The 288,358-nt window shown below is 29.5% G+C and overlaps 27 protein-coding genes, 1 long non-coding RNA gene and 12 pseudogenes across 30 annotated transcripts; 25 read left to right on the forward strand and 15 right to left on the reverse strand.

Moving 5' to 3' along the window:
* Positions 1-1,866: 1,866 nt before the first annotated feature.
* Positions 1,867-4,506, reverse strand: LOC149063117 (uncharacterized; annotated as a pseudogene).
* A 4,867-nt stretch (positions 4,507-9,373) lies between these two features.
* On the forward strand, positions 9,374-13,619 carry LOC149063118 (uncharacterized). The gene is made up of 3 exons (XM_089215723.1): positions 9,374-9,746; positions 12,815-13,067; positions 13,149-13,619. The coding sequence occupies exons 2-3, from the start codon at positions 12,842-12,844 to the stop codon at positions 13,409-13,411; spliced, it is 489 nt and encodes a 162-aa protein (XP_089071849.1). The 5' UTR covers positions 9,374-9,746; positions 12,815-12,841; the 3' UTR covers positions 13,412-13,619.
* Positions 13,620-13,653: 34 nt separating this feature from the next.
* Positions 13,654-14,900, reverse strand: LOC149063119 (uncharacterized). Its single transcript, XM_089215720.1, has one exon. It carries the CDS (start codon positions 14,896-14,898, stop codon positions 13,690-13,692), a length of 1,209 nt encoding a protein of 402 aa, XP_089071846.1. The 5' UTR covers positions 14,899-14,900; the 3' UTR covers positions 13,654-13,689.
* A 3,495-nt stretch (positions 14,901-18,395) lies between these two features.
* LOC149063120 (uncharacterized) lies at positions 18,396-19,475 on the forward strand. Its single transcript, XM_089215921.1, has one exon. The coding sequence runs from the start codon at positions 18,396-18,398 to the stop codon at positions 19,404-19,406; it is 1,011 nt and encodes a 336-aa protein (XP_089072047.1). The 3' UTR covers positions 19,407-19,475.
* Positions 19,476-22,548: 3,073 nt separating this feature from the next.
* On the reverse strand, positions 22,549-27,303 carry LOC149063121 (uncharacterized; annotated as a pseudogene).
* Positions 27,304-27,637: 334 nt separating this feature from the next.
* On the forward strand, positions 27,638-29,015 carry LOC149063122 (uncharacterized). Its single transcript, XM_089215721.1, has 4 exons — positions 27,638-28,101; positions 28,284-28,418; positions 28,492-28,688; positions 28,795-29,015. Exons 1-4 carry the CDS (start codon positions 28,063-28,065, stop codon positions 28,949-28,951), a joined length of 528 nt encoding a protein of 175 aa, XP_089071847.1. The 5' UTR covers positions 27,638-28,062; the 3' UTR covers positions 28,952-29,015.
* A 1,858-nt stretch (positions 29,016-30,873) lies between these two features.
* Positions 30,874-33,624, forward strand: LOC149063123 (uncharacterized). The gene is made up of 12 exons (XM_089222338.1): positions 30,874-30,904; positions 30,969-31,025; positions 31,273-31,335; positions 31,429-31,488; positions 31,555-31,617; positions 31,707-31,763; positions 31,830-31,895; positions 31,967-32,065; positions 32,321-32,538; positions 32,622-32,781; positions 32,901-32,997; positions 33,534-33,624. Exons 1-10 carry the CDS (start codon positions 30,874-30,876, stop codon positions 32,679-32,681), a joined length of 774 nt encoding a protein of 257 aa, XP_089078464.1. The 3' UTR covers positions 32,682-32,781; positions 32,901-32,997; positions 33,534-33,624.
* Positions 33,625-58,662: 25,038 nt separating this feature from the next.
* LOC107170820 (uncharacterized) lies at positions 58,663-107,561 on the forward strand. Of its 2 annotated transcripts, XM_015521011.2 has the most exons (3): positions 58,670-58,919; positions 91,124-91,183; positions 106,994-107,557. In XM_015521011.2, the coding sequence occupies exons 1-3, from the start codon at positions 58,893-58,895 to the stop codon at positions 107,387-107,389; spliced, it is 483 nt and encodes a 160-aa protein (XP_015376497.1). In that variant the 5' UTR covers positions 58,670-58,892; the 3' UTR covers positions 107,390-107,557. The 2 variants fall into 2 exon arrangements, with proteins under 2 accessions (XP_015376498.1, XP_015376497.1); XM_015521012.2 differs by lacking the exon at positions 91,124-91,183 and having other exon boundaries at positions 58,663-58,919; positions 106,994-107,561.
* LOC149063124 (uncharacterized) lies at positions 77,264-78,564 on the reverse strand. The gene is made up of 3 exons (XM_089219326.1): positions 78,355-78,564; positions 77,429-77,634; positions 77,264-77,348 (listed from the first exon to the last, which is right to left on the reverse strand). Exons 1-3 carry the CDS (start codon positions 78,562-78,564, stop codon positions 77,264-77,266), a joined length of 501 nt encoding a protein of 166 aa, XP_089075452.1.
* On the reverse strand, positions 95,189-98,786 carry LOC149063125 (uncharacterized; annotated as a pseudogene).
* Positions 107,562-125,826: 18,265 nt separating the features above from the next.
* LOC149063126 (uncharacterized) lies at positions 125,827-127,482 on the forward strand. The gene has a single exon (XM_089216245.1). The coding sequence runs from the start codon at positions 125,827-125,829 to the stop codon at positions 127,411-127,413; it is 1,587 nt and encodes a 528-aa protein (XP_089072371.1). The 3' UTR covers positions 127,414-127,482.
* A 497-nt stretch (positions 127,483-127,979) lies between these two features.
* On the forward strand, positions 127,980-128,863 carry LOC149063127 (uncharacterized). Its single transcript, XM_089216246.1, has 4 exons — positions 127,980-128,290; positions 128,360-128,458; positions 128,521-128,610; positions 128,665-128,863. Exons 1-4 carry the CDS (start codon positions 127,994-127,996, stop codon positions 128,734-128,736), a joined length of 558 nt encoding a protein of 185 aa, XP_089072372.1. The 5' UTR covers positions 127,980-127,993; the 3' UTR covers positions 128,737-128,863.
* A 234-nt stretch (positions 128,864-129,097) lies between these two features.
* LOC149063128 (uncharacterized) lies at positions 129,098-129,803 on the forward strand (annotated as a pseudogene). Its single transcript, XR_016189627.1, has 2 exons — positions 129,098-129,610; positions 129,670-129,803. The product of XR_016189627.1 is annotated as an uncharacterized LOC149063128 (transcript).
* Positions 129,804-129,904: 101 nt separating this feature from the next.
* Positions 129,905-131,176, reverse strand: LOC149063129 (uncharacterized). The gene has a single exon (XM_089215523.1). It carries the CDS (start codon positions 131,174-131,176, stop codon positions 129,905-129,907), a length of 1,272 nt encoding a protein of 423 aa, XP_089071649.1.
* Positions 131,177-133,170: 1,994 nt separating this feature from the next.
* Positions 133,171-134,124, forward strand: LOC149063130 (uncharacterized; annotated as a pseudogene).
* Positions 134,125-134,532: 408 nt separating this feature from the next.
* On the reverse strand, positions 134,533-135,261 carry LOC149063131 (uncharacterized). Its single transcript, XM_089215524.1, has 2 exons — positions 135,171-135,261; positions 134,533-135,113 (listed from the first exon to the last, which is right to left on the reverse strand). Exons 1-2 carry the CDS (start codon positions 135,259-135,261, stop codon positions 134,533-134,535), a joined length of 672 nt encoding a protein of 223 aa, XP_089071650.1.
* A 3,229-nt stretch (positions 135,262-138,490) lies between these two features.
* LOC149063132 (uncharacterized) lies at positions 138,491-139,700 on the reverse strand. Its single transcript, XM_089216538.1, has 5 exons — positions 139,624-139,700; positions 139,431-139,563; positions 139,191-139,367; positions 139,025-139,129; positions 138,491-138,969 (listed from the first exon to the last, which is right to left on the reverse strand). The coding sequence occupies exons 2-5, from the start codon at positions 139,495-139,497 to the stop codon at positions 138,491-138,493; spliced, it is 828 nt and encodes a 275-aa protein (XP_089072664.1). The 5' UTR covers positions 139,498-139,563; positions 139,624-139,700.
* Positions 139,701-140,302: 602 nt separating this feature from the next.
* On the reverse strand, positions 140,303-143,059 carry LOC149063133 (uncharacterized; annotated as a pseudogene).
* LOC107171975 (uncharacterized) lies at positions 142,774-149,151 on the forward strand. Its single transcript, XM_089216311.1, has 8 exons — positions 142,774-142,898; positions 146,837-146,886; positions 146,958-147,180; positions 147,257-147,620; positions 147,715-147,867; positions 148,068-148,229; positions 148,297-148,712; positions 149,086-149,151. Exons 3-8 carry the CDS (start codon positions 147,178-147,180, stop codon positions 149,092-149,094), a joined length of 1,107 nt encoding a protein of 368 aa, XP_089072437.1. The 5' UTR covers positions 142,774-142,898; positions 146,837-146,886; positions 146,958-147,177; the 3' UTR covers positions 149,095-149,151.
* Positions 145,739-146,587, reverse strand: LOC149063134 (uncharacterized). Its single transcript, XR_016189423.1, has 3 exons — positions 146,252-146,587; positions 146,102-146,186; positions 145,739-146,028 (listed from the first exon to the last, which is right to left on the reverse strand). It is a non-coding gene; the product is annotated as an uncharacterized LOC149063134 (long non-coding RNA).
* Positions 149,152-150,308: 1,157 nt separating the features above from the next.
* LOC149063135 (uncharacterized) lies at positions 150,309-153,506 on the forward strand. Its single transcript, XM_089215525.1, has one exon. It carries the CDS (start codon positions 150,309-150,311, stop codon positions 153,504-153,506), a length of 3,198 nt encoding a protein of 1,065 aa, XP_089071651.1.
* Positions 153,507-153,512: 6 nt separating this feature from the next.
* On the forward strand, positions 153,513-154,367 carry LOC107171976 (uncharacterized). Its single transcript, XM_015522238.2, has one exon. The coding sequence runs from the start codon at positions 153,513-153,515 to the stop codon at positions 154,365-154,367; it is 855 nt and encodes a 284-aa protein (XP_015377724.2).
* An 8,373-nt stretch (positions 154,368-162,740) lies between these two features.
* Positions 162,741-169,405, reverse strand: LOC149063136 (uncharacterized). The gene is made up of 3 exons (XM_089215527.1): positions 169,003-169,405; positions 168,750-168,891; positions 162,741-162,759 (listed from the first exon to the last, which is right to left on the reverse strand). The coding sequence occupies exons 1-3, from the start codon at positions 169,403-169,405 to the stop codon at positions 162,741-162,743; spliced, it is 564 nt and encodes a 187-aa protein (XP_089071653.1).
* Positions 169,406-169,539: 134 nt separating this feature from the next.
* LOC149063137 (uncharacterized) lies at positions 169,540-172,335 on the reverse strand. The gene is made up of 4 exons (XM_089215528.1): positions 171,697-172,335; positions 170,993-171,285; positions 170,133-170,692; positions 169,540-169,814 (listed from the first exon to the last, which is right to left on the reverse strand). Exons 1-4 carry the CDS (start codon positions 172,333-172,335, stop codon positions 169,540-169,542), a joined length of 1,767 nt encoding a protein of 588 aa, XP_089071654.1.
* A 13,712-nt stretch (positions 172,336-186,047) lies between these two features.
* On the forward strand, positions 186,048-186,929 carry LOC149063138 (uncharacterized; annotated as a pseudogene).
* Positions 186,930-196,345: 9,416 nt separating this feature from the next.
* Positions 196,346-200,619, forward strand: LOC149063139 (uncharacterized). Its single transcript, XM_089216457.1, has 7 exons — positions 196,346-196,492; positions 196,829-196,957; positions 197,426-197,635; positions 198,539-198,622; positions 199,698-199,945; positions 200,070-200,232; positions 200,295-200,619. Exons 3-7 carry the CDS (start codon positions 197,473-197,475, stop codon positions 200,417-200,419), a joined length of 783 nt encoding a protein of 260 aa, XP_089072583.1. The 5' UTR covers positions 196,346-196,492; positions 196,829-196,957; positions 197,426-197,472; the 3' UTR covers positions 200,420-200,619.
* Positions 200,620-203,372: 2,753 nt separating this feature from the next.
* LOC149063140 (uncharacterized) lies at positions 203,373-213,161 on the forward strand (annotated as a pseudogene).
* A 328-nt stretch (positions 213,162-213,489) lies between these two features.
* On the forward strand, positions 213,490-216,517 carry LOC149063141 (uncharacterized; annotated as a pseudogene).
* A 3,262-nt stretch (positions 216,518-219,779) lies between these two features.
* LOC149063142 (uncharacterized) lies at positions 219,780-220,724 on the forward strand. Its single transcript, XM_089215529.1, has one exon. It carries the CDS (start codon positions 219,780-219,782, stop codon positions 220,722-220,724), a length of 945 nt encoding a protein of 314 aa, XP_089071655.1.
* A 1,221-nt stretch (positions 220,725-221,945) lies between these two features.
* Positions 221,946-222,828, reverse strand: LOC149063143 (uncharacterized; annotated as a pseudogene).
* A 2,557-nt stretch (positions 222,829-225,385) lies between these two features.
* LOC149063144 (uncharacterized) lies at positions 225,386-226,740 on the forward strand. Its single transcript, XM_089215531.1, has 5 exons — positions 225,386-225,682; positions 225,786-225,886; positions 226,388-226,441; positions 226,526-226,674; positions 226,724-226,740. The coding sequence occupies exons 1-5, from the start codon at positions 225,551-225,553 to the stop codon at positions 226,738-226,740; spliced, it is 453 nt and encodes a 150-aa protein (XP_089071657.1). The 5' UTR covers positions 225,386-225,550.
* A 166-nt stretch (positions 226,741-226,906) lies between these two features.
* LOC149063145 (uncharacterized) lies at positions 226,907-231,575 on the forward strand (annotated as a pseudogene).
* A 3,151-nt stretch (positions 231,576-234,726) lies between these two features.
* Positions 234,727-235,919, forward strand: LOC149063146 (uncharacterized). The gene is made up of 4 exons (XM_089215900.1): positions 234,727-234,954; positions 235,053-235,343; positions 235,538-235,654; positions 235,719-235,919. Exons 2-4 carry the CDS (start codon positions 235,287-235,289, stop codon positions 235,917-235,919), a joined length of 375 nt encoding a protein of 124 aa, XP_089072026.1. The 5' UTR covers positions 234,727-234,954; positions 235,053-235,286.
* A 1,773-nt stretch (positions 235,920-237,692) lies between these two features.
* LOC149063147 (baculoviral IAP repeat-containing protein 7-like) lies at positions 237,693-238,178 on the reverse strand. The gene is made up of 2 exons (XM_089215901.1): positions 237,980-238,178; positions 237,693-237,910 (listed from the first exon to the last, which is right to left on the reverse strand). The coding sequence occupies exons 1-2, from the start codon at positions 238,102-238,104 to the stop codon at positions 237,697-237,699; spliced, it is 339 nt and encodes a 112-aa protein (XP_089072027.1). The 5' UTR covers positions 238,105-238,178; the 3' UTR covers positions 237,693-237,696.
* A 9,218-nt stretch (positions 238,179-247,396) lies between these two features.
* On the forward strand, positions 247,397-248,194 carry LOC107172455 (zinc finger MYM-type protein 1-like). Its single transcript, XM_015522744.2, has one exon. It carries the CDS (start codon positions 247,397-247,399, stop codon positions 248,192-248,194), a length of 798 nt encoding a protein of 265 aa, XP_015378230.2.
* Positions 248,195-252,416: 4,222 nt separating this feature from the next.
* LOC149063148 (uncharacterized) lies at positions 252,417-253,466 on the forward strand. Its single transcript, XM_089217473.1, has 3 exons — positions 252,417-252,691; positions 252,780-252,941; positions 253,010-253,466. Exons 1-2 carry the CDS (start codon positions 252,494-252,496, stop codon positions 252,933-252,935), a joined length of 354 nt encoding a protein of 117 aa, XP_089073599.1. The 5' UTR covers positions 252,417-252,493; the 3' UTR covers positions 252,936-252,941; positions 253,010-253,466.
* A 7,531-nt stretch (positions 253,467-260,997) lies between these two features.
* On the forward strand, positions 260,998-264,204 carry LOC149063149 (uncharacterized). The gene is made up of 7 exons (XM_089215532.1): positions 260,998-261,263; positions 261,367-261,648; positions 261,818-262,006; positions 262,208-262,354; positions 263,176-263,429; positions 263,518-263,679; positions 263,748-264,204. Exons 1-6 carry the CDS (start codon positions 261,071-261,073, stop codon positions 263,671-263,673), a joined length of 1,221 nt encoding a protein of 406 aa, XP_089071658.1. The 5' UTR covers positions 260,998-261,070; the 3' UTR covers positions 263,674-263,679; positions 263,748-264,204.
* Positions 264,205-276,310: 12,106 nt separating this feature from the next.
* LOC149063150 (uncharacterized) lies at positions 276,311-277,357 on the reverse strand. The gene is made up of 4 exons (XM_089217666.1): positions 277,229-277,357; positions 276,912-277,046; positions 276,638-276,834; positions 276,311-276,531 (listed from the first exon to the last, which is right to left on the reverse strand). Exons 1-4 carry the CDS (start codon positions 277,265-277,267, stop codon positions 276,375-276,377), a joined length of 528 nt encoding a protein of 175 aa, XP_089073792.1. The 5' UTR covers positions 277,268-277,357; the 3' UTR covers positions 276,311-276,374.
* Positions 277,358-279,465: 2,108 nt separating this feature from the next.
* On the forward strand, positions 279,466-280,202 carry LOC149063151 (uncharacterized; annotated as a pseudogene).
* Positions 280,203-283,611: 3,409 nt separating this feature from the next.
* Positions 283,612-286,707, forward strand: LOC149063152 (uncharacterized). Its single transcript, XM_089218083.1, has 2 exons — positions 283,612-283,786; positions 285,977-286,707. Exons 1-2 carry the CDS (start codon positions 283,612-283,614, stop codon positions 286,705-286,707), a joined length of 906 nt encoding a protein of 301 aa, XP_089074209.1.
* The last annotated feature ends 1,651 nt before the right edge of the window (positions 286,708-288,358 follow it).

Consider the following 288,358-nt stretch of genomic DNA (forward strand, 5'->3'; position numbering starts at 1 on the left):
CTTTTGCGTTTCAATCATTATATAATTGTTCATCGTTGTTATTAAGAATTGCTATTTGTATTTTTTTCTTCTTTCTTATTTTTTGCTTGAACCTTACTAATTTATATTAATTTAAAACAAAAACGAGGTCAACCTCCCTGCCTTTGCTTAGGGTTTGGTCCGTTACAGATAGTGAGCAAAAAATTGTTCCTTGTGGTTCGTTACTAGTTACGACTACCCCTGGTTAGGTTATTCACCTGATCAGTGGCGCAACTAGCACAAAATCTTAGGGGGGGGGGGGGGGGGGGGGGCTATAGCCCCACCTCAATATTATACCAAAAGTAACCCGTGGGGGGCTATGCCCCCCCAACGCCATCTTAAAATTTAAACACCATTAATACCAACATTTACTTTTAATTATATATTTTATATGCATCGTGAAATAATTATTGACATTTGATTCATTTTTCTTTTGTTGATGGCTGTGAATTGTTCCAAAATGACTTTGGGATCAATTTTTATATCTTTTTCAATATTTAATATCGATCAATTACAAAATCTATCTTGCTCCATTGTAGATCTTAAGTACGTATTTATTCGCCATTTACAGTGTACCCGTAAGTCGTAACAGATTTTCAGTGATAATCGCCAATTAACCAGTGCGTACATAATACGAACGATAAAAACTTGTATCATAGAAAAGATGAAATATGTCGAGTATAGGACTTTGGTATATTAGCCACTATTTATACTTTATAGAAAGGTAGGCAATATAAAATAATTTTAAACTTTAAAAACTTTCCAAAAAAAAAAATAAATAAATAAATACAGCTGAATTTTTAAAAGTGTATTAATATTTTAAGAATCAATTGATTAATTTATTAGGGGGGGGCTAAGCCCCCCCCAGCCACCCCTAGTTGCGCTTATGCACCTGATGGTATAATTGTAAGTAATTTTAATGAACCAACTAAACTAGTTGAAATAAAATGCCTTACCTTGGTAGTACAGTCGGGTTACAAGATGTTATTGAAAAAGTGAAGTTTATTTCAAAAAATGTTGATGGGTCATTAACATTAAATAAAAAAAATCCATATTATGCTCAAGTCCAACTAGGTTTAGTTCTATTAAACGTAAGTAGTTGTGACTTTGTAGTTTATAACATAATTATGTAGTTATAAAGGTCGATTCACACTATACGGAACGTCAACGTCACGTCACAGACCGGTAACGTCACGTCAAATGTGTTATACATTCACATCAAGACGTCAAACGTAAGCGTCAAATTGTAGGAATGATTGCAGTTTACTGAGGTTGCGTCTACGGAAGTGTACCACCCTAAAGTGTTTTGAAACAATTGTCATCTACTATTTTAGTTGTCTTGTGGTTTTAAATTAAAATATAGATTATCAATTTATTATATAAGTATTTCATCATGCCAAAGTTTAATAAAAAAACGTTAGCAATGATTGCAATTATTTTGGACGAGGAAGAAGAGAATTGTCACCAAAAACGTAGAACAACATGGGTTCGAGAAATGTTAATTAAAAGAAAGCAATTTGGGGAATATCATACATTGTTCAATGATTTACAAGATGAAGAAACTTCATTTTACAAATATTTTAGAATGTCACAACATCAATTTTATGTTCTATTATCTAAAATCGATTTTCAAATCACAAAACAAAATACAACATTTCGAGAAGCTATAAGTGCTAAGGAAAAGTTAATGGTGTGCTTAAGGTAAATATAATAATAATATTCGTTTATAAAATAAAAAAATGTTATAAATTTTACTTGTTTATTTATATATTGACTTCACATATTATAATATTTTACTGTTATTATAAAACTTTGAGTGATTCAGTATTTTAAGAAAACAATAAAATGTCAATACATATTTTGAACATTTGTAGGATCAAAGTTTTCATAAAAATTTTGAGTAGTAGTTGATGTTGATGATGATGGTCTAGAAATAGGAGATGGTGTTGGTGTTTGAATGTATTGCATCGTGTTTTGTGATGGTGCCACTTGAGTGTTAGAGCAAAAATATGATGTTGAAGGATTTACTGATAGTGGGATTTGAGGATTAGCTGATTTATTTTGCAATTGTGCCCACTCTAAATCAGACACTATCCCAAACAGTTTGTTTTTTGCCATGTGTTGGTATTCTGGAGAAAATGTTTTGACAGTAGCAGCCAGCCCTTAGAAAAATGTGTCGATTGGATGCGCATAAGATGTTGCGTTTGGTTCATCATTTGTCTCGTTATCCAATATATATTTCATCAAAACAGATGATGCTGTTTGTGGTTTATTATTTTTTTTTTGTCTTAGAATAATATGAAGCTGGAATTTTCATTTTTTTTGGAGATTTTGTTTTTTGTGATAGCGACCCCATAACCTTACGTTTTGACGGAGTTTCTTTTTCACTTTCTTCATCCTCATTTAGAACATCATTATTTGTAGTTTTGTCATTCTTATTGGAAATATCTTCGTCATTTGACTCTTCACTAGCACTTTCAGGAGATATTATGTTAGAATACGTTTCTCGTTCTTTAAAAATGGTATTACAAAAGACATGCAGTCCTCATACTTCCATTTTTTTTGTATGTCCGCTGCTTGTCCACTTTTTGTTTTTTTCTTTTTTATTGCCTTCCTAAGTTGATCTCTGAGTGAGATCCATCGATTTTTACATGCTTGCCCTATAATATAATATAAATAAAATAAATAAATATAAAAAAAAGGTGGCAATTGGATGTCGCTTTTTGACTGAATGTATAAACATTAGCATTTTCTATAAATCATAATGTTTCTAAAATATTTTTATTTATCTTGAGCATATTTACGGACATTCTAAGTTTATAATTAATTAGGTTTTTTTCTATAGATGTCCATAAAATTTGTTTTTTTTGGGTAAAAAAGCTTGACAATTTAATACATGGCTCCTAATATATTGTTACAATGATATTTGAAAAATATTAAAAATCCGTAGTCACAATTTCAAATATTGACAAAATACGTAAAAATCACGAAAATGAGCAAATTATTTTTAGTTAGAAATTTTTAAAAAATGTTCTTTTCAAATCTAAGATTTAACACAAGATTTCTCAAAAGATTGTTTACCCTTTATTAAAAAAAAATATCTAATACTAAGTCAAATAAATGTTTAACCCTTAGTTAAAATGCTTGGATTTTCTTGGAAAGTGAATTTAGTTGTTACTTTGGGGGGGGGGGGGGGTCGAAACACCAGCTTGTCTAGAATATAAAATAATTATAACTTATAAGTGTAATTATTTAACTTTTAGATTCTTAGCAACTGGTGACTCATTTCAAACCATTGCATTCAGTTTTCGCTTGGGGCATTCTACAGTTCATAATATAATTAAAGATGTCTGTGTAGCCATAATAGATAAGTTATTAGTTGAAGTAATGCCACTACCAAAAGAAGAAGACTGGGAAAAAATTGGGAATGATTTCTGGAATATATGGAACTTTCCAAATTGTTTGGGAGCGCTTGACGGCAAACGTGTGGAAATTTTCGCTCCTCCTAATAGTGGCTCACAGTTTTACAATTATAAACGGACATTTTCAATTGTGTTGATGGCGCTAGTGGATGCGAATTATAAATTCATTGCCGTCGATGTAGGTGCTTATGGAAAGAATAGTGACGGTGGAATTTTCGCGAACTCTAGTTTTGGAAAAGCCCTTGAGAAGAATAAATTAAACGTACCAAAAGATAGAAACCTTCCTGGAACTCAATCTCCTGCGCCTTTTGTAATTGTTGGAGATTTGGCATTTCCCTTAAAACCTTATTTGCTTAGACCATATCCAGGCCCAACGATAAATGGGGACATCGAAAAACAAATATTCAATTATAGATTGTCTCAAGCTCGTCGTGTATCGGAAAATGCTTTTGGAAATTTGGTACAAAAATTTAGAATTTATTTTAGAAGCATAAATTTATTCCCTGAGAACGTAGATAAAGTAATATTAACGACATGCATTTTACATAACTATATCAAAGACAATATACTGATGGCACAGCATTTCGACCCTATCGAAGGAGAACTTAACTGGTCAAATCTACCAAGGCAAGGAGGAAATGCAAACAATTCTGCATTTTATGTACGTGAAACATACAAAACTTTTTTTAATAGTGATATTGGATCATTGGCATGGCAAAAAGACAAATTCGTATAATAATTATATTAAAATAATATAATATTATAAATTAGTAATAATATTATTACTTATTATCATTATTTATTATAATATTATATAAACATATATATATATCATCATTATAATTAGTCTAAATATAATATAATGCAGTAAATAAAATAAGTATTCATTTAAATTAAGTATATAATAAAGTATAATAATAAAGTTACACGTACCTGTTGTGTTCAATTCTTTTCCTATTTTCGTCCATATTATATCTTTATGATGATTATCACTATACTTTTTGTGTGCCATATTGTAAAGTTCATCATATAGACGAACTTTTTCAATTAAATTTTCATCATCCATGATAAAATAATGAAAAAATAACTAAAATATAATTATTTAAATTCACTTAAATTTGACGGAAAAGTTCAGTTGTCACATTCATACTATCCGAACGGACAAGAACGGACCGGTTGCGTCACGTCAAAAAATAGTTTTCGATAAACGTTGCCGTTCCGTGACGGTGACGTTACGTATTGATGACGGTGTATGTGAACATTGCGATATAAATACATAGCAACATATTTTGACGTGACGTTGACGTTCCGTATAGTGTGAATCGACCTTAAATGTTGAATTTGATTTTAATTATTACAAAACATTAATACAAGTTTTAAAAATTGTTTATTTTGAAAAATTATTACATAAAATTTGTGAATTACAAATTTAAAATAAATATACTTATACTTTGAACTTTTTTAGTTAAAATCTTATACACTAAATTTATCATTTACTAAATAAAAAATCAGTTTGACTGAGTTATTAGTACTTATTAATTATTATGTATTAAATACTTAAGACATCGACTGAGCAGTGAGCGGCTGACCGTTTATTTTTAATTTTTATTATGTCCCACATCGGATAGTTATATTTTTGTCCACTAGGGAGCGATTATTAGTTTGTTATATCAATGGGTATCCAGCATCACCTATGCAAAATAATTACATGGGAAAGCAATGATCACTTGGAAATTTAAAATTGGTATATAATTTAAATACTAATAACATGACTTACCAATTAACCATATACGACGTTCTCCATTGTTATAATGAAATTCCATTCCACGTCATTGCCATGGTGATTAACGTATGCCTCTTCATGGACAATTGGAGCGAGAATATTAATATGGGTACAATCTATTGCTCCTAAAGTACCTTCAAAAGGCTGGGGTGCAGATTCAAATTTTTCTCTACCTTTTTGTCATTGAACAGCTGTCATTGGGAATTTTACCCACTGTCTCAAAAGACGCTGGTTAATAGCATTTGTTACACTACTAATAGATCGACTTACAGATGGCTGGCTTATGTTAAGGATAGAATTACCACCCAAACCTCTTTGGTAACTACCTTGAGCGTAAAAATGAACAGTAATGCTATGTACTGACGTCCCGCTGAGACATCTAAACACGCATATACACGTAGATATGTATAAGTTACCCTGGGGCGTATGATTTCGCCAACCAATTATATTGTGTAGGACCTCAATAGTTATATCGAAGGCCAAACTTCTAGCCTTTCCAAAATATTACCATAATTGGAATTAAATATACGAAATATTAAATATGAAATCGTAGTCTTGGCAGGCGTATCTAGAGATATGATTAATGTCGTCGGGTTATGGAGATTACGTATCGCGAATAACCAGGATGTGGACCGACCGGTCGCATGGGCGTGGGAAGCTGCGATATTTAAATAATAAACGCGTACGCTTTTGCACGACTCGGCCATGGACACATACGTATCTTATCGATAGGAGAGGAAACGCAGAGAGTAGGACTAACTGGACTATATAGGAGAGCCCCGATTAGACCCAATTCAGACGTGAGCCACCAGAGTCAGAACAAGCACCTTCACGCCAGACACCAGTCCAATTTAATTATTCGGACTTAGAATATTTTACAATTAAATCAGTTGTGCAGTAAAAGTGTTTTATTTACATAGTAACCAAATAAATATCTAATAAATTAACCACATATTAAGTTGTTATACTTATTACACCCAATCCATCTACCTCAACACCAGTCGTTTGTCCTCCTGTATGCTGGGACGCTACAAATTTGGCGCAGTCGGTAGGATTTTCCATCAACGGGAAGCTGAAAAATTTTTGTTTTCAACTTCACGGAGGCAACTCACCCAAGAGTCACGTTTGGAGGACTGATCACCTTCCAGCAACTCCGGGAAAAAGAGAATCTACGTAGCAAGCAGCTAGAGCAGTCAGGACAACAACAAGAGCAACAATGGAAGCAACTCAAGCAGTGACAGTATTGTGAGTTGTAATTTAAGTTTTGGGGTACTTATTTATGTAGGAATTTTAATTATAAGGCTCTGTCACGTCTCCTTTGGATCTGTTAGGACCATCGTATAAAATTTATTGTGAAGGTGTATATATATATATTATCTACTTAAAGAAATAATATGGTAGGTAATGTATAAAAGAGTAGGAAAATTTTGAGAAATATGTATATGTTATCTACTTAAAGAAATAATATGGTGGGTAATGTATAAAAGTGTAGGATAATTTTGAGTATATAAAGGGTATATGTACCGATAAAAGTGTTATAAAGAGAATAAATGAGTATAAAGTGAATTTAAATAATTGTTATATGAGGATAATTTTGTGGTATAAATTAATATAAAATGAATATAAGTGAAAATAAATGAGAATAATTTTGAGATATAAAAGTGAATATAATATAATTGAGAAAATAATAAAGAGTATATATATAATTGGAATTACGCGCGTAATGTAATGTAATGTCATATAATGTAATGACATATAATAAATTGAATTGAAATAAAGAGATATTGAGTTAAAAAATAATTGAGTTTATTAAATGGTAGTTAAACCATAGTTTTTGTGATTTTGAGAAATATTGATATAAATGGATAATTGAGTTTTAAAAAGAAGAAATAAATAAGTGAATAAATATTTGAAATAAATGTGCGCACATACAAATTGAATTAAAAGAGAAATACTAAAGAGTAAAATTGAATAAAGTGTAATTGAGAAAAGATATATAATAGAGTAGCTTAGGGGCCCTAGAATAAGCATTATATTAAATAAATCGTAGTGAATATTGGAGTATTGGGTAATAAATATTATAGTTACTATTAGTAGGTAATTAAATTAAGAATTTCAAAATAAATATTTTGAACAGTCATAGAATTAATAATAAATAGTGGTTATTAAATAAATAGTGATAGAATAGTTAGCGAAATTAGAATACAATTTAGGTATTAAATTTTAGGCACATAAAATAAATAAATAATTTTATTTAAATAATTTTACTAAATGAATAAAATATACATTGATGAATAAAAATTTGGGAGATACGTCAGAGAATCCGACAGGGAATTTAACGGAAATAAATAACGATAGTACTGCGGACATAGGCGTACAGGTAGGAGAGGCAAGCGGTGCTAGCGTCCCACACAGCACATGTAGTCCAGTGGTTATTTAATGGATGACTGACATATCCATATCACGTCTAGTCCACAAGTTACTTCGGATAGATATCATATAGATATCCATACAAGATTACTTCTGGACTAAATTTAATATGGATATGTTGGTCATCTATTAAATATCCACAATATCATAATGATACGCCGGTATAGTCGGTATATAGATGCGGTTGTTATATCAATGTAGTGATAGTGTATAATAACATTTAAATATATAATAGGTATCTACCTATATTTTATTATAAATTATAATAATACCAATTGAATGTAAATATATTTATAATAATATTGTATAATAATTTTACTATATAATTATATATATATTACTATATAATTTTACTATAATTTTAATTGTTTACCGCCACAGCTTCAGTGCTGCAGTGGCCAGTGATATTAGGAAAAAAGGTCTGAATAATAAACCGAAAAAAGTCCAGGGAAATTAAAAATAATTTAAATATACATTATTTATTAAATTTAAATAAAATTTTAGTTCCATCAAATTTTTCCCTGGACTTTTTTACCATTTACCGCTGCAGTGTAGCTAGTGTAACATTACTAACATACTACATAGATTATAGAATATAGAATTTAAACTATAGTGTAGTGGGGCGGATGCACAATTGCACAGTGCAGAAAATAATAATATATAGGTATATTGACTTTATCTCCTTCCAAAAATAGAAGACGCTAATTTGCTTTTGCTAAGTGCGTGCGTGACTGCGGGTGCCTCTGTCCACTAGTATAATATTCTCCCACTAAAGGCACCAACACATTCGGCGTCATCTGCTGTATCTACTCCGTATAGTGTTTAAAGTCTTTCTTATCGCAATTCGCAATATCGCTTTTGGAATGACAATCAGACAATTATGTTTTTGGGTTTTCAGTTATATTTAATATTTATCAATTTATCATTAATATTGCGATGTGGCTAATCGTTTCCCGCGCAAGCATACACACAAGAGCACAGCATACAACTTATTATTGATACATGGGCACAGTGTGTTATCGTGTACTTGCGTATTGCAGTGTATAATTACTGTATATCACTTTAGTCGTAGCTAGTATACTTCGTAATCATAATTAATAATTATTACCAAACTTATAAGTTGTATTGTTATTTGTTTGAACGTGGACCGCCATTTCTGGAGTTTGGCATCTTGGCCGCTAAACGCGCAGTCTGAATTCTGAATAGAATCGTCTAAAAACTATATAGACGCAACTTCCGCTCTAGCGCGCTGGTCGTCACTCGTCACTCGTCAGCCTGCGATTTATCCCCGCCGGTTTCTTGTTTCTTGTTCCCGGTTCGACTCCGACTTTGACAGTTTGAATGTTTGATGCGCCGTCATTATATTATATTATATTATTTGTTATTACGTAATCAATACTCATTATTGTCTCTTGTCATAATAGTGTCGTTTTCGTCGTTCTAGCCGTTCTAGGCTCTAGTTTTAATCCGCTTTAATCCTTGTTTTCATATAGCGCATAGTATTATATGTTGGTGGTTGGTCTATGCTTATGTGCTACGGTCCTATATACTATATACAGTAAACGGATAAGTGTCTTTTGTTGTGCCGTTGTGCGTCTTCATCCACGTTATTATTCCTGTTTGCCACCCGAAACCACGTGATGCGCTAGTTTGAGCTTTTTATTTATATTAATTATATTATATTATAAATGCTTATAATAGCACAAGCAGTAGTGACAGTACGTTTCCGCCTTAACGCATGACTTCTGCGCGAGCCCGTACTTTTCGTGTGCTGTTCTATCCGAGCCACACCGCGTAACCGTTAGGTCTGCGCGAGTCCGTATAATAGTTGTCGTGTACCGTTCTTTCCTAGCCACCGCGTGACCGTAAGGTCTGCGAGAGTCCGTATACTTGTGTGCCGTTCTGTCCGAGCCACCACGTGACCGTAAGTCCGTAAAGTCTGTGCTACTCCGTATATAGTTGTGTACCGTTCTGTCCGAGCCACCACGTGACTGTCACAGCGTTCAACATTTCAGATCAATCTACGCATTATTGGACCCACGGTCGACAGAGTGATCCGTGTAACGTCACAATAGGTGTATTCACTATAATAGGTATGTTATTTAATTTAATATAATAACTTACTATAATATTATAGAGCTTAAATATAAATATATATATAATAAATTAATTACAGCGTTCACCTCCGCTACCGATCACGGCCCGGGTTGCTAGTATAATAATAATATTAATATTATATAGAAGGCTCATCGTCAGCTCGACGCCGATGATCTGAGCAGATCGTATAATAAATAGTATACTTATATATATATATATACTTCATATTATTATTTTAGAAAAATAACTCGGCACTGCCTTATTATTGTTCATCACATATTTGTATTTAAAAATACCTAGGTACCTATATTTTTTAATTCCTATTTATTTACCCACCTATACATGCAGATACTAATATAAATTAATATTAGTATTATTTTGAGCATATGCGTACCAATAAGGTGCGTACCTATTGAATTTTTATAAATTGCATTAAAAATATATTAGGTATAGGTAAATATGTATATATATATATATATATTAATTTAATATTATTCATAAGTTCTACTACCAATATAAGAAATATATCTGAATTTATCCCCTTGGATAATGAGACTGGCATAACTCAAAATTTGGTACGATATTAGATATGATTAATTAAACTATACCATCAGAACCATAAACTTTTTTTACTACAAAGTGATAGAACACTATATAATATACAAACATCATACTTAATTAAATTCAGTCACAGATTTTTGTCCTTATAGATAAGTTGCACATAATGTCAAAACGAAAAACAAAAGATATTAGTTGTATAAGTCAAAGGACATTTAGGCGTAGGGTAGCTACTGACTTTAATGCAGCTCTGCAAGATAGTGATAATAGTTTAGATGAAGATCGGGCCACACATTTGCCAATTACTAGTCATCATGAATCTGCAGTAGTTCCTGATAGTGATCAAAACCTTTTTCTCAATGGATCTGTCACCAAAGGCAGTAATAATATTATGATTAATGATAATACCACTATCAGTACCAGCTTTACTGAACATGCCGACTATAATAGTACTTCAAATGATATTCATAATTTAATATCTGATAATTTGCAAAATTTCACATCTTCAGATTCATCTTTCTCAGAATATGATAACAATTGCATACAATATATAGATTACTCCAACTGTGAATCTGAATCTTTTGAGGAGAAACTGAAAACTTGGGCACTAAAATATAAAATTAAATTAAATGCTTTAGATGGATTACTAGTGATACTTAGGGATGAAGTATGTGGTCAATTTCTTCCTAAAGACTCAAGAACATTATTAAAAACTCCCAGAACTTCTGTAATTAAAAGTGTAGAACCCGGGCATTATTGTCATTTTGGTTTAAAAGTTGGCTTAAGAGAAGCAATGCAAAAAGAAACTATAAAATTTTCTTCTCACCATAATTCAAATATCGGGCTCAAAATATCAACTGATGGCTTGCCATTATCTGATAGTAGTAACAGTCAGTTATGGCCAATTTTGGGCTGTTTAGTTGGGAGCTCTTATATATTTGTAATAGGTGTTTATCATGGTCTTTCTAAACCAAACGATTCAAATGTTTTTTTTCAAGATTTTGTGAATGAGATGATAGATATTGTTAACAATGGATTTTTATTTGATGACACAGTGTATAGAGTGTATATACATAGCATTATTTGTGATGCTCCAGCAAAATCATTTCTTGTCAAAATAAAGGGTCACTCAGGTTATTTTTGTTGCACCAAATGTACTCAAGAAGGTGAGTTTTTAAATGGCCGCATATGTTTCCCAGAAACTAAAAATAATATTTTAAGGACTGATGAGGCATTCATGCGACATGAGTATGAGGACTTTCATCAGGGACAATCAATTTTACTGCATATTCCAAATTTTAAGCAACCTATTACTAGAATATGTTTGGATTATATGCATTTAATATGCATCGGTGTTGTTAAGAAAATCATTAAATTGTGGCTAGAGGGCAAACCACATTGTAGATTCGTACGTTTACCTCATGCTAAAATATTGCTGTTGACTTCAAAATTATTATCTATAAAACATTTTATTACAAATGACTTTGCTCGAAAACCACAAAATATTGAATTTATTGGTAAATGGAAAGCCACAGAATTAAGACAGTTCTTGTTATATACCTGTCCAGTTATTCTAAAAGATATTTTACATCCACAAGTTATAGATCATTTTATGACACTCCATGTGGCTGTGCGAATTTTGTGTAGTAAGAGTCTTCTGCAAAAATATTCTGATTATGCCCAAGAACTGTTACAACATTTTATTAATACATTTATAATTTTATATGGAAAAGAATTTGTTTCTCATAATGTTCACGGAGTGTTGCATATTGTAAATGATGCCAAATTATTAGGGACTTTGGATGAATTTAGCGCTTTTCCATTTGAAAATAAACTTAGATTACTTAAACGACAGTTGCGGAAATCTGATAGACCTCTCCAACAACTCCATAGGAGGTACTTCGAGGAATCTATTAATATGACCAAACCAGTTAACCCCTCATTAGTAAATAAGTACACAAAAAAACATTTAGAAGGTCCAGTTATTGAAACTTCTGATGTCGATAAGCAATATAAAAAAGCTAAAATTAAGAATCTCTGTATACATATTATTAGTCCTGATAACTATTATATGTTACACGATAAAAGTATAATAGTTATCAGCAATATTGTATTTGATAAAGTTCTTAAATGTATGACAGTTTTAGGGAAAAAATATTTTAAGTATTCAGATATTTATAAAACACCATGCAATTCTTCAATAATTGATTGTTGGGTTGTTGAAGATTTAGAATCTAACTTCCAAAGTTGGCCAATATTGGAAATAAAATACAAGTGTCTGGCTTTACCTATTTATGCTGGTAGTGATAAGTTAGCCATGTTTCCAATTTTACATGGTGATTGTTCGCAGATGTAATTTTCTGATATTTGCATCTTACTATGCTATATTTTATATTAAATTATTGTAAATACTGTTCTAAATTTAAATATTTGTAAATAAACATATATCATGTAATATAATATACACACAAAAAAAAAATACTAATTTTGTAAATACTTTTATTAGACTTAATTTGTCCTACATAAAACTGCAATGTCTGAAGAAAACAAAATATGGAGTGTTGTTGAATTTGACGATGGCAGCATCCATATAGTCCCTCGAAATTGGTTTTTTTTTGACAAATCCGCAAAATTAAAATGTTATTGGCCAACTCAAGGAACATTTAAAACGATCACCGCATACATAAAAGCAGTTAAAAAAATGGCTAGCCCTGATGAAAACTGGCCGGTATTTGAAGCTCAAATACTATCAGGTTCTGGTAATAGTTGACATTTTTTTAATTTCTACTAATAATGATTACATTGATTAGATGTCAAATAATCTCTCGAATAATTTACAGATGATTTTGATGTTGCATACAAGAAACTCAAAAAAGCGGAAACTTATACTGATTTAACAACAGATGCCGAACAAGACAAGCTTAGCAGAAATTTAAGGCACAAAAAAAGAATAAGAAGTTCATCATCGTCAACTGATGAAGATAATTCATCTAAAGTTACTTTAGTTAAACTACCTGCTGTACCAAAACCTCCTTCAAGTGGAAATAACAATACATCAGATAAAGACCAAAAAAAGTTAGCTTCTGTAACTGAACGGTTATAAGTAGTATATATTTGTATGTTCACAGCCAGCTTTTCCACGGTAATTTTTTTTTTTCAAGGGGAAAATTCTCCCTTGGAGCACTCTGATTTACCGCGTAACACAATACGGTGATTACACAAGATTGTCCACCTATTTGCGCCTTACACAAAAATATTTACCGTATCAACTATTTTTCCCCGTTTTTTAAAATTTTTTCAATCAAATATTTTTATAAAAATTATATTTCAAGTAAAGAACACAAATTATTTAATAAACTTTTTTTATTTTGTTCAATAAAATTACACAAGTTTTCTTACTTCTCTAGTAAAAGGTACATATTCTACAATACGATCATGAATTAACAAACAATAAGCAGTTACACCTGTAAGAGATTCCGATGCTTCAATTTCCAATTGAACATCCACTGCTGAGGCTGTTGCCGAATCATTCTGTTTTGAAGTATCAATAACTATAATGGGTGCGTTCGATAGAAAAGTAGATGGACTCAATATAGGGTTCCGTATACTTTTTTCGTAATACGATTCTTGAAACGATGTATACATATCATATAATAATGTAAAATTATTTTTTGAAAAATCTAAATTCAAATTATCATACGGATATGCAATCGAGTTTAGAAATACTTTAACGTTCGTTAGATTACAATGGTCGAATATACTACAATCTTTTGTTAGTGTATTTTTACGACCTTTTTGTAATCCAATTATAATAAATCGTGGTTTTTCTAATTTTGAAGCGGTTTTCAAGTTCCATACTACTTTTTTAGTAGTCCCGAGTTCAGGATATTCAAAAGTTTCAAAAGATCTAAAAGGAATAAACAAACTTTTTTCTTTTTCTACAAGTTTCAATAACTTTAACCTTTCTTCATCATCAACAGTAATATGCGGAACCTTCCAGACTATTTTATTTAATACAACTTTACCTGAAGCAGCAACTATATCACTTTTAAGACTTAACGCATTTAAATCAGTATGACTTCGAGTTAATATTAATTCCAATCTTGAATTTACTAATATTTTTTTATAATCTTCAAACAGTCCTAACCAATATTTCAATGGAATGCAAGCACTGAATTCACCTTTATCGTTTGTTAATTGTGTTCCATTTTTCAAATTCCAGCCAGAATTTTCGTAACAATTATAGTTATCTGGTGTACCAGATAAGTATCCTTTCAGCGAGCTTGTGATTCCAAGAACACGTGTGCTATCTACTTCTATTCCATTTATTTCTAATCGTATTTGTTCGAAGAGGTATGAATAACCATTATTACACAGTTTCACTTTATCAGGTTCAGATATTGTTCCTTCTAAAAAAATAAAGCTCTCGTGTAGATACGGATAAACATCTGTTTGCTGTACTGATATTCGTATTTCATCATTATTATTAAACGATGTTGTGTACGGTGTATATGAATGATATTCAATTTTCGTTATTTTAGAATCCGTCTCGTACCGTGAACTTATATCTAAAATATCACTTTCAGGCATTTTGTTTTAATTGATAACCTAGAGCTTGCAAAATTTTTTTATTTTTCAACGTCAATTTTTTTACTTTATTTGATGTTACCGGTACCACTTTAGTCTTATGACTAGTTGAACTGATCTGAAGTAGCGGATTTATATTGAATTTTAATCCCATATCAAGATCCGTAACGTTTAATATGTAACACGATTGTCAATGCCTCACCAAAATTGTTAATCAATTTATGATCTTGATCAACTAACTGAACGGTTATCGTATCAATATTTGTTTTATTCAATTTGTAATATATTAAATTTGACGGTGACTGTACTACTTTCGATCCTAGCGTTTCACTAGGGAAAAACTCATAAATCGAATGACTTTGAAGATGGTTGTTGAATGATCCTTGAGCTATATTACACATTACTTTTATAGAATTAATTGTGTTTAAATTCATAGGTTTTTCCGATCTATGAGTAGATAAGAGTCTTTCATACTCTGGCTTATATTCTCGTTTTTCAAAACCCAATACAGGTGCCATGCTATGTGCAATCTCAAAGTGTAGTATTCCATTACATTTTATATTTGATCTGAAATCGTTAGGATCAACCGAAATGTCACATGTTAACTGAGTTTTGAATTTTTCATTATAAATATTTATTTGTTCCTTAACGCGATGCTTAATATCTTTAATTTCATAACATCCCTCTTCCAGTTTAATATAACACCACATACGATCATTATTATTATTATGATCACCTACTTCTATAGCAAATTTATTATTATGTTTATTGATATTCGGGAATGAATTAAATGTCTGCAAACATAACAAAGCAATTTCTGAATCTTCGTAAAGGTTTATAGACGGAAAATAATTTGCAGAAAATGTGGTTTTGTCCCCGGTTAAACTTAAAGTGACTGACTCGTACATTCTAATATCTGAGATATAAATTTAATAATGAAACTAGTGACGCTTAATATGCAGAGCAACTGTCAATGTCTCATTAAAGTTATTGATCGGATTATTGTTTTGATCAACTAACTGTACAGTTATTGAATTAATGACTGTTTTGTTTAATCTGTAATATATCAAATTTGGTGGCGACTGAACTACTTTCGATCCAGTTCTTCCACTAGGGAAAAACTCATATATTGAATGACTTTGAAGTTGATTGTTGAATGACCCATGTGCTATATTACACATAACTTTTATAGAGTTAATTGTGTTTAAATTAGCAGCTTTTCCCGAACGAAGATCTTCATGTAATGGTCCATAGGTTCTCTTTTCAAATCCAAAAACAGATGCTATACTGTTTGGAACATTTAACTTTAGTCTTCCATTGCATTTAATGTATGTTCTAAAATCGACGTGATCAATAGATACGTTGAATGTTAGCTGTGTTCCCCATTCATTATTGAAGTGATATAACTCTTTCTTAATTTTGTTGTTAATATCTTCAATTTCATAACATCCTTCTTCCAAAATACATATAAACGTTTTTTGTTTATGCGCATGATTTAATGACGGAATTACATCTATCTCCAGTCGGTTATTAGTTAAATTTATGTTTGGAAATAAATTTCGTGTTTTCAAATATAACAAAGCTATTTCCGAATCCTCGTAAACGTTAAGAGGTGGGAAATAATTCGTGGATAATAAAGTTGTGTTTCCAGTCAAACTTAATGTAACAGATTCATGCATAATAAAAATTCAAGACATAAATGTCCACAGTTGAATGAATTGAAATCTTGATAGTTAGAATAATTATATATTATTTTATACTCTTTAAAATAGTGTTGTAATTCAATTGGTGGAGGTAAATCACCAAAGCTATCAAAATATACTACTTTATCTTTATTTTTATGAAACGCTACCCAATGACTTCCATTACCTGAAGATATATCTAAGTTTAAAATACCACATTCATTTACATACGGTTTTTTAGGTAAGTTATCACGTGAAAACACTCCACGGAAATGATTGATTTTCAACTTTGTTATACATTTTATAATATCTTCTGACGAAAGCGGTCTGTTAGGTAGCGTATTTAACAGTTTTTTTTCCATACCTTGTTTTTGTTTAAATTTAAACCACTACCTTTTTTTCTTTTTGAATTTTGAATTGCATTATACACACTAGCACCTCCAGACATTAAGCTACCAAGTGCTGACAATCCCGCAAATATAGGTATTAAGGGAATTACACCTCCTGTTTGTCTCGGTGGTAAAATCAGTCTTTTGCTACCATTTTTTTTCTTAGACATTCTTTTTTTCTTTACTGCTATCATAAGATTTTTTATTTTTGTAGCACGTTTCTTTTTATAACCCATTCCTATTTTTCTTTTAGCTTTCATCGCGTTTGTTACTGCATATGCAACAATTTTCTCCTTTTTAGGAGTATCTATAGCTTTAAATCTTTCCCAAGCACGATTTTCTAACACTTCATCAGCTTTATGTCTATCGTTTAAATTTTTACTAGATGCATACGCAATATCGTGATCACGACAAGCAGTATCCAATGGATTTATTCCTATGTCACCACGATTTAATCTTTTTTTTAATTTTGTACCTGGCCCACAAAACTGATAACCTGGAACATGAGATTCAAACGGAAGACTATTTATAAGAGAGTTTACAATACCTTTACCAGTCTTTTTCGATTTACACTTTCGAGTTGAACGCATCATCAATAACTGAATATAAAATAAAAATCTTTGAGTATTTATAAGAAAATGGATTTAATTGAACAGAAAGATAAATTAGAAATAATAAACGTAGATGTACAAATATCGAAAAAACCATCAAGACATGGTTCGTTATTACCTGATACTATACGTGCTATATTAGTTGGTCCTAGTGGATCGGGTAAAACAAATATAATGTACAATCTAATCACACATGAAAACGGGTTAAGATTTGAAAATATTTATTTATACTCTAAAACCTCTAATCAAGAAAAATATGTTTTGTTAAAAAAAATAATGGATGATATACAAGGTGCTAATTTGTTCATATTTACAAACGCAGATAAAGTTATAAAACCTAACTTAACTAAGAAAAATTCTATTATAATTTTTGATGATGTAATATGTGACTCACAGTCTGTTATTAGAGAATACTTTAGCATCTGTAGACATTCAGGTGCTAGCTCCGTATTTCATTTAGCACAAACATATTCTAAAATACCAAAACAGTTGGTAAGAGATAACTCAAACTTTTTAATAATTCTGAAACAAGATGACATGAATTTACGTCATATATTCAATGATCATTCGTCGACAGATATGGATTTCTCAGAATTTCGGAAAATTTCTCATTTATGTTGGAATCAAAGTGATTATGGGTTTATGGTTATTGATAAAACTCGAGAAATGAATGAAGGAAGATATAGATGTGGTTTTCATACGTTTATTAAAATAAAATAATTATATATATATAATATATATATAATGTAACATTGTTATTATCTACATAGTCTTGCCAGTGGTCATACGATACAGTAATATTGAGTTTATTATTTACTATGAACAAAGAAAAAGTTTTGCTGAAAAATTTAATAATATCAAAAAAAAATATTAAACGAAAAATAATGGAAATGAAACGTGGTATTATAGATTCAGATAACTATTTCCGTGAAGCATTTAAACCAATAACTGAACCACTCAGTACAAAAATAGAAAAAAATACATCGTGTAACTTACAACTAGCTGATTATAAAAATGCAGAAACCTCATACACTAGTGGAGAAAATGAAGATGATGAATTAAATTCGACATTTGTAAATTTTTTTGAACGTCCTAAATCACAACGTTATGATAAATCTTATGGTTTACATTATGATAGAACTAGTGATTCTTACAAAATAGGAGATTACTCTGTAACTTTTAGCCATGGTAACTTACAGCTGCTTAATAAATACTATCCATGGACATTAGGACTACAGTCTTTATTATGTGAGAAAGAACCAAAAAATACAACTATACAAGATATGGAATCTTATTACGATATTTTGAAAACTTCTCGAGTTCATTTAAAAGCGGATGGGAAACCAAAAACCTCAAAGTTTCATAAATGGGCGACCGTTGTAAAACCTCTCTACGAAAGAATGAAAAATGAAGAAAAACAGTTAAACGAAGAAATAGTTAAAATTAATAACTCTAGAGCTCCTCGGATAAGCTTTAAACAATTAAACGAACATTTATCTAGTTCGAGTGCTAAACGTAGTAACGTTCATAATAATACAACCATAACAAATGAACCATTTGATTTTAACCCTACAGCAAACAGTTCTATGTCTGTAGATCCTCCAGTTGAAAAGATGTTTAATTTTACTGCATCACCACATGCTAAGAAAGGTTCTGGTTTATATAAAGATGTAATACCTCAAACACAGTTAGTTTATTATGATGATCCAAATGAATTAGTAACTAGATTAAATCTTTTAACATCATCACAAAGAGTTGGTAATACTGGCGTTAGTAATGAAATCATATCTATTTTAGAAGAATTACGTGAGAGGAATATTATAGTATAATGACAACCTTAGAGAATATAGCTAATGAGCTACATCGACCAGCGAGAAAAATATTTCCTAGACGTAGCGTAGTTACACGGTTTAAAGATGATCTCTGGCAAGCTGATTTAATAGACATGCAGTCACATTCTAGACAAAATAAAGGTTTTAAATTCATTTTAATCATAATTGATACATTTACCAAGTATGTATGGGTAGAAGCATTGAAAAATAAAACAGCGGAGGAATGTACAAAAGCTATGTTTAATATATTGAAAAAAGCTAATCCAAAATTGTTACAGACAGATAATGGTACAGAATTTTATAATAATCAATTTCAAGATTTAATGAAAAAATATAAAATTAAACATTATAGTTCATTCAGTGTCATTAAGTGTTCAATTTGTGAACGTGTAATACAAACTCTTAAAAATAAAATATATAAACATTTTACTGCAACAGGTACATGGAATTGGTATAATACAATATCAAAAATTATACAAAACTATAATAATACAAAACATAGAACAATTAAATGTACACCAAGTGAAGCTCGAATGGATGCAAACAAAATTAAACTTAACACACATACAAATATCAAAACATTATACAAACCAAAATTTAAAATTAATGACAAAGTAAGAATATCTAAATATAAACATATATTTGATAAGGGATACACACCAAATTGGACGACAGAAATATTTACAATTTCAAAAATTTTACATACAAATCCAGTAACGTATCAATTAAAAGATGAATCGAACAATATAATCTTAGGTGGTTTTTATGAACAAGAAATTAAATTAACTGATTTTCCAAACACCTTTCTTGTTGAACGTGTTATAAAAAAAGTTGGGAATAAAATGTTTGTCAAGTGGTTAGGTTTTGATACAAGTTATAATTCATGGATAACGTTGTCAGATATATTAAAATAAAATTTTATATTATATTATTTTTATCATATTATTATATTTTACCTTTTTACTGTTTTTCTTTGATAACAATAAAAATTTGTTTATTTACATGAAACATTTAACAATTAAAACATTATATAATACTGATAGATAGCGCTTTTTGTTTATTTCGATTGCGGATATATAAAGTTTTTTAATTTATAGTGGCCATAAGCCAATGTATTAATCCCATCATCCATTATATAACGTTTATCATCGTTAGCACTAAGAACAAGCTTAGTCATAGTTTTCGAATGGACAATATGTTTATTGGATTGAATAAAATTCATTTTTCTATGAGTTTGTTTATCCTCAACAGTTATATGGTTTATAAATGCATTTAATATATCCATGTAATTTTCAAATTTCATGTGATTTTTAATTATATACTTTTTTATACCTTTTGCTTTTTTTTCCTCAACACTATGTACAGTTTTATACGCATATAATTTCGGTCTTAATGAGACAAATTCTTTTAGAATTATTCCTTTCATTTCATTCTTAAAATATCCTGGTTGATTTTTATGTGTCTCACTGAAACAATAATGGTCTTTAGGATAATTAGATGTATCAAAATATGGTAGTAAACTATTTTTTAAATCATCGAAAAAATTTGTTGTTTGGATAGCGTATACCAACGAATCAGTATCTGAATACAAAGAACTAATTTTAGCACCATATTTTTTTTTCATTACATTATAATGAAAGTCATACATAAATGTTTTTGAAACATCTAAAATTGCGAATCCTACATAAATTGCCTTGTCAAATTTAATGATTTCCTTACGCTGATGAATAGCCATAAGATTCTCAGTGTATATAGTTCTGTCTTTAAAATTAGTTTTAACCATTAATTTCCTAGCTTTTTTTGCTGATGAAACAAGTTTTATAGAAGTTCTTGCGCGAACATTTTCCATACATTTACCGAAAACGCTATTGATTAACAACTTCCAAAAATTTTTTTCAAACTCGTTTTTAGCTTCAACTCTCATAGTTGTACACAATTCAATGTATGATGCCATCCATTTGCTTTGTGAAAAGCTAATAGCTCGATGAATTTTCGTCACTTTAATACCGTTTAAAATCGCCTGTTTTAAGTTTTTATAATGTACTATATAGTTTTTTTTTGATGATAATGTAGTAAGCAATTTCTTAGCTTTAGAATTAGGAGGACACTCATTAATGGGTAAAAATGGGAAATCATTATGACTTTTATGTAAATACTTAGGGTACTCGATATCAACTTCTAATATATACCCAACTTCTGAATCATCGGCAATTTTAGTGACATCGATATTGAGATCATTAACCCACTCAAAATCTTTGAAAGGCAATTCTGTTAACATAGATTTACCATACAAATTTACACAGTCAAGATATGTAATCCATGTGATTGGTTCATTCGAATTATAGTCCAGTCCTTCAATATTTGGTATATTTGCTTTAACATATCTTTTAGTTGATTGACAAATGCCCCCCCGGATTGAGTTTTCAAAAAAGAGGAGCATGTTGTAATCCTTTAACCTTTCCAATTTTACCTTAGTGTACTTAAGCATACAATCAAAAGCAAATCCAGGAGCAGTCATGTAATGAGCAGGATCTAATCTGAGAGTAGATAAACATAAGTCTCTAAAATTTTCAAACACGTCAGCCAGTATGGTAACGTCAGTCTTTAAATAAAGATCGCTATACTCACCTAAAGTCTTTATATCGAATGTTCGCCATATATTTTTAGCATGCATATAATCTTTATCGCTTATTTTTTCGTCTGTCAAAGAGTTATAAAATTCAGACTTTGATGGTAAGAAAGTATCATCTAATTTACTCCAACTATCGACATATTCATAAGGGAAGATTCCTTTTTGAGTGACTAGATCTAATGCTTTCATGGAAAAATTTTTAAGAGTTTCTCTAAACCTCAACTTATCTTCAGATAAATTTAATGCAAGTTTACTTAATGATTCGCTCATGAAACGGAATGTATCGACAAATTTAATACTAAATCTATGTGCGATTTCTTTACTAAAGGATATATATTTTTCTGACGAATTAGGAATAACGTGAATATCTTTATCATTACAACCAAGTTCCCGAATTATGAAATGACTATCGTACGATAAATTATGGAAGAAAATTGGTACGAATGAGGGGTTAATTATTTCAAAATTACATTGAAGACAAAGACATTGTCTATATTTACCAGTAAAATGACAGTGATCTCGAACTTTAATTAAATTATTATTTTTAAAATGTCTCGAACATTTTCCACAAAACTTAGTATTTTTAAAATTACTTTCTTCTTCTTTAGTTAATTTATTCATCGGTTTATTTGTTTGATAAATTTTATTAATATTATTTCCAATAACAATCATATTTTCCATAAATTTTTTTGCAGCATTTTCACCTCTATAAATTACCACCTTTCTCGGAATTTTGAACTGTTTTACTAGTTCTTTTGATATAACATCATAGTTAACTTTGACATAAAACCCATAGCTCATAATTTCATGTAAATGTGTAGCATAAGTTTTAGATTTTTCGTAACTATTAAATTCACTAGACTTATTTTTAGGAGTTAAAATACATTCAAAATCTGCATAAATAACAATTGGTATTCTCTGTGTATTTTTATAGTTTTTAAAATAAATAAAATCATCATCCCCCTTTTCAAACATTATTGGTCTCCCTAATTGGTTCTTTCTACAATTATGCTGGTGTTCACTCAACCCTTTCTTACCCCAAAGTTTGCTTTTACATGGCTTTTCACTAAAAGTAGTAAAACATCTTTTACAGATAATTAATCTGGAACAGTTTTTAGTTTTCTGACTTCTAATAAATCTTGAAAAATTTTTTATATAACAATAGTGTGATGTGTTATTATTATTAAACAAAAGTAGATCAAAATGTTTTTTTCTTTCAGTATTACAAATATATAGAGGGAAAATATGTTTTTTATCATTTAAACTATAAATATTAATTGATACATTATTTATACGTTCAAATTTTTTTATCTGACTGATTGGTGTAGGAAAATCTATACATTTAAAATCTAAGCCACTTTTTTTTTCTAACATTTCAAAATATTTCTTATTAAAATAAGTTTTATTTGAACGATTGTCAAACTTTGATAGTATTGAATATTTAAAACATTTAACATCATTATTTTTTACATTTATGACTGCTCTTTTATCTTTGATATATTCAGGAAGATCTAGATACGTTCCTCCTCTGAGAGGATTTACTATATTAATTCTCAATTGTAATGCATCTATTGTTTTAAGTGACCAGCCAGAAGCTTTTGCTAAAAAATCATCTTCTTCACTTAATAATTTATTGAACATCCCATTCAGTAATTTATTAAAATCAGAGGAATTACATGCAAGTGTATTAGAGGTTTTAAATGCTATATCCTGTACTTCTTGTGTGATAATTCGTTCATATACACTATCTACATATAAATTAAATTTTATAGATGTTTGTAGACATGATTCCTTTAACTTTGGAATTATTTTGTCTAAAGTATAGTTAAAAAAAAGTGTGTAGTCTAAAAATTTTAAATTATTCTTAACTATAAAAGTTTTTGAACATTTTTTAAATCTTTCAATTTCAAATATTCCTTCATCAGCATATGTCATTCGCTGACGTTTTGTCACCATTTTTCTTTTCATAATTAAGCTGAAAATAAATTAAATGAAAAAAAAAATATAATAAACAATAATAATATTGTAATCACTTTATTATTTTTTATAGTATAAATCATACAATATTCAGCAAACCTAAGCAACTAGTTTAAAAAAAAAGAAATTAAAAACTTAATTATTATTTAATAAATCATATAGGTATGATAAATGCAATATACAACTTTGTTGGCATCGATAACCTATATGATTAGATTCATCGTAATCACCTTTAATTTCTTTTTTTTTTTTTAATAAATTTTCCCTAGTCGACTTCAGGTTTGTTTTTTTGATTTTAATATTAATATCGTTAATCATTTTTTTAAATTTTTTTTCTTCTCTTTCACCATATTTCTCATTTTCCACCTGTTGTTTCAACACTTCATTAATTTCTGTTTTGATGTATGATGTCATGTTTCTGCAAATTATATAGATATTTGCAAACTATCTGCTAGTAATAAAATATTAAAATAGTAACACACATCATCATTAAATAATAATTGTTTTTATTTTTACAAGCAAAAAAACATAGCTATAAACATTAAATTAAAATCATAATTTCTTAGAAAAGTAAATGTCATGAAATGTTTGACAACGTATCATCATATCCATACTATATCTTTCTCCATAACAGATTTCCATTTTTCTAACATAATCAATATATTTATTATCATATTTATTAAATATTTCTCTTTTTTCTTTTAAAGAAAACAATTTATCTCTTAATTTATTGATTTCAAATTCATTTGATGATGAACATATCCTGATTAAATAAATGTTATGTTTTATTTCTTTAATTTTTTTTATTAATTTCTTTCGTTTCTAATAGTTTTTATTTTTACAAGCAAAAAAACATAGCTATAAACATTAAATTAAAATCATAATTTCTTAGAAAAGTAAATGTCATGAAATGTTTGACAACGTATCATCATATCCATACTATATCTTTCTCCATAACAGATTTCCATTTTTCTAACATAATCAATATATTTATTACCATATTTATTAAATATTTCTCTTTTTTTTTCTTTTAAAGAAAACAATTTATCTCTTAATTTATTGATTTCAAATTCATTTGATGATGAACATATCCTGATTAAATAAATGTTATGTTTTATTTCTTTAATTTTTTTATTAATTTCTTTCGTTTCTAATATATTATTTTTATTATCTTCAATATTCCCTAATCTTAATGATTCCATGGTTTGTAAATTATATTGATATTTATTCATAAGTTCATCTTTGTTTTTTGAATCCATTGTCTGTAATATTATTTCAAATTCATTAATGTTAATACACAGTATGTTAAATCATAGAAACATAGACGGAAAAATCTAATTATAAAATATGTTAAACAACTGTATTGTATATAATATAATTTTTATCTGAATTAAATTAACTTTATAAAAATAAAAAATTAAGTTTAAAAATGTAGGTACACATATTATATATAACTGCGTATTTGTTGTGTACTAAATTTATTTTTCTCCTGTCTAATGTTAAATGAATACATACAATTTGTCATAGATAGATATATTTTTTTATATCTAATAGCAGCCAGTCTTATTGAATACTTATTAGAATTAGAATATTATACTACCTATTTAAATTATTAAAAGTTAACTCAAATTGAGATATTTTTATGTAAATATTGAATATTATACTATGAAGTTTAAAAAATATAGGTACACACATCATATATTACTTAAACCTGTGTATTTGCTGTATAATAAATTTATTTATTTTTCCCTTGAATAATGTTAAATGAATACATAAAATTTAATAAAGATAGATGGAAAAAATGTAATAAAATATATTAACCAACTGTATTGTACACAATTTAATTTTTATCTAAATTAAATGGACTTTATAAAAATATTATCATGAAGTTTAAAAATGTAGGTACACAAATATATATTACTTATAACTGTATACTTGTTATATACTAAATTTATTTTTTCCCTTGAATAATTTAAATGAATACCTACAATTTAATATAGAAAAACTGTAATAATCTAATATATTATTAATCAACTGTATTGTATGTAATTTAATTTTTATCTAAATTAAATGAACTTTATAAAAAGATATAATCATGAAGATTAAAATGTAGGTACACATATTAATATATATTACTTATAACTGTGTATTTGTTGTATACTAAATTTATTTTTTCTCCTGTCTAATGTTAAATGAATACATACAATTTGTTATAGATAACTATATTTTTTATATCTAATAGCAGACAGTCTTATTGAATACTTATTAGAATTAGAATATTATACTACCTATTTCAATTATAAAAACTTAGCTCAAATTGAGATATTTTTATGTAAATATTGAATATTATACTATGATATTCATGAAGTTTAAAAATATAGGTACACACATCATCTATTACTTATACCTGTGTATTTGTTGTATATTAAATTTATTTTTTTCCTTTGAATAATTTTAAATGAATACCTACAATTTAATATAGAAAAAAAATGTAATAAAATATATTAACCAACTGTATTGTAAATAATTTAATTTTTATCTAAATTAAATGAACTTTATAAAAACATAATCATGAAGATTAAAATATAGGAACACATATCATATATTACTATAACTGTGTTCAATGTTAAATGAATACATACAATTCATTATAGATAGACATATTTTTTATATCTAATAGCAGACAGTCTTATTGAATTCTTATTAGAATAAGAATATTATACTACTTATTTCAATTATAAAAACTTAGCTCAAATTGTAATATTTTTATGTAAATATTGAATATTATACTATGATAATATAACATTTTTTTATATTATTGATATCAAATATTATAAAATAATAAATATTGCGTTCGGTGATAATATTAAGCGGTGATAGTGCTAACTGTTCTATGGTGATAGAGACGGTATATATTTTTAAGGTTATGTTCGTTAATAGTAGATTGCTGATGTGTAATAAAATGTAATTACTATCTTATAAATATGATGTTAACATTTTATCATATAATATATAAACATAGATAATATTATCATAAAACTATATTATTATAATGATGATGTGTTTAAATCATTGTTATTCTGTTTCTAGTTTTTTTTTAAAATAGGAGTAAAGATTAAAAGTTTTAATAAAATAATAAAATAGGTACTTACATAGTTAGTGTTGAAGTATTCTAAGTCTGACTGTTGACTGTTTTCTGAGTCTGGCTGACGGTTGCTATTGTTGTTGAAGATGTTTTTACGTTTTTGATGGTCTGTTCTGATGTAACTGTTTTGCTGGAGAGTCGAGGATGGTTGCTGTTCTGTAGCTTCTTGGTCTGTTAGAGCTGCTGGTGAACTGATGACTTTATGTTTAAAAATTCGGTGTTTTATACTAGAGTTTAACCCTCTCTTTGAACATTGAGTATTAGGTACCTCTCATAATCCTGAGATGATTGTACATTATATTACTTAATACCATTCTCTTTTGTCCATGTAAGAACATGTTTGTAGTCTTTCATGCAAATTCTTATTACATTATTATATGAGAAGTCTATTTGAATATATACATTCTAATTTATTTTAAATTATATTTGATATTTTAACCAGTTCATATAATGTCTTGTTCATATATAATCATTTTTTTTTTGGAAATGTTTTTTCAGGTCATTGCTATTAACCTTTAACGTTTTTATATCTGAAATCCGGTTCATACTAATTATTTTTTTGATTCTAATAAATGTTAATATTATATACATATATTATACTATTATTGCTTATATTACATATTTGTTGAAAAGTCTTTTGAGGTCATTAACGTTGTTATATCAAATCTGATTTTCAAGGCGGGTGATTATTTTAGATCCTGTTTCTTTAATAATTCATATAATGCCACTTGTGTTCATGTAAAACAAGTTTGTAGAAAGGTTTTTCAAGTCATTGCTATTAACATTAGCATTTTACATATATAAATTATTGTGGTAGTGACTAATATCTGTGTATAAAAGCCAATGTAAAACCATTAACGTTCATCAGTCCTCAACACAGTCTACAACGCAGCTCAAAAATGTCTTATAGAACATCAATTATTTCTTCAGAATCAGAGGTAAGTAAAGTTTTTTTAAAAACCAAATAACAAATTGGAGGTCAGTCGTAACACTACTCAACGTTATGGTTATAATTATTAAGAAACATAAAAAAATAAAATATGTTTCTTTTAGATATCAGTTATAAAACCACTTGTACATTTTTAAATAAAAAAAAAAATATTATTTTTATGATCCATAGAATGAACATTTCAGTGAATCCGTTGACTCTAAAGTTAAACCGTTAGCATCAACATCTAAAACAAAAACCACTTTAAAACGTGGTGTTGAGAAGACGAATGAAAAAAAATCTACAAATAAGAAGCAGATGAAAATGGTTAGTTAAATTATTTTTTATTATAAATAAAATATATATATATATATATATAAATTATATTTTTCATTTATAGAATGCATCATACAGAGACAATGTTGGTGATCGTTTAAGATCAGAAGAATATGATGAGGAAGTTTTCAATTCGCTAACTTTTCGACAAGGTGACGGTTTAATTACGATAAAAACTACATTTGAGGAGAAGCCAACAGATTACTGGGTGATAACACATTATAAATGTTCAAATATTGAAAATGTTCCGGTTAAGGATAGGTAAATAATTTATAATTAATTTACTTTTTTTAAACTATTGTTAATCTTTTTCAATAGGTATTTTTATTATCACTTCATTTCATGATTTAAAAAATAATAATTATAGGTGGAAGTTTAGTGAAGCTGGTGTTAAGTTGTATACAAGCGAAAAGTCAAAAGACCAGACATTGAATGTAAGCTTGAATCAGACCATGCAGTCAATATTTGACACGATGCTACAAGACCCAGGACGTCGTACAATCAAAAGTAAAATAATAGGCTAATTATTATATGTTTTTTTAAAAAATGAGTTTTTTATTGAATAAACAATACAATATATTATATAAATATTTGTTTATTTTATACTATTAAATCCTGAAGTATTAAGTCTGACATTGTATTAAAATGGTATTGTAATATTTCATATAGGAATGATGTGTCATCGTTTTGCAGATGAGTGTAATAACTAAAATCATAGTTTTGTATATACTGGTTTGTGAATTCATTTCTCTGACAACTGATAGGTAGACCACGGACGTCGTTTTTTATTAGATCGTAAGCTGTGTTAAATGTAGCTTGGTAACTTGGTAGACGTTTCTGTTTTTCTGCAATGTAGAGATCTACACAATGTTGAAGCTGTTTAAGTCTACATAAATCTATATGTGATAAAGTGATATAATCATCATTGATATGTAAAGTAATTGAACTCTGCTTAACATTAGTTGAATATGTAAAGTTATCAGATATTTTTGTTCGTCTACATCTGGTGTGTAAATTATTAGTAATTGAAATGTAATTAGATTCAGACATGAGTGTAAACCATTGTTCTAAGTTTAAAGTAATTATCTTCTTTGATAATTTACATTCTAATAACACAATAATCGAAATTTGTTTATTAATTAATAAACCGACTGTAACGCTCTTCTTACTATACGGACGAATGTCGAAGGTTGATTTTGATACGATTATAGGTAGAACCATGATGAATAATATTTATAGTAATGTTTCAGACTATCAATATGAAAAAATCTAGTATAATGTAACTGATGGAACATATACTTTGAACTGAGGTTTTTTTTCATCAGTAAACATATTATATACTAAATCTGTTGTAAAAAAAAAATGGTAAAAAAAATGTGAACGTACAGTTCAGTAGATTAGTGTGTAGTGAAGGGAGTAGAGGGAATTATTTATACTTACTTACCTGAAACATGAAATTAACTTATTAAATTAACCTAACGCACTAATCCACTGAACTATACGTCCACGAGATATTAGATTAAAAACTAACACATATAAGTTGTTTATAATATTTTTTTTTTATTTATTACAACATATAATGAAAAGACATGATTTAGCAAACGGTGTCGTATGACCTAGTTTCACAATTACAAATATATTCATTGTTACAATATTTACTTAACACTTTTTGAACAAACTGATTTCCCTTCATTAATAATACATATATACACTTTGGATTATATCTGCAATGTTCAATCCAAACGTCATCTTCTCGTTTCCAATTATGAAGAATAAGTCCACAGCAAAAGCATTCGACGATATCTTCTACTCCTGTATATTTTAACCCACATTCAGCTAGAGCATATTTATTTTGAAAACAATTTAAAGGAAAATGTTCAAAAGATCTTAATCTTGAATAAATTGAAGTATATCCTGGATGGGTTGGAACTGAATTATTTCGTATACGATGAACTAATGATTGAAAATCGCTTGTAAGTTTTGGTAAATTCATTTCTTTAATTAATTGAAATAATAACTTGAAAAACACAACTCGAATACACGACGGATCAGCAGTAACTAAATGTAAAATTATTAACTTGCAACTAAATAGTAGAAATTAAAATATATAAATTTTTAAAAACTAGAACAGTGTAACCAACATGATTAAAAACATAAAAACAATCTCCCTGTAATTTTTATAAAAATTAGCGATATTTGATTGAAAAAATTTTAAAAAACGGGGAAAAATAGTTGATACGGTAAATATTTTTGTGTAAGGCGCAAATAGGTGGACAATCTTGTGTAATCACCGTATTGTGTTACGCGGTAAATCAGAGTGCTCCAAGGGAGAATTTTCCCCTTGAAAAAAAAAAATTACCGTGGAAAAGCTGGCTGTGAACATACAAATATATACTACTGTTATACAAAAAAAATAGATCATCAAATAAACCAGTATCATATGACTATGAAGGTAAATATTTCTTTGAAACTTTCCAGTAAAAAATAAATTTTATACTAATTATAAATTTTTAATAATTTAATTTAAATTCAATATCTTAGAACGTGTTCAAAGTCCAATCTATGGCAAACCTTCCAGTGGTCATCTAACTAACTCAAGTAAAGATATTATAACATTTATAATTTAATAATATAAGAATTAAATCTAGGTAACATAATATTAACATTTTAGAAAATGTCCGCCGAAGCTTAATCTACAATATTGAACCTTCAAGTGACTATCAAACTGATTCAATTAAAGATCTCTTATAATATAATATATGCTTCAAAAATAACATATTTATAGTTCAATAATATGAGAAAAAGATCTAAATAATATTTAATTTATTTTAATTTAATATTTTAGAACTTTTCCATCCTAGTCCAAGTTATGATGAACCTTCCAGTGGCCATTCTGCAATTAACTCAAGTAAAGATACAATAATTATAAAATAATTTAATTGATGTATTAAATTAAATATTTAATATTAAATATATAATATTATATATATATACATTTTAGAACATTCACGCTCAAGTCCAAATTATGATGAACCTTTATGTGGCCGTGAAGCTAACTCAAGTAAAGACATAATATATAAGAATAAAATCTAGATAGTATATAATTTATTTTAATTTAATATTTTAGAACTTTTCCATCCTAGTCCAAGTTGTGATGAACATTCCAGTGGCCATTCTGCAATTAACTCAAGTAAAGATACAATAATAATAAAATAATTTAATTGATATATTAAATTAAATATTTATAACATTATATATATATATATATATACATTTTAGAACATTCACGCTCAAGTCCAAATTATGATGAACCTTGTGGCCGTAAAGCTAACTCAAGTAAAGATATAATATATGAGAATAAAATATAGATAGTATATAATTTATTTTAATTTAATATTTTAGAACTTTTCCATCCTAGTCCAAGTTATGATGAACTATCCTACAGCAGTGACCATCCAACTAACTCACGTAAACATAAAATTAATTACACTTAATTTAATAAATATAACAATTAAATCTTGATGTATGAAATATTTTAGAAAATGCATGTCCAAGTTCAAGCTACATTGACGACATAACAGATAATATATCTCTATTCCAAAAAGGAAAAAACCGTGAACGACGCCTTACTAATAATGGTAAAGTTTAATGTGCATTCTTATACAATATACATCATATCATATATTTGTAGTCATCTATCTAGCGTGTATATATATTATGTATATGAATTGTTGACATTTTCACATAATATAATTTATTGCAGACATTGCATGCAATATAACAATATGCGTATTGTTCATAAGGCTAAATTAACTATATTATTAATTAGACTATACAATGCATGAATTATTTTTATATTCAAGTATACATTTTGCACATATTACTTGTTTTAGATTTTCAAGACCGAGTATTAAGACAACTATCACATATAAAACTTCATTTATTAAAATTAGATGAAAAAGTTTCCTCGTTGAATTATCCTGCACCACAAAACACGAACATTGATACTTATGATACGAATATATTAGACAATTTTCCTCTTAAATTTGAAATTGATTTACAAAATGTTGAAATAAAACTAAAAAATGATGAAATTTATAAGTCAAACATGGTATGATTTGAGTTTTTGAAATTTATAATTTAGGTTCAAATGAAAATTGTTATTTTATTAATGATATTATTTTTTACTTATAGTTGACAGCTCTGTCCAAAATGGGTGGTTCAAAAACAGATGAGTCTAACAAGTATATTTAAATAAAAATATACTCTGATCAATTAGCTATGTGTTACAGTTGGATGGGTGGAAAAGGAAAAAAAATCTTATCTACCATGCTACTTCCTAAAATAATAATAGGTATATAATTTATTTCTTGTATGTACATTGATTAATAACAAGTTTATAAAAATAGTAAACTGGAAATTTCAGTTCTTCATTTTCGGGCATTTTAATTAATAAAATTATTTTATTTTTAGAAGTGGTGCAGAAAAGAATCCAAAACTCAACTGAAATAGACATCGTAAATTCAATCAAAAATTGGTTGCGACATGCTTATCAAAGAAACTTAAACAGGTATTAATGAAACATTATACTATTTAAACTAAAAAAATATTTAGTTACATTAATAAATTAAGAATTTATAATCTATATTCATTTGTTTTATGGAAATACTTATCCAAAATGTGTTTTTATATAATTTATTCATAAATTTAAAACTAGTATTTTAGAAAACTCTTGTGAAATCAGTGTAATAAATCAAAACAATATATTTGTTAGGAATTTATCATTGTCTTTAGTTTAAATGTTTAATAATAAAACCTAAGCTTACAATTTATTAGTATATTAAAAAAAGATAAAATATATATGCACGTTGGTCAACTCATAAGTATATAAACCATGTATATTATTAAAAGTTAAAATAAGTAGTTATAATAGTTTTATATAATCTAGTGTCTATTAAATAGCAGCTCTTTTTAATATACCTATCTTATTATTAATATTTTTTTTTAAATTTCTTTTTTGTTACCAATAAAATGATCTCTCCATGACTAACTTACTTCCCGCTTGTTATTTCTATTTCATAAATCATATATATATTTTTTTTTTAGCTTAAAGGCAGCAGAAAAACGAAGCCTTGTCCAAAATAAAGAAGATGATGAATTGATGAATAAGAGATAGATATAGTACTATAGATTACACACATGACATTGTGTATACTTAAAAAAATATATAATAAATGTTTAAATGCATAAAATAAATTTGTTTTACTTTTTATTACTATCTTTAAGTATTTTTACATTTTAATTTTAAGGTATAAATTTATTTTCGTGAGTCCAACCGAAGCAAAACCAACATAACTATTATTGTTATACATATAGTATATATCAGGGGCGTGCTCACGGGGGGGATCAGGATGTCATCCCCCCATTGGACTTTTTTTTAATGATTATTATCTACACGAAAAAAAACTTGTATGTGTATAATGTATTTACAAATAGAAAATAATTTGAATAAAATGAATATCCCCCCCCCCTTTCAAAAAAGCTGAGCACGCCACTGGTATATATAGTGAAACCTCCCAATAGCAGATGTTTTTTTTAGTGATTTCGATATATTTCCTTTATATGATTAGCCCTCTGATGGTCGTTATGAATAGCAAACACCTCCAAATAGCAGAAAAAATGTTGGTGTCCAGGAGTGTCCGGTATTTAGAGGTTTTACTATTTATTATTGAGAGTATAAAAATATGGATAACAGATGAAAAAGTGGAGTTGCCAGAATTTTAAGATAAAGGGGAGTTAAGTAAAAATTAAAGTTATAAGTTTTTACAGTTTTCGTATATAATAAAATATAAGATTTATTAGGGGGGGGGGGTGGAATGTTAAATAGGTGGGGAGAGTGAAACACCTGACCCCCTGACTACACCACTAATTGGTGGATATTGTCATAGGTACAATGTAATATCTAGTAGATATCTAATGTAGATATTTTGTTCTATGTAGATATCTAATAGTGTACTATGATGGATATTGTATAATATTTTTAATGGATATCCATAGCATTGGAAAAAAGTGGCCATTTGGATATCTAGAATATGTCAAATAGATATCCATGTATATCCAGTAGATATTATGGATATCCAGATATTATATTCATTGAATATCCATTAAATAGCCATGTGCTATGTGGGGTAGTAGCTGCCGAAACAAATATAGTAAAAATCGAAGAGTTAATCGATTAGAATAAAACAATTGAATATCCAAGTCCACAATATTCTGATCAAGATAGGTATTTAAGAACAGCTAAGGGAATAGCTTGGGTAGATTTAATTGAAACACCAAGTAGTTTACCTAGAAGAGGAGGAACACGATCTGATCCGGGGGTAGTACACACGGAATTAGTCGCAGAAAAACGAACCAGAAAAGTTAGTAATGCTACACTAGAAATGGAATTCGATAAAGCTACGTCCCTTATACCGATATGTACGGGCGCGAATAATGTCGCGGAATTTATTAATACGTGTGATATTGTTGTAAAAGCAGTAGATAAGGATAAATTAGACTTGTTAGTTAAAGTAATAAATTAGAAGTTAGCCGGAAATGCTTTAGAAGCATGTAAATACCGCGAGACTAGTACATGGAATAGTATAAAGTCAATTTTAAAGGGAGCTTTTGAACATAAGTCATCTGAGAGGACACTGACTTTAGGGTTACACTTTGCGCGTATGAAAGAAAACGAGTGCGTCGCGGAGTACGCGAGTCGAATCGAAGAAATCTATTATAAATTATGTACAATTGCAACAGAGAAATTAAATGAAGCCGAAGCCAAAATCTATAAAAGTCAACTTAAAAATCAGGCATTAATAATTTTTGTTAACGGGTTACCGAAACATTTAAATCTTGCACTAAAAGCTACACTGAAAGAAAAATCCTGATCATAATAAAAAAAAACTAGGTTGGTTTGACAATTATCTTGTTGCTATTTAGCCGACAAGATTTTTATCAAACCAACATATTTGAAATTGTAATTATGATGAGATGATAATTAAAAATAATTCTGGTTATAATCACAATAATTCTTGTTTGTTTGACAATCATCTTTTTGCTATTTAACAGAAAAAATTCTTGTCAAATTAACAGTATATTTTACTGTAGTTATGATAATATGATATTTATAGCTATTGATAAACTTATCATCAATACAACAATGAAGTTCGTCAATATGCAGCATAGAGTAATACTCTTTTCTATTACTCTAAGTCAGCGGTTCCCAAACTTTTTTCGCTCACGGCGCCCTTTTTGAACTAAACTTTTCTCAAGGCGCCCTTCCCAAGACATAGCATGACTAATCATAAAAAATGAATAAAAAACAAATAAAAACCAGACAATTTTTTATTTATAATACAAGAATATTTATTTAATTTTAGTTATATACTTTTTACACATTTTAATTATTTTTGAAGATTTACATTTACATTTATATTTAGAGGTCGAAATAGATAGGTATAAAATTAATGTGATGGATGTGCTTGCATATCACTGCACATTTTTTCAAATCTTGGAATTAAACAAGACACAGCTACTCTCATTTCTTTTTCAACATTGATTTTGGTTCGATACTTGCTTTTTATTACAGCAACCGCCGAAAACCCAGCTTCACACAAATATGATGTCGAAAACGGAATTAAAATACGTTGAGCCTTATCACTTAAAAGAGGATATTCATCTTTTATAGAAATCCAAAATTTGGTTAAATCCATATTGCTAAATTTAGTCTTCAAACTATTGTCGCAAGACAACTCGATAAGACTCTCTTCTTCGGTAGAAGTAAACTCAGATGGAGCAGTGGAGTTGAATGGATCTTGAATCCAAGAAAATTTATCTATATTTTCATTTTGAAAGTATTTTTCAAACCAAATGACGAGTTGTGATAGGTGATCTACAAAAATAGACTTCATATCTTGAGTGATTTCAACTCCGTTAGAGGTCAAAAACTGCTGCAAAGTTAAAAAAGAATCCTTACTCGTGCCTTCATTCATTTTTCTTCTCCATAATTTGAGTTTTTTAATAAAAGCTGAAATTTTTTCCATTGACTTCAAAAGGTGCATATTTTTTCCTTGCAAAGAGGTATTCAGTGAATTCAGTTTATCAAAAATGTCACACAAATATGCCAATTTTATTAAAAATTCTTTATTGGAAAATTCACTGGCATGTTTATGTCCTTCTTCTTTAATAAATACATAAATTTCCTCTCGTAGTTCAAACGTACGTAATATCATATTACCGCGCGACAACCATCGTGCGCTGCTATAGTACAGCAAACTTGTGTGTTCAGCTCCCATATCTTCACATAGTTTTTTGAAAAATCTCGATTTCAGTGGACGAGTTTTTATATAATTGACCACATTCACTACACATTCTAAGACTTGGTTCAGTTCAGGACTCAGATATTTTGATGCAAGTGCTTCTCTATGAATAATACAATGAGTCCACAGTGCATCAGGAGCTTTGTTTTGAATAAGCGCCTGTAATCCTCCATAGCAGCCAGACATAGAACGAGCGCCATCAGTACAGACACCAACACACTTAGTCCAATCTACACTATTTTCAGACATAAAATTATCAAAAATCTCGAATAAGTCCTGAGCCTTGGCACCAGCTGTAATATTTTTACAAAAGAGTAAGTCTTCTACCATGTCATCATTATCTATGAACCTTATGTAGCATATCAAATGAGCATCCTTATTAATATCCGTAGCCTCATCCAGCTGCAACCCAAATGCCTTTTCTTTAAGTTTTTCTATCAACTGATCATTGAGATCATCTGCCATATGGTGAATTCGGCGACTTATTGTATTATTAGACAACGGCACTTTTGAAAGTAATTTCCCAGCCGATTCGCCAATCATAATGTTTACCATATCTAAAGCAGCTGGTAGGATAAGCTCTTCTGCAATTGTATGAGGTTTCTTACATTTTGCGATTCTAAAAGCAACTTTATAAGAGGCTATCAATGCATTGTTTGGTATTGATGCATTCTTAAAAAATATACTTTTTTCCTGTTTTAGTTCTTTCCTCTTTCTATCAAAGTAATCGCGAGATTTTCCAACCGCATACTTATGATTCGTTTCCAAATGGCGCTTCAATTTACTTGGCAACATGCATTCTGGTGCTAAAACTTTCATACACAATACACATAATGGTCTTTCTTCACCATTCACTTCTGTCGAAGTAAAACCAAATTCCAAGTAACTATCATCATACTTCCGATATTTTCGTTTTTTTACAGTCGAGCTGTTACTGGTTGAGGGTATGCTTTCCTCCTCTTCACAACGTTTATGACTGTTCAATAAAAATCGATCCATGATTTAAAAAAAGTCACAAAATTAACAAATTTTCTATATAAAAACGACGAACACGATAGAGCAACACACTACGCGAGACTGGCGGTCATACTAATCCGAAAACAAATTTTATCAAACGTCTCTTAAAGTCATGACTATGGTCTAAAAATAAATTTAAACTCATTAATGGTGGTGTGGATAATGCGACAGAACCGATAACGATAAACAGTTTATCAATTTTGTGAAGTAGGAGACATAAAAATTATTTTTGTCTACCGATATTATAGTAATCGGTTTTGTCGCATTACCCTCGCCGCCGTTATCGAGTTAAAATTTATTTTTAGACCAGGTAAATTTCTACGGCGACGCGGCGCCCCTAAAAAGACATCGCGGCGCACCAGGGCGCCGCGGCGCACAGTTTGGGAACCGCTGCTCTAAGTTACAATACCGACCAACATGCCTCCTCCCCCCCCCCCCGCACATTTGGCATGCATATCTATACATATCTATACCATTATATTATATTAAATTACTATAAAAATATATTATTATGTTATATTACTACTGATTCAAATTTAATTTTCAGTAGGAAGGTATAGGTATCAGTAAAAATACATTTTTTAAATGGTCTATAAACTAATAAACTAAAAACAAATAATGTAAATAATATTTTTGGCTCACTTTATTAATTATATTATAATTTTTTATTAATACAATATAGATACAAAATATTAAATATAAAATGATAAAATAAAAATATTCCATTTATATATTATAATTATTATTTATGTTTTTTATACAACTTTATCATTTAAATACAAATCATATACGTCATATTTAATCTTATTAAATTATTATTATAATAAAAACAATACAAAATCAAAAATATAAAATTATAAAAACCAATGTATAGGTATACTTATTAATAGTTTTTGTATTTTAATATAATTATTATGAATACTGCAAACCAAAATAATACAAATATTTAAAAATAATAATAATAAAACCTATAAGGAATTTTACATTTTTTAGAATGTTAATTTTTTTAAAACTATTTTGTACACCAATTCAAATAATACATTATACATTTTTACTTTGTGTACAAGAAATAATCAAAAACATAAATATAAATATTAACTTACATTAAAGTTGAAATTAGATTAATTAGAAAAAATGTTATTGGAGAGGACACAACTTGTCTGACACTATTGGTTATTATACATTATTAAGTACTTATTCAATAAATATTAGTTTAACTCAGTTAATATTTGTGTTAGTTTAGGGTGAGGTATATCATAAATTGATGAGTAATTAAAAAAATATTTTTGAATAAACAACCATACTATTAATGATTCTGGTGTATATTGTAAATTAAATAATTGAAATATTTTGTAACAAACTTCAATGGCTCTTACAATTGAATGAACCTTATACTTAATACAATCAAAATAAACTAATATTTCTTTAATATTAAAAATTGTCCCAACAACAAGTATAAAGGGTTGTATAGGATTGCCCTGTTTTTTAAGTTTCTCAATGTGACATTCCATCATTTCCACAGATTCCCCAAACATAATAAAACTTTCTTGAGAATCTTTTATAGAAAACTTAATAAGGTTTTTTCTACCATTATCGTCTTTTGTAACTTTTTTAGATGTTGGTGCAAACACTCCATGTAACAAATACATCAAAGCCGCATTCTTTACATCTATAAATAAAAACATTTGTTTTTAAACATAAATATAGAATTTATTTATTTATTGTTTAAATAGTAAATGAGTATTAAATGTAGTTTTTTTTTATTGGTTTACCTATGAAATTCCTTAGTAAGACTTACCAACTCTCTCTCTCACACACTCTCACTTTAAGATAATACAATTTATTAAAATAAACTTTTTGTACTTACTTTCATTCAAATTGTTGGCTTTATTTATTTGATCTAATATTTTACGACAGCTGGAATCCTTAACTTTTTCATTTAGAATGTTGTATATTTTTTTTTGATTTATTTTCAAATTCGAAATAAATATTATGTTCTGGGAATAGGGAATTATAGTCAATGTCAATCTGAAACAGGGTTTGAATAAAAACTTTTATTTATAGATCAGGGATAGTCTATACTCAGTTCAGTAGGTATAGTTATTTACTACTAATACTTTTGTCAATGTTAATGCAACAAATTTAATTCTGACAGCATTATAAAAAGATTTTGAAAATTTAGTATAAAATTAAATTTTTTTATTCAGTATGTTGAAATTAAATGATAACTGCAGTTCCAAATGTTTAGATATATATATTTTATGTATAATTTTATTCTTCATCTATCAATATTCATATTTATAATTTATAATATATTTTTTTCTAATATACTTACTAATTTGTGTCCATAAGGAATCAAATATTGTTTCCAATTTTTGAAAATTTCTTTTGTTGAAGTTGATTTTTTTATGTCATTTAAACGATAATAAGTAGTTGATTTCCAGTTCTCCTCTAAATCAGGATATGAAGTTGTGTCGTACTTTAAAACATCTAATATAGAATCTATATTATCTTCTGATGCTGAAAACAAAAATTATTAAAATATAAATTAAACAAAAATATAAAGGTAACTTAATTACTAAAATTTCTCTCCGTCCAAATGTTCCCATTTCTTGATTTCTCAAATCCTTGGTTAATTCTAATAGTTTTAGCTGCAGAAGTTGTAACGAGTCCATTATTCTTTAGTGTCCTCATGGAATTGTAGAATTTGGCGTACAGTTTACCTTTAGGATTTTTGTTAGATCCAACATTCAAAAAATACACATCCTAAAAATGATGGGATTCATTACAATTATTTGATTTCAGTACATCAAAGGAAATAATATATTTGTTAACAGATGTCTAACACATGATCTAACTCATTATCCATTGTTTTAAAATATATAAAGTTTTTGGTTTGCATGTATTCAATTTTGAAATAAGTGCCAATTAATTTTTAGTTAGTTAAGTTAATTATTAAAATATTAATGTAAATCAATTTAAACTTTATAAAATTATTGAACAGTTTTCGTTACTTTTTTAAATTTAATTTATCATATTATAATCTCTATAGTTCTATAGATAATAAATACATTTAACGGATATAGTATATAAATCATATATTTTTAAACAAAACTATTTTTTACCTTTATTTCTGAGGAGAACATGGCAACAATTTGATTTGACAATGATTCTGCTACATTAACTGACATTGCAATATTATTGCTAATAATATATCCAATTGCTATATCTACTAATGTAGTCCTTATTCCATCATTCAATTTGTTATTTGTCCTATAATACTCTAGTATTAAATTTCCCTGTGGAGAGGAGTTCAATATTTCATCTATCTTTATTGCACAAAGTAATTTTGACTGCATTGATAGTGGTTTTTCTGAAGTTAGTTGTACATTTTGTATCCCTTGGTTTGAATCATTATTTAGAGAAATATTATTTCTATCTTTTTGCCATTCTTCAAGCTCATGGCGAAATAAAATATAGATTCCTAAGGGAAATTTTTCTAGCAACTTATTAGCATCCTCTGGCTTCATGTAAGTAAGAACTTTTAAATCAATTAAATTATCTAAATAAAGGTATAGGTACTAGAGAATAAATGTATTAAATAGTTAGATATAATTATGTTTATCCTTACCAATGCATGTTTGATAAACACATCCCATATTCCATTTATCCAATAAATTTTTTAATATTATCAAATCCTCAGTGGGGTATTTATATACTTCAACTACTGGAATATCAACACTTATCAAATTTTCATTATTTTGAAAATAATCAATTGTCTGTTGAATATTAGTTACATCCTATAATAAACGAGTAGGTACTTAAATGTTTAAATTAAGTGATTTAATGATTTTTTTCAAATGCCACAAACGTTACAAGGTCTAACTTACAAAAGTAATTGATTCTGAGGTAAAATTATCTCTAGATGGATCAAAATTATTACTACTGTTTGCCATTATTTCTGAAAATGAACATACTATTATATTTATATAATTACAATAAATTCTTAAATAAAACATACATATAAATTACAAAATTATAAATGTCAAGTGTTTGATAAAAATATACTTGGTTCTTACTTAAAATAATTTTAATACAATTTTAATAAAATTCTTTTAATCTGAGCATCTTTTTACCATTAGCCACATTTGTAATATTAATGGGTGGACCACTAAAATCATAAGCACTATAAATAGAAAAATTATTAAGTTCATGTTTATTTTCATTTATTACAAAGGATTCATAATGAGGATCAAATTTTTCAAACAATATCTGTTCCCCTAAAATAAAAACTGTATCATCATTATTTTCAATAACAATTATTTCAGTTATTTTAAACAGCTTTATTTCATTAAAAAATTTGGTTAAATAATAACCTTCCTTAAAAACAATCCCATTAAATTCTAAGTAGTTGTAAGAAGAATACTTGGATGGAGATAAATTCAATGTTTCACTTATCAACTGTATATGTTTAGTTTGTATTTTATGTTTTTCTTTTGATACAATTTTTAACTTGGTGGGTTGTAATAACAGATGGGCAAATTTTAATTGAAATTTATTAGCTAGTGTTAAGGTAATATTTTTTCGGGATGTTATTGATCTGGCATACATTTTTATTTCTTTATGTTTTCCCTCAAATCGAAAACACCAATACAATCGAGGAGGACCTGAATATTCTATAACAGTTGGGTAATGTACTAAGAAATGATGTTTTGGTTTTAGGGTGTCGTTAAAAAGTATATTATACTGATTGTTATGCTTTGATATTAATTGTTTAAGATAACTAATTGAATCTGCATTAAAAGTATATGATAACAAAATATCAACCATTTTGAGTAATATTAAAAAAAATGACCAAACTTCATCATTTTCTGGCACTAAATCTCATACCATAAGTGGGAAAAAATGTATAAATGTCATTACTTCCCTAGCAGACATTTTCAAATGACAATTATTCAAATGATTAATTGAAATCGCAGGAGAAATATTACCATACTCTATTGGGCCATAGTTAAAATTTGATTTTCGATTATTCAATGTATCTAAAGTAAATAGTTTAGCTGTGTTGATAAAATATTTAATTATTTGACACATATCATAATGACAAACACCCTCATACAAATCATGCATAGTATCCACACAAAAATTTTGAGTCACATGAAAACTTTGGATTTGATTTAATATTGATTCTTTATAAATTCCTGTTTCAGAAAAGTTTTGGATAGCAATGTCTATATTATAATTATCAATATTTCGCATACAACTTATGTCTTCTTCACACATTTGTTTTGACCTTAATTTATTGACTTTACAAAAACGACAAAAGTAATTCGCAGAAAAAGATTTACTAAATTCTAAAATGCTATTCAAACCTAAATTATCACCAAGTACTATACCTAGAATAAAGTGAACATGGAAATTGCCACATTCAGTAACTATATCTAAGCCATCATTTTCTAAGAAGTTAATTTCACAAATTAAAGTTTGCAAACAGAGATCATTTCCAAATTCTTTTAAATCTAAAGATTTAATAAGAGCGGCTAAAAATATATTTGATAGTTTTGAACTGTTTTCTGCAAGGGAAAAACTGTAATAAATTGCTGAAATTTGTTGGTACATAGCATGTGAACCTAATGGATTATTGATTTCGGTATCATCAATATAAAGAAAATAGGGAATTAATATTTTGTCACTACTATGGTTAGATGTTTTCAGTTTCCAAAGCTTACCTTGTACAAAATTAGTTATGTTATTGTCATTATTTAGTTGTAATTTTTTAAGTTTATTTAATTGATTTTTAAAATTGTTACCATGCTCAAAATATTTTTTAAACTGAAGTTTCAATGGTAATAGAGCACCCTTTGTTTGTTTTTCATCATATACAGTCTCACCGATAAGTTGAACAGGACAAATTTCATTATGAATAGTAAATTGTTTTATTTCGGATATAAGATCATTTGCATCTAACCATTTTAATAAAATGTATTCCGAAGTACAAAATTGAAAAGGGTTGGACATGGCTGTTAGAATATTATTAAATTTTGACAAAGATAATGGTTCTTTAACTTCAGTTTTAACAACATTTTTTAGTATAGAGATCATTGGAGTAAGTAAACTTTGTATTATACCAGATTGAATATTGCTCACATCTTTTTTGGTAAAATTATTATTATCATGTAATCCAACAATAAATTCTACAGCCGATTTATATAAAGAATTAATAGCTACATCAATATTAAATTGCTCTCCGACCTCTATGGTCTCTATGATAGTACTTACATCTTGATACTGCAAGAATGTGGGTTCAATGATACTTGTATCTAGAGGTAAAGATGGAGATTCAAAGTGTGAAGGGTTGTTAGGTTCAGTTTCATTAGAAGTATGTTTAATAATCATATGTCTTTTAAAAGACCCTAAACATTGAAAGGTTTGTGTACAGTTTTCTTCGCCACATTTGTAAGTACTATCAGATTTAAGAAAATGAAAAATTTTAAAATGAGTAACTAATGCTTTCCAATTATGAATATCCGATTGACACATATAACAAATCATTTTATTTCATACAATTTAAATACTTACGTACTTACCTTATGTCTTTATGATTCGAATTTTTAGTTTTAAGTTTACATAAGTTCACTAGCACAACACTATCAACTTGAAAAATAATAAAAACAATAAGTAATAGGAATAACTGAAACACGTTAAGGGGGTCGCAGCAGACGAATTTTTCAAGCGTTTTAGACCAATAAGCGGTAGTAAATTACACATACTTTGGAATGTCCGATTTTAATTTTTTATACATGTATCAACTCTTTGACAAAATATCTAGGTTATTTAGGAAGTCGATTTTCAATTTTCAATTTTAAAAGACCTTAAAATAACGATTTTTTTTTCAAAAATTCCATGAAATAATTACGTTACATTTGTATTTATTTTTGGCACATCTAATTTTAAATCGAAAAAGTGATTCCTAAAGAGCATAGTCTAGAAGTTTATAAATTCAACCATTTTTTCAAAATTACAATCGGCCTTCAGGAAGTATGTTTAATTTACTACCGCTTTTAGTAGTTTTTATAGCATTGCAAACATGAATATTATATTTCACTTTTCGTAAAGTATTGACATGTTCCTGCGCGTGCGAGAGTTTATTTCTGCGGCGGCTCGCGGCTGCCGACCGGCCGTCATAGATTCTCGGAAGTCGGAAACAATTAGCCGATAAAGATTATTGGATAGGTATAGAACATTACTAATGGGCGACAATAATAATTATATTTTTCCAAATTTAATACAACCCACATATATTTAAATTTCAAGGAAATACAAAGTATAATAACACTATCAATATTTTCGTTATGTAAATTACGATCTAGATTATGTTAGAAACCTTGTAATTTCAAATAATAATAAAGTTTAAAAAAAATATTTTAAAAGAACATTTTTAAATAAGTGCATGTTAAATTTTATTAATTTTTTATTGTATTTATTTTAATAATTTTTGATGTATAAACTATAAATTATATTATAATTTACCTAACGAAAATATTTATATTTAAAAATTTTTTAAAAAATCAGCCTTTTGACTTAAATAAGTGTTTTAACCATATACATTTTTCTGAAAATCAAATTTACATATTGGCTATATTGAATATTTCGAAAAAAAAATTTATCAATTTTTAAGTTTTTTATTTTTTATTTTTTTTTATATGGTTTTAGAATTAATTGATTTAGTAAATGAACGTGAGTTTCCTTTTCCTATCGGGGATGGTTTTTAACACTACTTTTTTAAATAATTGTATTTGTATATAAAAATGTTAAGCAATGTAATAGTTAATAACTATGAAATAACAAAGTGATTCTCTTGTGTAGTATAATGTAATTGTACATTTTTGCGAATTGCAGCGAAAGCCGAGTAGTTAGTACTTTAGTAGGTAATATAATAGTAAAAGATAACGTGCGCAATTGAACATGATATATTGCCATTTTAATTAGGTATACGTAGTTCTGGGAATTCGTAATACTGTCGACGACCGAATGTCCATGGCACGCGATAATGGATTACACACACTAATGTTCATTTACTACTCACACATAGACATAGCCCAAATGTTCATGTTATGTGAATTGCCTAAATATTACTCCTTAAAACATGGTACGCTGGAGCCCCCTTAAGACAAGTATACACAAGTCGCAACGGCCAACGACCAAATAATAAATTATAATTGTGTCCACGTCTCCGCGAGCTGCAAAATATTGTCATGTTAACAATTAATTATCACGATGAAAAGATTGTTGTTGCTTATAAAAAAACCAGACCATACATAGATTATTAATAGAATCAAAATCAGTAATTATCCATAAACCAAACATTAGATTCTTATCAGATTTAAATTGTAGTTTTAATAATACATTGTTAATTTAATAAATATTAAAATAATAATTTTGATAATATCGTTCTTAATTGAACAATTATTTTTGTTACGGTGACATAATGTTATTGAGGTGACAATTTTTAGGATTGTTAACAGCTAACAATAGAATCTTGTTAATAATACTAATGGTTTTTTTTTCAGTGTAGGGATCAAAAACTTTAGAGGATGTTATGCAGGTAGCGAAAGACGAAGAAACCGTATATAACGCTAATTTAGATGTAGAAAAATTACGGAAAAACTTGGAAAGACAAGATTTAAACGGGGGAAATGTACTTGAAAATAAGTTTAGGAAACAAGGAAATGATAATAATAGTAACAAAAAAATTTTAATCGTGGAAATAATAGATACAATAATTATAACAACGGGTTTAACGACTCTAATAGGCGAACTAGTAATAACGTATATAATAATGCATTCGATAAAAATTTTAATCGGAACGGATATAATAACGGAAGACAAAACCAGAGCAATTTTAATCAGCGTAATAATAATCAAAACAGGATATCGCCAAATAACGCAGGATGTTATATCTGTGGCGGCACAAATCATTTCGCACGAGACTGTAGGCAGGCAGGTCAAAATTTGAGACAAAACATTAATATGAACAGACAACAAATTCCAAATTTCAATCCGCGTAGAAACAACAATAGTAATAATAACGTAGTGGAACCACTGAGTTGCACATATTGCAATAAAAGAGGACACGAAATTTCGAGTTGTTACACAAAACAGCGAAACGATAGGAATAACGCAAATTCGTCGGGAAACGCTCAGATGCCAACCTCGAGTGGGGTGAGATTGGTACATCAAATAATCGATTCAGAACCCTCACAGAGCGATGCTTACGCATTTCAACAGCTATAATTCAAAATCATATAATGTTACAATCACCTAGTTTTAATACAGAAAACGCTCAATTACTATTAGACACGGGTAGCGATTTAAATTTAATAAAAATAAATAAATTAGCTAATAACACGATAATAAATGAAAATGAGAAAATTTATCTAAAAGGCATAAACGAAAAAATAGTTCCCACAATTGGACGTACAATAATTACATTCATAATAGATAAAAACGAATTTAAAACTGACTTTTTTGTAGTAGATAAACAGTTTCCGGTCGATAAGGACGGAATACTAGGACAGAAATTTCTGATAGAAAATAACGCTATAATCGATATCGCAAATAGTACATTAACAATAAAAGATAAAAATGACTTTAACGAAAATAAAATATGTTTCACATTAAAACTGCGAACGGAAACGGTGGTTTGCATACCGATTGCAGATCCCGATATGGAAAATATTAATATATTTTAATAAATAAACAACAATTATCAGAGGATGTGTATTGCGCAAATATATATAATACGGTTAAAAATGGCAAGATTACAGTTAGTGTATTAAACATATCAGAAGTAGCACAGGAAGTGAAATTAGCACAGATTAATAAAATATCATATGAATATGACGTGGATACAGATAATCACGAAATAAAAAATATAGTTCATGGTAAGGCACGCGTAGATAAAATAAAAAGTCTTATTAGGAGTGACCATTTAAATACAAAAGAACGCGAAACGATAATAAAAATTTGTGAGCAATATGCCGACATATTTTATTTAGAGAACGATTATTTAACTATGACAACAGCGGCAGAGCACGTAATTAAATTACCTGTTGACCAAGCCCCAGTTCATCGAAAACCATATAGGCTACCGCATGCGCAGTTACCTATAATTGAGGCAGAACTTGCGAAAATGGAAGAAAACGATATCATAGAACGGAGTATGAGTCCGTTTAACGCACCACTCTTATTAGTGAAAAAGAAGGCAGACGCGTCAGGGAAGGAAAAGTTTCGAGTAGTTATAGATTTCAGGGCATTAAATAATGTTACCTTAAACGAATTCCACCCTTTACCGAATATCACAGAGATTCTAGACCAACTAGGTCAATGTCAGCTTTTCACTCTACTCGACCTTCGAGCGGGATACCATCAGGTACCTTTAGCAAAAGATTCTAGAGAGCTTACGGCCTTTTCAACAGGTCAAGGTCATTACCATTTTAAGCGATTAGTGATGGGATTGGCGTCAGCACCCAGTACGTTCGCACGTATGATGGCAAACGTTTTATCGGGACTAATTGGAGTAAAGTGTTTAGTTTATTTAGATGACATAATAATATACGCGAAAAACTTAAGTGACCATAACAATAAATTAATTAGCGTGTTCGAAAGATTACGTATACATAATCTAAAAATAGAACCAGACAAATGTGAGTTTCTAAAACGAGAATGCCTGTTCCTAGGACATATAATCTCGGAACATGGAATTAAACCAGACCCAAAGAAAGTTACTGCAGTTCTAAATTTTCCGATACCAAAGAATGTAAAACAAATAAAAAGTTTTCTAGGACTTAGTGGATATTACCGGAAGTTTATAGAAAATTATAGTTCGATAGCTAGACCGATGACTAGGTTGTTAAAGAAAGATGTAAAGTTCGATTGGGACGATGATTGTCAACAAGCGTTTGATAAATTAAAGACATTACTTTGTTCAGAACCAATTTTGCAATACCCAGATTTTACGAAAGAATTTATACTTACGACCGACGCGAGTGGGAAAGTGCTAGGAGCAATATTATCACAAGGAAAGATAGGGAGCGATCTACCTATATCATACGCGTCTAGGACGTTGAGTCAGTCGGAAGCGAATTATTCAACAACGGAATTAGAATGTTTGGCAATTATATTTGGGGTTAAACATTTCAGACCATATCTCTACGGTAGAAAGTTCACGATTCTTACAGATCATCGACCGTTATCTTGGTTGTTTAACTTAAAAGATCCTTTATCTAAATTAGCAAGGTGGAGAATCGAATTGGAACAATATACATATGAAATAAGGTATAAACCAGGTGTACAAAACGCGAATGTAGACGCGTTAAGTCGGATGTATAATATTAAAGAAATAAAAGATGAAAGTTACGCAAACTTTCTTGAAAAATCGGAAACTATGATAATAACCAATAGAAACGTGAAAGAGGTACACGGTGAACTAATAGAGTCACCAAATGAATACAATATAGTGTCAGAAATAGAAAAGTATTATAATTTTAGTTCAGGAATAAATTACGAACTAAAACAAAGATTCGGAAAGGATAAAACGCTAAAATCGAATAAGGATATCGGGGGCGTTGTAAAATTTAAAACGGACGATAGATATATAATATTTTTGATAACAAAAAGTAAACAAAAGCAATTAGCGACGTATGAAAATATGCATCTCGCATTATTGAATTTAAAACATTTCTGCGAAAAACATTCATTAACTAAGTTAGCTATGAACCAGTTAGGGCGGAAAGACGGTTTAGATTGGGCAAAAGTTCGATCTATGATACGATATGTATTTCGTAACACAAACATCGAGATAATAATCTGTACTAAATTAGAATACAGTAAGGAAGAAAAATTAGTTATTTTTAAACAATTTCACGATTCTTTACTAGGAGGTCACGCAGGAATACATAGGACATATAAAAAAATTAAACGGCAATTTAACTGGCCAAATTTAAAGCAGGAAGTAAAAGATTACATAAAAGGTTGTGCTTCATGTCAGGCGAATAAAACTACTAACAAACATCATAGAAGTCCCATGGTAATCACTACGACAAGTTCTAAACCATTCGAAAAATTATTTATGGACATTGTAGGACCATTAATAGAAACTGAGTCAGGTTTCAAGTACATACTTACTTGTCAAGACGATTTGACAAAATATTCGTTGGGGTCCCGTTACATGACCACACGGCGAATACGGTAGCGAAAGAATTTGTTACTAAGTTCGTATGCGTGCATGGAATACCTCAAACGATTTTAACAGATCAGGGCACTGATTTTCTTAGCAAAATCTTTTCCGAAGTATGTAAATTACTAAAGATTAACAAAATAAATACAAGTCCTTATCATCCACAAACCAACTGTAGTTTAGAAAGGTCACATAGAACTTTAGCCGAATATCTAAGACATTACGTAGATAAAGATTTAAATAATTGGGATCAGTTACTGCCTTACGCACTATTCGTATATAACTCGACAGAACACACCGCAACTAATTACCAACCGTATGCGTTGTTATATGGAAGAGATTTAGATATACCAGTAAAATTAAAATGTAATCCAGAACCTAGGTATAATTATGACGATTATGTATTCGATCTAAAACAGAAAATGCAAGAGTCGCATAAAATCGCGAGAGAAAGGTTAATACAAAAGAAAATAAAATCTAAAAATCATTATGATAAAAAGGTTTACAGTGAGGACTTAAGGATAAAAGATCTAATATTAGTTAAAGATAAAACCCAAAAGAATAAATTAAGTGCGTTATGGAAAGGACCATATGAAATTCTAGAAGTACTAGATAGTGAAAACGTGGTAATAGCGCGAGGTAGACAGCAGGTCACTGTGCATAAGAACGATGTAAAGAAATACTATGAGACCATGGTATAAAGTAAATATGAAGGAAAAAATAGATAGTTAAATATTGTATAAAGAAAAAGTGGTAGACATAAGTAATAATATAGTAGTACGCAATTAGGGTCAAGTGGGGTAATTGTAAACTAAATTCACAAGTTTTTAACATGACTTTAAACTATGGCTTTTTGGATAATTTTTCTTTTTTTCTTTTAGCATTATCATTGAGTTGCACATCTGAGAACTATAATTTGATTACTATACACAAAAATTTTCCATTATTTTATAAATTATAGCATATTTACAATTGCCTCACACATTTACATTTACCCCAATATTTTTGGGGCAAATGTAAATGAATACTTCAGTTTGTATGCATTGGATATGAATAAACTCTGGGGCAATAGTTATTTAGTTGTCATAAGTTTATTATTTTACATTGTCATTTAATTATCATTCATTTTTACATTTACCCCAATATTAATACCTGGCGTGGGGCAAATGAGAACCATCATCATTTTTATATTTATTGTATAATATATTAGGGGCAATTGGAAATGAAAAAATAAAACTGATTTTATTTATTAATGTGAGAAAAATTAACGATTCTTTATTCTTTAAGAAACATCCTTATATATATAACAGTTAATATAAAGTTAAACAATTTATATGACTAAAATTTAAAATTATTATCACCTTTAAAATTCATTTCAGTCAATATGTAAAGTAGGTAGGTAGGTACTTAAAATTAATTTAACAATTTCTTATTTCAATAGTTTTAACATTTTATAAATATAAAAGTGGACAACATAGTAACTAACATTTGACTAGTATCAGTTTAATTTTTAGGAACTACTTTTCTTTTACAGTCACAAAGCCTTGAAACACATACATGGTTTTTCTCCCTTGTTGTTTCTGATTTGGATGTGGAAGCATTGCAATTATCATTTCTGGTGTTATGGTTGAAATTTCGTTGTCTATGAAAGAGAATACTGCCCCATAATCATCTTCCTTTTTTAATCCTTGAACTGTTATTTCTCCATCATCTTCATCAACAGTTTTAACCAAACAAACATATTTAAAATGTGTTTTTTTTCTTAGTCCACCAATAAAGTCAACTAGTAAAAAACATCCTGGTTTTATATCGGACCATATTGGAGTTTGATATTCAATTTCTTCAAGTCCATTGTCATTAGCCACATCATCATAATTCTCTTCCAAACTTTGGTTGTGAAAATCTATTTCCATGGTTTTCTCAATTTGATCATCATCAATTTGAATTGGTAATTTTTTTTTTGGTCTGCCTCTCAAACCTTTTTTTTGTTGTTTGTCCGATTTTTTGGTTTCAGCTTCTTTTAACCTAGTCATTACTTCATCTGTAGTTAAAACTTCACCATACATAGCAGTTTTTAAACGAGGTATTTGTTGTTTGGGAACAACAGGTGTTATATTTTGAGATTTTAAATTTATTAATTGATTTGAAAAAATCCCAATGATATCAACTGGCGTTATATCAGATAGAGCTGTTGTTCCTAAATTATCAATTGTATTATAACTTGTAGATAAATTATTATGTTCTATAGAGGTTGAAGCTAAATCACTTGTATTCTTACTATTACAATATGTAGATAAATCATGTTGTTCTATGTAGATTGGATAATCAAGAAATTCAGAATTAATTTCATTAAAAGGTAAACAATTATTTTCTGTTAAGCAGCTTGTGAAAGATTCAGAGTTAAAACTGATTTCAGGAATAATATTGGTAGGCTCAGTTAATTCAATAGAAGTAGTAGGTTGGTTAAATTCCTTAAGTATTTCAATTGTCTGCAACTGTTCTTGGTATTTTTTATTTTTGTACTCTTTGAGGTCAATTGGATCAAACAAATCTTCTGGAAACATAGCCGAGTCAACTGGAAATGTACCTGTATTTTTAAAACCTGATATAATGTTTACAGATTTCATTGACTCCAACCACACACTACCCAATAGCTCTGAAAATTTGCCTTTTGTCAATCTTCCAACTCCTTTACCTACCATTTGTTTACCAAATTGAATAAGTTTTTTATCCCATGCAAATTTTAACGGACCAAAAACACACTTGTCAAGTGGTTGAATTTTATCTGTTAGATGACTAGGAAATTTTACCAACACTATGTTATTGTCAATAGCAGATTTCAATATCCTAATACTTATGTGTGAACAATGCCCATCAAATAAAAGGAGAGCAGTTTGGCTTTCATTGTTATTATATTGACGAAGTTGTTGTACATGATGAACAAAACACTTACTAAACCAGTTAAAAAATACAGACTCTTCCATCCAACCGTTCTTACTAACAGCATAAAATGTTCCTGAAACAAATAAAAAAAAATATGTAAATTGGAAAAATAATGTATAGGTAACATCTGTTAATAAATAATATACCTGGATAGGCTTTAGGTGAGGTCCATCGAGCTTGAACGGCACATCCTTTGAAAACTATTAATGGTGGTAAATATTTACCATCAGCTGATACACATGCTAATACAGAAATTGATTCTCTACCTGAACCTCCAACTATACGATTAAGAGGTTGTCCTTTTTCACCAATTGCTTTTAGTTTTGAAGGGTCTGTGTGGAACCCACTCTCATCTGCATTAAAAAAGAACTCTGGGCGATTCTGCATATTATTTGCCACAACAACATCCATCAGTTTTTCATAAAAATCGTATACTACTTCTGGCTTTCTAGCATCTTTTCTTACTTTTTGTAGTTGTTCAGGTTTTTTAAATGATAATTTAGGATGCCTTTTCATAAATCCGTAATACCAGTCATCTCCAGGAATACCATTTTTAAATGGTGTGATAAAATTACTTTGCTTAATAAAATGTCCAACTAATTCTTTAAATTCATTTTTATCGCATGGATAACCCATTTTTGATCTAGCTATTAAACATTTTTCAAGTACTAATTCTATCTCATCAGAGAAAACACGAGACCGACCAGCTTTTGTACATGACATTGGAGTTTTTCTTCCTTTTATACGGTTAAAAACTACTGCCTTAGGAACATTAAATTCTTCAAAAGCTTGATTATATGTAAGACTTCCGCTTTTAACAGCATTCACAGCTTTTTCTAAATCATTTGGAGTATAACTAGGGCCACTTCGTTTTTTCACATAATTTCTCACCCTAAAATAAAAATAAATATTACTAATACAATTCAAAAATTAACTTGTGAACTTGTTTATATCAAATAGTAAAAGCTTGGAATCAGAACATGAATATTTAGGTATTGTTTAACTACCATACATAATTTTTTTTAATATATTTTACTGTTCTCATTTACCCCAAATTAATGTTTACAATAACCCCGTAACCAAAATATTTGGGGCAAATGTAAATTGTAAGTTATCTTAAGTAATAGTTATTTTAAATTAATTAATTATAACTATTATGTTCACGGATGTATCAAGTTCAAGTTTAATGTATAATAAGTATAAATGTACTTACATTTTGAAGCAGCAACGCAAAAAATAAAAACCGGTACAAGTTAGTATCACAGTTTGAAATTAAGGTGATTTTCACAACAACAATTTATTAACATAACCTAAAAATATTATCAATTATCTTAGTGCACAACTCCGAAACACATGTCTACACTATAAAACACAACAAATACGTCATTATTACTAAAACTAAAACTTCCAACAATGCTATTTTCAATTACCCCTATTTACAATTACCCCCCTTGACCCTAGTGAAATTAGGTATAGATATAAGTATTAAATAAGCGAAGAAATGGAATAATAAAAAGTTCGATAAAATAGGGAGATTACTGAACCTCCAAGAAACACATGATGTAGTTTGTAAAAAGACACATAATATAACACATGCCCATGATCCTCGGACTGATGTACAATTTACAAAATGTATATTTGACCACGTGATAAGAAAAATGGGGTATGATAATTTAATTAAACATTTTAGATAACTATAGGTAGAGAATAGAAAACTATGGATGGACCGCTACGACTTGAGACCTATGCAAAAGAGTCGTAACGGATATGTCCATAGGTTGGAATAGATAAAGAACACCGGAAAAACCGGATAGTACCTATAAACTAGAATATATATATATACACTTAAAACAAATAGAATGTATGGTTAAGGGAATTAAATTAAAGGGATAAGTTAGTTAGAGGAACTTTATTAATATTGTTATAAAGAAAAAAAAAATGAAATGAAAAAAATAAAATAATGTAAACTATGGTTATGGGAAAATATTATTATTAGTATTATAGGACAATTATTTTAATCAAATAAATAAACAACTAATGGAATACACATGTAACACAATCTTTATTATTATATAAGTACAAAAAAAAAAAAAAATATATTATTAATATAACTATTAACCAAAAATATATCATATTATATAAAACATTATTATTATTGTAATCTAATTATTGTAAATGCGATAAGCAATAGATATATTTATACATTATAATCATTGCATGTAAAATTACGAAATTGTAAGAACTTGTAAAACATATAACATTTGAATTTGTACACAAGCTAAAGCTTGTAAATGTAAAAATGTAAAGTAACTGTTACAGATACTATTTAAAGATTTCTGTCTTGAGGACAGAAACCTTTTTTTTAGGGGGGAGGTGCTATGTACTGACGTCCCGCTGAGACATCTAAACACGCATATACACGTAGATATGTATAAGTGACCCTGGGGCGTATGATTTCGCCAACCAATTATATTGTGTAGGACCTCAATAGTTATATCGAAGGCCAAACTTCTAGCCTTTCCAAAATATTACCATAATTGGAATTAAATATACGAAATATTAAATATGAAATCGTAGTCTTGGCAGGCGTATCTAGAGATATGATTAATGTCGTCGGGTTATGGAGATTACGTATCGCGAATAACCAGGATGTGGACCGACCGGTCGCATGGGCGTGGGAAGCTGCGATATTAAAATAATACACGCGTACGCTTTTGCACGACTCGGCCATGGACACATACGTATCTTATCGATAGGAGAGGAAACGCAGAGAGTAGGACTATCTGGACTATATAGGAGAGCCCCGATTAGACCCAATTCAGACGTGAGCCACCAGAGTCAGAACAAGCACCTTCACGCCAGACACCAGTCCAATTTAATTATTCGGACTTAGAATATTTTGCAACCAAATCATTTTGTGCAGTAAAAGTGTTTTATTTACATAGTAATCAAATAAATATCTAATAAATTAATCACAAATTAAGTTGTTATACTTATTACACCCAATCCATCTACCTCAACACCAGTCGTTTGTCATCCTGTATGCTGGGACGCTACAGTAACTAGGAACTGAAAAAAAAATACAGATAAACATTTAATTAATAGACACTTTATTTACATAAAAGAGAAACAAATTGTAACTACATTGCAGTCTTGTAAAGTATGTGAGTAATAGTATACAGTATAGTTGTAGTATTTAGAATACTTTTTAAATACTCTTTAGATATATCTGTATTTGAAAATCAAATACTTATCAAAATTGAAACAAAATTAACTTACTTGCACTTCTGGAGATAATCCTTAAGAACGTTGACCTTGTAATAAAGGCCTAATAGCATTTATCACGTCAAATGCTAGTTCGGGACTTATTCGAAACATAAATAGAAATTCTTCACGAGGGAGATCAAAAAGATCTTGTGTATCTCTCAAAACCCTTCTTTTGATTCGCCGTTCTTGTAATCTAACTCTTTCCTCCAACAGCATCAGTTCCCACCTTAAAAATTCTAGAGCCATGACGTGTATCTGAGAGAACGATCGTACTAAGAAGTTAGACAAAGTTGGGCAAGTTAGTCACTTTTTTCAACTAGGTATTTAAAGTTAAGTTACTTTAATATCAAAAATAACTGAACCTAACTAAGTTAATTTCTGAAAATAGTAACTTAGTTAGTACTTAGTAATAATTATTAATACTTCCAAAATCGTAAGATTAAAATTTGAAAATTATATATAGGTACGAATGCACGAAAACAGATCAATGATAACACGAAATATGACTTTTTACTCTTATCCATCCCCGGTAAGTATTAACGAGGAGTCTTGATGGGTGTATTAGGTTAACGATATTTTATTTTCACTATCGACAGTTTTAACGAAAATAGTTGTTAGGTTAACGAATATCTGTAGTATAAAATCGCATTTATCGATAATATTCGATAAGAAAATTTTCGTTAGCGTAACGAATCGAAAGATGTAGTTAAGCCACAGAATAACCACTCGCTGAGCTCTCAAAAATTGGGAACATACTATTCAATTTGGTGGAATATCAGTGTATCCATGTATATTGCAATTTACGACTTTATTACTTATTAGGCTAAAGGTAATTGCCCCTGTTCGGGAAATAACAGCCGCGCTAGAAACAAAGAATAATGAGAATTATCTTTCTACCGGCAGCACTGATATTCCACCAGGTGTTGCAAATCTGTACCCCATAAGAACCCATGTTAAACTGAAAAAGTGTCTCTTCTGGTTATTCTGTGGTTAAGCTAGCTTATCGAGTTACAGAATACCGCTGCAGTGCCGGAAACGTATTATCGAAGAGTCTTGATGGGTATATTAGGTTAACGATATTTACAAACAATTTTATATAGGAATTTTTTACGACTTTATTATAATACAAAAATAAAATTATGATAAACGACTACTAGTGTCTGATATTCGAGAACCAACAAGAATCATTGAGGTAATAAAGTAAAACTTTAAATTTAATATTATATCAACTTTTATTTATTTAAATAATTGTTGTATTTTAAATTTGTATGAAACTTTTTTCTTACACGATCTACTTTATTAATGAATTTATTATTTTTTAATTGTTTCAGGTTTTAATTATTAATGCATTAATGCATATATGATATATTTTTGATTTTGTTTGCCTATATTGTAGTTTTCCGTACGCAAAGCTGTTAATTTGTTACTTATAATTTATGTACCTACGGTAATTGATTAATTATTAAATTTTACCATCTAGTGTAACTAGTGTAAGTAACTTGAAATCGCTGCTTCTTTAAATCGTTATAATCAATTTGGTTCAAGTTAAAATATATAATTGGAAATGTAATGTAAATTTAATTAAAATTTATTTTATTTTACGGTAAACAATGTAATTAATGCCATTGAGGAATATTTTGATACTAGATTAATATTAGAAAAATTATTTTTAATATATTATGCACTCTCCAAGTTGGTAAAATAACTGTAAATCGTAGATTTAACCTAACCCAACTCTCCGGAAGTAGCATTTCACTTGTCTGTTATACAATTGATATTAAATATTGAATACATTTTTATACTTTTATTTAAGATCTTTACTTAAGTGCCTATTTTTAAAACACAATTTTATATTTTTTATAAGTATTTAATATCTTATGCTAATGCTTATTATTGCTTGGTGTATTGTTTATTAGATTAAAAAATTAGTTAAAAAGCAGAAGGGTGATCAGTCTCACTGAATTAACTTTTTTAAATCTACACTGAAATGAAACTATTAACACATACAAAATTACCAATCGTTTTGTTGCATCTAATAAAAGTGTTAGACTTATAACTTATAGGTACCAAATATTGTTATTTTTACTATTTACAAATATTTTATTGTTATTATAATTTTAATTTTAAATTGTGTGTACTATTTAACTGCATCTGCACAACATATCTGCATAACATATTGTGCTTTTTATGAGTGTTGAATATTTTTAGTTTAATAAAATATATTTAATCGCCTGTAATCAGTATAATATATAGGTATTAGGTAGTGTATTTCGTATTAATTTTTAAATACATTTTATAATATTACTTATCAACTAACATGATAACAGAAATGTGTTTAAAATGCAAAAAACAAATAAAATGGTGTACAAGGCGGTTTTAAATAATTCTAGTGTATTAATTATGTTAAACGACCACCGGGAGCGCTATTACATCTACAAACTTTCTGCAAGGAGTGATCTCTCCAATCTATTTTTTTTTATACCTTGACTGATGATTGCTAAGACAACTCTTTAAACCATCTCAGCGTGAATAGTGTTCAGATATTGCGCTCTCTTTCTCCACATTCAATAAAAACGTCTAAACTACTGTCAACGTTTTACGTGTTATCTCGCTATAATCATTTTAAAACCAATTAAGATGGAGGATTTAGAAACCCGAGCAAAGGTAAGAAAATACTTTTAAACAATTTAATTCGACAGAAAATGTTAATACTTTCTATTCATACCTACTTACTGATATAAAAGCTTTAAGAAAAATTTGCGTGCCAGTAAAATTATACACACACACACACATACACATTTATGCATTCTATTGTATGTTATCATAAATTCTAAAATTATATTCCAGCAATTAATTATTAATTACCATTTTATTATTGCGACAATAACTCCTCGGTACAAAATATTATATTTTATCATGATATTATGAAATAAGCTTAGACATGTTTTGGCGTTAATAACAATATATTATAATCATGGTTTAACAATACATCTAACCAGGCGTTGTCACTTTGGGTAGAACATTAATGTAAAATGAAGTGTACTTACCTATTCATTGTCAAATTATTTATGTTAACTTTATTATTATTATTATGTTATTTATTCGTGTTTTAGGGTCAATATTTTTGATATGACTAATGCAGCTTTTTTTTATATTTCACTGTATCGGGGTTAGTAGTATCAGTATTGTTTTGAATTATTAATATAATATTTTTGTTTGATTTAATCATTTTGATCTGCAGTAATAGATTTTTTGTTGTTGTCCTTTGATACTTGATTAGTTGAAAATATAGCATAGGTATAATATTTTATTATAATTAAATACAATTTGCTTTTACTAGATTATAATTTTAAATATAGATACCTACATACCTATAGTAAGCAACTCCTGTGTTGGTTTCACAGTTCTACTGGTATGCTAGTACCATCTTATACATCATTCAAAGCAGTTAAAAATAAAAATAATTTGCTAACTTCAGCACAAGAATATTGACACAACTCAAAAAGTAGATTTAACAGTAGAGCGAATTAAAAATTTCGATTATGTGATTATGCGATAAGGGAATAACGACACTTCACCTATCTTGTGGCGATTTTCGGAGACATACAAAATGTCGTTCTTGTACATAAAAATATGTGTATTTTGCAATGCATTTCCATGATAATCTCGAAAATGCCAATTTTTGAGTTGTGTCACTTTTCTTGTGCACCGATGATGTAATATTTATAATTTAGATAATATATGTATACATGTTATGGATTGAAACATTTCAGCATCTGCTGAGGAATAATTTGTTAATAATGTATCTGCGGTATATATGCTGTAGTATTGCCTTCAACTCCAACATATATAAGATTTATATATTTTAATCGGTGTTACTTGAGTAGGTACCTGCTGCCTGTTAAAAGAAAATAGTCAACTTTATCAATAATTATTATATAACCATCATTAAACATTCAAATTAATAATATCATCTACAAAATAGATAGGCACTTAAAATAATAATTTATTTAGAAGTGAACTCTTACTGCTATCATTGCTTTCATTTAAATAATATAAGTTCTTTTTCTTGCTGATTTTGATATCTCTATTCTCTGAGATATTGTTTGAGAAGCAGTCTGGCTCAGAGGTTGAAGCAGAAATGAATAACTCTTTTTTTGCAGCTTCCTTGTAATGGTTTTATAAAATGATGCAAAATAAATTATTTTTATAACTTTATTAAGTAATGATATAATCCTCAATTTATTTGTAAGTGTTGATAGGTTATTTATTAATACAATTTATAGATGATCATAATATTGGTACAAATAGCTATCATAGAAAATAAAAACATTGTTTATTCTCAAATAAGAAAGTAGATTTTTCTAAGTCAAAGCATCTTGATTAATATAGATTATATAGTTTATAGTACTAAGAAATGTCAAATCAAAATAATAAAAAAACACATTGAGCATATTTAGGTTACCTATAAATAATTCACTAATTTATTATATTTTAATGTAATGAAAATTTTGATTGGGAATTGAGAAAATTTAATTAGCTCTTCTACAAAATTTAAAATATATGTAAAAAATGCATTAATCAATTTTTAAATAAATTTACTTTACTTACAGTTTGTTTTAAAATAAATTATGTAAACATTTTAAAACCAAAATAATCCACTAAGCAATGTTAATTATACTGTATACCATGTTAATAAAAAGATATGATACCTACAAACTTATGTTGTTAAATTATTGTATTTGTTGTTCAAAAATACCTAAATAATCATATAATACAAAAAAATTAAAATATTTGCAACGGATGGAAATTTATTTTTGTGTACCCCGTTGTGTACATAAGTAATAAGTAGATAGGTAGTTAATATTAAAAAATTTATAATTATTATAATTAATTATACTTTTATTAATACAGTAATACGCTCAATTAGTATAAACACATAAATATATATATATATATATATATATATATATATTATATATGTATTATCATAGATATTTAGTGCTTACATAATGGTTACTTTAATTCAGAAATATCTAAGTTAATATTTAAATAAACAAATACAACTTATAAGCTTATACACATAATACTAACATAAACTTTAATATAATTAGAAGGCCAGACACTCTATATTAAATGTAGATACCTAGTAACCTAACCTTCTATTTTAATTTTATTAACCTGGCCATTCTACTTAAAATAAGTTTTATGAACTTACATACGAGGTTATAGCAGGAACAATTTTTTGTGAAGGGGTTTAAATTAAATAATATTTTCACTGTTTGTAATGAAAAAACCCAACTATCACTTTTTTTTTTAAATTGACAATTTACTATATATACTAACCCTTTCACTACCACATTAAGTTTTTACAAAAAAAAAAAAACAATTTTTTACGATTATTACATTTAATAGATACTGAATACCAAGTTTTGTGAGGATAGGATAATTTGGAATTTGGTAAAAACTTATAAGGTTGTGCCTTGCAAGATACACTGGTAGTAAGTATAATAAAAATTCATATTTATTATTTGTTTATTGAAGTCTAACAAAACTATAATTACTGTTTTTTGTGGAATGTAGGTAGCAAAACAATTTTTAGTGTTGACAACGAAACATAAATGAATATTACATTTTTTGTACATAACATGCGTTTTGCTATTACAATTTTTCATTTTGCACCTTTGTTTTTCGCCAGAAATTGGCAAGTGTCTTACATTATCATACCGGGATTTTTGATACTGCTTTGATTCTTTTGTCGTTTTCTTTTTTGATGGAGATGAAGGCGATGTAGTTGAAGCGCTTGTTGGTCGTCGTCCACGAGGTCGTTTCATATTATCTGATCTCCCCAAATTATCGATTGTCTGCATGTTTCATTTTTAAATGTAATATTCATTTCTTTTTTCTTTTCGATCCCTATCAATTTACAATCTTTTAAATACTCCAACCACGAATTGCAGATTGCCATGTCTCAATGGCGTGGAAAACCATACGTAATGTACATTTTTTCAGTTGTAGACTATTATTTGATCAATTTTATTCACACCATCCATACTTTTATATTACGTATAAAGTTTTATTATTTCTGGTCGATCAACTGTATCATATTTTTTTATTTTTTTGAACTTATTTTGGTTTTTAATTTTAATTTATTTTAAAACAACGCCCAAAATAGTTTTGTTATTTAAAGTAAATTCTTGGAATTATAATATGATATTTACACTAATAAACTTTTATTTTTACCCAGAATAAACATGATTATCAGTATATTTTTAATTTTATATCAAAAATACGAGAGACTTAACGAAGAGGCAACTAAACTTGAGTGTGGGTAGAATAGCCTTCCTGGCGGGAGCCAACTAGACCAATACCTACTAAAAAACACTCAAGGTTTCGTTAAAAAGTTTAACACACTTTTGGCTTATCAGATGGACTATTTTCGTTATCCTCTTGCATGAAGAACCTCTGCAACAAATCAATGCACTTTTAGCCTCTCTAGCTGTAATTGGTGGTTCAGTATCTTCTTCTTCATCTTCCAACTTTTTTTAAGAACATTTACACACATCAAAATCTCATTAAGGCTTGAATGGTTATGATTTTTAATACTTTCGATAAACATAATCTCATAAATACGAGATTATTTACACAAATATTTAAATTTGTAGTTTTTTTTTAATAATTATGTGTATATTCTAATGCTATGATATAATAAAATTGCCCAAATAATCCGAATGGAGTGTCCATATTACGTGGTTTTATTTAACATTATTAATATACATTTGTAATGGGACCAGGGAGGCTATTCAGAAACTCATACGAAAAAGATCCGTATACGAAAATCGTGGTTTTCACATGAGTTTTCACATGATCCCAAAAAACCGTATTCTAAACACTTTTTCGTATACGGATACAATTATGTCATGTGAAAAATATTCACACGATTGATTCGGATGGGTTTCCGTATGTGAAAATTGGTTTCGTATGCGGATTCATGTTATGTTAACCGGTTCTAAGGTTTAGATTATGGTTTAAACATTGAATGATGAGACTTATAGTTATAATTTATGATTTATGTTTATTATAATATCATGATATTATCTAAATAATTTAATATATTTAAGTATAATATTCATTGCATCAAGAATTTTGAATTAAAAGTTAATTAGTAACATATGACGCGCGTAGAAACAAATTCTATAGATAATATTTTATAAACTCATACTATTAATTAAAGTGTGGATTTGTAAACATTTGCATATTTATTTTGGTTGATCGTATGATATGCTAAGTGAGCATTGCAATATTATTTCATGACATAATTATTTAAAAAAGAAACTTTTTAGTGCATATTTTTGTATATTTTGCAATTTTCTATTTTAAAATTTGAATTGCATATTTCATCTTTTAGTGCATATTTCGATGTTTTTTTTAATTTTTTTTTTTAGAAATTTTTAAATTATAAACTACCTATTTTGTCTATTATAAAATAAGAAATATATAAGTTTTTTTGCTGCTGGAAGTTACCAGATGGATATTGGTGAAAATCGACATGCATCTGTGTCTCAACCTTCAGTCTGTAGAATTATTGAAGAAGTGACAAATGCGTTTTCCAATCCGGCCATATTTAATAAATTTGTTAATTTTCCTAGAAATTTCAGTGAGCTGGACGATGTGCGTACTAGGTACAACTCAAAATTCTTAGCTTAAACATTTAAATCATTGATTTTTCATTACATTTGATATTGATTATCGATTTCTCAGATTTTTTTCAAAGTATGGCTTACAAGGAGTTGTTGGTGTTATTGATTGTACACATATTGCTATAACTCCACCAAAGAAAAATGATGAGTTATATCCCGAACATATCTACGTCAATCGTAAAGGATATCATTCAATTAATACTCAACTCGTTAGTATTATTAAAATCATAATAAGATAAATGCCATACGTATTAATAATTTATTTATGTACGATTACCTACATTCAACTGTGAATTTATATACGTTATAAATACGTACTAAAGATTAATTTGTTTGAACTATTGATTTTTGAAGATATGTGATGTCAATTTACGTATTTTAAATGTGTCAGCCAGATGGCCAGGGTCTACCCATGATTCCCACATATGGAATGACAGTCATGTTAAAACATTTATGACAAGCTTACATGATCGAGGTTTTATTTCATACTTTTTGTTAGGTAAAAATTGCACAACCTAACAAGTTGTTTTAATGTCGATAGATATTGTTTGTAACTATTTTTACTTTGCTAATTTTCTTATGTTAACTGAAGGAGACTCTGGGTATGCTTTGCGTCCATGGTTGTTAACACCGTTTTTAAATGTCGAAGCTAATACACCGGAATACCGGTTCAATGAAGTATTTTGTCGCGCGAGGTCTACTATTGAACGCTGTAATGGAGTTTTAAAAATGCGTTTTCGGTAAGCTATATAGGTACCATTGATTTTATAATATTATATAATATTATTATAAAACCAATACCTTATCAGGCACTACTAATGTTATTGTAACCAAATATTTTTGTTTAATCATTTACCTATTGAAGCTGTCTTCTCAAAGATCGGACTTTGCATTATTCACCAAACAAGGCTTCAAAAATAGTGTTGGCATGTATTGTGTTACACAATTTGTGTATTGAAGAAAATGTACCTTTAATTGATGAAGATGTTGAGGATGATGATTTTGGAATTTACCAAGCTGTTGACAATGAGGAAATGTCAGTAATGTCACAAAGTAGGCAAAATCCGGAACTTGTGGCCGGCCTTCGTTTCCGTCAAAATATTGTTAACAGACTGTTTACAAATTAAAATAACTTGTGCTTGAATAATCTCGATTCTATTTCTATTTTCTATGGGAGTACTGTCAATGTGTTAATGTTTTGATATATTTTATTTTTATTTTATTTAAATTTAAATCTATGAGATTACTGGGCCTCACTGAGACATACTCGTGTGGAGGCCCAGGGTTATCTACTATACATTACATATTTGCATAAAAATTATAATTGACAGACATCTACAATATTTGTGTTTGAAATTAATAACCTAATTGTACAATAGAAGTAAAAACAAAAACAAAAACAGATAAAGTATGTTATAGGTAGATTGGTACAAAATAATTCACGACGAAAATAATACTAATATTATAAATACTATACATATTTTTAATCATATTTAGTGACGTCACATTCATACATTAACCAGTGTGTGATATGTTTCTTAAACAATGGCAATGGCAAGTTCGCTAAATAATTTGGCATTGAATTGAGAATCTTGGTCCCTATGAAATCAAATACCATTCGACAGCCGGTTTTTTTTGGCCAAATTTGGGAGTATTTATGTAGTGCGTACCTAGTATTGACACCATGGTTCAAAGGGGACAGTATATTGTGTTTTTTTATATACAAAATGCTTATTTTAAAGTACAGGTTTTTAATATTTAATACATTAAACTCTTTAAATATTTTTTCGGTTGGATATCTACGGTCTTTTTTAATTGCAACTTTGATAATTGTGTTTTGACAGGTTTGAAGTAGGGAGAGAATATTGTCATAGGCACCACCCCAACCTATTAAACCATATGTGATTTGTGATTCAACAAGAGCTAAGTAAAATATTCTAATGTCTTTAGGTGGTAGAATATCACGAATTTGTTTTATTATATAAACTAATTTTTTCAACTTATTACAAACAGATGTAATTTGATTTACCCACCTCATATCCGAGCACATTTCAATGCCTAGATATTTAAAATTTTTTACTATATTGATTGATTTGCAGTGGCATTGGTCATGAATCTGACATGTATTATCGTGGATTTTAATTGAATTGATGCTCGGTAAAGTGGGCTTGGTGAAAGAATGTAGTATAATAGCCGATTTATCAAAGTTTAAAAATAGATTATTAACACCTAACCAGTTATCAATGGTTTTGAGGTCTGTCTCAATATTATTAAAAACTTCGTTCCATGTATTAGCTATGCAAATTAGTGCAGTATCATCAGCGTAGCATATTACTTGACTTTTTAAATTAAGTGTTTTTATATCATTTAGTTGGATATTAAATAAAATAGGAGATAACGTTGTACCTTGTGGGACTCCACATTTTATTGACAACTCATTACTGATGGAATCATTAATTTTTACCATTTGTTTTCTATTATTAAGATAGGATGTAAAAAGAGAAAGAGCGGAACTGGATATTCCGATATTATTCATTTTATTTAAAAGTATTTTATGATCTACTGTGTCGAATGCTTTGGTTAAGTCGAGATAAATAGTAGCACATTTTATCCCTTCTTCTAAGGCAGTATATATAGTTTTAGTTACATTGGCTATAGCTTGGTCAGTTCCCTTACCTGGTCTGAACCCAAATTGGTGCTTAAAGAATAGATTATTTGATTCTAAAAAGTCTAGTAACCTCTTTTTTATTATTTTTTCGAATATTTTTGCTATATTTGAAATTACTGAGATTGGCCGGAAGTTACTATATGATGTTGTTGGACCTTTTTTGTGTATTGGTGTGATTATGGCTACTTTAAAGTTATCTGGTATTAGGTTCTGAGAAATACTTAGGTTAAAAATGTGACATAAAGGTATACAGAATATTGTACTATGTTTTTTTAATAAATCAGTTGTAATTTTATCAATTCCAGGAGATGACCCATTTTTTAATTTCGAGATTGCTTTTAATATTTCTTCTGTTGTTATAGTTTCAAATTTATTTAAGGAAGGCTTATTTTTAATTTCTGTATTATTTAATTCAGATGGAGTATTAAGGGGGGTGTTTTCAATTTTACGCTTTTGTATTTGTGCAACTAAATCTGATGCCACGTTAGCAAAATAATTGTTAAATTGATTTGCTAATATACTATTTTGTTTTTTTATATCTGTTGTATCATTAATTAATTTTATTAGGTCTACAAAATGATTTTGTTTTTTATTTTTTGCAATTATATCTTTGATTATTTTCCATTTAAGTTTTATATTATTTCCGGAATTCAGTATTTCAGTTTTATAGTACGTTATCTTAGCGTCTTTTATTACATTGGTTAATTTGTTCCTAAATCGTATGTAGTAGCTTTTTAATTTCAGATTTTGAGGAAATTTTTTAACTTGTATATGTAAGCGATCTCTTTGTCTGATGGAATTAATAATCGCAGTTGTGGCCCATGGCTTTAATTTTTTGGTTTTAGATGAAATAGTTATTTCTGTTGTGGAGTTTTTTTTTTAGTTTATTTATAGTTTCAACCAAGTACTGTAAGGCTAAATTGACATCATTAAAGTCGAATATTTCTGACCAATTATGATTTTGAACCAGATTGTAGTGATCACGTCGCCTACAGGTATCAGTAGTCAAAGGATGATGTTTGGAAGGTGACTCTTGAGTTAATTACACAACGTAGAATTCTTCTTAATTAGATTAATTGTTTATTTATTGTGATAAAACATATATTTATTTATAACATGAAAGCTGAATGTAAGTTAAGTATTCTGAATGATAGAATAAATTCGGTTTGATTCGAATATTTTCTAAGTTCAAAATATTGTTTATAAGAAATTTTCTAAGTCCAATGAATTAAATTAAACAACAGACTGGCGTGAAGGTGCTCTGGCTAGTCTCAGGGCTGCAACTCAAAAATTGAAATAAAAAAGTGAGAAAAGTGATCAATTTTTTTATTTAGGTGACTAAAAGTGACTATATCTTTTTATAAGAGATAAAAAGTGACAATATTTTGCTTAATAAAAAACATTTTTAATAGGTAACTAACTAAAGTATATTGCTCACTTGCATTTTATTTTATAAATTAATAATAAAAAGAAACAATAAAATCAAATCTTTTGATATATTTTACAAATTAATAAACCAACATAAATATAATAAATATAATATAGGCATCTGCCATGTAAATATGTAATAACTGCAATACCTATAGATAGGTACTAAATTTAAATTATAATTTAAGTATAGTATAATAATAATATAACATTTTAATAGGTAACTATATACTAAAGTATATAAATATTGCTTACTTGCATTTTATTTTATAAATTAATAATAAAAAGGAACAATAAAATCAAATCTTTTGATATATTTTACAAATTAATAAACCAACATAAATATAATATATAATATAGGCATCTGCCATGTAAATATGTAATAACTGCAATACCTATAGATAGGTACTAAATTTAAATTATAATTTAAGTATAGTATAATAATAATATAACATTTTAATAGGTAACTATATACTAAAGTATATAAATATTGCTTACTTGCATTTTATTTTATAAATTAATAATAAAAAGGAACAATAAAATCAAATCTTTTGATATATTTTACAAATTAATAAACCAACATAAATATAATATATAATATAGGCATCTGCCGTGTAAACATGTAATAACTGCAATATAGATACTACATTTAAATTATAATTTAAGTATATTATAAATATAATTATTGTAAGGAAAACATTTTTCTTTTTTTTTCAGTCTTACGTTACATTTGTACTGAGATCATCTGAAACTTTCTTAATCTTTTTTAAGTTTCTTGGTAAACTGTGTGATGAGATTGGACTTCCTTTTCTCAATATTTTTTTTAATTGATTCAGTCTTGGAACATCTTTCCCTCTCATCCTCTCTAAGTTTTTTTGCTGTTTCCAACATACCCACAGCAATCTGAGCATTAACTAAGTCATTTTTTGTTATTGCCGTTTGAAGACGTTCAGTTGCTTCTTCTAAAAATTTATCAGCCGCTTCTATTTGTTTTAATTCAATTTTTCTAGATTTTGTAAGTTCTTCTTCTAGTTTGTCAATATTTTTTTTACTCTCTAGTATTTTTAATTCTGATTCTTTTCTTTGATTTTCCTGTTCATGTTCTAGATTTTTTTTCTGTACTTCTTCCATGTTCTTACTTTTTAATTCCTCAAGATAACTTAAATACTTAGAATGGGCCAATCTAGCAGATACTAAAAGTTCATTAGTTAATGGAACCAACTCAGGTCTTTCATTGAAACGAGATAAACCTCCTTTAATATTAAGTCTGCTATTTAGCATACGGCAGGACATTGCAGCTTTATCGTCAGTGATTATGTTTCCCGAAAGGGAAAAACCACGCTCAACTTCAGCACTCCCGTGCGATAACGTTAAACAAGATTTAACAAGTTGTGTGACTGTTGGATACTTAAATTCTCCAAATCCAGTTTTAAGTTCAAATATATTATACCAAAAATGATCAATTCTTACTGTGGTATTTGTAAAAGTTTCATGTTTTAATAACTTCCACTCATCGACTAGTTTATATAAATCTACTTTGAAAGGCATTATTTTTGAAATTTTTTCTATATCATTCACACTTCTAGATTTTTTTATTTCATCAGTTTTCAGACACCTAAAATATTTCAGCTTTGAAGAATCTTGAATAGATGACTTCTGTAAAATATGATTGCCAGCAGCAACGAAATGTTTTCTTATGTTTGTCAAAAACAATCTTTTATCAAGTTCAACTATTTTGTCTATATGTAACTTCAATTTATCAGGTAAATATAATTTATCTACACTCTTGAGATTATTTATGTCAAATATATCAATAGAATTATTTTTTAACCAAACTTTAACAATATCTTCTTTACACACATAATCTGCAATTACACAGACAAGTTGACTAAGTTCTTCGTGCATGATATGTATCAGGGGTTCTTGGCGTTGAAACATCCCAGTAAATCTTTGGAATATAGATGTAGACCATAATATGAATTCGAGCTCTGCTTTAAAAGTTGTGCAATTTAAGCAATCAATAATATTTTTATACTTATTAGTTTTTATAAGACTTTTTTGGTTATTAGGAACAAAAGTTAAAAAGTAATCTAATAGACCATCCCACTGTTCAATGATACGGGCTGTGGAGTCACTTAGAATTAACCACCTGGATGCACAATGTTTCAAAAACTTATGATAAGGTATACTATTTTCCTTTTGTATTTTGGAATAATCTTCATATCGTTTAGGCCATCCGTGAAAAAAATAGTAAACATCAATAACAAAATTTGATACTCTTATTCCTATAAACTCTAATCCTTTTAAAAAAGCGTTATGGACAATGTGAATATTACATGTGCCGATATCTATCAAACCAATACCACGAATGTTTTTTACATTTTCATTAACCAATTTAAAAACCGTTTTATTGACATTTGGGCCATCACTTCCAAGCATTAACAACTTATCAATTGAAAGATTTGCATTGTTTATTGCTTTAATAATATAATCTGATAAAATCAAACCAGTCGCTGAACCGATAAAAAAAGTTTCAAGGTGACGAACAACTACCCCTTTTGTATCATCACACCAATACCTTATTGCACACTGTAACTCTTTTACGCCTTCAGAATTAGTGGTCTCATCATAAATAATTGTGTAGTAACAAGCCTGACATTCATCTAATAACATTTTTCTAAAATGGGGACCTAAACAATCTGTTATTATATACGATAACTTAGTACGGCTTAATGAAAAGTTAGTATCAACAAATGTACCAGGAAACATTGCCTTGAAAATGTCTGCCAAACCATCACAAGAAGTTGTTGACATATTATTGACCACACTCTTCATCGTCCATAATATTTCAGCTCTTGTGGCCATATCCCTTGATGTAAAACTAGTGGAAATTGCTAATTTGTGAACTCCTTTCTGTGCTAGTGCATTATTTTCTGGAAGCATGTTAGGAGGAACAGAACATAAATGCAACTGTTGTTCACCGAGCTTCACTTTGATATTTTGTTCATGTTTAATCGATTTTGAATGTTGGAATAAGGCTTGAAATCCTTTTGACTCGCAGTTTATTGTATTAGCACAAGCGATGCAAAATACTTCGGTCTTAGAATATTTTTTCCCCTACGTAGAAATTGTATTATTACACGAATCCTTTTTGAGGAGCCACACATCTTGCACAGTACACTTTCCCATAGTTGTGGGATAGAAACGATTTAATATTTTTATACACACTAGTAAAAAAACGACAACTAATGTACTTGATAAATCAAAATAGAAAATTTTAACAACGTGTAAAAACTGAAAACTTTAATAACAAATTAAAAACTATAAACATTTTTATTAAATAAATTATTTTAATTATTGAAGATTAGTGATTTAGTGATTACAATTTACAATATAGTCATGATAATAATACAATATTATCAATCTTATCTACCTTGAAACACTATTATGATAATGGTTACGTAGTGGTAATATACGGTTGTAGATCACGAGATTACACAAGACATAATCAAATTTCCTTTAGGTATCGTGTTTTAAATTTTAATCATATATAATTTTATTGTTATCAGTTAAATTACCAATAATTAGTAAATATTGCTATTGGTAATGATTATTTGAAATATGGGAGTCCATTATGTCGCACCCTGTATTATCTATGATTTTAATCACGACTATAATAATAGTACAATACAATATTATATTAATTAAATATATATACGAATATTGTAAGGTAAAATTTAAATCAACAGAATTTTAAAAATTACATGATTAAAAGTATTTTCAGTTTCTGTTATGAAACATTATAATAAATGGATATAAGTGAAAAAAGTGAGAAAAGTGATAGTTTTCGAAATAAAGTGACAAAAAGTAACCTAACCCAAAAAAAGTGACAAAAAGTGAGAAAAGTGACAGAGTTGCAGCCCTGTAGTCTGGTCAAGTCGCGTCTGAATACAGGCCGTTTCGGGGTCCCTTATATAGTGCTACCCTCTACTCCCCATAGTCTACTTGCTCTTGTCGCTGTTCTCACGGATGTGGTAAAGTTATCTAGATTGACGGAAATGCCACTCGCCCACGTACGAGCTAAATGCGTATCCCATGCGGCTACAGACTTCGATAATTTATATTATTATTAACATTATTATTATGAAAAAATATACATTATAATATTACTTTATGACATTGTTTCTTGTAACTTTTGTAATGATGCATAAACCCACATCCTGTGCACACCTATCAACGATCTTTCATAGTCGTCTAACCACATGATTACGTGTTGCCCTAACGTTAATGATTTCCACGAAATGCTTTCTCTCTTATAATTACAAAGTTGGTCGCATCCTACCCTATCTTGGTTCGGCTGGTACCTAGTTGACCGTGAACTAGACAATGCGGGACGCTAGTCCATAGCAGTTAGCTTACAGTCATCAATTTTTAAGACTTTCAAGGGGTTCGGACTGTTATTACGGTTATCTGATACGTTACCTATACTAAGAGTCGTTGGGTAGTGATCTGTTATGTTTGTATGCACAACTATTGGTAGCAGATTGTTATAGGATTTTGTTTTTAAAAATATGTGGTCTATACATGTTTTCGAGGTAGGTCTGGTGATGTTTTTGATTAACGGTAAAAAACCAAACTGTGCCATCATAAGCGAATAGTCTTCTTTAATTTTTGAGGGTTTAAGCAAATCAATATTAATATCACCCAATATAATTTTATATTTAGCGGCTATTAGGGTAGATCTGTATAATATGGTATCATTTAGTTCATTTAGAGCAGAATCAACGTTACTATTGGGTGATCTGTAAAGTGGGTAAATCAGAAAATCAGTTTTTGATTTTTTGAAGACAATTTCTAGGGCTGTTATATTTTGAATGTTGAGTTCTGATACTGTGATAATATGTAATGTGTTTTTTAAATAAATTACGACTCCATCATTTTGATTTTTATTACGCTCGGTTGCATGAACCGTATAACCATTCATTTGGAAATTATTAATTGATATATTTTCTAGACCTAGCCAAGCTTCAGTTATGATAATTACCTCAAATTTTGTTTCAATATTATCCAAAATAATACATAATTCATCAAAGTGTTTTTTTATACTGCAGATATTCATTGTAAATATATTTATAGCATTTTGATTGTACATTACGCCGTCGAGATTATTATACACACATTCAATTTCACACAAATCGTTGATGTGATCAAGAACTAATGCACTATCGGTGTTATAATTAGTATTCATAAAATATAGTGAAATAATCGTGGCGTGAGGGACATATATAGTAGTGTATTGGTTTAAAGTTCAATGAATATTTGTAAAGATAATTAATGTGATATTTAGTGGTTAATAACCTGGCTAATGAATTGAAATGGACGTTCACTAATAAGACCTTCTTTCTGTTTATGTAATTAGGGAATAACAATTTAAGTTTTAGACAATACAATAATAATTTTGAATAGTGTGTGTGTTTACATAAGAATATTAAATAGATGTAGTTATTAATAAATTGTAGATGATTTTCTTTAATGTTAATGTGAGAGTATGATTTTGCAAATAAGAAACAAATTATTTTAAATGAGTAGAGTTAGATTTCAGATTATGAATTACCTCTTCATTGGCCACGTTGATTATTTTCTCTGACTCATTTTTGCGGAGGAAAATCAGCCCGTTTTTAGTCCAGACGAATTTATAGTTGTATTGATTGCGGAAGTCTCGAGCTTGTTTGAATAGGAAACTGCTTTTTGATGTTAAATTTTCTCTTATGTATATCGACACTTCAGGTTCCATATCAATATTCTTTGTGGACAGATTCCTTATTATTTTACGAGAATCTAATATTTTTACTTTATCTTGGTGACTTGTGAATCCAACCACTATTCTTCTTGTAAGATTATTTTGTGTACGACCAACTCTGTGACAGTCATTAATCATAGGGTCTGTAATTTTAATATTAAGTTGAGTACCGATGTTTTTGACTATTTCGTAACAATTTTCTAATTTATTTTCTGGAACACCGTCAATGACAATTTCATTATTAATCAAACGACGTTCAAGGAATTCAATTTTGCTTTCTAGAGTATTGATTTGGGTTTTCATATTTTGATTATCTGTTATGATTTTATCAATCATATTAATTTTTTTGTTTATAAGATCGAAGTTGTTCCCGGTTTCTTTTTTAAACATTTCAAAACTATCTTTGAGTTGTAATATAATGTCCTTAATATCGGAGAGATTTGTATTATCATCATTAATTTGGTTATCAATGAAACACGAGCACAACGGTAACGATATAGCACTATGCGGTTAGATAACAATTGTAAAGCGGTAACTGCGATAAGCGACCAACGTAAAACGCAAAACGACCGTACAGGTCAACGTACAGCAGATAACTGAATATATATATATATATCTTTTACAAATTTAGTATTTACCTCCACTCATCTTAATTTAATAACTAATTAATAACACACATTATGTACCTATCCAATATTATTTAGATTTATTCTGTTCCAACTGTTCCAAGTTTCTTGCCACAATTGTACCAAAGTTGGCCACCCTGACATGTAAACAGTAACCGGCATCATAGCATAGAGCAATATAGACTCATAGACCTTATAATAAGGTCTATGACCGGTATAGATAATAAAGATATGGATAGGGCATACATAGATAATATTATCTATGAGGTCGTATCGATCTTATCAGCGGTATTTAAGGGGTATTTATGGTATTTACCTAGAGCAGTAGAGCCCCGACTGGGCCGACTGTTTGTGCACATGCGCGTAATTCTGATTGGTTAATCAATTATTATCAGTTATCACATTATTCAAATACTCATTGGTGACTGTGAGCATTCCAGTTATCATATAGTTCAATGGCACCTCGTGACCACGTCGCCACAAGGCACGAATTAATGATCCTAACCGCGTCCGCAATGTCTGCCCTGTAACACAGTAGCACATCATGACAGCTATTATATGAAAATTGTGGAATTCTTGAATTGGAGAGCCGCCTCGTGACATACCTATGTTTGAGTAGTTAGATCCTCGCGATTTGTCCACGGATTACTGTGCTTCTTTAATCTTCATCAATTAATGGTATGTTTTCTTCAATACACAAATTGTGTAACACAATTTATGTTAATACTATTTTTGAAGCCTAGCTGGGTGATTGATGCAGTGTTCGATCTTTGAAGAGAAGACACCGTCAATAAATGATTAAACAATAATATTTGGTTACCCCGTTGGTTACAATAATTTATTATAAATGTAAGTTCTGTTAAGATTAATGCGTGTATATGTGAAATTACTGAAAATGCAATTTGGAAACTCCATTACAGCATTTAATGGTGAACGTTGCATGGTAAAAATCTCATTGAACTGATATTTTGGTGTAATAATTTCAACATTTAAAAATGGTGTTAACAATCATGACTGTAAAGCATACACAGTCTCCTTCAGTTATGAAAAAATTGTCATTATCTAATTAATAAATATAACCATTTTTTAGGTTTTGCAATGTTTAGGTACCTACCTAACAAAATTGTGAAGTAAAATTTTGATTATGCAAGCTTGTCATGACTGTTTTCATGTTACTTTCATTACAAATGTGAGAACAATGGATGTATTTGGATACCTCAATTAAAATGTACAAACAAGTTGATTATTGATTGAATGAAATCTGTTACAATTGACATAGATATGTTCTGGATATAGTTCACCTTTTTATTAGGTGGTATTATATCAATATGTGTGCAATCTACAAACTAAAACTCCTTGTAAGCCATGCTTTGGAAATAACATGAGAAATTGATATCTATTGTAATGAAAAATCAATAATTTAAATATTTAAGCTAAGAATTTTGAGTATTTTTAATATAACTAATCATTTTTCTATGGTAGATTTAGTTAACGTTTATTCAGTTAGTGTAGGTATAGATATATTATTAAGAAATAGAAAAATACATAGGTATTATTAAGAAATAGAAAGACATATGTATTATTATGAAATAGAAAAAGACATATTATCATTATAAGGAAAAGAAAGTAAGAAAAGGTTTAATTATTTAAAGATCTTATTCATTTTCATCGGTCCCAGTTATTAATTTTTGTAGTGCATTGGCAATCTTTTCTTTTGCAATGACCGATCTCTCTTTGAGTTTTTCCATTGTTTTTAAATGGTTTAGTTTGGCTTCATAATAATTTTTGAGCATTTCATTTCGCTCATTGCTCGCCTCGCCCAACACCCCTACAGCAGTTACTGTTCTAGCCAATCGGTTTTTTTTTGTTTCATTTTTCTTTCCACTAAAATAATTAATTATTTTGTTTTGGAATTAGAATACATCAAAATGTTACTATAAAATAGATTTCCTCTTTTTTTAATATGAAGAACATTATGTATAATAGATTAAATTGAATTATTAAAAATGTATAATGTACTTTTATGAGCGTTAATTAATTTATAATTTTTTTGGTTTATTATTGTATTTTATAATATATTGAAAATATTAGGAATATCAGTACGGAACACTTGCCTTTGTTCAGGTTCTTGGATTTTATTTTCCAAAGAACGCTTGAAACCTCGACTAGATTCCACCTTTTCGGTATTTATAAGTACATCACTTTAAAAAACAAAAACAAAACATTTTTTAGATCTAATTACACATTAAATATAAATTATACTTTGATACATCCATAACACTGGGAGATTTTTGTATCTCTGATACTTCTTTAGTGATGAATGATTCAGTGACTAAACTAAAAATGAAAAATCAGTAAATGTTAAAAAAAATTTGGATCATGAAAAATCAACATGACGTACTGTATCCTACTATTAAAATGTTTAATATATTATGTTTGAAATTAAATCTCAACACTACAATTAATATTTAAATGAATTGTTATTTTACTCATGTCTAATACTGACTCATAGGTAACCCCTGATCTTTCTTAAATTATACTTTAACTCTGTTTTCTATATATTATTAATTGTAGAATCAAAGTGAATTTTTTATTTTTATGTATACCTAAGGTTATTTATTTAAAATGTTATAATTTTTTTTTTTTTGTAAATAATTACATGTATTATTCATGTTATGTAACTGTTGTTCTACTTCTAAAATATTTTAAAATAAATGTAATGAAAAAAAATAGGGACAGTACATATCACTTAATCACTATTATTATTAAGTTAAAATGTTGTTATGTTACATGTTTGTTGAATCCAATTCATCAGTCTGTTTTACATTTTCTGCATTTGGTACATTGATAACCAATGATTGGTTTTGTTGTCTATAACATAGTATTTAATTAGTTAACTGAAAATTAATTCAAATAACTCTTTTTATATTAATACTATTAAATTAAATTACTTGTTTGGGGTATCAAAGTCAAAACAAACTGGATAATCCATAATGAAAGGGTCCCCAGAAATAGGCACTACACCTATCATGCCAACCACCGTTTCACTTAAAGTATCAAGTGATCCAGTTGTTGATGGCCCGCCTCCAGTACCTTTTACATTTTTATTTATTTGTGCCTGTTTTTTTTTAGCATCAGCCTTTAGATCTTGCCATGTCTATAATTGTATATAACATATTATAATTATTGTGTACTATTATATCATTGTACTTTTTTTTTCAATCATATTTATTTTGTATATATTTTTTATGTTATGAAAAATGCACTATGTAAATAAGTATTTATGTAAGAGTTTGTTAAGTAAACAGTAATGTTATAGTTAATCCGTACTGACTCTACCAATAGTTCCTGTATTTTGAAATGTGTCCAGCGTTTTCATAAATAATATTTTTATGTTTTTTAATAAAAAAATTAGCTTATGAATGAAAGCTGAAAAACGGCTTTATACAATAAATTTAAATTAAATATTATTTATTGACTAAATTAAACATAGGTAGGTTTTTTTTTTACTGTTAAATATTGTATTCCTTGTGCTATTTTAATTATTAAATATTAGTAATATAAGTATGTTATATTATTGCATTATATTGTGTAGTGTACTGATCAAATTTAAAGTTCAATATAAATTGAAAATACATTAAACGCCATTTTAGGGAAATTATGCAACAAAAAATAATTAAATAGGTAGATACTTTTTAACATGAATAAAAGTTACACTTAAATGTGTAAATCAAATATGTATATTAATTATATAGTTATATATAATTATATATTATGTATGTATTATTCAATAAGACAAGTGTGCAGCTATATGAAAAATGAATTTTTGGAAGTAACTTTTAAACATTTTTAATTTAAATTAAATATTTTAATTTACCCGGCGCCAGGCCATCCAGTTTTTTAAAGGGCCCGGAATTGAATTTAATACCCCCGATAGTTCTTCCCACTGCTGTTTGTCTATGGCTTGTGTGAAGGTGGAGGAATGTTTCCCTTTAGCCAATTCCTCGTGGTTACTCAAAAAATCGACCATAGCTACTTTTTGGTCGTTTGTCACCGACTTTGATTTAAATCTTTTTTCAACCGACATTTTATATTTGAAAAAAAAATCGAATGAACAGTCAAAACAGTAAAAAAAAAAAGCAAAGGTTTATTAAAATGCGGGAAATGTTACGTACACAATACAAATAGTTTTTTTCTTCCATGATAAAAATAAAAATTTGCGACGTTGCCGCTGTTAATCGTGGAAAAATTATTCCCATACGGATCACAGAATCGTATACGAATATAAATGTTTTGTGAATACTATTTTCCATTCGTATACGAAAATGAATCGTGTGAATCGTTCGTATACGGATCTTTTTCGTATGAGTTTCTGAATAGCCTCCCAGATATGTTTGCTCATACTAAACGGATGCTCATATTAACCGATGCCTAAATTATATTATATAATACCTGTTAAGTTGTTGCGTTAAACCACTTTATTATTTTTAAATTATTATATTATTGTTTAAAAAACATAGCTAATAAAAGCAATAAATAATTTTTTTTGAAATATTAATATGCATATGTGTATGAAAACCCAAGAAATATGCATTTATTTCTTTAAAATTATTGAAATAGGTATGCAAAATATGCATTTTTAGTTTTTAAACTCAAGCTTGGTCTGCTACAAATCGAGAGCATACATTGTTTGCGTCGCCTCAACGCGTATTTAAACGTACCGTATCCAAGTTCGGCCACGGTATTCAATCTACGCTGCTTATTGGTCTATTTGAATTGCGTGCCACAATAAAGATAATGTAATATTATGATAATAATGATATTATAAATTAAATACTTATAATACTTATACTATTTATAATACTTTTTTAGATCCTACAAACCTAACATTGTACCTACATATTTCAGTAAATTTACTTGCATTTTACTAAAGTGTAAACAAATTATATGATTATGATATATACGTAATACTGTATATAATATCTAAATTAAAATAAAAAGTATATTATATTATTATTATAGTATACATACCTTAACATACTTATAAATACTATTTTTTGTAGTGTTTCCACACTAGTTAAATAGCAAGGTATTCCATATTATATTATATATATTTTATTTATAATACTTGTATATTTTATAATTATTGGTAGTACAAAAGTATAAGTGGCTTAAACTTAATTAATAGTTGTGCATATAGGATGGTGTAATCTAATGGAAGGCATGCTAATGAAAGAAGACTTGTATATTAAGAAATAAACCAATTTAAATGATCTGTTAGTCATCAAGTAATTAAATATAAAGTATAATTATAAATATAATAAAAAAAAAACTGTTACTTCTGTAAATGTTATATAAATAAACTAAAAATATCAACAGAAAATTGTAACACATTTAATGCTTGTTAATGAAGCAATTTTTTCAGTAATAAAATAAAATGTATATAAATAAACAAAAAATAACTACACATTATAATGATTGTTACTAAAAACAAAAAATAAATGTAAGCACCGTTTAAAATAATATTGGGAAAAACTATACATTTTTAATGAATTTATCTAATAATGAAATGATAAAATATATTATAGGGGAGAGAGTTGTATCTTGGCACCATTTTTACAAAAAAATAATCTGGTACTTTCAATTTTGAATATTAAATGTTCATTTTTACTATCCATTTAGACAATACACATAAGTATATGGTCATTTTTTTAAAGCCATTATATCAATTATTTTTTTAATTAATTTTTTTTTTTTAAACCTATACCTTGGTATTTGGGGTTTTGTACCTTGATTTGCATTGAAATAGGTATGCATAATTCGGTTCAAAACTAATTTTATATTATAGGTATATTTGATTAGTTACAAATATCTAGTTATTACTTATATCAATTATTATAGTTACTAAATATATTTAATATTATTTATAGATAACTACCTATAATTATACACAATAATTAGAAAGGTACCTAGATAAAATAAATAAACTTTAGTCTCATGTTAACTTTTAAGTCTTTATTTTTTTTTTATGATAAACAGAATGAAAACAAAATAAAATTAGGTACTTTCCTAAACATTAACAATATTAATAACAATTGTTATTCTTAAAAAAACAGTCTTCTTGTTATAATAAGTATTTGGTAACTATTTTAATTAATAGTTAGTTAGTAAAATAAATAAAATAATAACTTGTAACTTCCTACTAAAATACTTTTTAAAAACAAACTGAACATAATATTAGTAGATATAGGTATTTCATTATGTGTGTCAGCCAAGGATATAAGAAGAGAAGACAATTGAAAATGAAATTTGTGATATTTGACGTTTAGAAGCACCATTTAATATTGTTAATGGTAGTTTCCTCACTATTTCATTATCTGTTACCTCATCATGATCCTCTTTGCCATCAATAAATTTGTTGCTGCTTGTCTTATGAAAATAATTGATGATATAATTGCTACCTACTACATCAGTAACTTCAGCCACATAGTGAAGACATCTTTTTTTCCCTTTAACTTTAACTAGAATGAAATCACCTTGTTTAATTTTGGTTCTGAGTAAATAGTCTTCTTCTCTTTGATCTTTTCCTATTTATTCAATCTCATTTATCATATCATCATCATTATCATCATAAATTATTTTATGATTTTCACAATATTCTTCACTGCTTTCATCAATAGTCGCAAACTTTAATTTATTTTAGTTGGACTAATGACGTATATTTCATCCATGAGATTTTGTTTTCTCCCAATATTTTATAAAATATTTACATTAGTTCAAGGTACAAGCGGTCCAAGGTACAACACTCCTCTACCTACTATATTTTTTTAGCAAACAAAGTTTTTAAATTTTTATTTACTAAGGTAAATTGAGTAATAGTTACAATATTTGTAGTACCTTAAAGAAACTATTTTAATTGGCAATATAAATTACAAAACATATATTTAAAACTTAATTTAAAATATTAATAAATAAAATAAAATCACGCAGTAAATTGAACTGTAAAACAATAACTGTGGCAAAACTTTTGATGGATTTTTTTTCTAATGTGTTTTAGAATTAGGAACATTTTCATTTATATTTAAGGCTAAACAACGTTTTCTTTTACGTTTAGTATTCTTATTTTTTTTTACATTTGACGGTCGACCAGCTTGAATGCGTTTTACTCGCATGATGAAATATAAGTTTTTCACCTAGAAAGTGATGTGGGTTGAGTCTATTAATTTGCCATGGCGCATAAAATTGTTAGTTACCTTAGATAAATCTGAAATAGATGGTATTCGTTGAAGGTGGTTTTTAAGATTTTTGATACTTTTTAAATCAAATTTACTGTTGTTATGTTCAGATGCTAAGGCATTATTTTATTTATTAATTAATTATTTATTTATTAATTCTAAATATTTCAGTTTGTAAGGATTCAAATTCAAGTTCCATATTATTTGATAAATTACCTACAGTTATCTTCAGTAAATATTTCAGAATTTCCAGTCAGATTTGTGTTTTCAGCTTCAATTTAATTTTCTATATTTATTTCACTATTAATATAATCAGAGCATTGATTTAAATTTTATAACATTAAAGTTTCTGAATTTTTTTCCAAGTCCATATTTTTTAGAAAATCATAATCAAAATTCTTTCCTGTTGCAAGTGTTGCTAGACTTAAACGGTCTGCGTAAGATAATTTTGGTGAATTCAACACTGCATTATTACTTAAATAAATTACACAAATACGTTTGCAATATGCTCCACCCTGACCAGCTGGGCAATCCCAATATTGGTAATCATTTTTAAAATTAACTGTATACACAAGTTGGTTGTGTAATGAAAAATTTACATGAAATGTACTTTCATTAACAGAAGTAACTTGAAGATTTTTCGCATTTTTACAAAATGATTGATATTCTAAGGTAGGTTTTGCCACACGATAGGAAACAAATTTAACGAGTCGACGTGTATGATAATTTTCAAGCACTTCGAATACAAATTCAACTAGAGCTGCTGCATTGAATGCTTTGCATCTTTCGAGTACAATATCTTTAAAAAATCGTATTGATGACTCAACAATATTATTTGTATTTTGTCCAAGAATATTTAAATCTATTCGATAACAAATGGCCCGCTCTTTAATTCTGTTTTTCAATTTAATCATATGGTCAGCAAAAAGTTTATTTGGATGGGCACACAATTCTTCAATTCCAATCAGAGCATTTTCTTCATAGAAATCAAACAAAACATCTCTAAACTTAGTCATTAAGGATTGTTTCTCAAATTGATTTATATTATGTTTTGTGTCCCATAACCATCTCAAAAGTGCTTGACGTACATGAAATGCACAAAGACGTAGTAATGGGGATTTTGGAAACAGTAGTTGTAATGCTTGACGCTCACCACAGCTCATCACAGTCGCATCAATCATGAATACTAATGGATATTTTTGTCCATAAATTCCAATGTTGTCCAAACATTTTTGAAGTAATAAAAATGCTTGAACATAACCTTCATTGGTTAAATATTTATGAATAATGACTGCAAGGGGTGTACCAGCAACTTTAGATGAGCCAAAGATAAAGTCACATATGAACTACTCTGTACGTACAACTTTTGATTTTAAAAAACTTTGTTTTATTTGTGGATTAGTGGCTGACGTGGAAAAAGAAAAAAAAGTAAAAATGCTCCTGATGTAATAAGTTCTAGTTGCAGCTGCAAGCATTTTACGTCAAAACGCGTGCACTCAAATTTGTGAAACAAAATATTATACTTCGAACATGTGTTTATTCGATAATCTAAATGAGTTCTTTCCTGAATCATTATTTTTTTTGTCGGTGAGTTAATTTTGAAAAATAATAAAGTGAAAATAGAGCCACTACAAAAAAAATGCATAACCTTTTGCCATGCAATTATTACTGCACTACGCCCTAGAGCATTTGCTTCGAATCTACGGCTGAGACTCCGGTTTATTTACATTGGCAATTCGGTTCGCAAAGGTTAATCGATATTTTATCATGCTTGGGTTTGTGTGCTACTTATAAGGAAACTTTTCTGTATGAAGCATCAACGTTACTTCACCACCAACCGTGAATTTATTCACCAGATGAAGGATGTTTCATACAGTACGTCGCTGATAATGCGGATCATAATGTAGCAACAATCGATGGATTTAATACATTCCATTCTATGGGTATGATTAGAATCATAACTCCACATGATAAAATGGAAAGTGAAACAAAAATTATTCGTCTAGAGAAGTTATTAACGGAGGAAGAGCGAAGGTAGCACGTATTAAAATAAAATGTTATGAAAATATAGGAATAAAGGGATTGAAAAAAGTTACCGTAAAAACTATTAATTGCGATGAAATATCAACATCATCGATGCTTCGAAATGCTGATGTCTTATACGTTATACGCTAAATGGAACAACGTAGAAAAAATTCCAGGTTGGAGTGGCTACATAGAAAATTTAACTGTCGACGAACCGTATTCCAAATCACGGATACTTGTTTGTTTTGCCATTCATAAATCAAGCAGCAAGTGATTATAATACTCTATACACTACATAAAGAGTACGCCACACCCGCATGTGTTGTCTCCGTCTTACAAACGTATTACATAGCAAAATCTGTTTAGCGCGGAACAACTTTACTCCCTTTGTATTTATAGTAGAATTACCTAATTTCCACATCGCATAGGTTATCTTACAGGTTATCATAGGTTACAACTTTATCTGTGTCATAGCGTAATTATTTTTTGATAGCACTAACCAATAATTTTAAGTAATTTAATGAAAAAATAAATGTATTTTCTTATGCTTATAACTTTAATTATATTTATGATATCAACAAATAACGACGCTATGACACAGATAAAGTTCTTAACTATGAATTTTGGTAATTCTACTATACATACAAAGGGAGTAAAGTTGTTCCGCGCTAAACAGAGTTTGCCATGTTATACGTTTGTAAGACGGAGACAACAGATTTTCAAAGTGTCGAGACTCGAGTGCAGTCTAAAAATTAAAAAAAAATATTTGACGAAAAATTGAAGGAAATTAAAAATAGAGGTCTGACGACACAGTTGTGGGTACAATACTTTGGGATGGTGACAATTCTGAAGAAATTAATAAGATCAGAAAGAATGGGTAACTGGAGAGGACACTTAACGTTTATAAAAAAATGATTCCTTATTTTCACGCAACAGGGCACTTTTTGTACGCAAAGTCAGCTACTTTGTATATTTCAGATATGGAAATTTTAAGAAATTCAATGGATAGCTAAACTTTTGATAAGTTTACAAATAGTTTTTTCACAGTTAAACGATCAAACAAATATTTCTGTGGAACATGGAGTGACCAGATAATTGAGCAGATTCTGATGAAGTCAACAAAAATAAAAGGAAGATTCACACATGGAAGAAGTAATGATGAAAGTGTATTAAATAAATGGGTTTATGGGTTTCTGACTGCGAGTAACATTTCTGAACCCCTTGAAAAATTTTGCTAAATTTTTTTTCATTCTGGAGAACAACACGTAGACGCAAGGGTCTCTAGCATTAAAAGAGATAGTGGAGATGTTCAACAACTTTTATTTGATTATGCTAGGAACTATGACATTGTTAAGCAAACACCTAAAAATGACCAAGTAAAATATTATGACTATCCTGATTATGGGTTTATAAAAGAACAATCTCGATCATACTTAATAAAATATCCAAAATACAATGCAAATTTAGAACCAGAAAAATATTTCCATTGCTTGTTAATGTTTTTCAAACCTTGGCGCATAGAATCAGAACTTCTTGGAAATAATAATACATATATTTAGTCGTTTAAGTCGTGCAGAGATTCAATTGATGCAGCTTTAGACTATCATGAACGACTTGAATATCTCCGTAAATCATAAGACGATATGAACGAGCTGCTTAAAAATTTGACAATTAAAATGACTCCAAATAGCGAAAACGATGAACTTCAACTAACCTAAATTCAAGACACAATGAGTGAACTAGAAATGGGAACGATTAATCTAGAACAAACAAATGATTTGATAAATAATTTGAATAGTGATCAAAAAAAAAATATATTTAACTTTATCAAAAAAGAACTACAGCTTGAAAATGAAAAATGTATCTTGCACTTTGTATCAAGAGTTGGTGGCACTAGAAAATCATGGTTAATCAAGACTATCAAAGCTTATGTAACTACATATCTCCAAAAAAGAAGTTTTAAGCCTATAACTGCTCCAACCGGCATATCAGCATTTAATATTGAAGGAATGACTATTCATCGTTTGCTTCAGCTACCGGTCGAACATGGTCATACTTCCTATAGGCCGTTATCTAATAATGTACTTCAAACTATAAGACATCATATGAAAGATGTACTACTTTTGATTATAGATGAAATATGTATGGTTTCTAATATAACACTACTTTATATACATTTAAGATTATGTGAAATATACAATACAGCGAATTGTAATGATGGGTGGTTTGGCCGTTTACATATTCTTGTATTTGGAGATATACTTCAACTACCTCCTGTGAATGAAGGATCTCCATTTAATCAAATTGATTCGAAATTGTTTACTAAATATTCTAACTCATTAGGAACAGTTAATTTATGGCAAAATCATTTTACTTATGACGAACTTACCCAGAACATGAGACAAAAACATGATCCCATTTATGCAGGTATTTTAGAAAGATTGAGGGTTAATAATCTAAGTTCATCTGACATAAACATCTTAAAATCAAAACAAATAAAGTTTAAGGAGAGCACTAAAAAAGACATCATTAATGAGCTAAATGAGTTAATAATTTAGTTGCCACAAGATACCTTAGTTCTACTCCCAACAAAACAACATTGCACAGTCCTTAATGAAGCTATAACTCTCTTTATTGCCAAATGAAAATGTATGTTTAGAAGCTATTGATTCTTTTGACATTAAATCTAACATGAAATCCAAAGCAACAAAAAAATGATCATGTCTTGATAATGACATTTAAAGGACGGCCGAAATAGAAAAACGGATAATTATTAAAGTTGACTGTAAAATAATGCTGCTAAGAAATATTGATGTCACCAATGGATTAGTGAATGGAGCAATCGGAATAGTAGTAGGCATACAAAATGGATTTGACTTGAAACCAGAAAAAGTTGTGGTTCAATTTGAAACTCAAATTCATAATGCTGAACGCGTCACTGGTAAATTTGAAGTTTTTCCAGGGGCTTACATATTTAGAAAACTATTTCCAATAAGCATTGCTTACGGTATAACAATTCATAAGAGTCAATGTATGTCACTAAATAAATGTATAATAGATGTAGGAAACACAATATTTTCTTGTGGGCAAACATATGTAGCGTTATCGATAGTTTCATCGTTAAGTGGGTTATATTTAATTAATTTTGATCCAAGCAAAATTAATTCCCAAACGGCTGCTATAAAAGAATACAATAGGTTAAGATGTATTTATAGGTCGAATCTAAAACCAATTCAAATAAACTTTAAAAATAATGTTTTTATTCCGGATTGTAATTGGGTAGAAAATTCCAACACTATAGTTCAAAACATAGACGTTTCACAACATTCGCCTATTCTAGACGTACCAGGTTTTATCAATTCTGATGGTATCTCGTGTTATGTTAATTCTACATTGCAAGTATTATTTAATTGTGGTAATATTTTGAACGATATAATAAATAGTTCTAATTATTCAGAACTACAAAACCTGGCATTTTCGTATGCGTCTAATAACACTAAATTAAACTCATCTCATTTGCGTAGGAGTCTTAATCAACCCTTCAGTGATAATCAACAACAAGATGTAGCCGAGTTTGTTGATGCTTTATTTCAAACATATGATTCAATAACAAAATATTTCAGACATAAAATTGACGTGACATTAACTTGCTCAAGGTGTTATTCAATGAGAGTTCAAAGCACACCCAATAATATTGTACATCTTAATATACCAAGAGATAACTATAAAACAACCCATTCATTCTTTGTTTGATGAATTTTCAAAATCAGTTGAAATAAATGCAGTTCAATGTCCTAGTTGCAATACATGTTGTACTCATCACCAAAATATTAAGTTAACAAACACAAACCAATATATAATGCTACAAGTATTACTCTGGTCCAAAAATTTCCAAAATAAAATTAATAACCTAATGATTCATCAAGTTCCAACTACAAAATTGAAAATTAATTCAATCTATTATCGAGTGCATTCAGTTATATGTCATCATGGGGAACAAATGACTGAGGGCCATTATACAAACTTAATAAGGCATCAAAATAATTGGGAAAGGTGTAATGATACTCAAATAAAGTATGAACGGTGGCCTCGTGGGGGGGGGGGAGATATTTACATTACATTAATGGAAAAAAATAATTAAAACCTTAAATGTTTAATATATAATAATACATATATGACATTATAATATTTAATAATAATGATTACAACAACAACAACAACAATAATAATAATAACATAAAAAAAAATTAGTGATATCCCAACAAAAACACAACGCCAAACTCCGTGTAAAAAAACGCTCAGTATAAAAAAAAACCACCTCAAAAAGTTGTGATATCATTTTATAGCTATGTATTTAAACTATATAGGAATAGATATATTATTATAATTTATGTTAAAATGTATTGCATATAAATTGAACTTAGCTGGTGACATTATTTAAAACTCATGAGAATTCATTTCGTATTGAGTATACATGTTATCTTAGAAAATGAGTGATACTAATTAAGTGTTATATAAATTAATTGTTATAAATTACTAATTAAGTGTTATAATTTTAAAGTCACCAGCTAAGTTCAATTTACAAGCAATGCATTTTAACATAAATTATAATAATATATCTATTCCTATATAGTTTAAATACATAGCTATAAAATGATATCACAACTTTTTGAGGTGGTTTTTTTTTATACTGAGCGTTTTTTTTTACATGGAGTTTGGCGTAGTGTTTTTGTTGGGTAATAATTACAGATAATAAGGGCGTTGGCCGCAGAATATGGCAATAATAATAATAATAAATTGATAGGAACATATGGTAATAAAATAATAATCGTACGGCAAAAGCCGACCATTAATTTAACACAGAGATTATCACATATAAACAAAGAGAATTAATAATACACAGGTAATAATAATTTGACAATTAAAACACAAAAGACGGAGTGGTGTGCGGGGAAGACGGGAAAGAGTGGACAGACCGATAAAACATTCCTCGTTGCCGCGAGCCGCGCTCATTAGCATATCGTGATCATATTTTCAGCGCCAACAGGTTTATTGATTGAATACAATCTATCATTTTAATTTATTAAATTATTAAAAATACTGTTCCCTATTTCTCTTTGTCCAAGTAACAATTTTGCTTATCAAATGCTTTCTGTAAAATATCGGGCAATTTTTCACGTATTGAATTTAATTTTTATATTTCTATAGTTGTAGAATGATTTAAATTTAATGAAATGATTGTGATATCAAAACTTGAAAGAGGCTTGTCCATCCATATACTAAATAAAAGGGAGTATATCCCGTTGAATCGGCTGTATTATATACATGCAATGCAATCGATAAAACATCTGTCCATTTTTCACCTTCTGCAACGCATGGTGCTATTATATCTATTATCACCTGATTTTGTCTTTCTACTTGTCTTTGCCTTGTTGGCTTGTAAGCTATTCTCTCTCTTTTTTTAGATTCCTAAAGCTAATAATAATTGTGAAATTATTTTTGCCGTAAAATGTGTGCAATTGTCATATTTTACTACTTATGTGGAACACATGTTAGTATTAATTCCAGAGGCGTACCTTGACAGTTTTCTAGGGAGAGGGGGTGCGAATCTTTTTTTAATCAATTATTACCCTATGCGTATTTTTCAATAGTTTGAGCGAACATAAGTCAATATTACTGACTTAGTTTTATTTTTTTCTAATGCGACTACATTACAAATAAGTTTACGTAAAAATTATCGTTTCATAAATTCTTCAGCTTTAATAGTTTAATGTATGTATAATTTTTAGTGTTGTTAATAATGTTAATATAATTAAGTAAAATTGTATTAAGTACAAACAATGAATTAATAAATTATAAAATAAGAATATATAAGTACAGCTATTCAATAAAATCAATTTTCGTTTGCTTTTTGTAAACTGGTCAATTATTTATATCTAATTCTATATTTCTATGCTCATGCATTAATGCCTGTCCAGTCAATCTAGTTTGCCCCATTTGGTTCCTTAACCAAGTTTTTAATTTAAAAATCATGAACTAAACGGCAAGCAATTAGGTGAAAGCAAACTAAGGACCATTATGCAAAAATATATTATATGGTGTAAGCAAAAGTGAAGTAAGCAAAAAGAAAGCAGAAAATATAACATAAGCATAAACATTTTTTTAACACCAAAGAACAATGATATTGATGTCAAGTAAAATTGTAATACTTATTTTAATATACAACCTGTGAAGTGTTGAAAAGCTCCACTCTGAAAAAGTGACGCTAACAGGAAGTGTTCGTTATATTAATAAACACATTTATAATTGGAAAAATCACCATAATATGACATTGCTCAATAGATTGAAAAATATCTTTTTCTTTTTTTAGATGTTTTCGTTAAGTTATCGTTAAATCATAACTGTTGGTTGCAGTATTGCTACTAATCTATGCAGAGCCGTAGCAATGGCCCATGGAGAATGGGAATTGTTTACAACTTAACCAATATAATAATTAATATGGTGATGGTTTTTTATTTTTTATTTTTGACCACCCCTTTCCACCACCACTAACAAAATCTTGACTATGTCCATAAACTGAGGTATAAATTGGATTTGAAAAAAAATATCTTAATATCTAACTTTGAAAGTTGACAACCCTATTTGTAGCAACTAATATGTATTACAGTTCGTAAGCCTAGCGTAGGTTCTATATGTATAATCAATATTAATTTATTTGAAAGTAACACCGTTTAAGATCTTGATATTAATATGACATATTTGATTGTAACTTTCCAGCCGTTGGCTGTTTATCTGGTTTACGTTATTGATATATTTTGTATGGGATTGATTACATAATTTTTTATATATTTATACTTAGTAGGCCATTAGTATCGCGATTGTATTTTATCAAATAAAAATGTTCAATCACCTCTTTGATTAAGCTAACTGACAATGCTGTCATTTGCCGTATACAATGGTATTAACTATTATGTCATTAAATTCAAATTTAACACAATCCATTACAGCGGAAATCAGCAATTTTGTTTATATCAAGGACCAAAAATAAATATAAAAATTCCCGGGTCACAATTTGAATATAGCTTATTTTATTTTAAACGAAAATGTATAGTTGTATCAAATTTAGTTCATAGCTGATAAGGTTATTAATTTAATAAGTTATCTAAACAACTTTTTAATCTGCAGTTTCCATCCCATACCATCTTAGTTCATGATTTTTATTCAAATTATAAATTTGCAATGAGGGCTACAGATAATACAATGAATGTCATATCAACCACGAGCCCACGGTTAGCTGACTCTACATTACAGCGACCCACCCACTTGTAATCTGCTGTACAGCAGAACGTCACCTACTTATATGCTTTTTTTGTTTTTGTTATTCAGATGGATAAACGCATAGACAATTTTCTGAAGTTTTTAAAAAAAGAAGAAAAAGAAAATCAGGTAAAAAATTTTTATATTATTTTTTAAGGGACTTTTTTCGTATTTATAAATGTACATAAATCTTCTTTAAGTATTAATTTTCCTTATCTATTGGTCCGCGGAAAGTCGGTCGCTGAAGTAACGTGGTTTGCCGGATCTTTGTTTGGTTGAGTAAAAAAGAAAACACTCAGTTTGCACGATGCCACTATCCTTTATTTTGTCAGGGTACAGAGTACAGAAAAGTGAAAGAACAAAAGAATGCAAAAGAGGTATGGTGGGTACGCGTTATGACACTTGATCGTTCGGTGGCGCGTGAGTATCGTCGAGTTATGGTCGCAACGGTCGGACGAAAAGTTGACGATGGCCGACGGCCGGTACGGCGGTACTCGTCCAGCGCGACTTGTCTTCCCGTCCCGCCTAGCGTTTTCGGCGTGGAGGAAGAGTCGACGGTGTTGCGTCGTTGTTACCCGTGGTGGTGGTTGATAAAGTTGTAGACCGGTCGCGGCGGTGCCTGTACTTTGTACTGTCTGCTGCTGCGTACCGTGTCACTATGTTACTCAAGTAGTGTAGCATAAATAATTTTTTACCTAACGAGATTGAATAGTTTAATAGGAAGTTTTCAGCATGGTATACCTGGATGTAACTCATGTAACATAGAATATCTACTAATATTATATAATAATAATACTACTAATATCGAATCCTTACTGTATTTTATATTACATGAAATTCACATATTATTGTGTTATCAAATTTGACTGAATATAAACTAGGTCAGAGCAATTTTAGATTTTGACTAATGTTATGAATGTGTTGATTTTACATTTATGTGAGTTTAAATAAAAAATGTATATATGGACATGAAAATAAAATTCCTAGGTCATGAGTTGGAAAAAAAATAATAAAATATGGCACAGATAAAAAGTGTCTTGAAAACTGTTACAGTTATGATAACTGTGGTTAATAATTTACTCGAAAGAATCAAGTTTCTGCTCATTATAAAACCCAAAAACTCACCTAGTTGAACAATCTTATAAGACTAAGGTTTGTGTTATTTAGGGGCGGATCCAGCCAAAAATAACGGGGGGGGGGGCAGTAGTATTTCATAGACGTAAATATCGGGGCTGCTTCCAAAAATTAATAATTAATATACACATAATTTTTTTTCTTATTTTATAATTTATATACATATACATATTACTTATATATTATATATATTGTATAGATAGTTTACAGAATAAATACATTTTTATAACACAAAATTTAATTTTCTTGATGACTTAGAAAAATATTAATTACATCTTCAATATCAATTTCTATATCTTTATGAGTGTGAATTAAAGCAAGACCATTTAATCTGTCCTCTCCCATTCTTGTTCTTGTCCATGTTTTTAACCGCCGAAGAGAAGAAAAACAACGTTTATATTTTTACTAATATTATACTAATATTTTTACTAATACTATTAAAACTATTTAGAGTGTATAATTTAAAAATAATAGATCTTAAACGCATAGTTAAGTCCGTTATATGTATATTCCATCGTAAGAAACAGTCAATGATTAAACCTAAATGTTTTACTCTGGTTACGCGAATTATTTTTTGACAGTTACAGGAAGTTAAGAAGACATTTTGCGTGTCACAGGAGTGTATAATAATTTTATCTATTGGTATATAGTTATTTGTTATAGAAAATGCAATAAAAACACTTTTTCCTATATTTAAAGTGAGTTTTTTTTCAGACAACTTAATAAATACCTTGTTAACTTCTGCTGTTGCTTTACGTTTGACATTATCCCATGTATTGCTTGAAAATAGTAAGCATGTATCGTCTGCATAAGAAACAAGTTGACCGTCTAATTCTAAATTACAAATATCGTTAATATATATTAAGAACAATATGGGCCTAGAACACTGCCTTGAGGGACACCAAAAGATATTGTGTTTTCTTTACTAAGTATACCATTTATAGATACTTTTTGTTTTCTATTGTTTAGATAGCTTTTGAACCAAGCTAAACTTTCATTTTGTATACCTATTCCTGGAAGGATATCAGTAAGTATTTTGTGGTCAACTGTATCAAAGGATTTTGCCAAATCTAAAAAAACCGCTAATACCTTTTTATTATTATCGAGTTCATTATATAAAAATTTGGTTGTCTCATAAAGCGCCCCAGTTGTACTTTTTCCTGGTTGAAAACCGAATTGATTTTTTGATATCAAATTGTTTTTTTCCAGGTATATAATTAGCCTACTTTTAACTATTTTTTCTAATATTTTAGAAAAATTGCAAAGTAATGATATTGGTCTGTAATTTGATAAATTTTCTTTAATTCCTGATTTATATAAAGGTTTAACTATAGCTAATTTGAAAATATCTGGGAAAATTCCTTGTTTTAAGCATTCATTAAATAACATCGTAAGAGGATTTACAATAAATTTAGATATTCTTTTTAACGTCTTAACTGATATTTTATCAAATCCTGCCGAGGAGTCATCCTTTAAACTATTTATGATTTTTAACACCTCTGCAGAATCTATATTTTTTAAAAATATTTCATTAAAAGTTGAACTACAATACATATTATTATCTTTGGTAGAAATCTTTTTGAAATTTTTTGTGTATTTGTCTCCTATACCTGTAAAAAATGTATTTAATATATTGGCTGCTCTGAAAGGTTCTTTTTGAGGATTTATATGTTGACCATTTGTAAATAGGGTATTTTTAAAAATTTCATTTGAATTGGTTTTATTTTTCCCAGTTAATTTATTAATAAGTTTCTATGTCAATTTAGGGTCATTTATTGTTTTAGAAAATTGTTTTTTATAAAAACAGATTTTCGCTGCTCTTACGAGTGAAGTTAATTTATTTTTGTATTTATTGTAATAATTTTTTAGTTTAGTGTTATCTGGATGTTTTTTACTTTTTTTTGATAATTCATTCTTTTTACGTGTGGAAATTAGTAAACCTTTTGTCATCCATTCCTTTAATCTTATATTTTTTGAGTTAATATGTATTAATTTACTGGATTTTTCAATAACATTTAATATTTTTTTATAAAATAATTCAGTTAATTCATTAACATTTGATTTTTTATATAAAAAGGACCAATTTTCATCAATTAACAATGTGTCTAGGAGATCATAATTAATAGAGTTTATTATAATGGTACTTTTTTTATTATTTTTAACATAATTTAACATTGGAATCGTAGTAATTACAGAAAAATGATCTGTTATTTGGGTTTGAATTACACCAGAATTTGTTTTGTTTAATTTTGATTCATTTGTTTTAATAAAGATGTGATCCAAACACGAATGGGAACCAATGTCTTGAACTCTAGTAAATATGTTAATAAATGATTTAAAACCAAATTCAGCCATCATATCTAGATAATCATTATTTACATTTCTTATAATATCAATATTTATATCTCCTATGAAGACAGAACATTCATTATTCGTAATCTCATTAACGAAAATATTACGCAATGTAATTAAGAAATCATTAGTATTGCTAGAGGGAGACCTATATACACAGTAAATGCACGTATTTTTACTTTCAATCTTTACAGTTAATCTTAAAATGTTGCTTTCTTCAAAACCATATTCAAATAAATCAAATGTAAGATTTTCATTAACAAAAATAAATAGACCATCATTTTGATTACGTTTAACTGTTGAGAAATAAGTATTGTAGCCAGGTATACTATACACACAATTCGCCATATTATCATGTCAAGTTTCCGTTAATATTAAGATATCTATTTTTTTAAAAAGCAGTTCATTTTCAAAAAGTAAGATAAGTTCATCAAAATTAGCTTTGATACTTCTAATATTGGTACACATTATATATAAAAAGTTATTCCTCTTATTATCTAAATTAAAATTATTTGTAAATTCTGTTATACATTCAAAGTATTTTGTATTGTAATTATTATATTTTATAATATCTTCTAAGATAGTCATTAATAAACATAAAACATAAAAAAAGGAATACAAGATAAATAGTTTTGAGTATAAATAAATCTAAACAATCTTTAAAATAGAATCTTCATTCTCTATAGTAATTACTTTTGATTCATCGTTTTTTTTAACAAAAATTGTATTATTATTAAACCAAGCATATTTATATCCAACCTGTTTAGCAGTAGTTTTGGCTTTATAGAAGAGCGTCTTGTTTGAATAAGTCATAAGATTATTAAAGTAGACAGGAGAGTTGTTCCATGATGCATAAAAGTTTTTTGCAATAAATTTTTCTTTCTTGGCTTGTTTCATGAATTCATTTTTCTCAGCTAATGAGTTAAAGATAACCGATATTTTCCTTGGTTTGTCGGAGAATTTAGATGGGATTCGGTAAATATTATTGACAGAAATTTTTGTACCCAGTTTAGTGTTAATTTTTTCAAAAGTGTCAGTATAATTTTCATTCTTAGACTCCGGTATACCAACAATTTCTATATGACATTCTAATGCCTTTTGTTCTAGAATGTTTACACGGTTGGAAATAGTGTTTAGTTCCTTTTTGATCTTCAAGTTTTCTTCTGTGATACGTTTATTTTCATTTTTGAGTCCAGTAATCGACAAAATTATATCTTTTAATTGTTTACCAAAAGAATCAAATTGGGAGCTCATAAAATTAACAGAATTAATCACTCCTTGTAAAGTTTCTTCAGATATTTCGTTTACACTATTTTCTTGTGAAGGTGATTTACAGATTAAGTCAGAATTTTTTTTTTGTTTTACAAGAAGAGCAAGACCAGTTAGACTTTACTTTTTTATTTAATTTTCTGAAGACTGATTCTCTAAAAGCTGCACAGGTGAAATGTAAATGTTCTTTACAATTAAAACATTGAATTTCGTCCCCTTCAAAAATTTGTTCATTGCAAATTAAACACAACATTTTGTTTGTGTAAGTATACGAAATATATTAATACACTACACATACGTCTAAAAACCAGATAAGCGAGCTAAAATTTCACTGATACGAAATAACAACCGTTCACTATCATACGTAGACAATAACTTTAAAATTTTGTATTTTCATCAACAGTGATATTATTTTTCAAATATGAACCAATATCATACATATCACCAAAAATATTTGTCAACTGCTGAAATTGACACATACATCATATTACTTTAAAAATACAAATATTTCATAGTATACCTATTTAAAGAATATTTTTATGATATGTCAAAAAATTGTATTATAATAGCCCTACAAGCAACCTAATAACATTGATCTTAATCACAGATTAAATTCCTTAACTGACCATAAATTGTCAGTTAGTTAAAACTTTGATTAAGGTACAGTTAAAATTTAACCAAGAGATCATAAAATCAAAATTTTTAGTTTAACTTAAGATTAATATTAACTCAAGTTTAAATTCATTTAACTGATGATTGATAAAATGGCCCTTAATAATTTATAATACTCAAATATTTATTCATAATTTATAAGTTATAAGCTGCAGCCTGCAATTAAACAAAAATAAATAACTTCACATTTTTGTTAATAATTTTATAATAACTTTGAAATTAAGTACTTGCTCTACTTCTGTCATCTGATTTACTAACTTTTGAATTGGTTACCTGGTACATTAATGAATAATATATAGTATATAATATTTATTATTTAATATATACAAGTATCTTTCAAAATGTTATTTTACATGATTTTTATCTATTAAGTATCTACTACCTACCTACCTAACTAATTTATCATAAATTAAAAACTTACCTTGTCTAAATTTGAGTCAGCCAAATTAGAATTTTCAGTTACACAACTATTATGTTCTTTTCGGTCATCTGATTTACTAATTTTTGAATTATCATAATTTATGGACTATAAGAAAATAAAAATTCAATAATGTTATTTTGAAATATGAATGGAATTTTATTTTAATTTATATGTAGTGACTAGTGAGTTGGTATTAACTAATAGGTATAGGTAATACAATATCTTTATAAACTGTTTATATTAAGTTGTTTTAATTATTTTTTACAAATTAATAGCAAATGATAGGTACCGTGTTTTGGGGATACTTTGCACCAAATATCTCGTTTTCTCAATTTAAAACATACACTGTCACTTTAATAATTATGATAGAATTTTACTTGTTTCACGGTCCTGTAGTTACATATGCTAAGAATGATTCTGTGTAAATAAAATTTGATCAACATAAAAATTTATTTTTTATTTATTTATTTTTTATTTGGTGCAAAGTTACACAACACCACATATAACTTTGCACCAATATCAAAAACTCACCTAAATTTAGTTATAAACAAAACTGGTGCAATGTTAGATACACAATTCCTAATTTATATTGTGTAAAAGACCAAAATGAACATAATTAAGAAAAAAAACGCTCAAGGCATCATTTAAATAACAAAACATTCATATTTTCATAACATTTTTTTTATTAATTAACATAAATGTCATGTTTCTATCACAGCTTGTATAGATTTTTTTTTAATTTAACAGTCTTAATATAAATGAAATAGGTTGACTTACCTATCATTTTTTAATACAATATACATTTATTTTAATAGTATTTTAAATAATAAAAACAATAAAGGAATTAAACAAAACAAACATCACTTTTTTTTTTTTTGTCAAAATTTTTCTCCAGGCCACTTTCATCGGATGAAAAAATGCGACATCTAAAGGTTGGATTATGTGGGTGCTGTTTGGTGGTAGACATACAAAATAAATATTTTCCTCTTTACATTTGTCTATAACATATGGAGACAAATGTGACGACAGATTGTCACCTATGACTACTTTTTTGCCTGGAGTTTTTCTTAAGTGGCGTACAAGTGATTTGTCGAACCAATCTGTAAACGTATTCGAATCAAACCATCCAGATGGAGTGGCATTGTATCTACAACCTTTAGGGCCATTTTCTGTCCACGGTTGCCACAAATTCTTTGCTTTATATACTACATATGGAGGTATTAAGTCGCCTGCTGCATTTCCACACATCATAATACTTACAGTCACTTTTGATGAGTTACAAATTTTTTCTGGATATTTACTTCCTCTTTTTGTTAGTATTTTTTTCTGTCCAGGATTATCAGTAAGGTTAGTCTCGTCATAGTTATAAATATTATGTGGAGGTACATCAGCAACAACTTTCTTTAAATTGTTTATATAGTCTTCTAACATTTCTTTATTTACAGCAGCTCTAGACCTCTTTATATTTGTAGCTAGACGTACACTTAAAGTCGGATTTCTTTAAAAAAAAAGTGAAACCCATGTTAGCCCAGGCAAATTGTTTTTAAACACTTTAATTTTTCTTCCTATTCTATCTAGGTAAGATTTTAGTATCTGTCTTAAATCTGTTTTGTTCACTGGAAACCCAAACTCACTCATTTTTATAATTTGCTCTACAAAACTTTTTTCCTCTGCTTCACTAAAAGCATTTAGTCGGCCAATTGATTTAGTGTGTCCTTCTTTCAATTTATAATTTATTGTGCGACGAGGAATATTGTATGCTCTTGCTGCATTTCTTTGTGTCATTACCTTATTTTTAACATCACTGAGACATTTATTTAGTGTCTCCTCTGTGTAGTCATGATAACGTCGTGAGCCAACTGCTCTTTTGTGTATCTTGGGCATCCTAAAAAACAAATATCTATTATTGTTCTGTATATTACATTATAATTGTGTTACTTTGCACCAATCGTAGTGTGGTGCAAAGTTGAGCAGAAATTAGACAATTTTGATTTTTTTTTTACAAAAATTTTTATAGCAATGAAAAAAAGTTGAATTGAACTTAATATCATACATATTCTTAATGCTTATAATATTTCTGATAGAATAAAAAAAGATTTACCTGTGAAATTGAAGTTTGAGTTAACGAACAGGCACAATTTTCCCGAGCGTCGTTTTTGTGTATTTGTGATAAGCTGTTATCAAGAGCACACGTTTTGGAGGGAAATCGACATATTGAAGTTAGAACCATTTCAAAAGACATTTAACCGTAACAGGAACAAAATGATAACATTTATATTTTTCTATCATTAATTGTTAACTAGATATTTTGTAAAATTACTTTTTTTTTTTTTTTGGTGCAATGTTACCATGTATGGTGCAAAGTATCCCCAAAATACGGTAGTTCCTATTTAATAAACTCATTTATAATTATAATAATTTGTGTAGATTCTAAACAAAATATTATAAATAGTAAGTACCTACTGTATTTAATATTAATGTAAAAAATTAATATTAATATTAATAATTCTGTAGTAGATTAATAATACTTACTTTATTTTCAGTACGTAATTTTTTACTGAAATAATTGTGAAGAGAATTTTTTCTTTTATCCATTTGAAAATTTTAATTATAACGTAATATATAATAATAAAACACTCGGTGATGATTTCAGTCGTGTGCTTGTTTTACACTAAACGAAAAATTGTGAATCATCTAGTTGATTACATGATAGGCGATAGCAGACAAAGGGCTGAGACACGATTGAGCATAAAACACCTTTTTTGCGACACGATTGAGCATAAATTGTCGGCGCATCAAAGGAAATTGAAATACAAAAGAAAACCAACACGATTGAGCATAAAAAACTCTGCAACGTTGCCATTTTCAATTTTTAACTGTATTATACAAAAATATTTATTTAAATAATCTAATCTCAATAGTAATCACATTATAATATAGTATATAGATCTTTTTGAATATAGTAAAATAATAATAATAAAATTGATATACCTTGGTATCTGTTTCCAAGTTGGCTTAAATATAGTAATAAAGATTCCGTATTCTTACGATTTAAATACTGGTTGTAGGCTTGAATATTAAATTCAATTTTTTTTATTTCTTTAGTGGATTGTAATTTTCCGGGCTTATGTTGAATTGAATTGATCTTAGTCAACGTTTATGTTTGTGTTTCGATCAATACCCTAACGACTGCATGGACATGCGGATGAGGTGAATAAAACTGTGAATTGTACGTGCGATGAAAGCTTTCGGCTGCATTGGTCGTTCTAAAAAATTAAATAAATAATACAAATTAGTAAAAATAGTTTTTATAGTAATTTTTAAAAAAATAATGTAAAAACCTTGGGTTTAGCGAAAGAATTTCAGCCCAAATATTTGGCGGAAACTGGCAGTGATCTTCAATATAATTATGTAGAATGTAATCAGAAAATACAAAACCGTCATCATTTGGACAAATTGATATTAACTCGTGAAATGCATAAACTACCCAGTGTGCAAAAACCAAACCCAAGGACATCGCATAGATGTAATTTTTCGATCTGCGATGTTCATAGCTAGTGCTCAGCGATGATCTAGAGATAGCAATAAGTCTGCTAATGCCAAGTCGAGCGATATTGAATTTAATAATCGCCGAGAAGTTATGCTTACTACATCTATTTACCATTGATATGTTAATTCTATGTGATATCAATAGCCAACTACCCCAGATAATCGGTTTGTAATTATAGTGATCAAATTAACTTCTATGCGATATTCAAAAAGTACCTCGTAAACTTCTACAGGAAGTCACACTAAATGTAATTGTGATATAGGAAATATTTTGGATACATAATATATAATAATTTATTCAAATCAAATAATGTAGTTATAAAAATCGCTTCGCTCAGAATCTAAAATGTATAGTTAAATACAAACAAAACTAATGAAAAAAATAAAAATATTTTAAAATCATAAACTGTATATTGATACTTATAATGTATGAACATTTTAAAAAAACAATTACTTCTTTATTAAAAAAAAAAAATAATAATAATAATATTGCATAATCAGTAATATAATATAATCATTGCAATAGAACAAAATATGTATAATAATATGTAGTTAAATACAAACAAAACTAATGAAAAAAATAAAAATATTTTAAAATCATAAACTGTATATTGATACTTATAATGTATGAAAATTTTTTAAAAACAATTACTTTTTTATTAAAAAAAAAAAAATAATAATAATATTGCATAATCAGTAATATAATATAATCATTGCAATAGAACAAAATATGTATAATAATATGTATAGTTAAATACAAGCAAAACTAATGAAAAAAATAAAAATATTTTAAAATCATAAACTGTATATTATTGATACTTATAATGCATGGACATTTTTTTTAAATAATAATAATAATAATAATAATATTGCATAGTCAGTATTATAATATAATCATTTCAATAGAACAAAATAATATGTATAGTTAAATACAAAAAAAACTATTAACTGTATTGATACTAATAAATGCATAATGTATGAAATAAATATAATGCCTTGCAATTTTTACTGTTGAAGAAAAATAATAATTTTGATTTGAATCTTTCTTGTATCTATAAAAGAAAAAAAATCAATAAGTATTAAGTAACTTACTGTTTTAATTTTCATAGATATTATAAAGGTATTTATATTATGATGACAAATTATGACTTAATGCCATAACAATAGCCATACCATTAGACATTTCAACGAAGAAGCATTTATATTTAATTTCAGTAACACTTATACATTTTAATACAGATTCAGACCTATCAGAAATTATAAAAGTACCTATTAAATCTGATTTAACTGGTATATTGAAAAAAGTAGAGCATTTTAAAGCACAAACTTCAAAAAAAATGTCTCCATCTTTACGTTTAAATATGTGTTTAACAGATACTATTTCATTAGTCATTAACATGATATAATTGTTTTTAGTACTTTGTGTACATATAAAATAGTTGTTAATATTTAAAGTTACATTTTCATAATATATAAATCCATGATTATTAATCAATGGCACATTATCACATTCTTTACCTAACTTATGATTTTCAATAGAGGTAATTTCATTATTGTTATCATAAAAAATATTCATTTTTTCAATTATTCAATTAACAGCTTCTTGCAATGGAAATTGAGAATTTTTAATTTGTTTTTTTATTAATCCAAGATAATTTTCATATCTAAAAGCACTAAAGTTGTCTAAACAACCGTGAATTTTTACATAGAATGACAAATGAATTAGACTATGGACATCATAAGTAACAAATTGTTCCCCATAATGTATCTTAAATTCTTCGACAAATTCAACAATTAAGTTGTGAGCTATTTCATTATTCAATAAACATAAATCAGGCGTAATTAAGATTTTTATAGCACAATGTAACTTCATAAAATGTAAATAAAAGGCATTTTTTAATCTTTTTTTTAATACTAAGGGGCCAGTAAAAAGTAAAAAATTCCGAAATTCTGTCGCTTTCCAATGTTCAAAAAATTTAATGGCCTTGGTAATCTAACAAATTCCTTTGGAAAAAATTGTCTTAAACTTAACATTTCAGTATCTAAATCTTTACATATAACTATAGGAATCCTAACTGACTGATTTCCTCTCACCCAACATTTTAAGAGTCTTTTCATCACACCTAAACAAACTAAATGCATATAGTCCAAGGGAACAGCTTCAATTATATTTATAGGTAAGCGCTCCAAAGGACTATTCCCTTTATGGTATTCATCATCAACTTTATTCCTAAAACTATTGTTAGTTCTCAATGATGAATTTACACCCAAAAATTTCATTCTATGGTCAATATAAACTCCTTCTTCATTACATAAATTGCATCCTACACACGAATTAAAACCTTTAACATTTAATAAAAAAGCTTTTTCCGGCGCATCACAAATTACTTGATTAATATTTACACTTAGTAGTTTATTATTTATAGATATTCCACTATTAATTATATCTAAAGCTTCATCAATAAACAAATTCAAAAAGTCTTCAATTGACTCTGGTTTTTTCACTTTACTATAATAAATACCAACTGCAAAAACTAAAGAACGTATTTGTGGTACATTAGTTACAGAGCAAAGAATTGGCCAAAATTGTCTTTTTGAACTTTTTGCTAATGGCAATCCATCAATGTTCAAGCCCAAATTAATTTCGTTTATATTTGTCAACATATGTTTATTGAAGTTTAATACAGGAGATAACATTTTTTTTAAGCCCAAATGAATATATGTTCCTGGATTTATATGCATTATATTATGTGTTCTTGGGGTATCCAATAATCCACTGAAAGGTTATTAATTATGTGGTATATGCCCACAAACAAATCATTAAAGACACATTATTTTATTCAATTCAAAAAAATTCAATTACCTATAAATTATTTAGCTTTGTACATTCTTATGATATTGGTAGTATATTATACCTATTATATTATCCAAGTGTTAATAGTATACTAATACAAATTTATATAGCTACCTAACTACGTATACCTCAATAGAACAAAAATATAAAAATATATAAATAATAATATAAATAGGTGTTAATGTAAAACATGTAAAGCAGATTGTATGTATAGTTATTGGGCATTGACTATAACCTCTATTGTATAATTATAATTTATAATGAAATAAATAAATAATAAATGTTTAAGCAAAATACTTATATACAGGGGTTGAAATATATTTCAAAATCAATTTTAAATATTGAAAGAAATTCTTGTTAAAAATCTTATATTAAAAGCCAGTAGTAAATAATATCTATAATAGATACACAACATACCTGTGATGGAACCTTGCCAGGTAAACTTGTTCCTTCCGAATTAATTTTTTACCTCTTCAATATGTTCAATTGTCAATTGTATTAATATCTGTGGGTATTTAAATATTTAATAGTAAATGAGATAATTTGAGATGAAATTTATATTATGACCATGGGTATTGCCTATTTTAACTCGTTTAACCAGACGTTAGTCGTGATAGTGTATACTGAGGAATATACTATGTCATTACCCAGATCATTACCTAATTGCATCGCGGTCTGTTTAGCCATAATATTATATTTTTAAATAATAAAAAACATTTCATACATTTTATTAATTTTATTAGGACAAATAAATAACTTGTGTTTCTATTTTCTCAATAGAATTTTGATCGTGTTTATATTGTCCAGCAGTTTCAACCACTTTACGTTTATCTATACCTGAAAAATTATTGCTGAACATTTATTATTCGTACACCTCCATCTCAAAAGAATATCTTTTTTCCGCTCTCCAATTAATTTATATTTGTATAAATTCACTAAGGCCAATTCTTTGCCTCTTTCTGATAAAATAATTTTTATATCACTTATATCCATATTAAAAAAAAAATAGAAACTATAAACGCACTTATACGAAACGCACTAAACACGACTATAGGTGATCGAACACTGATATTAATTCTATAATATCTATATTCTGTAATTATCTTATATTTTCCCCCGATGAAAAATGTTTAAAACGTCGTTTTGCTCCGGAACTAGTTTATTAATCGATAACATTGTCGATAAAGCTGAGGAGCTCGACTCACGGCTCGCGTCAGATATAATAATAATTGGTGTAATAATACGTGAAAATAATAAATTACAAAATGTTGGCCACGTGAATTTGGCAACATCGCATAAAATATTCTATGCTCAATCGTGTTGCTAAAAAGGTCTATGCTCAATCATGCTTTACCGAGACAAAGACATTGGACGTCAACAGTTTAATGGAAGACGGGGTATTACCGTATGCGGGGCAAAATCGTATTATCGGAATATTATCAATAATTTTTATCGTAGAAGTAAACTGAATACAACGATTTGAAACGTTTTGTTTGTTTATTTATTGAATATGATAGTACACGTGTTTTAATATCACGTTTTTAAAATAAATACGTTTTATATTTTTACATTAAATTACTAAAATATTATCAAAATTTCAAATAGTGAATTTTTATATGCGAAAAAATTGTTCAGATATGCCATATTAATTATTCAATAGCTATTTAAGTGTAATTTACATTTTTAGTATAAATACATTCATTTATTAATTTAATGTTTGATATGAAGCTCGATAACTTTTAATAGTCTTGTGGAGCAAAATCGTATGGTTATACACTATATATAATAACTATATAGGTACTTAGGTAAGTTGTATTTGTTGTACTACTGCCAATGGGAGTAGGTTTTATCGCATGTTGTGTTGTGTTATTAATTTGTTGATATTTTGATAAATTGAAAACAATGTTTAGGTACATTTTTAATTAATGAAAATGAAATTACACATAACTTATTACCTACTGTCTAATTTTAGTTAAACTTTACAAGTTAATTAAATAAAAGTCCAATACCAATTAATAATTTACCAATAAATATAATGAACTGTGTTTTGGTATAACAATTACCCTTATACGATTTTGCCCTAGAGTACATACGGATTTACCCCGCACCTGAGGTAAATCCGTAATCTTATCAAAAAAAGTAAAACGCAAATTAAACAAATTTAAAAAAAAAAATAGAAAAAAGTTTCGAATACAAGTTATAGACCATAAGTTTTTCTATATATACCAGTTTAAAAAATTTAATTTCGTTAAAAATTGCATGATTTATAAGCCATGGAAGCTTAACCGTACGGTACTGCCCCGCCTTCCCACTATTACCCTGCAACGACAATTGCTGGAGTTTCAACAGAAATCAGCTAATCTAATCAAACCTTGCAATTTCTTGATAACGTCAAAAACATGTTATTATATCTATTATCTATGGTCATTGATCGGTAACCAGCGACGGGCGCTTATTACGCTTGTATACTCAACAATTTTATATGGATATGATTTTTTTTTAGAAAACGGGGGGAGGCGATCGCCCCCCCCCCCCTGGATCCGCCACTGGTGTTATTTAAAAATATTTTTAAATTTAGATGCTGTTCATTTATTTCTGCTCGAAAAAGACCCGTTGAAAATTATATTTGTGTCTTTCAAATACGTATCTATAGAGATATAGTTTTTATGTATAAACATATTTTTCTTTGGAATATATTACGAGTACATAATGCTTTCCAAGCTACAAATGTATTTCAAATACTCCATATGCTAACCACAGCATTTTTTTTTATACATTTACGCGGATTTTATACTTTTTAGGGTATTTTTGAATTTTTTTCAGGACATATTTGCATTGAAATATGATACAGATATTTAGTAGTGCCTTCCTATTATAAATTATTTTTATTTTTAACTTCAGCTATCATTTAATCCGGTTTTAAATTAGACAAGACTGAAATTTATCTTTATATCACCCCCATACACTTAGCCGATTTGGATACATAAAACAAACAATATGTTTTTCTTATCGAGTGATACTATTATATTGTTATAAATCCATTTCATTTAGTAATATAAGGATATAAGTATTTGTAACATAAGCATTTCTTTGACATATACATATATGTAACCATGTATCTGCCGTGGGAACGAGCACGGTCGGCCGTATATATGGCATTCCGCTGCGTGGACAGTTTTGAGCCACAGCGGACCTGCCCGACCGCGCTCGGCCCCAAGGCGAGGCAGTTGTTGACAAGCCAGCAGAGCCTCCAGAGCATCCACAAATCCGTGTATTTTTGTTTTTTAACATAGTGTTCAAATAAAGTATAGTGGTTAACCACCTCATTGCGTTTTTCAATTATTTAGATGTGTAGACGTACATAACAATATCGTTGGTGCGTATGGCCAATTGTCAGATGATTTTAGTTGTGTTGTATATTATTACATACTGCTGGTGTATTTCACATATTAAATATTTCAGGAAAATTATTTTATTAGAATTTTATTTTTGATTAAACGAAACAAATATGAAAATTAAAATGTTTAATGTATATTGTAATATAAATTCAATTTAATTTTGTATTTTTTAGGAAAATTAGGAGTTTTTAGGTCATAAATTAATTTTTGAAAAAGCATTTTTTGGTATTTTTAAGGGTATTTATATCTGAGCCTTACTTATCTAACACATTTTTCAAACTGTTTTCTAGACCCTGGATCATGCTGTTGCTGTAAAAACGATAAAAAAATCAAAACCACGCTTTACATGCAGTGTTTGCGGCAGTTCATTTAAAGAAAAACATCATATTTTGCGTCACTGTAAAATACACTTGAATGAAAAACCATTTATGTGCGATGTTTGTAAAAAAACGTTTAGAGATCAGTCAAATTATACTAACCATATTTACACTCACACCGACGAAAAAAGATTCCAATGCGCCCAGTGTGGGAAAAAGTTTATAAAAAAAGACAATTTAGTAGTTCATTGTAGAACACACTCCCACGAGAAACCTTACAATTGTAATGTATGCAATAAATCATTTACTACAAGTGGAAATTGTAGGAGACACTTCCAAAATAAACATAAAAAGATTATAGATATATGAAATGTATTTTTTGAGGAATTATGTTATCTTAAAATTTTTCATATATTTTTCAAATTTTAAATTAAGTTAATAATTACAGTATTAAGTAGTAAGGATTATATTTCATACAAAATTATAAACGAAAAATGCTTTGTTCATTGCGCATAGTATAAAGAAACAATCATAAAAACAGTGCTTTCACAACATTTAATTTTTGTAATTAGTATAAATTATATATAATAAAATTGTAATATTAATGTAATTGATAATAATATAGCAATTTAATAATAATATGATAATATAGCAGTGATTTAATTAATTTTAGACAATTTTCACCTATTGTATTTAAGGATTAAATTTAAAATATAATAGTAGTTGTACGGACCGGGAGCGTAAGGTATTAATACGCGCGGGGCACCTTAGTTGCGTCCCGTTAAAAAGGTATACATGAATTGCGTCCCACTATATTGGTTAGGTAGTAGAATTTTTATTCCGTTTTCAGGGGTTCTCCGAGGTATATTTTTAGTAGTTATTTTAATAGTATAATTCAAATCTAAAAGTTTTAAGTGCAATTTTTGGGATTTTTCAACTTTGTTGAATTTATTCATTTATACAACTATTTTAGCTAAAGTCGATACTCGACAGTCGTGTAGATAAGTTATTACTATAATATCTCCAGCCATAAAATCCAATTATTAGTATAGTATATAGTAATAACGGTATCTTATCGAAATAAAAATAATATCAAGTCGATAGGTATTTAATACAATACAAAATAATTTTTGAAACGCGACTGTTTAACTGTATACGTAGTATTATATGTATGACGTATGTGTATATACTATATAGCATTTAGTTTCGCAATGTTTTGGATTTACCAAGCTGATATAAAATGTTTGATTAGGTGGGTACAGTATCTACTATTAATAATAATAATATTGTTGTGTTTAGTATATCTTTTACTGCAGTTCGGTCTTCGTTCTTACTCAGTTTTTAGTTTTTCGTATACCTACGTGAGCTGTGATAACTGTTTAGTTTTTATATATTATTTAGAATGGAAGTGCAAAATATTATAAGTGAAAAACAAAAGCATTTGAAAATAATTGATAATTATAAGTTCTGTTTCCATAAATGTTTGGCTAATAATATTCAACGTTGGAAATGTACGGTGAAAACGTGTAAAGCATATTTAAAAATTAACGAGAATGATCATGTTTTACTTAACGTGAGCGATACTGCCCACAACCACGATGCACTATCTGAAGCAATTATAAATCGGCAAATTGTAAGTAATTCTCTTAAACGAAAAGGTACACAAGAGTTATATGAAAGACCAGCTAAACTAATGCATCGACATTTAAAAGAAAGTATTGATATCAGTGTTAAAAATACATTAACAATTACCGATATTCGCTATATAAAAAATAATTTATATCGATCTCGTAGTGAACAGCTACCAAAATTGCCAACGAATATTTTAACTGTGCACTCAGCATTAAATGCTATTGACTGTACTACAAACGAAAATGAACCTTTTTTGTTTTTAAATGATTCTATTAATGGTATAGTAATGTTTACATGTAAATCAAATTTAGAGTTTTTAAGTAAAATTAAAACAGTGTATGTTGATGGCACGTTTGAATATCGTACAAAATTTTTTTGCCAATTATTTACAGTTCACGGCCTTTTTAACAATTATTACGTTCCTTTAGTATATTTTTTATTAAAATATAAACAAACAATTACTTACTCTGAAGCATTTAAAGCTATTGATTTAGAATGCTCAAAAGTGTGTCCAGAATTTAAAATTGATATAATTTATGTTGACTTTGAAGTTTCTATTCATAAGGCAATTCAGAAAATTTGGCCAGAAACACTTATAAAAGGGTGCAGGTTTCACCTAGGACAATCGTGGTGGCGAAAGATGCAAGAACTGGGCTTAGCTAAAGAATATGGGTTGAATGGAGACGTTGGCAACTATCTATCATATATTTTTGGATTATCGTTTTTGAGTCCAGAGGAAGTTGGTGATTTTTTTTCATTTGAATTATCAGAAATACAACCAGTTGATTCTATAGTTGTAGATTTCGCTGACTATTTAGTCAATAATTATATTTCAGAAGAATCACTTTTCCCTCCATCAATATGGGCAGAAAAGAGTTCAAGTTTACAGCGAACGACAAACGCGTGCGAGTCTTTTCATAAAAAATTTAATAGTTTTTTTAATAGTTCCCATCCAAATATTTATATATTTTTAGATGTTTTAAAGATAATGCAAACCGATAGTGTTATGTTAATAAGAAGTTCGCTAATTTCTGTACGTCAATATAGGAAACCGCGCCGAAACAATATTTTATTTTTTGAAAATCAAATCAAAAAATTAAATGAAAATAAAATAACAAGGTTAGATTTTGTAAAAAGCTTATCTAATAAATATAAACCTAATTTTTGACTGACATTTTTATTGACTACATTATTATTATTATTTATTAATTAACTTATTTATTACCTATATTATGGACTATATTAATTTGTATTGGATTTAAGCGATTTAACGTTTATTTACTTGTTTATTATATTTGATTGACTTATATTATATTTATAACTGTTATTTATTTTTGTTAGTTATTTAAGAACCCCTGATTTAAATATACGAATTGCGTCCTGTATTTTTTGGGACGCAATTCGTGTATACCTTTTTTACGGGACGCAACTCGGGTGATCCCAATACGCGCGCCCGGTTACCTAATTACTTCGTGCGCTTCACTCACACACCGACCGAACTGTGTTAATGTGTATATAGGTATAGCACTCAACAGGAAGTGGACAGGTTCGCCGAGCTAAACCCGTGAGTGCTAGTATGGGGGTGATGTGTGTATGTGTGTATATGTATGGGTGTGTGCTTAAATCTAGGGACACAGGTAACTCTATAACAAATATGGTAACTCAGTAGAGATTTGGTAAATATATGTATAGTATAATAAAGCAATAATCAATAATAAATTATGGCCCTTTAGGCCCAACAAATAAAACTGTAAAATATAACAATAATATAGCCCTTGTGGCTCAACAATATAAAATATAATAAATAAAATTGCTGGTTCGGCACAACCAATAGAAATATAATATTATACAGCTAAATAATCGAATAATATAATGTATAATAATTCAATATAATAATAAAACTCACAAATTTGTCGGTGCTCGGCTGGCCAGCTGCTACCTATGCCTATATAAATAATTCCGCACACACAAATATAACAATAATAATAAAAAAAGGCGGCGATTAGCGCCTATAATACAATAATAATATAAATGTGGCGATTAGTGCACACAAATATAATATAAAAAAGTGGCGATTCGCGCCTTGCACAATATAATTGGTGATTCGCGCCTTGCACAATATAATATAAAAAAGTGGCGATTCGTGCCTTGCACAATATAATATAAAAAAGGGAAGTGGCGATTCGCGTCCACGACAATATATGGTCCGCGTAAGCAATAACCACAATACGGTGTACGAACGAGACTGACGAATTACGGCGGCCGTGCTAAATAATAGTCGCCAGCCGATCAGGTGGCGTGTGATAGCGCTTAATCTGCATAATATTATATAATAATTCACAATACACAAATATAATTAAACAAAAATAAGTATATAAAGATAACGACAGGTGAGCGCGAGTGTGTGTGTGTGTGTCAATCGGCGACGGCTCGTAACCGGAGCGCGCGTACATACGATATATTAAATTATATACGTATATTAAATTATGCCGATACTATTTGGCGTCAAGCCGTCAACAGTAGTCTTGTGTTGAGATAAGGTGTCTAGGACTCAGAACTAACGGTTATGATCAAATGTACTATACATAATATGCTGTACCCACTACAAACTCTTATAATTAATGGTGATATATGTAAATATGTACCTACTACCAACCACTTTTTCTAAACTACAAATTAGAGTTATCCACTGTCTGTCTGTTAGTTGGTAGACATAGTTAAGATTGCTAATATTTATATGATTTTTCAATAGCATACTATGAAATAATATAATTTATTGTACTTTTTTAAAACCAGGAATTTATCACTTTCGAAAAGTGAGCTTTGGTTATTATTTTTATATACATTTTTTTTAATTCATTATTTGACTAGGTAATAAATGAAAATATTATAACATCTTTACACCCTAAGTCTTCAAAATATATTTTTTCTTTGTAAAAGCTGTAGTGGTCTAGACGCATTTTGATTAAGTAAAAATTATCATTTTGACTATTATTTGATGTAATATGTAAAAGTATATTACAAAAATTATAAAGAAATTAGGTACCTACCTACCTAGTCAATTGATTGTTTTTATTTTTATAAACAATTATTATTATTACAAATTAGCTATTTCAAGTAAATATTTCTTACTAAGTATTATTACTTATATTTACAAACAAAATTTAAAAATTATTAAAAATAGTACATTAGTATAAAATGATTTATTTGGTATATTATCATGAGTCGGGATTTATATGTTTTTATATATCGTTTCTGAGTATGTACCTGATGTAGTCTTATGAAAGTAAAAAATGTAGATAGTACAGTATACAGTATACAGTAGACAGTAGGTTAGTTGGTATAGTATAGCCGCACAGTTGACAGGGGCGGCTCCAGAGACGTGATTAGGATTTTTTCAGACATTTTCAGAAAATGACGATGATTTTTTTCGGTAATTTTGTTTTTAACAGTATACAATTGTTTAGAAATACAGCTTTTGGGGGTGGGAGGCTAGAGCCACCCCTGATAGTTCAACAGATAATGGTCTGTAGGGTTTGGTCAGCGTAGACAAATTCCCTACTATAACGCAACAGTGGAAATAAGTTTGGGCAGTCAGAAAATGTTCGGAACGTGAAGCAGTTATACGGCGTCCCGGTTCATATCGGCAAATGCGTTGCTGCAGTATGCAGGCCGCCCGGCACCTATGACCAGTACCGTTCGGCCTACCGTTCGGCCTACCGTCCGACTCACCACGTTAACTACCGACCGACCGTTCATAGCCATTGTTACCGTCATCGTTTTGTGTATCATTCTGAACATATACCGTCATCACTACCAGTACCGTCCACCAACCATACCTTGAGCCGTTGATTGTCCAGCGGACTGCTGTCGCCCAACACGGTTTTTATATACATATATTTTGTTATTATTGTGTTTATACCGTAATTAGTTTTTACCTAACATTATTATTATTTATTGTATTAATTATTGCCCTCCGCTGGCCAGCACTATTGTGCCCCCTACTTCACCTAAAGTATTAGTTATTATTATAATTTTTATTTGAATAGTAGCACCCGGTGACACCGTGGCAAACATAAGTTGTTGCACCATTATTTATCCTTTTGATCTTACATACCGATTATACAGTCCACTCCTACCTCCGATCATTTACATGGTCCTTCGTACCTAGGATGTTCCTAAGAGATTGAACAGTGACCGCGGTAAAAAAAAAAAAAAAAATATATTTCCGTAAGTTAAAACGTATGACACACATAATATAATAATTAAATTTAAATTTAAGTTATATAATAAGTTATTGGTGCAGCGACCTTATTACGTTATCGCCGTGTGAGAAAAAGTCGTCGTGGACTTTGGACCTACACGACATAATAAGCGATTAGCGTCTTGTCGCGGAGATAAAAGTACGCTCGCGCGACGTCACCGTCGTTGTATTTATAATTCGTTAGTAGGTCATCGACTTCGTTAGTAATTTATAAATAATACTATATACCTATATAACAATTTATCAGATTATTATTATTATTTGAATTTTGTCTAACACCACTGCAATGGGTGTATACGAAGAGTCAAAAGAACGTTTGGTTGGTCTTCAGAAAAAAGTACAACGCGTGTATGACGCCGGTGAAGCGCTTACAAAAGACCAATCGAAGACAGCGAGATCAAAATTCAAAATAATGTACGCGTCGTTAGAAAGCATATCTAACGAGTTTGAAACGCATCTTACAGTCGTTATACGTCAGCAGTGTAAAGGCGGCGCAAGCGGACCAGACGGAATAGACACAGAAAAAGAACGTGCTGAATTTGAAGAGAAATATATTGGTTGTAAAATCCTCGCAGATGAGCATTTACCAGAGTCAATTGCCGAGGCTAGTTTGAACCAAACGTTTATGGAGAAAAAAGTTCCTCAAATCAATATTCCAGTAGAAAAATTGCCAGTACCTCACTTCAATGGCGACCAAAAAGAATATACGAGTTTCCGCAACCAGTTCGATGTACTAGTACATAATAATGAAGTTTTTAGACCGGTCATTAAGTTTAGTTATTTAAAGGCGTACTTAGAAGGTGAACCGTTAAAACTTATAAACAATCTAATGCTCAGTGATGAGAATTACGAACTCGCATTGAATATTTTAGACAAGCGGTACTCAAATAGGCGCACAATAGCACACGACCACTTCGACCAGCTTTGGACAGCTCAAAAGGCCATACTAGGTGACTCAAAATCAATACGACAATTATTGAACACCATTACCGAATCAGTCGGAGCATTAAAAACCCAGAAGTATGCTGTTGACCAATGGGACCCAATATTATTATACTTATTTCAAAAAAAAATGGATGCCCCACTAAGAGGTCAATGGGAACTATTAGTCGATACCAACGACGATCCAACCGTCGAGGACTTCGTAACATTTTGAACAATGCACAATGAGCTAAATTTTTCAAAAAAGTCCAATCATGGGCAATCGTATGTTAAATTATAGCTTTGCAAAATTATTAAAAAATAACCATCCACCCTACAGCTATAAAAAATACGTCCCTGTAAAGTGTAGGTACTGTGCTATCCTGTGAATAAGTTTTTAGGGATAACATTTGGGCTGGTTGGCGATGAGGAGACGATTACCGCAGCAAGTCCGAGTATCTGGCATCATGTGGCAACGGTATGCTAAACTATCGCGTTAAAAAATTATTTAAAATCAACCACCCAACCTACAGCTATAAAAAATAGGTACGTCTTTAATTGAGTTTTAAGTATTATTTTATTTATTAATAGTAATAAGCATTTTTAGTTTTACTTACTGCTTGCCCCCCCCCCCCCAATATTGACTCCAAGTTACGCCACTGGATTCAACGTGGAAATCAATGGTTATCACCCAATGGTTTTCGTGTTTTTTGGCAGGAATACTTGTATTTTGGGCGATCCGAGCCGTTTTTTTAGTCGTATTTTATAAACCACTTTGCCCCGAATCCAACGGCACTAATAGCGAGGTGATCCGACTTTTGGTTATGCATTGTTCATTGGTTGATATCTCGGTTAATATTTGTTTTTCGACCCCCCTTTTTTACAATAAAAAATTAATACGAACGCCATGAATATAATAGAAACCTTATCAATATCAAATTACTTGTCAATATTTTTATTAAATTTTTACAAATAGGCAGGTTAACTTATATTACTTATTGTAAAATGTAAATAAATTTTAATGATAAAATGTAAATAAATTATTTGAGAATTTTGAAGTAGTTGAAATTTGGGTTCATAAATATTTTTTGAACATTGTCCCTGTAACAAAAAAAAAATATAACACATAATGAGGTAAATCAGTTGAAAATTAAAACTTTAAGTATACCTTGGATAAAATGATGTTTTTTTCTTTTTCACAATTAATTGAGGGGTATTTATGAGGCAGGTTAAATCATTGTTTTTGGAGGGTATTAAGCCATTGATTGTTATGTATTTAATAATTTTATTTATATTGTCTTTATACATTTCAAGGTGAGTTCGGAAATCTGATGTGAATGAATGTAAATTAGTGTTAAGGTGATTTTGAAGAATTGTAGTTAGATTTTGTTTGAGAAAAGAAGTTTGTTTTTTTAAGATAGAGACGTTAATGTTAATAGGGTTATTGTAGTGAAGAGAATATAATTGAAAAAGAGAAATCGGAATATTTATGATGGTTTTATAAAGAATGGTATTGTAGACATGATGAATTTTGGATGTTGTATTGCTAATTAGGAAATAGTTATAGGGGGATTTAGAAGTGGGCCTGAAACTATCAATGATTTTTTTTTTAGAAGAAGAAAAGTAGATTTTTTAATTAATGACTGAGAATTTTGAGGGTGGTAATTTATTTTTATAATTTTTGTGAAGGTCAAAACATGTTCAATTAATGATTTCATCTGAAATTTTTTAAAATTTTAATTATTATTACTATTATTAATTTTGTATATATTTAATTTAAGAGGACGTGATACCCGTATGTGATGTCTCCGATTAACGAATGCGTAACATAGTAAATTTGGTATGTTATGTACTTGTGAAACGGAGACAACGCATACGAATATCATGTCATATTAATCAATGTTTATAACTTACAGTTAAAATATTATTGTATTTATTTTCGGTCAACCATTGCAATACTGAAATTATTATTATTTCACAAAATGTAAAATTATTTATTTTGTCAAATATAATTTTTTTTAAATGGTCGCCGACATCAACATACTTAAAATTGAATTTAAGTTCATCCATTCTGTAAGCATAATGTTATGTATATATTTAAAAACTATTTGAAATTAAAATGAAAATTAATTTTTTTTTTTGATGCTTACACAATCATATTATAATCAATGTTTAAATGGTTTTCGATATTTTCAAGTTTTGAGACGATATTCATAAAATCATAATAATATTCATATTTATATATTTGATATCCATATTCTGTAAATATACATTCAATATCGTGATATTTATCAATATAATTATAAATTACATTGAACTTTGCACATAATATTAATTGGTCAAATGCATCATGAATTAAACCACCAAATTCTGGATTCTGTTTACTGTAAAGAATTGTAAATAAATGTGTAAATAATTAAAAATTTATAAAAATGTATAATATAAAAAATGTTCTTACTATTCATTAAATGACAAAAAATAATCAGTTATCTTTGTGCTCGTCATTATTTTGTGTACATTTATGGTTTTATTTTTAATAAATAAATAATTGTCGCTAAAATCTTGGAACTTTAAAAACAAAATAGCAGGAATAACTTTAAATTTTTTGTATTCTTTTAATAGATTAAAGTTTTGCACATTAAAATTTATAACTAGTGCATCTTCGGATATTTCATTTGGCATTTGCTTCCTGTAAATAATAGATTTTTAAAATATGAAAAAATGTATCTATCAATGTATAATAAACTTACTTATTTTCAAATGAAATGGTATAAAACAAACGTTGGCTTTCTATGACATCCAGAACTTGTTTTTTAAAATCATGATTTTTTTTTTTTCGCTTTATTTAAATGTTTTTTGTTACACAACATTTTTGTAATGATAATATCTTTTTTAATAATATAATTATTATAGAAATTATTTTGCTTTATGATGTTAACAACGTCATCATGAATTTTAGAATTTGCAGGTAATAATATTTTATTATTACTACATATTTTATCTTGAATGTATGACATACAATTATTCAAATATTTTAATACATTTACGTTATTAATGCCATTTTTTTTAAAATATAAATCAATTAATTCAACATCTACATATATATGATGCCCCATCTCACACAATTCTCTTATTCCTCTGCATATATAATATATATGCTATTATTTTCTAAAGATATTATAATAATTTATTAATTATTTAGTTTTTATTCCAATTTGTAAAAGAAATAAACTTACTTCATTATGATATATCTTTTCTTTTTCGTTTTTTACTGTAATCCTTTTAATACTTTCAATTTTAAGTATTGGCGGATCGCCAAGGTCACCATATTCGTGTTCCACGGGAACTAAACCAACAAAAATATAATATAAATATATTAATTAAATATTATGTAAATAAAAGAAAAATTAAAAACACATACAGGGTGTAACAAATAGAACTGACTTTGGAATAACTCAATATTTAACATGGCCATTCAGAAAGTTCTCAAAGATATGTTGATGAAAACCCACAACTACACCAATCATCCAAAAAAATACGTCCCTGGAAAGGGTGGGTAGTCTGCTATCCTGTGAATAAGTGTTTAGGGATAACTTTTTAATTGGTAAGTGACGGGGGCGTGATTTCCGCAGCAAGTCTAAATAAAATGGCATCATGCTGCAACGGTATGCTAAACTATCACGAGCTTCTCCTCACCAACAATCGCAAGTGTTATCTTTCTTATAAAGTTTACCGGATAGCAGACTACCCACCCTTTCCAGGGACGTATTTTTTATAGCTGTAGGTTGGGTGGTTGATTTTAAATAATTTTGTAACGCGATAGTTTAGCATACCGTTGCCGCATGATGCCATTTTATTTAGACTTGCTGCGGAAATCACGCCCCCGTCACTTACCAATTAAAAAGTTATCCCTAAACACTTATTCACAGGATAGCAGACTACCCACCCTTCCCAGGGACGTATTTTTTAACTGTCGTTTGCATGTGACCATTTGTTATCAAATTATTTCCAAATGCGTTAGAGGACAAGTCAAAACATCGTTATGCGGAAGGGGACAAGTCATATTATAAATTATTATTATCCAAAATAGCGTTTGTTTACATTGTTATTAATAATAATTATTATATTCAACTATCATTGTTCCAAAATCATACGACTAAACGACTTGACGATGATTTCGACCCCCGGTAATCAGTTTTTTCTCGCAATGCTGCTAAAATTTTTGCACTTGTTGGAAATTCTCCCTTGTCATAAAAGCTGTCAACAATATTGTAACAATTATAATATTTTACATGATACCTAAATATATATATATGTACTACACGTCTACACACTTAACATTATGTACGATGAACTGCTGACCAATACAATAATATTAACACACACTCATAACTGTAAGACCTATGGTCAATACACACCATGTATGAAGTAAGTTAGTTCACTGTGTACCTTAGACCTCAACACTCAACAAACATCGAACTCCGTATAACTACGATACAGTCAGATAGTTGGATAGAATATAATTTATATAGCTTGTGAGTATTATTATTTGTAAGTGTTTAATCTATAATAAAACTTAATGATAACTGAAACGGAATCCTAGTTATTTAAATATATTTAAGATCCTGTTATATATATATATATATCTACCCCTGGCTACGGTAATTATATCTATAGAGTCCTACGACTCTCACTGGATATCTTATATTTAACTGGTCGTTCCCCCGACCACGTTACAATATTATTAGTCAACAATCAAGACAGTTCAAATTATAACAACCAGCACACACAAAATACATGTAACACGAAGCAAAGATGTCCAGTGACTAACATAAAGGTCATACAACGGATGGTTTAATAATTAGAGGTCTATATTAAAATCTATAGGTGTTCGGCATGCATCGGTCACACAATAGTTGACCATTATACGTTGTACCCAACGTTGTAGGGTATTGTATATTTCCCCCCAAATTGTATTTGAATTATAATACGTATCGTAAACTGTAATCACAAGACTACGTAGCACCGCATTTTACTGATTATTTACAATAGAATGAGAACCACTTTTCATGAGCCGAACTACAACCTATAAAAAAAATAACATATTCACTATATTCATTTCGAAAAAAAGATCGCGTAGCTGCAGAAACAACCAAAATATTTAGAACCCCTGGTCTACACGATAACGGCCACTAAGGCGCGTAACCGTCAAGCTTCTAGTTTCGCTGGCCGCACTATAGCCTATATTATTATGTACTGAAATACAATAGATATTAGATATACGGGCGGCGCGCAGCGTACTACTGTACGTTATAAAAAAATTATTTTTTTGGAAGATGAATTTGTATTGCTCACGAGTATGGTATATAAGGGAGAGCATATTTTGGTCATGGAGTCTGTTAAGAACCCCTGAATGGTACATATTTTAGTTTTATTTATCTATATATGTTATTAACATATATTAACACATATTTTATTACAACGATAATGCAGAGTGTGTGTCGTACGACGTTGCTACCGTGGGAACCGCTGAATAAGGGTTTTCTTTATGTGAGACGGAGCATCGTCACGACAACACACAGGGGAGTCAGACAGTCGTAGAATAACCAGTGTTCGATTAACAATTTGTAATAAAAATACATTCATTATTTTAATCTTCAATTGGTGCGTACATTTTATTTTGTGTTGTGTGTAAAATCCATAACATTTTTGGTGGCAGCGGTAGGATCCGTAGATTCCGGTTTTACGCTTAAAGTAAAAAAAAATCTTTTTAAGTGTTTAAATAGCTAAGTAGATCGTGCACTGCGTCCGTGTAACCAAATACGACTCGCAGAAAATTCAAACACTCGGATCAACCCAGACACTTCAGACCTTTAACATTCAGACATTCTACCGAAAATTCCGGAAAAATACGTAAATAATATTCTTTTTATTATTATTAATATCGGCGTCAGCAAATTCTTGGGCGTGGCATTAGTGCGCCGCCCGAACCCGGCATCGGTCGGACCAGTTCAAGCAATCGGTAAGACACCACAATCGAAATCGATAGTAAAAATCGAAATCGATAGTCAAAATCGAAATCGATAGTCAAAATCGAAATCGATAGTCAGAATCGAAATCGATAGTCAAAATCGACATTGTTATCAATATTGATAAGAGTTATCAAACTTGATAAGAAGATTGATAACATTGTTTACAATAACAATCAACAATAACGGAGCAATATTCGAAACCCACTACCTGTAGTGGTCCCCGCGCCAGCTGTTTCGGGGCAAGCGAACGTCCATTCCACAAGAGCTGTCGAAGAGGATTTACGTCGTTTATGATTCTTTTCACTGAGAGCCAAGCAGATTCATTTACACACTTCCAACGGCAACACTCATGGCGGCGTCAATGCAGTTTGCGGTGTTGTGAGTAACAGAACATTTACTAACATACTAACAATTTAAATTAGTTATCGAATTTTTTTTTATTATTATTTTTTTTTTATTATTGTCATAAAAACCACTAGTGATAACACTTAATAATCTATTTTAACTGTTTAGCAACAGTACTATATAGTTTTTTTTTTGGCATAGATCATTACTGCTTAATACTTAGTTGATGAGTGACACAGTAGATAATAATAGTAGGTCCCCTACCCCTGAATTGGAAGATAGTGAGGAAACTTTCGAGGACCCTGTCCCTGCTCCACGTCTCAGTCTTCCTGTTAGGTTTTCAAATCCACAATTTCCAGAATCTGAACGACCCGTTGCAGAAATTTCGGGGGATAATCTTTTTATAAACCAGAGCATTGAAGTTATAGAATCTAACGAGACGTTATTGCAAAACGTTAACCAAACAATAGCTGCCGTAGATAGCATGCTTGTTCATACGAACCATACCTTGCAAACAAATATTCTAGATCAGACCATTGTGATGACCGACGACGAATCCATTCTACAACCATTAAATTCCGAAGCAGGAAATTCTCAACCAGCCGAAAATCTAGTAACAAATACATCAACACAGAACAACCCACAACAACTTCTATCGCAGTCAGGCAAAACCGTAGACACCTTAGGGCTAGAAGCAGCCTTAAAACTATTACCAGCGACATTCAGTGGGGCGAACCAAGAGGATCTTGAGCTGTTCCTAGAACAATGTGAATTCGCAATTATGTGTGCCAATGAGAAAGCTAAGCAGCGACTACTCCAAGGCATTATTATCCGGCTTACGGGAAAGGCCCGGGCCGCCGTAAAATTCCGTTCGATTCAATCCTGGACCGAACTCAAAGATACATTAAAAACGTCATTAGAACCTCAGCGAACCACGACACATCTATATTTAGAACTCTATTCAAGTAAGCAGAAAAGTGATGAGGACGTCATGTCATATTCTTCGAGAATTGAGTCCTTACAGACCCTCATACTAGAACAGGAAACCAACGGAAAATCTGTAGAAGTCGCCACAGCATTGGAGGACAGTTTGAAAGCTCAGACCATTCAAGTTTTTATAGAAGGATTGGGAAAATTGAAAGATTTCATTAAGGCCCGAAATCCACCAACCCTTGAAAAAGCGATTCAAGCTGCACGAGAAGAGGAAAGGGTGAGAAAATCACTCGACGAGTCCAAGCGTTTTTATGAATCTTCTGTCAAACAAAACAATGGAAAAACGCACACAAAGAAACCTAGTACTCCTTGTTTCCATTGTGGGAAAATGGGACATTGGGCCAGAGACTGCAGGTCTCTCCAAGCTAAGCCCAATAATGTTCAAAAACATCAGAATCCCCAAAAAGCGACCGTTAGTACGATTACTTGCCGTTATTGCAAGAAACCAGGTCACACCAAGGAGGAGTGTAGGAAATTAAAATACGTGACTTCAAAGCGATCCGCAGAATCTACATCGACTACCTCACAAAACTCGAAAAACTCTTCACAGTCGGGAGCCGACGGCGGGCGCTAGGTAGGAAGCATGAAAACAGTCGCAATCTCATTCGCAGGACTATCTAAAATAATACAGCTCGTCAGAAAATTGAACAAGATCATGTACAGTGTCAAAGCCCTCAGACCATTCCAACAGATCCCAAATTTTTAATTGACTCTGGCAGTGACTTAAATTTAATCAAACTCTCAGCATTGCGCGATGAAGTAATGGTATACGACCATACCGTGTACGAACTCAAGGGAATAACAGATACTTTTGTGATGACTCTAGGATCCGTCACTATCGAACTTCAAATTGGAGGTGAACGAAGACGTGTTGAATTCGAAGTGGTTAAATCCGATTTCCCAGTACCAAATGAAGGAATCTTAGGCAAACCATTTATTATCGGACAAGGAACCATAATCAACTACCAGTCAAAAGAATTAATCCTTCCTCCTCTTTGTAACTTAACAATACTACCAAGAACACAAACTCTCGTTGCCATTCCAGCTCCCAACAAAACAGAGGATTCAACTATTTTAATTTCTAGTCAAAGCATTACGAATGCCATCACCTGTGGAAATTGTGTCACCACAGTAAGAAATCATCTTATATACGTTCCACTTATTAATCCAACAGACAGTCAAGTTCAACTTCAAATTCCTGAGCTAGAGCAACTCGAGCATGAAGATTTCAACGAAGCTAATTTGCACTTATCACAAATCTCAGATAATACGGAACCTTGTGTTGATGGAAACAGAATTTCTCGCTTACCTCAGCCCTACGAACAGATCATTTAAACTCCGAAGAAAAATCTTCATTGCTTACCATTTGTGAGGAATACTTTGATGTGTTTCAATTGGAAGGGGATAAAATCACTGCGACAAACACCGTGACTCACGAAATCAAAACTTCTGGAGCCGTTCATCCAATTCATGAAAAACCATACCGATTACCCCAGCGACATCGGCAAGAAATAACAGAACAAATGGAGATTTTAGAACGAGAAGGTGTAATTGCTCCTAGTGATTCTCCATGGAACGCGACTCTTTTGGTTGTTCCAAATAAACCGGATGTTAACGGTGTTGAAAAATATCGAGTATGCGTTGATTTTCGACGACTCAATCAAGTTACAGTGGGGGATGCTTTTCCACTTCCCAATATTACGGACATCCTGGACCAATTAGGAAAGTCCAAATACTATAGTCCGCTCGATTTAGCTCAAGGATATCATCAGGTACCAATGAACCCGGCAGACCGCGAAAAGACAGCCTTCTCCACGGATAAAGGCCATTTCGAATTTTTGCGGATGCCGTTTGGTCTAAAAGGTGCCCCCGGAACATTCCAGAAGATGATGAACAAAGTACTCTCAGGCCTGAATGGGTTAAAAGCATTAGTATATCTTGATGACATCATTATTTATGCTAAGGACCTCCCAGATCATTCACAAAAACTTACAGAAATTTTGGAAAGGCTTAGACAATTCAATTTAAAACTACAGCCCTTGAAATGCGAATTTCTGAGGAAAGAGGTCACTTATTTAGGACATCAAATTACTGACGAAGGCGTTAAGCCTGACTCGAAATTGGTTGAGTGTGTTCAGAATTTTCCAATACCCTAAAACGTAAAATGTATTAAATCGTTCTTGGGACTCTCTGGGTATTATAGACGTTTCATTCAAAATTATGGACAGATAGCTAAACCACTAACTTCGTTACTAAAAAGGGATGAGCCATTAAAGTGGAGTGATCTATGTCAACAGTCATTCGAAAAACTGAAAACCCTTCTAATAAATTATCCGATCCTTCAGTACCCAGATTTCACTAGACCGTTCAATCTTACCTGTGACGCCAGCAACTACGCAATTGGTTGTGTACTTTCTCAGGGACCCATTGGGAAGGACCTACCAATTGCTTATGCATCCAGAACATTGAATAAAGCTGAAATAAACTACAATACGACCGAAAAAGAATTAGCAAGCATAGTATGGGGAGTTAAAACTTTTCGGCCGTACCTTTTTGGCCAACAGTTCAACATTATAACAGACCATCGGGCATTGGTGTGGCTGTTCAACCTAAAGGACCCAGGTTCACGGCTAACGCGGTGGCGTTTAAAATTGGAGGAACACCAATACACCATTCATTACAAACCTGGCGCTAATAACACAAATGCAGATGCTTTAAGTCGAATAAATCAAGTCGTCACCAGATCCTCGAAAGCTGCAGAGAATTCAAAATATCCAGACAATTCAGAACCATCAGAAACTTCCGATACTCCGAATGCTCAAAACACTCATCAAGCTAGTTCTTCGGGAGAAATACAAATTTCCGAAAATTATCAGGAATTTCTGCAAGCAGATTCCAGTCTTAAGAAACCAACTAAAAAGATTAGCGAAGTATCAGGGAATATATTCGAAATGGATCATAACATTTCCTTGGTATGTGGCGTTTCGGCGGATTTCGAGATGACACACGGAATAGCCGTACAAATGAGAAGAAAATTTGGCAACCTAGCACAGCTACGTAGACTACAGAAAAAGGTTACCGAGGTAGCATCACTAGAAATAGCAGACAGAAACATATTCTTCCTCATTACTAAAGAAAAGTTCTGGCAAAAGCCGACCTGCGCAGATATTTTTCAAAGTCTTCAGAATCTCAAGAAAATTTGCCAAGAGCGGAAAGTCATGCGACTTGCTTGTCCGCGTTTAGTGATAGATCGGGACGGCATTAAATGGGAAACCGTCCGGAGCATGTTATACTACACGTTCCGAAATTCGGAAATAGAAATACAAATCGTGACACAAGAACGGTTAACGGAAGAAAACCAGTTACGAATCATTCGAGAATTCCACGAAACTCCTTTGGGGGGACATCAAGGAATAAATCGGACATATCAAAGAATATTACAACAACATCACTGGAAGGGAATGAGACAGATGATCAAAACATATATCCTTTCCTGCGAAACTTGCCAACGTCAGAAAATACCAAATCGATCAGTAAAAGAACCAATGGTTATTACCACAACCGCTTCCAGACCCTTTGAGAAAATTTTCATGGATATTGTAGGACCATTTCCTAAATCTCATAAAGGAAATATATTCATCTTAACTCTTCAAGATGACCTTTCTAAATTTGCATGGGCAGTCCCCATGATAAATCATGAAGCAAACACGGTAGCATACCATTTTGTAACCCAATTTGTGTGCTTACATGGACTTCCGAAAAGTCTTGTCACAGACTGTGGAACGTAATTTCTGAGCCACGTATTCAGAGAAGTATGTCAACTCCTAAAGATCAAACAAACTTCAACCACACCATATCATCCTCAAAGCAATGGCTCTCTAGAGCGTAGCCACAGAACATTAGGGGATTACTTACGAAGTTTTGTTGACAAAGATCCTCAATATTGGGACACTTATGTTCCATTCGCGATGTTCTGTCATAATTCGACCGTACATACAGCAACCAAATTTCAACCATATCAATTAGTTTATGGTAATGAAATAACAGTTCCTCATTCATTCACTCGAGACCCAGAACCTCAATACAACTATGAGGATTATCACTTTGAGATGAAGAAACAACTGCAGGAAGCTCATAAATTAGCGAGAGCAGAGCTATTGGAAAGCAAACACAAATCTAAAGAGCGTTATGATAAATCAATAGCACCTTTAAATCTTGCTGAAGGGGATAGAGTCCTAATACAAGACAAGGCCCGTAAGGGAAAACTAGCTCCAAAATGGTTAGGTCCTTACCCCATAGTAGATATCCAACCAGATTCACCAAATGTTACGATACTTAAGAGAAACAAACCTGTAAAGGTACACCGGAACCTTTTAAAACAAATTCATGAAAGAACATAACTATGTTTCAGACTCAGCCTAATTTCAATAAGCATCACAGAACCTTCTATCAATGATTTGGACCATAAAAATCATTACCAAGTATTCAATCTAACGTCATTCAAGAACCAACAAGGGATCTATTATGAGTCAAATGGAGTAGCCAGATTGTCACATGTTAATTGGGAATTGGTAATCTCCTTAAATGTACAATTATTAATTTCAAAATACCATGTCATCATGGCTCACTATGAAGCAACTACGACCATTTGTAAAAATATGAACAACAGATTTGGTAGTGTGGAAATTGAGGAGATTTGCTCTCTGTTTATACAACAATTTTCTAGAGCGACTTTGCCATATTTAAACGAGATCGAAGCTAATCACAGAAGTCTAATGTTAGCAATTGGTAATGATGGTAATAAAGTTCGACGGGGATTGGGGCAAACCTTCAGGCGTGTGGCCAACGTTCTGTACGGTGTATGCTCAAAGATTGATGTTGAATTCATTATAAATCAAATAACAGAACTAAACAGAAGCAAAGTACTTAGCAAAAACAATATTCCAGAGAAAATCAGGTTCCTACAAGCAGAAGTAAATCACTCTACACAACAATTAGAACTTCAACAACAAAAGGTAGAACAAAACCTCCAGTACCTACAAGCACAAGCAAATACTACTATCCAAAACCTTAATAAATTGGCGTTCAGAACCAAAGTATTAGAACAATCATTACTATTTGAACTAGTATTAAATAAGTACGCTTATGAAACACAGAACCTTATCTCTATAATAAACACAGCCTTAGATGGAAAAATTCACACTAGTGTCTTTACCCCACAGCATATTATTAAAGAACTTCTTGAAATTAAGGCAGACTTGCCGATTGGAAATACTTTTCCATTGGAAGTAAATACAGAATCTCTTAATGATATTCTCCGAATCTCTGAAAAAACTATATTCTTTAAAGACAACTATCTTATCTATGTAATAGAAATTCCACTAATTTCCAGTGAAGAATACAATATATACCACCCGATACCTTTACCTATAATCCACAGTGAACAAAATATTTTCTTAGTTGACCCTGAAATAGATTATTTAGGTGTAAGCAGTGACAATGAGAATTTTATTGTTTTAGATAACGTAAAATGGGGAGAATGTATAACATTAAATCCCTATAGAGTTTGTAGAGGTAATCAACATATCCAACATTGTGCAGAATCGGATGTATGTGTAGTTTCATTACTAGTGAATAACCAATTTAATCCAGACAATTGCAAGTTCAAATTCATTTCCTTAAAAACCCCTATATGGCATCAGTTGGTGCAAACTAATTCATGGATCTATTACACCCAACTGGAAGTAGGTACCGTCACTTGCACAAATCCAATAAGAAATTCCAAGATAGAAATTGAGGGCGTGGGCAGAATAACTATACCCCCATCTTGTAAAATCAATCTCAGAAACTCTATATTATTTTCTAATAACAAACCTAGTAGGGAAGTTCATTCAGACATTATACCAGTAAATTCTAGGAATGAACTGTTACACACATTGACAGATAAAGTCAAAACAATTATTCCTCAAAACCTTACAAATAAAATCCTAATTCAAAATTTGAACCAACTAACTAATAAAGCAGTTGAGTTAAATAAACTTTCACATACATTGGCTGAACCTTCATTAATTTTTAATATTAACATTCATGTTATTTTCATTTATATTATTGTAATACTAACAATATTAACAACTAGTATATTAGGTCTTAGATTAAGAAAAAATGTCACAAAACTATACAACCCTGAAATACCAGAAGCAGAATAATCTAATGGTATTCAGGATATCCAAGTATAAATTATTTTCTTTTATTATTTTTTTTTTTATTATTTTTATTATTTTATTGTCAAACTGAGCTGACCCCCAAATAACAGAAAATTCGAAACTTTACAGAAACTTTTAATTTGAGTGAAACACTGTGGTCATTGGACCCCCGTGTCTCATTTAGTCTGGGGGGTGTTAAGAACCCCTGAATGGTACATATTTTAGTTTTATATATCTATATATGTTATTAACATATATTAACACATATTTTATTACAACGATAATGCAGAGTGTGTGTCGTACGACGTTGCTACCGTGGGAACCGCTGAATAAGGGTTTTCTTTATGTGAGACGGAGCACCGTCACGACAACACACAGGGGAGTCAGACAGTCGTAGAATAACCAGTGTCCGATTAACAATTTGTAGCTATACTTAAGATTTTTACTACCAATTTTAATAAAAATACATTCATTATTTTAATCTTCAATTGGTGCGTACATTTTATTTTGTGTTGTGTGTAAAATCCATAACAAGTCTAAAAAAATAGACGGATGTAGAACTATATTAAATCGAAGAGATCTTATGACAATTCAAGTTTTAGAGAGCACAATTCTTGAAACCATAACAATGAAAATCGCCATCACACGACCTATTATTTTAAATCAAATCGATCAAATAACCGACTACCTTAAAACCGATTTTAATGTTGATAAATCAGCGAAACTTGAAGAAGTAGTTTCAATAACAAAAGGAATTCATTCCGAATTAATCACAAGCCATATACCGAAAAACAAACAGAGTTTCATACATCAGATAAAATTACTCGCAACTGAACAGCTGACAATCAAATGGATGGAAAAGCTGAATAACTCTATAAATGTATGAAAATTTATTTAAATATTTCGATAGTTAAAATTTTCGTATCATGATTACTTATTTTTATTACAGAATAAAACGGAAGCTTTTAACGTTGACATATCGCCACCAAGATACTCAATTTTGTCACCGTCGATTATACATGACGAAAACGATTTATCACAGTCACTGGTAACTTAAAAATTAAAAAAAAAAAAATATTTTTCTCGAGTTAACCGTCATTTTATTTTTAGGGTGCTGACGAGGAAAGGGGGTTTCGAGAATACTTTTCAACACGTTCAAGTTTACCAACGAGGGCACCAATTCGGAAAATCAAACCTATGGTAATACACACATTATTTACTTGATAAACGGATATTGATAAATTTTTATTACAGGCTGTTGACGAGAACGATGGGCCGACTTACTTTAACAGATTTTCACCATCCCTCCCATCTTTGTTTGACTAAACAGACGGCAAGTCTCAATCAACTCAGAGGAATACGAAATTAATTTTTTATTTAATAATATCTTATTAATGATGATAATAAATATTCTTTATATCATAACATGTGTGTTATTCATTTCGTTATACATATCCCCACCATAAAGGATAGAGTAGGGATTAATCCCCGCTCCACACGGCAGCATTGCATAAAACGTGTGACACGAGCATAGGACAAGTCAGTCGTAACCCGCTCTTCAAGAAGTGACAATTTTGTGCGTTTGATCCATCATAATGGCTAGTCAACTTATCGACTGTTCGACTTTTTTCGTGGACGATAATATTTTTATAAATATAGGTCTAGATCAGGATTTCTTGTTAAATTGTGTTGTATGTATTACAAGTAACATGCAATGTGTAAAAATGAGTGTGGACTTATATGAATCGCTTAATGTATTACTTAAAAACATCAATTTTTCACTACCATCACATTTACTGTTAGAGGAGTTTAAATTGATGTCAATCGAAGAATGCAACGGCAACAACATACTGTCAATCAAATGTTTGCTTCAAGACCAGAATGTGCAGTTGACAAAAGGGAATGTTGCAAGGATCTTACAGTTAGTGGTGCCATTGAAGAAGTTATTCAGATGAAAACAATGTACACACGGCCCACTGCATTGGATCAGGCATGTAAGATTTCAATGTTTCTCGGAAAGGAAATGCCGTTATCTAAAGATACAGCCATAACCGATGTTGAAGATTATTTGAACCGCATCGAAGTTAGGAAACTGAAAGAATGTATTCCAGTCGCAGGTACTTGCTTAATAGCAGATTTGAAAATCAAAGCACTCAAACAATTAGCAAGAGGCTGGTTATCTTATTCGGCAAAAATTGAGGTAATACAAACATATTTTTGCATATTATTTTATACTAAACAAAAACATTTTTTTTTTAGCCTGAAGTCAGCAGACCTAAGACAAGAGCATTCGTAGCACGTGAAAGGGAAATAGCAAGCCGTAGATTGAGTTTTGGAAAATAATTAATTATGTAATATTTTATTGTGACTTTGGTACATTAATAAAAAAAAAAAAAAATGTAATATTTTATACTTACATTTTTATTGTGGCTTTGGTCGATGATAATAAAAAACAACGTGATGTTTAAAAAAAGTATTTTTATTTACAAACTATTTACAATTTCCTTACATCGCCATTAAAAGGGTTATAAGTTATAATTTTATCGTGTAAAATGAGACAATAAGCTGCAGTCTTCGCTGGAATGGCTTTGCCTGTTTCGAACTCGATGCGTAAATCAACAGTCGACGATTTTACGTTGTCGTTTTGTCGTGATAAATCTACGACTATGATTGGTACGTATTGTTCAAAAATGGTTTTTGACAGTAGAGGCTCACTATATTCTCTATCGTAGTATGATTTTTGGAAATCTGTATATGCTTTATATAAAATGGCCGTAACGTTGTTTGTGAAATCTGAACGGAAATCTTCGTATGGATACACCTCAGAATTTAGATGTATTTTAAGGTTTTTCAGGTAACAGTGATCGAATCGTCCAGACGGATTAAATAAATTATTTTTTCGATCTGTTTGAAAGCCAATTAATGCAAATCTGGGTTTCTCGAGCAAACTGCTCGATTTAACCGTCCACGAATGAGAAGTGTTCTGAGGGAGAACCGGATATTCGCACAAGTCCCAATTTCTGAACGCACACGAAAGTTGTTTACGAGAGTCTAATACTTTTAATAGTTTTATTTTTTCTTTGTCACTCACCCTGATAACCGGCATCTTCCAAATAATTTTACTCAGCTCAATCACTACTTTTTTGAGTTTTTCTTTATTGTCATTCGCAGTGGTCTCGGAAACGTACAACGCATCAGAGTCCGTAGACGATCTGTTTAAAATGATTTGTTGGTTGCAGTTGAGTAGTATTTTTTTATAATCTTCACAAAATCCTAACAAGTATTTGAGCGGGATACAACCAGCAAATTTGTTATTTAACGTGAAATTTTTATTTTCACTGACATTCATTTCTACGTCCCAAGCAGCATTTTTTAGATTGTTTAATTCATTCGGTGTGTGTGAGCAAAACCCTTTAAGACTCGATGATATTCCAGGAGATTTTAATTTTTGTATTTCAACACCGTTAATTTCATACCGGATTTCAGAAAACAAAAACGCCAAACCATTATTTGTAAAATTAATTTTGTTCGCATTAATTTCGTTCGCATATGATGCAATATCTGCCGGTATATTTAATTTACCTTCAATATAGAGATAGCTCTCGCAGGGGAGAGTGTAAGCGTCCATATTTTGAATGGATATTCTAATTTCGTCGTTATTGGATAAAGCTGTTGAAGAATAGGGGAGGAAAGAGTGGTACTGCATTTGAGTTATTTTGCATTCATCTTCATATCCGCCGGCCACATCCAAATACATGTCATCCATGATTATAGAACTTTTAAAGACCGTAGAAATGATAGATTGTTCTTTGTTAGTTTCTTTACAATCGGCGTACGTCTCGACGTATTAATCTTGTTAGTAGAACTGTAGCGACTCTTGATAGCATTTCTTTTTATATAGCTGTTGAACTTAATAGCCATTTTAATGTTTAATTTGTATACGAACTGTGATTGGCTCCCCTCTTAAATTGATCAAATTATTATCTTTATCTCTTAGTACTATATTCACTTTACTTATAGACGAAGAATTAAGCCGGTAGAAAACTAAATGTTTTGGGACTTCTATGATTTTATGTCCAGGCGGTGAAGAAGGGAAAAACTCGTGTATAGTCTGGCTCGGTATACCATTACTGAATGAACCAGAAATTAGATTGCAATCTATTTTTATACAGTTAACTTTCATTATGTTGACTATCCGTTCAGATTCGTGTAGTGTCTTGGCAGAATAAACTTTATTCTCAAACCTTAATATTTTCGATATATTATGTTCAATAGTGAAATCAACATCATGACTACACGTCATCGAGCATTTCAATGTGCTTCCATCGGCCTTGAGTTGAAACAAAGTAACATGATTCGGTAATAGTTTTTGAATCATCGACTCCAAGTTAGTTATTTCGTACGATCCCGTAGGTATAGTCACAGTCACACATTTTCCGAGTGAATCGTGAAAACCTATTGTATTGCAATCCGATTCTACGTTTGGTATAGAATTATGTGTTTGCAGGCTTAAAAGACACAGCTGAGAGGTATTTTGTACTTCTAACGGCGGGAAAATATCACAAGACATTTCGCTGGAATTGCCGTTTAATGTTATCGTGTACATGATAAAAATTTCAAACACAAATGACCACAATTATATGTGTTATAACGTTGATGCCTAGTGTAATTATATTGTATTTTACATCCGCTGAGGTACGATTGTAGTTCCAGTGGTGGTGGTAGATTTCCAAAACTGTCGTAATATTCTACTTGTTTTCCGATTTTCTTATACGCTACCCAATGAGTTCCGGTACTTTTTTCAACGTCCAAATTGATAACAGCCGATTCTTTATGCTTAGGACGTTTAGGTAACCTATCTCTGGAAAACACTCCGATGAAATGAGGTATTTTCATTATGTGCGCGTGTTTTATAATTTCATAATCGTACAAAGCTCTTTTGGGTAACGTAGTAATTAGTTTTTTTTCCTTTTTACGGTTTTCTTCACAGATTTATGGACTCCCTTTCTTTTATACGAACTACCTCCTTGTGAAGAGAGATATAGTCCTTTACCTTTCTCGATCTTATACGAGCCACTTTTATTAGGGGCGAGGTATAAACCTCTGCCCAAATGTGTAGGTTCATTTCTATTGAATTCGCTAACGGTCTTTACGACGTTAGCAAAACCGAGTCCATGTGAAAATCGCGAAAAACAAACAGCGAAAATAAAAATCGCGAAAGGTTTTAACAGCGAAAACAATAATAGCGACAAGTAAGAAATTATTTTCGTTAGTGGGTATACCTTTATAATAATAGTAATATAGATAATCAATAATGTAATTTTGTAATCTTGCGTTTTGGATCACGTAATAAAGATAAGCCGAAGTTAAACCTAAAAACTGTCAAGCTTTGTCATAGTAAATAATAATAATAATGATACCAATAGATAATCAATGTCATTTTGTACTTTGTACAAATCATCAGTCACACCAGTCCGCATTTCGTCCGTTCGCCGTTGCTATATTCGTACAGTATTATTCACTCGTAACAATTTCGCAATGGAGTTTATAAAAAGTCAAAAAAACAAAAATTTACTTAAATATAATGGTTATTTATATAGGTTAGACAAAAAATATAAAAATACCGTGTATTGGAGATGTACTGAAGAACTATGTAAATCGCGCCTTAATTTAAGAAACGACGAAATTGTAAAAGGACCTAGTGAACATAACCATACTATTTCAAATTTAGAATTTGAAATACGTGTTTGTATAGACGAAATGAAAACTCGAGCTCTGTCATCTCAAGATAATCCACATCAAATCGTTTCAGAAGCCTCAACATTGTGTTCACAAGCCGTTCACGGAGCTCTCCCTCCAGTAAGTTATATTAAACGCACTTTGTGTCGCATACGACAAATTAATAGTTCTGCTCCGTCTAACCCATTTACTATCACAGATATAACAATACCCGATAAATATTCCCAAACTATTGATGGTCGTACATTTTTAATTAATGACATTGAACCAGTTGAAAGTCGGATTTTAGTGTTTGCTACGAAAGAAAATTTAGATTTACTGTCTAAATCTGATCATTGGTTTGCAGATGGAACTTTTAAGTCTTGTCCTCCATTATTTACACAAGTATACACAATACATGTTATAAAGCATAATTTGGTAATACCAGTAGTTTTCGCTTTAATGCCAGATAAAACGCAAAGTTCATATGAAAGGTTATTTTCGGCAATCAAAACACATAATATTAATTTAAATCCAAAAACAATAATGACTGATTTTGAACAAAGCTCATTAAACGCATTTAAAATACAATTTCCAAATACTGAACAAAACGGCTGTTTTTTTCATCAAACACAATGTGTTTGGTGAAAAATCCAAACTATTTCTGGAATGGTAGACAAGTATAAAGCAGACTCAGAGTTTTCATTGCAAGTCCGTTACTTGTCTGCCTTGGCTTTTGTTCCGGAAAATGACGTAATTGACGCATTTGAAACATTGTGTGAAAGTACGTATTACACTAATAATGAAGACGTGTTAGAACCACTTATTTCCTATTTTGAGGATACATGGATTGGTCGTCCAAATAGACGTAGAAGGAGAAATCCCAGATTCCCTATTTCACTGTGGAACTGCTTTAGGTCTACTATATCTGGTTTACCAAGAACAAATAATTATGTTGAAGGATGGCATAGAGGCTTTAATAACTTATTGAGTTAATGTCATCCAACAATATGGAAATTTATTGAAGCAATTCAAAAGGAACAAAGCCTAAATGAAATGAAAATAAATCAGAACATAGCGGGTACTGTTGAACCATCCAGAAAACGCAAAAGGGATACACTTAAAGAATTAGTTAATGACTACGACAATAGAGACAGACTAGAATACCTAAGGGGTGTTGCCTATAATTTAAAGTATCAAATTTAATAATTATTTATTGTATTTCTTATTATTTATTTATTCAATTTTTCAAATATTTTAAATTCATATACTTACACATTATAATTTTAGGAAAAATATCAAATTTAAATTGTATTTTTTTATAGTATTTTGACGTATTGTAAGGTTTTTGTGAAAAATATATTTAAAAGAATATTTTAATTTTCGCTATTATTGTTTTCGCTGTTAAAACCGTTCGCGATTTTTATTTTCGCTGTTTTTTTTTCGCGATTTTGACTTTCGCGATTTTAACTGACACCCAGCAAAACCCCCCGTCAGCGCTCCGAGTGCGGATAAACCGGCAAAAATTGGTATCAGTGGTAACATTCCTCCAGTTTTCGGTAAAGGTATAACACGAGGTACCCGAGCTTTCTTGCTGTTTTTAAGAAATATTTTTTTAGCTGCCACAAAACATTTTTTTGTTAATTTAATCATGTTTTTTTCTTTCATATTTTTTTTTAATACATTTTTAGCTGCCTTGACTGCTGCGTTGAATCCACATCCAGCACCCATTTTTCGTTTTGCCTTCATGCCAGTAGTGACCAACCACGCTGCTGCCTTTTCTTTTAAATTAGAGTCTTTTGACTTGAATCTATTCCAAGCCTGGTTTTCTAATATATAATCTGCTTTTTGACGATCAGTCAAAGAGTTGCTGTGATCATAAGCGATATCGTGTTCTTTACACAGCGAGTCTAGGGGGTTGATACCTTTATCGCCGCGATCTAATCGTTTTTTCAATTTTGTACCTGGGCCGCAGTACTGATAACCTAAAATTATGAGTTGATTATATTGAATGTTATGTGTGTTGTATGGTTTATAATTACCCGGTAAATGAAGTTCAAATGGTAATTTGTTTATAAGAGTGTTCACGATACCTCCGCCTTTATTCTTGTTGTTTCTTCGAACGGGTGACATCGTGTAATGTTTAGATTACAGAGATTACACAAGTATTTATAATGAAGTTTGTAGATCAAGAAATAAAACTCACAGTGGAAAATGTCGACCCGCCTACGAGTCTCCAATCGAGGCATGGGAAGCTTTTACCGAATACTTGTCGCAGCCTTCCGGATGCGGCAAGACAAATTTGATTTATGCTTTATTGACTAACATCAATGGTATACGTTTTCACAACGTTTATATATACTCGAAAACACTCGATCAACCTAAATATAAAATGCTTGGTGAAATTTTAAAAGATGTAGAGGGCGTTCAGTTATTCACTTTTCACGAAAACGACGAGGTTATCCCACCAGAAAAAGCATTACCAGATTCTGTTTTTATATTTGACGATATTTTATGTGAAAATCAAAATATCGTACGTTCTTACTACACGCGTTGTAGACACAACAATATCGACGTGTTCTATCTAGCACAATCATTCGCTCGCATACCCAAACAACTTATTCGAGATAATAGCAACATGATTATATTATTCAAGCAAGACGAGACTAATTTAAAAAACGTTTATATGGAACACTGTTCGGGTGATATGAACTATTCTGAATTTAAAGAGTTTTGTACTTTGTGTTGGAGTAGGGGGAGATTTAATTTCGTCGTGATAAGTAAAGACTGTGAACGTGACAACGGACGGTATCGACACGGTTTCGACACATTTGTCGTTGTATAAAACAATGTAGTTCGTTCTCAACCATGGAAGACAGAAGTGCAGTGTTGAACGAATTAGTTATTGCCAAGAAAAACATTAAACGTAAATTTGAAGCATTGAAAAGAGGTGAAGCTGATATTCAATCTTATGTAACGCAAACATTTAAACCAATAATCGAACCGTTGAACAAATTACAAAATTCCGAAGCCGCTAATAATGAAATTATAGCTGAAGGTACCCCATATATAGCATCCGATAGCCAGTCTGAAATTTTTCGTACATTAGAGGAAGAGGAAAAAGATAAAATATATGGTCCAAAAAAATATTCTAATGGAAAAAGCAAATTAGGTCAAGAAGAAGTAAAATTCAAAAACAACGCAATAATTATCAAAGATAAGTCTTATCAGCTAACGCCTGGACTTGTTGAGTTATTATGTTTCAGATATCCAATGCAATATACTGATAATGATTTAAATACATATAAAGAAATACTAATACAAACTTCAGCACATTTGACACAGGACGGTGCAAAAATTAAGAAAGGTGGTACAAATTTACACAAATTATTCGCAAGCTATTTCCATCGGGAATGGGCGTGAAATTACAAACACATAATTTAGTATATTGGAATGACCCAAATGAGCTGGTTGATAGGTTGCGACTTCTTTTAGCCTCTCAATCTGCTGGAAACACTGGGGTTTCAAACGAAATATTATCTATTTTTGAAGAACTGTACGAATCTGGTATAACAAGGAAAATACCAAATGTATAAACGCAACATAGCTATCGAACTTCACAGACCGGCTAGGAAAAATTATACGAGGCGAAGAGTAAATGTGTATGGAAAAAACGATTTGTGGCAGGCTGACTTGGTCGAGATGATTCCACTTTCAAAGAAAAACAAAGGATATAATTATATCCACTGTGTGATTGATTGTTTTACGAAATTCGCCTGGGCCGTACCATTGAAAACAAAAACAGGGTGTGAAGTGACTAAAGCCATGTCTACAATACTTGTAGATAGGTCACCCAAACTGTTGCAGGTAGATAATGGCAAAGAATTTTATAATTCAAAGTTTGACATGTTAATGACTAAGCATAATATAAAAAAGTATAGCACATATTCTACGACGAAAGCCTGTTTTGTGGAAAGGTTTAATCGAACTTTAAAAACAAACATGTATAGAGAATTTACTGCTCTGGGTTCACAAGAATGGATATCAATTTTACCCATGCTGATTGATAATTATAACAATACAAGACATAGAACGCACGGGATGACGCCGTTGCAGGCAGACGAAAATCCTTCACTAGTGACATTGAAGCAACGGGCAATCACCAATGGAAAAGTAAAATTTCGTGTTGGTGATAAAGTACGAATAAGCACTCACAAAGGAGTTTTCACAAAAGGGTATTTACCCAACTGGTCAACAGAAATATTCACAATAGCGAAAATAAACAAAACAATACCACCAACTTATCAGTTACATGATTATAATGATGATCCAATAGCTGGTTGTTTTTATAACGAAGAGATATCTAAAACAAATTTTCCTAATGATTATTTAATCGAAAAAAATGTGCGTAAGAGGGAGAATCAGATATATGTCAAGTGGGTGGGGTTTGACGATTCTCACAATTCATGGATCAATAAGAATGATATTAAAAATTAGTTTCATTGGTTGTTCAGGAGTCAATCCGTTCGGTACAAAGAATTATTATTATTTAAAAAATTCCATTTTATGTCACACCATGTCGTCGGCTATCTTGGACGTTCAGTGCATTCTAGGAGTCAACCATAAGTACTTTATCAAAGAAATGTCTATAGTAGATACTGAAACATGGTCCAACCAACACTGGATATTTAAACATACATCTTTAAAACAAGATGCAAAAAGTCGAAGCGTAAACAGTTGGCTGAAGCGTTTATATCACGGTTTAACGTTGGAATATGGTGATGTAGAGTATGGAGAAATACAGAAAATATTTCAATCGTTAAAATTCGATAGAATTTACGTTAAGGGCTCTCAAAAAAAACAAATTATCAACGAGTTTATGCCACATGCCACAGTATTCAACTTTGAAAATTTGGAATGTCCACGGCTTTGTCAATTGAACGGAGAAACACTACCATGCTGTATTTTTCATAAGGATTTCAATCCAAAACAATGTACATTGTAATTTATACATTGTATAAAGTATTTGCATTAAAAAATGGTATGTTAATAATGTTTAAGATTATAACTTTTTTCTATCATGTATAAATTAAATGTATATTCAGTTTCAATCGATTTACATTATATACAGTTTATATATATAGATTAAATTATTTTTTACATAATATACAGTTTTAATTGATTTACATATAGTTTACATTATATACAATTTTAAAAAATAAAAAGTATTTTTACTACAATTATATGCATAAGATTTAATATCAAATCTCATCCATCCGTACTCCTAAGTGTTCATCTGTTTCAGCTTCCCTATAAACATTTTTTAAATAAAATAACTATAAACAATATTTTTTATTATAACTTACTTAATACGATAGTGACCATGGGCCAGTGTATGTACTTTATCCTCAAGTATAACTCTCTTGTCGTCAAAGCTTTTATACGTTAGTTTGCTTGATTTAATTGTTTTCAATTTATGTTTGAACGAGCGGATAGAGACATTATCTGTCTTTACCTTCAAGCTTTTATCACCAAACAGACATCGATAATGATCATTAAAGTTCATATGGTTCTTTACTATATGTCTTCGAATTCCTTTAGCCTTGATCTTCTCCTTTTCATTGATCTTATACACGTAAGACTTTGCACGCAGTGCACAAAACTCTGTCATAACCGCGCCCTTTGTCTCATCAGAAAACAGTCCAGGAATTTTTTTTCGTTCGGCAATATGGCATGGATGGTCTATCTGTAAATCCGAAGTATCCATCCGGTCAAGTAAGAAGGAATTATTCATTAAGTCTTCATAAAAATCATCGGTTTGAACATAGTATACCAGTAAATCTAAAATAACACAAATTAATATGCATGAACACGATATTACTTTAAAAATATTCACCTGTATCCGTATACATGAGCTCAATCTTATCACCATAATATGCCTGCATTACGCTATAATGATAATCATACATTAAGGTCTTGGAAATTTCCAACACTGCAAAACCTGTTTAAAATTATACATATTAAAATATAGTTATTGATACTAAATTAAAAGTGTTTATTACCTATATAAATAGGCTTGCAAAATTCAATAATTTTATTCTCTAGTAAGACAGCGTTCAAGTTTTCGGAATACGTGGTGCAATATTTAAACGTCGATCGATTTATTAATTTCTGCAAACGGCGTTCACTAGACACAAGCTTTATATTTAAATGCTTACGTACGTTGTCCATCGTTTTTCCTAGATGATAGCAAAAAGAAAATTAATAAAAATAGTTAGAATTAGAATTTTTTAATAAAATACCAAACACAGCATTGTTCAAAAGTTTAAAGAAATCCTTCTCAAAATCATTCTTAGCGTTCTTTCTCATTTCAGTATTTAAAGCTATATACGTCTCAAGCCATGGCGATTGCTTGAATTGAACTACTCTATGCACCTGGAATATATAAAAGTTAAACGTTTATAATATAATATAAAATTGAAATACCCAGTTTACTTTTTCAACTATGAGACCATTGCTTAAGGCTTGCTGGAGATTACGATAGTGAACAATATAATTTTTCTTAGGTTCGAATGTGGCCTTGAGTTTGCGAACTTTTGAACCTGGTGGTATGCTATTTTGCGGAAGAAATGGCAAGTAATTATGTTTATCGTGCAGTTCTTTTGGATAAACAATATCAACCTCGTACATCCGCCCTATGGGAGAATTCTCGGTCAAATCGTTTAATCCATCGAGTGATGGTTTAACCCACTTGAAGTCGCCATAAGGCATGAATCTGCTCATTGCCCAGCCATAAAGATTGTTACCTAAAGTTTAAAAAGTGTATTTAACTGAATAATTATTATTTATAAATAAACTTACAGTCCTGATAAACAAGCCATGATTTGGGGTCTGATGGGTTATAAACTGGTGTTTTTTCATTATTTGGTTTTGCATACCGCATGCTGGCTTGTGTAAGTCCACCTCGAATACCTATAAAAAACGTAATTATATTTTATGTATATAGAAATAACACAAGTCCAATATACTAACCATTATCAAACATGAGAAGCATGTCATAATCTGTTAGTAAATCCAGTTTTATCGCTGTGTATTTCAACATGGCATCAAAGGAAAATGCTGGAGCTGTATAGTAGTACGCTGGGTCTAAACAGTAAGTGTTTAAGCATAGATCTCAAAAATTTTCGAAAACGTCAGCCAGAAGTAAAACATCAATTTTTAAATATAAATCTGGATACTCGCCCAGCGTTTGACAATTGAAATGGTTCCAGACCTTTGTTGCAAACTGATATTCAGTATCTTCAACGTGTTCTTCTGACAGAACGCTATAAAAATCTTCTATTGGTGGTAAAGAGGTTTGTTCGAGCTTAGACCAATCATCAGTAAAGTCGTAAGGATAGACACCTTTACGGGTTACCAGTGGCATATCGTTATTGGAAAAATGTTTTTCGGTTTCTCGGAATTTCTTCAAGTCTGGTGTAACCAGGTTTGTGGCTAGAGTAGACAAACGCGTGGCCATGAATCTAAATGTATCAACGAACCGGATACTGAATTTATTACTGATATATTTGGAAAACGAAATAAACTTTTCTTCGCTGTTGGGGATTCCATTTATTCTATTCGAATTATAATCAAGTTCTGTAATTATGAAGTGCGCATCGTAGTTGGAGAGGTTGTGGAGAAAAACTGGTACGTACTTTGGTCGTACAAGACTTAAATTACATTTATTGCACAAAGTCTGTCTGAATTTCCCGGTCAAATGATCGTGATCGCGGACACGGGTATGGATATTAACATCACATTTGCATAAATTACATTTAAAACAGGATTTATGCTTAGCCATGTCTTCATCGGTCATGATTAAAGTTATGTTTGTCTCCAGCAACTTTTCTATTTTAGCGGCCACATCAGTGATATTCTCCATAAAATGCTTTGCCACGTCTTGCCTGCTTTCACTTCCTCGATAAATAACTGGTTCAATTGGTATGTTAAATTTTCTCAACAACTCTATTGGAACATTTTCAGACGCCTTAACTAAAAATCCATAACTCATTGGACAATGTTTTTGAATGATTGTTGTGTTTTCCCCTTTTTTCTCATCTGTTTTTATAAGCAGTGCCTCGAAATCAGCGTAAATAACTATAGGATGCCTCTGTGCATTTTGCCATGTGGTGAATTGTAGAACATCACCCTCTTTTGGCATTATTGGCCGTACGGGTTTATGTGGTCCACATATTAGCATGTGATGTTCAAGTGCCGCCTGTCCACTTAATTTATACTTTAAATTCTGTTTGTCAAACGATGTAAAGCATCGCTTGCAGAATATAACTTGACCTTTATGACAAGTTTTTTGTGAACGAAGTAGTCTTGAAAAATTTGAGATGTACGTATAATGCATATTGTCATTATCCGTCACTAATAATAGATCAAAGTGATCTTGCTTCTCATTATCCACGACTTTGAGTGGGAAAACCTCGTATGATGGGAACTTTTTGGGCGGCTGCAATCGTTTTTCAAGTCCGTAAACATTCACAGAAACGTTATGATTATTTTTTTCAAACTTGCAAATATCAGTCAGCGGTGTTGGGAAGGAAATGCCTTCAAAACTATATCTATTCTCATGATCAGTATAATTTTTATCGACTCGGAATTTATTTTGTACTGTCACATGTTTTGCTAATATAGCCCATTTATAACATTGTTGGTCTATATTTTTAGGATTGATTATAGCTCGTTTGTCTGCGATCGATTTAGGTAGTTCTATATACGACGAACCAGACATTGGTGTATATTTATAAATGCCTAGCAGTAAACCGTCAATAGATTGTAACGTAAACCCACTTCCGCGTGAAGAATAAGTTTCTTCTTCAGCTAATAATTTCTTAAACGATTCGTCAACTAAAGTTTCGATACTTGAAGCCTAGTAAATTTCTCTAGCTGAAGTTTTAAATGCTCGATTTTCGGATGAATTTTCTACGTTTGGGCGATTATATTTTGATTCAAGTTTTAAATTAAATTTAATTGGCATATTATGTTTATTAATAGTTTCTAGCAATGCTGATCCGACGGACTCGAAGAACTCTGGATAATTCTGTATGTTATTCAAATTTTTATAATAATACCATACAACTTTACGGTTGTGGGCTGATTGAATTTCTATAAATCCTAATGTGTTTACACTTTGTAGTCTTACTTTTTTTGCTTTTACGGCGGTATAAGTATTTTCAGTATGTTTACGTTTATTACCCATGTTCGTATAATAACCTAAAATTGCAAATATATCTGAATTATTTATAATACTAACATGTCGTATAATAACATTAAATTGTATACATATCTAAATTAATTATAACATGATGTTTAATAAGAGTTTAAAACTAACATTGTGCAGTATCCCGTTCATTTTCAAATGCATCCAAGGCAGCCATACATATATGATCATCGCGTTCTAAATCATCGGTTATCGCATTACAGCATTCATTATTTTGATTTGATGGTCCAGCGTGTTCATTAGGTACGTGAATTTGAGGAGATATTTCAATAATGTTATTCGCGGGCGCGATTTCTTTGTAAAATTGTAAATATATCTAAATTATTTATAACTCTAACATGATGTTTAATAAGAGTTTAAAACTAACCTTGTGCAGTATCCCGTTCGTTTTCAAATGCATCCAAGGCAGCCATACATATATGATCGTCGCATTCTAAATCATCGGTTATCGCATTAGAGCATTCATTATTTTGATTTGATGGTCCAGCATGTTCATTAGGTACGTGAATTTGAGAAACTACTTCAATTATATTATTTATTCCTTTGTAAAATAATTAAATTATTGTAAAAATATTTAATTAAATATATTATATACTTACGATGAATATTTTTCATATGACGAGTACGATTTGATTTGTTGGTAAATATCGCAGTACACATAGTGCACGAAAATCGTATGCCCGCATGTTTCTTTTTATGTCTATTTAAATTATCTTTTCGCGTAAAAGACGCTGAACATGTTTCGCAATTAAACATTATGACAATATATATATATATATATATATATATATATATATATATATATATATAATATTACACACACCCGGAAATATTAAAATAACGTGTTAAAAACAAAGATGTTTGTAGAACGTTTTCAATCGCGCTATATTCTACGCTACGCGATTAATGCGTTAAATAATATACATGAATAATATAATATGAACCAATGATATCGTTATAGAACGGCTGGAGATCTACTGTTAGAAAATCGCGAGGTGTTATTCTACTATATAATGTAATATAAGAAAATGCAATTTTGCAGAAAAATATCATAAAGGTGGGATTTATGAGAGTCACACGCTACGATAATATAATGCATGATAATATTAATAATAATATATAATAAATTTGTCATTATATATATATTAATGATTTAAATGTATATGTTGCAAATATTAAATGCTCTATGGATACGTATATAATGCACATGATAATGTGTGTGTGTGTGTGTGTGCGTGTGTGTGTGTGTGTGTGTGCGCGCGCGCGTGTGCGTGGAACAATATAGGTATAAAGGTATTATAAGTCTGATGATTGATGAGTATGCGTATATAGATGTACATTACTAGAAAATATAACAGTTAGTACCCAAAGATCGGACTTGTAACCGCTGTGTTATATTCATGTAATATTAAATTACAGATAGTACCTACTCGTAAACTGTATAATATTAAGTTCGCGGTATTTTGTTCACAGTAATGTGTTAAGTGATATCTGTTTAGGGTATAGAACTGCTCGCAGGAATGTGATAGCGTACCTATAATTAAATATACTTCACTTAAATGGCTAAAATAATATGCACATAATTGGTCTGGTGGACCAGTGGTATTATAGCAGTCGTCTGTGAGGCAAGAGATTCGAGGTCGAGTCCTGGACAATCGAAATAAATTTTTGCATTATTTCCACTGATAATAATAATATTATACGTCACAACGGCGGCGGCGGCGTCGAGTAGTTGGATGTTTTGGTGGGGTGGAGAGTGGTGTACCGGTTGCGGCACCTATGACCGGGCGGGTGGTGGTGGTGGGACGGCGGCACCTGTGGCCGGGCGGTGAGTAGGAGAGGTGGTGGTGGTGGTGTATGATGATGATGAGGAGCGGTGTACCGGTTGCGGCACCTACGGCCGGGCGGGTGGTGGTGGTGGGACGGCGGCAACTATGGCCGGGCGGTGAGTAGGAGAGGTGGTGGTGGTGGTGGTGGGGATATGGTGGTGGGACAGGAGCGTCTAAACACAGAACTGAACCGTGACCGTTTTGCGCATGCGCTAGTGACATTTCATAAATTGAAATCTCTTATCTGTTATCAGGTTATTACAACCATCTTATCTTATATCTATGATTACAACTTTTAAAAAATAAAAATCGTTTAATTATATTCAAATAATATTGCAATTTTGAATTTACTTGTATTAAATATACCATAATGTTGGTCTATTTGCATACATTTGTTTGAAATATAGTCTAAAGTCTTTAGTTTCAGGATCATTCATCAGTTTTATTTCATCAGATTATTTTTCATTACACTGCCTGTGAACAAGACTTATATTATGATGTATAATATTGTTAAATTTGTATCAGGTAATAATATGTTATAAACTTATATTATTATATATTTTTAATTATTAAGTTTTTATGTTTTATAGGAAAAAATTGAAACTAAATGTAATGAACCCAAACTAACAATTCTTTATAAAGATGGAAGATTGTATGCTTTAAAGAAACAGAAAAGTAAATAGTAAATTGTCATATTATTTTCTAAATTAATAAGAATGGTAAAAATATTAAAAATTATTTCTCTATAACAAGATATAGAGTAAATGTATAAATAAAAAAATAAATAAATAAACATTATATTATGTCATGGTGTTACCTGATACACTAGAAAAGTGCATTATTTCTTCTTTTATACACATTCCATGTTGTGTATTTAGATGTTCAATAAGCAATTTTTTTTTTGAAAATGTTTTGTCCATGCAAGATATACATTTAGTTAACACTTTTTTTTTTGTTTCACTACTTACATTGTGTTTATTTAAAAGATGTCTGGTCAATGAAGACTTGGTCGAAAATTCTTCTTTGCATATATCACAATTAATCGCCATTTTGAACATAAAGTTAAAATAAAATAGGAAACTTTATTTTTTGTTTAATACTATACTGTATACTTGATCAAAGTTGCCTGTCATTATGGTGTGATCATAACTCTCATGTAATTATATATAGCTATTTATAAAACTTTTATTAGGAAAATTTTAGTACTGTAAATAAAAGATAAATACAAGATCCAATAAAAATATTGTATGTAATAATATGTTTAGGATTACCATGATGTTATAAGAATTGAAAATGAGCTAATATTATTTTACAAAATTAATTTCCACAATTGTATATTTGTATTAATATTATTCATATTTTTTTATATAGGTAAACAGTGATAATATGTCTTATGAAAAATAATAAAAAATTCTTAATTTTTATTCATAATTTAAATATATTTTTTTTATTCTTTGATTATCTAGAAAGGAAATAATAGGTCAAGAAAATACAAAATATAAATCTAATATAAAATAATTAAATATGCGCTTTATTAACTTAAAACATTTTACTAACATGTAATATTTAATTTATTCTAATAACAAAAACAATTTTGTATTTGAAAATTCATTATTTATGTAATTATAAAATTAATAATTCATAAATATAGATTGACAATCTTTCGGATCCATAGCTCCAAGAGCAGACAGCGTCCAATCATCTATTGTATGATGTAACATACAACATGTTGTCTTGAATATTATTGTTGACATTGACATTGAGTTTGGCTGCCATCTTACACTATTCTGCGTATAACTGCTATTAGATTATAATTAAAACCATTATTAATTAATTTAGAAAATAATATGACTATTTACTATTTACTATTTACTTTTCTGTTTCTTTAAAGCATACAATCTTCCATCTTTGTAAAGAATTGTTAGTTTGGGTTCATTACATTTAGTTTCAATTTTTTCCTATAAAACATAAAAACTTAATAATTAAAAATATATAATAATATAAGTTTATAACATATTATTACCTGATACAAATTTAACAATATTATACATCATAATATAAGTCTTGTTCACAGGCAGTGTAATGAAAAATAATCTGATGAAATAAAACTGATGAATGATCCTGAAACTAAAGACTTTAGACTATATTTCAAACAAATGTATGCAAATAGACCAACATTATGGTATATTTAATACAAGTAAATTCAAAATTGCAATATTATTTGAATATAATTAAACGATTTTTATTTTTTAAAAGTTGTAATCATAGATATAAGATAAGATGGTTGTAATAACCTGATAACAGATAAGAGATTTCAATTTATGAAATGTCACTAGCGCATGCGCAAAACGGTCACGGTTCAGTTCTGTGTTTAGACGCTCCTGGTGGGACGGCGGCACCTATGGCCGGGCGGTGAGTAGGAGAGGTGGTGGTGGTGGTGGTGGTGGTGGCGTATGATGAGGATGAGGAGGAGGATGAGGATCTTGTGATTGAATTCTCTATTTTATACTACTGATGACCCTGCCATGACCATTAACGTGGTCACTTTTTGTGTGATAAGAGTTGATAATAGTTTATCTAATAATTGTTATTGTTATTGTTACTGCAGATTACAAGTTACAACCTATCATGGTTGATACGGAATGGCCATTGAAGTGTGTAAGTATTTGTTTTTGTTTATGATCAATAAACGTTTTATCAATAACGGGCTCAATTACATTTTAATTTAGGATCGTCGTGCTGCGGTGTTATGCGTAGCTGATGACGCCTGCCTTAAAACTATATTAGACAAAAAACTGGACATAGCGACCCACAGGAACAAAACTCCTCAATTCTTTATCGAAGATGCTGAAATTCGAATCATAGAAAGACAAGCACGAATTTATAATGATTTTTGTATGAAACCAATCCCATATACCATAGTCAGACACGAACGGTTTGACGAAGTTAATGGTAATTTATAGTGATATTTATATATATTTTTTTAATAAGTAATCTTTATTTAATTGTGCTTAAATTATGTGCGAAGGTAGTGGCAATTAGGTACATACCTAAAAATACTGTGTTGTTTGAGTTGTGCGGGCAACTGTATGCGGTCAGCGACCATTTTTTAATACCAGGAGTAAATGACTTCTCGACGGTGACATCAAGTATAAATGATAAGGACTACATGTTCCTTGGTCCAGTTGCCTTCATCAATCACGATTGTAGTCCAAATGTTCAGTGGCACAGCCGAAGTAAATCATTATCTTGTGTCAAGACAATTAGAAACATTCTAACAAACGACGAAATCTTAGTGTCCTATGGACACCACTATTTTGGTAAAAATAACATTGAATGCAAATGTAAAACCTGCGAAAATAATTGCAGGGGATTCTTCTCAGTAAAAGAATGTAAGCACTTATATTTACCGCATGATGCTCAAATTAATTTCAACATCTATACATGTAGCATTGTTTTGATTACATTATATTTTTTTTATTACAGCAGTAAGTATGGATATCATTCAGGAGGATGCAGTGACACAGCCAATGGGGATAGACTCAATTAATATGAACAAAAGTGATGATAATAATAGTGACGACGACGATGATGATGATGATGATATAAGTGGTCCTAGCAATTTGAATACCAATACAGGTAATAACAATGCTCACCTAAGCTTTTTGTTTATGTCATTTATGTGATTGTAGGGACAATATTTATTATAAAATAATTTTTCAAATTTATGATATATTATCATACATATGCTGCATGATGCTACAATATGTCCCAACTTTAAATTCAAATATCTACACCTGCAGCATTGTTTTTAATACATTATATTTTTTTTATTACAGCAGTAAGTATGGATATCATTCAGGAGGATGCAGTGACACAGCAAACTGTGAAGCAAAGTGTGATAGACTTAATTAATATAAACAAAAGTGATGATCAGAATAGTGACTACGACGATGATGATGATAGCAGTGATTGTGAAAATCATATATCAAATGATAATGGTAATAACAATGATTACTGTATATTTTATTTTTATGGAAGCATCATTTGGATTTTTTTCATTTCCAGTTAATGCATACCAATGTGACCAATGCCAGAGAACATTCAAATTTCATTCATGGTTTAAGAACCACAAGACCGCCCACATTGCAGTTGGCATACATCAGTATAACTATTGTCCAAAAAAATTCAAAAGAAAAGATAACCTACAACGGCATTTCTTAAGCCACTTCGGTGGCGTCAACTTTGACTGTACCCAATGTGGTCAGTCATTTAATTTAAAATTTAATTTATCCATGCACATTAAAATGATACATTCAGGGATCCATTTACACAAATGTTCTCAATGCGAAATGAGATTTAAAGATGAAAGGAATAAACGGTACCACGAAAATGTAAAGCACAATAATGTGTATCCTTTTGTGTGCCCTTGCGGAGCAAAATTCGGTGCCCCAAACCTTTTGTGTCGTCATAGAAGAAAAAATGTAAGTTATCATAAATATCATAAATAACTTATTGTCTGGGGGACGGTGTGGCCAGGCGGTATAAGGCGTCGGCTGCGACGCGCACCGTCGCCGGTTCGAACCTCGGTCACGGGCGGCACTTCTCTTCGGACAGTCACGGTGTCTGGAGAGAGAGGCCGCCATCCCCCCACCCGGGCATGGCAGAAACCTACGGGTGCCCATTCGAAATTCTGCCAAAACAACCACGTGTTTACAACCTACAGTACCTTCCCCTACAGTACCACAGGCTAATGACCTCAGTTGTCGAAGCCTTAACCCCAATAAAAAAAAAAAAAAAACTTATTGTCTCAAGCCAAAAAATAACTAATTGATTTATAACCATTTCATGTTTCAGGAACATTAATCATCATCAAAACCGCCACTCCGGAAATAGTAGCAGATTATTTTTAAGACATTAATTAGTCATGTAAATGTATTATAATATTATTAATTAAATATATAGAAAAAAAATTAATTAAAAAAATATTTATACTCTTCACCCTGCACTCTGAACCTCAACACAATACTACGTTTCGTTTATTATCAATGTCTAATAGACTGTGTAGTGTGTCGATTTAGTTTACATATTCATTTATGTGTCATATGTGTTTGTAATGATTTTAATTGTCAAAAAGAACAATGAATTTTCTGCAGGTGTAATGTAATGTATATTAAATGTAAGCAAGTACCCAGTAGTACGCAATAGTATACAAGTAATATAAAAAAAAAATACATAAGTACATCATTGTAAAATCAATACATTCATCGTTAAATTATATGAACGTTTACTTATTATGTTATAAAAATGTAATGTAAAATAATACTCAAACATAAACATCATACACTTATAGACCTGCTATGTACTGCAATGATTCTGAAAAAAAAATTAAGTTTAATACACTAACATAATAGTTTTTTTATAAAATTGTATAATCACCATTAATTTGCGATGACGGTATAATTCATTTGGAGCATGGAATCTGATATCGCATACAGTACATTTAAATGGCATTATTCCAGTGTGGATTCTGTTATCATGGTACTTTAGTTGCCTAACGTCACAAAAGGTTTTGTCACATTTTGAGCATGAAGAAGAAGAAGCATTACTATGCTTAGTTTTCATATGATATGACAAGTTGAATTTTAAATTAAAAGTTGCCGGACATTTTTTGCATTTGTATAATATGCCACCGAAATGTATCGTTAAATGTCGTCTCAAGTTATCCTTACGTTTGAACACTTTTGAACATTTGTTACATTCAAAAGTTCCTGTCCCGTGTGTCAATTGATGCTTCAGGTACCATGACTCATGTTTGAATGTAGCTTTACAATGACATGTATAAAACGACTGCAATTGTGTTCTACCCAAGTCTCCTTTGGAAAATGCGTCGCTAACGTCAATTGGAGTTAACTCTAAATCACAGCCACGAAATTATCGTTACATTTTTGACCAAGTTTTGTAAAGCGGCAGGTGCTGGCCAGTCCAGTGCAAGTGGACGTGAAAAAGCATCAACTACAAAACCTGACAAAATCACAACACTGCATACTACACAATCGAAGTTCAAAAGACCTAAACCAATGCACGCTAATGCAAATGAACAAAAAAAATCATTCTCGTGTCAAGTGTGTAAGGCAACACCGGAACATTTATTTATTTATTGTCCGGACTTCAAACAAAAAACACCAGCCGAAAGACATCAGTTGATAAAGGATCTCAATCGATGTTACTTGTGTTTCAGTGAACACATGTCGGTGGACTGCAAGAGTACACGAGTGTGTGAGGTGTGTGGGAGACGCCATCATTCTTGGCTACATTGGGACAACAATGCAGTGGAGGACCAATCAAATACTTTATTGTCCTCTGTAGGCAATTTGCCAATACGCTCACAAGTGCTCATGTCTACCGTAGAAATTCTCATACAAGACGCCAATGGGTGTTATCAAAGAGCACGAGCATTGTTAGATTCTGCTAGTGAGAGTAGCTACATGACCGAAAGTTGTCGACATAGACTAGGTGTATCGCGGCAGAAGTGTCATTTAGCAGTTAGTGGCATATCTGGAGTGAAAGTACCCACGATAAAAGCTCGAGCGCAAGTAATTATTCGCCCTGTACGACACCATGAACCGCAAATGACAATCGAAGCGTATGTAGTAACACAAATTACCGGATGTACACCGTCCAAACATATACGAGATGCAGATTGGGTGCATCTAAAAGATCTAGCCGATCCAAATTTCAACGAACCATTACCTGTAGACGTACTGCTAGGCGCCGAAGTTTTCCCCTACATCATACGAAGTGGGCGACGGGAGAATTTACTAAGTGAGCCAGTTGGTATCGAAACAGTGTTCGGTTGGGCTCTAATGGGAAACACTGGTAACACTAATCCTAAGAGAAGCACTACGTTATTAACATCTTTGGACAGTGTAGATCTTGTGTTACGACGGTTCTGGGAAATAGAGGAAGTACCAAATGCGTCAAAGACGAGTCCGGCAGAAGAGGAATGTGAGCGTATTTATCATTCTACGACTACACGAGAATCAGATGGTCGATACGTTGTACATTTACCATTCAATTGCAAACCGCCGCAGCTTGGACAGTCACGACAAATGGCCCTCAACCGGCTTTATCGTTTAGAATCCCGACTAGATAAGTTGCCGCAGCTACGACAACAATACAATACTGCCATGCAGGATTATCTCGATAGCGGTCACATGCAAATAGTACCAGAAGCCACACCCGAACCGGAACAGGCTTATTATACTCCACATCAAGTAGTGATTAAACCTGACAGTACTACTACAAAAGTGAGAGTTGTGTACGATGCGTCAGCTACTACTTCGAACGGGAAGTCGTTGAATGACAACCTTTATCCTGGTAAAAAATTACAACAAGACTTGCCGGGTATAATCATCAGATTCCGGGTACATGAAGTTGTGGTTACAGCTGACATTAAGCAAATGTTCAGGCAAATCATCGTTACTCCCGCACATAGACAATATCAGCGGCTCCTTTACCGATTTCAAAGTTCAGAACCTATTCAAACTTTTGAAATGACCACTGTGACCTTCGGCCAACGATCTTCACCATTCTTAGCAATAAGAACGCTACTTCAATTAGCGAGCGACGAAGCAGGTGGCTACTCGGATGTTCAACGAGTTCTGCGTAACGATCTGTATGTGGACGATGTGGTCACTGGTGCCGACTGTGTAGAAAGTGCGCTTCGACTTCAACAAAATCTCATAAAAGTTCTAAAGAATGGGCAGTTTGAACTACGTAAATGGTCCAGTAACTCGGCTAAGGTATTAGACGCCTTACCCAAAGAACATCGACAAAACCAAGAGGTGACTAACGGAGGTGAAATTGAGTTTACCAAAGTACTTGGTTTAAAGTGGGAGCCAAATAGTGACGTATTAACCTATCAACACCAAACGAATCCTATACAGTTTAGCAAACGTCATATTTTATCGGAAATCGCGCGTATTTACGACCCTATTGGGCTGTTAGCGCCTGTAACCACTCATCTCAAGAAGCTTATGAAATATTTATGGTCACTGGGTGTTGGATGGGATGACCCATTGCCCCAAGACGCGATGGATGCTTGGAAGTGTTATCACAATGAATTACCACTAATAGGACAAGTACGAGTGCGACGACAAGTTACTTGCACCGGATCGACCTACGAACTACATGGATTTTGCGACAGCTCGGAGATTGCCTACGCCGCTGCTGTGTACATCTTAGCTCGAAAACCAGACGGGACCATGCATTGTCAGCTTCTAATGGGCAAATCAAAAGTAGCACCCGAAAAAAAGTTGTCCATTCCCAGATTGGAATTATGCGGAGCACTACTCCTCGCTCGAGTTATCACTTATGTGCGTACCAACCTAACTACATTACAGATAAGCCGCACCACTGCCTGGTCGGACTCAACAGTAGCTCTAGCATGGATAAAAACACCAACTTCGAAACTAAAAACTTTTGTAGCAAACCGTGTTGCCCAGATACAGCATATGACGTCACCAGATACATGGAGACACGTGCCAACTGCACATAATCCGGCAGACTGTGCATCGCGTGGTTTGACCCCAGGAGAATTAGTCAACCATACCATGTGGTGGATGGGGCCAGACTATCTGAAGAAACCAGAGGAGTTATGGCCTAAAATCGACATAATCGCATCAGATGAGAACGAAAAAAATGAACACGTTGAGACCAAAATAGTTACACTGATGACTACTGAAACCATAACCGAATGCCCACTCCTATATCAATCGGACAATTGGCCTAAAATTCTGCGTTTAACTTCTTACTGGCTTCGAATGCGCGATTGTTTACGGAAGAAGGCCGTGCCAGATAAAGCTGTTCCACCCGCCACAGTGGAGACAACCAATGCGATGTGGGCTCTGGTTCACTGGACGCAAAGAGTTTTCTTCGCAGAAGAGATAGAAAACCTGCGGAACCACCGTAAGTGTTCCATAAAGTTACGGACATTGGCCCCTTTTTTGGACAAACAGAATCTACTTCGAGTGGGAGGACGCCTGCGACATTCAGATTTGTCCTACAATGGAAAATACCCAGTGCTTTTGCCCAAAGAAGCTCGCTTGACGGCAGTTCTGATTGACTACGTGCACCGTAGTAATTGCCATCCAGGTCCCAACGCAGTACAAAACATTCTGCAACAGTCCTTTTGGATAATATCGGTGCGAGGTGTTATCCGAAAGAGAATACATCGTTGCATACCTTGCTTCCGAGCTAGTCCTCGGTCCCCATAGCCATTTATGGGGAACCTTCCACGTGCGCGTTTGGACCACGTAAAAGCCTTTAATAAAACCGGCGTAGACTTTGCAGGTCCTTTTAATGTAAAGGCCGCACTGTTACGAAAACTTCGCATAACAAAAGCATATTTGTGCGTCTTTGTGTGCATGTCAACCACCGCAGTGCATTTGGAACTCGCATCGGACCTTTCTACACCGACGTTCATGGCAGCTCTAGATCGGTTTCTCGCACGTCGAGGGCAATGTTCGGACATGCATATTGACTGTGGCACGAATTTTACTGGTACTCAACGGTATCTGAGTGAAGTTCATGACATCATCAGTTCGCAGGCCTACACGCGTCATGTAACTGAGAAGCAGATAACATGGAATTTTAATCCACTATCAGCCCCTCACATGGGTGGAATGTGGGAAGCAGCTGTTAAGTCGGCGAAAACATTGTTGAGAAGAGTCATACAAGATCAAATACTGACATACGAAGAGCTGAACACCATTTTGCATCGAGTAGAAGCGTCTCTAAACTCACGACCCCTAGGTGCATTATCGTCAGACCCCAATGATTACACGCCGTTAACCGCTGGCCATTTTATATCGATGGGACCGCCGGCTAAGATACCAGTACCAGACAACGAAGATCGTCCGGTCTCCGTCAGCTTGCGACAACGATGGACACTGGTCAAACAAATCCAACAACACTTCTGGCAAAGATGGCAGCGGGAGTATTTAACAACGTTGCAACCACGCAAAAAATGGCTGAAAATAGCCATAGACCTCCAGGTGGGTCAACTTGTTCTAATCAAAGAACCATCACCAGCCCTCACGTGGAAAACCGCGCGTATCGTGGAAGTTTACCCATGAACGGATGCCATAACCCGGGTCGCTGATGTCAAGTTGGCCAACGGCACCGTTCTACGTCGTCCCGTGGTTAAGCTGTGCCCTTTGCCACTATCCAATTGAAGGTCGCTACTTTCAAGGAGGCCGGTATGTTCGGAACGTGAAGCAGTTATACGGCGTCCCGGTTCATATCGGCAAATGCGTTGCTGCAGTATGCAGGCCGCCCGGCACCTATGACCAGTACCGTTCGGCCTACCGTCCGACTCACCACGTTAACTACCGACCGACCGTTCATAGCCATTGTTACCGTCATCGTTTTGTGTATCATTCTGAACATATACCGTCATCACTACCAGTACCGTCCACCAACCATACCTTGAGCCGTTGATTGTCCAGCGGACTGCTGTCGCCCAACACGGTTTTTATATACATATATTTTGTTATTATTGTGTTTATACCGTAATTAGTTTTTACCTAACATTATTATTATTTATTGTATTAATTATTGCCCTCCGCTGGCCAGCACTATTGTGCCCCCTACTTCACCTAAAGTATTAGTTATTATTATCATTTTTATTTGAATAGTAGCACCCGGTGACACCGTGGCAAACATAAGTTGTTGCACCATTATTTATCCTTTTGATCTTACATACCGATTATACAGTCCATTCCTACCTCCGATCATTTACAGAAAAAATCATTAAAAAAAAACCCTGTCTGGGAATACCTACAATTACAACTATGGTTTAACATAAGTATAAGATATTATTACTTATTATATGTATTAAAAATAAGCTATTACAATTATTGTTTGTTTTATCTACAAAAACTAATAATATTTAAATTATGTTTAATAATCTTACACTGAAGAAGAAGGTGTATTATCCAACATCGATGTTGATGGTGATGACTGATAATCACTTTGACTTTGCGAATCAGTTTGTTGAGTATTACCTTCGTCTTCATCAGTTTTATCAACATTATCACTAATAAACCAAAAACAATATAAATATATAATACAATATACAATATTTATTACACTTAAATATTTAATTGAATTACAGTATAAAAAATAAAAAGCAATCATAAATATTAAATGGTAAGTATAGGACATAGGTATATATCATATATGTCATATGATCATAACTCATAAGTAGGTATCCTTACTTTCCAACAAGAGATTTTAAATTTTTAAACTCCAAATGAATGTTTGGGTGGTGAGACCTCAGATGAGATATTAAATTGCTTGTATTTCCACCTTTAGCTTCAAACTGTTTTTTACACTTATTACATACACCTTTATCTTTATTATTTTTACTAAAGTATATCCAAATTTTTGAACGTTGCTTGGCCATACCTGAAAAATAATTAGGGAAGTATTTAAAAAATAGATAGTACTTAACTTATAAGAAATATAAAAATGGTACATACATTTAATTGAAAAATATGTTTATTAGGGACAATGTAGCTCACCAAGCAACAAAAATATTGCTTGGTGTCTTAGGTCGGTATAGATAGTACTTAACTTATAAGAAATATAAAAGTGGTACATACATTTAATTGAAAAATAAGTTTATTAGGGACAATGTAGCTCACTAAGCAACAAAAATATTGCTTGGTGTCCTAGGTCGGTTAAATAAAGAGTTACCAATCATTCGTTTTCAGAATGATTGTGATATGAAATTTTGGTGATAAATTGAATGTTTGGTTTTATAATTGGTTGAAATTATAAATAATTTAATATAATATAATAATAATGACCAGACATAAAATTCTAAAAAAAAAGTACATTTTAAAGTGTAGCTTTATAGTTATACATGCATACTCCAATGTGAACCAAGGTACAATACCTACATGTTATAGGTACTATGGCATGAACCATTTTTAAGGTTTTTAAGACAATTTAATTTTAAAAATATTGATTTGGAAACTTGCCAAAAATATTAACATAATATACTTTACTTATGTTTTACTAATATGCAAAAATAGATTAAATCATAATAAATAATGAAATAATGTAATTAATTCAAAGACTCGCAGCGTCTCAAAATCATAGTTTTAAATTAAAACTTTTTATATGGATGTACTATACATATAGTAACATACCTACTGGCTACTACTATTTAAACATTTGTACATTAACATTATATAGAGATACTGCCTATTCTTAATGTTAATTTCATTCTGATTTAGAGTTGGAATATTTTTACATGAACAAGGACATAATATTAAAATTTTAAGATTTGTCATTAACACATTTATCTTATAATTTAAATTAATTTTTTTAGGGCCACTCAGCCTTTGGTGTCAATCATTAAATTTGTTATAATATTTACTTGTTTGAAATTATGAGTAGGTAACATAATAATAATAATAATTTAAGATATACATACCGACTATCGATTTAAAATAATAGACCTTTGAATAACTTGATGATCTTGATGTGTAATTAAATTTGTAAGTCAGATAAATAGAACCAGAACGACAATATTAGTAGGTATTTAGTTGTAGTTTTAACAGAATGACAAATTGAAACGCTAGTAGTTAATACCGATAAATGTAATGATTAACAATATTAAATAAATTACAAGACAATCACTAGTTGGGCACACAACAGTCGACAGTAACCAGTCTACCAAGAAATCGTGTTTCTCGTATCTCGTTGTACATAATTCCTGTATAAATATAAATGATAAGGTCCAGAATTCCCAATACTAAAAACGTAGGTAATTTTATAAATAGAAAAATGTCGTCGTTTATACGGTTTACGGTTTTTATGATATACCGTTTATTTGGTTTTTACGGTATACCGGTATACGGTTTAGACGATATTTCACGGTATACCGTAAATTACGGTTTTTTACGTTATACCGTATATCAAAATAATTTTAAAAGACCGGTATACCGAAATACCGAAAATACCGCCAGCCCTATTAAATAATATAAAACTTGGTTTTAATATTGACGGATTGCCTATATCTAAATGTTCCAATAGTGCTTTTTGGCCTATTTTAATGTCTATTACAAATATACCAATTTTAATTAATAAAGTATTCACCATTGGAATTTATCATAGTGACTCCAAAAAACCATATGATGTCGAAGAGTTTTTAAATCATTTTATCGAAGCAATGTTAAATATTTTACAAAATGGCATTATTATTGATAATAACACCTTTGGATTTTCAATTAGTCAAATAATATGTGATGCACCAGTTAAAGCTTATATTCTTAATGTAAAAGGTCACATGGCTTATTTTGGGTGCAATATGTGTATTGAAGAAGGTGATTTTATTAAGGGAATGACATTTCCTGGTGTAAATGCTCCACGAAGGACAGACGAAAGTTTTCGCAGCAAGACCAATGAAGATTACCATAAAGGATCATCTCCCTTAGAACGTCTACCTATTGATATAATTTCTGTGGGTAGTCTCGACTATATGCATGTGGTATGTCTTGGCGTAGTTAAAAGGTTGATAAGATTTTGGGTAAATGCAAAAAAAAATGGTGAGAATTCCTGAAGAAAAACTAAATTTATTAGATATAAATATAGAAAACGTAAGAAAATTGTTGAAGTACACCAGATACACAGAAGCTAAAGGTAAATAATAATAAGATCGGATATATGTAATAATATAATAATAATATGTATAATTGATACGAATAACTATAGTGCTCCGAGGCGTAATATAAAACAACGACTAATCGTCCTACAGGCTACTACATAGAACGAATATGATGCTAGTAATACAAAATGCCTATTCAGCGTCTGCTGTACTACAGTGTGAATAATTTTACTTATAATCTACATACTATAAGGTGTGTTGTTTACATTCAACACTTCCCCTTAAACAATATACCCTAACTTAGAATTAATATATCTTATTCCCATCATCTCCCTGAGTTCCTGGAATCTTGGTCGTGGAGTTGGCTTAGTCAATATGTCAGCTAACTGCTCCTTGCTTGGCACATACTCCAGAGAAAACATCCCTTCACTGAACTTCTCACGAATGTAATGATAGCGAATATCGATGTGTTTTGTTCGCTTATGGTATTCTGGATTTTTCACTAGTTTGATGGCGCTTTGATTGTCTGCATACAAAACAGGTGTATCTCCCTGTGGCTCCAGAAGATCACTGATAAGTAGCGTCAACCAAGTGAGTTCCTGTATAGATTGGCTCAGCGCTATGTATTCTTCCACAGTAGTCGAAAGTGCTACCGATTTTTGTCTTTGTGAACACCATGCTACGATTCCATCTCCCATCATGAAAATGAATCCTGATGTTGATCGTCTCGTTGTTGTGTCACCAGCATAGTCTGCATCACTATATCCACGCAACTTTGGTGTTACACTAGAATCATAAATTAAACCATAATTAAATGTTCCCTTTAAATATTTAAATATACGTTTCACCGCATTCCAATGAATTGTCAGAGGCTTTTCTAGATAACGACTGACAAGATTTACTGCAAAAGTTATATCAGGCCTTGTTATTTGGCTTAGATACAACAAACTTCCAACTGCTTCTCTGTATGGAACTTCCCCTGCTTCCAATGATCCTGACAAATTTGGATCTAATGAGTGTTGTGGATCTGTGGGAATATGCAGGACTTTGGTTTCTTCCATATTGAACCTCTCTAAAATGCGCTTGCAATATGAAGATTGGTGTATGAAAATTGAACCATCAGGTCTCTGATCAATTTCAATACCCAAGAAATGATCAAGTTCACCTTCCTTCGTCTCGAAGTTGTCCTTTAGATACTTCACCATTATGTCCACCAGCTGGTTATTTGTTGCTGCGATTAGTCCATCGTCTACAAAAATAGCGACAATTAGTAATTGATTGTTTTTATTACTTACGAATACACAAGGATCTGCTTTTGTTTCCTTTAGGTCAAAGTTCATCAGCATATTTTTGAACATTTTGTTCCAGCACCTGGGTGCCTGTTTCAACCCATATAGGCTCCGTTGAATTTTGCATACTAACTGTGTTCCATCTTCGTAACCTTTAGGCTGTTTCATATAAATGTCTTCTTCAAGATCTCCATATAAGAATGCTGTTTTAATGTCAAATTGTCTGAGTACTAATTTTCTGGCTGCTGCTATCGCAAGTATTACTCGAATAGAATCATATTTCACTACTGGGCTGAACGTTTCTTGAAAATCTATTCCATGAACTTGCGCAGATCCCTTTATTACTAATCTTGCTTTGTACCGATCGACATCTCCGTTCGCTTTGTATTTAGTCTTGTATATCCAACCATTATTTATAGGTTTTTTATTTTGAGGCAAGTCCACAAGTGTCCATGTTTTATTTTTATTCAATGACAACATTTCATCGTTCATTGCTGCCTTCCAATCATCTGAATTGTCACCTGTCATAGCGTCTTCGTATGTAACTGGATCATTACATTCTGAAAATAATGCATCTTTATACCTTATAGGTTTATTGAGTTTTCCTCTGTCTCTGAGTGTCATTCTTGTTTGCTCTTCAGCTCCTATTGGTATCTGTTCATCATCATCCAACTTTTCTTCGTCGTCGTTGTTGTCTTCCTCATCTCCAGCTTCACCTTCCGAATTTATTTCTTCCTCTTCTTCTTTTTCTTCTTTATTTATGATTTTTACTTGTGTAGCTGTAGATGGACTTGTTGACTCTTTGAATATTACATCTCTGCTTATTGAAATTTCTCTTCCATCAATGCATATACGATATCCTTTGGTTTCTTCTGAGTATCCAACGAATATACCTTTTCTACCCTTTTGATCCCATTTTCTTCGTTTTTCTTTTGGTATATGTGGTATATACTTCGCTACCAAAAATTTTCAGATGATTTATATGTGGTGTTTTATTGAACCATAATTCATAAGGTGTTTTTCCTTCTCGATCTGTGTTACCTGTACGATTTATTGTATACACGACTGTATTCACTGCTTCTGCCCAAAGTGCCTTGGATAGATTTTTGCTATATAACATAGTTCTGGCCGCTTCTACAATTGTTCGCATTGATCTTTCCGCCTTTCCATTTTGCTGGGGTGTGTATGGTACACTCGTCTCATGTTTTATTCCAAATTTATCCAATAAGGCTTTTACTTCAGTATTTTTATATTCCAGACCACAATCACTTCTTAAAGTAATTACTGAAATATTTAACTGATTTTTGACTGTATTTAAAACTAGTTCAAATTTATTTTTAACTTCTGATTTTTGGCTCATAAAATACACATATGTATATTTAGAATAATCATCCTTGAATATAACAAAATACCGTTTACCTCCAAGTGAATTTTCCTCCATAGGGCCACAGACATCACTGTGAATTAATTGACCTGGTTTTGTAGTTTTTGTATTGCTCAGTGTAAATGGCTCTCTGTGTTGTTTACCATAAATGCAAGCTTCGCAGAAAAATTTGTTTTTCGTTTCTGTAAATGGAATCCGCATATGTTTCAAGTAGCTCCGAACATATTGGACATTCTGATGACTCAACATTTCATGCCACTGTAGTAATGTGAGAGTTTTAACTGCAATATTTGCTTGTTCAGCTTCTTGCACTGACTTTGTCTTCAGAGCCATTGAAAACATTTTATTCTCACGAACTCCAATAGCAACTATTTAATTATCCCTTTTAAATGTACATCCATCGCTGTCTGTCATCATTTTTATACCTTTGTCAAGGCACGCTCCACACGAAAACAAATTTACTTTAAGATCAGGTACATGTAAAACGTTTGACAAATGACTGTCAACCCATTTATTACCGATTTTCGCTTGAACATTTATATTTCCTTTGCCAATTGCCATGATATGTTTGCCATCACCAATACGTACTGGTAACTGAACTTCAAATGACTCATAGTTACTGAACCATTCTCTTCTGCTAGTCATGTGATCGCTAGCACCTGAATCCACATACCATTTTTCTGACTCACTGATTTTGATGTCCTTTGATTGTACACCAACCAACGCATTTCCTGAGTTGCTCTTATTTCTTTCTTTTTGTTCTTTTAAGAAAATCCGGCATTCACGTCTCCAATGCCCTGGTTTTTTACAATGATTACACTTGCCTGGTTTTTAATCATTGTTCCATTGATTTTCAGAATTGCCAATTTTCGTACGTTTTTCTTTATTTGTTCCAAATGATTTCTTTGCCGAAAATGCACTACTACTTGCAGTATATCTCTCAGCATCATAACTTTGAGTTTGTCTTGTTTCCTCTACCATGAGTCTAGATGACAAATTAGACAATGTTTTGTCCACATTTGGTATCGAATCCCACGCACTGTAGAAATGTTTATAATTTTCTGGCAAAGTCATTAGTATCTTGGTCATAAGCATTGAGTCGGATATTGGTTCACCTAACTGCTTTAATTTTCTACTAAGACTCTCCAATTTCGAAATATGAATCGCCATATTGTCATCTGGGTCTTTAACATAGCTGTAGAACTTTTGTTGAATCAACGTTACACTCGAGTCCGACTTTTGTTCATATACACTAAGCAACTTGCCCCACATTTCCTTAGCCGTGTCACAATTCATTATGTACTGCAGTGGTTGTTCATCCACTGACGTGACTATATACTTTTGAGCCTTGTTGTCCGCTTTTTTATATATTGAATAATCTACACCATACCTTTTTCTTGCATTTTCTTCATTTTCTGAACTTGATTTTGTAAGAGCAGGTTTTTTCGATTTTCCGGTCACAACATCAAATATATCGGCTGCAGTCATTATGACTTTTATTTGGAATTTCCATGTTTCCCAATTGTCATTACCGGTTAGTTTATTAATTTTTATAGATTCGTTTTCCATAATAACAAATTATCTGTACAATGTCTGTACACTATAAATGTAATAATAACAAACACAATTGCTGTGCTTCACACGATCGATGCACTAACACTGCACTGCACTATACTTCGCGAATTATTATTGCTGTACACTGTCTGTACACAAACACGCGATTCGTAAATCAATAATTATTGTATCAATCATACACGTCTTTATTATAATTACCTTACTATACTGGGCCCATAACCTGTTGAAGTACACCAGATACACAGAAGCTAAAGGTAAATAATAATAAGATCGGATATATGTAACAATATAATAATAATATGTATAATTGATACGAATAACTATAGTGCTCCGAGGCGTAATATAAAACAACGACTAATCGTCCTACAGGCTACTACATAGAACGATTATGATGCTAGTAATACAAAATGCCTATTCAGCGTCTGCTGTACTACAGTGTGAATAATTTTACTTATAATCTACATACTATAGGGTGTGTTGTTTACATTCAACAAAAATATTATCCATCAGATTTTTCTAGATTACCAAGATCTTTTCAAGAATTTGAAAACTTTAAGGCCACAGAGCTCTGTGCCCTACTTCTTTATACTGGGCCATTTCTCCTGAAAGATAAAAAAAAAAAAAACAGTATAAACATTTTATGCTATTGCATACTTCAATACGCTTATTGGTGGCTCAGGATACTCATATACTATATAATGACAAGGCTACATCTCTAATAAAACAATTTATTAGTGATTATATCATAATTTATGGTCCAGAATGTATATCATATAATGTGCATAATTTAATACGTTTGCCAGAGTGTGCTAAAATGCATGGGCCTTTAGACAAGTTTAGTGCTTTTAAATATGAAAACCATTTGCAAGAAATAATAAATAAAAATAAAAAAAACAAGATTCCCATTGCAAGAAGCATATAATAGGATAATTGAAAAACACCATCTATCGAATAATTGTACATTTGGCATTGATACATCTTCAGCATCCCCGGTTTTTAAATATGAAATTTATTATGATGTTTATAGACAATCTATAATAAATCCCGCCATAAAAATGTTTAAACAATTGAGTATTAATAATGTTTTACTTAATTCTGATAAAATTAAAGATCAATATGTAATGCTATCTTGTAATAAAATTGCTAGGATATTACAAATTATTCAAAATGAAGATAATAGTATTGCATTGAATATTTGTATATTTAACAACATGTCACTTTTTTATAATGACCCATTACCATCAAATGTTTTAGGTTTATTTTATGTGGATACATCAAGTGTATCAAGACCTACCTATACAGACTTTTCTTCAGTTCTTTATAAATGTTTTTTTATAAAAATATCTGAAAATAAAGCAATACTTATGTCAATGATACATTCACATGCATCTGAGCATTCTTCAGAACAATAATATATGTTAATATATCTATTAAAATGGTGTATGTTTTATTATTATTATTATCATTATTAAAACTTTGCCCAACAAATTGTACTTATTTTTATTTTGTAATAACTTATAAAAGCAGCAGTATACTAAAAAGATTTTTATATTAAAACTTTGTGTAATTTTGATAACTCAAAACAAACTATATATATATATATTTTTTTTTTAAGTATAAATACCTACAATATATTATGATGCAAGATAATTTATTGATTATTTATGTATGTATGTGTGATAGCATTTTGGCATTTTGCACATATGTTTTATCTTAACCCATTACCTGTGTGAATCATTTTATTATTATTATTAAATTTATTTGATTACTTATGTGAAATAACATTTTGAACAAAGTTTTATTTTATTTTGTATTATAACAAGATTTTGGTTTTTAAACATGTATACCAATTATAATATGACAATAATTTTATTATAATAATAATATTATTTATTATTATTATTATTATTATCTATACTATTATATAAAATTGTAAGGGGTTTTCTTAGACCGCGCTAACCGAGAAAACTACTGAACCGATTTGGCTGAAATTTTTTTTGGCTGAAACCCCACACTCCGTTGAAGGTTTTAGTACCACTTTTGTCAGTAAAAAAAAGTATAAAGTTCATAAAAAATCAAAAACAGAATCACAGTAGTGGCACCCTCTTTCGGCCAAAATATATACTAAATATTTTTAGTTGTTATGGTTCTATAGGTTGCAGATCCAAAGATGATGATTTGTTCTTATATAAAATGGAAACATATGGTAAACTTATTGTATGACATATAGTTACTATTGGTTACTGATTCATAGAAACCGAATATTATGTTTGTTTTTTTTTTTTTCATATTATTATTATTACAAACGTTCCATAAATCTTTTTGTTAAATAGTTTGTGCTTAGTTTGATAAAATATACTTATTTTTACTTATCATGCCGAGAGCGTCAAGAGTACGCATTGGAAGAAGAACTGCCAATGCAACTCGAATATATAACAGAATTCAACAAGATACCAGTACGTTCTCAAACACTTGCACAGGAGCAACGTAACGCTTGAGTATGAAATCAGCGTTTAATTATCAATCCAAGATTGATTATTTAAATATCAAAGCGCTTCAAATAGAACCAATGAATATATTATGTCTTAAGTGCCATGCAAAAAAATGAAAAGATGAAACCCATGGACTTTGCTACGCTGACGGTAAAGTTGTTTTACACCAATTTGAGGATCTTCCAGACTTAATAAAAAGTTTAATTGATAATTCTCACCCTCTATCAAAAAATTTCCTTGATAATTTTAAACGGTATAATACTCTGTTTCAGATGACATCGTTTGGAGCAAACGAAATAGCTTAAGGGAACTTCATGCCCACTTTTAAAATTCAGGGTCAAGTGCATCATTTAATAGATAGTTTATTACCCGAAATTAGAAATAATGCTAAATTTTTACAAATATATTTTATGCCAGAGTCGGATCAAATATCAATTCGAACATTATTACAAAACATTATTCAGCCAATTCGCCATAGATATGTTTGCAAAAATGATTTCTGAAAGACTACCCTTTCGTCACCATCAAAAACAACTACGTGCGGATGATTAGGTTCACCTCCGAGATGATGTTAACAATGATGCAAATATTAATGCTAATAACGTGGGGCAACAAGTAATTCTTCCCTCCTCTTTTGGAGGAAAATAACTGGCTCCCCACGTTACATGCATGAAAAAAATCAGGATGCCATAACTTATGCTCGTAAATTTGGCCGTCCAGATTTATTTATTACTTTCTCATGCAACCCGGAATGGCCGGAAATAAAAAATAAATTATTTCAATACCAAAATTCGTTTGATAGACACGATATAATCTCTAGAGTTTTTCATCTCAAACTAAAAAATTTTATGCATGTATTAAAAAATACATGCATATAAATAAATGTATTTTCGAAGATGTAAATTGTTATGTTTACAGTGGTGTTGCCACACTGCCACATTCTTTTGTGGTTACAAACGAAAATTCAGCCAGATGAAATTGATAAAATTATTTCTGCCGAGAAACCGAACAAAGACAGAGATCTTATACTTTATGAAATAGTATGCAAGAATCTGATCATGGCTAAAGTGACCAGATAATAATTCTATAAAAGCGGGACAAGTATTCAAAAGGAACTATAGAGGCTAAAATTAAAAAAAAGATTTAAAAAAAAAAACATAATTTTACAGTTAAATAATAATATTATATAATAAAATAAGTAATAAAAAAAACAATGTTCTGTGATAACAAGCACGGTTGTCACCTAACCCATTAGCTATAATATAATATAATACTATACAGCCATATAGTTACTATGCATAGTATAGATAGTAAGAACTGTCCAAAATAATCTCATATTATGATCTGATGGAACATAAAATAAACGACATACTCGCCATAATAAGTGAAAATTTTTCACTGAAAATAAGTCAATTAACTATTATTTGGAATCGGGAAAAAGCGGGACGAAAAGTATAAGTCGGTACAGTTTACTGTCCCGCTTTTATCATAATAATATTTAGCGGGACACCAACTTGAAAATCGGTACTGTCCCGCCAAAATCGGGACGTCTGGTCACTTTATTCATAGCCCATGTGGCGAGTTAAATATTAGATCGCCATGTAACATATTAATCAAATCGTGGTAAAATGAGTCGGGGTGAAAAAGTCCTAAGCCTAAAAAGTCCAAATTAAAAAGGACCAGAGTATATTATATACATAACAATATTTAAAATTGTTTATTAAAAAAAAAAAATGCAATGATTATAAACTATAATTACGTACTTATTAGTATCATCTATATATATCAAAATGGATTTCTGTCTGTTTGTCCTTTATGCATTTCTAAACGGATGAACAAATTGCGACGAAATTTTGTACAAAGATATATTAGACCTATGGGGATAAGATTGGCTGAGTTAAAAAGTGACAGACTTAAATATTATTCTATTGAATATTTAAATTGTCAGACTTTTCTCGATAAAACGAATAAATTTACATAATGATAAACTAAATTGATTATCATTGTAAGTTTATTACTTAGTATATTTTAACCATTATCTATCTATATGTATAAAAAAATACTGCTAGCATGATCACAAGCAACGAATTTAATTAACAGTTTGAGACATTCGAGAGGTAGGATTTTTAACGGGCTACGAAGTGCACGGGTTCAGCTAGTTATTAATATTTTATTATTATTAAGTTTATTTGATTACTCATGTGAAATAACATTTTGGCATTTTGCTCATAAATTTTTTTTTACCCAACACTGTAAACCATTGTATTATCATTATTAAGTTTATTTGATTACTTATGTGGTTATGTGACATAATATTTTGAATGGAGTTTGATTTTATTTTGTTAATTTAATATAATAAAAATATTTTGGTTTTTAAACATGTACCAATTATAATATGACAATAATTTCATTATATATGTTACGGTCAATGATGAAAATTGAATATTTACGTTATTAACCGGTCATTAACGTTAGAAGCCAGTTCGCTAGGTTATTTTCATTAACTACCTGGAAATAACGTCAGTATCCAAGATAATAGGTTATTGTTGTAAATTACAAAATAAAATAAAACAATTTTACCTCGATGACCGAATCTTAACGTTATTAACCATTGACTGTTGGTCAATTACGTACATAACATTAATTACAGACTACACTTATTAATAATTGTCTTATTATTTTTTTATTATTAACTAGCTGAACCCGTGCACTTCGTAGCCCGTTAAAAATCCTACCTCTTGAATGTCTCAAACTGTTAATTAAATTCGTTGCTTGTGATCATGCTAGCAGTATTTATAGCAAACATATCGAACATAGCGAATTGACTGGATAATGTTTTGTAATAATGTTCGAATAGATATTTGATCCGACTCTAACATATAATATATTTGTTAAAATTTAGCATTATTTCCAATCTCGGGTAATAAACTACCTATTAAATGATGCACTTGACCCTGAATTTTAAAATTGGGCATGAAGTTCTCTTCAGCTATTTCGTTTGCTCCAAACGATGTAATTTGAACAGAGTATTATACCATCTAAAATTATCAAGGAAATGTTTTGATAGAGGGTGAGAATTATCAATTATACTTTTAATTAAGTCTGGAAGATCCTCAAATTGGTGTAAAACAACTTTATAGGTTTCTTCTTTCCATTTTTTTGCATGGCACTTAGGACATAATATAATCATTGGTCCTATTTGAAGCGCTTTAATATTTAAATAATCAATCTCGGATTGATAATTAAACGCTGATTTCATACTCAAAGCGTTACGTTGCTCCTGTGCAAGTGTTTGAGAATGTACTGTTGTGATATGTTGTTGAATTCTGTTATACATTCGAGTTGCATAGGCAGTTCTTCTTCCAATGCGTGTTCTTGACGCTCTCGCCATGATAAGTAAAAATAAGTATATTTTATCAAACTAAGCACAAACTATTTAACAAAAAGATTTATGACACATTTATAATAATAATAATATAAAAAAAAACAAACATAGAATTAGGTTTCTATGAATCAGTAACCAATAGTAACTACATGTCATACAATAAGTTTACCATATGTTTCCATTTTATATAAGAACAACTCATCCTCTTTGGATAACAACTAAAAATATTTACTATATTTTTTGGCCCAAAGAGGGTGCTACTACTGTGATTCTGTTTTTGATTTTTTATGAACTTCATACTTTTTTTTTATTGACAAAAGTGGTACTAAAACCTTCAGCGGAGTGATTCGCCCGTGATTGGTTGTTTATTTTGCCTTCGGACCATGATATGTAGAATGTTTTATTCAAATATTATTGTTTATTGTGATCGGCTAGTAAATATAAAAAACGGTTTCTAGCGTTATAAATTATAAAAATAAATACTGATAAAAAAGAAATAATTTATGGTTGATAAAGATTTATTAAAGAAAATTTATTAAAGAAAAAAAAAGAATTAAAATATGAATTTTATAAGACTTCTGAGTATATGATGTTTTTTGTTATATTTCCTGTTGAAATTAAAATCATAAGATGATTCGGGTCTCCAGTTCGAGAAAATGCCACGTATAATTGCCCATGTGAAAAGCACTCTGTACGAAGATCTACGCCAACGTACTTGAATGTTTGACCTTGTGCTTTGTTTATGGTAATGGCAAAAGAAACTTTAACCGGGAATTGAAGCCGTTTGAAAGAAAACGGCAAGTCAGAGGGAATCATGGGAATTCTTGGAATAAATGCAATTTCTCCTTTCGCTGGCCCTGTAAGAATTACGGCTTCTATAATATTATTTCGCAACGATTTTATTTGTAATCTTGTACCGTTACATAAGTTCGGTGGTTGAAGATTACGTAATAATGTAATTGGAGCACCAATTTTTAATTTTAGTTTATGAGGAGGAAATCCCGAAGGAGAAAGAGAATTGAGAAATTCTTGTGGATAATGAATAGCATCATCTGTTGATGTAACTGTATCAATAGATAGATATTCACGTGAGTGTCCATCGAATTTTAGAAGGATGATATCATTAATTTCTTCTGCTGTTACATTTCTTGGAGAGATTATTGCTCTTTCACATAACCACTGATCTGATTTATTGGACAGATTAAAAATGTCTGGATAAACTGTAGAAATCAACTCTAACACGTTATTGACCACCCGTCCAATCGTGTGATTGACAGAAATGTAACCATTTTCATTTTCTAAAGTTCCATTTCCAATTTTCAACAACTGTGCTGGAAAAATATCGTCCCCTCCGCATAAATAAACTCTCATGTTTGTTCGCAAATAAAGTTTTTCAACATAGTTCCATATATAGGAAGATTTTAAGCAAGCATTAACGACATCAGCTCGAGTACCTTTAGGGATTACTGGTAAGGTTTGACGGAAATCACCAGCGAAAACGAATGTTATGCCACCCATAAACTTATTATTACACCTAAGACTTTTAATGTTCGATCAATTGCTTCGATATGTGATCTGTGACTCATTATACACTCATCCCACACAACGAATGAGGTTTTTTGAAGAATTTTTCCATGAGGGCCACTTTTACGAATCGGACAAACGTATTCTGTATCAAATAATACATTTAACGGTAACTTGAAAGCCGAGTGAGCAGTTCTGCCGCCACTAAGGAGAGTTGCTGCTATACCAGATGAAGCTACTGCTAATGCAACTTTACCTGAGGATCTAATTTGAGCCAACAACAAATTAATTAGGAATGTTTTTCCTGTACCACCCGGAGCATCTAAAAAAAAAACTCTTCCTTGATGATTCATTACGCTTTCTGTAATAACATTAAAAGCATATTTTTGATCATTTACTAATTTTGGTAAATTGATTTCTACAAATTCTTGTAATCGGTTATTATCGTAAGAACGCAAAATTGAGAATTCAAAAGGATCAGATGCATTTTCATTTCGAACAGGTGAGTTCATTCCAAATTCAGTTAAATATTTTTCAGACAGAAAAACAACTTTATCTTCTATTTCAATCAAACCTTTATTAAATATTTCATCAGAAAAAGTAAATTGCAAGTCATTTAATCGAGTGCGCTCTGTAAGAAGAATATCTTCACAAAAATCATTTCTGAACTGTTCCCACAAAGATTGAGGTTCAGACGGTTGGCAGAAAACTATGATTATTGCGAATAATTCTCTTAATTTTGAAGGACTTTCTGAAAGAGTTGCCTCCGCTAGAGTATTTTTCCATTGCTCGTCATTTTCTAAAAGCCCAAGAGCAAAACAGGAACCTTTAAAAGTCGCGTGAATGACTCCATCAAAGGCCTTCAAGCTTTCAAATGAAGTAGGGCCTTGTACATAATTTAGTAACAATCTTAAATGGAAGCACTCACTTTGATTTGGGTGAATCGTATAAATTCTACCAATGGCAGTGTCCATTTTTATTCCTGGCCAACCTGGAACATCTTTTCCCCGTCTTCTCTTTAACCAGCCTCTGCTATTATCCCAGGTGTAATAAGAAGGAACTTCATGATAGAACAGTGTTTTCGCAAAATCATCATGTGAACACAGTTCAAAAAATGCAGTTAGTGTCGTTTTTCTTGGATTTTCAATAACTTGATGAAGATTATTATCATTAAAGAAAACACGCTGTCCATTTTCTAGATGAACAGCCAAGTGCTGAACTGTCGGATCTCTATCATGGATTTCAAAATTGAAAATTCTCCAAAACGCTTCAGAAGAACATATGTATCGACCATTCAAAAAATTTGTAATCTCATCGTTTTCACGATTAACAGAAAAAGTAGCTCTATCTGATCCTTTATTAATATATTTACATATGTATTTTATCGCTTTAACCGTATGACAGTATTCTACGTTAATATGCGCATTAAAGCACCTAGATAGCACTGGACAATACGGTACAACCCAACGGTTGTCAACCACGATTTCTGTTTTACCACGAACTTTTAATATTGCAGTATAACCTCCATCATCTGGTGATCTCCGTCGGTAAGTCGGATAACCATCATCTCCAGTTTGAGTATCCTTGACCAATTTGTGAGGGTATTTCTTACTACATTTTCCAATATTCATACATGGCGATCTAATATTTAACTCGCCGCATGGGCCATGAATCATATTCTTGCAAACTATTTCATAAAGTATAGGATCTCTGTCTTTGTTTGGTATCTCGGCAGAAATAATTTTATCAATTTCATCTGGCTGAATTTTCGTTTGTAACCACAAAAGAATGTGGCAGTGTGGCAAACCTCGTTTTTGCCATTCAACACTGTAAACATAAAAATTTACATCTCCGAAAATATATTTATTTTTTAATACATGCATAAACTTTTTTAGTTTGAGATGAAAAACTCTAGAGATTATATCGTGTCTATCAAACGACTTTTGATCTTGAAATAATTCATTTTTTATTTCCGGCCATTCCGGGTTGCATGTAAAAGTAATAAATAAATCTGGACGGCCAGATTTACGAACATAAGTCATGGCATCCTGATTTTTTTCATGCATGTAACGTGGGGAGCCAGTAAAAGAGGAAGGAAGAATTACTTGTTGCCCAACGTTATTAGCATTAATATTTGCATCATTGTTAACAGCATCTCGGAGGTGAACATAATCATCCGCACGTAGTTGTTTTTGATGGTTACGAATAAAGTGTAGTCTTTCAGAAATCAATTTTGCCATCATATCTACGGCGAATTGGCTGAATAATGTATTGTAATAATGTAGATGATTTAGACTTGTTTCTCTAACCATAAACCTATAAGAATAAAATTGCATGCAGGATACAGTTTTGGTTCGATTTTGGTTATTTTCCTGTAATATATTAATGTGATAACCGTCTTCGCCTCTAGTATACATCAATGGATATTGCAGTGCATCATAAGATCTATTCAATTCGGAAACTCGACTCAATTGTCCACTCCGACCGTGCAGAACTATATCTCTGGGACCTTTATCTTCATTAACTAATAATACAGCTACTTCATCGATGGTAGGTGCATTATATTGACCTCTGTGTTCATCTTGAGGAACTCTGTCAGCATGAATAATTAACTTAAAGTTTTGCAACTCATCAAAAGACCTCGACTCCAGATTAGATCTAAAGCTCTGTATGAGGTGATTATTTTCACGCAAAACTGTTTGCAATGATTCAATGAGACCTCTTTTCATATTTGGAATCATATTTGTTCGAATAGATATTTGATCCGACTCTGACATAAAATATATTTGTAAAAATTTAGCATTATTTCTAATTTCGGGTAATAAACTATCTATTAAATGATGCACTTGACCCTGAATTTTAAAAGTGGGCATGAAGTTCCCTTCACTTATTTCGTTTGCTCCAAACGATGTCATTTGAAACAGAGTGTTATACCGTCTAGAATTATCAAAGAAATGTTTTGATAGAGGGTGAGAATTATCAATTAAACTTTTAATTAGGTCTGGAAGATCCTCAAATTGGTGTAAAACAACTTTACCGTCAGCGCAGCAAAGTCCATGGGTTTCATCTTTCCATTTTTTTGCATGGCACTTAGGACATAATATAGTCATTCGTCCAATTTGAAGCGCTTTAATATTTAAATAATCAATCTCAGATTGATAATTAAACGCTGATTTCATACTCAAAGCGTTACGTTGCTCCTGAGCACGTGTTTGAGAACGTTCTGGTGTGTTATTTTGTTGCCTTCTGTTATACATTCGAGATGCATTGGCAGTTCTTCTGCTAATGCGTGCTCTTTGCGCTCTCGGCATGATAATGAATTGGCCACTTACTCAAAATTTGGGTAAGAAAAAAAGGTAAAAAAACTAAGTACAAATTATGCCAGTGTGCTGATGCCAGTGACTGATGTTCTCTTAGATTGTTTACTATAATGTAATATTACAAAAACTTTAGCCACAGCAATGCGTGCCCGGGTCGGCTAGTAATATTATAATATACAAACATGCCCGATAAACCAATAGCAACCACTATATAATACACTACTTATTATTATTTTAATCTGCAACAATAAACTAAATTTTTTATAATTTAGTTTGTTTTTTTCTAGACAGATGGCGCCACTGTTGTATTTTTGACATACAGATTTCCTACATTTCGGGTGGATTTTCATAAAATATTCTTTCATAATAACCTTGTCCTATCAGTAACCAATAGTAACTATATGTCATACAATAAGTTTACCATATGTTTCCATTTTATATAAGAACAACTCATCCTCTTTGGATCTGCAACCTATAGAACCGTAACAACTAAAAATATTTAGTATATTTTTTGGCCGAAAGAGGGCGCCACTACTTTGATTCTGTTTTTGATTTTGTATGAACTTTATACTTTTTTTTTATTGACAAAAGTGTTACTATAACCTTCAGCGGAGTGTCGGGTTTCAGCCAAAAAAAATTTCAACCAAATCGGTTCAGTAGTTTTCTCGGTTAGCGCGGTCTAAGAAAAACCCTTACAATTTTATATAATAGTATAGATAGATAATATATTATATTTATTATTTATTATTTATTTTTGCAAGGCATGCTGTTGTGACATTTGGAGTTACACAATATTCCCACTGATCGACAAATGCATTTGTTCTGCACTTTAGTTTGCAATTGCACCTTCTGTAACCTTGTGATCCAGTGACACTATTTAAACCTGCAGCTTCTCTCAGCGTAATTTCTTTTTCGGTATTTACAGATTCCGAGCGAATCAAGCGATATGAAACGAATACGATGTCTGCAACGAAACTGAAATAGCTAAAATACTTTATGGGGGAAAAAAAAAATGCAATAAAACAAATTACCTACCTTTGATAATTTGTTAGATAAGCACGGCATTATTTAACTTGTCCATCAGCTATATATTAATATTATTATGGTTTACTCGAGTAACTATCGCTGATTATCGGTGATATTTTTATAAATTATACATACTAACGTAGTACCTAACGTGTGTAGATAGATAACTGACACTTAACAGTGACCCGTATGTTATAAATGTATAAGTTACAACAACGTCCAACAGGAGTTGGGAATTGACGTGAATAATAAAAAAATACCCGTGTTTACAACATTAACCATTATGTATCGCCATTTACGTAAATTACCGGTAATTTACGTAAATTTGTATTGTACAAGGTAAATTTCGACATTGGCCGGGCTTTAACATAAATATCATTGACCGTAACATATACATTATTAAGTTGATTTGATTGTTTATGTAAGATAATATTTTTCAAAAAGTTTTATTTTAATTTTGTTAATTGTTTTTCTAAAAAGATTTTGGTTTTAAAAATTTGATAATTTGTAACAATATACCGTCAAATGGTGTTACTTGGCACTTTAAAATTGTTATTGTAAATAACTTAAAAACTGTTTAAGTTTGGCAATTACATGTGATAACAAAAAATCTGGGTCTTACCTTGTTTCATAAAAATATTATTAGGTTAAATTTTTTCTTAAAGTCCTTCATATTTTATTTTAAATATTTTTGCTTGCCCCAAGTTGTACCATAAAAGTTTAACTTGGGGCAGACATATGATTTTCATATAAAAACCAAGTTTTCTTCTTTAAGACTAACTTGGGGCAAAAAAATACATTCTTTAAGAGATTCCTTGCATTTTTTTACATAAGAAAAACATTTTGCATTTGTTTTTAAGACAATGTACACTAATTAGAAAATAAGGAATAAATTTAAAAAAAAATACAATTAAATTATAGATTTATATATTTCACATAAATTATATTTTTATAGTTGAAAACAAAACAATATTATATTATTATAACAAACTAGGAACCTAGGTATGCAGGTAATACGTTATGACTTAGTTTATATCAGTCTATTATTAAATCAGAATAGGTACTTATTTTAAATTACAATATTAATTAACATATTTTAACAATGAGAATAACAATAATCAGTCTTAATTTTATGGTAACAATGTGTTGAACATGTACTTTCCTCTCTTTTCATGAATAATTTGTAACTTCTTGACAATATTTTCAGCTGTAACTTCCATTATATCTTCAACGTCTGGATAAACAAATGTACTTTTAGATCCTTTATATCCTCTCATAAAACTGCTTATGAAAATTAATCCTTTAATACTTTTTGTTATTGCTTTTATTTGGCACACAAAATGTTTAAAGGTAGATTTTTTAGTATTTTTGTCATAAAGATATTTTACTTGAATAAAATCAGTTACTTTCAAACTCAAAATTATATTTTCAATATTGTCTTCTTCTTCTGAATTTATAGCTTGTGTTCCACTAGAACTTGGTAATTGGTCATCAGGAGGAACTATGATTAGAATAGGGTTATTTTGTTCACCAACATTCTCTGTATCACTATCAGGTTGAATTATGTTGTCACAGTCAAAAATTACTTCAATATCACCATCTATATCTTCATGTTCTACATTTGTTTCAACTAATTCTGCCACACTTCTACCGGGTGGTACTGTCAATCTTTTTTTTTTTACTCTTACACTGGTTTCATTTGAACGTTTATTTTCTAAATGTTCCTCAAAAGATTCTAACCAAGAATTTCCACTACTAGTTGTTCTCTGAGGGATACGTTTCAATACTTTTTGAGGGTCGAATGGTACTATTCCACATGCTTCAAATCCTGCTTTTAAATTATTTCCAGCATTATCTCCTAATTCTTTCATAACTTTATTTAGTAGTCTAGGGAACTGATTTTTTTGTAATACACCTTTGTTGTTATCTTTCCATGCATCAAGTTGCTGTTTCCATTTATACTTTAATGGTCTGAAAAAAAGCTACATCCAATGGTTGACATAAATGTGTACTATTGGGAGGCAATAAAACAAATGAGATGTTATTACTTTGACATTTTTCAATGACTCTCTTTGATATATGACTAGCAAGGTTATCACCAATCATAACTTTCTTTTGGTCTTTAAATCTCCTAAAATATGGAATAACTACAGACAAAAACCAGTCTTCAAATATTGTTGTATCGAACCAACCACTTTTAGAATGGTTATAGCGCGTTCCTATTGGTCCATCTAAAGTCCATGAATCGTAAAGGTGATCTGCTTTATATACAACATATATTGGTAGTACTACACCTGTAGCTGTTCCACTGAACATGACTGATGTGCTGGATTTTGATGTGTCTTTGATGCACTCTGCATGTTTAACACCACGACGCACAATAACTTTTTTCCGACCTGGATCGTCGGTCATATTAGTTTCATCATAATTAATTATAAGTTCTGGATTGACTCCCTCAAGTGTTTTTTCAAGTTCATTAAAATACTGTTCTAAAGTATCATAACAAACAGCAACTCTTGCTCGTTTAACATTTTCAGATAAACGGACTGTTAAGTTATTTTTATGTCTAGACAAGAATGCTCTGATCCAATCAGGACCTGGTATATTGTCTTTGAATCTAGTCTCTACACGTCCATCAGCGTCAAAATATGATTTTACAACTAGAGAAATGTCATGTGAGGTTAATGGAAATCCCCATTTACTAGCTACTATAAGTCCTTTAACTAAATCCTGTTCTTCATCATAGTTCAAAACACAGGGACTCCCAACTAGTAATAAATTTTGATCATGTCATTTGCGGTGTATTGTAGATTTCGAAATGCCAAACTCTTTAGCTGCTTGACGTTCAGTCATTTGATGAGATTTTACAAAAAGTACTGCCCTTTGAAGTGTTTCTTCATCATATGTTTTGTATGGTCTTGCTCCAATTTTCTTTTTTCGTCCAACCATTTCTTTAAAAAAAAAATTATAAATTCATTACCTATTTTATATAAAAAAAAAAAACATTACGTAGGCAACTTAATATAATCAAGCCAACTCTATTATATTATACTTATATAATTCAAATTAAACATTGGTACAAACATCTAGGTATAGATGCATGTTAGACTAATTTTGTTAGATATGTACAATCTACTAAGTTTTATCTTTGTGTAACATGGACCACCTTGCCCCAACTTACACATATATCACTAAAACTTAAATAACTTAATATATATTAGACTTATAATTGTAATGAACACTAAAATATAACAATTACATAAATTGGAAAGTTATTTTTATTTGTCACATCACTCGAGAAACAATACTTTTTCTCGTTTATACAATACTATTGAGACATGTCAAATGCTTAACAAATTACACTTATTTTATTATATATATTAAATATACTTACTAATAATTTTTGATCTTCACATTAAGTTGTTTCTGAAGAAAATTTTTCGAAAAAAATATTCAAAATAGTTTGATAACGCTATCACTTGATATTATGGCCTTATGGCGCGAAAAATAAAAACATATGATTTTGGTTCAAGTTGTACCACTGCCCCAAGTATGACCATTTGACGGTATAGCTAGTTGCAACTGTTATTTATTCTAATAAATTGATCTTGTTATTTTTTTTTATTATACCTACAATAAAACGGTTGTATTCAGGGCTTATTCTAAAGCGCAGTTGGGCTTATTTTGCGTATTTGGAAAAGCTAGATTCGCACTTGATAATCAATTTTTGCGTACTGATTATTAATCTATGAAACTACTGAACTATGTTTATTATTATAAATCGTAGGCAAGATCCAACTCTTTGGAGTTAGGGTTTTCTAAGAACACGTAATATCGAATACCGATAAGGCGACAATATTCCTTATTAATTTATTGTATTTATAATATTATTAGATTACGTAGATTTATTTTATATTATGCCGGCAGTACACATTCGCAGAAGCGAGGCGAGGACGCGCGACGATCGTCTGCTCTCGCGGTATATTCGCGTATTCGTTTTCGTTTACAAATTTTGTTTTTATCATTCACTTTTACATTTTGTGACAAATCGACCATTGAACAACAACGGCAGCGACGCGCGACGCGTTTTCAGTAAAACGTAAGTAAACAAATTAACAAAACTTGAAATACATATACATAAAAAATATTATTTTATGTGTTAAAATAAAAAATGTAGATTATCATAGATTTTCGTATTTTACTGAGACATTTATTTTATGTATAGATTATTTTTATCTATACATTGTAATGTCCTTATAAGCTAGAGAAATAGTTTCAAAATAATAAATCTAATTAAACCAAACTAAGAGCATTTAATTTTAGGTAGGAGGTACTCTTAAGTTGTAAATCGTAATAACAACCAATCAGTAATAAATTTGTTTTTTTTAGGCTATGGCTAAACAAAATAATAATAAGAATGACTCATTAACCAAATGGTTATCATTAGTAAGCCCTTCATGCCTACCAAAAACTAACACCAGTAACATAATAAACACAAATGTCACTACACCCACAAGTACTACCACGATCAACATTAATGTCACAACTGTCAACTACAACCAAAATCTCTAATGTCACAACTACTAGTACTGTACTAGTAGTGATATTAAGACGATAATTTCAAGTAAACCTACCTTAGAAAATAATTCTGAAACATTTCAGCATATGCACCGACACGGAAAACATTATATTAAATACATTGCCTGTAATAAATATCCTGATATCGTAAAAAAACATACAATAAAGTCACAAATACCAAAAATAACTCAAGATCTCGGTGCTTTATTTAGACAAGAAGTAATTGATAACCATTTAACAACCGTATCATACAATCAGTATAAAAATGCTACGTCTTTCTACTTTGCCTAATTCTATTGTTCAACAATCTACTCAAATGGGTCGTACTATTTTGAAGGCTAATGAAAAACTTGGTAATAAAATTGGTTCTCTAATGATACATACGTATGGGGATGCTAAAAAACTGACTCTAAGTGCATATTATACATATCCTATGAGAGTAATAACAGCATTTTTGGCAGATGTATTGGCCATTTTTAGTCGCTATCAACAAACTATTTAAAGTGATAAAATAACGGTTTTGGATCTTGTTAAACATACTGAGTCAGTTATAAACAAAATTAAATCATTGAGTTCAATTAATTTAGTTGGTGGTTGGGTAGATGTACTCGAAGATGAACTTAAAGGTACCGACGGAAAAGTTCTAAAAGATATAAAATTAATTGATTTTCAAGAAAAACGAAAACATAGGCATAATTTGTATGTAATTGAAAATAGATCTGTAAGTGCTATATGCCATGAAATAGTAGAAACTTTGGCTAATTTTTCGGAAGACCGCATAGATATTGATAAATATTTTGTTAGTACTATTAAACCTATTGCTAATCTTGATAGCAAAGCAAACATTAAGAATGTATTTGACGTTTTGGGTAAGGATTTAAATTTAGCTGATTTAAATATGGAGTATACAGATTTAATGGAACACAATAGATTAGAAGAGATACGCAAATGCCACTGCCTAAATTAGTGCAATATTTATCTGGTTCCAAAGAGTTTAAAAATATTACTATTTTACTTGCTCGTGTTATAGCTGCAAAACCTCACAGCGCTGACGTTGAACGATTAATAAGTAAAAGCAATATTCTTAAATCAATAAATCGTCAAAGTTTGCATGTTGAAACAGAAAATGAATATCTTTTTATTCATTTTAACATGCCTGCTCTTCAAAATTGGGACCCAAGACCAGCAATACAAATATGGTTAAACCAAAATGAACGTCGCATTAAAGAAACTCCTAAAGCCAAAGAACAGGAATGGTTCAGTGGGATATTTATGGAAGCGACAAAAAGAAAATCTGAAGACCAAACTGAACAAACGATTAAAAAAAGAATGTTCTAATAGTATTGTGTTATGTGTTATGAATATAAATTATAAATAGTATGAAAAAAATAAAGAGGATATTATTAAAATACAATATTTTAAACGTGAATGTTTATTTTGTTCATAATAGGTTAAATTTTAAATTCTTCCACATTAAAACTAAAAATATTATCATTTTTAACTAGTTTGATATTACATTTCGAAATTATTATAGTTCTATTTTTATAGGCTTATTAAAAAAAAAAAATGCGTAGTTGATAAAAATCCTTAGAATAATCCCTGGTTGTATTTTAGAATATATTATATAATCTGTTTTTTCTTTAATGTATATTATATACGTACATTGGAACCTCTTCTAATGGTTACCTCCATCAAGTGAATGTTTTTTAGGAACAAACTTCAAACTTTTTACAAACTGAACACTAAATAGTGGACAAAATTTCAGGTACATAAGCGGTAGTTGAATTGGGGGACGCTGAAGCTGGGGGTAGTATGAGCTATACTATCTTCATTTTTGTCCCATTATATTGTACCTCTTTATTATATTCATCAAGGCACATGATTAATATTATGTTAATTTAATTTGCACTATGCTTGACTTGGCTAATTGTTCAACTTCATTTAGAGTCCACCTCTCTTTTTTTTTCCGATTCAACCACTGGGTATACAAGAATATTTAGGTACCTATATATAAAATATATACCACATTACCACCAATTATATAAGTTTAGGTTTAACTTAAAATAAACTTCCAGGAGAAGTAGCAACTGTGAGTATTCAGATGTTGATAAAAATAATTGAACAACTTCTTGCAGAAGTTACTAAAAAGAGTTAATAATATGCATCTATGTGAAGTTATGTTTGCTCACATCATGTTTCTATAGAAGTTAGTAAGTGATGACTTAATGAAGTTACATATATAACCTCGCACTTGTAACATCGCGCAACCAGGCATTAGCATTGCCATGGACTCCTAATGAATGTAACTAGAACTTTTTCGTAACTTCGCAGTTCAAAATGTGACTTCTAGGTGATTTGCAAGTGATGATATTTTGTACAGTGGGTCAAAACTCGATCTGACTAGGGGTACAATTTCAATATCGTAAGCCATTGATTTGCATATAGCAGATGGTTTGTACAGCATTCCATGGACTTTTATCTTACAGCTTGTAGAGTCTCTCATTTTGCATATCTCGACGAATTTTGAAACTGTCAAACGTACTCGCCTTTCTTTAAGCCATATCTCACTATGACTTCGATTATATGACTATGATATTTCAACTGCTATTGTAAAAATATATTATTAGCCTTTTATTAAATTCTCAAATTTTAAAATAAAAAAGAAAAACTTTTATGAATTTCTATCTAAGATAATTTGAACATTGCCGTAATTTTTATGTATTTAGTCAAAATTTGAACTTTAAATGCTTATAAAAAATTAAATGTGACTGCATTTCTTTTATATTTCAACTGCCATTGTAAAAATATGTTAGGAGTCTTGTATTAAATTTTCAAATCTTAGATATAAAAAGAAAACTTTTTATAAATTTCTAGCTTAAAATAATTTGCGAATTTTCGTGATTTTTACGTATTTTTTCGAAATTCAAACTTTGAACAGATGTTTAATATCATTTGAGGCTAAATCGCTATTATATATTATAATTAGTGATGTGCCACTAGAAATATTCCCCAGGGAATATTCCCGGAATATTCTCCAGTCTCTCGAGAAATTTCTTTAAAAAAATTGAGTGGGAATAGAATGACAGTCTATACTACTGTACATCAATCAGCTGTACTCTGTACTAGAGTAACAGTATTAAAGTATTAAGGGTACCGTTTTACTATTATTTTAAAGTGATTTAAACAAAGAGACTGAAGTCAAGTTATATTTTTATTTTATTCATTACATGTATAAGTAAAAGTTTTTCAGTATTTCAGTATGTTTATTTTTATTTTTTAACATAAAATAAAAGTTGGATGATTAATTTTGTGATCATTGTACAAACTTTGATTAAAAAATGAAATTATAGTTACTTGGTAACATTTTTTTTTAAATAATAACAATCTATACTGAAATATGATCAGTAAAGAACTGTCATTTGGATCATTTACTACCATAAAACTAATTTAAAACTGAAAATTATGATTAATATTTAAAAACTTTTTATATTCCCGGGAATTTGCCCATCACTAATTATAATACATTTCGTAAAAATTTAAAATTCAAACGCTTTTTTAAAAAAAAAGTGACTATTGCGATGTTTGATTATTCTTAACTACAATAAATACGACTAATAAAAAATAATGTATTAAATTTTCAAGCTGTTTAGGGCATCCAAAATTTTTTTATCGTCGTTTCAAAAAAAATGTACTTCAAAAATTAAAAATTTCAGTTGTTTATAAATAGTCCAAAAAAATCCAGAATATTTTGAAAATTTAACCGTTTGTATATAACGCTAATATAAATATTTGGTGAAAATTTCAATTATTTACACTGAATTTTTTGAGTTACAACAATATAGTAAAACCGATTGTCTCGAAAACTGGTTTTGCGTAAAAATTCCCATTTTTCTGTCACTTTTTTTTGTTTTGCCAGATTTTTTTGGTAACTGTTGGAAAATTCTTACTTTTGACCGCTATAATGCACCAAAGCATTGATTAAATATACATAGATAGCCCAAGTCAATGGGCATAATAGAAACTAGTAAATTAATAGCGCAATGTGTCAATAGAGAGCGTGTAGTGTCACGATTTAACAATTTAATTATTATCGTACAAACGACAGTCCAAAGTCCACTGTTGATTCGTAGAAATCCCAGTTCGAGTAAAAATAATTTACGATAAGATATTATAATCTCAAAACGTTTTTATATTATTTTATTTACCTATTACATTATTTTTTCTTGTTTGATATTTCTTACAATTTATTTTTCACTTTTTTTTCGTAACATTGCAACTCAAGACAATTAAATCATTGCGCATAAGATGATATTTGCAAAGCGCACTGTTTGTTTTCTTTCTCTAGCCCATGCGAAAAATAGATAACACGCATTTACGTAGAAACATTTTGGATTTAGAGCGGGGCGATGAATGACGTTTTGATTTTACAATGATGTGTGTTTTTTTGGTGTATCATTTCATCACCGTACTTGAAATTATCATCAAATGTTTATTTTATAGTTTACTATATATGATAACATTTTTAAAATATTTCGAATCTTTTTAAGTTATTTATGCACATTTTCAATTTTCAATTTGTTTAGTTTTTTATTCTATAAATGTCAATAAAATTTTATTCGTTGGGTCAAAAAGTTTGAAAATGTTATACAAGGTTCCTCATAAGTTAATACAATAGCAGTTGAAAAATATTAAAAATACATAGGCATGTTTTTTTTATAATCGTTTAAAGTTCAAATTTTGACAACATTAATTAAACTGAATATTCACAAATTGTTTAGTTGTTAAAAATGTATAAAATGTTCAACTTTTTCAGCTCTGATCAAAATCGTTTTTCTTATACAATGATATTATATCATTGAATTCAAATTTAATACCATCCATTAATGCAGTTAGCTTACTAACCCACTTCTAACCTACTGTAACCTATAGCAGAGCGACGTCCAATTACCAGCTTGTTCTTTTTGTGACCATGGTTTTGTTGACATATTATTACGTGATATTTGCATTCCAACAAATGTTTTTGAATCTTGAGAAGGAAATTTTAATAAATTCATAAAGTGTACAGATTTATTATGTTTATTTTGCGTTTTTGAAGAAAATAGATTTTTTTTTAATTTGCATATTGTTACTCTTTTTGACATTAATAGCTTTTTTTGATGAGCAACTAATTTCTTTAACTTATTTAAAACATTAGTATTAGAGCTGGAAAACATTTTTTTTGGTTTTATCGCAGGTTCTATTGTAGATGGGAAATCAATAATTTTGTGTAATAGAGTTCTGGTTTTTGGTGTAACATCAGGAGTATTGGCATTTGAAGCAGAAGACGGTAAATAATGAGACGTAGTAGGTGTTAAAAAATGAATTGTTTCATTAGGGCTGAGTGTCATTGTTGTTGGAGAATAATTTGTTGGTGATAATACTTTTCTTTTTGAGGCAACAGCACATGGACTTAACAGATAAGAATTAGTTTTTTTGTATGTTTTGGTTGGTGTAGTAACATGAAAAAGGTTGTCTTCTACTACAGAGAACATCTGGGGTACTGAGGACTTTTTTAAGCGTTGTTTACTGGAACTTGTGAAATCATTTTGCACAAAATGATGATGACAAATTCTCATTTTGTACAAATCTGCTACATCCAGATGTAATAAATTTATATTTCCTAAAAACAAAATGTAAAGTTTAAGTAAAAAAAAATGTTTAGAATTTATGAACTTAACATGATTAAGCATTGATTAAAATTGTATATTATACCAATAGTTTAAGTACATTAGCATGAAAAATAAAATTTAAAAATGTGATATTATACAGTAACCTAGACAGTAACATATCATTATAGGTTTATTAACTTTTATAACAAAAACAAAAAATTTCCTTAGATCAAATAGCTAATACTTAATAGATAAATAAAATAAAATAAATAAATACTTAATAGCTACTTTAAATATTCTTACCGCAGTTCGATATCCACTGTCTTGATGTATTTACATCTTTTGGGAAACGAAAGAGTTTTAGACCTAACTCAGATCGCGCACTTTTACCACAGTTGACATAAGCACATTTTAATCCACAAGGACGTGACATTTAAAAAAAATTATAAATTGAAAATAGCAATTGAATGAACTCAAATATTTATATTGCTATAAATAATGATATTCGCGACAACAATAACAATGATTTAAATTTTTAAATATTATTAATGATAACATTAATAACTGATAGCCATTCATACATATTGTAATTGTATATCGTTTTTTTTAAATTATCTTGGTAAAACAACATTTTCATGACAGAATAAATTATGATCAGCGCAACCTATTGGCATGGCTCCCACACTACTAGATTTCTGGCTCCCATTTCACTTTATCAAGCGTTAACGAATTTTACTGTTACTTGGGCTATCTATGTATATTTAATCAATGACCAAAGATATTCACTTTGCCATCGAAAACCACCTCTGAAGTTTAAAATTGAAGCATTATTTCGACTACTTATGCTGTACACAGACACAAAAAAAAACATATCATTGTAAAATCAACACATTCTTCTCTCCGTTCAGAATCTAAAATAATGATTTATTTTATGTAAAATTAAGTAGGTAAAATAAATAATGATTGTAAATGGCAATGGTAATAATGGTTTAAATTATTTAGGTTTTAAGAAATTTTTTGTATGTTTACCTAAGGTTTGAAAATATGGTATACAAGGATTTTTATAAGTTTTTCTTTAAATATCTTTAAACAAAACTACCGGACTAAAACCAATCATTTTTATGAGTGTTTGAAATTTAAACTTTTACGAAATGACGTAAAACAACGATTTATAATATGATATAAGATATCATATAAAACAAAATATAATTCATTTTCTGGAGCGGTAAAAGATGTATAAAAATAATTTTCAAATAAATCTCATTCAATTTTATTTCAGGCGACTATTATTGGGTTCAACACAAAAAAAGTTCTATTTGTTGGTGTGCGTAATAATTACTGTTCTATTTGTCATCGAGCAACAAACAGAAAAACTGAGCCACCTGTCCACGTTTGGTCCCTTAATTGGAAAAAACCATCCACCGCCATGGAGGCGGATAGTATATTGGAAGGGTTTTCCAATAGTTTAAATATGCATGGACTAAAGTATAGTAAACTTATCGGTAGGCAATAATTAATTTCAGCTAGTTTAAATATAGGATTTTTATATTGTTTTTAAGAAAAAGCCAAATTGATCATTAGTTTGTGTAAAAGATCGTTAGAAAACTTTAAAAGGGTATAAAAAAAAAACACACCTCGTTGTAAAATGTTTTTTTTTATGTATTTCAGGTGACGGTGACTGCAGTGTCACTAATAAATTAAACGAATGCCTTATGGACAGAGTTTAAAATAAAAAAAATTGAATGTATAAATCACCTCCTCCGTAACTACGGAATGAAAATGTCAGCTCTCTCGAAAAAAATTGAATATCCAGCTATAGTTCGTAAATTTATCACTTAGGATCAAAGTCATAGTGAGATATGGCTTAAAGAAAGGCGAGTACGTTTGACAGTTTCAAAATTCGGAGAGATATGTAAAATGAGAGACTTTACAAGCTGTAAGATAAAAGTCCATGGAATGCTGTACAAACCATCTGCTATGTGCAAATCAATGGCTTACGGTATTGAAATTGAACCCCTAGCCAGATCGAGTTTTGAAGCGTTACTTCAAGTTTCCGTCCAGTTGTGAGGTTTGTTTATCGATCGAGAGTATCCATACTTAGCAGCTAGCCCAGGTGCTTAATTATTTATAAAATATGGACGTATTATGTACATAAATATTAATTAATGTTTCTTTAATTGTATTTAACTCAAAATGTAATATCTTATAGATGGACTAGTTGAACATTTCGTTTTGGAGATCAAATGTCCATACGCCGCCAAAGATACAATCAGTGCTATTGAAGCGATGGAAAAAAAATTGGTTTGTATAATGATATTAAATTATATTACAAGCATGCCTATACTAAAACGAATTTGTATTAAAATGTGGGGAATATGTTATAGTTGCCATATTGTTCGGTTAATGAAGGAAAAATTATGTTAAAAAAAGATCATGTCTATTACTTTCAAGTAATGGGTCAGTTGAAGATGTGTTATTTCGTAATGTACACGAAAAATTGGATAAATGTCGAAGAAGTACATTTTGATATTTCCTTTTGGGAAATGAAAATGGTCAAAAAACTTCAGTCGTAAGAAATAAGTGATATATATATTTAAGTAGTATTAAAATGAACATAATTATTATTTATTCATATGCGTAATACATGGGTGTCTGTGATATCTATGACATAAATATTTTATTTGTTTTAGATTTTATTTGGATTGCTTGTTGCCCGAAATTATAGACCCACTTTATGGGAAAAGGTTGTTGATTACTCAGAATGAGGCAAAAAAAAACATAACCTCAAAATATATATAATTATTGGCAGCTGTTAATCGAATAACAATCATTATAATATTATCAATACTCTCCATCGATTAAAGCATAGTACATTAATATAATTTAACAAACAATGTATAATATGTATTTTATTTTTTTATTTTTTTATTAAATACAAGTATTAATTGAATAATATTAATAATAATAATAACAACAATTCTTTCATTCAATGATCGTTTTCAATAATCGCTTGAATTGTTCATTTTCTAGGCCTTTAGTTAATAAATCTGCTAATTGATTTGACGTTGGAATATATTTTAGTTCAATGAGTCCTTCCTTCACCTTTTCACGAACAAAACCAATTAGTTGAGTGCTATTAGACTGTCTGTGAGAACACAATCCATTATTTAGTGTTCCTTTAACATATCTCAAAACTCTTTTAAGATGGTTCCAATGACATTCATTTGGTTTGCTTTGATAACGACAAAAGAAGTTTAGAGCATAGCTTAAATCTGGACGTGACCCCAACATTGCATACATGAGACTACCCACAAGTTGTCTATACGGTTGGTTGCATTCCTGTTTATTATCTTCTTTGATATTTAATTTTGACTCAATGGGAGTTGAAATTGTATTACAATTATCCATATTAAATTTCTTCAATACATCCTCTAAATATTGTGTTTGATTAATATATAATTTACCAACAGTCTTGTCATAATTTATTTTCAATCCCAAAAAATAATTGAGGTCACCATTGTCCTCCATCTCAAATTTTTCCTTAAGATAGGATTTTATTTCTCCAATTTTTAACATATTTGAACCAGCAATAATAATGTCATCTAAATATAGTAACATATAGTTTGAATGACTACACATTATTATTGTACCCTTTATTTTTTTATTTTACGAATATTATATGTATATAAAAATATTGTTTGTTATTACAAATTATACATAAAGGTCACCCTTTCCGAAATCGACGCAAGTCGGAGTAGTCCACTGCTAAAAAACGTGTAAGAATTATTCCGGCGCAAACAATCGTGCATATACACGAACACGATAAAGAGTCAAAATAATAATGCTCCGATTTTCAACTTCTGCTGTTCAGCATCATTTATTCGATTTTATTATACTTATAGGAACGTGGATTTGCTAACACTTTTGAGAGGTTAAAAATGAAATTAGACGCAGTTATTTTTTCAAACGTAGGGAAAAATAACATATTAACTAAATTAACTTATGAAAAACTGTAGTTTTGTTTTTATGGTGAGAAATTATAAAAAAGTTTATTATTTTCGCATAGCTAAGAAATTCCAATAAATAGATTGTGATAAAATACATAGGCCCATGTATGCGCATTGCGCAGTAGAGAGTAGGCTACATAATTATAATAACTATAGTGACTCGTAGCAAGCATATTATACTATTATTATCAGGCCCGGCGGAAGGCACAGCGGCAACACAGGCGTTTGCCTGAGGCGGCATAGGTATCTTCGGTAATAGGCTGGGCCGTATGCTGATATTTAAACTACAAAAACGAAAGGGTGGCAAATTTTGATTTTGCCTATGTGTACGTATATATTTTGTCCATCTAGTATCTAGAGCCGGCCTTGATTATATAGTACATCATCGTCTTTAAGTGTAATCTATAATTAACCCAGTGGTTCTCAAGCTTTTTTGATTCACGGCACATCACAAGTTTTCGCGGCACATTCAACACAAATGTAATGAAATAAAGTACTGTTTTCAGTATTTTTTTGCCAGCATAATTACAATTATCAGAAATTTTTCACGCCACCAGTATACCGGACGATTCTTTTATCATTGAACACTCATTATTTCAAAAATTATTAATGTTTTTGAAAATATTATTTACATAGTTTCTAGTTGTTAAAAACCCAACGTTTTTATTAAAAAATTATATTTTTAAATATTTTTTATCTTTATAATTTTTTAAGTTTTTTACTTTTTTGAATGACAAAATAGAGTTTTAATTTCATATACCAAAGCAGAATATTTTTCTAAGTATTTTGATTCATAAAAATCGAATTTAGGACGAGTAATATATGAGTTATAAGTATTTAAAGTTTAGTCAAGCGGAGTAGTGGACAAACATTTTGCGGGGTAACCCCGTACCACTCCACTCTGCCAATCTAAACTTTAAATACTTAGAAAAATATTCCGCTTTCGAATATGAAATTAAAACTCTGTTGTCATTCAAAAAAGTAAAAAACTTAAAAAATGATAAGGATAAAAAAATATCTTAAAATAAATTATTTTAATAAAAATGTTGGTTTTTAAACAAGTTTAAACTATGTAAGACAATATTTTCAAAAGCATTAATAATTTTTGAAATAATTAGTGTTCAATACGTACGTTTCCCCAGCCCCCCACATATCATATTTACGTTACTTATTTCCGCTATAGAATTTCCTCTGTGACGATGTTTTTAGATTACGGTTTGATATAAACGATAATTATACGATAATACTATATTATATAGTATTATATAATACTATATTATACTATATTATATACTATATATATACTATATTATATTATTATTTACTGTATTATAACAAATTTAGTATTTTAAAATAACAACAATTTTGAAATGCGCGTAGAACATTCAGAATTAAATGTTATTTTAAATTATTTATTTATTGTTCAGGAAATGTTTTTTAGAAATTATAATCAAAATATTCTAAATTAAACAAACCCAAAATATGTAAAGAATATTTGCAAACTAATATTATTTTATGTTATTATAATATTTGTATGTAGTTTTAATTTCAATGTTATAAAAAAAAACATACTGAGCACGTCAAAGAAATATTTTATTTTTAATATTACTTTTTTTAAAGATTAAATAACGTTATAATAACATAATAATTATAATATTCATAATTTAATCAAGTACTTAAGTTATAATAACATTAATAGGAGGCGCGTATAAATCTGGAATTTAAATACCTGGACCACACAATTCTAGACCCCAAGTAGCACATAAATGTTTATTCAATATTTTAAAAATATTAAAACATTAATTGGTAAAACGTTTTTTAAAAATAATATTTTATAAACATTTTTAATATATGTTATTTCAAATATTTTTAAATAAACATTATGTTAATGTTTTAAATATGTTATTAAATAAACATATTAAGGAAAATATTTTTTACTTCTTTAACTATGTTTTACACAAAAATATTTTATTAAATAATTTAAAAAAAATATAAATTAAATGTATAATATTTTATATTTATTATAAAATAATTATAATGTATTATATACATATTATAAATCATTATATAATATTATAATATTACATATTGTATACATAGTGTAGGTGGGGCAAGATTTGGGCACTCCCCCCCCCACCCCGGACAAACATTAATATGAACTTGTTGCTCAATAAATTTTACCGGACCTAATATATTCCTATTATTATTATCTTATTTTTGAGAATTTTTTTATTTTGACCCCCTCTAAAATGTTATCTATGATGTACGCCCATGATTATATAATATATTATAATATTATGTATATCCCAGATAGCAAAACCGTAACATTGATATTTTAGAAATATGTTATCTAAGTTAAAACTATAATATTTTATTATTCATTTTATAATTATATTTTAAGAATTTTTTAATCATTATATTTAATACATAATATTGTAATTCATTTTTAACTAAATTAGAAATATAATATTTTAACTTTGACTTCGTGGGATTATTCTGCAAATATTTAAATCAGAATTCAAAATAATATTTTCATTGACAAATTATAATAATATTTTAGTCTGTTTAGTTTCTAAATATTTTAATTTAACTTAATGAGAATATTCTGAAAAAATATAAATTGGAATTGAAAATAATATTGCTATTATGGGGTTTCAAAAATGATTCACCTGAATTAATTTAATAATATGCTGTGAAGAGCGAAAATATAATATATTATAATAATATTATATATATAATATATTACAATTTACATTAGGCTTCGGATCAGTATTCTAACATTTCTAACTAATCACTTAAGTATATTGTATAATAAAATTATACAGTATTTAACCAGCATATTGAATATATACCGACCTACCTACATGATATATAAATTGTAATACAATATTGTAATAAACATAATATAAGATAAATATATATAAGATATTATAAAAATGGGAGTGCCCGTCTCATTTTGAAGTTTGAACGAAATTTTAATTCGTTTACGGAAATTATTGTATATTATATGATTGATAAACAATTTATTTGGAAAGTATATTCAGGATATTGTTTGCAAATTAAATAATATTGCTTGTAAAAATTATTTATTTTTATTATATTATTTTAAACACAATCGGATATAAAATAAAATTATTTATATATTATGTTGAAACGGAAATCGGAATCGAAGTCGATATCGGTTTTTGATCAATGATCACTATCTCAGATATCATATACCTATGTGCAAGCACTGCTGCAGCAGCAGAGGCACAAATAGATAACAGTTAACAGAGTATTAAAATTTATAATTTTATAAATATAATAATAATAAAGTATAGCATAGGGTAGTGACTAGTGGGAGAGAGAAGGACGTCCTGGCCGTCCTGCACTTCACTCTCTCATTCCACCATGCTATCAGTGTTGCAGGAAGAGAGTCGAGGGGTGACGATTCTTTTGAACACGCACTCCACGGCGAGCTCAAAAGAACGTGGCTAATTATAGAATTCGTAAACGGATTCAAATATAATATCATAATAAAAGAAATACAAATATGGCTAAATATAGATAGGTTGTTATTTTCTGGCGGTGCGATGTTGATAATATTTATTTTATTTACGTCCAGCGTGCGGGTTGTCACTACTCACTAGTCATTATATTATTATTATTAAAAGCGCTTATGCAGTTGGCAACAATAATGCGCAATAACGATAACGGTCGATGAGTTTGTTCTTTTTTTTTTGTTTATACTTTATTACTTTATATTAACCAGAGTGCCGAAAATCGGAGAATAAGCCTGCTGTCGAGCACAACGCTAAATTCAAATATTTTAGATTATAGGTTCATTAGAACTTAGAAGTTTGTCAAGTCCGTCAGTATAATTGTTAAGCGATCATATTTTATTGCTAAAAAGAGAACTCTGAGTCTGAACTACTACTGACATTAAAAAGAATAATATCTACCTATCCGAAAGCCGTAAGTATATGATATGGTATTTTAATTATTATAATAGTAATTAGTAATATTATTACGTAATTGTTATGAATTATAACTTTGTGAGTTATAACTTATATTATTCAGCATGCTTATGAAATGCAGTTCACACAATTATGTAAAATTGGGTACTGGTAGACAATTTTTTTTCGCATGACTTAGGTATTTGAGTAAATTATCTGGCATTTCTGATACTTGTGCTTGAAATATTTTATAAAACTGTGATATATTGGATACATTGGCTATGTCGATTGTTACGTAGCTACTTAATAAATATATAATCCTATATATTATATTCACACATAACCCATTCACAATTAATCAGACAATTGGCAATATAAATATTATGGTAAGAGTAATGTGAATCTCATTGTAATGTTTTAGTTAAAAAAGTAATTTCATATTACACATACTATTAGGGAAGAGCTAACCATCAAAATTCAAAAGGAAATGGTTTCCTATATTATTAAATGCTAGTGTGAGCCAAATACAAGTCGCCATGACCAAAGCCCCCACTCTTTTAGTAAGGACCATATAAAAGGGGGTCTGTTGTAAGGGTTCTGCCGACGGTTAGGAATTTCTAAGACACTTGAAGGTAGGTCACAGTACCACTCTTTAGTCTTCAATATCAATTTAAAGTTAAGTGTTAACTCATCATCCAACATACCTATAATAATAATATAATTACTCTATTACTGTAATATTATTTAAAAGTATACGTTAAGACTTAAAACAATACTTCAAACAAGCTATTAAAAATCTAAATATTTAATTGTGTATAATTTTTTGTAGGTAATATATTTTTATTATTTAATAACTAATTACATATAAAACATAGCAAATAGTGCTGTTTGCTTAATAATATATTGTTTAAGTAAATAAAATGAAAGGTGATAATTAAAATATATTCATAGAACACAAATTAATAAATGTTTTAAGTCTTTTTAAGTAATGTAAATTATGTTCCTCCTATACCTCCCAGCTACTAATAAAATATTAAATACCTATAAACCGACTATAACCTCTAATATTATTTTTTTTTAATTCTGATATCATAAGTATTTACCCCGGTATTTACCTAGATACCTAGTTAGTTAATGTAGAGATTCATTTGCTGATCATTATCATAAATAAACCTTAATTTTTAGTGGAACAGAAAAATATTTATACATCTTTCTTTTCTTAATACAAACAATGAACCAAACACCAACCTTTATAGAATTAGAAAAGTCATAATATTAGTAGGGCTTCCAAATACTTTAGGTTTTCTTTTAGTGAAGAATAATTATTTATTATTCCTCAACATATAATTAATTCATGGTGATGCATGTGTAATATTTGCACAAGTCAATTTATGACACTGGTTCTACTTGATTTAACTGTTATCGTGCCACGCATATATTATATTTTATAGGTATAATCTGTGATATTCCTAGCTATAAACATGTAAAATTTATCAATGTGTATCAAAATAATAAATAATTCAGTTCATAAAATCATAATATAGATGCATGATAAAAGGGGTTTTTTTTTATACAAATTGAAATACTTTTATACTAAATACTTAGGTATAAATACCTACCTACCTAAATATTATAAAATAATTATTTTGTATTATTTTTTTTTTTTTTTATAGGAAAATAAATAATAATAATAATATAACTACGGCACACATGTACTTTGTTAATAATGATTAGAACTAATAGAACTAAAAAAAGAAAAATTAATCGGGAGCTACATGATATTCAAACAATATACTCGGCAAGAGACACAAATGTTGAAAGCAGTGAACCGGATTTCGCAAATGAAGTCTTGCTCTCTACAAATGGTCTAATACTTCCATCAATGTCTAATACTTTTTGCCAAAATAATACAACCAAAACCACATATATTACATCTTCTATAAATTCAGAAGTTGAAACCCAAGAAGGGGAGGTAGTAATACAAGATGAAGATGAGGTTGTAATACAACAACAAATTGAGGTGGTACAAAGAATTGAAACAATCAGTACTTTTAAAGAGGATTTGATTGCTTGGGCCATTGAGTGTAAAGTTTGTCAAAGTACTGTAAATAAATTGTTGAAGATCATGAAAAAAAGAAATACTATAAATACTGATAATCTTCCTAGTGACTGTAGAACACTTTTACAAACACCTATAACATTAAGTGCTAATATTCGTTATGTTGATCCTGGAAGTCATTATCATTTTGGATTGGCAGCAGGGATTAAAAGATATGATACATCTAATTTGAACGACATAAAAATTGCTATTGGCATTGACGGTTTGCCCTTAGCTAAGAGTAGCAACAGCCAATTTTGGCCAATTTTGGCATTTATTGTTGATGAGGCAAAATATGTATTTCCCATAGGAGTTTATCACGGAAATGCTAAACCAATGGACAGTAATGATTTTTTGGCAGATTTCATTACTGAAATTAAAGATCTTTTGGTTATTGGCATTAATATTGATGGTTCTAATAAAAAAGTATCTATTCATGTTTTTGTGTGTGATGCGCCGGCAAAATCGTTTGTCTTGAAAATAAAAGGACACTCTGGATTTTATTTGTGTACTCGATGTACTCAAGAAGGTGAGTATTTTAAGAACAGAGTGTGTTTTCCTTATTCTAAAGATAAATCAGATGAAAGAACCCATGAAGCTTATCTTAATATGTTAAACGAAGAACATCATGTTGGAAATACATTATCACAACTTGTAGAATTGCCAGGATTGGATTTGATCCAAACATTTTCATTAGACTATATGCATTTAGTTTGTCTGGGAGCTGTACGGAAACTTATTTTACTCTGGTTAAATAAAGGACCTTTAAAAGTTCGTTTACCAAATTGTGATGTCCATAAACTATCCAAGTCATTATTAGAGATTAAATCTTTCATCCCATCAGATTTTCCAAGGAAAACAAGGGAATTACAAGATATTGGTAGGTGGAAGGCCACTGAACTTAGGTTATTTTTGCTCTATATTGGACCAATTGTTCTAAAAAATATGACCAATAAAGATGTATTAACAAACTTTATGTGTTTGCATGTTTCTATGTTGATATTACTTAGTCCAAACCGAGCATGTCACTTAGAGTATGTGAAAGAACTTTTAGACTACTTTGTTAACACATTTCAAATAATTTATGGCCGTGAACATATATCACACAATATTCATGGACTTCTACATTTAACAGATGATTACAGATATTATGGACCTCTTGATAACAGTAGTGCATTTGCATTTGAGAATTATATGAAGGAGTTGAAGTCTAATGTTAGAAAATATGATAAACCTCTCGAACAACTAATCAACAGATATACTGAGTTATACAACCAACCACATACGCATTTAGTAAAAAATCTAAAACAACACAAAATGCTTTCTCGACCACATAGGAATGGGCCATTAATTGATGATATTAAAGGAATACAATATTGTCAGTTAAATGTTGGTAAAATAAAAATTAACATATCAGTAGATAAAGAAAGTTATATTTTAACTAAAAATGAAGAAGTTGTCAAGTGCTTGAATATTGTACATATCCAAAATAACATTGTACTAATTGGAAAAACATTTGAATACAAAACCATGTTATATGAAAAACCAATGGATTCAACAATATTTGATATTTTTATCGTTAAAAAACTGTCTCATGATTTAAAAATCTGGGATATTTCAGAAATAAAAAAAAAAGTCATGTTAATATATGATGGTATATCATCAATAGCTATGCCTATAATCCATACATAAATAAAAATGTCTATTATTGTATATATTTTATATATAAATGTATATAATTTTATTTATATATTATATATAAATGTAATTTAAAAATTCATACATATACTTATTAAAAATTCTAAGAAATAAAAACATATATATATAATATATATTATATATCTAACTAATAATAAATTGTGAGTAGATAAAATATTTTTTTTAATTAGTGGTTTAACTTAAACTTAATTTTTATGTTTAGATGTGGAACGTCGTTCATTTTTTACAGGATGATTCAGTAGAATCTGTTCCTAATTTTTGGTACAAAAAAATACATAAAACATGTGCATGGCCGTTAGTAAAAAGTTCAACTAAAAAAATGATTGAAAGAAGAACACAACCAAATGAAATAGACTTTAAATGGTATCCAGCTAGAATCCTTGGTCGAAATTATGGCAAGTATATTATTTTATTTCAACATTAATACCTATCTTAAATGACATTAAAATTCAAATACATTTTTAGAAAGTTTAGAAGAAGCACGCGTAAAAGCAAAAAAAGCTCAATATTTTACTGATTTATCTTCAGCAAATGAAGATCATGGTTATACAAGATTCAATCATAAATTAGAAGGAATTCCAAGTCCTCCAGCTTTAAAAACAAGTAATACATTATTTTACCCTTATTTTAAAATTGTTTCAGTGAACATTAACCATGAATTAAATAGATGGACCTATTATAACCTATATTTCATTACATCAGGTAAGCTAAATATAGAATTACCAAGCAGGTTACTATTATAGCTGCAACTGTGGTTATTTTTATTAGTTTTTTAACTATTATACATGTCATGTCTAATATCTAATATCAATAATAATATTATTATATATAAATATATGATGAACACCTCTTATAATATTCAGTTTTTATAAATGTATTCATTATTCATATTTTACTATTTTGATATAATTTTATGATTTTATTATTTGTATTTAATAGATAATGAGAAATTTTCAACCAAGAAAAATAGTAATTGTAATCTAATTCGATCTGAAAGCGAAAATAGTCTTATTTACGATTCTGATAAAGATCCTGAGTACAGTTGTAGTCAACCTGCTAAAATTGCAGGTAAATACAAGTATGCATGGTATACGTATAACAGTCTGAAAAATTAAATACATTGTTGAATTAATATATTTAATTTATAGACAATTGTGCTTAGTATATAATATAAGATTATTTATTTTTATTTTTTAATACTGAAAAATAAAAAAATTATTGATTATTATTAAGTTGAATGAAAAAATTCAAAACAGTCAATTTGTAAATTTGGTTTTTAAAAAAACTGATAGCAATAAAACATTTATTTGTTTTATTACAAATGTTTATAATTTCAATATTTTTGTTCAGTGAATAATTGATCTAATTATTAACGTAAAAAATATTATAAATTCAAAAATCAAAAATATATATATTTTTTTTTATATAATATATATTATATAACATAATATATTATACATAACAATATCATCTTCATAATTATGTTTAGTTGATTGTAATTTGTAACCCATACTAATTATAAATATTTGTACTCAGTTCATACAACACCTGATAAATGTTCACCAAATAATTTAAACATTACAATGATGAATTCACCAATTGGGAAAATTATTGTTGAAAATATCAGTCCGCTACATTCTACGCAAAGGTTCTCACATGGATCTACCAGCCAATGTACACCACAAACCAATTCAGTTAAAAGAACTTTGTTTTCATCTGAACCTTCGTCTAAACGCTTTAATTCAGGTAAAATAATATATTACAATAAAGTTCAAGTTTATTTGTAATTCTATGTTTATAATTAGAGTTAGGATGTTGATGACCTAAAAAACACACAAAAATGCCCTAAAAACTTCAAAAAATTATCTAAAATACTAATTAAGTAAGTGAAAAAACTTATTTATAAATAATAATTTTTATTAGAGATATGGGTATAATAATGGGTGTAGTAGTAGAAGCATTTAAATAATTTATAAATAAATTTCAATATTAAAAATAAATTAAAAAGTAAAATATAAATAAAAAAAAATTATATTAAACATATTTTCATTATTAGTGTTAGGATGTTGATGTTATAATAATATTCATATTGCATTGTTGCACTGTACAATTAATATGTGTCTGATGTTATCGAACAAAAGACGACGACGTCGATCAGTTAATAAATATTTGTAATCACAACAAAAACCCCACAATAATAATATTAAAATTATTTTTTACTAATAGGCCAAATCCAAAGTTAGATTTTAAATAAATTAAATTTGTTTCCAAACTTGGGTGTAACATTTGCCCTAAAATCTATAATTTGTGAAAAATGCCCCACATTGTATAAAAAGTACAAAAAATGCCCTAAAAGATGAAAAAGACTTAAAAATGTTGAAAAATGACATTAAAAAACAAAAAAAATGCATTTATAGCTAAAAATGAAAAAAATGCAAAATAAAATTAGAATATTCTGCATCAAGGGAGCATGAAACAAATTTTTAGCTAGGATAGCATTGTACAGAATAAAAGGAAAAAAAATGCAAAAGTCATCAACATCCTAACTCAATTCATAATATTTAGTATTTATTATTCTTATAAATAAAAAATAATATATATATTATTAATCGTATATTATATTATACATATATTATGTAATTCATATAGATGATACAGTCTCAGTTTCTACATCTTCTAACATGAAAAACAACAAACAAAAACAAAATGCTTCTTTTTCAATGCCTCCTGAAGGTAAGTTAAAAATTATAGTAGTATATTATATAAATTATAATATAATGCATATTGTAATTTTAATATTATAAATAATAATATTTATTTGATGAGTTTCATAATATATATTATTATGTTTTTATATTAAAATTACAAATTTACAAATTATATGGTCGGTCTACATCAGCGGTTCTTAACCTTTTTATATCAAAGTACCACGCATACATAGCTTAAAAATGTTCATGTTCCACTTAACCAAATAACCTTTTTTTTTATCAAAAGTATATACGCTATTTTACCATGTATAGGAATTTATTTTATTTGGAACTACAATAAATTATAATAATAATATAAGCATTTAATGCACAAAAATAAAATAAAATGTTATGTACAACTATTATTCATATTATTATTAATATTAAATAAACCAAATAATATTAATCCATTCCATTTTTTCATAAAGAAAGATTTTCTTCACGCACCATATATGAGCTTTTTAAGTACCACTAGTACCATATGTTGAGAAACATTGGTCTATATCAATACTCTATTATTATTAAATCTAACATTGATTTTATTGAAGGAGTTAATAGCTTTCAAATTCTACATAATTATTAATATAATAATATACATAATAACCCGGTTTATTCGTTTGAATAAATTATTATTAATATAATTATAATTACTATAAACTTCTGTGCCACTTAACCATTAGATGTAAGTAATTTAATTTATATCTTTTTGTATATTACTATTTAGAAATTACAATGTATTATTTAAATCTGTATATCCTAAAATTAGCTAATACTTTCTATTAACCAAACAATTATTTATTAACTTATTCAGAGTAACAACTAAACAAAAGTTAAATTTTATTTACAAAAGATATTAAATGACTATATTGTTAATTTATATTTATTTATAATTTATCTATGAAAACTAAATAAACCTTTTGAATTTTTATGTTTAGTAATGGTTTTAATAGAAAAAATACCTCTTAATATTGAATACTAATACAAATTTAAATGCAATATTAAAACAATGTTGTATACAACTATCCCTTGTAAAACTATATATGTTACTAATATTGTTACAGATTTTCAAAACTTTGTTATAAGTACATTAACAAAAGTGAAGTACGATATTGCTGGATTAACTCATACAGTAAATGCGTCTCATTTAATTTTGGATAGCATTCAAAATAGGCCTGTGAATTCATCAACCTTATCAAATGAATTTCAAGAAACTTTTATTCTAGATGAAATATTTCCAATCAAATCAAATGATGAACTTGAACATTTTGAAAGACAAATTGAAAATGATAAACACTTCAGATCTAATATAGTAAGTCTACTATGTATTACTTATAAATTAGTCTCATAAATATAATATGGAACAATATACCTACATGATCAATGTATTATTATTTATTTATTTAATACATTAATATATTTTATTTTACTTCCAGTCCTCAAAATTATCATTAATGGTTGGTATAAAAAATGTTGGTGACAGCGTGCGGCGATTAATGTCAAAAATGTTTAAAGATGAAATTTTAGTAGAATACTCCTTACAAGGTTTTAAAAAGAAGAAGAGTTTTCAAAAACTTGGAATTTATCGTTTACTGATTGGTAAATTAGATACTAATTTGTTCTTTAATTAAAATACTAAAATAGTGTCTTATATTTCACAGATGCCATTAGGGTCCACCGAAAGTTTAACAATTTAATTGACAAAGAGTTTGATGTACCGCTTGCAACTTGGATAGCACATGCCAAATTTAGATTGATGAATCATAAAAACATAGACAAATCATAAATTATTTGATTAAATTTAATAATATTATTTATACAAAATCCAAGAAGGATATTTTTCGTTATTTATAATAAAATATGTAAAATTATTAATATTGATCAGATGGATATTTTTTATACTTTTGTTGATGTATACAATTTTAAATTGATCCAAGGAGAATTTTTGTTTTTGTTATTTTAAATAAAATATGTAAAACTAATTGATCCGAGTCTGATATTTTTTTATGCTTTTATTAATTTAGATATGCAAGTATGAATTGGTTTGGGAAGAATTTTTTTGTATAGTTATTAATAAAATATGTCAAATAAGTTAATTTGTTCCGCGATGGATATTTTTTGTTTAACTACAGAATTAATAAATTGATTATAGAAATAAAACCATTTTGTTATTTTTCTTGAATATATTAAGCTTAAAATATATGTTATTTCTATAATTATATTAATAATAATATTTTTATCCATTAATTGTAACATAGTTTTAGTGGATGAGTAAGGCAAGCAATTATATATAATATAACTGATAAGCAAGTGTGTATATTCATTAATAAGTTTCAATAATTAATACTTTTTCAAAAAATTTCTAAAATATTTTTTTCTGATAACCAAAATGTTTTAGGAACATTTTACTGGTATGAAAATTATTTTGATACAACTTTTACAATGTTCCAGTAAACAGTTCAAAATGTTAGAGGAATATTCAGTTATCGTTTTTAATATAATATTTTACACTGGTTAAAAACATAATATTCTTTCAACACAATATCAAGTGGACAATTAAAAACGTTAGAATATTTTTTGAACTTTAAAACTATATTAGTGACATGCAATTGAAATAAATTGAGAATATTATTATTAATTTAAACATTTTTTGAAAATATTTACAAAATATAATTTTGCTGTCTGGGATTATTATTATATCTAATATATATAACTCTTAATTCCCAAGTAGGCGTACTAGGTATACATATATACAATATACAGGTACTCCATCGAAATTATTATGTATTGTATATAATATAGTTATATAAGCGAAGTATAATGTAAGTATGTGTGTCGTGTAATCATCACAAGAATAAAAGTATAATATGCGCGAGTGGAATCAAAAATGTAATAGTCTTATTATACTATATACATCTCAGTACACGCAAGTATGCAACTGTCACAATAATTTAATTATTTTAGTCGGGCGGTCGACACTATAACGCTCTCGCTAGCGGTGTCCGGATTGCGTGTAGGATGAGTGCGCTAGTGCGCACGGACAAAACGTGGTTTATATTTTGTTATCGCATATAATTGTCCGTTGGTTTAAAAATAAAAATAGTATAGCACTGAAATACAGAATGATAACATAAAGTGTGGTTATAGTTTATATTATATCATTTATATCGTGATGTTAATATTTCTGATCGATTCGGATGTGTAAATTGCGTTTATACTTTCATAGTTATAATACCCTGATATAAATAACTTAAATTATATCATAATAATATTATACGCAATAGTGGAAATACGCGATACGCCTGTGTAGTACAACTGTTGCCTGTTGGCTGTTCTAAGTTCTTATCGATATTTATTCGCAAGTCTCTCGTAACTCTAAACGCGTCCTGCATCATTAAAATAAATAAAGAGATTGTTCTGTACATAGAAGACGTCATCTTCAGTTATTTTGTACAGGTAAGTCATTTTATATTGTTGTTAATTCAAATATTATTATTTACTATCTAGTATTTTAATTTAATATAGGAACAACACGTTATCATAGTATTAGCACGCTATGCCGACATTTAAATAATTATTGTTATACAAATTTGATCTGATACTATTATGTTCTCATATTTAGGTATTTTTAAAACAATTTTTGCTTACCTAGTCAAAAAGCTTGTGAATTTAATACAAAGTTCCTCATGAGTTGTTTTATACAGCTGTTTATGTTATTCGCTATTATTATTTACATGCATTTGAAGTTATCATAATTTCCAAGTGATTTTGTGGTTAAATATTTATAAAATGTTCCAATTTCTATTTCTTATTTTTATATGCATGTTAAAATTTAAATTTGGATGAAATTAGATAAAAATAATAATAAAAATAATAAAAATAAAAGAATAACGAACTGGTTATTTTATTGTACCTAATACAAATATAATATTATGTGTGAGATATTGAAACTTTGAAATGTAGCATTGTTATATTTTATATACATTAGTTACGTTACATATACCTATAAATAATCAGACTACTAGAATTATTATAGTTAGGTATATTTAGATTATAGTGGCAGCGAAATAATTTAAAGCTAATTAATAATAATAAGTGTTTATCGATTTGAGAATATACTGATGTACTATTATTATTTAATATTTATTTTATGGTGTTAGGCTTTAGGTATAATAAGTATACTTAGGTATATAGTAACATATTTATATTATGCAAATGGAACTTTTTTTTTTAACTTTGCAATGGATTAGGGAAAAACATGATAATAGAATAGGTATATATATAATATATTATATATTATATAATTTACTTTCTTTATACTTTCTGCAAATCAATTATTTTTACTCTTGTATGGCAATTTAATTATTATAAACCTATTTATTGAAACTGGTATTAGGTGTTTACTTTAATTTTCACTTAAATGTCCTATTGTTACCTATTGTTAAATTCCAAATTTCTATTACCTATTCATTCAAATTTTAATAAAAATATCTTATAATAAAATAATACCTTTAAAGTAAAAATTAAAAATAGCAACTTAGGTACTTTATTATTTCTTAGTTACTTTAATAATCACAATATTCCTTAATATTTTGATGTAGGTATTTATAAAAACTACTTATTTATATCAAATATGAAACTTTTTTTATTTTTATTTAGCTATTAGATGTACGAGTATAAAGATTACTAATTAGGTTGTTTTCTTGTTTTATTTTATAAATTTCCTATTTTAGAAAAAAATGCCTAGAAAGCGACTTCAATTTCATCAATTGTCTAGTAGGAGTAAAAGAAGAAGAGTAAATGAAAGTGCTGGTTGTTCACATTGGTCTGATGATAGTGACAATAAAATAAATACTACAGCAAGTAATGCTAAAAATACAAATTTTTCAATTGTTCTTGATCCTGTATCTTCAGAAAATTATAATACAGAGATTGAAAAGCATCAAACAACATTTTCTGAAAATAACCAGTCTCCAAGCAGTACATCTAGTGATAATGAACAATTTTTTCAGTTTAATTTTGATTTGTCTCCACCCGGGTCTCCACTAGTATTATTTTCACCTGTTGATGTAAATGAAGATGCTAATTGTTATGTATTATAAATATAAATAATAACATAAACGTATTATATAGACATTTATTGTTGACAGTATAAATCGTAATGACGTACAATATATTTCTACTCGCTAATAACCGATGGACAGTCCCCACCGATCGTAATATGATACTTATGATTATTGTTAGTATAAACAGTATAGGTGTAATATCATATAATATAAATGCTGAATATGCAACATCTTTTTCCTTAAAAAAAAAAATATATAATATATATAAGTAGTATTTTGTGTATTGCTTAATCGCTATGTTAGTGTGTTAGTAAGTTTAATTACATTAATTATAATCACTTGGAGAATATCGCTAAGGTGGTTTTCTAGATCTAATTGGTCTGGGTGTTTTATTTATTATTATAGTATCAGAATTTTGTTTTGCACCTACGGTTTCGATATTTTCAGTATTTTCATTTATTTGTCTAGTGGGTGTAAGTGAAATTGAATTATTCGCTGGTGTCAGCGATTTATCAATGAGTAATTGATCATTGTGTCTCTTCCAAATAGTTCCGTCATCGAGCTCTACATCGTGTGAATTACAACTAATGGATTTGATAATTTTACCCTTTTGCCATTTATTGTTATTATTCCTATAATCTCTAGCTAAAACATTATCACCTGTATTGAATGATACTATCCTATTACCACTATTGTTTATTTGTGATATTTGTCGTTCAATAACCACTTCACTTGTATTCGGCATTAACGCGTCAAATTGTAAACGTGTTGATCGACCTAACATTAGTTTAGCTGGCGTTTCTCGTGTTGTTGAATGAGGTGTATTACGATACATCAAAAGAAATTTATTTAATTGGGATTGTGCAGTCGAGCATTTTTAAAACAATTTTTTTATTGTTTTGACTGCTGATTCCGCACAGCCGTTTGATTCTGGGTGAAATGGAGCGCCTGTCATATGCCTTATACCTAGATTTTTGCAATATGCTTGAAATTCAAAACCAGTGAAACATTTTGCACCATCTGATGTAATTGTTTTTGGAATTCCAAATCGTGCTATCGTTTCTGAAAATTTTTGAATAACAATTTCTGCTGTCATAAAATTTATTTGAAATACTTCTAACCATTTTGTGGTTGCGTCAACAATGACAAAAAAATATTTATTTTGAAATGGACCAAGAAAATCGCAATGCACTCTAGTCCACGGTTTTTCTGGCCATTTCCAAGGTGATGTTACAGATTTTGGCGGATTTTGCCTGACATTAATACAATTGTCGCAACTTTGTGTGATATTTTCGATTTCTTTGTCCATTCCTGGCCACCAAAAGTATGATCTCGCTAAACTTTTCATACTGGAAGAACCCATATGACACGAATGAAGTTCCTTGAGTATATTATTTCGAAATTTAGCTGGTATAATAACACGGTAACCCCATAATAGACATCCCTGTTCCACTGCAATTTGAGTTTTTCGTAAATTATATGAATTAAGTTCTAAATTTTTAGAAAAATCACTATTCCATTCTCCTGTTTTGACTGCGTTTAATACTTTGGCGAGAATTGTGTCTCTACTTGTTTCAATTTTTATTTTAGACCAGTCTAATGTGAAAGGTGATTGTTCGTGAATAAAATTAAAACTAATACATTCTTCATTATGATTTTCAATTTTTAATTTTGAACTTTTTGTTCGTGATAAAAAATCGGCTGTATTATCTTCGGATTTTACATATTTTATGTCGAAATCGAATGATTATAAAACATAGGCCCATCGTTGTAATCTATTAGCCGCGTAAATTGGGATACCTTTCTTATCACCGAAAATATATATTAACGGTTTATGGTCGGTTTCTAATAGAAAATGCCTACCATATAAATAGTCATAAAATTTCGTAACCCCGTAAATAATTGCTAAAGCTTCTTTTTCAATTTGTGGAAATTTACATTCTGACTCAGATAGAACTCTTGATGCATATGCTATAGGTTTTTCAGTCCGATCTAGGTACACATGGGAAAGAACTGCGCCTAGTGCATAAGATGATGAGTCTACAACGAGTTTAATCGGAATATTATGATCATAATATGCCAATACGGGTTTCGAAATTAAAATTTGTTTGACTTTATTGAATGCTTGGTCACATTTTGGTGTCCAATTCCATTCACTGCCGTTACGTAAAAGAGTGTACAATGGTTTTAAAATATTTGCAGCGTTTGGAATAAATTTTATATAATACGTAACTAAACCTAAAAATGATTTTAGCAATGTTTTATTTTCTGGGACAATGGCATCGTTTATAACATCTGTGTGTTTTGTTAGTGTGTGTAAACCATTTTCATCTAACCTGTGACCCAAATATTCAATTGACTTTTGCATAAATTTGCATTTATTCAACTTTACTCTTAAACCTGCATTTGACAATACATTTAGTAATTTGTCTAAACGAGCATTGTGCTCTGTGATAGTGGAACCTGCAACAATAATGTCGTCTTGGAATATACCTATGCCCTCAAGACCTGCTGTTGAAGTTTCCATAGCTTTTTGAAACTCCCCTGCTGACGACTTTATTCCAAAAGGGTTGCGTGTATAGCTAAATAAACCTTTATGTGTGTTAATAGTGGTATATTTGCGATCAGGTTCTTTAATAACCATTTGTTGGTATGCGTCTTTTAAATCTATTTTCGAAAAATATTTTGAACCACTAATATTTGCATATAAATGTTCTATTTTTGGAAGAGGGTATTCAGTCCCTTCTAATACCGGATTTATTGTTATTTTAAAATCACCGCAAATTCTAACCGTGCCGTCTGGTTTTAATATTGGTACTATTGGAGTTGCCCATTCGCTGTGGTCGACGGAAACTAAAATGTTGCTTTTGATTAAACGCTCAATTTCGGTTTCAACTTTTCCCTTTAATGCTAATGGAATAGACCTATGTTTGTAAAATTTAGGTACTGCCGCCGCTTTGATATTTAATGAAATTTCGTATTTGTTAAAAGTGCCTATTTCATCTTTAAAAACATTGTTAGGGGAGACCGGGGACAAAAGTAACATTTTTCACTTAACTATAAATTTAAAAAAAACTATTTGTAATTTTCAGATAAAACTATTTCTATTTGATAGAACAAGTTAATACCTTTCAAATGATATCATAATATCTTCATAAATTTAATTTAAACCTTAAGATATTTAAAAAAAAAAACAAAAAAAAAAACGTTTCTTTCGACCCCTTGCAAGTACCGAAAGTAACACCTATTGGGTACAAAAGTAACATGTATGGTAATAGTACAATAAAATATTATAAACAAAATCAATTAGGTACATTAGCAATTAGGTACATATTATATTCAAATAAAATAAAAACAATAGGTACAATTGTTTATCTGAACTAAAACTTAAAAATATAAAATATTAATATACCTAATTATGTACCAGACTTGTACTGAAGTAATGTATATCAATATTAAATATTCATAAACAAAAAATATATATAATATAATAGTCAGTCTTGACAGTAAAAACTTGTAAGAAAAGTTAACAAAACAATATATTTAAAATAAAATTTAAGTAACTAACATGTGCCAGAACTTTCAATTAAGACACTGTAACTAAATAAATACAAAATATTATTCATAAATAACAAAAAAAATTAAATATATATTATGAGCTCGATATCCAAACACTGGTTCAGGACCACTTTTATTTTGATGAAGTTTCAATTTTTTTATGTATCTACTTAGACTGACATGGCAAATATTTAAGCTTGCAGCTACTGACCGTATGGACTGATTTTCTTTTAAACAAATGTCTGCTGCATTTTTCATTTCACTGTCTGCAATTGTTCCTCTCTGGGTCATTCTTTTACGTGTACGTGGCATGTCTGTAAGCTATATTAGAAAAATACTCAAATAAATGAAAATGAATTCATATAAAAAAACATAGTAAAATAATATAAGCTAAGATATGTAGGAGCTACATAGTGTTACTTCTGACCCCACAAAATTTGTTTCTTTCGACCCCATACAGACATTTTTTCTTATGTAGATTAAAAAAGTATTAAACATACCTGATTCGACGTTTCTGATACTTGCAAAAGAAAAAGGACAACTTTTGGCAGATTTAAATGTATTAAGTTTGCTTCTAGTGTTAAAATTTAATTTTTTTAAAAAAAAACTGTTAACAATTTTATTATCACTTTTGTATGGCGATATCAGTTTATGTTCTTTTTGTGGTAAGAAGAATGGGACTACGACAAAACAAATATGTGCAAATATGCCCCGTATAATGGTGCAAATGATACACTACATACTGGATTTAAATAATTATCATGGAATAAGAAATTGAGCATGTTACTTTCGCCCCGTGTTACTTTTGTCCCCGGTCACCCCTATCTCAACAAAAACACTACGTCAACTCCGTGTAAAAAAACGCTAAGTAAAAAAAAAAAATATATATAAATGCAATAAAATGTGTGATATAAGGTGGAATCTAAGTAAATAGTTTAATGAATAAAATGTATGTATAAATAATTAATTCAAATTTAATAAAAATTGGTTATTTATATTAATTTATAATATGAATTATTTTAACTCAAATTGATCCAATTTTGGTTTACTTAGCCGGAAACAATTTATTTATTGTAATGGTGCTTTCATTATTTATTACATAAACTATTAGTACTTGGCTATACATTTTTTAGACTGAATCTTCCGGCCAAGTAAACCAAAATTGGATCAATTTGAGTTAAAATAATTCATATTATAAATTAATATAAATAACCAATTTTTATTAAATTTGAATTAATTATTTATACATACATTTTATTCATTAAACTATTTACTTAGATTCCACCTTATATCACACATTTTATTGCATTTATATATATTTTTTTTTTTTACTTAGCGTTTTTTTACACGGAGTTGACGTAGTGTTTTTGTTGAGATATCATTAGTTTTATTAGGGTCAAGATATTTTTTATTTTTTTTTCCATTATTATGATGTAATGTCTTATTTATAATTTTTTTAAGATGTTTAAACATATCGTTCTGTACAAAAGTACATTTTGTTTCCTATACTTCAGCACCCATTTTAATACTCTATCTGCAGTACACCTACCTTGAACCAGAGGCATTTTTAATTTACCAATTGATCTATTGGTACATTTTTCAATATTTAATAAAATGGAAATAACTGTTTGGATTTTGGATTCTTTCTTTTTAGTGGTACTTCATGTACCGTGTTAATACTGCACTGTTTAATAGTAGTACTATTATAACTTTCAACTACGATTTTAGATTGAGTAGACTCCTGATATTTTTTTTCCTCATATCTCGCGCCTTTTGGAGTTAAGTTACCATTTTTAATGTAGACACAATTCGACACAAATATGAAGACAGTCACAATAAAGTATTATAAATTATAATAAAGACTGTTATAATAATAATTATTATTATAACGACTATATATTATTTAACAATAAAATGCTCAATGGAAAATGATAGATAGTCGATACGGTTAGGTTTGGTGATACCACGTGCATTGAATAATAATATTATGGACACGAGACAATAACGCCGACAACAAGCTCGTACGCAGGACGCGAGACGAAAGAAGAAAGAACGAAATTTCAAATTACGAAAACAGAATGCACCGATACCGATAACTGATAAGCGATTGTGGACCATGTTCGCGTGTTAGTATGTTGTATGTGTCTAGCGGTGGGGGGAAGCAATAGTAGTGGGAGACACACGCCGCCGTCGCAAGAATCCTCTCACTCGTCCCGTCAACATGACGCGTTTAATACGGCAGCCGGCGGCGAAAGTAATATAAAATGATCACTTAAATATCCACAGTTTTTTGATCATAACTAAAATACTATTCAACCGATTCTATTTAAAATTATAAAAGCACGTAGCCTATGATTTTCTCGATCGATTGATATCTCATTCTAACTATTTGGTTCATTTATTAGACCTACAGCCTTTAATAAAGAATACCAAAATATTAACACGTATTAAATGGGAATGTTTAGGTTTCTGTATATATACACGGTCGAGTGCTTCGCCTTCCTTTTTTTTTTACTTAGCTCGCGACACTACCGTGTCGCTGGATATTTTTTTATAATACTATCGACACTTACGTCATTTTCAATACTAAACAAGGTAAAACATTTTATGTTTTTTTATATCATTTCGACCTATTAATGGAGGACCACCATTGTCGATAACATAAAGGCACATTGTAAATTTTTTATTTTGGTACACCGAATCGACAAATATTTTTCCTATCGGTTTAATGTCGTTGCCGACGTAATCAGATAGCGAAATGTCATTTTTTTTTTAATTTGATATGACTAAACAGTTGATGATATAATCTTTTTGAAATTACGCTATGTTGTGAACCGGTATCAATTTCGAAGCTTACATTATTGTTTTGTACAATTAAATTAACTGTAAACGGTTTTACCGCTTTATTTTGAAAATTTTGATCAATTATGGAAAAAAAAGTATTCGAAAGATCATAATTAACTGTTTCGTCATCATCATTATTATCATACAAAAATTTATTTTGTGTTTTTATATTTTTCTTTTCTTTCATACCCTTTTTACATACGGTGGACAAATGACCTTTTTCACCACAATTGTTGCACTCGAAGTCCTTGTATCTGCAGTCTTTTTGAAAATGATTGGAACGGCCACAAATTCCGCATTTGATTTTTGACTCCTTGTATGTGTTGAACCCCTTCTTGGCAGTATGTCCATTATTTTTTTGTTGGTACTTCAAGTCTGCGTATTCTTCTTTTTTCCAGCCACTCTTGTCATTTATTGCAGCTTCTTTGGCTGTCGCGATTTCCATTAGATTTGAATATGGAACTCCAATTTTTGAGGCATCCTCTTCTAACAGACGATCTTGGATTGGTCCTGAACCCATTCCGACAACAAATATGTCTCTAATGACTGTTGTTAGTTCCGACGAAAACCCACATTTTGAAGCAAGATTTTTGACACGTGCACCCCATTGGCACACCGATTCATCTTGTCTTTGTTTAGCTTGATAAAATGTATACCTAGCCGCGAAGTACGATTTTATTGGTTTGAAATATTTGTTCAAACTTTTCATTAGAGTTTCATACTCAACATCGTTTGGCGTGCTAGGAACACATAAACTAAAAAAGTACTTTGTGAATTTCCTCACTGACTGATGATAATAGAATGGCTCTTTTTTGAATATTATTTTCGATGGCATTTGCCAAAAAAAAATTTGTCAATTTTGACTCAAAAATTGTGATATCCATACCTGTTTCAAAGTTTCCAGGTGACCCCATAACTTGATTGAAGTTCGTTATGGATTCTGTCTTAGGAGTTGCCATTTTGTATTAGTATGAATACAATACTTGAAACTTCTAATGCACTAGTGATTACGATTAAATTATTATTTTCTTCGTCGCCAATTTGTTATGTATTATAAATATAAATAATAACATAAACGTATTATATAGACATTTATTGTTGACAGTATAAATCGTAATGACGTACAATATATTTCTACTCGCTAATAACCGATGGACAGTCCCCACCGATCGTAATATGATACTTATGATTATTGTTAGTATAAACAGTATAGGTGTAATATCATATAATATAAATGCTGAATATGCAACACTAATAATCAGTCTTTAGATATTAATAAATTTCTTCGAAATTGGTCTATTAAATATAATATTACTGATGTATCTTTATCTGCTTTGTTAGTTGGCTTGAAAGAAAATGTTACTATCTTAAATACAATTTTGCCATCTGATGCCAGAACCTTATTAAAAACAAATATTGTGTTTGAAAAAAAGAATATTGAACCTGGCCATTATTTACATATTGGATTGGAAACCCAGTTAAAACGTTTGCTTAAAAGTTGTCCATTAATTAATGAAATACAAGAATTAAAATTAATAGTGAATGTTGACGGTCTTCCTATTTTCAAAAGTTCTGCAGGACAAGTTATTCCAATATTAATTTCAGTCGTTAATATTCTACAATTTAAAAAAAATATATTTCCTGTCGGAATTTATTATGGTTTACAGAAACCTAATGATATGGCTCAATTTTTTCAAACTTTTGTTGATGAAGTTATAGTTTTAACAGAAAGAGGTATATGTAATGAAAATGGTAGTGTAATTTCAGTAAAAATTGTTGGTTTTTGTTGTGATGCCCCAGCAAAGAAAGACATATTGGGTATTAAAGGTCACGGTGGATATTCATCTTGCACTAAATGCACAGTCCATGGTATTACTGTGGGTAACAAGCGTGTTTTTACTGAATTAAGTTCTGCACCAAGAACTAATGAAGACTTCATTAATTGGGTTGATACAAATTATAGACAGTCTGATACACCATTGACAAAAATACCTAGCATTGATTTTGTTAAGTCAATAATTTTAGATTATTTACATTTTGTTTGCCTGGGAGTAATGCGCACTATGTTATTAACATGGTATGATGGAGTTATACCATTTAAGTTATCACGCCAACTAATACAAAAAGTATCAGATTTTATGTACAATAACCGTTTAAATTTACCATCAGAGTTTGCAAGGAAGCCTCGTGAACTTAAGTATCTTTTGAGGTGGAAAGGAGTTGAGTATCGATCTTTTATGTTGTACCTTGCGGTAGTAGCTTTAAAAGGTGTTTTAGATGACAACAAATATAATAATTTTTTAACATTAAATGTGGCAATGTCTATACTGCTTAATCCAAAAACATGCAACAATGAAGAAATGAGGGAATATGCAAGATCTCTTTTACAACATTTTGTGCAAACGTTTATGACTCTCTATAGTGAGAGCTTTATAACTCACAATTTTCATGGGCTAATACATTTAGTAGATGACGCACAACATTTTGCACCTATGATTGATGCGTTTACACTCGACTCAATTTCTGCATTTCCGTTTGAAAATTTTCTTCAAAAATTAAAAAATATGATTAGAGGGAAAAATAAACCGTTAGAACAAATTGGAAAACGACTAGCACAATTGTTCTCTGATGATCATTTCTTTTCTTTCCAATCAATTCCATCTGGCAATTTTCCTATATTATCAAATATGCATTGTAGTGGACCTTTACCTGTAAATTGTAAAGGGCCACAGTATAAAACATTGTAATTTTATAATTTTGTAATTAAAATAGTATCACCCAATAATTGCTGTGCAACGACAAGTAATGCTATTGTAATAGTAGAAAATATTTGTTTTTCCACAGAGTTACAATCTTCTGTAATTGTTGATTGTTGGAAGAAAATTTCTTGTAAAAAATAACTTTTTTACAGTGCCTTGTGAAAGTTCTACTATTGGTATTTATAAAGTAGAAAAATTATCGAATCTAAAAGTATGGCCTATTTCTAAGGTTTGCATGAAGTATGTTGTTTTGCCTTACAAACAATTTTTTATTGTTTTTCCTTTATTGCATTCAGCATAATAGTATATTAACTTTTTTATTTTTTATATGATCTGAATTATTATGTTACCTATATTTTATATTACCTAAACTTACCTATATAACTACCTACTACTTATTAAAATCAATGTATATAAATATAATATATTTTTACTATGTTTATTTCATTATATTATACTCTTATAATTATATTAATCTGTTTCCATTTACAAAATATACACGCTATCAATATTTTGTTTATTTTATGGAGGTAATTTTAAGTTTTTACTTTAAATATGTATTATATATTTCAAAATATGATATGAAATGTGGACATAATTTGTATTTTTTCTTTATTTTTTTTTACAGTATGTGGACTTTAATATCTATTTATGAACCAGATGAGTAGCCAATACCAGATTTAATACCAAATACTTGGTTAATTAATGATGTAAAATGTTGGTACCCATTAAATTTTCGTATGTCAACAATTAAATCATTAACAAAATCTCAAGCAAATCCAGATCCTAAAAATTGGGAACAACTAAAAATTGAAATCATCGAAAGAGACATAAGTATGAAATTAACAATGAATTAATAAAATGTAAAATGTATCAATAATTGTAATTAACACATTTTTCATATCTAATTTTATTATTTGTTTATTTACAGACAATTATGATTATGGTTTGAAATTAATGTATAGAGCGCCAGAGCGGCTAAACACAACGAGTTGCATTCTGAAGCTGAACTAGAAAGAGGTAGAGGAATGAGACCAAAATTAAAAAAACGTAATTTGTTTGAAGACATTGACCATGGCTTTTCAACTAATATTGATGAGATAATTCAAAATGATTCAGCTGAAGATATAATAACAATTCCTTACCCTAAATGCCCAAAAAAACTGAAAGTCAACTGTATGCATATTTAATATAATTCTGTATGAACTAATTGGTGAATAAGTAATTATTAATATTGTAGATACACCGCCACAACCTACTTGTTCAAACGTATCAGAATCAACTATTTCGTACAGTACCCCTAAGATAAGTGGCATTAGTAAGTATTTTTATTTACTTCTATCATCTATCATTCAAGTTAGGATTTTTATTTTATTTATTCTAAGTATAGGTATGTATCAAGTTAATAATTATAAAATTGAGTTATTGAAAAATATAATTGTACAGATGCTTATTATTTTAGATTCTATATTAAAACTGCATACAAATGACATTGGGCTTTATAAATATTCAATTGATATTTAATAATCATTATTAATAAGAAATTTTTTTTTTCATGTGTTATTATAAAGGTGCAATAATTGATGGTGAAGAACATTTATCTCCAAACGTAGTAAACAGTTTCTATACAGCTGGTAATTTAAATATATTTTGATTATACATTTTGTCGTTTTTGTAAATTAATTATTCAAGTTGTATTAAAATATTTTTATTACTTGTGTTAATGTAATATGTAATGTTTTATTTTTTTGTAGACAATGTAATGATGAGCAACAGTACAGGCGGTAGGCCTGTAGCAGCCGTAGCTAATGGTTCACATGCTGGTGAAATTCGATGCAATCTTTCCAAAAAATATCATTCTTGTTCGTTTGATAATATTAAAGATATAAATAATATCCAAATGATATTAGTTGCCATATCACACAATATGTGTAAAATATCTGGTAAGTAGGTATTTTAAAAACGGTATCTATAATTTTGAGCTATCATTATTCTAGAATGACAAATAGGTACAATTAAAAATTAAATAGGTACAATGACAAATACTTAAATACAAAAATTATAATTTATATTTTATATTTACAGCAGATATTCAGAAAATCAAATCAAATATGATCCACATGAAAAGTGAAATGGAATCTTTCATTCTTAATGACACTAAGAAAGTAAACAACAATGAATCACAAAACCTTGAAAAAAGAACTGAAGATATATTATCAATATTTCCTTTAAGTACTGATGATGAGCTTTTGGCTATAGAATGTAAATTAAAAGATAAGGATTTATCATATACTCAAAAATTGGTAAGTAACATTTAAAATAATGTTTTGTTTTTTAGATATTTTATTACCTACAATCTACTGCATATACGCTGGTCAGGGATCGCGGTATGCCTATTAGAAAGGATTTGGATTTCTGGATACAGCTGTATGTTTATGGAATATATATTTAATTACCATTAATATAAAGAATGGTGCACTTAACCACAGTTAAGTTAGGGGAAAAAATCTTGGTAATTCTTGATTATATGACATGGTTAGGTTATATAAGAACTAAACAAATCAACGAACTTCATTATTTGTACTTGGATACTTTTATACTTTTGAACTAATATATTAAGGACTACGGCAAATATAAATAGACAACTAATTATTAATATGTAGTAACTTAATCATTACAGAATTTATTTAAATTCATATTTTTTACATCTCATTTATATAAAGAAACATATTTGAACACGGAATAATTATGGCAGTATATTTTTTATCTTATGCACCTACCTGATATTTAATTTTTAATTATATTATCATTTTATGTATTTTTCCTTTATTTATATTTAGATATCTGCTTTTATATTTGTAAGTGAAGGAAAAACAGCTGAAAAAGTAACTACTAGTCTTTTAAAACTAATATTTACACTTGAATTAGCTTCTGAATACAGCTGGAAAGGACAAAAGGGGAAAAAAACTTCAGGATCACCATATTTTCAAAGTTATTATTGGTAAGTTGATATAGAACACTTTGTATATTATGAACTGAACTTATATGAAGTATAGTTTAATGATAATAAATATTTATTAATTTTAGCTGCTGTAAAAAATAAGTTCCCTGGTATCAATAAAGATGATATAAAGCCTAACATAATGACTTGGTTTGCTCAAGCATCCCACAAAATTAAAACAAGGTAATTCTATATATGACATTAATATTATTATAGTAATTATAGTAGAATATCCTGTTTATATTTCCCTGGCCCACACACAATGTAGCAATAATTTGTGTTTATAGGAGAACGGATCCTATTGCTGTGTAAATATATTCTATACAATGTATTTATAATTATTAGTACGGAATTAATCAAATATTTGTTAGTTGTATTTTTTACGCCATTTTCTATGTTAGTGATGATTAATATACCACTACCAATTATTAATAATACCTATTAGGCATATTATAGGAAAATTAAATGAATACCTACATGTAAAAATATTATTCTTTTTAACTACATTTTTAAATACATTTAAATTCAAAAATGTTTATTTTGCATCTGTTATAGCAAACAAGTCAATAAAGAAAGTTGCAATAATAATGGAAACTGTAGTGCCAACTACGATGGCAATCAATAATAAAATTGATAAAATATTATATCATCACGGCTGCTAGAACACAGAGAAGTTCAGCCAGAAGTTCTAGGTCTAATCTAATGCCAATCATCAATTTTTTCATTTAACACGTATATTATAAAAAAGTTATTCATAATATAATTAATATTAAGTTCATAATATTATATTACCACATTTTTATTATATAATTTAAATAATTACATTTTTAAGATAAAAAAAAAATTTTTTAAATATTTTCTATCATAAATTTAATACTCTAATAAAAATATATTTTTAATGTTTTTACAACGTTGTTTTTTCATTTCCTAAAAATGTTTCATCAAGATTTTTATAATTTTATAATTTATAAAATATTTTCTATTTAATCAAATAGCGGCCATTATAACATTTAATAAATATTTTTAGAATCATTTTTGAAATGTTTTAAAATTATTTTTTCAAATATTTAAATAATATTTTTTTGCTACTTGGGACAATACAAAATATATGGATAGAACATATTCGGACTGGGTACTAAGGTACTTCGGAAACATTCTAATTACAGACAATATATATTACATTATTGTTATAATATGTAATAAATAGAGCAGAGTACTTGTAGCATTTGCATTTTTTTTGTGCACACTGTGCACAGCAGTCATAAAAATACCGTTGTACAAAACAAATTCGTTTCATGTTTCCCCGAAGCTATAGTTTTGAAATTGTATTTGCATATAAACGCTTATTTTGAGTTATTTTAGTTTTTATGTCATATGTCTTCCATTTTGTACTTTTTGATGCTTATTCAAAATAATTTATTGTTTCATCAACATTTTTATTTGTTTATTTATACAACCAATGAACCAAAGTAATATTAAAAACACCTATTATTATTCAATTCAACTTCCAAGGTGAAAATGTGTGTTAATCCTTTAAAATTTGAAACTAAATTTTTTGTCAATTAAGTTTTTGAAGTTGAAACATTAATTTGTAGAATGATCTGAATCCCATAAATTAAAATAATTCAATACTTATTGTAATTTTTCATAAATATTCATTTCAAAATTTTTATTATTAATTCTATTTTGCTTTAGTGATTTTCAAGATTTTTTAGAGCTACAAGGGTCATCTCCCATAGTAATAATTAATAATGCATGTTTACATAAATACACACATGACACATCTATACTATGATAATATTTAGGTTAGGACGGTTAAGTTTTTAATTCTGTGGTAATAATCTTAGATAATTATATAATATAGATATGTATATTCAATACACATTTATGTTACAGCTAAAGTGTTGAATTCCGATATTTAATGAAATAACTAGGTACTTCATGAATTACCTACGAATGTTAGTTAGAGTATGAAATAATACATGAACATTTTACTTTAACTATTTATTTCATAGAATATCTAGTTATTCTATACAATTTCAATTCGACATCCGTATAAAATACATTATGTAATTATTACACTACTAGTGCACTTAAAAAAACCCTGACCAGTTTCCAGTGACTGCGCAGTTGCCGCAGATCTTAATGCATTACTTTCATTTGGAACAGTTTCTACAGCTAACAAATTTTCTGAACTTACTGTGAACTGGGATCGAATGTATAGTAGTTGTTTTAACACTCTAACTAAATTCTCAAACTAGGTGGGTTCTAATCTGATTTAATATTGTGGCGGTCCTGGACGGATACCGCGTGAGTCAGTGGTGTCACTAGTGTAGGAAGTGGTGAAGAGAAAAACACAAACAGTTCGCGGTATAATGATTTTTTTATTGTGGTGGTTGAAAATACAACCGCCAGAAAATGATCAACACGAAAATCAAAATAGCGGGGTGGTGAGGAGCGTGTGTCGTTCAGTGTCGGTCAGAGAACTCACTCTACTCTCGACCGGTTCGGAGTCTCGGCGGATCGACCGTTCCAGGCGCGCTTATCGCGTGTCGGTGTCGTCCGTCGTCGATTGGCGGTTGAAAAGAGAAGTAATTGCGCGGTTTGCCGGGCAAAGGCCGTTTGAATTCAAACGGCTATTACGCGGGCCCGCGTCACCGCGTACGCTACTAATTTCTCTTTTCTAGGAGTGTCTTTTGCTTTAAATCTTTCCCAGGCACGATTTTCTAACACTTTATCAGCTTTATGTCTATCGTCTAAATTTGTACTCACTGCATACACAATATCGTGATCACGACAAGCAGCGTCCAATGGGTTTATTCCTTTGTCACCGCGATCTAGTTTCTTTTTCAATTTCGTACCAGGACCACAATATTTATAGCCTGGCACATGGGCTTCAACTGGGAGGCTATTTATAAGGAAGTTTACTAATCCTTTACCAGTCTTATTTGATTTACACTTTCGAGTTAAACACATCATCTATGACTGATTATAAATTGAAAAATTCTAGAGTATTTATAAGGAAATAAAAATGGATTTGATTGATCAGAAAGATAAATTAGATGTTATAAATGTAGATCTTCAGATGATAAAAAAACCATCAAGACACGGTTCATTATTGCCTGATACTATACGTGCTATATTAGTCGGTCCCAGCGGATCAGGAAAAACAAATATAATGTATAATCTGATCACCCATGCAAACGGGTTAAGATTTGAAAATATTTATTTATACTCTAAAACTTCTAATCAGGAAAAATATTTTTTATTGAAAATAATAATAGATGATATACAAGAAGCTAATTTTTTCATATTTACAAGCGCTGATAAGGTTATAAAACCAAACATGACTAAGGAGAATTCTATAATAATTTTCGATGATGTAATATGTGGTCCACAATCTATAATCAGAGAATACTTCAGCATTGGCAGACATTCAGGTGCTAGCTCTGTATTTTTTTTAGCACAAACATATTCTAAAATATCAAAACAGCTAGTAAGAGATAACTCAAACTTTTTAATGATACTGAAGCAAGATGATACAAATTTACGGCATGTATTCAACGATCATTCGTCTGCAGATATGGATTTCTTAGAATTTCGGAAAATTTCTCATTTTTGTTGGAATCGCAGCGACTACGGGTTTTTGGTTATCGATAAAACGCGGGAACTGAATGAAGGAAGATATAGATGCGGTTTTCATACGTTTATTAAAATAAACAAATTTTAAGTACATGTGTACTTAAATAATATATATATATATATATATATAAATATAACGTAACACTGTTGTTATCTACATAGTGTTATTAGTAGTCATACGATACAGTTATCTTGTGTTTATTATTCACAATGAACAAAGAAAAAGTTTTGCTGGAAAATTTAATAGCATCAAAAAAGAATATTAAACGAAAAATAATGAAAATGAAACGTGGTGTTATAGATTCTGACAAATATTACCGCGAAGTATTTAAACCAATAATCGAGCCACTGAGTGCACAGACAGAAAAAAATATACAATGTAACTCACAACCAACTGAACTAATAAAAACAGAAACTGTATGCTCTAGTGATGAAGATGATGACGATGAGTTAGATCCATCATTTACAAATTTTTTAGATAATAAACGTCATGTAATAAAACGTTATGATAAATCTTATGGTTTGCATTATGATCAAGCTAGTGATTCATATAAAATAGGAAAACACTCTGTAGTTTTTAGTCATGGTAACTTACAGTTGCTTGATAGTTACTATCCATGGACTGTAGGACTATGGTCTTTATTATGTGAGAAGGAACCAAAAAAAACAACTGTAGAAGATATAGAAAACTATTACGACATTTTGAAAACTACTGGAGTTCATTTAAAAGCAGATGGGAAACCTAAAACCTCAAAGTTTCATAAATGGTCAACTGTTGTAAAACCTCTATACGAACGAATGAAATATGAAGAAAAACAGTTAAACGAGCAAATAACTAAACTTAATAAATCTAGAATTCCTCAAATTGACTTAACACCAATTAAGGATCTTTTATCTAGTAAAAATGCTAAAAAAAGTAATAACGATACAACCATAGAAAATAGAAAATTTGATTTTTATCCAGATGCAAACAGTTCTATGGTTACAGCTCCCACAGTTGAAAATATGTTTAGTTTTACTTCAACACCACAGTCAAAGCAAGGTTCTGGTTTATATAAAGATGTAATGCCGCAAACACAATTAGTTTATTATGACGACCCGAATGAACTAGTAACTAGATTAAATCTTATAAAATCATCACAAAGTGTTGGTAATACTGGTGTTAATAATGAAATTATATCTATTTTAGAAGAACTACGTGAGAGAGATATTATAGTATAATGACAACATTAGAGGCTATAGCTAATGAGCTACATAGACCAGCTAGAAAAATATTTCCTAGACGTAGTGTGGTAACGCGGTTTATTGATGACCTCTGGCAAGCTGATTTAATAGACATGCAACCTCATTCTAGACAAAATAATGGTTTTAAGTATATTTTAGTTGTCATAGATACATATAGTAAGTATGTATGGGTTGAGACGTTGAAAAATAAAACATCAAAGGAATGTACAAAAGGTATGTTTAATATATTGAAAAAAGCTCATCCAAAATTGTTACAAACAGATAATGGTACAGAATTTTATAATATTAAATTTCAACATTTGATGAAAAAGTATAAAATTAGACATTACAGTTCATACAGTGTTATCAAATGTTCAATTTGTGAACGTGTGATCCAAACTCTGAAAAATAATATATATAAACATTTTACTGCAACAGGTACATGGAATTGGTATAATACAATATCAAAAATTATACAAAATTATAATAATACAAAACATAGAACAATCAAATGTTCACCAAATGAAGCTCGAATGAACACAAACAACATTAAATTTAATACACAGTTAAATGATACATTATATAAACCAAAATTTAAAGTTAATGACAAAGTAAGAATATCTAAGTATAAACATATATTTAGTAAAGGATATACACCAAATTGGACTACAGAAATATTTACAGTTTCAAAAGTTTTACAGACAAATCCAGTAACTTATCAACTAAAAGATGGGTCTGACAATATAATCTTAGGTGGATTTTATGAACCAGAAATTCAATCAACTGATTTTCCTGACAAATTTCTCGTTGAACGTTTTATAAAAAAAAATGGTAATAAAATGTTCGTTAAATGGTTAGGTTTTGATTCAAGTCAAAATTCATGGATAACTTCATCAGATATTTTAAAATAAAGATTTTTATATGTATAAAAGATTTATAATAAAAAAAAAATATATATATTTTTTTATGAATTTGAATTAATTATTTCACATGTTCTCCTGGTACTCCATAGTCTGTTTAAAAAACTTTACAATTTTAATATATCCTCAATCAATATATTCAAAAGGGCTATCAAGTGATGAACTTATTCAATGAAAAAATAATAATACTGATGAATAATACCACTGTTTATACCAATTGTTAGATCATTAAGTTTTTAATTAAAATATTTTGCTAGCTTATAGTGACCGTAAGCCAATGTATTTATCCCATCGTCCATTATATAACTTTATCATCATTCGCACTTAGAACAAGTTTGTTCATTGTTTTTGAATGAACAACATGTTTATTCGATTGAATGAAATTCATGTTTCTGTGAGATTGTTTTTTCTCAACAGATCTATGATTAATAAAAGCATTTAATATCTCTATGTAATCAATAAATTTCATATGGTTTTTTATTATATATTTTTTTACACCTTTTGCTTTTTTTTCTACAGTATCATCTATGGTTTTATAAGCGTATAATTTCGGTCTCAATGAAACGAATTCTTTAAGAATTATTGATTTAAGTTCGTCCTTGAAGAATCCAGGTTGACTTTTATGTATTTCACTAAAGCAATAATGTTCTTTAGGATAATTAGATGTGTCAAAATATGGTAATAAATCATTTTTTAAATCATCGAAAAAATTTTCTGTTTGAATAGCATATATTAAGGAATCTGTATCCGAATATAGAGAACTAATTTTTCTGCCATATTTTTTTTTCATTACATTATAATGAAAATCATACATAAAAGTTTTCGAAACGTCTAAAATCGCAGATCCTACATAAATCGCCTTGTCGAATTTAATAGTTTCCTTATGTTGATGAATAGCCATAAGATTCTTAGAATATATAGTTCTATCCTTAAAATTAGTTTTTGACATTAATTTATTAGCTTTTTTTCAGATGAAACCAGTTTTATAGAAGTTCTTGTTCGAACATTCTCCATACATTTTCCAAAAACACTATTAATTAAAAGCTTCCAGAATTCTTTTTCAAACTCGTTTTTAGCTTCTGTTCTCATTTTAGTACAGAATTCAATGTACGATGCCATCCATTTTTTTTTGAGAAAAACGGATAGCTCGATGGATTTTTACAAGTTTAAGACCGTGAGCAATCGCTTGTTTTAAGTTTTTATAATGAACAATATAGTTTTTTTTCGGTAATAGTGTAGTTAACAATTTTTTAACTTTAGAATTTGGTGGACATTCGTTTAACGGTAAAAAAAGGGAAATCATTATGAGCCTTATGTAATTGTTTAGGGTAGTCGATATCGACTTCTAATATATATCCAACCTCAGAATCATCAGCTATTTTAGTTACGTCTATGTTTAAGTCATCAACCCATTCAAAATCTTTAAAAGGCAATTCTGTCAACATAGACTTTCCATATAAATTTACACAATCAAGATATGTTATCCATGTAATCGGTTCGTTAGAATTATAATTGAAACCTTCAATATTTGGTATGTTCGCTTTGGCAAACCTTTTAGTTGATTGAGTTATCCCACCACGAATTGAATTCTCAATAAAAAAAAGCATATTAGGGCATTTAACCTTTCTAATTCGATCTTAGTATATTTCAGCATACAATCATACGCAAATCCTGGAGCAGTCATATAATGAGCAGGATCTAACTCGAGAGTAGATAAACATAAGTCTCTGAAATTTTCAAACACGTCAGCTAGTATAGCAACATTGGTTTTCAAATAATGATCGCTATATTCACCTAATGTCTTTATATTAAACACGTCCCATATAGTTTTCGCATGTATATAATCATCTTCAGTAATATTTTCACGGTTAAAGAGTTATAAAATTCAAGCTTTGAAGGTAAAAAAGAATCATTTAGTTCTCTCCAACTATCAACATATTCATATGGGAAGACTCCTTTTCGAGTAACTAGATCTAATACTTTAGTAGAAAATACTTTGCTAGTTTCTCTAAACCTTAACTTATCTTCGGATAAATTTTTTGCAAGTTTACTTAATTTTTCAGCCATAAAACGGTATGTATCAACAAACTTTATGTTAAATTTTGGTGCGATTTCTTTACTAAATGATATATATTTTTCAGAGAAATTAGGTATAACATGAATATCTTTATCGTTACACCCAAGTTCTCGAATTATGAAATGACTGTCATATGTCAGATTATGAAAGAAAATTGGTACAAATGATGGACTAGTTAGCTGAAAATTACATTTAACACAAATACATCGTCTGTAATTTCCAGTTATATGACAGTGATCTCGAACTTTTAACAAATTATTATTTTTAAAAGATAATAAACATTTTTCACAAACCTTAGCTTTTTGAAAATATTTTTCTTCTTTTAAAGTTAATTTTTTAATTGGTAAATTAGTTTTATAAATATCATTAATTTAATTTCCTATAGTTATCATACTATTCATAAATTTTTTTGCTGCATTTTTACCTCTGTATATTAGTATATTACTACTTTTCTAGGAATTTCAAACTTTTTTATTAATTTTTTCGGGATAATATTATAGTCAACTTTTACATAAAACCCGTAACTCATAAGTTTATGCAAATGTGTAATATGAGTTTTTGGTTTTTTACCATTTTGAGAGAATTTATCAGGTTGTTTAGGGTTTAAAATACATTCGAAATCAGCGTATATAACAATTGGGATTCGTTGAGTATTTTTATAGTTTTTGAAATATATGAAATCGTCATCTCCTTTTTCAAACATTATAGATCTTCCTAATTTATTTTTAATACACATTTCTTTATGTCTAATTAATCCTGTTTCACCCCAAAGTTTGCTTTTACACGGTTTATTTCCAAAACTTGTAAAACATCTCTTACATATAATCAACTTTGAACAATTTTTAGTTTTTTGACTTCTAATAAACCTTGAGAAGTTGTTAATATACCTAACAATAATGAGATGTATTATTATTATCAAATAAAAATAGATCAAAATGATTTTTTTTTCATTATTGGTTATATGTAATGGGTAAATTACATTTTTATCATCTAAGCTGTAAATATTAATTGATACATTGTTTATTTTTTCAAATTTTTTTATCTGAGTTATAGGTGTTGGAAAATCAATGCATTTAAAATTAAACCCACTTTTTTTTCTAAAATATTAAAATGTTTTTTGTTAAACCGAGATTTATTTAAGGGGATTGCAACGCACGTATTTTTCATACGTTTTAGACCAATAAGCGGTGGTAAATTACACATACTTCGGAATGTCCGATTTAAATTTTTTATACCTCTTTGAATTCATTGATAAAATATCTAGGCTTCTTAGGAAGTCGATTTTCAATTTTCAATTTAAATTGCCCTTAAAATAACCATTTTTTTTTAGAAATCCTATGAAATAATTGCATTACATTTGTATTTATTTTGGGCACATCTGATTTTTAATTTAAAAAAGTGACTCCTAAGAAGCATAGTCTAGAAGTTTATAAATTCAACCATTTTTTCGAAATTACAATCGAACTTCGGGAAGTATGATTAATTTACTACCGCTTTTAGTAGTTTTTATAGTCATGCAAATAAGAAAATACTTAATTTTTCGCGATAGAATGACATGTGCGTGCGCGTGTGAGAGTTGCTTCCGGCGCGGTTGCTCGACGTGACGGCGATTCTCGGAAACAATTAGCAGATAAGGATAACTGGATAGGTATACAAGAATAAGTAATAGGCAACAATAATAATAATAATATTTTTCCAAAATTAAATACAATCAATATATTATAATATACTACCTATGAATCATTTTATTTGAACACTACACTCTGATCAGTAAAGTTGTCTGTAAGTTTCCGGTGGTTTGTGCTTTTATTTTATTCTTTTACAAAATGGGTAAAGACTGGCGTTTTGGCCAAAAAACTAGGTGTAAGTTAAGTGCACCTAGGTTAAAAAAACACCGATTGAACAATTTACAATCAAGAAAGAAAAAAAGTGTTATAGATCAAAGCTGCGATGATCAGGTAATTATATAAACAGATATTAAAATTACAATAATATAAATATTCTAAAAAATTGAAGATTATTCTCTACCTATTCATTATTCTTTTATTTTAATTGTAACAGGAAAAAACACATTTATTAGTGTCCGAAAATGTTTTGATAGATGATATTAAGAATATAGAAATTACTACTGACAATACAATTCGTCACGATAACGTAAATATGTAAGTGAATATATTATTCTAAAAATAAATAAATTATAAATATATTTATAATACTCTTTTTGTATTCATTCAAATTAAATTTATATTGATGGCAAGATTAGCATTGTTAGGTCCATGGTGCAAAATGAGCTTTTGCTCCAGGGCGATACATTCTTTGAGGCGGAATATACGTTTTTCGTATTATAATTTATCATTGAATTCAAATTTAACACAACCATTACAAATTCTAAACAGCAAAGCGACTTCCACGGTTTTTTTTATGTACATAATAGTTTGAGGATATTTTGCAAATTTATGCAATGTTTTTTAGGCATAAGAAAATTTAGATTTCTATTTTGTTAGTTTTTTGAAGTCAGAAGTTAGAATTATGTTTATTATTATCTACTATACTCATTGAAATTTTAAAAATACTTAGATTAATTTGTAAGCTATATTAAGTTATAAAAAAATTAATGTATTGTACAATACAAATTTAGACACAGTCTATAAATTTAATTTCAGAGACCACCCAGTTAATGTTTCAGTAAATGAAGAACTGAAGGAAAATACTGCAGGGTTAGTTTTTGTGAATATTATATATATTTTGAAGAAAATGATTTTTATACATTTTTTTAAATTATAATATGCATTTAATTTTAGGGAATGTAAAGGTAGACGTTTTGTTGATATAGAACATTTATTTGAAGCTATTAAACAAATAGAACATAAGCCTTTTAGTTGTACTTTTAAAGACCTAACATTGAAAAAGGAAATAAAAAATGGTTTCCTTTCCGAATTTGTTTTTCAATGTAATATTTGTAATAAAATGGAATATATTTCAAATGAAAATCGTAACAGTACGTCCATGTCAATAAATTCGGCAATTGTGTCTGCAACTTTATGCACGGGTCTAGGTTATTCACAGCTAGATATGATTTCGGCCATTTTAAACATGCATAATATGTCCAATCCAATATATCAAAAACTTCATAATGTAATACTTAAACATACTCAAGAAGTAGCTTTGGATGCGATGAAAGAAGCTGGCAGAGAAGAGGCCAAACTTGCATTGGAGGATAATAGTGTAACCGACGATGGAATACCGCTTATCACCGTTGTAGCTGATGGTACATGGTCGAAGAGGTCATATAAAACAAATTATAACGCCCTTTCTGGTGCGGTGAGTATTTATTTATCTTTTGGGTTGGGCTTTTTAATGTTAATAATCTTTTATGGTCAATTGACCACATTTAGTGAAGTCGTTGTTTTTTTCTTTTCAAATTCTATTCATATGTATGTATTATGATAATTGATTTAATTTGCAAGTGTACAATGGACATTCAGCCAAATTTAAATTTAAAATAATCCTGTGACTATATTTAGATTTTTGCTTCCAATATGAAATACTTAGGAAAAAACTTCAGATAAATTTTCAAATCTTAGCTATAGCCTATAACAGAGTTGGGAAAAATTTAATCTAGATAATTATTTGAATACCTATTTATTCGAATAATTTTCAAACATTATTATTCGAATAATTTTAAACTATAATATTCGAATAAAAAGTTATTCGACTAAATTTCAAACCATTATTATTGGAATAATTTTTTATCTACTACTATTTAAATTTGTTGTAATTGTTACGAAATATTATCATTCAATATTATTCAAAATATAAGATCATTAAATTATGATTATCTAATTTATTACTCACTCAATAGATCTATTTTTTTATTCATAATATTTTTGCATTTTCCCTAGTTTTTTTTATTCGAATATCATATTTTAAAATTATTCGAATATTAATGTTTGAAAATTATTGAAATAATTGTAAAAAAATCATTCGAATACATTTTTATTCGAATAAAATGTTATCTAAATTATAATTATGGATTATGGATTTACTCTCAAGTTTTTTTTTCGAATTCCACTTAAAACGGCGTATGAAGAACCATGTATTAAATTTTAATCGACATTACTTGAAAAAAAAAAACTAAAATTTTTCCAAAATTTCACATAGATACCCTTTGTTCAAGACTTAAATAAGTTCAATAGTACTACCTTTTTATATAAATTGATAAAATACATGTTTATGTAATACAAATATTCATGAATAACAGAAAAAAACATAAAATATTTTAAAAGTAGCAAGTTATATTATTATATTGTATTGTATTTTATTTTATTTTACTTATAATGTATATTATGTTGATTGTTGATGTAATATAAACATTAAATATATGCATTCATTAATCCATTTATTAAAAATAAATTGTTCGTATAATTTACAGCTCATTTTAACTTTTATATAGCCCTCAATTATTGGATATAGAACTAAAAAAATTCTTTTCATGGATATTCGAAATAAATTGTGTACTGTGTGTCAAAAAGCCGAATCAAGTGGGAAAAAAGCTTCAAAACACGAATGCTTTAAAAATTGGGATGGAAGCTCCACTTCCATGGAATCTGACATAATTCTAGATGGTTTTCGTAAGTCTCTCCATGCATAATGTTATTTATGACAAACTCATAGGAGATGGTGACTCAAGTGTAATGAAAAAATTAACACTTTCTAAACCTTATGGACCTGATTTTTATGTAAAAAAAATTGAATGCATAAATCATATACTGAGGAACTATTGCAATCGTATCTTAGATATATCTACTCGTCGAAAGTGTTCATCAGGAACAGTTGTTCCTGGGTTTTTGCGAAAAACTTTGAAAGATAGACGCCTTAAACTACGGTGAGTGTAAATTAATTACCATACATTCAATAGAATGCGTACCTATATACTAACGTTTATAAACAGGTTTTTAATTTGAAAGTATTATGAAATTGCTCTTTTTTATTTATCCAATGTTATGCTAATTTATGATGTACCTATAATAATAGATGTGCTGTAACAAAAGCTATAGCATTCAGAAAAGAAATGAACCTCACGCATTCTGAAAAAGTAGCCCTTTTGAAACAGGATATTTTAAATAGCCCATATCATGTATTTGGTTATCATAACGGATGTGCTAGGTGAATATTATTTCATTGATGAATATTTCATAATTTTAAATTATATACAACATTTTCTGTTTACCTAATTTAGTTATTTTTGTAATGGGCCGAAAGAAAATGAGGTGAATTTGGTCCCGCAAATGGAAAGCTGTGGTATATGGATAGATATACTTGGAGCGAGGAATATAGTCGCGCATCATTCATCAAGCTTAATTTATAATGTCAACAATAATGTCGTAGAAGGTTTCAATAATGTCATTGCAAAGCATGTTGGTGGAAAAACAGTTAATTTTTCTTGTCGAGGTAACAATATCCATACATAAATAAATATATGTTTTTACGTATATATACGTATTTTTAATAAATAATAAGTATTTTTATTTTTAATCTCATTTCAATAGGAACTACTCTTTGCTATTTGAATAAATATACATTTTATAAAATTAATTTTATATATAGGATCTTATAACGCTAGATGTAACCCTGCAGCTACATCATTCAACTATGGACCTAGCTTTTTGAGCCACATACACAAAAAAGTTACAAACATCAGTCCAGGAATTTTTACTAAGAAATATATAAAAAAAAAAGAAACGTCACGTGAAAAATTAACTAAAAAACGTTTAAACTTTGAAAAAAATAGGTTATTGTTTTATTATTTTTATTATTGTTATAATAGAAATAAATATAAACAAACAATAAATTATAACATTTTGATTTCACAGCTGTAAAAAAAAAAAAATTGTTTGCTGGTCCAGATGAAGACTATGGAGCTCTTGAATTGGAATGTGAAATTATTGATATGTCACCTGAGGAATACCAAAATAAAAAAAAAATGTTTATGCAAAAATTAATGTTGAATTCTGACGAAATAGCAGCAATTGAACGAGATACTATTGGGCAACAAGACAATGATCAATGGCGAATACATAGAAAATCAAGGCTAACGGCATCTAATTTTGGTAAAGTCTGCAAACTACGACCAACGACATCTCGTGCAAATACAGTTAAAAATATACTGTATGACATTTTTCAAGGAAATTCAGCGACAAGGTATCTTTTTGACTGTATTACAAAATGTATTTTATTTTATTTAAATTTTAATTATTTAAAAAAAAAATTATGTATAGATATGGGATTGAAAATGAACCAATAGCTAGAAATGCAGTACAAGAAAAATTAAACATAGAAATAAAATCCGCTGGTTTATTTATACATAAATCTCTACCATATCTGGCAGCAAGTCCTGATGGATTAATTGACAATGACTCTATTATAGAGATAAAATGTCCACCTAGCATTAAAGAATTTACCCCCGAGGAAGCTGTACAAAATGGTAAATTGAAGTGTATGATTGATTGTGAGGGAAAGCTTATTTTAAAGAAAACCGATAATTATTATTATCAAGTCCAGGGACAACTAAATATAAGCGAGAAAAAGTTTTGTTACTTTGTTGTGTGGACTCCTAAAGGTACCAGTATTATTTTAATATTTATAATTCAATTAAAAATAATTTTTAAATATTTCATAGGTTTTGTCATAGATAAAATAACCAGGGATACTGAATTTTGGATAAATAAAATTAAACCACATGTGAGCACATTTTACATGGAATCCCGTCTTCCGGAAATGATCGATTCAAGATTCGATAGAGGGTTACCCATAAGGAATAGTAACTCGTATACAGATGTGTAACTTTTTTTTTATATTTGTAACTATACGTTATAAAAAATAATTATACTATAATTGCGTTTATTTATTTATTTATCATTAATCATGATATCACATAAGTGGCAGTAGTACTTAATAATAGTAACAACCATATTATATTCTACAAGATCAAGATGTCATTATATAATATATAAGTTAATGAGGTAAGCGTAAGATTGACAGTTTGACACCTATCCTATTATAAACAAATAACATACCCGGATTTTTATCGCTTGTATAAAACTATTATACCTATTTTTTGGTTACAAAATTCAATAAATATAGATAATCATAAACGGTAAACGTATATTACAGCAAATATATATATATATATATACAATATACATTTTATATAATATATATATATATAAATAATTGTGTCTGACCGTCGCCACCGTAAACTAGATAAGGAAATAAACCATGAACTGTGTAATCATGCGGGTAGCGGGTGATGGTTGGGAGGTATACACACACTAATGATAATTTACTACGCACACACATGCACGACTTGATTAAAAACATCTATAATTTTGCCTATACAGAACCCCTTAAAAATTATCCGTTTGCAATCCCCTTAATCGATTATCGTACTTACTTAGTATAGAATACTTGAAACATTCGTTATCATTATTTTTTATATTTATAACTGCTTTTTTTTTTATATGTTTAGGTAAATCTAAATATGTACTTCTTCCTTTAAGAGGATTTACTTTATTAATTCGTAATTGTATACAATCTATAGATTTAAGTGACCAGCCTGATTTTTTTGATATAAACTGTGCTTCTTCAGATAATAGTTTGTTAAACATTTTGTTTAACAAAATATTAAAATTGGATGATTTACATGCTAATACGTTTGAAGTTTTAAACGACATATCTTGTACTTCATCCGTCAATAGTTTTTCATACGTGCTATCAACATGTAAATTTAATTTAATTGTCGACTGCTGGCTTGATTGTGTTAACCTAGAAATTAACATTTCAGAAACATAACTAAAAAATACATATTAGTCTATTATTTCTTCCTTGTTCTTAACAATAAACGTTCTCGAACAGCTTTTAAATCTCTCAATTTCAACAACTTCACCCTCAGCTGATTCCATCCGTCTACGTTTAGTGATTGTATTTCTTTTCATTTTGTAACTGTAAATAAATTTATATTAAAAAAAAATAATATTAATACATTTGTTTATATTCCTAACTGATTAAGATTTAATTATTAGTGTATCAGATATTCAGCTTATTGTAGTGTACGTTTTAATTATTATTTCATTAGAATTAAAGTATGTTATTCAACGACATGTCACAGCCACCGAACGTGATCGGATTCGGATTATACGAACGCGTTGTAGGGTCATGATAGTGGTATGCGAAGTGGGCAGCAACGAAGGTGCGATTCACCCACAACGCTGGAACTTTGCCATCTACGCACATAGACCTAACGTACGTACCGTACAATCACTTCTGTGGAACATAATTCGAACCTGACACGTACAATTATACACCGTTGTGGTACGTGTTGAGCTCAAATTTTTACGAATATACTTTGTTATATTAAATTCCATTATATTATTTAAAGCATCATATAATAATATACATTAATATTAATGATAATTTAATATATTATACTAATAGCTAAGTTTTAGAATAGTTTTAGTCTTTATTCAAAGATTCTAATTGTTTGTGCAGCGAATTTAAAGAATTGCGTATACTTAATTCGGATTTATATAATGTATATTGTGATTCTTCATAGTTAAGTTTAAGTTGTTTTTTTTTATCTTTTAATTTTTTAATTTTTTGGTTTATTATTCTTATTTTTTCTTCGTGTATCTTTTCTTCTTCGTCTGCAATGGTAAAATTTGTTTCACGCTGTTCATACATTTCTTCAATTTGTAGTTTGATGAACGTAGGTGATTCCATTTTATTATTTTTATTTTGAAACTGTAAATGTTAATATTTTATTCAATAACCAATATACTTATTCAATAAAATAAAAAAATTAGAATATCTCTTATTCTAATGTTTATTTAAGTAATTATATTTATTTAGTTTTTAATATAAATATAATATTACAGTAGAAAAAAAATCGTATGTAATTCAACGATAAATCACAGTCATTGAACGTGATCGGATTTGTTTTATATGAACACCTTGTCGAACCATAATAATGGTAAACGATACGATATTATTTCTTCCTTTATATGTTATATTCAACTCATATTATGTGATAAATTTTCACAACACAGTTAAAATATTAATAAAGAATGTTGAACGCAAACATAGATACAAGCGTATAGTATTTTTCAAACGTATATGATTAAATCTATGTTCACGTTCAACATTAATTGTATTTTTCACATTACAGATTTCAATGTTAATAATATAATCATACGAATTCATGGTTTACACAAACATAATAAGTTTTAATAGTTGTCAATTAATTTTCTTTTTACGAAATACAATACATTATTTGAAATTTATACAACATTTTGTAGGTAGTAATTAAAATATAATATCTTATAAGAATTATATCAACAATTTTCGTATGTATAAAGCGTATAATAATAATAATAACCTTAAAAGCGTTTAAGTATAATAGGGTTATATGAATATGGTTTTAATAAAAGAAAAAAAAAATAATAATAATAAATGTTATTTTAAAACTGTGTATAATTGATTATCGTTAAAGAATCGTAGAAAATATTAATGAAGAATGTTGGACGCAGACATAGATACAAGCACATATTAGCACATCTTATTAAATCTATGTTCATGTTTAACATTAATTGTATATTTCACATCACAGAATTCAATGTAAGTTTTAATAGTTGACAATGCATTTTCTTTTTTTACAAAATATAATACATTATTAGTAATTAAAATATAATATCTAATAAGAATTATATTAATAATTTTTGTATGTAGGTATAAAGCGTATAATTATAATAATAATAATAATAATAATACCCTTAAAAGCGTTTAAATATAATAGGGTTAGATGAATATGGTTTTGATTAAGAAAAAAAAAAATTAATAATAATAGTAATATAATAAATGTTATTTTAAACTGTGTATAATAATTGTTTATCGTTAAAAGAATCGTAGCGATTTTAATATTTACTATTATTCTTCGACACCGTTTTTACAATATTATATTAAATAACAATATAATTAATGTTTTAAAGTGTATACATCTTAGGAAATTGTTTTATTGTTAGTTAAAATTTTAACGATGAGATATATTTCTCATCATATCTAAAACAAAAAATGCTGAATATGTTTCGGGTACAGGTACGGCGTTAATACTAGCAGGGAATGGGTTACTTTCTAAATGAACTCCTGTTGTTAAAAACCGATTACATAATATACATCGTGTATAATAACAATAATCTTTAAACGCTTCTATATCATTAAATCGAACAAACTGGTATATAGGATTGTAAGTTCGAAAACCAAAAGATCTTTCATCATGATAACATGCACTGCTACACCACTTTTGGGTTCCTACATTTTGTATACACAGTTCAACTAATGTATAATTTCGAAGTGGATCGGTTAAAATATTTAATACATGATCCTTTACCATAAATGGGTAATAATCTCCTACAAATGTTAAGGTGATTTCTGGGTTAGAACGATGATATTCTAAAGATTCTAGAACATTGTTGATTTTTCTATTCCGTGTATTGTTTGAAACGATTGAAGGCATACTGTAATTTATATTTTTAAAAACAATTTTTAATTGAATATTGTACACGTATACAATAATAATGTCGATGTATTCGTTTGAATCGTTCTATATGTAACGTACACCTACCTACCTATATTAAAATTTTTTATAAAAAAAATAATATCTATACTAACGATATATACTTACATTGTTATTTTGTGAAGTTGAAATATTCGAAAAAAAAATTGAACTTTTTCCGTGTGTGTTTGTGTTGAGCGTCGTGATGTGGTATGATATATTATAAGTTAGTGGGACCGTTGTTCAATACAATGCTTGCGATAAAACTGTTGATGTTTTTTTTTTTAGCTAAGTAAAAAAAAATTAAATTAGATTTATAACTATTTTATGTTGTATGTTTAATGATAATATATACTTGCAATGTTCTTTGAGAAGTTGAAATATTAAAAAAAACTTTTTTCCGTGTGTCTATGTGCTGAGCAGTGTGAAGCGAATGATATGATGTGACATAATTACTCTCGGTTGATGGTCATTTATCCCTGCTACACTTTTAGCATTACTACGGAAAGACTATCTTGCAGTCGTGCAGCAGGCGCTGCAACGCCCTGGATGTTGCTTTGCATATGTTTTATATCAACGTTATGTTTTATATTAATTTTACGCGAATAACAATATTTCTGCATGGTGCATTAAAATAATTATTCATATGAGTAGCGATATAATATACTATTACTATATACCTACTATCAAGGAGGCGTACTACAGTATTCTTTTTATTGCAGGCGCTGCCCACTACTATTACTATTATTATTGGTCTCAATAATAAAAAAATATAGTCGCACATAATTTACCATCTCTATCAAACAATATAATTTTACACTTCCCGTTTCAGTGTGCTTCAACTGTGTTTAACACTCAATACAAAATAGCAAGACACTTTTAGAGACAGTACATAAATCCACTCAATATATTTTAGCTACAAGTTATATCTGAATAAATAAATAATAAAAAAAAAAATGTCATTTGTTAGCTCATTAAATAGTAGTAACGAAGAATCGATGATCGAAAGTGATGTAAGTACAAAATAATATGTTTTTTATATAATTTATATTTATTAGTTATATTTTGGAGATGATTAAATACAATATTTTATTTTGTATAATACTGAACTATGTTGGTTCGGTATTATACATAAAGATGCAAATAAATAGGTGTAGCGTATATATTTTTAGTAGATTTTTAGTTACCAAATTTTATTTTATTTCAGAACGATTATAATAATGAGAGTATGAATAACGAGGTTAAATCGGTGATTAAACAAAACATGCATAGTAAAAATAAAAAACAAGTAAAATCAAATAAGAACAAAACAATGGCTAGAAAAGTAAGTTAAACAAAACATTTACAGTATAGTAAAAAAATTACATTTTTATTTTTTTTTGTTTTAGAATATTTCATATTTGGATAATATTGAAAGTTTGCTAAAAAATGAAAAAATTGAAACTGATATCATAAATACTATTACTGTAAAACAAGGTGATAATTTGATAAATGTTAAGTCTCCAACTGACGACAAAAGTTCCGAGTACTGGACTATCAGCCACTATAAAGTCAAAAATATTAAGAATGTTGATAGCAAGAACAGGTAATATAATATATTATATTATTTATATATGGGGAGACCAGGGCAATTTTTGGATAAACGCTTTTATTACGAATGTAAACTAGCGAATAACATTAAATTATTATCCCTACAAAGCGATACACATTTCTGTCAACTTATATGCTCTTTATTATTTAATCACCAATATTCAAAAATGTATTAACATTATTCACTTCGTCCAGCTATCCGCTTACCCCAGAATATAATATACTTGTAATAAATGTAATATATGTTTTTTTAATAATCATATTACAGTTAGATTAAAAAAAAAAATTTATATTTTTTTTATAGATGGAAAGAAGCTGAATGTAGTCTTAAAGTAACGATAACCGACCAAGCAAAAGATCTAAATTATCAAAGACATAATAATGTATTTATTAATGACGGTAGAAAAAAATTTGAATATATAATAGGTACTATGCAAAATAAAAAATTTTTCAGTTTAAATATACTTGTGTTATGAAACATATTTATACATCACTCACATTATATATCAATTAAATATCTGTTACTATTATATTGTAAAAATAAATTATATATTTATACATAGTATTTTATTTATGTATGTAAAAAAAAAAAAAAAAGATTGTATATTTATTTTAAAATGTAGTAAAAAGTAGTGTAGGTACATGAGTTAGTATCATGAAACGTAAAATAAAAAACAATAATAATATAAATTACTGGTTAACAGCTGATTGAAAAAAAATTAGACTACTAAGTCTTGCAATATCATATCTGATAATGAGTTATAATGATACTGTAATAATTCATACATAAAAGAAATATCGTTAGACTCCATATTACTATAACTTAAGTCATAATTCTGAATATATTGGTTTGTAAATTCATTCCGACGACAAGAAGAAGGTAACCCGTTTACATCTGCCATGATTAGTGAATATGCTGTGTCAAAAGTCTTTTGATGACTTGACAATTTTTTTTTGTTTTTCAATAATATATAAATCAATACAGTGTTGCAATTGTTTCAAACGGTGTAAATCGATATGTGATAAAGTAATATAATTTTCATTAGAATGTAATATAATTGAAGACTGTTTCACATTAACAGAATAACTTAAATTGTCAGTTATTCTTACACGTTTACATCGAGTTTGCAGATTATCGATAATTGCATTGTAATTATTTTCACACATTAATGTAAGCCATTGTTCTAGATCAAGGTTTAAAATCTTTTTAGTTATTTTACATTCTAATAATATAACGATTGAAATCTTTTTGTTAACAAGCAATCCAACTGTTACACTTTTTTTGCCATACGGTCGAATTTCGAATACCGACTTTGAAACAACCGGTGAAATCATATTATTGTAGCTAGCGGCCTTTAAATTCTTATCGATTTTTTTTTGTTCTGAGGAATTACGTTTGTTAAAGTAGTGTTCTGATTGTTAGAGTGTTTATCATATACTGATAATATTGCTAAATATAACAACATTTTATACTAAAATTATTTAAAAATAAAAAAAAATGCAAAAAAGTAAATACGTGACCTAATTGATAAGTGTGGAAGGGGGAGAGAAAGATTATTAATTATTAATGATTATATACTTACATTAATTTGCATCAAACCTGAAATTAAACCTTATATATTTAAACAGAACTTCACGCCTTATCCATTAGGTCACGTATTTACAAGATAAAGGATTGAATAATAACACATTTAAGTTGTTTAATAGAATTCGATAATTTATTCGATACCTATTATATAACATTTTTTATACATATATTATATACATCTTAATATACTAGCAAGTGGTATCATATGATTCAATTTCACAATTACATTTAGATCTTCCGCATTTGGTTTTTACATATTCAACAAAGTGATTTCCTTTTGATAATAATACATATATACATTCCGGATTATGTCTCGAGTGTTCAATCCATGGTATATCATCTTTTTTCCAATCGTGTAAGACAAGTCCGCAGGAAAAACATTCTACAACATCTTTTACTCCTCTGAATATGAAACCACAATCAGCCAATAAATATTTATTTTGAGGTATATTTGATGGTAATATATCATACGTTTTTAATCTGGATGTAAATGTAATGTATTCCGGATATGCTGGGAATGATTTGCTTCGTACTAAAGAAACTAATGAAGAAATGTCATTGCTAGTTTTTTGTAAGTTCATGTTTTTAAATGACATTGAAAATCAAAACGTATTACTATAAAAAATATATTCTTAAGAGATACGAAAATAAACATAAAACACAACTTGGTTTAACGATAGTTAATTAGTTACTAAAATGTAAAGAAAATTAATTTTGACACTAAAGAATTACAGCACAGTGTAGCCAACATGTGTAAATAATAAATTAATTGTAAATTATTACTGTTAGTAGTCAGATTGTTACTTTTAAAACCACTATCTATTATAATTGGATTACAAAAACATCGTAAAAATTCGTTAACAAAAGATTGTAGTATATTCGATCATTGTATAATCTAACGAAAGTTGAAGTATTTCTAAACTCTATTGCATATCCGTATGATAATTTAAATTTAGATTTTTCAAAATCTAAAAAAAAAATTTTCATTATTTTTGTGTAACAGACGATGTAGGTACACAGTTTTATAATGTGTTATACTTGTTGAGATTTTGTGTTACACAGTGAACGTGTGTAGAAATCTCTTTGTAAAAAGGTGCTCAGAACATACATTAGGGTTTTTGAGAATTTGTGTTACACGGTGGAGCATGTAGGAATGCCCCCTTGAACTAATGAAATCTCCCTGTAAAAAAGGTGCTCAGAACATACAAATACATACTACTGTGTTGTGCGGTGATTTTTTTTCGGCCCCGGGGATCGGCCGGGGGACTGGTGACGGGCGGACCGCGGTCGGACGGAAAATAAAAATTTTTCCTCGGCACGCGGCCGTGACGTCCGAGTGCCCGGTGACCCTGCCGGGAGGAGCGCACGCCGGTCGACCGGTTCAGTGATCGTCTCTCTCGGGTTGGTCTCGCGGCCTACACCTGGCTAGGTTAGGTTAGGTTCGTGGTTCGGTCGCGGTCGACTGGCCCGCAGGTCCGGGCGACGGGCGCTATTTTTTTTTTGTCAAAACCGTTCGACGTGCCGCTACGCACCTCCATGGAATTTCGGAGTAGACTGCTGCTTGTCAGCCGCGCGACCGTGATGCACAGTGTGCAGGGCTACGGTAACGACACTGTCCCCATTCACCAGAGGAAGAAAGGGACAGTGAAATATCGTTCGAACCAGTACTGTCCTCATCGCTCTCACGACAGTGCACTGTCCTCATCGCTATCGGGGACAATAGGGACATTGCACTGTCCTCATCGCTATCGGGGACGAGAATATTTCAAATTAATGAACAATAGTGTTTATGGACGTACTATGATGAATGTGAGAAATCATGTTGATATAAAATTATGTTCTAATGTTTCAAAACTAGACAAATTAATTGCGAGACCAAATTTTGATAAAAGAACAATTTTTACAGATAATTTAGCTGCAATCCATATGAAAAGATGTCAAATATCTTTCAAACAACCAATATATATAGGAATGTGTATTTTAGATTTATCTAAATTGTTAATGTATGATTTTTATTATAATATAATAAAGAAAAAATATGGAAACAGAGTTAGATTATTATATACAGATACAGACTCACTAATATTAGAAATAAAAACTGATGATTTCTATCATGATATAAATGTAAAGATAGATAATAAAGATAGATCATTAATTGATGATTATTTTGATACATCAGATTATTCAAAAGATAATATTTGTGGTTTACCTTTAGTTAACAAAAAAGTCTTAGGTAAGTTTAAAGATGAGTTAAACGGAAAAATTATGACTGAATTTATAGGTTTAAGATCCAAATTATATTCACATCGAATCTTAGATACTGAAAAGGAAATTAAAAAATCTAAAGGTGTTAAAAAAAATGTTGTGGAAAATAAAATATTTTTTAATGATTTTGAAAATTGTTTACTAATAAAAAAATCAAAATATGTTAAACAAAATTTATTCAGAACTAAGCTGCATGATATTTTTACTGTAGAACAAAACAAAAAAGCTTTAAGTGCTTATGATGATAAAAGATTTATTTTGGAAAATAGTATTGATACATTAGCTTGGGGACATTATAAAACAAATATAGATAGAAATGATTTTGTAAGCCATCTCAATACATTAATTAAAAATCAAAATAAAAAAGATTGAAAATATAATATATTAAAATATTTTCCATTTCTATTATTTATATCACATTTCAATATTTTCTAATATTGAAATGTTGCATTTTAATTTTAATTATTAATATCATAAGTTTTGCGAAAAATATTTTAATAATTATTGCATTTCAATTGTCTGATCTTTTTGCACATTGTTTTCTTTGTGATCTTTTACTGATTAAATAAAAGTGTGCCAGGAATGGTACATCTATACTACTAATATTTAATTAATGATTATACTTATTAATTTATGATTTGATGATTCTAATTATGCATGTATGAATTTTTTTCAGAATTTTGAGAATGCACTTTCATATCTTAATGGGTGGGAGGATGAAATAAAGACCAAAAAAATAGATCCTAAAGATTTCCTTACAATGACAACTGCACAAGGCCTACGTGTCACTATTCAATCGACAATTGACCTTTCTAAATATTTATTAGAAGAATGTGGGTTTGAATATGTCCTTACAGGAAAGATGTGCCAAGATCCATTAGAAGTATGTATAAAAAGAAGAACAGTTGATGTTGGTTGGGAATTCTTAATTTTTTCATAACTATTTAAAGCAATGATCATTGCATTCTAAGTAGATAGAAAATTAATTAATTAATTTTGTTATAAAAATAAATAAATATGTATTATAGTTTAATGTAATTAAAATTGAATAGATATAATATATTAAATTAAAAATTGTATACACAATTTTATAACATATTATTTAAAATATTAAAATAATTATATACTTAAATACTTGATTTTTATGTTTTAGAAATTTTTTGGTATTATTCGTCAGTCTGCCGGTCCCAATGACCACCCCACTACGCCGACTTTCCTATATTTGTACAAAATTGTATCAATTTATTCTGTTCTTAAACCACCAAAACACGGAAACTGTACTGTCACTAATACAGATGCTCCAAAAATATCACTTACTAACTTGCATGAAATATTCCATGATAAAACTAGTGACAGATCTACAAAAATTAATAATCTTAAATCACGATTAGATATCTTGATCGAAGAAGGTATTTGGGAACCGTGTCAACTTCTTCCACCAATGGACAGTTATGAGGAACACACTAGCATTAGAGATTGTGTTGTATACTATGTATGTGGGTATGTAACGAAACAAATTTTAAAAAGAAAAAAATGTCCTAAATGCATTGAATATTTAAAAAATGGCAGTAATGAGCATCCTGCAGCAAAACTTATTACTTTAAAATCAAGAGGTAACCTTTTATATCCAAACACTTATTTGTTTGAATTTCTCAGTAAAGTTGAAAGTTCCTTTGCTAAACATTGTACAAGTTATAATGTATTTGAAAGAGTTATAGATGAAGTTGTTGAAAGTAAATTTGAACTCAAATATACATGTGCAGAACATCAACTTGAAGTGGCTACAGAAATTTTAGTTTATTTTATTCAAATGAGGCTACGCCAATATACTTATCAAGAAAACCTTAAATTACAAAAAATATCAAGAGAAAAAAAGAAAATATCTAAACTTTATAATACATAAAACATGATAATTAAATTACATTAAATACATGCTTAAACTTGCTTATACTTGCTTGGCTTTAGCTTATTGCTTTTTAATAATTAAAGTATTAATTATTAAAAAAATATTTTTCGGTATAACAATAATTTATGTTTTCTAGGATTCGAGAATCTAACATACAATTCAAGAAATGATTGGAAGTATAAATGATCAATTACAAAACGTGATTAAATCTGTTAAAAATGTTATATTATTAAAAATAATTATTTTCATAATTGAAAATTTCATTTATAAGATGTTTCTCTAAGCTTATGTTATAAAAACCTTATTTACAGACTTATTTATTAATTAAATAATTCTAACCAAGTTGAATCAATGAACAGTTTAATATCAAACATCTTTACTTCAAACAATTTTTCAATAAAAATAATTGTTTTACGTTTAAGTAGTACAAAACTATAAATTTTAGTATGTTTAACATATAAAAATCGGGTCGACTACTACTAGCGCTTTTAGTTCACTAGTCACGCCACTTCAACATGTGATAACGTGCCGTGCTCCAACCTTAGTAGATAACCGTGATATAATCTAAAGGAAAAGATTTTACAATGTCGAAATTAGGCAGTTCTATTAAATTTGACTTGGATTCAGAAGAAATATGATAATCTTCATCTAATCCGGATAAATAATTTTGAAGAGTTCTTTCTTTAGATTTGGTACATGAATATGGAAAACAAACTCTACTATTTGTATATTCACCTTCTATGCAACATCTTGTACAAGATGAAAAACCTGAATGGCCCTTAATTTTTTAAATAAAAGATTTTGCTGGAGTGTCACAGCAAATTATACTTATGGAAACTTCTAAATGTTCATTATTTAAATTAATTCCATTATTAATAAGATCAGTGGCTTCAGTAACAAATTCTAGTAGATACTCATTACTATCTTTTGGTTTTTCAAAACCATAATATATTACCACAGGAAAAACTGTTTTTTGGAAAGGGAGATCAGTAATAATATACGCCATAATGGGCCAAAGTTTTCCACCACTACTTTTTGATATAGGCAGTACATCTATACCAATTACCAATTTAATTGATTTTAAATCTGATGAAGCATATCTTAATATCCCTCTAGCTAAACCAAAATGAAAATATGAACCTGGGATTACAATTCGAATATTAAGTGATGTTTGTTTAGGTGTGGCTTAAAGTGTTCTACAATCAACTGGAAAATGACTAAAACATGTATGTTCTTTTAAAACTTTTAATAAACCACTTACAGCATTCTGTGGTATATTAAATGTTGTAGCCCAGTTAGACAAAAAGTCTAAGGTAAGATCAGAAGTAAAATTATTTGGAGAATTATTATGAATACTATTTTGAACTTGTTCTGAAAATATTTCATTTGATGTTGGAATCTTACTTAAAGTAGTATCTTGTGATAATATTATATTGGCCAAATTAAAATTAACCGTTGATGGTGAACCGGAGTAAGTTGAAGACGCATTGTCATTAATTAATTGTTGAGATTTTACATTAGATTTTATTTCATTATCATTATGAATTTCAGTTTCAGCATTTTGAACTACACAATTATTAGTTTCATATAAACTATTTATAATTTCAAGCTCGTTCTTAATTTTTCGACGTTTTGTACGTGAATTACTTTGAATCATTTTTAATAATTAAAAATATGTTAACCTTTCACCAATAATATTAGGTATACCTAGATAACTATAATACCTAAATATTAAAAATGAATAGTTGCCTTGTTATTATATTATATAGTTGTAAAAATTACTCAATGCAGCTGTGTAGGTAGTTGTTAACTTGTAACAAAACAAACAAAAGTAGGTATATAGGTAGGTATCTTAATTTTAATGCAGTAATATTATGGTGAATTGAACAGTGATACACGACTATTATTAGGACTAACCTCAAAAACAGCCACAGATATATCAAAAATACAGATTCACACGAAGATACAATGAATATACAGACAACATTGCATTTATGGTAGCATGAATATGTTCTTACATTTTATTTTGGGTTATATTAAGTCAAAAACGGTGACAGTGAATAAAACAATGGTGTCGACACAAGCATGGATATGACGCACATGACGAAAACGAAACGACGACGCCGGTTGCGTAATTGCGTTTTTAACTACTGCAGACGACTAGCACACATAACGACATTTGCACACAAAAACTAAAACAATATTATAATATTAAATAACGTTTAATAATGGTACCAATATACCATATTAAATAAAACGAGACTACGAGAGTGCCAGACGCAAAAAGCCAAAAACCAAAATAAATACTAAATAGTGAATATAAAAAAGGCAATAGGAATCACGATCACGCGGAAAAAATGGCAGTTAATAGTTAATAGTTATACAACACAAGCGTCTAGAGACAGAAAACGCCGAATGGCTGCAAGATGGCGGCTGTATGCTCTTATCAATATTATCTCTTATCTTTACAAACTGAACTGCTGATAACGTATGTTGATAAATTCGAAACTATTTAAAAATAAAATTTCATATTTGGATTCGACACAAGTACCTACCAATTACTATAAAATTAATAATTATTAAAATCAACAGTCACATCATTAGCCAACAATAGTAAATTTCAAATTGCTTATTTGTAGACTTGATCTCAAAGTCATTAATAAATAGTAATTATAATATAATAAATTGTCAATAATCAAATATGTTAGTATAATATAGTAAGTTTAAAATTGTATAATTATAATATAATATGTATAATAAATTGTCAATAACCAAATATGTTAGTATAATATAGTAAGTTAAAAATAATCATATAATTATAATATAATATGTATAATAAATTGTCAATAACCAAATATGTCAATATAATATAGTAAGTTAAAAATTGTATAATTATAATATAATATGTATAATAAATTGTCAATAACCAAATAAGTTAATATAATATAGTAAGTTTCAAATTGTATAATTATTATAAAATTAATTTTCATGTTTGTTCATTAACAATAAGGATGCACTTATATTATTTTTTTTTACTTAGGTATTATTGCTTGGTACTAAAATAGTTGAAACTTTTGTATTTTTTTTAGTGGAAAAAAAACGACGCTGATGTATAATTTTTTTATTTTCCGGTGAACTATTTGACGACATTTTTTTCAAAGGCTTTTTATGAATGTTATTTTTCAATGCTAATAATGTAGGTTGTGCAGACGACAAACATTTTTTCAATACATCAAGTTCATCTAAACTTGAAACAGTATTTAACATTGTATCAAATATATTTTTAAGTTTTTGTTTTTCATGTACTAAATTGTCTTCTTCTTATATTACTTCTGTATTATTCAGTTGACATACAATACTTACAGTTTCATTTTTCTTATTATTTTCTTCCATTAAGTTTTTTGTATAACTATTAGTATTTATATTTTGCACTTTTTCAGATTGGCAAACCAAATGGATATGCTTGCAAAAATTCCATTTTATTGCACTATCTATACATGTACACGAAAAACAATGAATACAAGTTTTGCAATCATCACACACAATTTGGCAATCACAGGAGTCTTTCAATTTATTGACAGTGTACATATTATCATCATGACCACTTGCCATCACATTCCAACAACCTTCTCCATCTCTAAGTACATTATTAGTTGACATTTCCAGACTATTCTTGTGCCTTTTTCTCAATTCTTTAATTTTAGTAGTAAGTTTTCCTTTATGTAGTACAATAAGTCTGTCTATAGATTTACCGTTAATACCGTTAATAACGAATGTAATGATGACGTTGAAGATACAGATATAAATCTTGATAAGGAGCAAGAGGAGGTAAATAATAATGTAGAAATAAGTTTATTCATTATTGTAATTTAAAAATTAAAATAACAATTTTAAATAAATTATTATTTTAGGCTCAATTACCTCTACAACAGGAAAAAGTGAAAGATAGGACTGATAGGAGTGGTAGAACATTTCAAGAAAAATGGATTGTTAAATATCCATGGATTATGTATAACAGTATTAGACAAAGTATATTGTACTGAATGTAAAAACGCTGTAAATAACAACATTGTTTTACCAATAAATTCAATTACTGATCAGAATTCGAAAGATACTTTTACAATTAATGGGTTTTCAAATTGGAAAAAGGCTTTACAAAGATTTTCATCACATGAAGTTAAGTACCTATACAATTATTCATGTTACAATTAGATATAATTTTTAAATTTTTTTGTTAATAATTTGTGTCAAACTAACATCAGCTTATTCTAGTATTTTGGTTTGTTGTATTTTTTTGTCATTTTGTGTTAATATTTTGTTAATATCTATAGATTAGTTTTAAATTTAATGTTGTAGTTGACCAAATACCTATAAAATATTTAAAATAATTTAATAATATTATGACTGGTTGACCAGAGTTTTAAAGATGTTTTTACAGTTAATGGGTTTTCAAATTGGGAAAAGGCTTTACAAAGATTTACATAATTCAAATTTCAAGTAATGAGTAAGTATGATGATAAATTATAATTATTAATTTTTATTTATATATTATTTTTTTTATTTCTTTATGTTTTTTTTGTTAAATAAAATGTGACTAACACCGGCTTATTGAAGTATTTTTTGATGATTTGTGTTATGTTGTGTTAACAATTTTAAATTAATAGTTAATTTCTAAATAACTAAATAAAATAATTAAATTATAGGTGGATCATTTCATAAAGCCGCTGTTTCATCAAACTTAATTCATAAAAATGGTACTAGTATATATAACTCCTTGCATACAGTCAAACTTAAGGAAATGAAAGAGTCCAAGTTAGCTCTTTTAAAGATATTTAGTTCTATACTTCACCTAACAAGACAAGGATTAGCATTAAGAGGTCATATTGATGAAAACTCAAATTTACAACAACTTCTTATTCTTAGATCTGAAGATTGTTCTGAATTAAAAAATTGGTTATGTCGTACAAAGTATAAATGGATCTCACATGACATACAAAACGAAATTATATCATTATTATCAAAGTATGTGCAAAAAAACTTAATTGAGAAAATTAAAAATTGTAAATACTTTTCCATAATACTTGATGAAACTACTGATAATGCTTGTAAATAACAGGTATCAATATGTTTCAGAATAGTTGATGTTCAATGTTTTTGAATTATTTCTGGGATTTTTTGAAACCAAATTAACTGATGCTGCAACGTTGTATTCTTTATTAACTAATGTTTTATCTCAATTTGAATTGGATTTGTCGGATTGTCGAGGACAATGTTACGATGGTGCTGCTAACGTAAGTGGACATATTACTGGGCTTCAAAAAAGAATAAATGACATAGAGCCACGTGCATTATATGTTCATTGTTCAGCACACACATTGAACTTAGTTGTGCAAGATGCCATGATGACAGTAGAAAAATCTCGTGATTTTTTGGTTTTAATGAAGTCTATGATAATATTTGTTAGAAATTCACCAAAAAGACAATCAATTTTTAATGATCTTCAGATTGAAAACAATTTACCATCAAAATCTCTTAGGCCATTTTGCCCAACAAGATGGTGTATGAGAATAGTTTCTTTAAAAACTGTATATTCAAATTATGCAATATTGATTGAATTTTTAAAAACTCTTTCGAATGAGAATAGTGAAGTTGGAGCGACAGCAAAGGGATTTTTTAATAAGATAATTAAATTTGACTTTTTATTTCTTACAAATATTATGATTTCTATTTTTGATCGTGTAGAACTTTTAAATGCAGAGTTGCAAAGAGTAACATTAAGCTTCCAAGAAGCACAAAATAAAATTAAAAATGTAAGAACATCAATTCAAGAACAAAGGAATTCTGGTTTTGATATTTTATGGAATGACTCAAAACTAAAGTCAAATGAATTGTGTTTGGAAGAAAAAGATAAAACTAGAACCCGAAAACTACCAAAACGATTTAATGAAGGGAGTGAACCACATATATTTTCTGACATTCGAGAAGAATATAAAGCTTTATTCTATGAGATTATTGATGTAACATTAGCTTCATTAGATAGGCGGTTTCAACAAAATGTTATTGAACATTTATCATTAATTGAAAGATTCATCATTGGGGAAGAAACTTCACATAAACATATAATTAAATTTTATGGATCTGACTTTGATGATGATAAATTGCAATTACACAGGGATATGTTTTTAGATGTAGCAAAATCGAGAAAGGTGCCAATTAAAAATGTTGATGATGTCTTGAAGCTAATGAAAAACGATGATGCACTTTGTCAAATGTTACCAGAGTTAAAAAAAATATTATGCATAATGTTAGTTATACCAGTGTCATCATGTACTTCAGAAATATCATTTTCTGCCCTTCGAAGACTTAAGACATACATCAGAAGTACAATGAGTCAAACACGGTTGAACGATATTGCCATTCTTCATGTTCACCGTGATGAAGAAATAAATGTAGAAACTGTCGCAAACCAATTCATCAACATTTCCAAAGTGCGGAAAAATACATTTTCTTTATAAAATGTGTAACATTCAAAATAAATTAGCATTTTTTAATTTTTGTCTTATGACTTTTTATGATAATACTATTATAATTTTATAACATACAATACAACAAATAACTAAATTTTAATAGTTAATTGTTTAATGAAAAATGTAAATAAAACGAAAATATTTATGTAAAACTTCAGTAAGTGTACTTAAAATAGTGAGCCCCCCATGATATGTTTAAAACCTGGCGCCCATGGTATTATATAATACTATATTATATTATTATTTACTATATTATAACAAATTTAGTATTTTAAAATAACAACAATTTTGAAACGCGCGTAGAACATTCAGAATTAAATGTTATTTTAAATTATTTATTTATTGTTTAGGAAATGTTTTTTAGAAATTATAATCAAAATATTGTAAATTAAACAAACCCAAAATATGTAAAGAATATTTGCAAACTAATATTATTTTATGTTAATAAATTTATGTTATTATAATATTTGTATGTAGTTTTAATTGTTAATATGTTATAAAAAAAACATACTGAGCACGTTAAAGAAATATTTTATTTTTAATATTACTTTTTAAAGATTAAATAACGTTATAATAACATAATAATTATAATATTCATAATTTAATCAAGTACTTAAGTTATAATAACATTAATGTTACGAAATTGTTGTCTGGGATTATATCTGATCTTAATTGTTCAATATGAACAACAGTAAAAAAATATCAAATAATTGAATTACTAGCCAGTACTTATGAGTACCATAAATAAATAAATATATATATATATATAACTAATAATATTCAATTATATTAATAATCATAACAATCATTTTATTCAATGATAAAAGAATCACCCGGTATAGTGTGCCGCGGCACACCAGTTGAGAACCACTGCTAGGCTATGGCTTTATCCATTGTATATATAATATTATTATTTAAACATTGAAATAAGTAGTGAATCATATAAATAACTGTTTAAAAATTGCCAAGCTATTTTTTCAATTATTTAGCAGACTATTAGACTATTTTACCACACATTATATATATACGACCCAGACAGCAATTCTTTAACATCAATATTATAATAACTTTAAAACATGATTAAATAATAAATATTATATTTTTAACATCATTAAAACATTATTCTGATCTTATAAAAGTAACATTTAAATTTAAATATTTCTTAAATATGCTCTTAATGTTTTTTTTATAATATTAAATTTCTAATCCCAGAATAATATTATAATAAGATTAGGTAATCAACTTCAAATAATATTATTTTGAAAATATTCTTTGTATGTTTTGAATTGGTTATATTTACAATATTATAACTATAATTATAAAAAAACATTTAAAGAATATTTTCAAAATAACGTTATATTAATTTGATTACCTAATGTTATTATAATATTATTGTAGAAATAAAAATGTAATGTTATAAAAAAAAATGTGCTCTCAATGTTTTTTTAATAATATTATATTTATAATTCCACAATAATATTATAATACGATTATGTAATCAACTTAATATAATATTTTTTTGAAAATATTCTTTTTATGTTTAAAATTGGTTATATTTACAATATTATGTTTAAATTTATGAAAAACATTTAAAGAATATTTTAAAATAACGTTATATTAAGTTGACTACCTAATCTTAATGTAATATTAGAAATTTAATGTTATAAACAAAAAATTAAGATTATTAGATTTGAAGTTTAACGTATTATTATTATTACTTTTTTCAGCTCAGGATAATGTTATTATAGTTAGTTTAAAGTGTTAGTTTAGACTCTATCATTTATTTCTCGTAAATGGTATAATATAATGATGTACAATCTATTTGTGGGATCACAAATACTATATATTATACTATATATTTAATATTTATATAATATATATAAAGGGTGTCTCAAAAAGAACGCCAGATTTGAAAAGGCCGCCATCTTGCGACTTGACGCCGTGTGATTTTTTTTTATGAGTTATGGGGATACACTAATAGTCACGAGTTTACCAGAACAAAGTCCGAAACGTCTTGGAACTTAAGCAAGAAATTAGTCGTGTCCTCAATGAACTTGATGGGGGGCAATGTGTGATCGAGTGATGGTAAATTTTATGGAAAGAATAATCACCTGTAGGGCTAGTAGGGGGTTCATATGCCCGATGTTGTTTTTCACTGTTAAACCTCAATTTATCCCGAAGAGAATGATATATTTGTAATATTTTTTTAAGAAAAATGAATTTAATGTATAGCAGATATAAATCCGGCGTTCTTTTTGAGACACCCTAGCTATATATGACGTAATATTATACTAATCTAAGTCTATAATATAATATGTACTAGCTAATATTATATTACCATATCATATAATAATAATACCCACTAACACAACTCATCCGTTGGATATATAATATATAATTATATTTATATTATATATATATATATATAGACATCTCCAATATATCAATTTTATGTAAATTTGTGACATTATATAAGTAGATGATAATATCATCCATATCTATTATGTGTAGGTATTCATAGAAAGTAACTGGCAAGAGGTAGATGATAAATTGATAAGCCACAGTGGATTTTTCGGATATCCATTAGTCATTGATATTTATTGTAATTTGTGGACTTCGCATCATATTATATAGTTGTTATTTGTTAATATTTTATACATTTATTGTAAGATATCAAAAAAAAGTTCAAACCACAATATATGTTTACAAAAAGTTTTTAATTTTATAATTCAAACATATCAATATAATATATATTATTATTTATTTTATGTTATAAAAATAAAATGTTATTGTAGTGGATATACATAATATAATTATATATATTTTATTAATACATATATCAAAATTTACGTTCAGCTGTTCCAATTTAGTGTTTTTAGCTCAAATATATATTATTATAAATATTACTATATTAGAGTGAATAGTGAATTGGCCGGTCAATAGGCCGCCTATTATTATATTGGTTTTAATATTTGATATATATTTTATTCTTTATTTATATTTATACCTATCGGGCTATCGATGATTTACATTAATAAACAATGAGCTACATACCATCTACTAATACGAAAAGGAGTACGTTTTAGAAGGGCCTAAACCAAAACGTTAAGGTGAAGAAACGGTCCCGGCCAACAAATACATAAATAAAAAAAAGGGGGTAGAGGAAACTGAATAAAATATAATATATTATATTAGGTATGTTATTATGCACGTGGTCGTATAGTTACTCTCTCGTAGACCGTATATAAGTTGCCTGCAGTTGGATTATTATAATATTATTATATAATAAAATATATTGAATGTCATAATTAAATTTAACACATTTCTAGGACAGACTAATAGAACTAAACACTCACTCCGAAAAATAAAAATATTATATTATTATAATAAAATAATAATATAATATAATATATATAATAATATAAATTATAATAATTCATGCTATGTTAAAATGTCTGAATTTTGTTTGTATCATAATCGTGTATCCCAGACAGCAATATAAAATTATTTTAACATTTTTAGAATATTTAGAAGTTAACATTAATGTTTCCATAACATTTTAATTGCATTTGTTTAATATTATTGACACTTTCTTAGAATATTAAATGGTCATTATTTGTCCTACCTTTATAAGTTTCCTAAAATGTTATGAAATTAACATTCTGAAAATATTCTTGTACTGATTAGATTAAAACATTTCGTGAAAGTTACAGTAATATTTATGAAATATTTTCAAAATATTTTAATTTCATTTCATACCATCAATTTTAATGTTATAATAACATTATGTCATTAAGTTCGTATAATATTTCAATATAATATATTTATAATATTCTTTTGAAATTATAATAAATAATATTTGAAATTTTAAATATGTTTTAACGTATATTATATAATATAAAATAATTTCAAAATACACAAATAAATAAAAAAAAGTCAAAAGTATTCACTTTCAAATATTTATTAATATTTTATAACTCAATTAAAAAAAAATAATTTCATGATATCAGCAATGGTATTTATACAATATCAATAACATAAAACAGATTTGAAAAAAAAAAATTAATGACAAAATAATATATTTTGTAGACGGGTATCTATATTTGTTTTATATGACTATATATGCACGCGATTAATACATAATTTTTAAAAAATTAAGTAGAAATAATTGTGGCATAATAATATATTGTATATAATAATATTTGCAAATTAATTTTTTATTTTATAATAGAATTCCAAAACTTTGTTATACATACATTAACAAAATTAAAGTATGATCAAATCACAATGAGCAATACATTGAATGCATCACATGTTGCATTACAAAATTTTTTAAATACTTCTGGTGAAACCATCACAGCACACATGGCAAACAATATTACACAATCAATTAATATCGATGAAATATTCCCTCTTAAGACGGATGATGAACTTGATAATTTCGAACAAAAATTGCTATGTGATAAAAATTTTAGACCTAATATGGTATGCATTAGAACTCATTTAAAATAAATAGTAAATATGTATATAATATATTAAATATCTTAAATCAGCTTAACTATTCATTTTTTAGGTATCAAAACTATCTTTATTAGTTGGAAATAAAGATATTGGGGATAGTGTACGACGTATCATGTTGAAAATGTTTTCAGATGAACTTATAAAAAGTTACTCGCTATTGGGATTTAAAAAAAAAAAAATTTTTCAAAGCTTGGATGTTATCGTTTAATCATTGGTTATTAATATTTATTATTATTATATTTACTAATATTATTAATATTTAATATTATTTTTGTTTTTTAGATGCTTTAAGGGTTAACATCAAGTATAAAAACATAATTGACAAGGACATTGACACACCACTATCAACTTGGTTGGCCCATGCCAAATTTAGGATTTTAAGCAAAGCAAATGCTACAATACAGACATTAAATAATCTGGACAATACATTATAATTATTTTATATAATATATATTTAATTTTTTCATTATTATTATTATTATTTTAATATTTTTTATGTTGTTGGTATTGAGTAAATACCATTGCTGAAATCATGCGCTATATCAATGCTATATTATTTTTTTTATTTTATTATTATTATTATATTAATTTATATAATAATTCATTGAATTTTGTCATTAATTTTTTTTTTCAAATCTGTTTTATGTTATTGATATTGTATAAATACCATTGCTGATATCATGAAATTATTTTTTTTTAATTGAGTTATAAAATATTAATAAATATTTGAAAGTGAATACTTTTGACTTTTTTTTATTTATTTGTGTATTTTGAAATTATTTTATATTATATAATATACGTTAAAACATATTTAAAATTTCAAATATTATTTATTATAATTTCAAAAGAATATTATAAATATATTATATTGAAATATTATACGAACTTAATGACATAATGTTATTATAACATTAAAATTGATGGTATGAAATGAAATTAAAATATTTTGAAAATATTTCATAAATATTACTGTAACTTTCACGAAATGTTTTAATCTAATCAGTACAAGAATATTTTCAGAATGTTAATTTCATAACATTTTAGGAAACTTATAAAGGTAGGACAAATAATGACCATTTAATATTCTAAGAAAGTGTCAATAATATTAAACAAATGCAATTAAAATGTTATGGAAACATTAATGTTAACTTCTAAATATTCTAAAAATGTTAAAATAATTTTATATTGCTGTCTGGGATACACGATTATGATACAAACAAAATTCAGACATTTTAACATAGCATGAATTATTATAATTTATATTATTATATATATTATATTATATTATTATTTTATTATAATAATATAATATTTTTATTTTTCGGAGTGAGTGTTTAGTTCTATTAGTCTGTCCTAGAAATGTGTTAAATTTAATTATGACATTCAATATATTTTATTATATAATAATATTATAATAATCCAACTGCAGGCAACTTATATACGGTCTACGAGAGAGTAACTATACGACCACGTGCATAATAACATACCTAATATAATATATTATATTTTATTCAGTTTCCTCTACCCCCTTTTTTTTATTTATGTATTTGTTGGCCGGGACCGTTTCTTCACCTTAACGTTTTGGTTTAGGCCCTTCTAAAACGTACTCCTTTTCGTATTAGTAGATGGTATGTAGCTCATTGTTTATTAATGTAAATCATCGATAGCCCGATAGGTATAAATATAAATAAAGAATAAAATATATATCAAATATTAAAACCAATATAATAATAGGCGGCCTATTGACCGGCCAATTCACTATTCACTCTAATATAGTAATATTTATAATAATATATATTTGAGCTAAAAACACTAAATTGGAACAGCTGAACGTAAATTTTGATATATGTATTAATAAAATATATATAATTATATTATGTATATCCACTACAATAACATTTTATTTTTATAACATAAAATAAATAATAATATATATTATATTGATATGTTTGAATTATAAAATTAAAAACTTTTTGTAAACATATATTGTGGTTTGAACTTTTTTTTGATATCTTACAATAAATGTATAAAATATTAACAAATAACAACTATATAATATGATGCGAAGTCCACAAATTACAATAAATATCAATGACTAATGGATATCCGAAAAATCCACTGTGGCTTATCAATTTATCATCTACCTCTTGCCAGTTACTTTCTATGAATACCTACACATAATAGATATGGATGATATTATCATCTACTTATATAATGTCACAAATTTACATAAAATTGATATATTGGAGATGTCTATATATATATATATATATAATATAAATATAATTATATATTATATATCCAACGGATGAGTTGTGTTAGTGGGTATTATTATTATATGATATGGTAATATAATATTAGCTAGTACATATTATATTATAGACTTAGATTAGTATAATATTACGTCATATATAGCTAGGGTGTCTCAAAAAGAACGCCGGATTTCTAAGCTAAATATCGCTTAATATAATATTGTCCGTATATTATTTACATTTTGCGCAAATAAAATAAATATACTAGCGCAAGCGTATTCAGTCATAGATGCAAAACTGCAAAGCTGTTATTATTTTTTTTCAAGAAGGTGCGTAATGACGGATATGAATAGAGTTAAGACTTAAACCTTATTTATCTCAAAACAATTTTGTGTTGGTGCACATATTATGGAATTACGGTACATTCGGTACATATCACATACATATTTTATTATTTTGATATAGATTATAATCTATCTAATCCTATATATAGGCAATTGTATTTTATATAGTTGTATACTTGTATATGCGACCTAATTTTTATGTACCTAATACCTATTGTAATTTCCTTACATTGATTGAATTTTAAAACATTCCATTTTACTTTGTGTTTTTTAACTTTAGTAGTTTAGTATACCTATAGTATAAAATGTTATATAATTTGTAGCCTTGTAGGTAGGTATTTTGTCTTCTTTATGAGTCAATATATTTAGTATTATTTTCGTAATTAGCCAATAGTAACCATTAGGCAATAAGTTAGCCAATTGTATAATATAATATTATAATATATTATATTATATTGGTCAGTCCACATTTTAAGGTTTCTGATTTTAATTGCGAATGATTAGCGTTTGAAAATTCCTAATATTTTCAAATATTGAAACCAAATTTATAAGAGTTGGGGCGTAAAATTGGGAAAAGTGAACTAGCATCATCTTAAGTAGACTCGATGACAAATTCAAATCTATTTTCAGAATTCTTATCGCTTTACTGTATAAATCGGTACGTTTGACAAAAAACACGTCTAAATTCTTATGTTGCGCGTGTGTTAGACAAAGACAGCCAATCATCGCCACCAATTCAAAATTATTATAATTATGATTTGTGATATAAATAATATATAAATTTGTTGTTGTTGATTAGCTTTTTTCGGGGAAAACCCCGAAAACCTTCTAACGGCCGTTTGTCCCGCGGTCCCCCCGCTGCAGCGCTACCACCGCCGTACACCGCATTGCCAATGTGTACTAGTCACACCGACACCGTGTCACAGTTACACATTCACGCACTCGGGCAGTAAATTCGCCATTCTGAACAGTTAACACTTTATTGGTTAATTGTATCTTTTGCGTTTTGATTATTATATATCTGATTATCAAGTTTTAAACACAGTGTGTTTACCCACAAACAGTAATTTTTAATATATTATTATATAGTATTCATTTTTTGTTGGTTTTTGGGTAATAGTGATAGTACTACATTAGTACATAGTTTCTACGTTACCTTTTATATAGGTAGTTGACGTGTCTGCAGTTGTATACATTTTTGGTAAGTACACTTACTTTTTTTATTGTTATTTATTATTTATGTTATAAGCATTGTAAAAGTTTGTATTATACTTATCTTGTAATTATACCTACTAAAATTATGATATTTTTGGTGAAATTTTGGTTACCTAAGTCGAAGTTTAATTTGCCTAATTTGTAATCACATGTTACATGTATAGGTAATAACAATGTTCAGTTATTAAGTTAGGTACATAACTACTATATATTAATACAAAATTTAATATTATTGATTTCTTAAAAACATCTTCAAAATTAGGTAGAATAATATGAATTGTTATTCTAATTAATGGCAAGTACACAGGGCCTAAAATACATCTCTTTTCTGGGAACACATTTTATTTAATTCAATTGTTACCATTGACAGATTTCCATACAACAAAAACCTGTGGAGATAGTAGCACCCAAAGGCCGAAATCCTACTCCCCTTTTATATAATACACTGTATTATACATATTTGACTTTTGGACTAAAAATACACAAAATAAATATAAGTTAAAATTCAAAATATTTTTCTAATGGTAATATAAAACAACATAAAATGAAAATTGCTTATTAGACAGATGATAAATGCATCATCTATCTATACTGTATGGAGATTGTTATTTTATAAAAAATACTATTTTAAATAAATTTGTGTATAGTATATAATATTACAAAACCAAAACAATAGTTATAGGTATATGACAATTTTTATGTGAATATGTGATGTATAAGTGAGTGAGTTAGATAACTTTTATAATTATTTTAAATCATTAAAAGCAGTAAAAACCCATGTAGGTAGTAAATTAGAATATTTACTAGGTACATATTGTTGTCTGATAGAAACATAAAAATCAGAATTTTTTTAAAATATATTTTTTGGTAGGTTAGGTATTCATCATTAATTAAAATATAATTTATGTAACTAACAGTTTTTAAGAATACTCAAGGTTTTTTAATAAACAAATTTGATTAATGATTATGTTTAAAAAATAATATTAGCTTGGTTAGTTGAATACTATTATAATACCTACTAATTTACTATATTATATATATATTATATTATTTGTATATATATATATAGGTCCTTTAGCCAGTTATATGTATTTTAACTTATTTTTAAGTCTAAATAACTAGCTAATTCTTTAAAATCCAATTTGCAATCAGTTTTATATTTTCTGTACACAGAATATTAATATTTTAATATATTTTAGACTTCAAATAAATAACAATACCGATTAAATTTTATGATATTTGTGTAAAATTAATGACGAGGAAGTATTGTTATCAATATATTTTATATTGAAATAAAAATTATTATACATTTGTGTTGAAATTCCAATATTTTTGTTATTTCCAAAATTAAAACTTAAAACATGTAATAAAATTTGGGAAACATTCAGGAGACACAGCAAGTATTTTATTAGTCCGTTCAAGTATCTAATAATTATAGATTTTTTGAATGTTGATACTAGGTTGTGTCTATCATTAATTAATATTTAAAATGTAAATGGTTTCAATTATAAATGTATTGTTTTATAAGTTTTATGTTAGTAATATTATATAGATACTTGATGCTAGCAGAATGGCAATAGTTGTAGTAGTCATAGATACAGATTGTTTTAATTTAATAAAATATTGTATTATGTCTGAAAATTGTCTCTGTAAGGGGTGAGGTATGTACAAAATAATATAAATGCATTATTAAAAATTACATGTAATTTAAGTTTTTTTTAGCAGTGGCAGAATAAACTCTTATTTTTAATAATGCATTTATATTATTTTGTACAACATATGTTGTTGGTATTATGTAGTTTAAAATAAAAATATGTATTATTGTGTATTATATAGGTAGTATTGTAGTATAATGTGCATTATAAATGTGTGTTATTTTAAATAGTAGATATTAGTGTAGTATTTTGTATAGGTACTTGTCACTTGGGTATGCTTGGAGTATTTAATATTTATTGGGTATAGCAACGGTATAGATGTTAACAAAAAAGCTTAAAACATCTCCCGAATATCAATAAAAATCTATTGATATAACTATTATTAAAATCTGTTCAGTCTTTTTTTGTGGTATTATAAGTATAATATAATGTTATATAGTATTATTAGTTATAGCTGTTAATAATTAATTTGATTTTTAAATATTTTTTTAGTGTTTCAATTCGGATTTGTACTGTGTGTACCAGCTGTATAACTTATATATATAAACGTTTATGTAAGTATCTATACTTAATTTTTTTTTTGGTATATTATTATTATTATAATTGTTAAGATAATGTTCAAAAGTAAAAGGTCAAAAAATAGGAATATTCGACAAGAACTAGATTTCATTAATAATCTATATAGTAATGAAACCAATATATCTGCAAATAATAATCATGCAACAGAGGAAATAAATGTGAGTAAGGTAGAAAATTCAGAAGACAATCAATCGGGTGAAATTATTAATATGCCATCAACATCAAAAGGAACAAATAATTATATTAATTCACCACAAATGACAACTTCTATACCTTATGATCAAGAAACTATAACTGTGTCCACTATTGGTGATCTGTTAGGTAACGAAGACCATAATGTAAATCCTTTTTCAGCAGTAAGTGAAATAAACAATTCATCTTGCAATACATTTAATAAAAATTTGGGAATTTGGGCAGTCAAATGCAATATTCCAAATGCTACTGTAAATAAATTATTGAAGTTAATGAAGAAACAAGATAATATAAATACCCAAGATTTGCCATATGATAGTAGAACACTTTTAGCCACACTGAAACCTGCAGAGCGATTTATTCGTACAGTTATTCCTGGGTCATATTATCATTTTGGATTGGCAGAAGGAATTCGACGATATGATACAAGCAGTTTAACAGAAATAAAAATTGCAATTGGGGTTGATGGTTTACCATTAACTAAAAGCAATAATAGTCAATTTTGGCCAATTATGGCATATATTGTTGGAATGGACAAAAATGTATTTCCAGTTGGCATTTACTTTGGCAAATCTAAACCAAAAGACAGTAATGACTTTTTATTAGATTTTGTTGCCGAAACCAAAGATCTTATAACAAATGGTATAGAAATTAATGACTGTATTAAAAAAGTGATAATTTATAGTTTTGTGTGTGATGCACCAGCAAAATCTTTTTTATTAAAAACTAAAGGTCACTCAGGATATTCCTCTTGTAACCGATGTATTGCAAAAGGTGAATATTATCAAAATCGTATTTGTTTTCCATATTCTAATAGTAAATCTACTAAAAGAACACACAAAACATATGAAAATATGACACACGAAGAGCATCATGTAGGTGAGTCTATTTCAAACCTTGTTGAGTTGCCAGGGATCGATTTGGTTCTTATGTTTACCCTTGATTATATGCATCTTGTTTGTCTCGGAGTCGTTAAAAAATTGATTGGGCTGTGGTTACATAAAGGACCGTTGAATGTTCGTTTACCAAGTCGTGATGTACACAAATTAACAGAAGCACTATTGGCTGTCAAGTGTTATATTCCATCAGACTTTGTTAGAAAAACCAGAGAAATTCAAGAGGTATCCAGATGGAAAGCTACAGAGTTAAGATTATTTTTATTGTACATAGGACCTATTGTACTAAAAAATATTATTAACGATAATTGCTATAATCATTTCATGTCATTAAATATTTCTATGATAATACTACTTAGTCCAAATCTTCAACATTATTTACCATATGCCGAAGAACTTTTAGAATATTTTATAAAAACATTTGAAATATTATATGGTCGTGAACATAATTCCCACAATATTCATGGTTTATCACATTTGTGTGATGATTTTAAATTTTATGGTCCTCTTGATAACTGCAGCGCATTTTCTTTCGAAAACTATATGAAAGAATTAAAATCTAAAATACGAAAACATGAAAAACCACTCGAACAAGTCATAAACCGATACTCAGAAATATATTGTCATAATTCCCTTAGCTTATCTAAAAATCCAACAAATCATCCAATATTATTACTACCTCACAATAATGGTCCATTAATCAATAATTTAAATGGATGTCAGTACAAAAAATTAATCTGTAAAAATATTCAAATAAATACAAAATTTGATAAAGATAGCTATGTTCTAACCACAGATAGAGAAGTTTTTAAATGCTTGAATATAGTTAAACAAAAATCTGACATAGTGTTGATTGGAAAACATTTTGAAACAAAAACATTGTTTCATGACAAGCTAACGGATTCAACAGAATTTGACATATATATTGTAAAAGATTTAACAGAAAGCTTAAAAACCTGTACAATTAATAACATAAAAAAAAAATGATGTTAATTGCGCATAATGGGAATTCAATCGTTATGCCTATAATACATACTGCTTAAATTTCTTGAATTAATACATTTTTGTAAATATTACTAATTTTTTCTTATTGTTTCATATACCTACTCAGAAAAATATAAATTTATACTACTTATTTGTAAATACAACTTTATTTTTATTTATAAAATATCGTAAAATATATTATTATCATATATGTAGAAAAACAACCATGTGGATTGTTGTCCATTTTTTTGGTGACGACAGTGTGGAGTCAGTACCAGTTGCATGGTTCAATAAAGAAACAAAGTTATGCGCATGGCCTCTTGTCAAAACTAAAGTAAAGAAATATATCGAGAAACAAAAAAATCCTGATGAAATAAATTTCAAATGGATTCCATCCAGAACTTTGGGAAGATCATACGGTAAAAAAACTCATAGTTATAACATAACTTATTATAAATGATTTACTAAATAATATCTAATACATGACTAATTATGGTTATTATTTATTAATTATATGTTTAGAAAACTTAGAAGAAGCTCGTAAAAAATCCAAGAAAGCCGTTTATTTATCAGATTTATCTACTAACGAGGATACACAAAATGATAGACATATTCAACGTTGTAGTAATAATAAAAACAAAATAGATAGTCCTCCTTCCTTAAGACATGATATTTTATTACCAATAAGGAGTAGACCAGTTATTGATATATTATCTACAAAAGCTGATTCAAGTTCAGAGACTGACAGTATTTTATATGACTCAGATAAAGATCCATCTTATGAACTACCTTTAGTTTTAAATGGTATGATTATTTCAATTTTCAATAATTAATATTAACAAAATGTTCCTTATGCATCATTTCTTAACCTCTTTAGTGTCATATTATTATTGTCTATTATCTATTGTAGCAACCACAGATTGAGAAATGTGACAACAGTAAGAAACTCTTTTTTTTTTTTTTTAAATTACAGAGAACTCAGTTCATATTGAAAAATCACCTCCTGTAAATGACAGAATTGAGTTTGAAACTTCAGTTTGTAGTGACTTGAATCCAGAGCAACTACAAACCACTGATGACATTCTGCAAATGCCTACTGAAGCAATAACACCAAAACTAGTGCCTGCAAAAAGATCATTATTTCTTAATTCACACTTCTCAGGTATAAAATGTAGTAAAAAATATTCTATTATTTTTATTAGATCCTTTATTCATATTTATTATTATAGTAATTAGTATACCTATATTGTATTTAACATCAGTCCATATTGACTTCAAAATGTATATTAATTTATTTACAAATTATTGTGTATACTCTTATAATTTATTTAACTATTATTCAATTTTGTAATATTTTTTTTAGATTGCAAGAAAACTAAAAAATATTTTCCAACTTCTACTTCTGTATCAACAAATAATGCCACTGTGGTGAGTGGTGAACTGTCTTCCTCAAGTAACCTCACTACTATTGCTTCACCAATAAATGATGTGCCTCTAATGACTACTGCAGGTATGTACAATTTAAATAAATGTATATTATTTATATTTAATAAATTTACATTTACACAAAAATCTACATTCACAAAAAAATTTAAATATTCTTATAATGTATTAAGTACACTCCAATGCTCATATTTAAATAAAACAACATTACTAGCATATTTCTAGAGGGAAGCAGCGGTCCACAGTTTACCTATACGTAATTAATATGAATTATGGAAGTTTGTAAAAATTATAACATTAAGCTGCTGCATGGAAATCGTTGTCAGAATAATATATTACTATAAATGTATAATTTCTATACTTATTACTTAATTATGCTTCAGGAACATATCTGTTCTTTTTTATTTGCTATGGAAGGTGTTCAGTATTCCTGGACCTCGCCCCCCCCCTTAAATACGCTATTGGCGAATAATATTTATTATTTTCATCAGATCATAATAACAATATATTTATATGAATATCTTATTTATTGTAATTATTCATACTATTCATATGGTCACAGAGAAAATAAATGATCAATAAGATTCAAAAAATGAATGCTTTTTTTCATATAAGTTTAATTTAAAAATTTTTGTAATCTTATTATTTATTTTCTGATATTAATATTATTATTTTAATACGTCATCAGCTATTAAATTGATGATCATTGTCCTACAAGGTCACTAAACTTAAAATATATTTTGTAGACGGGTATCTATATTTGTTTTATATGACTATATATGCACGCGATTAATACATAATTTTTAAAAAATTAAGTAGAAATAATTGTGGCATAATAATATATTGTATATAATAATATTTGCAAATTAATTTTTTATTTTATAATAGAATTCCAAAACTTTGTTATACATACATTAACAAAATTAAAGTATGATCAAATCACAATGAGCAATACATTGAATGCATCACATGTTGCATTACAAAATTTTTTAAATACTTCTGGTGAAACCATCACAGCACACATGGCAAACAATATTACACAATCAATTAATATCGATGAAATATTCCCTCTTAAGACGGATGATGAACTTGATAATTTCGAACAAAAATTGCTATGTGATAAAAATTTTAGACCTAATATGGTATGCATTAGAACTCATTTAAAATAAATAGTAAATATGTATATAATATATTAAATATCTTAAATCAGCTTAACTATTCATTTTTTAGGTATCAAAACTATCTTTATTAGTTGGAAATAAAGATATTGGGGATAGTGTACGACGTATCATGTTGAAAATGTTTTCAGATGAACTTATAAAAAGTTACTCGCTATTGGGATTTAAAAAAAAAAAAATTTTTCAAAGCTTGGATGTTATCGTTTAATCATTGGTTATTAATATTTATTATTATTATATTTACTAATATTATTAATATTTAATATTATTTTTGTTTTTTAGATGCTTTAAGGGTTAACATCAAGTATAAAAACATAATTGACAAGGACATTGACACACCACTATCAACTTGGTTGGCCCATGCCAAATTTAGGATTTTAAGCAAAGCAAATGCTACAATACAGACATTAAATAATCTGGACAATACATTATAATTATTTTATATAATATATATTTAATTTTTTCATTATTATTATTATTATTTTAATATTTTTTATGTTGTTGGTATTGAGTAAATACCATTGCTGAAATCATGCGCTATATCAATGCTATATTATTTTTTTTATTTTATTATTATTATTATATTAATTTATATAATAATTCATTGAATTTTGTCATTAATTTTTTTTTTCAAATCTGTTTTATGTTATTGATATTGTATAAATACCATTGCTGATATCATGAAATTATTTTTTTTTAATTGAGTTATAAAATATTAATAAATATTTGAAAGTGAATACTTTTGACTTTTTTTTATTTATTTGTGTATTTTGAAATTATTTTATATTATATAATATACGTTAAAACATATTTAAAATTTCAAATATTATTTATTATAATTTCAAAAGAATATTATAAATATATTATATTGAAATATTATACGAACTTAATGACATAATGTTATTATAACATTAAAATTGATGGTATGAAATGAAATTAAAATATTTTGAAAATATTTCATAAATATTACTGTAACTTTCACGAAATGTTTTAATCTAATCAGTACAAGAATATTTTCAGAATGTTAATTTCATAACATTTTAGGAAACTTATAAAGGTAGGACAAATAATGACCATTTAATATTCTAAGAAAGTGTCAATAATATTAAACAAATGCAATTAAAATGTTATGGAAACATTAATGTTAACTTCTAAATATTCTAAAAATGTTAAAATAATTTTATATTGCTGTCTGGGGAGTATATAACCTTGAATTATTATAGAATATAATTATAATATATAATAGTGTAGTAACTATAATAAGGTACCATACACTAAACAGCAACAACATGATAATCGCGACTATCAAAATAACTAAAAGGTTAGGTATAATAATTTTTCCAAAACGTTCTAGATTGTTTTTAATTTAACTTAAAAATGTAATGTCAAAAAGACATTATAAAAATATCTATATAATAAAGTATTTTAACGTTTGTGTTTGCGCCACAGTGACTATTCGCGCGGCTGGCCGCCTTGGTGCGATAAGATTTCGGGTAGTCCGCGCACGGTCGAGCCACCATCCTCCTCTTTCCTTCTGTTAATCAGTTATGTAAATATTGTTGTGTAATTAAAAATGTATATTGTCTTTGTTTTAATCGGTTATTGTATTCTATGTCTAATGTCTTTGTATATATCGTTCGTTTATCATATTTTGTTTTTTCTGTCGGTTGTTCGTCGTTGTCATGTGTTCGCTATTAAAGCAACACTTCTTGTTTTTTCCGTTTTTTTTTCTGCACAATCTTCTTTTTGTTAATCGCCAGTACGGCATTAATTTTGTTTTTCTTTTTGCCATTGCGGCTCGTTTGTAAACATGTACTTCGTCATGCGCTATTAAAGCCACATTTATTGACAAATAAACTGCACCAAAACACACAGAAAAGAGTCATTATTATTTGTATATTTCCTCCTCACACACGTCTAGCAAAGTCGGAACCCGACGCACTGATTGCTACGCGTTTTGGTCTCCGTGTTCCGCCGTCGATACCACGTCAACTGTTGTTGAGTTTGCCGGCACACGTAAGTCCGCCAGCACCCGCCGTGGTGCGTGAGAGGCCGCCAAGGCCTTCTAGTATCCAGTCCACCTCAACCTCCATCCATCTCAACACGCAAAGTCTTCATCAATAGATTAACCCTTTGACGAGTATAGACGGAAATTGCCGTCATTCAATAAAGTAGCTGTATAGAGGAATGACGTATATTTCCGTCATGTTGGAGTTTCCGACTTCTTTGATTTTTAATATTTACAGGAGTGCTCTTAACAATAATATACTTATCATGAAATATTTAGCACCATATCTTGACTAAATTGATAACTAAAATCCCACTTTTTATCAGTGTTGCTTACTAAAATATAAATTATTTTAAAAAGCGTATAGAATCTTTGTTTATATGTTGCCTATACTGTACAATCTGTAATAATAATAATAATAATAATAATCATAATATTGTGAAGACACACACTATAAAAAAACAAAACACACGCGGTGTTGTTGTTTACTATGCATGTGATTACTGAATACTGATTTAATTTTATTATTATCGAATGCTGCATTGTGCCTACCATCATTGTTTCACTTGGGTGCTCTGTTAGACATTAGTCAGTTACAATTTAGTGATTTACAAATACATGATCTGTTATATATTATAGTTGCCTATTTTATATTATTTAATTCGTCGTCGGTTGTCTTAACTTATTAGATTTAACATGAATAAACTAACTTGCGATCAAATAGCTGAAATCATAACAAATGATGAATCAACCGACGAACTGAGTGATTTTGATAGTAGTTCTGACGAATCGGACGTCGAAGACTTGGCACAAGTAATTAGGAAACAATTAGTATCTAAATTATCTAATAATAACATATTAAGTACTACTGTTTCTAACTCTGACGTAAATTCTACGCCAAAAAATGTTTCTAATAAAAAACCAAGTAATGATATAGTTGATAATACATTAGGCATTGGCTATAATAACTGTTCTAATCCCGATGATCCATATTTATATTTAAGTTCTCCAGAAATTTCTATTTCAAATGACCTAAATCTAAATTCATTTGACATAAAAAATATGGAAATTATTTTTGATGACAGTAAATATGTAAATTATCCACTCACATCAACACCAAATACTAATACAAATAAGATTACTACACTAAATAGCAATAGTAACAACTGTTCTTTTGATATTAATTCTGTTCATCAAAATATTGAACAAAATGTTGTAATTTCGTGCCCAGAACCGACACTTACTACTAAAAAACGTAAAACAGAAAATTCTACAAAAAAACAAATTCCAAATAAAAATATTCGATTAGACGATGGTACACTATTTTCGGGACTTTGGAATTTCAATGAAAATACGTTACCTCAGTATTGCCCAAATAATTTAAATTTTGATTGCTCACAGTCTGGAGTCAATAGTGATATAATTAACAATTTACCATCCGAAAATTTAGAATTATATATTTTTAAACACATTTTTGATGAAGACCTGGTCCAACATATTGTTGATGAGACAAATAAGTTCTACCATTTTCTAGTAAACAATACAGTTTTATCAAAACATTCGAAGCTAGGTAAATGGAAAGATACAAATTTAAACGAAATGTATATATTTTTTTTCTCTTATGTTATTAATGCCACATGTGAAAAAAAATAATATTAAAGATTATTGGTCTACTTCGTCATTACTATCCACACCAATTTTTGGGAAAATTATGACTCAAGATAGGTTCCTGTTATTATTGAGAGTCCTTCATTTCAGTGATAATCGCAATCAGATTCCCGGAGATAGATTATTTAAAATAAGAACAATTGTAGAGTCCCTCCGAAAAAAGTTTAGTTTTACATACCAGCCTCATCAAAAAGTGTGTGTTGACGAAAGTATCGTTGAATGGAAAGGCCGACTTCAATTTAAACAATACATTCCATCAAAACGCCATCGTTTTGGCATAAAGTTATTTGTTTTATGCGATTGTAAATCTGGTTTTGTTCTTGACTTTTTAATTTATACTGGTGATAATACACATATAACTATAAACGAAACATTAAAACTGTCTGGTTCAGTGATATCGACGTTAATGGAGCCCTACGTAAATAAAGGACATATAATTTATATGGATAACTGGTACTCATCCCCAACATTATTTGAATATTTATTGGAAAAAGGTACCGGAGCATGTGGTACGGTAAAAAATACAAGAAAAGGCATGCCTAGTTTCCCTAAAAAGTTAAACGTTGGTGAATGTATTTCTGCTACATCAACAACCCCTAATATGATATGTTGTAAGTGGAAAGACAAAAGGGATGTACATATGCTATCCACAGTTCATAAACCCATAATGAAGAAAACAAATAAACAGGATAGGCATGGAAATGATATACATAAACCCGAATGTGTAATTGATTACAATGCAAATATGGGCTTGATTGATAAATCAGATATGCAAATTTCGTTCAATACGACTTCCAGGAAGTCCATATTATGGTACAAAAAATTTTTTTTTCATTTACTTGATTTATGTGTACTTAATTCGGGAATTGTATGTAGTACCGTAGAAAAAAAAACTTTGAAGTTGCCAGAATTTAGGTTGAAATTAATCGAGCAAATGTTACATGCTCATTTGTCTGATAATATATCACCTAGTCGTGTAGGGCGTAAACCAAAAGACGAATTACCGCTTAGACTTACAGCTCGTCATTTCCCTACCAGAATCAATACTGGAGAAGTTTAAAAAAAAATTTCCAGAAGATGTCATGTCCATTATAATTCAAAATTAAATCCCCAATCAAGAAAAGATACTTCTTATGAATGTAGTGAATGTGACAAACCTTTATGCATAGAACCTTGTTTCAAGGACTACCATACTAAATTGCACTACTAAGTAATCAAGTAACTAGTTACCAATTTAAAAGGAAGACTAACCTAGTTCCTATAATCTATATTATCTAGGTATATTATATAATGTTTTATATTAATTTTAGCTTTTTATTTGTTAACTTATCTTACAATATAAACTAAGGAATAATTATTTATGTTATGCCATACGCATTTTAACTTTTGTTTTATTTTTTTTCATTGTTATTATATATATTTAAAAACTACAGTGGTACATTTTGATTTTTAATTTTTTATACAAGTTGATTATTTTATTTTATTTCAATAAAGGATGATTTTTAATACATTTTAAGCTAACTGCAGATTTATTTGATTGACAGAAAAATACTTTAAAGTTTAATGGAAATTATATATTTTCTCTATAGTACCTAAGCATATTTAGTATATTAGTATATATCATTATATGATATTAAAGTCTCCTTTTATAAACCTATATAGTAAATATTATATTTGGGAATACATTTTAAATAGTGTTTTATTTCTAAATTGTACAGGTAATTAATATATTTATTAATAACTTAAAGTTTCATTACACATACACTACACGGAAATTAATGTCATTCCACTTTGAGTTATAATTTTTCTTAGGACGTCTATTTCCGTCTTTACTCTTTTGATAAAAATTAACAGGACGTATTTATCCGTCTTTACTCTTTTGCGTAACAATGATTGTGACGTAAATTTCCGTCATTACTTTGATAAAAACTACAGTATTTTGGTAAAAACAATTCACTCTCTGGATGTACAACTATGAAAAATAATTTACTCGTCAAAGGGTTAAGTTAATTTTAAGTGCCCATACAGTTGTAAGTCCTGCTGCGTCATTGCGCCACACCGGATCGACCACAGGGCCCCCTCCCCATACATAGCCTGTACCATCCTGTTTCCTATGTAATTAGGTAGCTTCCCTTCCGTTGTCCCATAATCGTCGGTCCACGCGGCCGCCGCCCTCAGAGTAATTGGTTGCCTATGCACACCATTATCAGGGGTATCGGGGGGAAGTGAGAGGAATTGCCTACCTAGACTAACTTCGGGCGCTTTACACATCGGCTTATGGCAAGTGGTCCCGGTCGGCACCACATAAAGTCAAGTAGTCGTCCTCGTAACAGTTGGTTTTTTAACGATTTTAAAACATTTTAACAAAATTAAGTTTAAAATGTCGAAAAATTAAGAAATACGAAAAATACTTAAAACATTCTGTAAATAACATTATTTAACATCACCAATATAATAATTATATAATAATACAACAAAATTACATTTTTAACATTAAAAAACCAATTTAGGTGGAATTTTAAAATAATGTTATATTTATAATATAATTTATATAACTTTTAAAAAACATTATTGCTGTATTAAAACTACAATATTATCTATTTAACCTAAAATGAATATTACTATAATGTAAATATTATGATTCTGTTGTCTGGGTCCTCTGTTATGATGTTATGATTATTAATATAATTGAATATTATTAGTTATATTTATATATATATACAAGCTAAGTAGTGGACAAACATTTTGCGGGGTAACTCCGTACCACTCCACTCTGCCAATCTAAACTTTAAATACCTATAACTCATAAACTACTCGTCCTAAATTCGAATTTTATGAATCAAAATACTTAGAAAAATATTCTGCTTTGGAATATGAAATTAAAACTCTATGTCGTCATTCAAAAAAGTAAAAAACTTAAAAAATGATAAGGATAAAAAACATTTAAAAATATAATTTTTGAATAAAAACGTTCGTTTTTTAACAAGTTGAAACTATGTAAAAAAATATTTTGAAAAAAGTCAATACTTTTTTAAATAATGAGTGTTCTTCGATAAAAAAATCACCCTGTATATATATTTATTTATGGTACTCATAAGTACTGGCTAGTAATTCAATTATTTGATATTTTTTTAGGACGCCTGTATAAATCTGTAATTTAAATACCTGGACCACACAATTCTGGACAATACAAATATGGATAGAACATATTCAGACTACACAAATCTGGAATGTACAAATCAGGAACTCCAAATTTAAAAACCTGGAATGTACAAACCTGGAATGTACAAATCTGGAATGTACGAATCAGGAATGTACAAATCAGGAACTCCAGATTTAAAAACCTGGAATGTACAAATCAAGAACTCCAAATTTAAAAACCTGGATGTAAAAATCTGGATTTAACCCAAATTGTACAAATTGTACAATGAACTCAAATTTTCTCTTGTGAAGGTTTAGCATACTCAATTTTGGATTTCGGTTTCAACTGTTTCAACGGTTTCAAGCCAATAGGCTAATTTATTACCACATTTTTGTTTCTAATCATATCTGAACTAAACATTATAGGTAATTGACAACGAAAGTGGTTTTTATACAAAATATGTACTTACGCCCAAATAAAAAAATCGTTTTCATTTTTATCCCCTTTATACCCTTTGGTGTTTGATTTTGAAAAAAGCGGTTGTAAGACGTTTCATTATTTGTATTACAAAGTGTGTATACCAAAATTAAAAAATATTGGTAGTAAAGCCTTTTTTTGATTTATCTACATAACTCTTTTTAACCCCCTTGGGGGTTGAATGTTTCAAAATCCGTTCTTTGAGGATATTTTCTACCTACACACTACCATATACCTATCAAACTTCAGCTTATAGGGCAAGTAGTTCTCAAGATTTCATATTTAATCGAACTATTTTGCCCCTTTTTACTACTTTTAACCATTTTAAACCCACCTAAGATTCAAATTTTTGGGAAAAACCAAGTTTAAAAAAAAATCCTACCATGAAATAACGTTTTCTCTCGCTTTTAATCCCCCTCACCAAGAAAAAAATATCAGTGAAGTAGGTAATGAAGAAGCATGTTAAATCAACGAAAAATCGGTGTGATTTTGATGGCTGTAACCCGATTGAGCACAGTTTCCATTTTTCACTACTCAATTGTGGGTTGACAATGCGAAATGTACTTTTTGCGTTCTACATATTTTTCAGAGGAGGTCATTTTCTACTGTGCATTCAATAATTGAGATTGTATTAGACTGTATTCAAAAGTATTTTAACATGTATTTTTTTTACTTAAATACAGCTTATCACATTTTTAATTGGATCAAAACGTACTATTTGCACCAAATAGTACATTTTGCTTTAACACAAATAGTATGTTTTGATCAAATTTTTTACAAAACGTTCTATTTACATAAATTAAATTTTATAATGTACAATATTTAATATCATTTTAAGTTGTAACGTCACAGAATTTTCAGCCTCTTAAATAAACAATAATGTCCCCGAGCATACCTATTACAACGTTGTTGGTAAGTCAACGCACCTTTATTCGTCCCACCATGGGTAGTAAAGCTAGATATCGTGCGCTAGTGCACTAATGACCGCAGTGTTATGTAATCGTTGTTCCCTGATCCCCCCTTCACAATGTAGTGTCCGTCGTCAAAGTGTCTCGATTGCCCGCCGCCTGTTGTCGTCCGCGCTTTTGTCGCGTCCGCCGGCACGGCCCGCAAACAATACTGTCTCCACCACGCAAATTATGTATAAATCCCGCAACACCGACGACACTGATCTGCCCCACTACCACGACTCCACGGCAAAACAAAGCTCAAAACCATCAACGGCCGGACTCCATCACCGACGTCTCGTCACTTCTTTTTCTGCCAATGGTCCGCACGCAATACGTTTTCTGTATTACGGCCAGCCGATCGAACGTCCACGACCTCTCCGGCACCCCGCACGAACCTCGTGTTTAAAACTCAGTTTAATTTTTGTGGACTGTTCTGCATATTTTATTTTTTCTACCTGATCGTCACCATCGCCATGATGGGCTAAGGCAACCACAACGGGCCCGTGCAGGGTGAAGCCAACACACATCATCGCCGTCTATGTCAACACCAGCTGCTCAGTCGAAGTCGTAATTATGTGGTCCTCTATGTCCCCCCCCCCTGTAAAAGCACAATATATTAGGCGTCGCAAGACGTGGGTCCTTACAAATATTTCCCCGGTAACCCCGTGAGCAATACGGTGGGTAGCCTCCTGTGGGCCGAGGAAGAAAATTTACCAATATCTCTTTATATTTTCCTTATAATGCGTATTTGACATGTGTCACCTTATACTGTGTATTTTCCGTGCGCCACCTTATAAATTTATTAACTGTTATTAATATGTACAATACATTCACCTAATTACCTTTAAAAAAAACCATTCGTATTATTTATTTTATTTGAGCTATTTTTTCCCCAACATAAATCTTGTGGCTTTCAATAGCCCATGCGTGTAACAAAGCCTGTGAGTTCCACCGACTTGGCCCTCGGGTCTCACGCGGTGCGGCTCACAGGTCACGAGGGAAGGTGTTCCCCTTTCCTTGTGGGTATAGTTTTTGTATCATAAAAACCACAAACTCTTACAAAGTTAAAAAGTTAAAATACTTTGACACAACTAAGTTTAATACTATACTTCACTAATATTTGTTCAATTAAATGTCTTTAAATTAAGGAATAATAATATAATACACAGGAAACTGGTAGTATCTATTAATTATATAGGTGAAAGGAATACAATATGTTAGGTATAATATTTATTAATATAAAACTTGTTAATAGCTATATAATAATTAGTAATTATTTTTATGTCATTAGTACATCAATGTGGATAACTATTAATATTCCAGATATTATATACAAAAAATATCTATAAATTAATAGGTTAGAAAACAATAATAATTGTAGAGGAATAAACACTACCTTATTTCTAATTTCTAGCAATATTAACAATTTTGCTGCTCTGCCAATTAGGTCATTTATAAAATAACTAAAGCTTGTAGGTAATGTATATAATTATTATAATTTATACTTTAACTAGTTATTTTATACATTCCCTGGCATCACATCGTTAATGTGTCAAATTGTAAATAACAAAATATCATAATAAATAAATGGGAATGGGACATTTCGGCGCTGCCATTTCGGCGCTGCCGTTTTGGCGCTGCCATATCGGCGATAGATATTTTCGGCGCTGCCGTTTTGGCGACGCCGATTCGGCGATAATGACAAAATATATATTATATAAGTAGACAAATAAAAAAATAAAAATGCACTATAAAATTGCATTTAAATTATATTTATTATAATAACAAAAAAATTGGAAAAAAAATTTATATTTTATTTTTACAGTATTGTTACTATAATATTTATTAGTTGTTTAGTTCTGGACGTACTAATTGGTTACTATTACTGCTAGCTATGATAAAATTGTTATCGAAGATAATTTGTACCTATGTATGTGTAATGTATATATGTACCTATAGTGTAATAAAAATTTCGTTCCTATATCAGATCTTGATGATGCGCTAGATATTTTATCAGAAAGTTTACCTGAGGAACTTATTTACTACTAACTTATTTATTAGATTGGTTCGAAGACTTTTATGTTGGCCGGAAAAATCGTAGTCGTGAAGGTCGACGGCCTGCACGATTTTCCCCGACAATGTGGAATTTATACGAACGTGTATTGACGAATAAAGACCGTACAAATAATCATGCTGAAGCGGCGAATAGAAGATTAAATCATTTAATGACAAACAAACCTACCATTTGGGCTTTCATAAATACATTACGTAAAATACAAGCAGGAACGGATACACAGTATGAGCATTTGGTTTCGGGTAATAGTCCACGGAAAAAGTTAAAAAAATTTAGAGACACAGACAATCGTATTTATAAACTAGTTGATAGATACGATAAAAATGACATTCCAACATTTATCAGGGGAATATCAAATAGTATAGCGTTGAAATAAAATGTTGACTATAATTGTAAGTAGTATATATTTGTATGTTCACAGCCAGCTTTTCCACGGTAATTTTTTTTTTCTTTGGGAGGAATAGAAGAAAAAAAATCTGTAAGCTTAGGTAAGGAATTTATGATTTTTTTTTCGTTGATTTCTTTTATGATTGCTTTTTGCCTCTTTGAAGCACCACTAGAATATGAACGCTTTGACATTTTGAAATGATTATATTTTTGACGTTAGCCAGAACATCTGGAATATATACGATCGTCTACTACAAATATTCTGTTTTATCAATTTTAAATACTAACTACTATATCTATTATACTTATTTTATAATAATACTTAAGGAAACAGTTTGTAACAAATACGCAACATTATAAATAAATCAAATAATAATTTTAAAGAATCAGTAGTATATATTTGTATGTTCACAGCCAGCTTTTCCACGGTAATTTTTTTTTTTCAAGGGGAAAATTCTCACTTGGAGCACTCTGATTTACCGCGTAACACAATACGGTGATTACACAAGATTGTCCACCTATTTGCGCCTTACACAAAAATATTTACCGTATCAACTATTTTTCCCCGTTTTTTAAAATTTTTTCAATCAAATATCGCTAATTTTTATAAAAATTACAGGGAGATTGTTTTTATGTTTTTAATCATGTTGGTTACACTGTTCTAGTTTTTAAAAATTTATATATTTTAATTTCTACTATTTAGTTGCAAGTTAATAATTTTACATTTAGTTACTGCTGATCCGTCGTGTATTCGAGTTGTGTTTTTCAAGTTATTATTTCAATTAATTAAAGAAATGAATTTACCAAAACTTACAAGCGATTTTCAATCATTAGTTCATCGTATACGAAATAATTCAGTTCCAACCCATCCAGGATATACTTCAATTTATTCAAGATTAAGATCTTTTGAACATTTTCCTTTAAATTGTTTTCAAAATAAATATGCTCTAGCTGAATGTGGGTTAAAATATACAGGAGTAGAAGATATCGTCGAATGCTTTTGCTGTGGACTTATTCTTCATAATTGGAAACGAGAAGATGACGTTTGGATTGAACATTGCAGATATAATCCAAAGTGTATATATGTATTATTAATGAAGGGAAATCAGTTTGTTCAAAAAGTGTTAAGTAAATATTGTAACAATGAATATATTTGTAATTGTGAAACTAGGTCATACGACACCGTTTGCTAAATCATGTTCTTTCATTATATGTTGTAATAAATAAAAAAAAAATATTATAAACAACTTATATGTGTTAGTTTTTAATCTAATATCTCGTGGACGTATAGTTCAGTGGATTAGTGCGTTAGGTTAATTTAATAAGTTAATTTCATGTTTCAGGTAAGTAAGTATAAATAATTCCCTCTACTCCCTTCACTACACACTAATCTATTGAACTGTACGTTCACATTTTTTTTACCATTTTTTTTTTACAACAGATTTAGTATATAATATGTTTACTGATGAAAAAAAACCTCAGTTCAAAGTATATGTTCCATCAGTTACATTATACTAGATTTTTTCATATTGATAGTCTGAAACATTACTATAAATATTATTCATCATGGTTCTACCTATAATCGTATCAAAATCAACCTTCGACATTCGTCCGTATAGTAAGAAGAGCGTTACAGTCGGTTTATTAATTAATAAACAAATTTCGATTATTGTGTTATTAGAATGTAAATTATCAAAGAAGATAATTACTTTAAACTTAGAACAATGGTTTACACTCATGTCTGAATCTAATTACATTTCAATTACTAATAATTTACACACCAGATGTAGACGAACAAAAATATCTGATTATATCACTTTATCACATATAGATTTATGTAGACTTAAACAGCTTCAACATTGTGTAGACCTCTACATTGCAGAAAAACAGAAACGTCTACCAAGTTACCAAGCTACATTTAACACAGCTTACAATCTAATAAAAAACGACGTCCGTGGTCTACCTATCAGTTGTCAGAGAAATGAATTCACAAACCAGTATATACAAAACTATGATTTTAGTTATTACACTCATCTGCAAAACGATGACACATCATTCCTATATGAAATATTACAATACCATTTTAATACAATGTCAGACTTAATACTTCAGGATTTAATAGTATAAAATAAACAAATATTTATATAATATATTGTATTGTTTATTCAATAAAAAACTCATTTTTTAAAAAAACATATAATAATTAGCCTATTATTTTACTTTTGATTGTACGACGTCCTGGGTCTTGTAGCATCGTGTCAAATATTGACTGCATGGTCTGATTCAAGCTTACATTCAATGTCTGGTCTTTTGACTTTTCGCTTGTATACAACTTAACACCAGCTTCACTAAACTTCCACCTATAATTATTATTTTTTAAATCATGAAATGAAGTGATAATAAAAATACCTATTGAAAAAGATTAACAATAGTTTAAAAAAAGTAAATTAATTATAAATTATTTACCTATCCTTAACCGGAACATTTTCAATATTTGAACATTTATAATGTGTTATCACCCAGTAATCTGTTGGCTTCTCCTCAAATGTAGTTTTTATCGTAATTAAACCGTCACCTTGTCGAAAAGTTAGCGAATTGAAAACTTCCTCATCATATTCTTCTGATCTTAAACGATCACCAACATTGTCTCTGTATGATGCATTCTATAAATGAAAAATATAATTTATATATATATATATATATATATATTTTATTTATAATAAAAAATAATTTAACTAACCATTTTCATCTGCTTCTTATTTGTAGATTTTTTTTCATTCGTCTTCTCAACACCACGTTTTAAAGTGGTTTTTGTTTTAGATGTTGATGCTAACGGTTTAACTTTAGAGTCAACGGATTCACTGAAATGTTCATTCTATGGATCATAAAAATAATATTTTTTTTTTAATTTAAAAATGTACAAGTGGTTTTATAACTGATATCTAAAAGAAACATATTTTATTTTTTTATGTTTCTTAATAATTATAACCATAACGTTGAGTAGTGTTACGACTGACCTCCAATTTGTTATTTGGTTTTTAAAAAAACTTTACTTACCTCTGATTCTGAAGAAATAATTGATGTTCTATAAGACATTTTTGAGCTGCGTTGTAGACTGTGTTGAGGACTGAATTGAAATCTTGAAGACTGATGAACGTTAATGGTTTTACATTGGCTTTTATACACAGATATTAGCCACTACCACAATGATTTATATATGTAAAATGCTAATGTTAATAGCAATGACTTGAAAAACCTTTCTACAAACTTGTTTTACATGAACACAAGTGGCATTATATGAATTATTAAAGAAACAGGATCTAAAATAATCACCCGCCTTGAAAATCAGATTTGATATAACAACGTTAATGACCTCAAAAGACTTTTCAACAAATATGTAATATAAGCAATAATAGTATAATATATGTATATAATATTAACATATATTAGAATCAAAAAAATAATTAGTATGAACCGGATTTCAGATATAAAAACGTTAAAGGTTAATAGCAATGACCTGAAAAAACATTTCCAAAAAAAAAAATGATTATATATGAACAAGACATTATATGAACTGGTTAAAATATCAAATATAATTTAAAATAAATTAGAATGTATATATTCAAATAGACTTCTCATATAATAATGTAATAAGAATTTGCATGAAAGACTACAAACATGTTCTTACATGGACAAAAGAGAATGGTATTAAGTAATATAATGTACAATCATCTCAGGATTATGAGAGGTACCTAATACTCAATGTTCAAAGAGAGGGTTAAACTCTAGTATAAAACACCGAATTTTTAAACATAAAGTCATCAGTTCACCAGCAGCTCTAACAGACCAAGAAGCTACAGAACAGCAACCATCCTCGACTCTCCAGCAAAACAGTTACATCAGAACAGACCATCAAAAACGTAAAAACATCTTCAACAACAATAGCAACCGTCAGCCAGACTCAGAAAACAGTCAACAGTCAGACTTAGAATACTTCAACACTAACTATGTAAGTACCTATTTTATTATTTTATTAAAACTTTTAATCTTTACTCCTATTTTTAAAAAAAAACTAGAAACAGAATAACAATGATTTAAACACATCATCATTATAATAATATAGTTTTATGATAATATTATCTATGTTTATATATTATATGATAAAATGTTAACATCATATTTATAAGATAGTAATTACATTTTATTACACATCAGCAATCTACTATTAACGAACATAACCTTAAAAATATATACCGTCTCTATCACCATAGAACAGTTAGCACTATCACCGCTTAATATTATCACCGAACGCAATATTTATTATTTTATAATATTTAATATCAATAATATAAAAAAATGTTATATTATCATAGTATAATATTCAATATTTACATAAAAATATTACAATTTGAGCTAAGTTTTTATAATTGAAATAAGTAGTATAATATTCTTATTCACACGCTCCTCACCACCCCGCTATTTTGATTTTCGTGTTGATCATTTTCTGGCGGTTGTATTTTCAACCACCACAATAAAAAAATCATTATACCGCGAACTGTTTGTGTTTTTCTTTTCACCACCTCCTACACTAGTGACACCACTGACTCACGCGGTATCCGTCCAGGACCGCCACAGCGGTAACAAACGCGATGAAAGCTAAAAGAAAAATAGGTATGGGTTGTAAAGGTAAACGGAAACGTGTTACAAAAAACAATAGTATGCTAGCTGTGAAGAAAAAAAGAACCTCGAAGAAAAATAATAGTGGTAAAAGACTGATTTTACCACCGAGACAAACAGGAGGTGTAATTCCCTTAATACCTATATTTGCAGGATTGTCGGCACTTGGTAGCTTAATGTCTGGAGGTGCTAGTGTGTATAATGCAATTCAAAATTCAAAAAGAAAAAAAGGTAGTGGCCTAAATTTAAACAAAAACAAGGTATGTAAAAAAACTGTTAAATACGCTACCTGACAGACCACTTTCGTCAGAAGATATTATAAAATGTATAACCAAGTTGAAAATCAATCATTTCCGTGGAGTGTTTTCACGTGATAACTTGCCTAAAAAACCATATGTAAATGAATGTGGTATATTAAACTTGGACATTTCTTCAGGCGATTGGGTAGCGTTTCATAAAAATAAAGATAAAGTCATATATTTTGATAGTTTTGGCGATTTACCTCCACCAATTGAATTACAACGTTATTTTAAAAAGTTTAAAATAGTTTATAACTATTCTAACTATCAAGATTTCAATTCATTCAACTGTGGACATTTATGTCTTGAATTTTTATTATGCATGAATCTGTCACATTAAGCTTGACTGGAAACACAACTTTATTATCCACGAATTATTTCCCGCCTCTTAACGTTTACGAGGATTCGGAAATAGCTTTGTTATATTTGAAAACACGAAATTTATTTCCAAACATAAATTCAACTAATAACCGACTGGAGATAGATGTAATTCCGTCATTAAATAATGTAAATAAACAAAAAACGTTTATATGTATTTTGGAAGAAGGATGTTATGAAATTGAAGATATTAACAACAAAATTAAGAAAGAGTTATATCACTTCAATAATGAATGGAGAACACAGCTAACATTCAACGTATCTATTGATCACGTCGATTTTAGAACATACATTAAATGCAATGGAAGACTAAAGTTAAATGTTCCAAACAGTATAGCATCTGTTTTTGGATTTATGGACCATTACATGAAAATCTTCGCTCGAGAAAAGCTGCTAATTTAAACACAATTAACTCTATAAAAGTAATGTGTAATATAGCACATGGGTCATTCAACAACCAACTTCAAAGTCATTCAATATATGAGTTTTTCCCTAGTGGAAGAACTGGATCGAAAGTAGTTCAGTCACCACTAAATTTGATATATTACAGATTAAACAAAACAGACATTAATTCAATAAGTTTGCAGTTAGTTGATCAAAGCAATAATCCGATCGATAACTTTAATGAGACATTGACAGTTGTTCTGCATATTAAACGCCACGAGCTTCATTATTAAATTTATATCTCAGATATTAGGATGTACGAGTCAGTCACTTTAAGTTTAACCGGGGACAAAACCATATTATCTGCAAATTATTTTCCGCCTATAAACCTTTACGAAGACTCAGAAATTGCTTTGTTATGTTTGCAGACATTTAATTCATTCCCGAATATCAACAAAGATAATAATAAACTTGCTATAGAAGTAGGTGATCATAATAATAATAATAATGATCGTATGTGGTGTTATATTAAACTGGAAGAGGGATGTTATGAAATTAAAGATATTAAGCATCGCGTTAAGGAACAAATAAATATTTATAATAATCAATTCAAAACTCAGTTAACATGTGAGATTTCGGTTGATCCTAACGATTTCAGATCAAATATAAAATGTAATGGAATACTACACTTTGAGATTGCACATAGCATAGCACCTGTATTGGGTTTTGAAAAACGAGAATATAAGCCAGATTATGAAAGACTCTTATCTACTCATAGATCGGAAAAACCTATGAATTTAAACCCAATTAATTCTATAAAAATAATGTGTAATATAGCTCAAGGATCATTCAGCAACCATCTTCAAAGTCATTCGATTTATGAGTTTTTCCCTAGTGAAACGCTAGGATCGAAAGTAGTACAGTCACCGCCAAATTTAATATATTACAAATTGAATAAAACAAATATTGATACGATAACCGTTCAGTTAGTTGATCAAGATCATAAGCCAATTAACAATTTTGGTGAGACATTGACAATTGTGTTACATATTAAACGTTACGGTTCTTGAGATGGGATTAAAATTCAATATAAACCCACTACTTCGGATCAATGCAACTAGTCATAAGAATAAAGTGCTGCCAGCAACATCAAATAAAATTAAAAAATTAATGGTGAAAAATAAAAAAATTGCAGAAATAGCAAAAATACTGCAAAACGGCAGTCAAACTCCCCACCTGGCGGTGTCCTCGGAATACGGATCGCACCAGGGCCCGGGCCCGCGGAAACGCCGCGCACGCGGACGGCGACTTTTGACGGCCGGCCGCACGCGCACGGACGCGGTCCGCGGTTTGACGCCCGGAGCCCTCGGCTGGTGCTTAACGCTACAGGAATATCAACCGCGGCCCGGCACGAACGGGCACAGGCCGACCGCGCGGCGACCGCGCCGCGCGCCGGACGAACCGACGGCGAGCCGACGACGCGACGGGACGACGGCCGACGGCCCGACGCACCCGCGTCCGGAACCGCGCGTTCCGCTCTACCGAGTAAGTGGGGAAACGATGCGAGTAGTGGTATTTCAAGGTCGACGGGGAGACGGACGGCCGAGACCGCCCGCCTGGACCCCCGACTCCCACTTATGCTACACCTCGGCATGTCTCCGAACAATAGTACGACAAGTGAGCATCCTGATGCCGTATTCTGATCCCCGGCAACAGGGAGTTCACGGCATATAACCGAGGTTACATGCCACCCGCGTCCCCGACGCCGGCCCGATGTAGGTGTGGTCTACTCACCGAAGCTTGCGACCACCGCGGTGCCTCCGGTTGTCCGAAACTCTGTTGTCCGCGTCAGCACCGCCCGCGTCCCCGACGCACGAGTGTCCCCTCAGGACGGCCCCGCATGTGGACCGCTTCTGCCTTCTCTCTCCGCGACACTCGTCGGAACACATGCGGGGTGTGGCACTCTGGCGCGCATAGTGTCTTGTCCGTCCTGTTGACCCCTCAGGGCCGTTCCAGATAAGCTGCCTTCTTGGCAAAGTTCACCAGAGCGGCATATAGACCTCTGGATGACATTAGATCCGGCATGGAACAAGGCCAGACCAGACCTGATCTGTGCACAGCCAGTTCAAGTTGTGCTCTGTGTTCGATATGTAGTCAGCAACGAAATAGTACATGGTCCACCCCCTCATCTTCAGTACCACACGAGCATAATGGTGATTCCTGTAACTGGAAGCCGGCTAACTTCTTTTTGAAATTCCCGTGCCCTGTGATAAACTGTGCCACCTCGTGACCCATAGCAATCGGTGTCTTGAGCCTGGTTCTGACACATGGGAAACAGCCGTACGTCCACCGTCCCTTGGAAGAGTTTTCCCATCGGGTTTGCCATGCGTCCAATAGATCTTCTCTAATTTTGTTCAGCGTCGGTGATTTCATGTACTCCGGTAGAAGTTTTGCCTCCTCCTTCGCAACCATCCATCGCAATTCTAAGTCTAATGGCATTATACCCGCAAGGACGTGTAATGCGTCTGTTGAGGTTGTTCTGTATGCGCTGGTCAAGCCCAGCATCACCCTTCTCTGAATGGAACACAGGCGTTTGATGGATTGAGCGTTTGCTGTGGCGTGGATCCAGAATCTGGCTCCATAGCCTATCTTGGTTAGGAAGACACCTCTATACAAAACCATGAGGTTTTCTCTCTTTATGCCCCAGCCGGCGCCCATAGTACCACGCGGCACGCACACGAGAGAACAAGGCATCTTCATTTTTGCAGAGGGCGTTAATGTGCTCCTTGAAAGTTCCTTTACTATCGAGCCACAATCCCAAATATTTTACGTGCTCCACTGACGATATTCTGTCCTCACCGAACGGAATGGTGAAGCCCGAAACCAAAGAGCCCTTCGTCACCATGGCCTGGGACTTTGCTGCTGAAAAAGAGAGACCCCCACGCGCAGACCATTCGATCACTGGAACCAAAGCGAGTTCGGTGCGACGTATTATCTCGGCTCTTGTTGGTCCAGCGACGCTAATGGCGTCCTTCACGCCTTATTTTTAAATCAAGTGGGATGTACCCACCTGCAACGACGCTTAATTTTTTTTATCTTTTTTTGTTTTTATTAATTTTATACAACGTATACTCTATACACTCTACAGACAACCGACAGCTTCTGCATCATTAAAGTTATTTAAGGCATACATATTTTTAGTAAAAATCAAAAATATTATTCCGTGATCGTGTGATGGTACAGAACGAAACCTGAGTAATGAACGATTGGCAAGTTCCAACTTTCCAAGGCGTGCGTGGTGAAAACATTTTTCCTGCGCGTTTGAAAACTGCGAACGTACGCTAGGTACGGTGTGTAAAATATAAATTCAGCGTTTTGAACGCTGCGTCGAAAACGTTAGGTGTGAACGGCTTTAGGCTGGATTTAGTGCTCGACTGACGGTCAGCGCTGACGTCGGTCGAGCGTAGATATATTAATGAATGCATATGAACAACTACAGTGCGCCGCTGAAAAGTTCATACGCGCGTACAGCTACGTCGCGCTGACGAGGACCGTCGGTCGAGCTCGTCCGTCACGCGTACGTCGGTCGACCGACGGGCCATATCGGTAAATGTTGGCATTTAGTTTGACGCTGATCGAGCGACCGACGGTGAGCCCGTACTCAAGTTTTTTAATTTGTATCATATAATTATAATTTTTAATATGAACATCGATACCGAACGTGTCATTTCTGAGGTGCGTCGTAATCCACCATTGTGGGACCTCTCTTGTAATGAATATAAAGAACGTGATGCCAAAATAAAAGCTTGGCAAGAAGTCTGTCAAGCAGTTGTACAAAATTACGACGATATGCCTGATAACGAGAAAAAAGTTATAGGTAAGTAAATTAAAATTGTTGATTAAAATGTATTCTAATGGAACACCTTGTCTACTTAAAAATAAAAACATATTAAGTCCTCACATGGTAATACCATTTGTGACAAAAAAAAATTCTATTAATAACCAGATAAATAATAACTCATTATCAAAATGTTCGTGGTTCAAACTCCGAATTAGGTTTCTATAACTGGAGGTATACTTAGTATTATAGTAGTGGTGGTGGGATTACGGTTTGTTTATCATCTACAATTATAAATATTTAATTTAATGATTTGTAATATTAAATTTATATTAACATTTATAGGTATTATTACGGTTTAAAAATAGTTACAATTATATATTAGTGTGTATTATTATAGTTTAAACCACAGATCTCTTTGCCTTACTGTTCGAACTTGTCGCTATTATTACGCCGTGCGGCAACCGGTCCGCGAGACAGCGCATCGCGCGGTCATTGACCTCGGCAAAGTCGCCGCCGTCAACACCAGTCGTTCCTACGCTCTCGTTTGAGCGGTCCGTGCGTCAGGCCATTCACTTTTGTCGCCCTGTCTCCGCAATCGTCTCGTGCGTGGGTGTTTGGTGCTTGGACTTAGTCAGAGTTATCCTGTCCCCTTTTCTTCTGTTCGTGCCGTCATTCAGCCCGCAGTTATTGGTTATTGTCGACGTGCTGTATTCCGCATCGCGACTGGCGATCTCGACGTTTCGTGTTGGTTGCGTAACGCCGCCTTCGATATCGTGATTACGTAACGTTACACCTTACGTAATCCGATCACCCGCCGTGTTCGAGTGCCGCCGCTTCGTCCAGTATCAACACCGCCGTATCAGCTGCTGCCGCTATCAACACCGCCGATACTGACCGTCCCGACCGTGGCGTCTGTGCCGATCGGTATTTATGATATCTATACCTACGTAGTATCAATGTTATTATCATTTGTTATTATTATGTACTGTTGTTGTTATTGTTGTCACTCTGCGTGTTGTGGTCCCGTGGATACGTCCGCGTAAATGCCACTTTGTTGACAGCATCAATATAATATTATTATTTATCTTATACAACCGCTTGTCATTGTTACGACCTCCATCTCAATTCCGTGAACACCACATTTTATAATTATAGTTGTCCGGCCAAATGCTCGATAATAGCCGGTAACGAACACTTACAAAGCATATAATCACTTATTAAATTATACATGACAAATATAAATAAATAAAAAAACAACATAATTCTATTACTTATAATATATTTATATAAGTAAATTAAAGTTAAAATATACTAGCATCTTGCCACGGCACACTTCCACTAGGAGAAACGAAATAGTTGGCAAATTTATCCCTGATCATATCGCCGGATCTTGTAATATTACCGTTCATATTTAGATTAAGTTCTGGAAATCCCTCAACAGTTAGTGTGTCTTCTACTCTGTAACCATCTCTTTTTCTAATGTAGTTATGCAAAACGCAACAAGCCTTTACGATTTTCATTGTATTTGGCAAAGAAGTATTCATTGGTCTATGAAATATATTAAATTTATTACTCATTATTCCAAATGTAGACTCAATATACCTTCTAGCACGGCTCATTCTATAGTTAAATATCTTCTTTTTTGTTGTCAGATTAGTTCGTGCGTAAGATCTTAAAACTTTGTTCGATATACCGAATGCAGAATCGCCGATTATCATGTATGGAAGTGGTTCTGTAGTATTAGGTAGTGGTTTTGGTGGAGGTAACATTATGTCTTCGTTATTTATTTTCGTAAATAAAGTGCTTCCCTTAAAAATAGTCGAGTCTGAGTCTGTTCCACATGAACCTACATTTATGTAGGTGAACTGATAATCGGAATCGCACATGGCCAATAGAACAATAGAATAATACTTTTTATAGTTTGAAAACAAACTTCCACTGTGTTCAGGACAGATTATTCGTACATGCTTCCCGTCAATACTGCCGATGCAGTTAGGGAAGTTTGCTACATTCTCGAAGCCGGCAGCTATCTTTAGCCATCCTTCCTGTGTATTCGGCATCGATAGGCATTCTTCATGAAATAGGTCCCAAATATTTGTACACACTTCTTTTATGATTCCACCGATCGTTGCCGTACCTAGACGGTAACTAAAATAAAGATCAGTATATCTTTGTCCAGTTACAAGGTATCTGAAATAAAAATTTAAAAATTAAATAATTTTACAGAAAGGAATGTACAACAGCGGTGGAAGACGGCACAGGACGCTTACGTTAGATGCAAAGTATTATTAAAAAATACTAAGTCTGGGTCTGCAGGTGGAAACAAAACGAAGAAATATGTATACTTTGACTGTATGCAGTTTCTAGATAAAAAACATATAGTAGATACTGAGGATTCAATTATTGTGGAAAGTCAGAACACAATTAATGAATCCCAACCAAATAGTAAAATAGTAACAAATGACGACGCTCTAAATTCAACTCTACCTACAACATCTGAAGGCTCTAACTTTTGCAAGCCAAAACAAACTGAAACTGCTACTGCTGAACGGAAAAATGTGCAAGCAAGGCGTAAAAGAATTCGAGATGAAGACAGAGACTTTGATAGAGAAATGATGAACATGTTTAAAGAAAATACAAAACTCATGCAAAACGATGACATGTCATTTTTTTGTTCGCTTTTGCCGATTATGAACACTTTTTCTAATCATCAAAAATTACTTTTCCGTTCAGCAGTTCAACAAAAAGCAATTGAAATTTCCAGCGGCTCTAGTGAAGTCCGACCCTCAACATCACAAACTTTTTTTTCAACTTCGGAATCACAACATTCCGATACTTCTACATCATATACAACAGAAGAATCCAGAAGAACACCACAACAGTTTGAGGAACTAGATGATGATCCATCGGGTACAACATATGCTTTGGAAGATTTTCTTACTTTACAGAAATTGTAATACAAATATAACTTGTAATACATTTTGATTACATGCATTAAAATATTGAAGTATAATAATGTCTTTTTAATATTAATTTTAAGTTAATCATTTTTTTAGATTCTTAGTAAAATAAAGATCGTATTAATTTTTAGCACAAAGTATTTAACTTGTGCGCGATTTTTTTTATAGCTATTGTAAGCAAAACTTATGAAGAACCTTGTACTACATTTTCGATTCTTAGCTATGAATACAAAAATATCTATACATTTTGAAGTACAAAATAATTTGCAAATATTCGTGTTTTTAAAAACTTTAACTTTAAGCATTTTGAGGGTTTTTTTCGATACATAATAAAATTTTCAAAATATATTGACTAGTTTTGAGATTTATTAATTAATAAAAATAAAACAATACAATTAGATAAGTACTTACCTTATAGTCACAGACAACCTTTCTGCTGGTGACACTGGGATACGAAAAGTGTTCTGATGCTTCAAAGAATCTTCTAGTTTTGCAAGCAGCTCATCAAAACTTTTAATAGACATTCGGAAGTAATCAAAAAATTTTGACTCGTGTTCCCGTAATTTTGAAAACAGCGTACAGAATTCACCTTCAATTGGCCGGTCTACAATAACTGGGTGGACATGATATCTCCTACGTCTTTTTTTATTTTGTCCTAATTGTTTGCGTAAATAATACGCACATATCATAGAATTTACTAGGTATGGATTCATCTTTCCAAAAGTTAAAGTTGAAGTTTTTAAAAAAATTGATTAATAACGAAATAACATACACAATATGACCGATATAGTTGCCGATCAGCTATGCACTAAACGCTTTGTCACGACCGATGATCAGCGCGTACCGTCAGTGCCGACGGTACGCGCTGACCGTCGGTCGAGCACTAAATCCAGCCTTATAGTTGAAATACTCTGCCCCCCTGCTGTAACCATCATCAATAAGTCGAACACTCTATAACTATATCAGTATAAATGTATAATGCATATTGCATATTATACACAAATTATATCATTCGGAATTAGAAACCCTTCCACCCCAAAAAAATTGAAAATAAATTATATATAATAATATGATATTATTGGCATACTTGCAGGAATTTTCAAGTGTGGGGTGGATAATAATTTCTAGGGACATATTATATTATAGGAGGGCTATAATGGCGCACTTAAAAAACGGGAACGTAAAAAAACGGCAATGCTGCAATTATTAAAAAAAATAAAAATAACATCAGAATGATGAAAAAATATTTCTAAAATAATTTACTTAAATATTTTAGTTGTGAACTATTAGAAAATCTTTCTAAAATAAATTACTAAAAATATTTCTAAGATAAACTATTTAAAATATTTCCATTGAAGCGTTTAGAAAATATTTTTAAAATAAATTTGTCAGAATATTTTCGTGTTTATGATGAGAGAATATTTTTAAAATATAATCATCACCTAAATGCTGTGTGGGTAATTAGTATTAGTGTATTAGTGTATTACTATTACAGTATTACATTACACATTTACACCACGGCCACTCGCCACTCTCCATTCGCGCGACCGTTCTCTCTTTAGTTTACTCTCGTTTAGTCTTTAGTATTTTCTAACTTAACCAGCATTCGGTCTTCGACGAGTTCTACCTTTGCGGCTTTGCTTAAGTG

Source organism: Diuraphis noxia, unplaced genomic scaffold (assembly GCF_037042655.1).
Source record: "Diuraphis noxia isolate RWA-SAM2 unplaced genomic scaffold, SU_Dnox_SAM2 contig0001, whole genome shotgun sequence".
NCBI classification, from domain to species: domain Eukaryota; kingdom Metazoa; phylum Arthropoda; class Insecta; order Hemiptera; family Aphididae; genus Diuraphis; species Diuraphis noxia.

What these genes read in the sequence shown, in the direction of transcription:
- LOC149063118 (XM_089215723.1), top strand. Translation starts at nt 12,842, where the DNA reads ATGTCTGAAGAAAACAAAATATGGAGTGTTGTTGAATTTGACGATGGC. An exon ending in TCAAATACTATCAGGTTCTG is followed by an intron (nt 13,068 to 13,148) that starts GTAATAGTTGAC and finishes AATAATTTACAG; the next exon opens with ATGATTTTGATGTTGCATAC.
- LOC149063119 (XM_089215720.1), bottom strand. Translation starts at nt 14,898, where the DNA reads ATGCCTGAAAGTGATATTTTAGATATAAGTTCACGGTACGAGACGGAT.
- LOC149063120 (XM_089215921.1), top strand. Translation starts at nt 18,396, where the DNA reads ATGAACAAAGAAAAAGTTTTGCTGAAAAATTTAATAATATCAAAAAAA.
- LOC149063122 (XM_089215721.1), top strand. Translation starts at nt 28,063, where the DNA reads ATGTCTTATAGAACATCAATTATTTCTTCAGAATCAGAG. An exon ending in ATAAGAAGCAGATGAAAATG is followed by an intron (nt 28,419 to 28,491) that starts GTTAGTTAAATT and finishes TTTCATTTATAG; the next exon opens with AATGCATCATACAGAGACAA. An exon ending in AATGTTCCGGTTAAGGATAG is followed by an intron (nt 28,689 to 28,794) that starts GTAAATAATTTA and finishes TAATAATTATAG; the next exon opens with GTGGAAGTTTAGTGAAGCTG.
- LOC149063123 (XM_089222338.1), top strand. Translation starts at nt 30,874, where the DNA reads ATGAAGGTAAATATTTCTTTGAAACTTTCCA. An exon ending in TATTTCTTTGAAACTTTCCA is followed by an intron (nt 30,905 to 30,968) that starts GTAAAAAATAAA and finishes TCAATATCTTAG; the next exon opens with AACGTGTTCAAAGTCCAATC. An exon ending in TGACCATCCAACTAACTCAC is followed by an intron (nt 31,896 to 31,966) that starts GTAAACATAAAA and finishes GAAATATTTTAG; the next exon opens with AAAATGCATGTCCAAGTTCA.
- LOC107170820 (XM_015521011.2), top strand. Translation starts at nt 58,893, where the DNA reads ATGGAGGATTTAGAAACCCGAGCAAAG. An exon ending in ATTTAGAAACCCGAGCAAAG is followed by an intron (nt 58,920 to 91,123) that starts GTAAGAAAATAC and finishes TTTGTTATTCAG; the next exon opens with ATGGATAAACGCATAGACAA. An exon ending in AAGAAGAAAAAGAAAATCAG is followed by an intron (nt 91,184 to 106,993) that starts GTAAAAAATTTT and finishes ACTGTTTTCTAG; the next exon opens with ACCCTGGATCATGCTGTTGC.
- LOC149063124 (XM_089219326.1), bottom strand. Translation starts at nt 78,564, where the DNA reads ATGTCGGTTGAAAAAAGATTTAAATCAAAGTCGGTGACAAACGACCAA. An exon ending in ACTGGATGGCCTGGCGCCGG is followed by an intron (nt 77,635 to 78,354) that starts GTAAATTAAAAT and finishes ATACAATTATAG; the next exon opens with ACATGGCAAGATCTAAAGGC. An exon ending in GACTTTGATACCCCAAACAA is followed by an intron (nt 77,349 to 77,428) that starts GTAATTTAATTT and finishes ACTATGTTATAG; the next exon opens with ACAACAAAACCAATCATTGG.
- LOC149063126 (XM_089216245.1), top strand. Translation starts at nt 125,827, where the DNA reads ATGGCTCACTATGAAGCAACTACGACCATTTGTAAAAATATGAACAAC.
- LOC149063127 (XM_089216246.1), top strand. Translation starts at nt 127,994, where the DNA reads ATGACAATTCAAGTTTTAGAGAGCACAATTCTTGAAACCATAACAATG. An exon ending in AGCTGAATAACTCTATAAAT is followed by an intron (nt 128,291 to 128,359) that starts GTATGAAAATTT and finishes TTTTTATTACAG; the next exon opens with AATAAAACGGAAGCTTTTAA. An exon ending in ACGATTTATCACAGTCACTG is followed by an intron (nt 128,459 to 128,520) that starts GTAACTTAAAAA and finishes TTTTATTTTTAG; the next exon opens with GGTGCTGACGAGGAAAGGGG.
- LOC149063129 (XM_089215523.1), bottom strand. Translation starts at nt 131,176, where the DNA reads ATGGATGACATGTATTTGGATGTGGCCGGCGGATATGAAGATGAATGC.
- LOC149063131 (XM_089215524.1), bottom strand. Translation starts at nt 135,261, where the DNA reads ATGTCACCCGTTCGAAGAAACAACAAGAATAAAGGCGGAGGTATCGTG. An exon ending in ATTTGAACTTCATTTACCGG is followed by an intron (nt 135,114 to 135,170) that starts GTAATTATAAAC and finishes TCATAATTTTAG; the next exon opens with GTTATCAGTACTGCGGCCCA.
- LOC149063132 (XM_089216538.1), bottom strand. Translation starts at nt 139,497, where the DNA reads ATGAGAAAGAACGCTAAGAATGATTTTGAGAAGGATTTCTTTAAACTT. An exon ending in TTTGAACAATGCTGTGTTTG is followed by an intron (nt 139,368 to 139,430) that starts GTATTTTATTAA and finishes GCTATCATCTAG; the next exon opens with GAAAAACGATGGACAACGTA. An exon ending in GCTCATGTATACGGATACAG is followed by an intron (nt 138,970 to 139,024) that starts GTGAATATTTTT and finishes GTGTTATTTTAG; the next exon opens with ATTTACTGGTATACTATGTT.
- LOC107171975 (XM_089216311.1), top strand. An exon ending in CAATTTGAATACCAATACAG is followed by an intron (nt 147,868 to 148,067) that starts GTAATAACAATG and finishes TTTTTATTACAG; the next exon opens with CAGTAAGTATGGATATCATT. An exon ending in TCATATATCAAATGATAATG is followed by an intron (nt 148,230 to 148,296) that starts GTAATAACAATG and finishes TTTCATTTCCAG; the next exon opens with TTAATGCATACCAATGTGAC.
- LOC149063135 (XM_089215525.1), top strand. Translation starts at nt 150,309, where the DNA reads ATGCACGCTAATGCAAATGAACAAAAAAAATCATTCTCGTGTCAAGTG.
- LOC107171976 (XM_015522238.2), top strand. Translation starts at nt 153,513, where the DNA reads ATGGGGAACCTTCCACGTGCGCGTTTGGACCACGTAAAAGCCTTTAAT.
- LOC149063136 (XM_089215527.1), bottom strand. Translation starts at nt 169,405, where the DNA reads ATGAGAGTTTATTTATGCGGAGGGGACGATATTTTTCCAGCACAGTTG. An exon ending in TAAACTAAAATTAAAAATTG is followed by an intron (nt 168,892 to 169,002) that starts GTGCTCCAATTA and finishes TAATTCTTACAG; the next exon opens with GGCCAGCGAAAGGAGAAATT.
- LOC149063137 (XM_089215528.1), bottom strand. Translation starts at nt 172,335, where the DNA reads ATGTCAGAGTCGGATCAAATATCTATTCGAACAAATATGATTCCAAAT. An exon ending in GAGATGCTGTTAACAATGAT is followed by an intron (nt 171,286 to 171,696) that starts GCAAATATTAAT and finishes ATTTCTGCCGAG; the next exon opens with ATACCAAACAAAGACAGAGA. An exon ending in TGATGAAATATTTAATAAAG is followed by an intron (nt 169,815 to 170,132) that starts GTTTGATTGAAA and finishes TTAGATCCTCAG; the next exon opens with GTAAAGTTGCATTAGCAGTA.
- LOC149063139 (XM_089216457.1), top strand. Translation starts at nt 197,473, where the DNA reads ATGATGAATTCACCAATTGGGAAAATTATTGTTGAAAATATCAGTCCG. An exon ending in GTCTAAACGCTTTAATTCAG is followed by an intron (nt 197,636 to 198,538) that starts GTAAAATAATAT and finishes TAATTCATATAG; the next exon opens with ATGATACAGTCTCAGTTTCT. An exon ending in TTTTTCAATGCCTCCTGAAG is followed by an intron (nt 198,623 to 199,697) that starts GTAAGTTAAAAA and finishes ATATTGTTACAG; the next exon opens with ATTTTCAAAACTTTGTTATA.
- LOC149063142 (XM_089215529.1), top strand. Translation starts at nt 219,780, where the DNA reads ATGAAAATGAAACGTGGTGTTATAGATTCTGACAAATATTACCGCGAA.
- LOC149063144 (XM_089215531.1), top strand. Translation starts at nt 225,551, where the DNA reads ATGGGTAAAGACTGGCGTTTTGGCCAAAAAACTAGGTGTAAGTTAAGT. An exon ending in ATCAAAGCTGCGATGATCAG is followed by an intron (nt 225,683 to 225,785) that starts GTAATTATATAA and finishes TAATTGTAACAG; the next exon opens with GAAAAAACACATTTATTAGT. An exon ending in CGTCACGATAACGTAAATAT is followed by an intron (nt 225,887 to 226,387) that starts GTAAGTGAATAT and finishes ATTTAATTTCAG; the next exon opens with AGACCACCCAGTTAATGTTT.
- LOC149063146 (XM_089215900.1), top strand. Translation starts at nt 235,287, where the DNA reads ATGTCATTTGTTAGCTCATTAAATAGTAGTAACGAAGAATCGATGATC. An exon ending in AATCGATGATCGAAAGTGAT is followed by an intron (nt 235,344 to 235,537) that starts GTAAGTACAAAA and finishes ATTTTATTTCAG; the next exon opens with AACGATTATAATAATGAGAG. An exon ending in ACAAAACAATGGCTAGAAAA is followed by an intron (nt 235,655 to 235,718) that starts GTAAGTTAAACA and finishes TTTTTGTTTTAG; the next exon opens with AATATTTCATATTTGGATAA.
- LOC149063147 (XM_089215901.1), bottom strand. Translation starts at nt 238,104, where the DNA reads ATGTCATTTAAAAACATGAACTTACAAAAAACTAGCAATGACATTTCT. An exon ending in TTTACATCCAGATTAAAAAC is followed by an intron (nt 237,911 to 237,979) that starts GTATGATATATT and finishes TTTCATATTCAG; the next exon opens with AGGAGTAAAAGATGTTGTAG.
- LOC107172455 (XM_015522744.2), top strand. Translation starts at nt 247,397, where the DNA reads ATGATTTCTATTTTTGATCGTGTAGAACTTTTAAATGCAGAGTTGCAA.
- LOC149063148 (XM_089217473.1), top strand. Translation starts at nt 252,494, where the DNA reads ATGAGCAATACATTGAATGCATCACATGTTGCATTACAAAATTTTTTA. An exon ending in AAAATTTTAGACCTAATATG is followed by an intron (nt 252,692 to 252,779) that starts GTATGCATTAGA and finishes TTCATTTTTTAG; the next exon opens with GTATCAAAACTATCTTTATT.
- LOC149063149 (XM_089215532.1), top strand. Translation starts at nt 261,071, where the DNA reads ATGTGGATTGTTGTCCATTTTTTTGGTGACGACAGTGTGGAGTCAGTA. An exon ending in TCTTAATTCACACTTCTCAG is followed by an intron (nt 262,007 to 262,207) that starts GTATAAAATGTA and finishes TATTTTTTTTAG; the next exon opens with ATTGCAAGAAAACTAAAAAA. An exon ending in GCCTCTAATGACTACTGCAG is followed by an intron (nt 262,355 to 263,175) that starts GTATGTACAATT and finishes ATTTTATAATAG; the next exon opens with AATTCCAAAACTTTGTTATA.
- LOC149063150 (XM_089217666.1), bottom strand. Translation starts at nt 277,267, where the DNA reads ATGTCTTATAGAACATCAATTATTTCTTCAGAATCAGAG. An exon ending in ATAAGAAGCAGATGAAAATG is followed by an intron (nt 276,835 to 276,911) that starts GTTAGTTAAATT and finishes TTTCATTTATAG; the next exon opens with AATGCATCATACAGAGACAA. An exon ending in AATGTTCCGGTTAAGGATAG is followed by an intron (nt 276,532 to 276,637) that starts GTAAATAATTTA and finishes TAATAATTATAG; the next exon opens with GTGGAAGTTTAGTGAAGCTG.
- LOC149063152 (XM_089218083.1), top strand. Translation starts at nt 283,612, where the DNA reads ATGAACATCGATACCGAACGTGTCATTTCTGAGGTGCGTCGTAATCCA. An exon ending in TAACGAGAAAAAAGTTATAG is followed by an intron (nt 283,787 to 285,976) that starts GTAAGTAAATTA and finishes ATAATTTTACAG; the next exon opens with AAAGGAATGTACAACAGCGG.